Genomic DNA, 237074 nt, shown 5'->3' with positions numbered 1-237074 from the left:
AACCGTGGGGTCGGGCCCCCACCAAGCACCCTGGTGGGAGGCCGGCTGGCGAGGTTCGTCAGCGTGTGGCAGTCCATCTCCACCGACCGTTGGGTACTGGATGCCCAGGCCCAAGGGCACGCCCTCGAGTTTCAGAAGAAGTGCCCTCGCGTTCCACCCGTGGCCAGGAAGGAAAATCACGTCCCTCAACTACTGTTGGAAGTAAGGGCGATGCTCAAGAAGGGTGCCATCAAGCTCGTCGCAAAGAGGCTTCGGGGCTCCGGAGTTTACTCAAGGTACTTCCTCATAAAAAAGAAAACAGGAGGATGGCACCCCATCCTGGACCTGCGACAACTGAACAAGTACATCAAGGCACAGATGTTCCGGATGGTCGCCCTCCAGCATGTGCTGGGACAGCTGGAGGAGGGCGATTTTCTGTCGTCGTCGGACTTGAAGGATGCGTACTTCCACATCCCCAGTCTAAAAAGACACCGAAAGTTGGTCCAAGGGCGGCACTACCGGCTGGTTCAACGCCCTCCCGTTCGGATTGAAGTCGGCACCCAGGGTGTTCACCAAGTACCACGCACCGGTGGCTGCACCTACAGGGGATCCACGTCAACCCCTACCTGGACCACTGGCTCATCCGGGCAAGGACAAGGGAGCTCGCTGTGAAGCACACTGCGAAGACTGTCCAGCTGCTCATGGACATGGGATTCTCCATCAACTTTCCAAAATCCCACCTGGTTCCGTCGCAAGTCGCCCTGTTTCTGGGAGCCAAGCTCGACACAGTGGTGCGGCTGGCCTCGCCATCGGAGGAAAGGACCAGGGCCATTCTGTGCAAGGTGCAGCGTCTGCTGGCCACGGACATGGCCAGGGTAAGATCTATCAAGTCCCTCCTCGGGATGATGTCCCCCTGCATTTATCTGGTGCGCCTTTGCAGGCTTCGGATGCGCCGCTTACAAGAGTTCCTCGACGCCCGCTGGGTCCAGTCGACGGGCAGCTTCGAGGACAGGATCCCTCTCAACGAGATGTTCCGTTAAGCGATCCGGATGGAGGGATACCCGCTCCCATCTGTCGGCGGGCACGGACTTTCAGATCCCTGCTCACCAGGTGACTGTGACGACGGACGCCTCCCTGGAAGGTTGGGGAGCGCACTCCGGAGATCTTCACATGAGAGGCCTTTGGCTCCCGGAGGAGAAGTCACCCCACATCAACATTTTGGAGCTCTGCGCAGTGTTCTGGGCCCTCAGGTCTTTTCTTCTGTCCCTCAAGGGCAAGGTGGTGAGGATATTCACCGACAACACCACCACGATGTTCTACATCCGGAAGCAGGGCAGAAACAGGTCCCCGGCCCTATCCAACGAAGCCCAGGATCTGTGGCATTGCGCCGTCGCCCAACAGATGTTTCTGGTGCCTCTTCATCTGGCAGGAATAAAAAACATGATCGCCGACTCACTCAGCAGGGAGCTGCGCTCGTGCCACGAGTGGGAACTTCGCCAGGATCAAGTGGATCGACTATTCCGACGATGGGGCGACAAATCGATCTCTTCGCGACGGCGACGAATTCCAAGTGCCGGAGGTTCGCAAGCAGGTTCCCCAGCCGAGGAGCATGGGCGATGCTTTCTCTTTCCCCTGGGACGGCCTATTTCTTTATGCATTCCCTCCGCTGCCGTTGCTGCTCCGGCTCATCAACCAGCTCAAGAGGTCCCGGTGCAGGATAATCCTCGTTGCACCGGCGTGGCCGAGACAGATCTGGTTCCCGGACCTTCTGGACTTGTCAACGTCCACACCAGTCAAGCTGCCAACGGACGCAGACCTTCTCTCCAGAGAAGGAGGCGCCATTCTTCACCACAACCCGGAGTCGCTGAACTTGCAGGCCTGGCTCCTGCAGCACTAGAGTTTGGGGGGTACGACATCCCGGCCGACTGCAGAGAGGTTCTTGCAAAGGCCAGGGCGTCCTCAACTCTCAAGTGCTACGGACATAAATGGAAGAGGTTCTCTGTCTGGTGCCGTGCACAGAAGATTAACCCTCTGCGGATTACGGCCCCTCAAGTACTGCCATACCTACTGTCGCTGGCCAAAGCTGGACTGGCTCACGCCTCCATCAAAATACATCTGGCTGCAATCTCCCGATATACCAGGACTACGGGAGGGGCGTCCTTGTGGTCTCATCGCCTGGTGAAGGAATTTATGAAGGGACTATTCCGATCGTTCGAAGGCTCCAGCCCCAGCGTGGGAGCTCAACGTGGTGCTGACCAGGCTCATGGGGACCCCATTCGAGCCTATGTATTCGGCGCCGTTGAAGTTCCTGTCATGGAAGACAGCATTTCTCGTGGCCATCACCTCCGCACGACGAGTGGGAGAGATCCAGGCCCCATCTTGCAAGCCTCCATACTTGACTTTTCACGACACGAGGGTGGTGCTGAGGATGCACCCCTCCTTCATGCCCAAGGTGCCGTCGGACTTCCACCTCAACGAGTCTTTGGTGTTGGCAGTTTTCTTCCCGTCGCCTTCGTCTCCGGCCGAGAGGACTTTGCACTCGCTGGATGTGGCTAGAGCGCTGAAGTTCTACGTGGACCGCACGAAGAGTTTTCGGAAGACATCACAGCTGTTTGTGAACTTTGGACCTGTGAATCAAGGGAAGGCTCTCTCGAAGACTTCCATTTCCAGATGGCTCTCTGGCTGCATCATGCACTGTCACCGGTTGGCAAACCGACCGCTGCCCGGCCGTCCGAGAGCCCATTCGACCAGAGCAATTGCTGCTACCACGGCGATCCTGTCGGGTGTGCCCCTGCTGGACATCTGCAGGGCTGCTACGTGGAGGTCGACGCACACCTTCACAAGATTCTACTGCGTCTATCGGGACTCCAGGGTCGGCCAAGCAGTGCTGCGCAACCTGTTTGCTTAAGGTGAGCCTGGTGAGGAGATAAGAATTGCTTAATGTTGAGCCTTTGCCACCTCCCGTGGTTGTGCATGTGTGTACTGCTATGTATTCTTATATTCATGAGCATGTGAATCCATGCCAGACCCTATGCTGGAGAAGGAACAAGTTACTTACCTGTAACTGTTGTTCTCCAGCATGGGTCTGGCATGGATTCACATGCGAACCCTCCCTCCTACCCCTCTGCGGCTCTTCACTTGGTCATACTGCCACTTTACGTGCTACCAAATCTGAAGATGGCTGCCAGGGGAGGGGCTTAGGGAGAGGGCAGTCATTGGCTGGGGGCAGTATGACCCAGAGATCAGTGATTGGCTACTACTAAGAAAGACAGATCAGAAACGAAACTAACACTGATTTTTTTCTTTCTCCAGCATGGGGTCTGGCATGGATTCACATGCTCATGAATATCCCCCGTCTTCAGGCTGGGAATCCTCGGTAAAGAAAAAAAATCAGTATCAGTTTCGTTTCTGATCTGTCTTTCTTAGTAGTAACTAATCACTGATCTCTGGGTCATACTGCCCCCAGCCAAAGACTGCCCTCTCCCTTAGCCCCGCCTCTGGCAGCCATCCTCAGATTTTTACCGTACGCTCCAGTGTTGGGAGTCCTCGTGCTTTAGCTCTCGAGTTTTTGCTGCGTTTTCACGCTTTTTCAGAGATTTTCTCATTTTTTTCAGTTTAATCGAGCCTCAAGCTCCACCGTTTCTACTTCCGATAACGGGACCCGTTCGGAATTCTTCTACGCCCCTCAAGGGTGAAGCTTTCGTCGAGTTTACGCTTCTTGGAGGATTCTGGAAGATCTGCGGCCTACCTCAACAGACATGGCCCAGGACAAGGGAAGCTCGACGCCTGGATCCATGCTGTTCAGGTGCTGCCCTGGATGCGGATTACAAAACGTTTTCAAGGAGGACAAGCATTTGCGATGTCTCTACTGCCATCATGAGGACAAGACGCACGTGGAGAAGGACTGTGCGTTCTGCAAGAACCTTTTGGAACGGACCAAACAAGATCATCGTTCCCGTCTGGCCGCCTGGCTGGAGAAGGGTACAGCAGGTGAGAAGGCGAAGAAAAAGTCTGAGCGGGCTTCTAAGTCCTTTGAGGGCGCCCCGGCGACGGGGGCCCAACAGAAGGCCAAGCACCGTGAGTCTGCGGGCACCGGGAGCGCCGAAAGGTCGGGCTCTTCGGCTGCCAGGCAGGGCGCGACTTCCTCGACACGTTCAACCACGAGCCAGCACTCTGGTTCGGGGAAGAGGAAGTCCGAGAACCCGGGTAAGCTGCTGGAGCGGCCCCGGACGATCTCGAAGGTAGAGCGAGGCGCTGACCCTCCCCCTAAGGCGAAGGCCCAGGACGCACCTAAGGTGGTGAGGGCTTTGAGCCAGCCGGCAAAGGCCTCTATCAAAGTGGTTGCTGCGACCCTGGCGAAGCCGGCTGAGACTACGCCAGTGGAAACGGCCTCTGGGCCCAAAGTATCCCTGCCACCGCAGAGAGAATCCTCTTTCCAGCCCATCGTTAAGACCCCCGTGAAGTCCCTGGCGGAAAAAGAGGGGGGCGGGGCGGTGGCCATTACAGACTCGGTATCAGCCTCTGAGGAGGAGCTGATGGAAACCGAGAAGGGCCTCAACGAGAGGTTCATAGCCCTCAATGAGAGGTTCGAGAAGGTCCAATCCCAGGGGACGGTTCCCGCTGACGTGATCGAAGATGGCGACGAAGAGGGCCCAGTGTAGCGGCCATCCCATCCTTCGCAGCCATTACCCGAGCCCCAGGATAGCTCGGCGGCCATTTTGTTGGTGATCCAATCCTTATGTACCGAGATAAGGACGAGATTACCACAGACCCCGACGGAGGATCCAGAACCAGGCCTGTCGGGAAACCCTCCAAACAAGCGGAGGAAAGTCCACCCTTCGTGTCCACGAGGCCTGTGGACCCCTCATACCCCTCGCCGGACCCTAGAGAGGATACGGCGATGGATACAGCGACGGGGATGGACGACCACGTCTGCGATGACACAGCGGACATCCCGTCATCACCCCCCCCCTCGGGCTTCTCCAGCCGACCAAATTGGCTCCTTCCATGCCATGATAACCAGGGCATCCGAGCTCTTCCAGCTCTGCCTTGAAGAACAAAAAAAGGAAGGTTTTTTTTTTACCAACGACGAGAGGCCAAGAGGAAGACGGTCCTCGCGGTGCCTTTGCCCGACGACATCTGGGACGAGGGGCTTGCTGTCCTCCAGAACCCTTCCACGACACCCGCCAAGAGGGACAGGTACGAGAAGAAGTACAGAGTCCCCGATGCCGCCCCCTTGTGCCTCAGGGCCCAGCCCACGCCCCACGCCGTACTCTGTCGTCTCGGCAGCGGCTAAGAAGAAAGCAGTGGGTGCGGCGGCTTCAATTTCCACTTCCCCGCCGGACAGCGAGGGCAAGAAGTTGGATTCCATGGGACGACGAGTCATCTCGTCGGCGGCGACGATGATTAAGGCGGCCAATGCCTTAGCGATCGTGGCCCGCTATGACAGGGAGCTCTGGTTCAAGATAGCTCACCTGCTAGACTTCCTACCCGACGATAAGAGGGCGGAGACCCTACAAATTCTGCAGGAAGGCGAGGTGGCGTCGGATCACGCCATAACGGTGGCAACAGACATTGCCGATACTGGATTTCGCCAACTGGGCAACAGAGTTTGCCTCTGACGACGAGGATGGATCAAGGCGACAGACTTTCGCCAGGATGTCTAGACCAGAGTGTTGGATATGCCGTTCGACGGCAACAACCTTTTTGGTAAGGTGGTGGACGAGTCTCTACAGGCCATCCAGACCGACACGGAGACTGCCCAGGCCCTAGGGGTACTTCCAATAACAACGGCCCTTTCGGAGCTCCAGAGGCAGACAGGGTTCCTCCGAAGGATCCAGCGGTGGCTCCTCCACATACTGCCAGGCGGCCCGCTCCTCTTCCCAGGAGGCCTACAGAGGTCGCGGCAAGCAAGGGGGGTCCCGCCGTTTTCGCCAAGGAGGTCAAGGCAGCAAGGCCGCCTCCATTCAAGACTGACCCGGCCGTGTCATCGGGCCCCCACCGAAGCACCCCGGTGGGAGGCCGGCTGAGTAAGTTTGTCAGCGTGTGGGAGTCCATCTCTAGTAACCGTTGGGTGCTGGACATCCTGGCCAATGGGCACTCGCTGGAATTCCAAAAGAAGTGCCCTCGCATTCCGTCTGTGGCCAGGAAGGAGAATCATGACCCTCAACTGCTGTTGGAGGTAAGGGCGATGCTCAAGAAAGGTGCCATCGAGCTCGTCCCCAGGAGACTCCGGGGCTCCGGAGTGTACTCAAGGTACTTCCTCGTCAGGAAGAAGACAGGCGGTTGGCGCCCCATCCTGGACCTGCGTCGGTTAAACAACTACATCAAGGCGCAGAAATTCAGGATGGTCACCCTGCAGCACGTGCTGGGACAGCTGGAGGAGGGCGACTTCCTATCGTAGTTGGACCTGGAGGATGCTTGCTTCCACATCCCCATTCTAAAAGAGCACAGGAAGTTTCTCAGGTTCGTGGTTCAGGGACGCCACTACCAATTCAGAGCCCTACCGTTCGGATTAAAGTCGGCACCCAGGGTATTCACCAAGTGCCTGGCACCAGTGGTGGCGCGGCTGCGCCTGCATGGGATCCACGTCTACCCCTACTTGGACGACTGGCTAATCCGGGCAAGGACAAGGGAACTCGCTGTCGAACACACAGCAAGGACTGTCCGGCTGCTCACAGAACTGCGGTTCGCCATCAACTACCCCAAAATCCCACCTGGTTCCGTTGCAAGTAGCACTGTTTATGGGAGCGAAGCTCGATACAGTGAGGCAATTGGCCTCCCCGTCAGAGGAGAGGACCAAGACCATCCTGGGCAAGGTGCAGCGCCTGCTAGCCACGGACGTGGCCAGGGTGAGGTCCATCAAGTCCCTCCTCGGGATGATGTCCTCATGCATCTATCTTCTACCCTTTTGCAGACTTCGGATGCGTCCGCTATAGGAGTTCCTCGACGCCCGCTGGTTTCAGGCGACGGGCTGCTTCGAGGACAGGATCCCTCTCGACGAGGAGTTCCGTCGGGCGATCCTATGGTGGGGCACCCGTGCTCACCTCACGACCGGCACGGATTTTCAAACCCCGGCGTTTCAGGAGATAGTGATGACGGATGCCTCTCTGGAGGGTTGGGGGGCCCACACCGGAGATCTCCACGCAAGAGGCCTTTGGCTCCCAGAGGAGAGGTCTCTCCACATCAACATTCTGGAGCTCCGAGCAGTGTTCTGGGCGCTCAAGTCGTTCCTTCCATCCCTCAAGGACAAGGTGGTGAGGATCTTCACCGACAACACCACCACGATGTTCTACATACGGAAGCAAGGGGGCACCAGATCCCCAGCCCTATCCAAGGAGGCCCAGGATCTGTGGCACTGGGCCGTCGCCCAGGGGATGTTTCTGGTTCCCTTCCGCTTGGCAGGAATAAACAACACCATCGCCGACTCACTCAGCAGGGAGCTGCGCTCATGCCACGAGTGGGAACTAGGTTGGGACCAGGTGGATCGGCTCTTTCGACGATGGGGCAAACCCCGGATCGACCTTTTCGCGACGGCGACAAACTCCAAGTGCCAGAGGTTCGCCAGTAGGTTCCCGCAGCCGAGGAGCATGGGCGATGCTTTCTCGTTCCCCTGGGACGGCCTGTTTATATACGCGTTCCCTCCATTGCCGTTGCTGCTCCGCCTCATCAACCAGCTCAAGAAGTCCAGGTGCAGAATGATCCTCGTCGCACCTGCGTGGCCTAGGCAGATCTGGTTCCCAGACCTTCTGGACTTGTAAACGTCCACACCAGTGAAGCTGCCGGCGGACGCGGATCTTCTCTCCAGAGAAGGGGGCGCCATCCTCCATCACGTCCCACAGTCGCTGAACTTGCAGGCCTGGCTCTGAGTTTGGAGGGTACGATATCCCGGCTGACTGCAGAGAGGTTCTTGCAAAAGCCAGGGCGTCCTCAACTCTTAAGTGTTACGGTCATAAGTGGAAGAGGTTCTCTGTCTGGTGCCGTGCACAGAAGATTAACCCTCTGCGGATTACGGCCCCTCAAGTTCTGCCGTACCTACTGTTGCTGGCCAAAGCTGGACTGGCTCACGCCTCCATCAAAATACATCTGGCTGCCATCTCCCGATATACCAGGACTACGGGACGGGCGTCCTTGTGGTCTCACCGCCTGGTGAAGGAATTTATGAAGGGACTATTCCGATCGTTTCCGCCGGTGAAGGCTCCTGCCCTGCCCCGGCGTGGGAGCTTAATGTGGTGCTGACCAGGCTCATGGGGGCCCCATTTCAGCCTATGCATTCGGCGCCTTTGAAGTTCCTTTCATGGAAGACAGCGTTCCTCATGGCCATCACCTCCGCACGACGAGTGGGAGAGATCCAGGCCCTATCTTGCAAGCCTCCATACTTGACTTTTCATGACACAAGGGTGGTGCTGAGGGCGCACCCCTCCTTCATGCCCAAGGTGCCACCGCACTTCCACCTCAACGAGCCCTTGGTGTTACCAGTTTTCTTCCCGTCGCCTTTGACGCCGGCCGAGAGGACTCTGCACTCGCTGGATGTAGCTAGAGCGCTGAAGTTCTACGTGGACCGCACAAAGAGTTTTCGGAAGACGTCACAACTGTTTGTGACCTTTGGGTCTGTGAATCAAGGGAAGGCTCTCTCGAAGACTTCCATTTCCAGATGGCTCTCCGGCTGTATCATGCACTGTCACCGGTTGGCAAACCGACCGCTGCCCGGCCATCCGAGAGCCCATTCGACCAGAGTCATCGCTGCTACTGCGGCGTTCCTGTCTGGTATGCCCCTGCTGGACATCTGCAGGGCTGCTACGTGGAGGTCTACTCATACCTTCACAAGATTCTACTGCGTCGATCGGGACTCCAGGTAGGAGTCCAGGGCCGGCCAAGCCGTGCTGCGCAACCTGTTCGCCTAAGGTGAGCCTTGTGAGGGGTAAGAATTGCTTAATGTTGAGCCTTTGCCACCTCCCGTGGTTGTGCATGTGTATACTGCTATATATTCTTTTATTCATGAGCATGTGAATCCATGCCAGACCCCATGCTGGAGAAGGAACAAGTTACTTACCTGTAACTGTTGTTCTCCAGCATGGGTCTGGCATGGATTCACATGCGAACCCTCCCACCTACCCCTCTGCGGCTCTTCACTTGGTCATGCTGCCACTTTGCGTGCTACCAAATCTGAGGATGGCTGCCAGAGGTGGGGATTAGGGAGAGGGCAGTCATTGGCTGGGGACAGTATGACCCAGAGATCAGTAATTGGTTACTACTAAGAAAGACAGATCAGAAACGAAACTGATACTGATTTTTTTCTTTACAGAGGATTCCCAGCCTGACGACGGGGAATATTCATGAGCATGTGAATGTCATGATCTCTGCTTCCAAAAGGTCAGGGTTTTCCCAACTCCCTTGGAAGCAGATCCATAACCCAGGTTCCGAGTGCCAACCAGTCCCAATTGGGACCTTTTGGACCCAGTCCTGGCGCCAGTGGCACCAGGCTCATAAATATGCCCAGTCCCAGCGCTGGAAGCGCCGGTCTCATAATGCTTGGGTGGACTTACCTGCAGCAGACCATTCTGCTTACTTGCCTGCCAGTTGAGCCTCTGATCCTCTTCTGTTTGGAACTGCTTTTCCTGTTGGGTGGGGCAGGAGCCACTCCCTAGATTCAGAACACTGGAACTCTTCTGGAAAGCAGGAACTCTTTTCTTACCTAGGCGTGGCTGTGGAAGGAGACACCTAAGCACTACAGGAGGCTATTTAAACCACACCCGATGGATGAATCTTGCTTTGCGTTATTCTGCATCCTCTGCAGCAGAACGCTCATCGTGTCTTCTGCATCTGATCCTGGGCCTAAGGGAAAAGGCTTACCATTCTGAATCCAGTCTTCAGCAACACCTATAAAGACAAGAAAGAACAGGTTAGCATTACGGTCTTCAGTGACAGCTCTTCACTTACCTGGTCCATCGGCTGTCACCAACGCCTCGCGCTGCATTCCGGCATCTGAAAGACAAAGGCTTACCTACTCTTCGCACGCTCCGGAGGCCTTCGGCGCTGCATCCCGCATCTGAAAGACAAAACAAGGTGCGTTTAAAGACATTGGGGAACTTTAATACTCACGTGCCAATACTCCTTTCCACATCTAACCCAGTGGGTATTCCGGCACCCTGCAGCCGCTCCGAACTTGTACCTGCAAAATAAAGAAACAGTTAGAGCGCATCGTGAAGCAGGCAACAAGCGCTTACTTACGTGCTTCCAGGCGCTTCTATTCATCACACGGGCTCCATTTTCAACTCACTTCAGCCCGTCATCCGCCATCGCCGGAACCCTGCAAAACAAGAGACATCATTACTAAAGACTTTAAAGACATTGGAATTACTCGAAACTTACCGTTCGTGCAGTAAACGACAGACAGCAGTCCTCTGAAGTCAAGAGGCCTGCTCCCCTTATCCAGTGAAGAAACTGGTTACAGCACCCTGCCCCGAGGCAGATGGAGAGCACGGCGTTCACTTACCTAAGGTGAGAGCGTTAACCTTTGGGGTTCTACAGGAGAAGAGAAAGGGAAGAAGAGAGAGACATTCAATAACCCAGTTCCTTAATCCCATATTTTCTATCTGCAGACATCTTACCCTTCGAGTCAGACATACAGTGCACAGAGGTCCAGCCCAAAGAGCCAGCCGTGTGTTACACATCACCTTTGAAGATACGGTATACGCCCAGTCAAGACCGGCGCCTCTACGGGAATCAGGTGAGCGTTACAGTGAATCCATGCCAGACCCATGCTGGAGAACAACAGTTACAGGTAAGTAACTTGTTCCTTGCTTAATCTCTGTTAAGGCTATTCAAATGTAGGGAGTGCTAAAGGTCTGTGAATTCTTTGGTGCTGATGGCGGGTGGATCTTCAGTCTATTGTAAGGATGGCACTGGATGGCAGAATTGATGGGAATTGGAGGGGTGTTTAGGTTCACCTAGTAGTTGGTAAACACGGACAACGTTGAGCTTCTGATTGGGCATAGAGTTGGATATGAAGATACTCAAAACTATCTTCATGAGATGAGGGAAATTGCATGAAAATGCGGAAGGAAAACCAGAAACTGCATGCTTGTAATAATGTCTACATGAATGACTCCATGAAGAGAATTGATCGATAACCATATGATATGGCATTTATAACGTGCCTATACACAAGTGTTTCAAGGCGCGACGAGGCAAGGGAGGGGGAACACGGAGGACAGGACAACGATCCTACTAGGCCAGGTGTCTTTCAGATCGTGCAAGTGCATGGGAAGGGGGCAGGGACAGTGCAGTACATGGTAAAAGAACAAGTAAAGTAACGGCCAGCATGTGGCAAGTGCATGGGTAAGTGTGGACAACAGGTGTCGAGGGCTGGTAGGGGGACTGTAGGGATACAGAAACAGTCCCCAAATGCAGGGGTTGCCAGGAGGGCAGTGCAGGTGTGTGACGCTGGCCGGGGAGGACCTGGGCCCGAGATCGGATGGTGTCCAGGTAGCCAGTGCCGTTACGGTTGCAGCCAGGATGTCAGCAGAGGAGAGGAGGAGAAAAAGCAGAAGCAAAGAGAAAGGTTTTGAGGTGCTTCCAGAACTGGAGATGGTTCTCCTCAAGTTTAAGGGAGGCTGTTCCAGAGGGAGGCCCCAGCTGAGGAAAGAGATCTACAATCAACTCGTTGCTTGGAGAAGCGACTGACCCTGAGGGAGTTAGAGGTGTATGAGCGAAGAACTCGAGAAGGAAGATATTTAGGAAGAGAGAGTTGAAGGTATTGAGGTCCTAGAAGGCCTTGTGGACAATGCAGAGGGTTTTGAATGTAATCCACGCTGCCACTGGGAGCCAGTGCAGAGATTTAAGTCCTGGAGAGATACGATCCCTGGGCTTGAGGTCAAGGACAAGTCTTGCAGTCCTGTTCTGAATTAGTTGCAGAGGGCGGAGAGTAGAAGCAGGCAGATTTAGAAAGAGGCTGTTGCAATAGTCTAGCCTAGAGATTTTCTTCCAAATGGTGGCAGCAGCTGATGGGGCAATACCTGGATAGCTTACACACCGCATCCAACCGCAGAAGGTAAAGGCGAGCCAGCTACAGCATCGGCTGGCTTTGCAAGTCAGGTATTCCACCTGTTGATGCTCTCGTCTTTCTTGTGTTCCTGCATCACTACCTGCTCCATTACAGCGGCTTGTGTTCTTGGTTGTAGTACTCGTTCTCATTGCCTTTGTTCCTCTGCTGCCTTCCTTCTTTGCATTCCCTGTTCTTTCGCCTCCTTGGAACCCTGCTGTCGATACTCTGGGAAACATCCACCAACTGAACTTAAAAGGGATTTCTGCTCTGCGCCTTTTCCTTCTGCAACATTACTGTCAGGTACAGGAAGATGGGCCACTCCAGTGCAGTGTAGTAATGCAAAGGAGGTGGGCCACTCCAGTGCAGTGTAGTAATTCAATGAAGATACAGGGAGGTAGGCCACTCCAGTGCAGTGTAGTAATGCACTGAAGGTACAGGCCACTCCAGTGCAGTGTAGTAATGCACTGAAGGTACAGGGAGGTGGGTAACTCCAGAGCAGTGCAGTAATGCACTGAAGGTACAGGAAGGTGGGCCACTCCAGTGCAGCGTAGTAATGCAATGAAGGTACAGGGAGGTAGTCCAGTGCAGAGTAGTAATGCAATGAAGGTACAGGGAGGTAGGCCACTCCAGTGCAGTGTAGTTATGCAATGAAGGTACAGGGAGGTAGTCCAGTGCAGAGTAGTAATGCAATGAAGGTACAGGGAGGTAGGCCACTCCAGTGTAGTTATGCAATGAAGGTACAGGCAGGTAGGCCACTCCAGTGCAGTGTAGTAATGCAATGAATGTACAGGAAGGTAGGCCACTCCAGTGCAGAGTAGTAATGCAAAGAAGGTACAGGGAGGTAGGCCACTCCAGTGCAGTGTAGTAATGCACTGAAGGTACAGGAAGGTAGGCCACTCCAGTGCAGTGTAGTAACGGAACGAAGGTTTAGGGAGGTAGGCCACTCCAGGGCAGTGTAGTAATGCAATGAAGGTACAGGGAGGTAGGCCACGCCAGTGCAGTGTAGTAATGCAATGAAGGTACAGAGGGGTAGGCCACTCCAGTGCAGTGTAGTAATGCAATGAAGGTACAGGGAGGTAGGCTACTCCAGTGCAGTGTAGTAATACACGGAAGGTACAGGAAGGTAGGCCACTCCAGTGCAGTGTAGTAGTGCATGGAAGGTACAGGAAGGTAGGCCACTCCAGTGCAGTGTATTAATGCAATGAAGGTACAGGGAGGTAGGCCACTCCAGTGTAGTAATGCAATGAAGGTACAGGGAGGTAGGCCAGTGCAGTGTAGTAATGCACTGATGGTACAGGAAGGTGGGCCACTCCAGTGCAGTGTAGTAATGCAAAGGAGGTACAGGAGGTGGCCCACTCCAGTGCAGTATTTCAATGAAGATACAGGGAGGTAGGCCACTCCAGTGCAGTGTAGTAATGCACTGAAGGTACAGGAAGGTAGGCCACCCCAGTGCAGTGTAGTAATGCCCTGAAGGTACAGGAAGGTAGGCCACCGCAGTGCAGTGTAGCAATGCAATGAAGGTACAGGGAGGTAGGGCACTCCAGTGCAGTGTAGCAATGCACTGAAGGTACAGGAAGGTAGGCCACCCCAGTGCAGTGTAGTAATGCCCTGAAGGTACAGGGAGGTAGGCCACTCCAGTGCAGTATAGTAATGCAATGAAGGTACAGGGAGGTAGGCCACTCCAGTGCAGTGTAGTAATGCACTGAAGATATGGGAAGGTAGGCCACTCCAGTGCAGTGCAGTGTAGTAATGCAATGAAGGTACAGGAAGGTAGGCAACTCCAGTGCAGTGCAGTAATGCATGGAAGGTACAGCAAGGTAGGATACTCCAGTGCAGTGTAGCAATGCAATGAAGGTACAGGAAGGAAGGCCACTCCAGTATAGTGTAGTAATGCAATGAAGGTACAGGAAGGTAGGCTACTCCAGTGTAGTGTAGTAATGCACTGAAGGTACAGGAAAGTAGGCAACTCCAGTGCAGTGCAGTGTAGCAATGCACTGAAGGTACAGGAAGGTAGGCCACTCCAGTGCAGTGAAGCAATGCAATGAAGGTACAGGGAGGTAGGCCACTCCAGTGCAGTGTAGTAATGCACTGGAGGTGCGGGAAGGTGGGCCATCTGGGCGTCACCTACACCATCTACGCAGATGACACCCAGATACTCCTCACCATCACTGGCAAGTACAACACTGACGCCACCAGGATTAACAAAATCTCTGCCATCATTCAGGCATGGATGGCCACACACGGCCTCTGCCTGAATAATGAGAAGACCGAGCTCCTCCTGGTGGGGTCCCCCAATAACCTACAGAAACTCAGCCCCGATTACTCCAACTTCATCATAGATGGCAACATCATTCCAGTCATGAATAATGTGAAAACGCCAGGCTTCTACCTTGACGCCAATACCAACTTTTCCAAACAAGTTAATATGACCGCCTCAGCTACCGCCTACACGGGAAAAAGAATCAGGGCTTGTAGACCCTTTCTATCCACAAACAGCGGCCTCATTCTGGCGAGGGCCCCATACAATCGAAGCTTGACTATTGCAACAGCCTCTACCTTGGTGCCAACCAAGCTATAATCAAGAAACTTCAGATCCTCCAGAATAATGCGCTGAGAGCAGCATTAAATATTCCCAGGATAGAGCACATCTCCCATATAAGAATATCTTGCAAATGGTTATCTATTCAACAAAAAATCGACCTGAAAACCCTCTGCCTCACCTATAAAGCCTTAAACCACCTAGCCCCCCAGTACCTCACCAACAAACTCTCGCTTAAGCCAAACACAAGAATCACCAGATCATCCAACACTCTCTGCCTCACCGTGCCTAGATTCTCCACCAAAAGAGCGGGGTGCTCGAGCTTTACTGTCCTCGCCCCTTAACTCTGGAACACCCTGCCATTGAGTATTAAACTGACCAAATCCTTCCAATCGTTCAGAAGACTAGTCATTAGTTGGCTTCTGGAGAAGGCAATCCTGAGATAGGCAATCAGTACCAACTGTATATATTGTACATACTCTGAAATGTTTCCTACTTCCTGTCTGTACATACTATATATGGCATATTAACGCCACAATTGTATAACTGCTTAGATACTGTAACTATGTAACCTGTCCTTAAGCGCCCATTTACCCCTGGGTCTGGAGCGCTATACTAAATAAAACAAGCAAACAAACTCCAGTGTAGTAATGCAATGAAGGTGCAGGACGGTGGGCCACCCCAGTGCAGTGCAGTAATGCACTGAAGGTACAGGGAGGTAGGCCAGTGCAGTAATAGACTGGAGGTGCGGGAAGGTGGGCCGCTCCAGTGCAGTGTAGTAATGCAATGAAGGTGCAGGAAGGTAGGCCACTGCAGTGCAGTAATGCACTGAAGGTACATGGAGGTAGGCCACTCAAGTGCAGTGCAGTAATGCACTGAAGTACAGGAAGGTGGGCCACTCCAGTGCAGTGCAGTAATGCACTGAAGGTACAGAGAGGTAGGCTACTCCAGTGCAGTGCAGTAATGCACTGAAGTACAGGAAGGTGGGCCACTCCAGTGCAGTGTAGTAATGCACTGAAGTACAGTGAAGTACAGGAAGATGGGTCACTCCAGTGCGGTGTAGTAATGCACTGAAGGTACAGGGAGGTAGGCCACTCCACTCCAGTGCAGTGCAGTAATGCACTGAAGTACAGGAAGGTGGGCCACACCAGTGCAGTATAGTAATGCACTGAAGGTAGAGTAAGGTAGGCCAGTGCAGTGTAGTATTGCAATGAAGTTACAGGAAGGTAGGCCACACCAGTGCAGTAATACCCTGAAGGTACAGGAAGGTAGGCCAATCCAGTGCAGTGTAGTAATGCAATGAAGGTACAGGAAGGTAGGCCACACCAGTGTAGTAATGCAATGAAGGTACAGGAAGGTAGGCCACTGCAGTGCAGTGTAGTAATGCCCTGAAGGAACAGGTAGGTAGGCCTTTCCAGTGCAGTGTAGTAATGCATTGAAGGTACAGGAAGGTAGGCCACTCCAGTGCAGTGTATTGATGCAATGAAGGTGCAGGAGGGTAGGCCACTCCAGTGCAGTGTAGTAATGCCCTAATGGTACAGGTAGGTAGGCCTTTCCAGTGCAGTATAGTAATGCCCTGAAGGTACAGGAAGGTAGGCCACTCTAGTGTAGTGTAGTAATGCCCTGAGGGTACAGAAAGGTAGGCCACTCCAGTGCAGTGTAGTAATGCAATGAAGGTACAGGAAGGTAGGCCACTCCAGTGCAGTGTAGTAATGCAAAGAAGGTAGGCCACTCCAGTGCAGTGTAGTAATGCACTGAAGGTACAGGAAGGTAGGCCACTCCAGTGCAGTGCAGTAATACACTGAAGGTACAGGAAGATAGGCCACTCCAGTGCAGTGTATTGATGCAATGAAGGTGCAGGAAGGTAGGCCACCCCAGTACAGTGTAGTAATGCATTGAAGGTGCAGGAAGGTAGGCCACACCAGTGCAGTGTAGTAATGCAATGAAGGTACAGGAAGGTAGGCCACTCCAGTGCATTGCAGTGATGCACAGAAGGTACAGGAAGGTGGGCCACTCCAGTGCAGTTTAGTAATGCAAGGAAGGTAGGCCACTCCAGTACAGTGTAGTAATGCACTGAAGGTACAGGGAGGTAGGCCACTCCAGTGAGTGTAGTAATGCAATGAAGGTACAGGGAGGTAGGCCACTCCAGTGCAGTGCAGTAATGCACTGAAGGTACAGGGAGGTAGGCCACTGCAGTGCAGTGCAGTAATGCAATGAAGGTGCAGGAAGGTAGGCCAGTGCAGTAATGCACTGAAGGTACATGGAGGTAGGCCCCTCAAGTGCAGTAATGCACTGTGCACTGAAGTACAGGAAGGTGGGCCACTCCAGTGCAGTGCAGTAATGCACTGAAGGTACAGGGAGGTAGGCTACTCCAGTGCAGTGCAGTAATGCACTGAAGTACAGGAAGGTGGGCCACTCCAGTGCAGTGTAGTAATGCACTGAAGTACAGTGAAGTACAGGAAGATGGGTCACTCCAGTGCGGTGTAGTAATGCACTGAAGGTACAGGGAGGTAGGCCACTCCACTCCACTCCAGTGCAGTGCAGTAATGCACTGAAGTACAGGAAGGTGGGCCACTCCAGTGCAGTATAGTAATGCACTGAAGGTAGAGTAAGGTAGGCCACTGCAGTGCAGTGTAGTATTACAATGAAGTTACAGGAAGGTAGGCCACACCAGTGCAGTGCAGTAATACCCTGAAGGTACAGGAAGGTAGGCCAATGCAGTGCAGTGTAGTAATGCAATGAAGGTACAGGAAGGTAGGCCACACCAGTGTAGTAATGCAATGAAGGTACAGGAAGGTAGGCCACTGCAGTGCAGTGTAGTAATGCCCTGAAGGAACAGGTAGGTAGGCCTTTCCAGTGCAGTGTAGTAATGCATTGAAGGTACAGGAAGGTAGGCCACTCCAGTGCAGTGTATTGATGCAATGAAGGTGCAGGAAGGTAGGCCACTCCAGTGCAGTGTAGTAATGCCCTAATGGTACAGGTAGGTAGGCCTTTCCAGTGCAGTATAGCAATGCCCTGAAGGTACAGGAAGGTAGGCCACTTCAGTGCAGTGTAGTAATGCATTGAAGGTACAGGAAGGTAGGCCACTCCAGTGCAGTGTATTGATGCAATGAAGGTGCAGGAAGGCAGGCCACTCCAGTGCAGTGTAGTAATGCCCTAATGGTACAGGAAGGTAGGCCACCCCTGTGCAGTGTAGTAATGCACTGAAGGTATGGGAAGGTAGGCCACTCCAGTGCAGTGTAGTAATGCAATGAAGGTAGGCCATTCCAGTGTAGTGTAGTAATGCCCTAAAGGTACAGGATGGTAGGCTACTCCAGTGCAGTGTAGTAATGCCCTGAAGGTAAAGGAAGGTAGGCCGCTGCATTGCAGTGTAGTAATGCAGTGAAAGTTCAGGAAGGTAGGCCACTCCAGTGCAGTGTAGTAATACCCTGAAGGTACAGGAAGGTAGGCCGCTCCATTGCAGTGTAGTAATGTAATGAAGGTAGGCCACTCCAGTGCAGTGTAGTAATGCACTGAAGGTACAGGGAGGTAGGCCACTCCACTCCAGTGCAGTGCAGTAATGCACTGAAGTACAGGAAGGTGGGCCACTCCAGTGCAGTATAGTAATGCACTGAAGGTAGAGTAAGGTAGGCCACTGCAGTGCAGTGTAGTATTGCAATGAAGTTACAGGAAGGTAGGCCACACCAGTGCAGTAATACCCTGAAGGTACAGGAAGGTAGGCCAATCCAGTGCAGTGTAGTAATGCAATGAAGGTACAGGGAGGTAGGCTACTCCAGTGCAGTGCAGTAATGCACTGAAGTAATGCACTGAAGTACAGGAAGGTGGGCAACTCCAGTGCAGTGCAGTGTAGTAATGCAATGAAGGTAGGCCATTCCAGTGTAGTGAGTAATGCCCTAAAGGTACAGGATGGTAGGCTACTCCAGTGCAGTGTAGTAATGCCCTGAAGGTAAAGGAAGGTAGGCCGCTGCATTGCAGTGTAGTAATGCAGTGAAAGTTCAGGAAGGTAGGCCACTCCAGTGCAGTGTAGTAATACCCTGAAGGTACAGGAAGGTAGGCCGCTCCATTGCAGTGTAGTAATGCAATGAAGGTAGGCCGCTCCATTGCAGTTTAGTAATGCAATGAAGGTAGGCCACTCCAGTGCAGTGTAGTAATGCACTGAAGGTACAGGGAGGTAGGCCACTCCAGTGCAGTAATACACTGAAGGTACAGGAAGGTGGGCCACTCCAGTGCAGTGCAGTATTGCAATGAAGGTACAGGAAGGTAGGCCACTACAGTGCAGTGTAGTAATGCCCTGAAGGAACAGGTATGTAGGCCTTTCCAGTGCAGTATAGTAATGCCCTGAAGGTAGAGGAAGGTAGGCCAATCCAGTGCAGTGTAGTAATGCATTGAAGGTACAGAAAGGTAGGCCACTCCAGTCCGGTGACACCCTGCTGGGTTCTTGTCCTCGGGGACTCTGAGGAGGGACCAAAAGCGGGTGGGCCTAAGATCCAGGGATGGAGCTGGGCACTTTTTGGGGTAGGGGCAGGGAGGGGTTATGTGCAGTGGGGTGTAGTTGGGGTAAGGGGGGGGGGGGAGGTTGTTGTGGTTGGGAGGGCAAGGAGCCAGACGCAGTGTTACCAGGAGCAGAACGGGAAGCTACGGGGAGAGGCTGGATACCGTGTTCATGGCGTCGGGTAGTCTTAGTGTGGTGACCTGGAATGTGCGGGCCCTCAATAATTATATCAAACGGAATAAGGTGATGATGTACCTCAAAAGGATGAGAGTCGACATCACTTTATTACAGGAAACCCACCTCACTAAAGAAAAACTGGAGGTGGTTAAGAGAAAATGGAAGGGAAGCGTCGTGGGAGCCACATACTTTGCATACGCGAGGGGAGTGGTCATATGGGTGGCACCGCATATGCCTTTTCAGCTGCTTAGGTCCACTGTAGACCCGGAGGGGAGAATGATGGTGGCGGAGGGGCTTCTGGAAAATCAAGAAGTGAATGTTGTAAACCTATATGCCTCCAACCAGGACACAGCAGCTTACTTCAGGTCTCTATATGGAAAAATCTGCCCCCTGTTGGGTGGGCCGATACTATGGGGGGGGCCATTTCAACTGCACCATGAACCCCAGGATGGACAGGTCCGACGGTAAGATGGACAAACCGACCCCAGCAGCCAAAGCACTCGGGCATTGTTGTCAGACCTCAAACTGGTGGATGTATGGAGGCGGTTGCACCCGCCAGATAGGCAGTATTCGCATTATGCAGCCCCACACGATCTGCACACCAGGCTGGAATATGTGTTCACCCCAGAGGAGATAGTGGGAGCTGAATATAAGGCCAGGGTGCTCTCAGACCATTCCCCCTGGTCCCGGAGTGGCGATACCACCCCCCTAGGGGGCATGTCCCGACGTGGAGGCTTAGAGCCGAGTCCCTACAGGACTCAGGATTCCGGGAGGACCTAAGGGAGGCCATCACAGAATACTTTGAGATTAACATGGGGAGTGTGCAGTCGGTGGGAACGGTATGGGAGGCATTAAAAGTGGTGGTGTGGAGGGATCGCCATATCTAAATCCAAAGGGCTCCAGGGTGGTATTGAACGGGAGTTGCAGGATACAGAGAGGGAGCTAGAGGATCTGATGCGCAAAGGGGGGGACCACCCGGGAAGATGGGAAGAGAATAAGGGAGTTGCAGGGAGCTAGTGAGGAGCTCTGGGATAGGCTATGTAAACTGAACTACAAGAAATACGTGGAGAGGCAGCATGCGGGCGGGGATAAGCCGGGAAGATTGCTGGCCTGGTTATATAAAAACGAGACACCCCGGCCAGTGATTAGAGTTATTAAGGGAGAAGATGACCAGATTTATGACACACAAGATGGGGTGAACGATGAGTTCCTTAGGTATTATAAACGCTTGTACGAGGATACGAGCGAACAAAAGGGTGGGGAAATTTCAGAAATGCTAGAGGATATGGGTCTACCCACTCTGGGCGACCTGGAACGAGTGAGCCTAGAGGCCCCAATCACCGCAGACGAATTGGACGCAGTGATCCAGCATCTGCCCACATGTAAGGCGGCTGGGTCGGATGGACTGCCTAGCGAATTCTACCAGACGTACAAGCAGGAGCTGCTCCAGCCGCTGGTGGCCATGTTCAACGAGGCCTACGAGCGGGAGGAGTTGCTGGTGACCCTGCGAGAGGTGGTGATCATCCCACTCTTGAAACCGGGCAAGCCGGAATCAAATTGCGGGTCTTACAGGCCTTTGTCAATGCTCAACCAGGACAGCAAAATACTCACAGCGGTACTCGACAAAAGACTCAAGTTAGTGATTGGCAAACGTATACACCCAGACCAAAAAGGTTATGTCCCCGGCAGAAATATCACTGACAATCACAGGACTACACCACATCATCGATCAAACAGTGGGTGACCCGGGCGAAATAGCCATTGTATCATTAGATGCGGTCAAGGCCTTTGATTCAGTCAAATGGCCATGGCTGATGGCGACCTTGAGAGGATTCGGGATGGGGCCGGGGTACATGAGATGTGTCAAGATGCTATACAGTACCCCGATTGCAAGGGTAAAAACTGGCACAACGATCTCTGATAAATGGTCACCTATGCTATACATCCTGGCGCTAGAGCCGTTGGCAGTTTGCCTTAGGCAACAATACGGGGATGTGGGGTTCCAAACGGTAGGAGGGTCACATTTGATCTCGTTATATGCTGACGACATGCTCCTCTACCTGCGCTATCCGGAAGAGAATTTGCAATATGTACTAGAGGTGATGGAACGATATGCCACCCTCTCGGGCATATCGGTAAACCCGGGGAAGTCCAGTGTGTTCCCCTTGGGGAGATACAGGGGCATCCCGCTTGACAAGCTGCCCATCTTGCAGATACCCTGGCAGATAGAGACGTTCCGATACCTAGGCATAAATATATACCACAGCGTAGAAGCAGAGCACAAACACAACACGGAGAAGGCGATAGAAGGCATCAGAAACAGCATGGTGTTCTGGTCCAGATTGCCCCTAGCCATGATGGGTAGAGCAGCTTTGCTCAAGATGGTTGTGCTGCCCAGACTGTTACACTTTTTCGTGAATGTCCCATACCTGATCCCCAAACGCTTTTTTGTTAAACTTCACAGCATGTGTAGGGGCTTCATATGGCATAACTCCAGGAACAGGATGGCTCTCTGGAAATTGCAGAACTCGTGTGAGAAGGGGAGCATCAACCTACTGAACTTTGAATTGTATTACCTGGCGGGACAACTGTTATTCGTGGCTAGGTGGTTGTCGGAAAATGAGTTGGCAGAAGCTAGGCTTCTGCGAGGAGACCTGGCAGAGACGGTATGGTTGCCTAGGGCGAAGGTGGCGGGGAAGGGTAGGTTGTTGGTGCTCGGCTGGGAGGTTTGCCACAGAACGTGGCGAACAGTGGGTGACCCAGACCCGCTTTTACAACAGGTCCCGCTGGTAGTGTTATGTGGAGGGGGACTCCCAGTTGATAAAGGGATTCGCAAATACTGGGAGCCAGTGGGCCTGGCCACCCTGGGGGACATATGGCAGGAGGGGGAGGCATTAGGATTTCAGAGTTTGATAGAGGAGACCGGGGTGCATAAAGGCCAACATATAACGCATACTAGAATCATGAAACGAGTGAGGGAGAGGTGGCCTGACACGGTACTTGCGGAGCAACCTGATGCCACCATAGAAATGATGTATGATATTTCGGAGGGTGGGCACGAAATATCCCGGATATATGAGTTACTGGGCAAGAAGGCAGGAGGGGAGCTGCTTCAGATGAGGCACGATTGGGAGGACGAGGTGGGGGAACCCATGACAGATGGCCAATGGGAAAGAGCCCAGAGGTACCCCAAGAAGGTGTCCCAGAATGCGAGACTTCAGCAGATACAATTATACGTCACCCATAGGGCTGACCTGCTGCATATGTTCTGGCCAGATTTTGGATAGAATTGAAAATGAGACTGGCTAACAGCGGGGTGGTGCTCGACATTGGTTCGGCTTGGGCATATATGCTCAGGAGTTTCCCCAGGCCCCGGAACCTTAAACATATTAGCAAGATGAGGGACCTGGCATATATCTTGGCCAAGCGCAGAATCGCTATGGGCTGGAAGGCGGTCCACCAGCCCAGACTGGAGATGTGGTGGGCAGACCTCTTGAAGTGGGCAGAGGCAGAATCAGTGGCATGGTATGAAGCAGCTACCAGGGGAGGGGAGGAGGAAGTAGGTCCCCTGATGGCTTGGAGACAACTGGTGGCCTCAATGGCAAACCCCCACCTGCCCGAGGGCGAAGCAGAGGATATGGAGGGGGGGACGTCAGAGATACATGAGGAAGCTCAGGAGGAGAGCACGGTTGAAACGGCTCCAGTTAATGGGGGGTTGGGGGTGGGGGAAGGGCAGCAAAGTGTAATCGATTTTTGATCTTGATTGTGAAATGTCCTACATGGTTGTAATGTTTGGAGTGTTAGTTGATTTAAAATAAAATTAGAATAAATGAAGAAAAAAAAAAAAAGGTGACGGAAGTGGAGCAGAGGGTCAGCACTGTGGAGGACGATATTCAACTTCTCAATAACCAGGTGGCGGGCCTGGTGGGGGTAACCAGGGCCCTAGAAACAAGAGCAGAGGACGCAGAGGGCCACTCCAGGTGTCGCAACATCCGTCTGGTTGTAGGGCCGGAGAGAGAAGAGGGTCCCAGTGCCGAGCTGTTTGTGGAGAACCTGATCCTGAAGGTATGGAGGATCAAAGGTCTGTCTAAGTTCTTTACTGTAGAGAGGGCACACAGGGTGCCAGAAAGAGCTCCACCACCGGGCACCCCACCAAGAGTGTTAGTGGCCAAAATCATGACATTCCGGGACCGGGACGCTTTCCTGCAAGAGGCCCGCAGGGTAGGCTTCTACGAAATAGGGAACACAAAGCTGCAAATTTTACCGGACTTCATACTGGAAGTGCAGCGTCAGAGGAGGAACTACAACACAGTGAGACATCAGCCTCTGGAGCTCAACCTAAAATCCATGATCTTCTTTCCGGCCAAGCTGAATGTTCTGTCTGGGGGAAAGTCGTGGTTCTTCATGTCGCCGAAAGAAGTGTGGGACTGGCTAGACACATCATCACATAGTGGCAACGCCCACATCGGAGGGGATGCGACGGCCTCACAACCTGCCACACAAGAATGATGGGACTATGAACAGAGACTGGAAGGCGAGAATGATCACAGAACATTGGATACTGGTCAATGGGGGTCTGAGGGGCACATAAGAGGAGCTACATCGAAGAGATGGTGACAAGAGGGACGGTGGCAACTTCCCACATTGACACAACGTCATGGGTGGTCACCCAGGAGCAGAGGGGAAGAGGTGGGTCGACCACGTCATGGCGTCCACAGTTAGAATGAGTGAGGTTGGATCCCGAGGGGGGACGGGCCATGTGTTAAGGTTGGGGAGTTTGGGGATTACAGCAGGAAAGCGAGGGGGGTGGTTGGGGGAGGGGGACACGCAGTTTATGATACCAAGTTGGGGTTGGGTATCCCGGGTCCTCTGGAGATGGCACGGGAAGGGATCATGGAACATGTGGCGACAATCACCGTAGAGGGGCATAGTACGGATGCTGAGGTGCAAGGAGGGAGGACAGGGCAACGGCCTGCGACTTGCGTCCTCGTAATAGAGGGCTGGGACATATCTCCAGGGTAATAACATGGGAGAAGGTAGAATTTAGAAAGTGGGCACCTGGAATGTTAGGGGGCTGGGCTCTTGGCAGAAAAAGCAGAGGGTGGGAGAATTTCTGAAATGCCAGGGAATACATTTGGCTTTGATCCAGGAAACACATATGGGAAAGGGGGATCTGGGGAGGCTGTGGGGTGGGCTTCTATTTGGGACCTCTGTCATGCATCATGTCCGCACGCCCGGTATATTCCCCGCAGCACGTCCTGCAACCCATCCAATCCCAACATCACATCTAGGTCGGGGGCCGCGTCAGCAGCTTGGGGTCCATACCTTACATCACAGCAGAAGTCACATTTGGTCCTGGTTGTATCCATTTCTGCATTGGCAACTGCCGTGGCGCATTGGGTCAGGCAGAGTCAGGCGTTCACGTTTGCTTCCGGATCACGTGACAAGGAGTTCCCGATCACGTGCTTTGGCTTTGGGTCACGTGACTGCGAAACAAAAAGTATAAAAGCGGAGTTCCCGCAAACACACATCGCTTCACAGCTGTTCTTTGGGACTCTGTTTGGCGTTTTGCTCTACAATCTGGATTCCTGGACTACTCTAACTCGGACCTCGAATTACGGACTTCTTTTGGCTTACCCTTCGGATTTGGAGTTTTCTTTTTTGGATTACTGGCTGTTTTCGACCTCAGGACTTTCATACCTGACTTCTTTAGGTTCTTCCCTGGATTGCTTCACCTCAATCACACACTTACGAATGTCCACGTATTCCACGTCAACAACTGCAGGTGGGCTCAGCAACTGGTGGCTACTCCGATCACCAACTCAAGTCACCATTACCCTCATCTGAAGGTGCTGCTCACACGCCCCCACATAGCTAGAACTCAGGCACCTGTGTGGTTAGCAGTGACCTCACTACTACACTTCGGTAAGCTTCTTCGTGGACGTTACTAGGCCATTCTGCATACTGTTACTGTGATTGTTTGTGCTAATAATTGTTTGCCTTACAGCGGCCTTGGAATTTCCAGTACTACGTGGTTCCGGTGTTCCTGCATCTCCCATATGTGTCCTCAAGGATCGCATAGAGAGTCATTTTATCTCTCCCTGTGCGGTACTTGGGGACAGAGGCCCCTCTAAACTTAACGACAATCAAGTCTCGACAGACTGTGAAGCCCTTTGTCGTTTAGGTTATGGAGGCCTCAGCTGAAGATCCCGTGGCTGCTTTGGTTCAAGCAATCACAGTTTTACAGGCTGATATGGCAGCTGCCACCCCCGCCATTCACCAACGTCTTGATTCCATACATAGTATCCAGCATCCCCTTCCTGCAGATCCAGAATTCGGGGATGCTGCGTTACAGCCCCCAGCACCACAACCCCCAGCACCCAGTGTGCCACCACCCGTTCCTGTGGTGGTTCCCACTCCCTTTCCATTAGCAACTCCTGAGAGATTCCATGGTGACCCTAGGAAGTTATGCACTTTCCTCAATCAATGTAAATTACATTTCTCGTGCAGACCATTGGCCTTCCCAGATTCCACCACTAAAGCAGCATTTACTTTGTCTCATTTGGCAGGTACTGCAGCTGCCTGGGCTAATCATTTGTTAGAAAAAGACAGCCCTACCTTGTACGACTTTGATTTACTAGTAGCGGAAATGACCCGGGTTTTTGATACTAGACATAAGGCTCAATCACGTGATCTGGAATTGTTGGATTTAAGTCAAGGAAAAGGTACACTCATTGAGTATATCACTTGTTTTAACCAGTTATCAGTTGAAACTTCATGGCTGGAAAGCAAGAAAGCAGTGGTGTTTTATAGAGGACTGAGCAACTCTATGAAAGACGCCCTTTCAGTCGTTCCTTCTTTACCAACACAATACCCCGACCTGGTGGACTTGGCCCTGCAGGTGGACGCCCGACATACTGAACGAAGGGCAGAAGCTGGGTTTTCTAGTACACATCCCACCACTTCATCTTCTGAGTCTTCCGCGGAACCCATGCAGATTGGGGGAATCCGTAGTCCGATCTCTCTCACAGAAAGGGAACGTAGAAGGACAGACAACGCCCGTTTCTATTTTGGCCTGAATGGACATTTCGTCAAAGAATGTCCTCGTCGTCCAAAGTTGAAGAACCAGGTTTTTCGGACAGCTCGATCTTAGATCCAGGGCTGGATCGAGCACGCCTTGTTTTTCCTCAGAATCAGTGCCCGCTTTTGGTTGCATAAGACACGTTATCGTACAAGCCATTCTGAAACCAACTCTGGAGATCACGCACCCAGTCGCCATTGTCATCGATTCTGGGGCCACTGGGAACTACATCGACATCACTTTGGCCTTGTCCTTGAATCTCCCATTGGTGAATAAACCACGTCCGGAACCAGTCCAAGCCGTTGACGGTACAGCCTTAGTGTCTGGCCCCATCAAACAGCAAACCGCTCCCCTCACCTTGATTATCCAAACCATCCATAAAGAGACAATATGTTTTGACCTGATCTCCATGCCTCAGTTCGGTCTCATCTTGGGTATTCCATGGTTAAAAGAACACAATCCGCTTATCAATTGGAAATCAGGGCAAGTACACTTTGAATCAGAAATATGCCAAAACTACTGTCTCACCTTGCCTGAAGGAGACAGGACACCCTCACAGGTTTTGGGTGCTGTTGCACAACTTACTTTGGAGGACAATGGGGATACAGCATCCAGTCCTCATGTGGTAGGGGCTGTAGCTGTGGGCATTCCTTGATGACCATGATTTTCAGGAGCTTTTTGACCAGGGGACAGCTGAGATCCTCCCTCCACATCATGAGAGGTAGATTCATCCTTGATACCATTTCATGGTCCACATAATTACCGATTGCTCCGCTGTCGATGTAAGCTTCAATTGCATGCAAACGATCCAGACGTTCAGGGCTAATGAGGACCATAGGCACCACGAAATGCGAGGTCACGGAACAGATTTTAACGCTCGGCAAGAGGACCTCTACACTTGTCGGGCTAAGTCGTTTCCCTGCTCAGAATTTGTGGTACAGGTATCTGCAGCTCCTACAGCCTTCTTAGCTGGTTTCACTGGACAGTCTCGAAGAAAGTGCCCCGAGTTTCCGCAATAGAGGCATAATTGCAGCCGTCTTCTCCTTTCTCGCTCTTTTTGGGTTAATGGTCCTTTCATGCCCCCTATTTGCATGGGTTCCAAGGTGTCAACTCCCCTAGTAGAGGTCTGCGGTTTAGAAAACACTCGGGTATCAAATTTACAACGATCAGCCTTCCTGTTCTGTAATCTGTGGTCCAATTGAACAACTAGGTCAATATAGTCTGAGCATTCTTGTGGAGGATTCACAACTTGAGCTAACACATCCTTGAGCTCTCCACGCAGGCCTCTGTAGAAAAGCGTAATTCTCTTATCCTCAGGCCATTGAGTTTCCACTATAAGTCTGTTGAATGATGCAATGTAAGTCAAGAGGTCTTGATTACCCTGTCGTAACGAAAGGAGTTCATTGTCCAAGGCCTGCCCTTGTGCATGTCTTGCAAACAGTTTCTCCATGCTGGACTGGAAAGCCTGGAAATTATGAAGAACCGGATCATCCTGAGTGACTAAAGGGATCGACCAATCTGCGGCACTGCCACTGAGATAAGAAAGCACGAAAGCCACCTTGGCCTGATCTGTTGGGAAGGCAGCTGGTCTACATAAGAAGTGTAAGCGGCACTGGTTAATGAACACTGCAAATCTCTTTGGGTCACCAGAAAAGCGTTCGGGCGGAGCCAAGGGCACATTACCGGGTAGATTGATTTGCACTGGGTTTGTGGAGGATGCTGAAGGATAGTTTCCTCCTGAAGCGGGCAAAGGTGTTTGTCCTGCCTGCATTTGTAGCAATTGCCTAGCGAGATCCTCTGTTCGCTCCTTGGATATAATCAGCTCTCTTCTTAGAGCGTTCGTTTCCTGACGAGCTGCATGTACTTCTGCTCTTAGTTCCCCAAGCAACTGGGCCAATTGATCGGTATCCGAGGTTTCCATTGCGCCTGGGTAGGAGTTTTGCGGTGGGCTTCGAGTTCTGTAACGCTCACCTGATTCCCACGGAGGCGCCGGTCTTGGCAGGATGGTAACTGTATCTCGAAAAGTGAAGTGCAGGACTCGATTGGCTTCCGGGGCTGGGCCTCTTCGCACTGTGTGTCTAACTCGAAGAGTAAGATATCTGCAGGTGAAAGAATATGGGGTTAATGACCTGGGGTTGTCGGGTATCTCTCTCTCTTCTCCCTTCTCACTTTTCCGTGGAGCCCCAAGGTCAACGTGCTCACCTTAGATAGGTGAATGCTGGACTCTCCATCTGCGTCTGGTGCAGGGTGCCGTTACCAGTTCCTTCACTGGGTTGAAACGTAGGCCTCTTGACTTCAGAGGGTTGCTAACCATCGTTTACTGCACGAACGGTGAGTTTCCGGGCACCTTTTATGTCCTTACAGTCTTTAGGTGCGTGGGCACGTTAGTATGGAATAGGGCTCTTTATAATGTTCTTTCTAATGGTACCTTTTGTCTTGCAGGGCTCTTGAGGTAGAAGATGGTGGTTTGAAGAGAGCCGGAGTTCGAGCCAGCGCATAGGAATGAAGCGCTTGGAAGTGCGTAAGTAAGTGCCTGTTGCCTGCTTTCGAAATGCACTCTAACTGTCTCTTTTCCTTTGCAGCTATGAGTTCGGATGCTGAAGAGACGCTGGAAAACGCCGGAGTATTTGCAGGCGCCTAATTGTGGAGGGCGCGATGGCGCGTGAGTAAATAACCTGCCTAATGTCTCTTCTTTTCTCTTTCAGGTGCAGGAATGCAGCGTTGAAGAAAACCGGAATTCAAGGGGTGCCACAGGAATAATTATGCTTTTGTCTTCACAGGCTTTTATAACGGCGGAAGAGCAGCGCGAAGAGTTGGTAACTGCCGATGGATCAGGTAAGGAAAGCGCTGCGAGTGAGGGTTACCGTGCTAACCTGTTGTTTCTTTGTCTTTGCAGGTGCTTCTGAAGGCTGGATACAAGAAAGGTAAGCTTTTGTTCTCGCAGGTTCAGGATCAGAAGAAAGAAGACTGGAACAGACACGGTGAGCGTTCTGCTGCAGATGCAGAATAACGCGAAGCACGTTTCATCAATCGGGTGTGGTTTAAATAGCCTTGGAGTGATGAGGCGTCTTCCTCCACTGCCTCGCCTAGGTAAGAAAAGAGTTCCTGTTCTAGAAGAGTTCCAGTGTTGTATCCAGGGAGTGGAGCCTGCCCCACCCAGGTAAGAAACTAGTCCCGGCTCACAGAGGATTCCCATATGGCTGGTAAGTAAGCAGCATGGTCTGCTGCAGGTAAGTCCACCCAAGCATCTTTATACATGTTATGAGCCCGGCGCTTCCCGTGCCGGGACCAGTGATTTTGATGAGCCTGGTGCCACCGGCGCCAGGACAAGGTCCAAAAGGTCCCAGTGGGGACCGGCTGGTGCCTAGAATGAAGGTTAGGGGCCTGCTTCCAAGGACGTTGGGCTGGTCCTAGCTCCTTGGAAGCAGTGATCATGACACCAGCCATGTCCATCGAGGATAACTGCATCACATCACTTCCCAAGACCTGCATATTAATCAATCTAATGAAGAGTCTAATGAATCTATTGCCCAGGTCGCTTGCCCCTGCCCCAGTGTTCTGTCTGTCCAGCCATGTCCATCGAGGATAACAGCATCACATCACTTCCCAAGACCTGCATATTAATCAGTCTAATGAAGAGTCTAATGAATCTATTGCCCAGGTCGCTTGCTCCTGCCCCAGTGTTCTGTCCGTCCAGTCATGTCCATCGAGGATAACTGCATCACATCACTTCCCAAGACCTGCATATTAATCAGTCTAATGAAGAGTCTAATGAACCTATCACCCAGGTCGCTTACCACTGCCCCAGTGTTCTGTCTGTCCAGCCATGTCCATCGAGGATAACTGCATCACATCACTTCCCAAGACCTGCATACTAATCAGTCTAATGAAGAGTGTAATGGATCTATTGCCCAGGTCGCTTGCTCCTGCCCCAGTGTTCTGTCTGTCCAGCCATGTCCATCGAGGATACTCACATCACATCACTTCCCAAGACCTGCATATTAATCAGTCTAATGAAGAGTCTAATGAATCTATTGTCCAGGTCGCTTGCCCCTGCCCCAGCGCTCTGTCTGTCCAGCCATGTCCATCGAGGATAACAGCATCACATCACTTCCCAAGACCTGCATATTAATCAGTCTAATGAAGAGTCTAATTAATCTATTGCCCAGGTCGCTTACCACTGCCCCAGTGTTCTGTCTGTCCAGCCATGTCCATCGAGGACACTCGCATCACATCACTTCCCAAGGCCTGCATATTAATCAGTCTAATGAATCTAGTGTCCAGGTCGCTTGCTCCTGCCCTAGTGTTCTGTCTGTCCAGCCATGTCCATCGAGGATAACAGCATCACATCACTTCCCAAGACCTGCATATTAATCAGTCTAATGAACGGGATCTATTTGCCCAGGCCGCACACTTCCTGCACCGGTGTTCAGTGTTTCCATGCTGCTCAATGACCCGAATAGCAGCTAGTAACAAGTTAGTGTGTTGCCTACATACATGCAAATACAATAAAACACATGTGTTCCCTATAGTCTTCTTTATTTATTAGACATCTGTATTGCGCCTCTACACAGGTGTTTCCAGGCACTACAAGTTGGTGTCGGGAACAAGGGAACAGCAAAAGTAACAACAAAAAACTGTTATATTGACCTTGTGATAATCCTACTGTGCAAGTGCATGACAAAGGTGGTTAAGTGCAAGGCAGGGGCAGAGGGAGAAGTGCAGGAGTGGGGTGCCCCGAGGGAGAGGGGCGGGAATGTGCTAGGTGGGCCAAGGTGGCAAGTGCAAGGGGAAGAGTGGGGGAAGGGAGGATAAGTGCGGTGGACAGGGAGGACCAGGTTGTGCTAGTCAGGGTAAGGGAGCCTGAAGGCAAGTTCTGGGGTAACTCCTAGGGGGTGGTCTGGCCTCAGTATGACTCTGAAGGGACCAGGCCCCAGTTGCAGCGGTAGAGGGAGCGTTAGCAGGGAAGGGGAGAGGGAAGGAAGAGAAGAAAAGGAGAGTCTTTAGAAGTTTCGAGAATTTAAGAAGATCCGGCTCAAGTCTGAGGGGGAAAGGAGACCGTTCTAGAGGGAGGAACCAGCCAAGGAAAGGGATCTACCTCCCACTCTGTGCTTGGAGAAATGTTTGACCTGCAGAGAGTTGGAGCCAGAGGACCAAAGGACGCTGGCCGGGAGCTATTTAGGGAGGGAAAGCTGGATGTAGAGACGTTGCAGGGCCTAGAAAGCCTGGTGGATGATGCAAAGGGTCTTGAATTTGATCCTTCCGGTCACCACGAGCCGGTGGAGAGATTGTAGGGCTGGAGAGATGTGGTCCCTGGGCTTGAGGCCAAGAATAAGTCTCACAGTCCTCTTCCGGATTAGTTGAAGGAGGCAAAGGGAAGAAAGGAAGATTGAGGAACATGCTGTTGCAGTAGTCCAGCCTAGAGAGAACCAGAGCTCTGGAGACATTGAGCTTCTGGGAGAAGGTGAGGAAAGGTAGAATGACCCTGAGGAGGTGGAGCTGAAAGTTGCACTTCTTGGCAAGGTCTGTGATGTGTGGAGAGAAAGAGAGAGAGGAGTCAAATATGTTTTTTTGCCTCACAGGTGGGTGAGGGGAGGGGACCCAGGCTGAGAGTGGGGAGGAAACGAGGAGCAGGCGACCCCATGAAAAGGATCTCTGTCTTACTGGCATAAAGCCAGAGATCATTGACAGAGCACCATACATCAATAGCAGTCAGATATGAGGGAGGAGGCAGAGGGGGTAGAGGATGGCAGCTTGAGAGGGAGCGGTGTGTCGTCTGCATTACATTGGAAATTAGGGGAGAAGTTAGAGATCAGGTGGCCCAGAGGGACCACGTAGACGTTGAAGAGCCATGGAGATAGGATGGAGCCCTCAGGAATGCCACAGGTAGAGAGTGAGGTGGATGAGAGAATAAAAACATTTGCACTTGGGACGGTCTATTTGAAAGGAAAGAGGTAAGCCACGCGCCAGTGTCATGTCCATGATGCCTAGGGTATCATGGAGACAGTGTATGAGGTTGGAGTGGTTGACTGTGTCAAAGGCAGAGGAATGATCAGGGAGGATCAGAACAGAGGGAGTGTTAGACTCCAGATTAGAGAGCAGGTCCTCACAGGTGTTCAGGAGAGCAGTTTATCGTGCCTCTGGATGCCCTGAAACCGGACGGTGGTCAAGGAGGCAGCCAGTCACTTTGGTGTGGGGGTCAGTTGGGGATAACCAGCTTCTCCATGTGTTTGCCGAAAAAGGGGTGATCGAGATAGGGTGATAGTTAGCTGGGCAAGAAGGGTCAGCAGATGACTTTTTTAGGAGAGTGTGCACAAGAGAGCACTTAAGGGGTTGTGGGAAGAAGCCAGTGGCAAATGAGTGATGCAGAGGTCTTTCTTTACAGGTCTGATTTCTTAATGTTTTTGTTGTTCTGAGGCGTAACATTTTACAAGTTGTATTGTTCTGTACGCAACTGAGGACATGAAAAGCATTTGCTAATTAGCCTTGTCCCTCGAGGAGAGCACTCTGCACTGTGCACTACAGCACCACTTCCCCCAACCGTTATATGCCCAGCACGGTCTTCAAACCTTCATACTTTGGTTATGCAAACCAAGTTCTATATTAACAATTTTATTTACATTAGAAGCAACAAAGGTCCATTAGCAATATGAACTGTCTCATCTGTAATGTAAAACAAATATAAGGCTAGGATCACGGAAGGGTCCCCACACCCGGAAATATCCAATCCTTGAGGTCAACAGCAGAGGCTCAGAATACACCCAATCAATTCAATTACTGAAATCCGTTCCCTCAATCTCCAGTCAGAGAATACCCAAGAAGTGGTCAAGATTCCATATTTGGTCAATGGATTGCACACATTTGTTTGCTTATTTTATTCGTATTTATATAGCGCACAACAGCCCCGAGGACATTGTGGCACTTGTTACAGTACAAAGCTTAGTTACTTAGTTACATGGTCATTAGCAATATATATACAGGTTGCAATATAGTTACATAGTCATTAGCAGTATATATACAGGTTACAATATAGTTATATTACAATATACATGGCAGAAGTGGTGGAGGTAGTCCTCCACTTGCTAGTTGAAGAGAGTGGCCATGAGGTTGTTGTGGAAGACAGAGATGGAAGTTTCAGCTCTAAGGGTGGCAGGGAGTGAGTTCCAGAGTTTCGGTGCAATATAGGCAAAGCCTAGACCTCCCGCTGTGGCTCTCTTTATGCGTGGTATGTGTACCTGGTTGGTGTACTGAGCTCTGGTGGGGCGAGTGGATGTGGTCCTTGATATTGCTTCAGATAGGTATGCTGGAGCGGTTTTGTTGATGCATCTGTGAGTGATGGTGAGGATTTTCAGAGTAAAGCGGTCTTTGACCTGGAGCCACCGTGCTTCACGTCTGGTGTGGGATATATGGTCTCTTCTAGGGAAGCTCATGGCGGCTCTGAGGGCATTGTTTTGTGTGGTTTGCAGTCTGTGAATGTTTTTGGCGGAGGTGCCAGCTAGGAGGGCATTGTAAAAATAGAGTTTGGCTCCTGTAGTTGCTCTAGCTATGGCCAAGCGGTTGGGGGTGGATAAGTAGGGTTTAATGGCATTGATGAGTTTGGCGCTGAACGCTGATGCAGAGGCTATGGCGCTGATTTGTTTGTTCATCGATAGATTTGCATCAATGTGAAAACCTAGAGTCTTGACAGAGGATGATACGGAGATGGTTGAGTTGTCTATGTTGAAGTTGTTGTATTGGGGGCTTATTTTCGATAATGTGCTTGTCTGGCCCAGGATGGGAATTTCAGTCTTCTCCCCGTTAAGACAGAGGCCGCTGATTGCCATCCAAGCTTGGATAGTGGCATAGATGTTGTGAAGGGCCGTGGCATTTTGGTGATAGTCCAGATAGGGGTAAAAGTACTTGAGTGTCGTCTGCATGGTTTGTATATGCAACACCCATGGAGTCAAGTAGGTCGTAGAGGGGTTTTGTGAAGAGGTTATAGAGGGTGGGGGCTGTACAAGATCCTTGGGGGACACCGCAGTTTATAGTGGTAGGATCTGCGTTAGCTGCGTCAGAGTAGACCTTCATGGCTCTTCCTTCAAGGAAGGAAGTTATCCAGGATGCTGCTTGATTAGAGAAATGGGCTGCATGGGTGAGGTGGGTGGTGAGTGTTTGGTGATCTACCAAGTCAATAGAAGCTGATAGATTGAGAAGAAGGAGCAAGGCAGTTTTGTCTTTGTCCATGATCTGTGAGATTTGATTTTTTAGGTCTAATAAGGTGGATTCTGTGCCATGCCCGGCACGGAAGCCAGATTGTCTTTTGCCTAGTATGGAGTTAACTTTTATGTATGATTGGATCTGGATGTGAGCTGCTTTGTCCAGGATTTTTAGGAGGAACGGGACAGCTGTTATCGGTCTGTAGTTGTTGGGTTGTGCTGGGTCAAGTGTGGCCTTTTTTTAGAAGTGGCCGCATCCAGGCTTCCTTGAGATTGTTTGGGACAGTTCCTGTTTGGAAAGATGCGTTAATTAAGGCAGTAATCAGGGGTGCTAGGTCATTTGCCCATTCCTTGATGATTTTGGGAGGGCAAATGTCTGCTTTGTAGAGGGATGGTTTGAAGTTTGTGATGAGATCAAGGACCTCAGGTTCAGTGACGTCTCTGAAGGAGAATGGAGCATGATTGAGATTACTACGCTTGTCTTGTGTAGGGCGGTTGGTTTTTTGATTTGGGAGGGCTTTGCAGTGGTTTTGGATTTTGTTCTGGAGGAGTTTTATTTTGTTGAGAATGACGGACTGAATGCTGGCACACCAGGCTTTGTCTTAAGTTATCTCGTCAGCGGTAGCCGGAGGGGTGACTAATTCATTAAAGATTGCGAATAGGTCTTTAGCTTGGGAGTTGGCCTTTGAGATCCTATCATTGAAGGAGTTGGATTTTGCTGCTAAAATGGCTTTTTTATATTCGAGGGCTATTTGTTTGAAGAGGCTCTTATTTAGATCACTCGGATCCGTTTGCCAGTTTTTAAGCGACTGACGCTTTTGAGCTCGGAGGGTTTGGAGTTCTTCCGAGAACCAAGAGTTGCAGTGAAATTATTTGTTTTCCTTCTTGCTTTCAAGTGGGGCTATTGAGTTTATAGCATTGGTGAGAGTATCATTGAAGATAGCTGATAGTATATTTGGGTCCTGAGAGAAAGGTGGTGCTAGGCAGGGGCTTTTAAGGTGGGGACGCAAGTTGTCTGTGTTGAGTTTTTTAGAACTTCTTATTGTGGCAGGTGGTTCGTGGGTGAGAGTCTTAGGTTTAGGGTTGGTGGGGATGAGCAATTCGATGCATGTGTGGTGCGTCCATGGAAGGGCGGTGTTTGAGGAAATGTTGGATGCACAGTTGTGATCCATGACCCAGTCAAGGGTGCGGCCTTTGGAGTGAGGGGGCGGGGGGTGAGGACTCTTTGGGAGAAACCTAAGTCTGCGAGTTGTTTAGCTAGGGTTGCGGCAGATTTATCCTCATTACCAGAAAGAGACAAGTAAGAGAATAATACCATCTGTATTCTCCCAATAGGTGGGTCAATTTCAGGGGGAAAAGCCATTTTGGATAATAAGGTTAGCTACTCCCCAGGATAAGGTCAATCTGCTGTAAATACAGAAATAATTTCTCCTAAGAATTGCCATATTGGTTTGCTTCAGCAAGACTAAATCATTGTCCATGTTAAACCAACTACCTTTTTGTGTCCATGTACAGGCTCTAGGGTTTAGCCTTTGAGCACACATTACTCATAGATTTAGGAATGTTCCCCCTGCTTGCCTTTCCTGTAAATCCGTACATAACAGCATCTGATAGCACTCTTTCCCTTCCCACAGTGTGCGGCCTGCAAGTCAACGTGTTCGCCGGCCTTTGGGTCTCTTTCATGAATAATGATTGTTCAACATCCGCGCTCTTTCCCGAAAACATAAGCATAAACCCATCTATATTTGGCGTTGTTATTCCCTGGAATGTGTGTGAAGGGGGATTTTGTCCAGCGTTTGTGCGTCACACTGTAAAATGTGTGTCCTGCTTTTGTTTAAATGGCCCATAAAAGGAAATGATTAGTGCTGCTTTAGCAAGATATGCGTTAGTTTGCAAAATGTCCTACTGTATCAAATTTGATGAGATGCTTCTTTTGAACGACCATGCATGCCAAGGTCACATGCATCCTGCACATGTTATGACTTACTCAGATAAGTCATATGAATTAATAGTCGTTGGCAATGTCCGGCCTTTGTACTTCTCACCACAATGTCTGGGATTACAGCCAAAAGTATTTTGTCAGGAAATTGTATGTCTGAAAGTGTCTCATTTTGTTGCCAGACATAGAGCTGAATGTTACCCTTTCCCTATAAAATGTATCGACTCTGTAATGTTATCAGCTCACACTGGCAATATCCCTATGATGGTGTCATGTGTCAGCCCTTCCGCGGAAGCCTTTGTCTTGATGAAAATAAATAATTGTTGAACTCAATTGCGAGTGCGTTTATTTAATGGAGACCTCCGCCTGGTGAATTTTAGCATTTACAAAATTGGCATCCCTGCTGGTGGGCCTTGCAGCTGCAGCTCTTCACTTTGATGCGTGCCTTCCATTGAGCTCCTGTCTTCAGACAATGACTTCTGGGCCCAGCTCTTTCGCACCTTTAATGCAAACAGCGCAGTCCTCGTCTTGAGACAGGGATCAGGAAGAAGGACAGAAGGCTGCTCTGCCGAGGACTAGAGAGCCAGACAGAGGAAGGAGGTCTCCTTGGTGCAGTGAATGAATTGTATCTGCAGAAATTGTATTGGTGGATGGTAAGCCACAATTGGTATCAGTTTTATGGTATGTATTTGATTTTGTTGGTAAGGATATTATTAATAATTGGAAACCTGTGTGACCGAAATAAGAATGAGGAACCTATGTATGCGTCTGCTGAAGGCACTCCGTGTTATACCATGTTAACCAATTATGGGCTGGGGGCGGTACAATTTTGTAAAAATTGGGAAGACTATACCAAGAGGTCCGTTCAGTTCAAATGGCCTAAAGCAGGCACTTTTGATGTGAAAACGATTGAACACTTAGAATTGGTATTACTAAGGAAAAAGGTCCGCCCCGCCCAACACGATGCTGTTCGCCAACAGCGAACAGACGCGATAAAGCAGAAAATGTCCCAAGATAAAAAGGATAGGAAGAACCAAAACGAACCATACAGGAGAAGGCCTGTGAATTAGATAAAGAGTTTGAGCACCAGTGAGATGTAGAGGATCGGGCTGCATTAATAAAATACAGTAAAGGTATGTACCCACTCCTCCCGAAAACACAAAAGGAAATCATTGGCCTTAACAACAAGGTTGATCAGGATGCAATCAGATTAACAGAGAATCTTTTGCGACTAGCAGTACCCATCATATCACCGTCCAACGTTGCGCCTCAGGTTCCTTCTGTACCCCCCCCCTGCATATCCATATGGTATCCAGACCGGCACCATGGATCAAAATAGTGCTGAGGAAAGGGAAATCAGGAACTTGGCCAGACATCCCGATTTCACATGGGATGAATGTGACCGCTTAGAAAACATTGCACGCAATCTGTTTACCGACCCAAGGGCAGAAGTCGTGCAGAAGCTGAATGCCTGCCAAAAGAAGGAATTTCGAAAGGTAATGAAATTGCATTGTTTTTTTTTATACAGTTTATTACAAACTTTTAAAAAGAAGAAGAAAAAAAATAAAAAAGTCAATGAGGAGAATTCACAAATTTGTCAAAAGTGTCCGTCTACTCAGCATGGAGAATGCAGGTCCAGAACTTCTATTTAAATCAGATTGTCTCTTCATAAATACACTCTTCATTACTTTAGTTAACTGTCATAATCATTTAGCCAACCAATTGAGTATATAGTACTAGATTAACATTAAACGGAAGAGGTCATAGATAGTGTTGCCTCATCCTCCATTCCTAAGGCTTTAGGTCTTCAAACATAGCACATTTCTAATATATCCTCAAAAATAGACCAAATCAAATGTCAATCTGTTATTTGATCCTTCAAATAAGGCTGCCCACCAGTCTTCACAATCCCAAGTAGTTCTTTTTCCAATTTCCTCTCCAAAAAACAGTAATCTTTTTCCACAAAGCACAGGGCAGAAAGCAACCAAATGTTTTAAGGTTTCGGCATCATTTTTACATAACCTACACATTGCATCATCAGATGGTATTTTCTTTCTGTACCTTAAGATTTCTTTGGTTTCAAATTGATTTAACCTGAATCTTATAAACACATCACGAAGATTTTTACTTGGAAACTTAACCATATAACTCGATAATTTGTTATAAGGTTTTGCTTCAATCGGGACAAGTTCCATACATTTATGTTGCAATCTCTGGTGGCAGGTTAGCATCCAGTCCCATTGCCACAACTTGATTTTGATCTTTTTCGGGTTCAGCCACAGCATTTCTTCCACAACATTCAGTATCTCCAGCATCATTTTACAGTTTGCCATCCACAGCTTTTGTATCGATTGACCACAGCTTCTTGGATGTGGTTTCAGAATGCGGAATTGAGAAGCACAATTTGGGTCTATCATTTTCCCAAACAAGGATAACGAATTCCATATTATTTTTGCTGTAATAGATGTTAAACCTAGCTCATATCTAATACAGGCTTTTGGGACTCCTATTCCTAAGCACAATATTTTTGTCCAGAAAATATGTTCACAGGTTTCCCACACCTTATAAGAACAGCCAAATGAAGTCTCTGCGCCATAGATTAAAGAGGGCACAACTTTCATCTTGTAGAAATTCATTACTGGTTCTAGACTGAGTTTGCATTATTTCTTATTGATAAGTAAGCCTTGAGCCGTCAGTAGTTTACCTTTTGCCTTTACAACTCTCATCATAGGCTCATCATTCATTTTTGCGCTTATCGTCGCTCCAAGACATCTTATTTGTGTGGATTTTTTTAAACTGTTCCTAAGTATCTTCCATTGAAAATTCACTTTTTTTGTTGTTCTTTGGCCCTTTAAATTCTTCAATTCAATTATCTCAGTCTTAGCGCTGTTAATCACCAATCCATTCTCCATGATGTATGATTGTAGGGCCGTTAATTTACGTTGTAGGACTATCTCCGTTAGGTCCAACACCACCATATCGTCCGCATACATCATCCACTCTATTTTAGTGTTGTTAATTTTAGGTGGGTACGATCTAATCTCTTCGAGCGTGGTTCCTATGTCCGCGATGAAAAAGTTAAACAGGATTGCACCTAATGGGCAACCCTGTTTCACACCCCTTTCTGTTGTTTTCGATCTTGATAAGGAGCCATTTTTATCCAGCCGAATTTTAATGTTTGTGTCAGTATATAGCTGTTTTATTGCATGGATCAAGCCCTCTGGACAGTTCTTTTTTAACTTTTCCCAGAGCAGTTCGCGGTCCACTGCATCAAAAGCATGCGCAAGATCAACAAATGCTGCAAATGCGGTTTCCTTTTTTCTTATCGCCTCCATTTTTAATACGTTGATTATGAATAGATTCAGGTTACATCCGACACCTTTCACGAACCCCGATTGTCTTATGTCGTATGCTCCTGACTCTCTGATCCATGATGACAGTTGCTGTTGAAGTTGTGTAGCGAATATCTTACCAACTACATCGAGAAGTGCGATAGGCCTGTCATTTTTTGGATCAGAGCGAATAGCTTTTTTAAAAATTGGAACGATTATGGCACTCTTCCAAGTCAATGGGATTTGTTTTTTTTCAGTGACGATGTTGAAGACAGTGCTGCAAAAACTAGCCCACTCATCTGGATTTTGTTTGAGCATGTGGTTTGTTAAACCATCTGGTCCACATGCTCTCGAGGAGCTTAATCTTTTTATGTTGGCTAAGATATCCAATTCGTCAATCCTCAAATCCCATGGTTTTGTTTCATCAAGTGTCACAGATTTTCTTTCATCCTTGCTCTTATACAATTCTGTGTAATGGTTAATCTAGGTGACTTCACTTGCCATGTTACTAACAAGGGCCTTTTGGGGGGCTTCCAAGTTATTTATTAAAGCCCAAAACTCACTCGTTTTTTTCTCTCTTAAACAGAGCTCCATTGCTTCTGCAGAATTATGTATTTGTGACTTTTTATCCAATTAGTATATGATCTTTTCAATTTTAATATTTTATCACGCCAATTCGTGACATCTTTATTTTTTATAAATTCATGAATTTTTTGACGCAGCTCTTTTTTTCTTCATAATTTCCTGATCAAAAGTGTGACAAGGTTTGTGTTTAGTTTTCTCATGACTTGATGTCAGTTCTTTGTATTGCTCCAGGAGTGGAGGATAATTCATTGTGCTGTTTTCCTCGACTTATTTTGTCAATTCCAATATTTTTGCGGAATTTAACTTGAGCCTATTCCGGCCAGGGGTCTCCAATCCCGAACTTTATAAGTTCATGATCACTCTTTTCAGTTTTATGGACTTTTAGATATGATTTCTTTTCCAATAAACCACTTGATACAAAGATATAATCCAATATAGCTCTTTGGATGTTCCTAGACCAAGCTGGGTTCGGTGGTATATCACTGGGAATAAGTCCATTTAGACGATGAAGACCTCGACTAGTTAAATCTTTTTGTATGTATTTTGCTAATTTTACTTTTGCGGTTAACTTAGCACCATTCTCCATACCTGCCGTTCCGTCGATTGTAGCTATTAAATCAAGGTTCCAATCTCCACATATAATTATGTTTGGATTTTCAGATTCAGACATAATGTTATCGATTTCATCACATAAACTGTCCATGTCCCAGTAGCCTTTGGTTGCCAATATATATTGATTAGATGTAGCCTTTAATCCATGTCCATATCATCTTTCCTTCTATCAAGAGTTGAAATCATGATGTAAGGTGATTTAATTACTGTCTGTTATTCGGTATCCGCTTCTTCTATGGACTAAAGTGAGTAGTCCAGACATTGGACGCCCCTTTAAAGGTTTTATGGCCGGATTCATTGATATTTCATACTCATTAACTACAGGTTGGGCAGATAGCCCTGTTTCTTGTAAACATAACATATCTGCTTCAGTAACTTCGGGTGGTTACTCTTGAAATAAGTGAAGAAAGCCCCTTGTATTCCACGATACAATTTCCAGTATGTCCTTTTGATCCTCCTTTAAACATAAGTTTCTATAATTTAAGGCACTAGCAATCCAGCTCCAGTCTTCAGACTGTATAGCAGTTCTGTTTGGCAAAGTTGGATTTGTTTTTTGAATCTTATTCTCGTCAGATGGGATTATCTTAATTAACCTTGCATCTTTCCTCATGTCATTTCCATTTAACTCACTACCTGTCGGTACCAGTTTTCTTTCAGCCTCTATTTGTAGAGACTCATTTCTCTCTTCGGGAATGATTCTTCCTGGGAATTGGATTCTTTGTGTATTGTTTGCTTCCACTTTTGCTTCCGCAGGGACTGCCTCTTGATAACTTAGATTTGCAAAAGTTTCTACAACTTTGAAACCATGACGTGTTAATGACGTTTCACCTTCCAAGATTTGCAGGGTAATTCATAGAATTTCGGACAAAAGCGGCGCACGCGGCTGGCGCACAGTGTGCGCGTGCGAATGTCTGCGCCAGCGTATTCATGGATTTTAGCCTCCAAAACCAGCCGTGGCGCAGCGACCCTGCAGCAGCGCCAGTTACGCCCCCAAGAAGGCCCTCGCGCAAGGAAAAGTCATAAAAATCCCCAATCCAGCGCAAAGGGCTGCGCTAACCCTGCACCAGTTTACAGGGCTGCCCAACAGCAAACGTCAAGCGGGGAACGTGTATTACTGGTGTTCGCGGGAAGTTTCACACGCGATTTCAGCAGGGTACGTGTATTATGGGGTTCGCTGGAAGTTTCACACCCGAAAGGGCCTGTGTGACTGGGGTACGTGCATTCCTGGGTTGCGCAGGAAGTTTCACACACAAGTTTGCTGTCAGAGCGGGGTACGTGAATTTCGGGGGTGCGCGGGGAGTCCTACACGTGAATTGGCAGTGTGGGTCCTCCCAGGTGTTCCCTCTACACCCTCCATGGCCCCTGCAGGCAGGCCACACCACAGGGGACTACCCTGCACCCCTGGTCATGTCCCGCAGGCAGCCCATCCACCATGAGCATGCCCCCCAGCCAAGCCACATGTCACCTTGCACTACTGATCACCAACTCATGTCCCCTTGCACCCCGCCCCCCAGCACTGAGGGGCACCTGCCAGCAGGCCCCCACTCATGTCCCTTTGCACCCCCACCCCCAGCACTGTGGGGCACCTGCCAGCAGGCCCCCACTCATGTCCCACTCATGTCCCCTTGCACCCCCAGCACTGAGGTGCACCTGCCAGCAGGCCCCCACTCATGTCCCCCTGCACCCCCACACCCCAGCAGTGTGGGGCACCTGCCAGCAGGCCCCCAATCATGTCCCCTTGCACCACCATCCCCCAGCACTGAGGGGCACCTGCCAGCAGGCCCCCACTCATGTCCCCTTGCACCCCCACCCCCCAGCAGTGAAATGCCCATCTCATGACACAAACCAAAAGTCAACTATGTACATCAACACATGTCCGTCACACACATACACTGGTTGGCATTGCTTGTGTAAACCCACATTTTCACATGCATCAACCCAATGAGCAAATCCCACACATGGAACTAAAAAATGAAAATGTATTATGTACATAAAATCAAAAATGAAATGAAAGCATACCAAAATATGAAACATGAAATGAAAAGCATGTGAAAAAGGTGATTGAATGAAAATGATAAACAATCCAAAAAAATTAGAAAGAAAAACAGTCCAAAGTCACCCTCCAACAACGCAAATCCAAAGGAAATGTAAAATAAAAATCTCCATTGCTTCATGTTCATAATAATAAAAAAAAGAGAAATCAATCCATAGTCCAACTATTTACAATCCATTGTCCGGAAAAAATAAATCCATTGCTCCATGTCCATAATGCAAAAAAATAAATAAAAAAATGAATACATGATGAAACTATATACAATCCATTGTCCAAGGATGTAAAGGGTCCATGATCCCAACCAAACAAATGAAACCTACCTAACAAACTACCTAAAAATATAACTATATACAAATTTGTGTAGCATTGTCCAAAGCAAAGGAAAACTAAAAGGAAACCTAACTCTAAAAACTATTTACAAGGGCAGCGGGCCAGTCCGATGGCTCACTTTTGGATGTCCCGGGCCAGGGCATCATCGAACTCCTGCTCAATGTCCTGGAGGCGGTCCTCTTCCATGGCCCCGAGGGTTCGCAGGGACGACATGCCCGCCTCAGGGCCCTCCGTATGGAGTTCTCCGCCCTGACCATCGTGAGCCATGCCTCTTCTGCCCGCTGCCGCTCCGCATCTATAGCATGGCCTAACCGCTAACACACGGAAGACACTTCCAGTCCTGGGTCCTCCTGCCCTCTGGCCGATGCCTGCCCCTCCAATGTCGAAGGCCCTGAGCCATGATGGCTCCAACCTTGTTGCTGCTGCTGCTGTGCCTCTGCCTGTGCCCTGGCTCTTGCTGCCTGCACATCCTCCTCCGGCTGGGGTGCAGTTGTTGAGGTGGCCACCCCTGCTGGACGTTCGACTCCCGACTGTGGCAGGGATGTGTCCTCCACCAGCCTGGCCGCAGGGTCAGAGGCAGCTCCACAGGGTACCCAGGTGATACACGGGTGGGAAGATGGCATGGAGGACGACTGGCACGTATGGGGTTCAGGTGAGGAGGGGGTTGCAAGGAGGTCCAGCACACGGAGGAATCCAGCACTGGTGACCCGTCCCAGCAGGTCAACGCGGTCAAAGAGGCACCCGAGATGACGTGCAGTCTCTTCACGAAAAAACTGCACGTCACCTCGCATGCCCCGTTGACGCAACGCTATCCCGGCCAGGACAGGCTCAACATGGTCCCGGATAGCCACTTCCGCAGGGAGAGGACGGCCAGTTGTTGTGCGCTCATCCCCTCCCTGAAAACAGGTCTGTACGTAGGCATCCCTGCTGGTGCCAGATGATGCAGTGACAGGATCAGGGACAGGATTGCACACAGGCACCTCCGCGGCGGCCTGTGCTGCCTCCTGTCCCTGGTCCTGCACTGCACCACTAGCACCAGTGGAATCCCCACCTCCAGACCCCATGTGTGTCCCTTCCACGGCCTCCTCCTCCACCAAACCCCCCACCAACCTGGATGTCTCCATGCCATCTTCCTCCGTCAGAGTCCACCTCCAACCTCCGCCTCTTGGACCTACCCTCGGCAGCTGCAGCCTGGGACACGGCACCAGACTCCTCACTCCCCGACGAGATGACAATCTGGGAGGGGAGCCGGGCCTTGCGTCTCTGGCTGGCGGGACGATCCCTGCCGCTGTGCTCCACAGCACCCTCTCCGCCCTCTTCTTCAGTTGACGCTGCAGACAGGGAGAGATAAAACACAGGCATCAGGGCACTGTACAATGGACTGATACACACATGACAGTTGCACATGAGTGGCAATGTGTAACTTCAGACACAGCATCACACTCCATGAGACACATGTACATTTCAACAGCAATATTGCACCAGGCAGCACCATCCATACACATACAACAGCATGAACAGCCAAAGGTCAGCCTGACATCACATGAAACACAAGGAGTGCACTAGATATGCACACACGCCACCACACTTACATGCATGTCTACATCTCCTCCAACTGTTGCAGTGTTGAGATCGCCATGCATGTCACATCTGCCATTCATCCTTCTACATATCAGTGTCACGTGCATCCATGTTGCATCACAGTTGCACACTTGTCAGATACACATACATGCACATGTACACAGTGCAGATACATGCATTATGAACCACCATCCATGCCACAACCATGCCAATGTACATACACAGACATTCAAACATGTGTGCTCCCACACCTGCATTTGCCCAGCATGCTTACCAACACATACACCATCAATCCATCAATGTGTCTCACAACTGAGAGGACTCACATGTGGCAGCCTCATGCCCATGTTCATACACATCCCTACATGGCCCTACATAAACACATGTGCAACCTGCACACTACTGGCACACCACGACACTCACAGCGTACTATCAACATGCATGTACACTTACCGCTCGACTCCAGACGGGTCTGTCTCTCAAGGATCTGGATGTAGAGCGCTGGGCATATGCGTTCCAGGACCCTCATTTGATGGTTAGACAGCTGGCCCAGGCACCCCTTGGCATCCGCTGCCTTAGCGAGGCGCCGGGCCTTGTTGAGGGTCCTGCACCTGAAGTCCTCCCAGCGCTTCTTGACATGATGTAAGTCGCGGACTGGCACCCCCTCCGCGTTGATGGCAGTCACGATGTCCATCCAGATCCTGGTCCGTCCTTCATTGTCGGCGCGCGAATTTCCAAAGAGGGCATCATACTGCCCCAGGAATTGCTCCACCAGGACACCAACTTCGGTGGCAGTGAAGCTGGTGGCCCTCTGCCTCTCTGGCTGGGGGTTGCCAGTGCTGCCAGATGGTGTTGTGCTGGACATGGCAACCCCAGAGGCAGGAGTGGGTGGGCAACTGGGTCCTGGGGCTGGGCTGTGGAGCGATGGTATCCCAGTCGTGAGTCTTTGGTTCCCGCAGGGCTGGTCACAGCAACTGCACCCCTGGCTGACGTGCAGGCAGCAAATAGCAGGGCAGCAGGCAGCAGCAGATGGCAGGTGGAAGCGTGCGCGGGGCTCTGGGGGGGCAGTAATTTGGCCTTCTGGGCAGGAGCGTGGTCTTCAGTGTGTTTTCTTCTTCTTCTTAATTATTGGATGCGTGGGCGGACCCACGCAGGCGCTTCCCCATCCTAAAGGATGATGTGCACCAAACCCACCAATCAATACTTGGCTCACATAAACTCACAACTCCTCCCACCGCCCCGTCTGCCTCACAAAATCCAACAGCACACTGCTCCTCCTCCTGCCTCTCACCCTGTCACCTCCCAGCAAAGTCTTCCCACTCAGCTCAGCCACACCCAGCGCAGACAGCCGAACCTCATCAATTCTCTCTCCTCAACATGTCTCTCACACCTAAGCAGAAAATGTCCCACAGTCTCAGGCACCCCACACACCACACAGTCCCTCGACTCTCGCTTCCCCACTCGAAACAGTCATTCAGCCCCACATGCCCTATCCTCAACCGATTCAGCATCACCTCCTCCCCCCTTCTCCAGTCCAGACTCCCTGCATCCACCTTCACCGACACTTTCCCATGAACACCAAACATCCACCTGCCCTTCACCCCACTCAACCACCTCTCCTGCCACTCATCCATGAATGTCTCACCACCACAGCCTTCACCTCATCCACACTCAAAGGCAACCTCACATCAACCGCTCCCCTTCTCATACCCTCACCCGCCGCCAGATCCATCAACTCATTACCCAAAATGCCACTGTGACTGGGGACCCACGCCAACTCCAAATCCATTTCCCCCACGCACACACCGATCAATCTTCCTCCTGATGTCCAAAATCACATCCTTCCTATAACCATCCCCTGCCACAATCGCCTGCAACCCACTCAATGAATCCGAGAACACAACCACCTTCTCATACCCTAAATCGCACACCCTATCAATCGCCAATGCAATCGACACCAACTCAGCCATACAAATAGTCATATCATTTGTCAGTCGCCCCATTTTATACTCCCCAGTGCTTTCCAGATAATACGCCATACCCACTCTCCCAGACATAGGATCTTTCGAACTATCCGTGAACACCTTACATCCTTCCTTCCTTCCCTGCAACATACGCCTGACCCAAATTCTTGATCTCACCCCGCATACCCCGCTTCTTCGACACCACACTCGCCATGTCTAAATACACCTTTGGAGACCCCATCATCCACATCGGCCATCTCATCAAATCCGTGCCTGTCACGGCTGTTAGGGAGAATTCTCTGTTTAGGCTGAATTTCCTAACCTAGTGAGTCCCCCAGCAGCTTTGCTGGATTTCTGGAGTTTGTTTTTTCCATCCTGCCAAGAGTGAGACACTTTTTCTCCCACTCTTGGACATGAATGTGTGTAATTCCTGTGAATGTCAATGTATTCTATGGGCTATGGGGTCTTTTACTCCATAGGGTCTCATATGTTTTGCTATGTGTGTTACACCACACCCTACGTGCCTTAACACTGGGGCGTCCTAGCGGACCTCCATCATAGACTCCATACCCGGGGACTGACTACTGTCTCCCCGGGCATGTAAAGTCACCATTGGCTTTACTAGACCTAAATTTACTAACAGAACTAGTACCAACCATCCTATTGTGGACGTACTAGTAGGGGTAATTCGATTACTCCTAGGTCTGTTATTCGAGGGGGCACTGTCCCGTCCCGCCTCGTCGAGTTTTGGCTGGTGGCAGTGGAAACTACTTGTTATGTTCGGCCCCGAACATAACCCTATGGGATTCGTCCCATTGTTAGAGATTGATACTTTTTCTCGTTAATCTCTAACGTACCACCGGTCTACTTATCTTAAATAAGTTTATCGGATGGTATTTTCTGCCAGAACTCGGTTTGTAAAATGGCGTCTGTGTTCGTCTCTGTGACTCCTAAACCAAAGGTCGAGCCCTTTGTTCCACTTTTGGCGGGCTCTGTACAGAGACCCTCCAAAGTGGTGCCATTCTGTCTGGGTTACCACAGGGGTGTGGGAGGGGGTTTAGGCACCCTGGACCGAGTTGCCTTGCCAACTCCGGTCGCACTCTGGTGTGATTGGCCCAAGTGGTGAGCCTCCCCGCTCACCACTTAGCATGGGTTGATTGACAACTAAGCTGAATGAATGGGGGTTTTCTGCATAAAAGCAGGGCTTTTGGGACTGGATCTTCAGAAGTCGCCACAGGACCTAAGAATCCGACAAGGGTAACGCTGAGCCGACCTGCACGACGACACCTCCGGTGGAGCCCTGCGGAACCGACTCACCACTTCCCGACGACAGAGGAGATCTCCCTGCCGGAGAGTCTCTTCCCCTGACTGGTGGGAACAACCAGTCCCCTTTGCTTTTTATTTGCCTCAGGACGCAGTGGTCGAATTGCCCATGCAGAGCACCTCGGCAACCGGATAGCCACTACCCCTGTACCGCGACCAAAAGGTGGTGCCTTGTGACGGAGCACTCCGCGGCTGGTCTCTTCCCTCGTGGTGCACCGGACTTCACTTTTCTTCGACGACGAGATCATCTCTACTCTTGGCAAAGACCCGACGTGCACCCACCACCAGAAACAACTGCCCCCGCCGGAGCTGTCTTTCCACAAACAAGGTACCGTGGCCGCCTGGCTTCCCTTTCTATCGGTTCGAGTGAGGTGCCTTAATCCTCTCCTTTCTGTTGGGTCGCCTCCAAGCTTTCTCACGTATTGTTCTGAACTAGTTCAATCTGCTGATAACAATTTGCTACAAAGACTCAAACGCATCTCCACTAGAGACTTTTTGGGACAAATCGCCTTGCCTCTCTCCGAGTTGGCCTGGCCTCTGAACTTCATGATCTATTGTTTGCCGTGATAGTGCCATAGTGTTTTTGATAGATGTTTCGTTATAAATAAATACCTTAATATCTTTACACTGAGCCTCGTTGCGTGTTTGCTTGTCTTACTGTGAAGAATTGCCCTATCTTGTATACTCCACATACGGCTTAACTCTTCTTGAGGGAAGTCTGACTGCTCAGCCACAGCTACCAATTGAATCTGTGTGGTACAGACTGCTACCAAGTGGGTTTACTGCCAAACACCTGTAGTCCTAAATCTTTTGCAGTGGTCCCAGAGGGAACTGCACAGGTTTCCGCCTAACAACAGCCAACAACTCGCCCACACCCCACTGCACCCCCTTCTCCCACATGTGAAACCTCAAAGTGCCCCCCTTCCTCCTCCACCGGTTCCCATAGTAGTCAAACCTCAAATTTTACTTCAAACATTCACGCACCGGATGAGCCACACTCTTCGCACTGCACTTCACCCAACACCTCATATTCAACGCATCCCTCCTGAACCCCAAGGGCATCTCCCCCACAAGCACCTGCACCGCATTCACTGGAGAGGACCTCATCACACCCGAACACACCCTCAATGCCCTCGCCTGCACCCTATCCAACCGCAGCTTCCGACTCGCTGTGAAACCCACTGCCACCTGACATCCAAAATCCATCACACTCAAAATCAACCTCTTATACAACATTCGTAAACACTTCTGCTGCGCACCCAACTCTTTCCCAGACACCGCACGCAACAAATTGAACCTACGTTTACACTTATCCACCACACCATCCACCTGCAAATTCCAGTTCAACTTCCTATCCAAAATCACCCCCAAGTACCGAAACTCCTCTACGCTCTTCACCCTCACACCTTTCAAAACCAAGTTCAACTCCTGTTGCACCCTTTTCCTTCAGAAAACCATACTCACTTTTATCCACAGACACCGAAAAGCCCCATTTCCCACACCACTCCTCCATACGCACTATTGCAGCCGACTCTGCACCAACAACAAACTCCGCCCTCTTACCCATACCACACCATCACCTGCGAAGAAATCCACCTGACACCCGATTCCCGCCAAAGCCCGAATCAACCCATCCACCATCACATTAAACAGCATTGCACTAATCACACTCCCCAGCGGCGTCCCATTCTCCATCTTCCAAACTTCCGACGGCACCCCCCTCACTCTCACCTGAAAGGTCCTATCGGCCAAAAACGCCCTAATCCACCGAAAAATCCTCCCCTTCACACCCATCTCCAACAGTCTCACCAACAACCCACTCTTCCACACCATATCATATGCCTTCTCCAAATCCAAAAAGAACGCTCCCACCAACTCCCCATCACACACTGCCTCCTCCACCCCAGTCACTAACCTCACTAACGGATCAGCCACCGACCAATTCCTCCTGAACCCACTCTGAAAATCACTCAAACACCCATTCGACTCCAAATAAAACCCCAATCGCTCAACCACCATCCGTTCCATAACCTTACACAGCACAACAGTCAGCGCAATCGGCCTATACTACTTACACTCCGCAGGAACCTTGCCACCCTTCAAAATCGCCACCACAATCGCTCTTTTCCAAAACTTCGGCAAAACTCCACTCTCCAGATCTCATTGAACAGAGCCAATACCTCTAACTTACATTCCACTAGCAATTTCTCCAAAAATACATACATGACCCCATCCACCCCTGGGCTAGACCACTTCCCCTTCCAAATCGCCCCATCCAGCTCCACCATAGAAAACGGAACCTCATACTGCTCCTCCCAAGGCCAGGCATCTGCCAACAACTCCCGTATCTCCTCCTCAACCACACCCATACTTAGCCTCACCGCTTCTGGGAAGTTCCCTGAACTGTGCACACCCGCAAAATACTCCCCCCAACAAATTTGCCTTATCCCCATCCTCACTGACCACCTCTTCCCCTTTCAACAACACTGACCCACCACCCTGCGGCCTCATCAATCCAGACATCCGCTTGAACTGTTTCCAAACCTCACCCACACCAGAATCACTCCCCAGGGACCCACAATAGCCCCTCCAATATCCACGCTTCCTTTCCCCAATTACCCTCTGCACCACCGCCTTAGCCTTTTTATATGCCACCAAATCCACCAACATTCCTGATCTCACCGCCCTGGCCCTAGCCTTCTTACGCACCGTCAAAGCCCTCGAACATTCCACCGACCACCAAGGAACCTCGACCTTCCCACCCTTCCCCTTCTCAATCTCCGGAACTGCCGCCACAGACACTGCTCTCATTCCCTGCACCAGATGCTCATTGCATTCATCCACGCCCCCATCCCTACCTCGAGGAACAATCAATTCCTGACACACTCCCTTATACATCTCCCAATCAGCCTTCCTAAAATTCAACCGGCTCCCAGACATCCGTGGCCTGATCCCTACCTCACCCCTCACAGTCACCAAAATACCAGAATGGCCGCTCCCCATATCCCCATCTTCACGCACCTCCCAATCACATTCTCCCGCAATCGCAGCAGACACCCAGGTCAAATCCAAACACGACAACTTCCCAGTCCTCACATCCACCCGCGTACCCGAACCATCATTCAGCAAAAACAGACACAATTCATCCACCATGTCCTCCAACAGATCCCCATTCGCATCTGTCGGATCACTACCCCACAACGTGTTGGCACAGTTAAAATCACCACACAAAAACACAAGGTCCCACATGTTCCCCTTATCACTCCAGACAGAACACCCACCTCCACCACCTCACACGGATAAAGATAATTTTCCGATACTTCCAATCCCCCTACCTGAATCCCCGCCCCGATAGCCTCCACTGCTCCATCCACCACAATCTCTCTTGCAACCAACCCCTTCCGAAATGCCAGAGCCACACCCTCCTCTCCCCTCCAACCTATCCTTACGAAACAACTCAAAACCCAGAATCACAAACCTCAGATCACCCCTTAACCACGTCTCCTGAATACAAACCACATCAACATTCAATTCCCCACACAGCAACTCCTGCCCATTCCTCAACAAACTCCTCGTGTTCCACTGCAAAATCCTCAGGCCGACACCCCACTCTGCTTCCGCACTTTAGTAACCATCCTGAACACATCCTTTTCCAACACATCCACAACACTCAAAAACCTCCTCCCCGCTTCCACCACTCCTTTCGTAAGATCCGACATACTGACAGACAAATTCCCCTGAACCAGCTGCAGCACACTCACCATAAAGCACATAAACTCAGTTTTCGGGACAACCACCATTTCCACGCCTTTCACCTCACCCACCATACTCTTCCTTCCCACAGTCTCATCCACCACCGACTCCCTCCCACACACCTCACTCACCACCCGTACCGGTTTCACCTTTGCCACAGCCTCTGCATAAGACAAACCTTCCACCACCCTCACCTGCACCACCTCTCTCGCCACCCTGTGGCTCTCACAGCCCCTAAACGCAGTCGAGTGCCCTCCCCCACAATTCACACACTTCGCCGGGGTCTCCACCTTGCATTCCTTAATATCATGATCTCCTCCACACCTCCCACAATGCCTCTCATTCCTGCACACTCTCGCCACATGTCCAAACTGCTGACACTTATAACACCTCAACGGCATCACCACATAAACCTTCACACGGAACCTCTGATAACCCATCTCCACCACCTCTGGGCACTCCGTTCTCGCAAACCTCACTGCCACAGTCGTACACACCACATCCCCATGTGCATCTCTCCTCCCCAACCTCCACCACCCCCACACCCGCCAGCTGCTCTCCACCTCAGACATATTCACAGACACCGGCACTCCATACAGCACCCCCTTACACGACACACCACTTTGGTCAAACACTCGCACCACATGCCTACCCAGACAGCGTACCTCCAGAATCTTAGCCTTACTACCAGCATCCGTCCCCTCCACCAACAACCGAAATCATTCCTCTGTGGAGACCTGCTACGAACTCGCCCCTCACTTCCCTCCTTCCCCCCTCCACAGATGTAGATTTCAGTCAGCGTCTTCCCTCTCTTCTCCCCCTCCTTCACCCCCCCTTCTTCTCAGCCTTCTCACTCCCCTTTGATTTCCTTCCCATTTCCTCCATGCACTCTCCCCACCCCCCCTGCACCCGCCTGGAGAGTCCGCTCCGCCTCCTCGAGCCCAGCACCCTTCACCCAGACACCGATCTGCCCTGCCTGAGTCCACCTCACGAACGTCCTTCAACGCGCCGACAAGCAGCCTGCAGACTCTTCCTGAGGGTGCTTTCCGTGTGTTTTCGCGTGGCCAGCTTGATACAGAGTGATTTGGCACGTGAAAAAATTGCACGCCAGCGTGTAATTCGAGGAAAGGGCCTTAGCGCGTAAGCGCGTCAGCACACGCACGCGATTTAATTGGACCAAAGGCCCTTAGCGCGTAAGTTACATTACGCGCGTGGGTGTTTCCCTCATAGCGTGTGATGACAGAGCACACGTGGAAAAACTGCATGTCCGAGTGTCATCGCGTATAATTGGAGGAAAGCGCCCGCGTACACGCGCCTCTGACGTGTACGTGTGGGTCGGTTTAAAAGCTACGTGTAGGACGCCATTTCCTTGTACGTGCTTTTCGTGGAGAGCGAGTGGGTGAAATCTGTACTTCTTGTCTGTTCACACGCGATTACTTCACAGCGTTTCTAGTTCGTACTCCCCGTTACCTCTGACAGTTCTTTTCTGAATTTTTGTTGGGCCCGTTTCCTCAAACAGAGTTCACTTCTCCTTTTGTTCTGTCTCCTCAGACAGCGTACAATTCTTCTTTTGGCGGGGATGTTGCCAACGCGCACACGCGCGTATTTTTCACGTTTTTTTTCCAGGCAGACGGTGAGTTCCGCACATACTTAGCAACAGTGCTTGCCCCGTGTGTCGCGTTCCTTCAGAGGTCATTGTAGGCTGCGTGTATTACGCGTACGCTTAGTTTTGTGTTTCTGGGTGCCACAGCGTAGTGCGGGTTCATTTTTTCACACATATGGTCTACGAGGGGTTGCGTGCACGTTAATTTTTGATTTTGGGCTGCCTGTGCGTTGCGTGACCCGTCATCTTCCCCCAGGGGTCACAGACAGCCTTGTTAGAGCACTAGGGTACGAATTCCATCTGGTATCCTACCCCTTTGACCCCCAATTGCCCAGGACAATAGTTTACTGCAACTCCCATACGCACAACAACATCAGTGCCATGGTTGGGAGGCGACCAAGCGGTAAGGGAGGCAAAGGTGGCCGACTTTCAAAAGGTGGGCGTGGTGGGCGCGGTAGGGGACGTGGCTGGGATTTGCAGGGTGCACCTATACCCCCATGTGTGGAGGAACAATCAGGGACACCCATGACCCCCCCCCCATGGTTGAGGGAAACGTGACTGACACCATCCCAGCTCAGCCCCTATTGGACCAGCCCATTGTGGCACCTGACCTGTCACAGGATGACTCCCTGGCTGACTTCCAGGTCAGCAAGTCTAGGCCACGTGTGGCAGTGCAAGTTGTTGTCACCAAGCCACGTGGATCTGGGGCAGCTATGTCATCTGCTGCCCCAAGTATGCAGGGTGGGGAGGCTGCAGGGGCAGCTGCAGCTCCATCCGCCCCAGCTCTGACTCTCCCAACCAGAACAGTGTCAGTCCAGGTCCATCAAACTGACGTTCCCCCTGCCAACATTACCCTGCAACCAATGCCTGCATCAAGACCTATGGTCATTGTGCATTCCCACACTCCTAGTACCCAGTCCACCGGTGATTCTGCCCCTACTGACCAGAGCAGCGTAAGCCACTCTGGCTCTGCTCCACCTTTAAAGAAGAGGAAGAAAGGTGCTCTGGCACGACAGGCTGAGACCCCAGACACGGCTACACACTCCGGTACCTCAAGGAAGCCTTGCTTTAATGATCCAGAACTTGATGCACTTGCGGCCTATGTGTCAGCACATAGCCGCAAAATGGTGGTGACTGCAGGGTACCACACCTGGTCAACGTAGGGCACACTGGCAGACCATTGCGGACCGCATAAGTGCCCTTGGATTTGTGAGGCGCACAGCTGAGGATTGCTACAAGCGATGGAATTACCTGAAACGCAGAGCAAAGAACAAGGTGGCCTCCAATCAAGCCGCTACTCTGGTGACTGTCGGTGGGTCTCCACAAGAGGACAACAAACTCACTGAACATGAGTCTGTTGCTGGGGCCTTCGTCACAGAGGAACAGATCTAAGGTGTGGGAGAACTACCTGATTATGATGCATTGTCCGGTGAGTGCCCATGCATGTGTGTGTAATGCATGTGTATGTTGTTTGGGTGACGGGTTCTGATTGAGTGCCAGGTGAGGGTGTGTGTGCCTGAGTGGTATGGGTCACCCATGTGCTTCATCCAAAACATTCAGCGGCCTTTGATTTGGGTGTGACAGTATCCCTTCTGCCCACAGTAGTAATTTAGCGCAACATTACGGCAGTTGCCCTTGAAGTGGCATCTTGCAACAACATTGTATTTTTCAGTGTTCGTTCAGGCTGATTGTTTCAATTCTCCCACTTTTGCTGCGCATTCCTCAGCCCTATTGTCACATTTGTGACATGCTTCTGTCATTGATGAACCCCACATTGGCCCACATGTGTTACCTTGTTAGGTGAATGATTTGACCATTCAGGCTGATTGAGTATTGGCCTGATCACATACATTTTTGGGGACTGTTTGAATGTGGAACATGATCGTTGTTTCATGTCATGTTGAAGTGCACAACCATTCATGTGTACATCGGCCTGCAATCACTGTATTTTTGTACACTGGATGTGTTGCAGTGTGTGGCACATGACTATTTTGGCACACTATGTAGCATTTTTCATCTCATCATGTCCATCTCACATGGATGGCTGACAGTATTCATTCACTGACATATGGATGTACTTGTAGAATGTACCATGGCTATGGTACATGCCATCTGTGTGATGGCATGTGTCATGTATGTGTATTGGACATGCCACTCACAGGCCAATATGTGATGGCAGTGCTACCCAGCATGCAGCAAATGTGTTGCTCTTCCATCTTGGTGTCATCAGTGTCTGCCTTTTGGCCCCCCTTCCAACTCAGTGACAGTGCATGCATGGGAGAGTTATAGTCATGTGGGACATGTGTAAATCATGTACTGGTTCTGTAGCTTGTCAGGCCTATTTGTGTGCTATGGTGGTAATGCCTGTTTCCATTTTTTGTCTTTCATGTTTTTGCAGGGGATGACGCACTTCATGCTGTTGAGGTTGAGGAGATGGTGCAGACCCAGGAGGGATCTCAGGCACGACCGGGCACCAGTGGGGGATGTGGTGTGGTGGTGGGTGAGAACCCAATCTTGCTGCAGACCATTCTGTCCAGGGGTGTCTCTGGGTGCATCTCCCCAGACCTCTATTCAGGTGCTGATTCGGATGATGAGACCTATGTGGCGTCGCAGGTAAGTGTTTCTGGCAGGGATTCTGTTCTGTCCAACCCGCCTGCACCAGGGGTAGATCCCTCTATGGGGATGTCAGTGTTGGTAAGTCTGCCTTTGGTGGTTACGGATGCAGGGTCACACTCCACAACATCTGATCCTGTTCCTGGGCCAGCAGATCAGAGAGGGAATGCAGTCCTGCAGCCTCAGGCAGTGCCGGCACAGCAAGGCGCAGATCGCCTTGCCCCAAACGGGTGTGGTGCCCGCCGACGCGGTGGCCGTACGCCACCAGGCAATACCGCATGGGAACAATCCATGTACGGTATGGCAACCAAACAGGCAGCATCAGTTGAGATGATGGCTCAAGCAATGGAGAGGGTGGCCACTTCCATTGTCCCCCCTGAAAGGCAGATGGAGCAACTACAGCAGGCAACAGACTCCATTTGCCAATCACACAGGGAGGACATGTTGGCGTCCAACAGGGACAGACGGGCGGCACTGGAGACTCTACGCCAATCAATATCAATAGAGTCCCTGGGCCACAGGGAAGCCCTGAGGGTAGAACTCCATCACCTCAGGGAGACTCTTGTTGACCTTGAGGCTTCCACTAACTTGAGGACAGAACAGCAGCTGGAGCGGCTCACACGTTCGCTCTCAGATGAGATGCAGGCAGCTCGGGAGGAGATCCGGGCATCTCGTCGGGTGGTGCATGGGGATCTCCGCACTATAATCCTCCAGAACGAGACCTTCCACACCCGCACGCTTGCTGCCATGGAGGACCATACCAGGGCTTTGCGTGGGCTGCCTCCCATAGCACCACCACCTCCTGTGGCAGCAGCAGAGGGTGATGAGAGCGACAGCAACCGTTCTCCCACACTGGCATAGCCGTGCAGGCCATGAGCCCATGGAGGTGTTTTTTCCCCAACATCCACACAGGTGGCTGTTGGTGCGCACCCTTTCCTCGGACCTCCTTGGTGGCCCCCCACCGCCCGGCCCCCACTTGGCCATTTTTTATTTGTCTTTTTTTTTTTTACAGTGTGTTGCCTTGTGCGGCTCCCGTGGGCATCCACTGTATTCCGGCTGGGCACATGCAGGCTTGTTCTGAGTTTGGGTTAGATGCTTGGGTTCGTGAGACACACACCCCTCCTGCTTCCCTTTTCCATGGGCTTGCAAAGGGTGTGCCCAAGTGACAGTGACTTACACAGTGACGTTGGACTCCCATGAGCTGTGTGGGCAGTCTGTAGGCAATATTGTGTATACATTCCTAGTGGATATTGTTATTGTATTGTAGACTGCATGGTGTATGGATATGTGCTTGTGCATCCATGTCTTCCTCCTAATTTGCAGGTTAATTCCTCATGTCTTCACAAGGCCGTCTACTTTGGAGATGGAGTTCATGTTGTAAGCAGTGCACTTACACATTTGCGTGGCGGCAGCACTGTATAGTTGGAAGTGGTTGATGTGCTGGCATAATCAGGTTGTAAGACTACCACTACTTTAAATTAGTACTGTCATGTTTATGCTATGTTTGAGGTTGTGCAGCTGCATTGTATTGTTGGTAAGTATTTGGTCATGTGTGTTAGTTCTACATTACTGGGAGCATATTGTGTGTGGCCAGTTTCCATTAAGAACACTGTGACACTTGTGTCAGTTTTTGGGGATTGCTTTGTTTGCTCTCACATAGCATGACATGCCATGGTGTGTTGGGTGGCGGTGCTGGGGAGGGGTTGGGTAACATGGCACTGTTGTCATGTTGTATTTTGCAAGGGGGTAATGAATTTGGCAGCATAGAAGTATGTCTTTTGATGACACAGCATTGGTGGTGTTTGTGTAGGTAGGGATGCACAACATGTAACACTTCCAGGTGACCAATCTCAAGCTGGTATGGTTGTGACAGTTAACTGGCCCTTATGTCATCATCATTGTTTGTCAGCTGGTATGTGCCAGGGCTGTGTGCACTCCACAGGGGTGTGATTTTAGGTGAAGTAATTAGCCACCAGCTGCGTACGGGCTGCCTCACCCCGTGCCCTTTCCCCTCCCATGCGCAGCGGGCGTACATGTGGTTGGGGATGTGGGGGCACCACCATGTCCACGGGCAGGCCCCGGCGTGTTGCAACGTTGTGGAGGACACATGCTGCCACTATGATCCTGCACACTACTGGGGGAGCGTATAACAGCTCCCCGCCAGAACAGTCAAGGGAGCGAAAGCGTGACTTGAGCACTCCTCTAAATCTTGCCCAACTTTATTCAGTCTTTTTTGTGAGCTTAAAATATCTACTTGTGGGCTTAGTTCAACTCTTCTCCTCTTGGCTGAATAAGATGCAACATCCTTCATACTTCCTTCCACTTGGATATTCGGCTGTCTCTTGGAATTTATGGCCCCATTCTCTATTACGTGGTGCTCACTTTTGTTGCTACTTCCAGTTACTAGATTTCTTGATAATTTTTCCAGCTGTAGTCTCTTGTTTAAAGTTGATAGGTCTATTATCAATTGGTCAGCCACAGCCAATGAGGATCTGGGATTTACTTCAGACTGGGTTTCATGTAGATTTCCATTGTCAATGGCATCCCTTAAAGGGCAGAAATGTTCATTTAACTCCAGGGAGCCATTACTAAAACTGGGTGGGTCATGCATGATAACAGGTTGACCACCACTCCCTTTATTCGGTGATTGGGTCACCATCACATCATTTTCATTATTTTGCGTGATTTCATTAACGTTTATGAGCATTTTTCCAATTTTTTTTCATTTCTTCAATCGGTATTATTAATTAAATTGTTCCCGGTGTCATTGATGTCTTTCTGTAGGCCTGAGTCACATCCAAAATCAGATTATGACTCCTTTGTCCATGATGATCGATCTCTGAGGCTCCATTCGGTGAGTCTCTCATTACTGTTAGCGACCCCATAGGGTCCATTCCTCTAGCAGGCATAGCATCCGCTCCCAACGAACCCACGACGCAACCCACCGCAGCCGCAGGGCCGCTCGGGTCCGCCGATATCGACAGCCCAACAGCATCGAGTCCAACAGCGGAACGCCCCACGGCCAGCCGCGCGCCGCAGGAATCAAGAGCGCCCCGTGCCCCGCGCCCCCTCAACGACCGCACCCAGAGAAGAATCCAGGCCAGGGAAAGCAGGTCTCGGCAACAAGGCAGGCAGAGCCCTGGCTGCCTACGCGTCCGAACACGCCGCCGCCTCACCGAACCCGCCTCCCCCAGGAATCTCCATTATCAGCGAGTCAAGGATCGGCTGGTCGTGCAGAGCCGACGGAACTGGGAAAGTTCCCATTAGGGTTTGCAAATTAGTGAATTGTGGCACTTTGTAGCATATTTGGGTGATAGATTTGGCCGAACTTTGTTCAAAGCAGGATCCCATCTCGACAGGGGAACGTGCCTCTTTAGTTGCAGCAAACTTGCTTAGAGTGCACTCCTCAGCAAGGGACTGCCTCCGTTGTAAATTGGCCGATGGTTCATCCTGCAAATTGTGCCTCTCTTGTGTATCAAGTACAGATTTACACCGTCTATAGTGCAGGCGTGTTTTAGGATGAGCAGAGATGGGAGGCAGCGCCCGCTCAGCTACGCGGGGGTCAGATTTCATGGCACTTGCGGGGTACGAAGCACGGGGCCCGCACTTGTAAATTAATTCATTGTTTTGAGGTAAAATGTAATGTAGCTTGTGGTTTCAAGTAAGACTCCGTTTATATGAAACTTCCTCACTCTTACTTCACACTGCTAACACTGCCAACACACTTGTCGCACTACACAATGCTCTGCATAGGAAATGGCGTTTTTTGTAGTAATAGCTCCTCCTCCACACAAATGGATAGAAAGAACAGACAAGTGGCTGCAGCTCCTCTAGGGTTTCCAACACTGCCAACACACTTGCATTGTAACCTTGTTACTCAGTGGTTCAGGGATGAAGCTAAGTGTCAGTGGCCCAAAAGGTTGTATGACATTTATCAGAGCATTAGCACCGAGAGAGATCGGACAGCCCTATGGGATAAATACAATCAGATAATTGACCAGGTAACAAAGGCCATGAAAGATTACGATGACCAGCTGATGGGGGAGGAGCGAGAAAATAAAAGAAGAAGGCAAGCCCTTCAGAATGCCGAAGTAACTGCTAATGTTTTAATTAAAAGGATATTTAATGAAAAGGAGGAAGGGACGTTAGACTACTGGATGGACATATTTACTACCCATAACACAGCAACCCAACTAGTGGGTCTGGAGGGACTTCTGGATAACATAGGATCGGAATGTGAAAAGGATGAGCGGGCAGAGGTTTGTAAAAGGGTGAGAGAGTGTAAGGTCGAGTTAAAGTCTTATGACCCCAACTGGGAAACTGAAAGTCCCCTTAGGACACTCAGATGCTCAAAGAATTATTAAAAGTATTTCTCCCACAGATCCAAATGATGGCACCCCTGAGGGAATGGGCGCCCGTTGTTACAGCAAACACAGACCCAAGCAAAGACCGACTATAACCAAGACATATGTCTACGTACCCCTCACTAGAGCAGAATTGTTCAGTATTATAAAAAGCACCCCGGACCCTAGGACTAATGCTGCAGGATTCTACAGAGAGCTGACAGCGTTATTTAAAATGTGTACCTTGACTTTGCAGGACATCGATCATGTGATGTCCGCCGTAACCCCGGCTGATGTATGGGAACCTTGAAGATCACGGGACACCCCTGGGCATGCTATTGCCTGGACCGCATTAGAAGATCAAGACAAGGATCGGAAACCAACTGACCCCATTCCGGACGACCTAAAAACACCAGGGACAAGAATATTAAAAGCACTAAGTGACGTGTTGCCAGAGGTGGACGTGAATGTGGATACTGTTATACAAAGCCCTGCGGAAACGGTTGGGGACTACTTCCTGAAATTTGAAAGTGCATTTAAGGCACACAGTGGTCAGTATGTTAGCGACCCCACGGGTCAGATATATTTCGCCATGGGCTTTGTGAAGGGTTTACGAAAGGGAATTAAGAAACCACTTAAATTGGGCGAAACTACCTGGCAGGCAAGCACCCTGTCCCAGATCCTAGAGATGGCTAAATATTACGAACGGCAGGAGGAGGAAGAAAATGGAAGGTAAGAAACAGGCAGACAGAAACTTGAAAAACAAAGTGTTGATGCAACAATTGGTACAGACACCTTATAATAAACCAAAGGACCAGAGACCCCAGGTAACGCCCCGCAATGGACACCCCCAAGAATAGATCAGTGCTCATTTTGTAGGCAGACGCGACATTGGAAAAACAATTGTCCCACATTATTGGCACGGGGGAGTCAACCGGACCGGCCGGTGGGAGAGGGAGAGGTCAAGGTGGCCCTCCTACGGGGCCACCCAAAGGACGAGGAAAGTTTATAAACCCTGAAAATAATGTATTCTCAACTGGCACGGCGCACCGACAAATGGTTGAAGTTAATGGCAATGGGTTTGTGGAAGATTAATTGAGTGGAATGATGTTTTTCGATAATACAGCAGCAATTAGTTGAAACACCCCTAGTGAACCTGAGGAGGCGGTTCCTATAGACCAGAAGGGACCTTATGCTAAATTACAAATAGGACATCACCCCACCATTAAATGCTTAGTTGATACCGGAGCAGGTAACAGCTCGGTTGATGTCAAGACCGTCCCCTCAGTTCCAATATCGGGTGAAAATAAGGTCTCTGTAGGGTTTGGTGGGGAGCCCATATGTACTCCAGTGTCCCAGAAAGTTGAGACATCTATATGTGGAGTGAAATTGACAAACAAATGGTTACTTACTAATAGGTGTCCTGAGAATCTCCTTGGGTTGGATATTTTGAAAGCTTTGAATGCAACTATTTATTGTTCTCCAACAGGTGTTCGCATGACTATATGTAAATCCAAGATTGGTGGTTGTTATCTGGCTGAACCATTGCCACCAGAGTTACAGGTACTGCCTGCAGAGCTTTGGGCTGCTGGCAGTAATGATGTAGGTGTTCTGAACATTCCCCCTGTTGTGATCAAGGTGAAACATGGGATCCCTCTGCTCCGGACCCCCCAATACAGAATATCTCCAGAAGGGGAAGCAGCGTTGGTTAGGATTGTACAGGGCTTGATACGGCTTGGGGTAACTCTCCGGTGCTTCCGGTTCATAAGAAAGGAGATGAAGTGACCCCGTACAGATTTATTATTGATCTCAGAAGGATTAACAAGGTTGTGGACCCCAGGTATCCTGTTGTCCCCAGTGTGACCAGTATTCTCACCATGTCCCCCCACAGCCACTTATTTTAGTGTCGTGCATTTGAAAAACGTTTTCTTTTCCATACCCATAGCTGAAGAACCTAGATACCTTTTCCCCTTTGTATTAGCACGACGACAATACAGATTTTGTCGAGTACCCCAAGGTTACACAGAAAGCCCGGCTATTTTTAATCAAGCACTAAAACAACAATTGGACGAGATTCTGTTACCCCCTGGAGTAATGCACATCCAGTACGTGCATGACATCCTCATTTGTGGAGATACTCAATTGAGTTGTAGAGAAGGTACCTTAATTGTATTACAGCATTTGGCATACCATGGTCACAAAGTGTCACTTACGAAAATGCAATATGTACAGCAAAAGGTGGATTATTTGGGATACGTTCTTACTGCAGAGGGTCGATCACTGTACACTGAAAGGGTACGGGTGATCCAAGAAATAGCCTATCGCAGTACCTTTAAAGAATTGAGACGTCTGTTAGGTATCACCTCGTTTTGCCGTCATTGGGTCCCTGAGTTCTCCCTGCTAGCAAAGCCCCTGTTACAATGTTTGAAAACAGAAAAGGATCAAATACCCTTCATTTGCACACAAGAAATGAGAGAGGCATGCAACGCTCTAAAAAGCGCCTTGTACAGTGCCCCAGGGCTCGGGACACCCAATTACGGCAGGCCATTTACACTTTTTGTACATGAACAGAAAGGTTGTGCCCTATCTGTATTAACGGAGGAACAAAATGGAAGGCAAAGGCCTTGTGCTTATTTCTCTGGCACTTTAGACAGTGTGGCTGTGGCGCTTCCCCCATGTATGCGATCACTTGCTGCAGCAGCGGTTGCTCTTATAGCGCTGGTTTGGTGTTGGGAACTGCCATAATTGTAAGGGTCCCCCATGCTGTGGATGTATTGCTCAATAGAACTCAGACTCAGCATTTAACAACAGCCCGCTTAACATAATATGAATTGACAATGTTCGCACCAAATGTAACTATCATGAGATGTAACACTTTGAACCCAGCTTCCCTTTTGCCATTGCCAAGTGAGGAGGGAGATCAAGACATGCATGATTGTTTGATACATACTGATGAACAGACCCGAGGTAGGGTCGACCTGAGTGACATTCCCCTGGAAGGAGGTGATGAGGTTCTATTTGTGATGGACCATGTTACAAATTGGAAAGTGGGGAGACAGTAGCTGGGTATGCGATAACAACTGAAAATGAAATTGTCCATATGGAACGCATACCCGAGTTATCAGAGCAATCTTAGAATTAAGGGCATTAACAAAGGCTCTAGAACTAAGCAAAGACTTAGCTGTGACCATCTATACGGATTCAGCCTATGCACATGGTGTGGCCTTTCATTTTGGCCTGCTATGGAAAGAAAGAGGGTTTCTCCCCTCATACAGAACCAAAATAAAACATGGTAATTTAATAAGCAAATTATTAGCAGCATTGGCTGAACCCACTCAGGTGGCTATAGTGAAGTGCTCCACCCAAAAAAAGATAGTAGATTATGTGGGGCAGGGAAATGATTTAGCAAACCAGGTGGCTAAATATGCCGCGGAACATTGTGAATTAACCCTTCCAGAATGTAACATGATGCAAAGGGATGTGGAAGGGAAGGGGACTGGTGAACTGGGAAGAGACATTGAAGAAGTAGTAAAAGACATTCATAGAGAAGCAGCAGATTGTGAAATTAAGGCATGGACTAAGGATAGTAACAATGAACAAACTTCCAAGGGGGTGTGGTTGGACAGACTTAAAATGAGGTGGCTGCTCCCTGACAGTTATTTACCCATGATAATAGACATGGCACATGGGAATGCCCATGATAATGCAAGTGCAATGGAGGACATTCTGAGCAAGGTAAGGAAGAACCGGAAAATTGGATCCTATTGCAGGAGGTGGGCAGCACAGTGTGCCATCTGCCTCCAGCATAACGTGGGTAAATCTGTGAAGATGCCGGCAGGTCATAGCAGGCTCCCTACGCAGCCATTTGAGGTAGTGTATATGGACTTTATACAGATGGAACCAGTTGCCAAATTGAAATATTGTCTTGTGATGAGGTGTGGGTTTTCCGGCTTGACAGATGCCTACCCCCTGAGAGATAACACTGCCATTTCTACAGCAAAATGTATTTTGAAATACTGGGTGCCACAGTACATGGTGCCCAGCCTTTTGTATTTTGACAATGGAGAGTATTTTACTGGCCAAGATGTGAAGTATGTCTGTACTGCTTTTGGAATTGATCAGAGATTCCATTCAATATATCACCCAAAGTCAGCCGGAATTAATGAACGTGCCAATTCCGTGGTGAAGAATAAGCTGGCAAAGATCTGTGCCTCCACAAATTTAAAGTGGCCAAATGCACTCCCTTTCGCATTGCTCAGCATGAGGACTACTCCAAAGGGAACACACAAATTGTCCCCATTTGAAATTGTGATGGGCCGCCCTCCAAGTGTTTGGTCCATCCCTAAACCCAAAGCTATTGGTGATATTGAGCAGCCATTGCTGAGACAATACTGTGCTGAACTCACACATAAACTGTCTATTATCCATCAACAGGTGAAAGAAGCAGCTCCGTTGGCCCTAGAAGGGGAGGGCCACACTATCAGGCCCGGCGACTACGTTGTCGTTAAAAGCTTTGACCGGACCAACTGCTTGCAGGCCCGGTGGAAGGGGCCTTACTTGGTCCTATTGGCTACACAAACTGCAGTGAAAGTAGCTGGCCATAAGACTTATATCCACGCAAACCATCTCAAGAAAGCACCACCTCAGATATTCCACCCCCGAACTAAGGACACGGACCATTTTGCAGACTCCAAGGTACAACCTGCGCCCTAGGAAATAGCATTTGATTGCCTATGGTTGAACTCCGACACCTGACTGAGAAAGGACTTGGTAAAGGGTCAGAACAAGCAAGGACAATTGAACATACAGACGAAGTGGCCTCAGCAGCCCATCCTGGGTAGGAAGTAGCCTCACCGAGACGTGTCAAGATAGGTGCCAGAAGCGGTGACAGCAGAACAGGTTATACTGTGCAAACCCTTGCGATCTAGCGCATAAATGGACGGCCCCGTTAGGGCAATTGTTTGGGACTGTAAACTTTTGTGTAAATATATATTCTGTATGTAACGTGTGACATTTAACGGCCAAGTTCCGGAAATCAGCCATCTGGGATCAGCCCTGTGCGAGGGAACAAAGCAGGTTGTTATAATGGATAACGTTAACCAGAGGGGAAGAAACGAGGATGCAGGACAAAGACGTCCACGAGTAAATAGGTATGCATGCACCCAAAAAGAGAAACTCATTACATCCATAATTTGTAATTTTGTGGCAGTAGGGTTCGCTATATTCTTTTGGTACCTTGAAAACCATGTTATATATGTTGCTCATAACCTATTACCCACCACACCGCAGCCTCCAACACCAGAACTGGTAACTATTACCCGTATAGATCAGGAGTATTGGAAAAAACAATCCAGGAATAGCATCCTGACATGATGAATGTTACGGACCAGATCCTAAATAAGACCAACTGTTACATCTGCACGTATGTTCCCCATAGCCACCAAAGTGGAACCGACTGGTACGCGACTCCCAACACAAATGATACAAGTGTGCCCAGACGAGCTTACTTCTTGCGTGCCTCCAAAACCTTTACTGTAACACCTGATGGAACCCGATACCTAAATAAATTAACTAATTGCCCAGACGAAGAAATAGAAATCAATCCTCTAGCTCTTTTCGAATCAAAGAAGAAAGAAAAATTATCCCCTCCAATCTCTGTACATGATATAGTTCGCAAAGCACCCTTTTGTTTTCAACGAAACCAAGCGCATGACAAAGCCATTTTTAGAAACCAAACGCATCACAAAGCCAATTTTATGGGTTACCACAACTGTCAGATAGTGGTAGATATGAATGAATTAGATTCTCCTTTCCGACCCCCAAAAGGGGCAATGTTTATTTGTGGAGAGAACGCTTTTCTTTGGTTGCCCCGCTATTGGACAGGTTGATGTACCGTTGGTTATATAATGTTAGGTTTGCATTATAAACCTTTGGAGGCGGTAAACTTAAAACAAGAAACAAGGAGAACAAAGATGAATATAGGTAACTACGCGAGGAGAAGAGGTGTCTTTGATAAGGAAGACACCACCTGGGATGAATTCTTTGATTTCTTAAAGGGTATAGTGATGCCCATGAGAATAGTTATGAATTCCCGGAGCATTAGGCACCTGGCTAGATTAGTGGAAAAGGAACTTAATGTGACTAGCGAAATACTCACTAATATTACTAAAGAAGGACAGGCAGTTCGGATGGTCGCACTACACCTGGTATTGGATACAATGCTGGCGGAGGTAGGAGGAGCTTGTACAATTATTGGAACTTCCTGTTGTACCTTCACACCCGATTATAGCACCGACATCTTTAAAAGGGATCGATGAAATGCATAAAATGGCAGCTCAAATACATTCTGAATTTGGACCCGGGGATGGGACATCCTGGTTCTGGGATCTACTACGGAGATGGGGCTGGAAGCTTCTTACCCCTCTCCTTGTAATAGGAGGATTAATAGATGGTTGCTGCTGTTGCATTCAGTGCTTTCCCTTATGTGCATCAGTCATAGGAGATTGCTGCAGGAAAATGATGGGGGCACTGGCACCCAAACCCACTAATGCTATGGCAACCAATGAGATGATAAAATTGGAGGAGGCAATAGAAGAGTTACAAAAGATTGATGTTTCTGACAATGAAAGTAAAAAGAGGGAAACATTCAAGCCGAAATATGTAATGTATACTGAACAACTGAACCAACAGAGAGCAGTAGTTGGGCTCTGTCCAGTGCCTGACAGAGAGCCACAACCAGCACCTGTTAAAAGGATGAATAAATACTAGGCACATCAGGTGTATTGTTGATGTAGTCTTGCTGACGCAATAGGGTCGTTTGTAAATACAGAAATCATTTCTCCTAAGAGTTGCCATATTGGTTTGCTTCAGCAAGACTAAATCATTGTTTGCATTATAGCTTTCTGTCCATATTGAACTAACTACATTTTTGTGTCCATGCACAGGCTCTAGGGTTTAGCACACATTACTCATAGATTTAGGAATGTTCCCCCTGCTTGCCTTTCCTGTAAATGCGTACATTACAGCATCTGATAGCACTCTTTCCCTTCCCCTCCCACAGTGTGCGGCCTGCAAGTCAGCATGTGTTTGCCGACCTTTGGGTCTCTTTCATGAATAATGATTGTTCAACATCCGCGCTCTTTCCCGAAAACATAAGCATAAACCCATCTATATTTGGCGTCGTTATTCCCTGGAATGTGTGTGAAGGGGGATTTTGTCCAGCGTTCGTGCGTCACCCTGTAAAATGTGTGTCCTGCTTTTGTTTAAATAGCCCATAAAAGGAAATGATTAGTGCTGCCTTAGCAAGATATGCGTTAGTTTGCAAAATTCCCTACAGTATCAAATTTGATGAGATGCTTGTTTTGAACGACCATGCATGCCAAGGTCACACCTGCATCCTGCACATGTTATCACTTACTCAGATAAGTCATATGAATTAATAGCCGTTGGCAATGTCCGGCCTTTGTACTTCTCACCGCAATGTCTGGGATTACAGCCAAAAGTATTTTGGCAGGAAATTGCATGTCTGGATGTGTCTCGTTTTGTTGCCAGACATAGAGCTGAATGTTACCGTTTCCCTATAAAATGTATCAACTCTGTAATGTTATCAGCTCACACTGGCAGTATCCCTATGATGGTGTCATGTGTCGGCCCTTCGGCGGAAGCCTTTGTCTTGATGGAAATAAATAATTGTTGAACTCACTTGCGAGTGCGTTTATTTGATGGAGATCTCCGCCTGGTGAATTTTAGCATTTACACTGCTCAGGGTTCTTCTTCAAATGGGGTCCAATGAATACAGTGGACAATGGACTAACATCAGCGAAGGTGTTCTATATCTATAAACATTAAACCCTATTATAACCAACTCTGGCCAAACCCCTCCTAATTCCCAGCAACCCCAACGTGGGTTTTCTGCCATTTTATAAAACACGACAAACGAGTAAAAATATGAACATATACTTTGAATGAACGTGTAAGCTGTCTCCTCATCAGAACAAATTCTTTCATCATTGCATAGATTATATATAAAGCTTTGTTTTCTAACCCAAATGGTAAATTGACTTTTAAATGTTTTTATGTACGCATGTAAAATTGTATATATGAAAAAAGTTTTAGTTTTTGTAAAGGTTTATTTTAACCATAAACAAATAAAAAAAAAAAAGAAAACACTTAACACTCTCTATATGGTATTACGGGCTTTCCTAAGTATGAATCCTCTTGTGTTTGTATAGATTGGATTTATGAGTGAAGCTTTTCTCACATGCAGTGCATTGGAATGGCCTCTCACCAGTATGGATCCTCTGATGTGTGTCTAGAGTGGATTTATGATTGAAGCTTTTCTCACATGCAGTGCACTGGAAAGGCCTCTCCCCAGTATGGATTCTCTGATGTTGTTCTAGAGTGGATTTCTGAGCGAAGCTTTTCTCACATGCAGTGCACTGAAACGGCCTCTCCCCAGTATGGATTCTCTGATGTTGGTCTAGAGTGGATTTCAGAGTAAAGCTTTTCTCACATGCATTGCACTGGAATGTCCTCACCCCAGTATGGATTCTCTGATGTTGGTCTAGAGTGAATTTTAGAGCAAAGCTTTTCTTGCATGCTGTGCACTGGTATGGCCTCTCCCCAGTATGGATTCTCTGATGTGTATTTAAAGTGGATTTCATAGTGAAGCTTTTCTCACATGCAGTGCACTGGAATGGCCTCTCCCCAGTATGGATCCTCTGATGTGTGTCTAGATTGGCTTTCTGATTGAAGTTTTTATCACATGCAGTGCACTGGAATGGCCTCTCACCAGTATGGATTCTCTGATGTGTGTCTAGACTGGCTTTCTGAGTGAAGCTTTTCTCACATACAGTGCACTGGTATGGCCTGTCTCCTGTATGTATTCTCTGATGTATGTACAGATTGCAGCGCTGACTGAAGCATTTTTCACACTCTGTACACTTATACCGTCTTTCCCCCCTGTGGGATTGCTTCTGCAGGATAAGATTGGACCGGTTAGGGAAGTACTTTCCAATGACCCTGTCTGGAAAAGCTTGCTCCCTGAAGCAGTTCCTCAAATGTACCATAAGTAGCGACTGCTGGGTAAACAGCTTTCCACAGTACGTGCATTTTTGGGGTTTCCCTTTAATAGGGCATCCATAATGTCCTGTGATGTTGGGTGGATCTGTAAAGCTTCCCCCATGTTCAGTACATGTGTCAGGAGTTTGACTATCCTGCGAGCTTGTTGATTTCTTGTCCTGTGCAGTGGACGGGTATAGTCCATCTTCTGCAACCTTTCTCTTCTTCGTCTGGTCAGCACTCCATCTTGGGTCAGCTCGCAACCTCTTAGTTTTGGTAATGGCATAACGTTCTGTTGAACAAAAGATTACAGTATTTATTGTATTCCACTTCACAGCACAAAGGTTTGTTTGTGTTCAGTCACTACAACAGATAGAAAAGTACAACCTCTATTGACGCAACTATCACAACTAATAGAGGTGACAGACAATTTTGAGTGTCCTTTATGATGCAATAAGTAACACTTAAAAGGACACTTATTTGGGTGAGCTGAGGGTGAAGTCAACATGCATTAAGTCTGTTTTTGGTTATATTAAACCGCATCGACACACACATTTAATTTGTGGGTGCAAATGGTTTTTTCCTTGTTGTGTGGGACCTGGATCAGCTCTCAGAATGTCGTATTTAACCCGTCAATAATGCCAGATTGTTTGCTAAATGGTGGATCATTTCTACATATCTGGAAAATATGAGGTAGAAACCAACAAAGATGTTAGTTGCACTATACTGAGGTTTGGGAGTGAAGCAGTAAAAGAAATAACACGCATGTCTAAAACAATATATGTTTAGAGCTTGTAGAGCTAAGTCAGACGGGTAATATGGCAAATGTGTGCAGGTGAAGTAGATTAGTTAAAGTGACTGCTACAGAAGAGTATTCATGACCCCTTCTCCTTGTGTTAAAACACATATCAGCCCAAACCAAACATGATAAAAACAGGAATATGATATACTCGCTACCAAATATCCACCAATCCTATCTTAATTTGTTTGAATCTCCCATCACCCTCTCCACAAATGCCAAAAGCTGTGGTGCCATAAGGGAAGCTGCCCTGAGAACAAACTCCCAAACTGGAGTGGTCGTAAAAGTGTGCTTTATGCCACTCACGTCTCTTATTGCTTTCTGAAAAGAACTCCACAGCAACTGAGGACTTACGATAAACTCTGTTCTTGGCCAATGTTCCAGCTAATTATTTCTTCACAAGTGTGCTCCAAGATTGAAGAAAGTGTGCAGTTAAAAAGTGGATCAAGAGTAATCTCCCTCACTGTATTTTCAAGGAAGAGTGCATCAGGAGTAAACTCCCTCACAACGTATTTGCAAGGAAGAGTGCATCAGGAGTAATCTCCCTCATTTTATTTGCAAAGAAGAGTGCATCGGGAGTAATCTCCCTCACTGTATTTGCAAGAAGAGTGCATCGGGAGTAATCTCCCTCACTGTATTTGCAAGAAGAGTGCATGACCACCAGTCTGGAATCAGAGCAGACAGAGGCACAGAAACTGCTCTCCTGAACACCCGTGAAGATCTGCTCTCCAATCTCGACACCAGCACCCCTTCTGCCCTCATCCTCCTTGACTTTTCCTCACACCATCCTGATCAACCGACTCAGTGAGAACCTGGGCATCACAGATCAGGCCCTGGACCGGCTGACCTCTTTCCTCCTAGACCGACCCTCCCAGGTGCAACTTGGGTCCATTCTCTCAACCACCTCTCTGTGTGAACATGTGGTGTTCCCCGGGGCCCTAAACTCTTTCCCTGGCTCTTCAATCTCTATGAGGCTTCTATGGCCCACCTTATCTCCACCTTCTGCTCTATCTTTAAGTGTTATGTGGATGACATGCAGCTCTCTTTCTGGCTCCGTACAGTCTCATCTCCTCTCTCGCACATTCCAGACTGTCTATCCGTGATTCAGGGTTGGTGCGCCTCCAACAATCTCTGCCTTAATGCCAGTAAGACAGAGATCCTTCTCATCGGGACCCCTGCTCCTGCTTTCTCCTTCTCACTCTGGCCGCCCTCCATGGGCACTCTTCCTTCGCCTTCCTGTGAGGCAAAAAACCTTGGTGTCATCTTCGACTCCAATCTCTCCTTCTCTCCTCGCATCACAGACCTTTCAAAGAAGGCCCACTACCAGCTGCACTTCCCTCAGAGGTACTCTTCCTTTTCTAACTTTCCCACAGAAGCTCATTGTACCAGAGCCCTGGTTGGAATACTGTAGCAGCCTCTTTCTCAATCTGCCTTCCTCTACTCTCCGCCCTCTGCAACTAATTCAGAACAGGACTGCATGACTTATCCTTGGCCTCAAGCCCAGGGACTGTATCTCTTCATCGCTGAAATCTCTCCACTGGCTCCCGGTGGCTGCAAGGATCAAGTTCAAGACCCTCTGCATCGTCCACAAGGCTATCTGGGGCCGGGGTCTGCACTACATTTAGGGAGTCCGGTTTTTGGGGATTACCGATTTTTACCGATATCTGACCCCTGTCACTGTATTTATATTCCCCGATAAACCCCGCATTTTATATAATTTTAACATAATTGTGGCAGGAGCGGGATTCAAACTACTGTTGTTTTGTATTCAAGACAGACGCACTGCCGATGAGCTATTCTTTCAGCCCTGCTATAGCAAGCTGTTTGAACTGATATTATTAATCACTATTGCCACCTTGAGGCAGAAGGTTGAATTAACCAGATCTATCCCAAACATCTATCTTTCCTTTCCAACTGGCTGCAGGGGAAAGTGCCGAGGGTGCTGCCTTGTGTTTAGTCTTGTGTTTTCTTTGGCAGTAGCAGTGGCGCGGGGTGGGGATAAACTCCTGAGCGGGCCGTCTGGGTTTGGTGTTGGGCACCCGATTACTTTATTTATTTCTGCAATGTTGATTGCAGAAATAAATATGACCTGCTTTATTTATTTATTTGGGCAATATTTGTCAGATCCGTGGACCTGATTAATTTATTTATTTCTGTATTGCAGAAATAAATAAATGAATCAGGTCCACTGACTTGTCTAACATTGCCCAATTACATAAATAAACCGGGCCGTGGCTTTGTAGCGGGATGTGGTGAGGACTGTTACTGCCTCTGGTGCCGCAGCAGAGGCAGTTACAGGCCTCCACCATGGCCCTGTTTATTTATTTGTCCGATGTTTGTCGGTCCAGTGGACCCGATTACTTTACTTTATTTATTTCTGCCGTGCAGAAATAAAGTAATCGGGTCCGTGGAACCGACAAACATTGGACAAATAAATAAATAGGGCTGTGGCAAAGGAGCGGGAGCCGCTGGTGCCCCCTGCAAGGGGGCACCAGAGGCAGTTACAGGCCTCTACCACGGCCCTGTTTATTTATTTGTTGTTATCATCTTTGTGTTAATATTTGTTGAAATTGATAATATTTAATTATATCAAAATTTAAAAGAGTTAACGATTTGTGGCAGGTGGGAATTGAACCCCTAATCCCCAGCTTCGGAGGCTGATGCCTTATCAATTAGGCCACTAGTCTGGGCCACTTGATGGGTGAGCTCTGATCTGACCGTGATAGACTGAGTGAACACTCTGTCACACACAAAATGAACACCCCATGGCAAAAACAACAAAATCATGAAGACACCAGGTCAAAATGTAAAGCAGGTCTCCGAGTTTGGAGAACACACCCTACATATGATGTTGCAGTGAGCGAAGGTAAAGAAAGGAAAAACACCTGCAACACAAACCCTTCTGCAATTCATATTTATCCCTTTTAACTGAAGAGGGTATGCAGTGTGGTGGTTGCTACGCCTCACTATAGTGTATTGTAACAGTTTTCGTTTGGCTTCTGATGTTCTGTCTTCTAAATAATTTGTTTATACTGGTGCTTTGTACAGAAGGAAATTAAGATGATCACAAAATAGGGCCAAATAGTCCTGACATGCACCAATCCTTAGCAATTGCTTTGAATTGGCCAATTGCGCAAATTCTATGCACTGTGTTTTATATAATATAAATTATAATATAAATGAGTGGCCTAATGGATAAGGCTGGGGATTGTGGGTTCAAGTCCCACCTCGATCGTCAACTCTTTTAAATGTTGAAACAATAAAAGAACACTTCTGTGTTTACACTGGAAAAAACAGGTATCCCCGCGATTTTTTGAAAGGGGCAAACGGGAAAACACTGATAAACACTGATGCTGACTTTTTTGTTGTTGAAAACACTGGAAAAACACTCCGGAAGTAAAAAAAAAAAAAAAAAAACCCTAAAACAGGAAACCCGAACTACATTCAACACGCTCTTCCTAAATACCTTCCTCTGCTCTGCTGCCTCCAACTCTGAGAGTCAGATGCTTTTCCAGGCAGAGAGTAGGGGGCAGATCACTTTTCTCTGCAGGTGCCTCCCTCTGGAACAACCTCCCTGGCCCTCCCAAACTTGAGCTGGACCACCTGAAGTTCCGGAAGCAGCTCAAAACCTTTATTTTCCACTCCACTTTCTCTCTCCCCTTCTGACATTCCTGTCTGCAGCGCCGACTGGCTGCTTGGTTACCCTCAGAGCCTCACAGGGTAACTGGCTCTTCTTGACAGGTCTGCCCCGCACTGCCTCCGGGCCTGTCACGCAGGAGTGCTTTAACTGTAACCTCTACAGTCCCCCGCCTCTTTGCACTAACCCATAGCCATGCTGTCCTGGATGCAGAGCAATGCTGCCCTTAATGCACTTTCTCCCCCCTGTGCACTTCCCCCGTTCCCCGTCACTTTGCATTCCGCATTGCACGATCTGAATGACACAAGGCCTAGTAAGATTGCTTGTCTTGTCCTTCCTCCATACCCTCCCTTGTCTTATCTTGCCTAGAAACACACATGTACAGGCACGTTATAAATGACTTATCAAGGCCACCAGGGCACGCTTATATTGACAGCCTCAGCATGATCCTCCTGTGTTAGGGACCTGTAAAGTGGCTCGAGCCCCCACTTTTTGCCCCCGTCCGACAGGCTGAACCGATTGAAGAGGGAAGCCCAGCTGCAACCGTGGTCGAAAAAACAGGCAAAACTCTGCCGATTATTGCTTGAGAAACAGCCACTGAGTTTCCAGGCGAAAACGTTCCTTCCAGCCCGGGTTACACACTGAAGAGGGACGTAGCACACAGGCAAGAAGTCGACATCCTGGAGAACTAAGGAAGCAGGCAGAGGGTGGAGGGGAGGTAAGTCTGTGCCCCCCCCTCGGCGTAGCCAACGGCTGTGCCGCTGCAGGAGTGAGGATCCCCCCACCTAACCGTCAGCTGGGCAGCCGGTATGTGTGGGGGAGGCGGTCTGCCTGGGGGAGGGGAGGACTCCATCAGCAACAGCGGTGGGGGCGGGCAACCGCCCCACACCCACGGGGCGACCAGTGGACAACCTCAGGGCCCCCACGGAGGTGAGAGAGAGCGGCTGCAAGGAAAGTAGGAGATGGGCTGGTGCCCAGGCAAGGCTTGTGGGGACTCCCCCATGAGATATGAGGCGAGAGCGCAGGGCCCATATACACACTCAAATCAAGGTGATAGACCACACTCTGCTAGTGCTAAGGGGAACGGAGCCCACACTTGGGCCCATGGGAAGGGGGCACCTTATATTGAGGAATTGCCTAGAGGCAGGCTGGAGCCTGCATTGATTGGTGCTGGGGGCATCGTTGAGGAGGAGAGGGACAGTCTGGAGCAACGGGGGGCCCGGAGTCGGAGCATATGAGGAGCCAAAGGGCTCATGGAGAAGGGGTGTCCCCAGCCCATACAGGGGGCCCCCACACCTAAACCTGCACCTCACCGGAGGGGGAGAACCCTGTCAGTCGACCCCAGGAGGTGCCCCAACCTCCCTATAAAGAGAAGTGGCCCACAAGAGACACCCACAGTAATCACCCTGCCGGGGCCTGGTGTGTGAGCAGATCGGGGGTCCCCAATCCTCTGCATTAGGAGAAGCAGAAGACGGCCGGGGGGGGAAGGAGAGAGGACTGGAGGGGGGAGTACACAGAGAAGAAACAGGCCCAAGACAAGAAGTGAAGAAGGCCTGAGAGAGAATCTTATTTTAGGGAGATCCAACAACGGTGTAGGCCCCCAGGTCCATACGTGGGGCGTGTGCCTGCCTCGTGGAGGATGCCCTCTATAGCCCCCACCAACCGAGGACACAAGCCGGACATTGAGAAAAATAAGACACGCCACGATGGGGAGAGCCGGTTTGGAATCTGCCCCCTACCACCCTGTGGGGTCCCAGTAGAGCCAAGTGAATCAAGTCGAGGTGAGGGCCCCCAGGACTCACACCTGGGGCGTGTGCCCACCTTAGGAAGATTCATGTCACCTGGCAGCATACAACCAGACAGGGAGCGCTGGGGCAGGCAATAGACCTCCCACCTAAAAGAAGGGAAGGAAGGGGGTGGTCCCATCCTGCGACCCCCCACCCCACAAGCACCTAAGGTACCCGGACTGTGGGGTGAAGAATAGCGGCGAGGGATGGCAGCAGAGTGTGGGCCCCCGGAGGTGAGCGCAGCGGGCCCCACTAAAGAGCGGGCCAAACAACAAGGGAACTGGGGACGAGGCACGACCCAAACATATAAAACAGTGCCCATGGACTGGAGGGCAAAATTGGGACACTTTGAATACCAGAAATAAGAGTTGGGCAGCGAAACTTCCCACCCCAACATGTCGGAGGCAGGGAGCGATGCCATGTCCACCAAGAGAGATATTGCCTCCCTTCTGGAATAGAGAACAGAGGAATGAGGGAAGACATTGGCAGAAAAGTAGACAGAATAAATGTCAGAATCGACAGTATGGACGAGAGGTTACAGGCAGTGGAAAACAACCAGACCTCCCTCGAAACATTGGAAACTCAGATGGATATGAGGTTGGCGGAGTTGGAGAGAAGGGAGGGCAAGGTAGCCCTAAAGATGGATGACTTCGAAAATCGGGGGAGAAGAAATAATCAGATTTTTTTGGAATCCCAGAGAAGGAAGGCGAAATGGAAAGAGACCCAAGGGGAACCATCCATGTGATGGTGAAGACATTGTTCAGCGATGAGAAGAAGGATGAACCCAAACTTGAGAGGATCCATAGAGCGGGAGCAACCAGGAGGGGCCCAAGCTTTGTGCTTGCACGCTTCCATAACTACCCAGATAGACAAAAAAATCCTGGAGAACCCGAGGGGGCTGGGCTCCATATCCCTAGGAAACGTAAAGTTGCCCATCTACCAGCACCTATGTGCACTTACACTGGCAAAGAGATGCCTATGCTCCCCCCTTGCAAAGTGGCTCAGCGAGAAGGGGGTGAGATACCGATGAGAGTTCCCCTTCTCTATATCCTTTGAAATCGATAGCTACAGCTACAAACTGGTGACTGAGGAAGATATAAGAAGGGTCACGGAGGAGTTAATGGGAGGAGATGGGTAAAAAATGGCTGACGAGAAAAAGAGCCATGAGGGCAGATGATGGCGCATAAAAGGTCCAAATAGACGTAGTCCCAGGTTCAAGAAAATTCAGGAAGCTCGGCTGTGCTCCGGTGGATCCCTCCGGAGTTGGCCGGACATGCCAGAAAGTATGGTTCAGGGTCTCAATGCATAACATGAGGGGCGGGGGGGGGGGGTTAGTAGGTAAATTGGACGTTGTTGGAAAAGAGGGCAGGGAGGCTCGAATTAGTGTGCTTAGTTAAGGTGGTCCTTGCGTGGGGAGGAAAACTGGTGATTCAATCCCATCAGAGGAGAGGGTTCCGGTTGGGGTTAAATGCCGTGGGGGGGTGCTATGGGGGGAGATAGCTGTTAATGTTGAGGGGATGAATGTCCTCAAAAGATGGTGCGGTGTAGGGGCCCAGTTAAAAGGGTTCCAATCATGGATATGTCTCGGAGGAGGGGGGGGGGGGTGGGGGGGAGAGGGGGGTGGGGGGGGTAGAGTGGTACCTTGGAAAAAAGGCGATTTCTGGCCAGGATGAGATGTATATTGGCTCCCTAAATTTCCGGGGCCACAACTCACCTTTCAAAAAATATATAGTACTTTGAGTTCAAGAGGGCCAACCTCAACTGGATGTGTCTCCAGGAAACACACTGGAAGAGCTCAAAATACGTTCCCGGGAGGTAGGGGAGGTGATTATGGCCTCGGATGTCAAAAAAAGGCATGGGGGTTGCAGTCTTGGTCTCATCCTGGCTGGGCTTCACAATAGATTTGGTTTTGGCAGACCCCAATGGGAGATGTGTGTTTGCAAAGGGTCAATTGCATGGTGTTAAACTTACGATTGGTTCAGTATACGCACTGAATGCCCATCAATGTGAATTATGGGAGAAGGTCAAGGATACATTAATTGAATTTGGTGAAGGTCAATTGGTGGTAGGAGGGGACTTTAATATGGTGTTGGACCCGCTAGGGGACCTTAAGAAGATGAGGAAGGGACAAATGACCAGGGCAAACCCTGGCGACTCGGAACGCTTTTAAGAGGTCAATGACGTACTGGGGTTATGGGACTCCCTCCACCAGATACCAGAAGGGGACATGCCATTCACCTTCTACTCTGGGGTCCACAACTCCTTCTCACGTATTGACGTGGTCCTGGAAGACAAGACCTTAAAGGATTAGGTCTTGCAATCCCGGGTAGCCCCTATCCTGTGGTCAGATCACGATATGGTAAGCGTTTTAGCGGATATGGGGGGGCGGGGGGAAAATCAAGGGGCCCCCGGGGGGAACTGGAGATGTAACGACTTTCTGCTAAAGGGTAAAGCGGTGCAACAGGAACTGCTTAGGGGAATCAATGAGTACTTCCTTTTCAATGACGCAGGGGAGGTGGGAATCCAATCAGCCTGGGAGGGCGTCAAGGCAACTATTTGGGGGACCCTGATGAGAAAAGTTTCCAAGAAAAAGAGAGTAAGGGGGGGAGAGGGAGGTCACGCTCCGTAGGAAAATGGAGCAGATACACTGGGTGGTATCCAAGGACAGTATATTTCGGCTGCCAAGGGGAAAGAGCTTAGATGGTATAAGGCACAATTGAAAGTCGTCCTGACTCCTGTTCTAGAAACAGAAATACCATGAGAAGGGGGACAGGGCAGATGGGATCCTGGCCTTGAGACTGAGGGAGGAGAAAAAGAGGAGAACCATAGGGGCTATTAAGACAGAAGTAATAGGTGCCTATGCGATGTCAAGAGCATTGGGAGTGAATTTGTAAAATACTACAGTACCCTCTACTCATCGGAATGAGCAGGGGAGGAGACCCAAATAGACGAATTCCTGAGAAGGCTACCAATCCCAGGGCTCCCCCAAAGAGATGGTGGAAAACCTTGAGAACCCCATAACCGTACAGGAAGTCCTCCGGGCCATCATCGGGATTAAATCAGGGACTGCATCGGGGGAAGACGGTTTCATGATAAATTGTACAAACTATTTAAATCTCTATTAGCCCCGTTTCTAGTACAGGTATTTAAAGCATGTCTGGGAGGTGAACCCCCCCACGATGATGGCGGCATATCATTGTTGCGATCCCAAAGGAGGGGAAGGACCCAACTAGGTGCTCCTCTTATAGGCCTATTTCCCTCCTCAATGGAGATCTAAAGATACTGGCAAAGGTCCTGGGAACGAGATTGGAGGTGGGTATGCCACTTCTAGTGCATGGGGATCAAATGGGATTCATTAGAGGAAGACAAGGATCAGATAACATCAGAAAGACTATCAACCTGATTCACGGGGCACAAGTGGGAGGTCTGGACGCATGCCTAGTGGCGTTGGACTCGGAGAAGGCCTTTGACACGGTCGAATGGCCCTTCATGATAAAGGTCCTGGGAAAGAGGGGACTGGGCACAAACTTCCTGAAATGGGTGGCAGAAGTATATAACAAGCCCAGGGCAAAGGTTCGGATATACGGGGGACTCGCCTTCAAACTCACGAGAGGTACTAGGCAGAGATGCCCCTCCCCCCACTGTTGTACACCCTCGCTATGAAGCCACTGGCAATTGCAATTCGAATGCTATTCTGCCGTTACTGGGGCAGAGTCCCCTTCTAGACACGAAAGAGAGCCATCAAGGCATGACAGTTAACCAGAGGAGCATTCAATACCTGGGCATTTGGGTAACAAGGAATCTAGAGGAAATGGTGGGGACTAACATCCCTTCCGCGCTCAGCTGATGCCTGACCTAAAGAGGTGGCACCCATTGATACTGACATGGTATGGCAGGATGACCTCCATACAAATGAATGTGCTCCCCAGACTGCTATACTTATATGCAGCCATTCCGAGACAGCTCCCGGAAAAGTTTTTCTTGGAATTCACAGGAGAGCTCCGTAGATTTATATGGGGAAACAAGACCCCAAATGTAAAAATGGCAACCTTACCCTTCCAAGGGACAAAGGAGGGTTTGGATTCCCGGACATCCGATTATATTATAAGGCAGTACATGAGGGAAGAACTGAGGACCTATTGGACCTACCTGGAAGATCTTGTTGCACACCCTCTGAAGGTCAGAGATTACTTTTGGTCCCTGCTAAGATCGATACCGGAACGTCTCTCCCCACCCTACAGAGAGTTTTATGGTCAGTCTGGTGGGAATCCAGAGACACAGAGGGTTATACATTGTGGCCTTCCCCCATGTCCTCAATATGGGGGCCGCCGTTTGAGTTGGGACACCAGGGATTTGCCCGCTCATAGAGGTGGTTGGATGCAGGGCTTCAGAGGGTGGGATAACTGTTTGAGGGTGGAAGCTTCCAGGAATGGGTACGGGATGTACTGGGAGAGGACTCAATTTTAATATTCGAATATCTCTGCATTAAGGGTAGGACAGATCCAAAGTGGGGGCAAGGGAAGCTAGAGAATTAACAGCTGTGGAAAAGTCCTAGACCAATCCGCAACAAGGAAGGGCATACTGTCCAACCTATACAAAGTTATGAACGAGACCTTCCAGAGGTATTGGGTAGGGTTGGTGGGTAAAGTGATCCCTGAGGAGGAGTGGGCACGAATATACAGAGTGCTCTTCCAGGGAGGATTGTTTACTTCCACGATAGAGCACAACTTTAAAAAGCTAATGGGATGGCACAGGGACCCAGTGAAATTGTCCAAAATGTTTGCGGGAGCATCTCCTATGTGCCCCAAGGTACCAGTGTTTTGGAAAGAGGTGTTGAGCTGGATGGAAGAGATGAAGGGATAGGGTTGGGCCTAGACCAATTGGCCTAGGACCATCCCATTAGCAAGCTTTACTAGGGTTCCCACAAAAAGATAGGGAAGTACATAGACTTCAGAAGATGTGGAAAGCTATGTTAAGAGCGGCGAGATTGGCCATAACCCAATGTTGGAAAAATGAAACGCTCCCCACAAATATATCCGGTCAGATATCACAGCGAGTAGAGCGCTCGCTTTGACATCCGTGCAGAGCCTGCTGATGCAGGTTCGAATCCCGGCAGGGCCAAACTCAGCCTTTCATCCTTCCGAGGTCGATAAATGAGCACCACACACCATGGGCAATAAGCAGGGGGGGCGTGGCCTGATGTCCAGGGAGTGAGGACGCGAGTTCCTTGAGCTCCGTCTGAGCCGCAGCAGTCCGATCCTTTTCTGGGTGCTCCTGCCCACAGACACCGCATACAAGGCGATCCACCGGAGACCGAGGCGAAGACCCGCGTTTTTCACCCTACCCCGACAAAAATCGGGGCCTGAGAAGCTTCTACCGCGAGCCGGCCTGGCTCCCCCTCCTTCCCGGGCGAGGCACACAAGATGGCGGCCGCCTCGCGCTGACAAACCAGCGGCACGCACTGGATCCGGGAGCCAGCGACCGCTGACTCGAGCAGTCCCAGCCAGCTGTCGAGTGTCCCCTGGCCCGACCACTTGAACCCACGAGGGCACCATCGAGAACCGAGGCGACGGCCAGGGACGGGCTCGACGGAAGATTGTTACGCGGCCGACAGACACGGAGACGAAGGCACCGAGGGACCGATTCACGGTGAGCACACTGACGGCGCACCGAGGAGCCCCCTCACTAAACCATCCGGTGGGTGCCCCCCTGATCCTCGACCCGGGAGCCCGGTGTGCCGCCGGGGGATAGACACTGCTCGACATTGGGGAGTCAGGATAAGGCCTCCTCCGTCAGCCGGAGCTCCCATCCAATCACCCAGCCTCGGGGCCCCAGACCATTGGAGCCCATCCGCGGCAATCACGGACGATTCCCCTAGGGGCCTGACCAGGTTCCATCCTCAACCCCTGTCGCCTGCCGAGACAGCTCATTGCCGTCGGAGGGAAGATGGCCGCCACGAGGAACAAAGCCAAGCACGCCACCCTAGACCCCTTCGTAACAACCAAGCCTCACCCTGCAGCCCAATCCACACCGAAGAGCTCAACAGTCCAGGATGCCCCAGGAGAAGAGGCCAGGCATAACCAACTGCTTGAGGCGATCGCAGCCCTGAGGACATTCATTGATACAAAAATAGGGGAGGTTAAGACGGATATCCAACTCATAAGGCAAGACGCCCGCAACCTAACGGAGCGCGTCACCATCATTGAATCCTCACAGAAGGACATTTCGGACGAGACGACGTCCCTACAGAAAGAGGTCGCGGACCTCAAACGGAAAGTGTACTCCCTGGAGGCGAGGTCCAAAGAAGCAGAGGGTCGGGCCAGACAAAATAATATTAGGATCTTGGGCGTACCGGAGGGGTCAGAGACCACGGACCCGACGGCCTATGTGGAATCCCTGATACAGCAGGAAATAGGGGTATCGAACCTCTCACAGGGATTTGCCATTGAGAGAGCTCCCAGATCCCTCCAGAAGAGGCCCCCGCCTAGATCCTATTCCCGCCCCATCATCGCCAAGGTCCTAAACTTCCGCGACCGCGAGGTGATCCTAAAATTCTCATGGGAAGGAGGTATAATAGAGCGGGGTAACTCAAAGATCACCATTTACCCTGACTATACCCAATCGGTGCAGAGAGCAAGAAATTCCTTCGTTCCTATCAAGGCCAGGCTGAGAACACTGAACATGAAATACATGCTGCTCTACCCCTCACGACTAAAAATAATCCACAAAGGGCGGGCGATATTCTTGGAATCGCCAGAAGCAGCTACCATGTGGATGGAACACAATAACCTGGCTGAGGTTCCCAAAGAACCCACATCAGAGGAACACAACTGATACACCCAAGGCTGATCGCACACTGACGCGGCTGGAGCACCCATCCCCTTGGTACCACACTCCAAACCGAACTGAAGCTACACCACTATTGAAGCAAAACTACCATGTGAGTATGCTGAATGACTGCGGGCTTACCCGACCTCCCGCCCATGGACATAGACCACGGACTCACCGATGACCAGTGCAGACCGTTTTTCTGCACGCAACCACTCGCGCCAGAGACCCGGATTAGGTCAGACGGCGCGAGAGCCCCCGAGCACTGCACCTCGCTGACAGAAGCTGGGTGCGTTAGTTATAGTTATTTGTTCCAAGTTGTTGTTGTTACGACTGTCCCAACCCGGATGTACACAAGCCAGCCTGGTCTGGATGGGCCTACCCATCCCACACAAGCGGATCAACAAGCACCATATAATGCGGCACATGCAACACAGGAAGAAGGGGTGGCGCACCCCCCAGCAAGGAACCCACTCATGCAATGGCAGCAAGACTCAAGTTAATTACATGGAATGTTAGAGGGATGGGAACATATATACGGAGAAACCGGATTTTTTCCTACCTAAAGAGGAAAAAAATATCACTGGCCCTCCTTCAAGAAACGCATCTCACAACGGAAGCCACAGATAAAATTTCGAACTACTGGGGGGGCCAGGGCAACGGCGCATCCTTCTCAAAGTACGCAAGAGGAGTCTACACGTGGGTGAGCCTGGAGACACCATTTCAACAAATGGGAACAGAGCTGGACAAAGAGGGCAGGTATGTGATAGTGTGGGGCATGCTTGAGAACACCCCCCTGTGCATAGTAAACTCGTACTTCCCCCAGCACAACATACCCTCACACATCAAGGACCTACGCGCCAAATTGCTGCACTATAGAGAGTACAAGTTTATATGGGGGGGAGACTTCAACTCTATCATGAACCCTGAACTAGACAGATCGGCAGCCCCACGCATGCCCAACAGCGCCTCTCCGGGGCCCCTCTCCAGGATGGTGGTAGACCTACACCTAACAGACATTTGGAGAGATCTCCACCCCTCAGACAGATCATACTCATTCTACTCGGCTCCCCATAACCTCCACACCAGACTGGACTATTTCTTCATCGCCAACGAACTAACCCCGCAAGTAGAATCGGCAGAATACATGGGCAGAACAATATCGGACCACTCCCCCTTGTTGCTGCAGCTCTCCCTCAAGGGCCCTCGCCCCCCCATCCCGACGCGGCGCATGCCAGCGGACGCCTTGACCGACCCCGCATTCAAGGAAACCCTAGGAGAAAAGCTGGAAGAATACTTAACGATAAACAAGGGCTCGGTCGAGAAGTGGAGCACACTCTGGGAGGCGCTGAAAGTAGTGACAAGCGGAGAGATAATCGCCGAGGCGGGCGGGATCAGGCGGCAACTGAGGAGGGAACTGGAGGTAGTGGAGGAGAGAATAAAACAACTCGAAAGCGGCGCCCCACCAACCACCGAAAAGGAAGCAGAACTGAAACTGATCAGAGAAGATTGCAGGGAGGCATGGGAAAGACTCTCAAAGTTTGACTTCTCAGTGCGCACCTCGAAGGCCCACAGGGAAGCTGATAAACCGGGCAGAATACTTGCATGGTTGTGCAGGAAGGAACACCCGAGACAAGCCCTCAAGGAGATCAAAGACACGAACGGCATGACCCGCAGAACACGACAAGAGATCAACGACACCTTCACGGACTTCTACAACGACCTATATACTCATGAGACGAAGGTCCCCACAGCAGACATAAAAGACACGCTAGCCGAAGTAGGATTGCCCAGGCTGAACCAGGAACAACGGGACAAACTAGGGGAACCTATCACGGTTGAGGACATCACGGACGCAATCAGATCCCTCTCCACAGGCAAGTCTCCTGGCACAGATGGCCTCATCCCAGAATTCTACAAGGCCTACGAGGAGATCTTGTCCCCTATACTACACGCAGTATACATGGAGGCATACGAGTCGGGCACTCTCCCTAACACCATGAGAGAAACCCTCATCGTCCCGATGCTCAAGCCAGGCAAACCAGCCGACAAATGTGACTCATACCGCCCACTGGCGCTCCTGAACTACGACGGCAAAATATTGACAACCATATTGGCCAAGAGGCTCTCGAGGGTGATCGGTTCCCTGGTACATGAAGACCAGAATGGCTTTGTTCCGGGACGCAACACCTCCGCCAACCTCAGGAGGCTCCAACACATAATTTCACAGACGACCGAAAGCGAGGAAGACCTAGCAGTACTCTCACTTGATGCCATAAAAGCCTTCGACTCCATCTATTGGGAGTGGCTGATTGAAACCCTGAGGGAGTTCGGACTTGGTGAACACTTCATCCACTGGATCGAGGTCCTGTACAGCGACCCATTAGCAAGAGTAAAAACGGGTGTTACGATATCGAGGGCCTGGCCCATCCAGAGGGGCACCAGACAGGGATGCCCACTATCACCAATGCTATACATTCTAGGTCTGGAACCAGTGGCAATATACTTTAGGAAGCAGTTTTTCGACGCTGGCATTAGCATTGGGGGGTCAGACAACATCATCTCGCTATACGCAGACGACGTCCTCCTATACCTGCGTGACCCCCTGGAGAATGCCCCGATTGTACTGGATGTTCTGGATAACTTTGCAAGATACTCAGGGATAAGATTCAGCAGGCAGAAGTCTTGCGCGTTCCCACTAGCAAGACTGAAAGATAAACCTGAGGAGGAGCTTCCTGGGATCGGGATCCGTTGGCAGGTGGACACCTTTCGATACCTAGGCCTTGACATTACACATTCACCAATATCCACCCAAAAAGCCAACACAGAGGCCGCAGTGGGCGGAGTGCGGAGATCTATACAGTTCTGGTCAAAACTCCCGCTTTCCATGATGGGAAGAGCGGCGATATCCAAAATGATAATCCTCCCCAGGTTCCTCTACTATTTCACCAACGTGATATATTACATTCCTCCACTCTTCTTCAAGACACTCGACTCTCTGATTAGAGATTTCCTCTGGGGACGAGCTCGGCACCGACTCACACTGAATGCCCTCACTTACGCCGAGGGCAGCATTCAACTACCAGATTTCCAGAGATATTTTTTGGCGGCTCAATCGACACACCTAGCAAAATGGCTTTCAGACGAACCCACAGCTGAGCTGGACCTTCTATCCCAATTCTCCTCACCGCTACACCCCAAGGAGCTAATCTGGAACACCCGAATAGGACCCCCCAACCCACCCATGATACTGGAGGTTGGAAGACGGGTATGGAGCAAGATGAGATCTGTAGTAGGCCTGCAGCGCTCTTATACACCCGACACCCCCATGCTGGCGGACGTTTGCAAAACCCCCACCGACCTAGCAACAATGAGGAGATGGGAGAGCCATGGCCTCTACACATTGGGGGACATGTTCCATGATGGTCTCTTCAGGGACTTTGAATCGCTTCAAGAAAGGGACGGACTCCCACTGGGCCAATTCCTCTGGTACCAAAAAGTGAGACACTTGGCCAAAAAGAACTGGGTCAAATGGCCCGAGGAGCCAGAGACACATCCCCTCCTGAGAGAAATATACGACATTAGCGACGGATGGAGACCGACATCAAGGTTGTACACTCAACTAAACAACCGACCCAACCCAAAGAGTGCCCGGCTGAAAGGAAAATGGGAGACAGACCTCCGGACTGAAATCACAGAGGGCGAGTGGGCGAGAGCCCTGATGTACCCAAAGGAGATATCCAGAAATGCCAGGTTTAGACTGATCCAACTGAACGTACTCTATAGAACATACATGACCCCACACCGGATATCCACGTTCAGCAACACAGCCGACTCAAAGTGTCCCTGGTGCTCCTCAGACTTGGCAGACATGATTGATATGTTCTGGACCTGTCCCAAATCTCAGAAACTCTGGCAGGCCGCTGAACGGACCTGCAGGAATGCTGGCCTAGAGACATACGAGTGGACACCCAAGGAGTGCCTACTGGGCACCTACCCGAGACTGAGTAAAATCAAACATTTGACGAAGCTCATGGATATGGCCTGCCTACTAGCCAAGAGAACAATTGCCATGGCCTGGAAGTCCCCAGCGGGCCCCAGGTATGAACCCTGGATCAGAGAAATGGAGAGATGGACAACGGCGGAGACCAGAGCCTGGGAGGAGGGAAACAGACGCGGAGGCGATGATGTGAGCAACACGCTGGAGGCCTGGAAAGCCCTCCTTAGAGACATGGTCTTTTCGACGAGATATAAACCCCCCTGAACCTATCCCCTTTGAACCCCAGAAGACAACAGGCAGCACAGACCAGTCCATCACACCCGTGGACTCCACCCAGTTACTGTACTGAGAGAGCAAAGCAGAGACCCACCTCCGGACCCGCGCCCCGAACCTGGCAACATAGAACACGAAGCCGCAATAAAAGTTGGGACAGTCAATGTTATTGTTATTATTTTTGTTTTCGTTACTAGTTTTTCACTGTTTGTAAGTTAATCGGCACACAGCATGTGCATCAGATGACGCAATTCGAATGTAGTTGCTTAAGAACTTTATTTCTGTACATGCATATTTACAAATGCCAATAAAAACATTTAAAAATAAAAAAATGGGCAATAAGCAGCACGCAGATGCCGAGGGTTTGTAGCGCTATATAAATAAATAAATAATATATTAATTTTTTTTATGAAAGTGGTATGGGAAGGAAAAGTGCACAACATGATGATAATGGGGAAGCTTACTGTGGTAGTGAATGATAGGATTGAAGAATTTCAAGCTGAATGGTGTGCCTTGCTGCTCAAATGGGGACTGGAGAAAGGTAATCACGCAGACTATCCCAGTGGGTGTACGGAGTGGGATGCGGAAACGAGGGGGAAAGTCCTGGAAGGGAGCCGACAATGGTTATACACAGACACTATGAGAACCATTGTCTCTGAGGCATTGATAGAAGAAACCCACACCATTCAACAAGTGTTGATTTAGACGCGGGGTTGTGGTAGGGGGATGGGGTGGGAGATTTAGACTGTTCAATCTGCTCAGACCTCTGCTTCAATTAGGGGACAACAATGAATATGCCGGGACTGTGAACATGTCACAAGCTTGGAAGGAACATAGGTCTTTTCAAAAAAAGTAAAAAAAAGTTTCTTTAGGTTTACTTGGTGACAATACAAAGTCCACAGTACATATAAATCACACATTTCCAACACTATAACAATTCCAATATAATCCCACGCCGATCATACTGCTCTCATCAGACTCTGTATCCCTCCCAAAACGATCACCCAGTTATTGGCGGAAGTCTGGCCAAATGTCTTTAGGCCTACTGCTAGCATGGACAAGGGTCCCATAGACCTCTTCCATGTCATTAGCCCAAGGTACATCGTGAAATCATTCATCAACCATTGGTGGCCATTGCAAAGTCCATGCCATCAATAAACATCTTCTGGCAATCAGCAGTCCTAGGTTCAGGAATCTACGTTTCTCCTCAGCCATTTTCATACTGAAGCTTAGAAAACACACCTGCGGGGGTAAGGGTTCCCGTTGCCCAATCACTTCACACAGTATAGCAGTCACTCCCTCCCAACACGTGGACAACTGTGGGCAGATATGCAGCATGTGTAATAAGTCTACCTCGCCTTCAGCACAGGTGGTGCATTTGCCCGTACAATCTTTATCAAACAACCGGGCCTTGGCAGGAGAATAGTGTAGCCTATTTACAATCATACATTGGATGAGGCGAAATTTGGAGTTGTATGAAATCTTTTTACTTCGAATGCAAATATCAAGCCGCCGCTTCTCAGGAAATGGAGAAAATCCCGTTGCCACTTTGCTTCATTATTTGGGCCGTTGGAGCCAAGTTCACTTTGTAGGCGCTTGTACAATATGCTTTCAGCCCTTACCCCCGCAATAGCCTCATGTATATATGACTCCCCTGGGATGATCAGTGGCTCGCTTGGAAGTAGCACATAATCTGTAGCGGTCATTCCCCAACATACTCCTTGCAGTCTTCCCAAGTAATGAACTTCCCCCTGAACGTACATACACCCCACAGTGGCAACTCCCGCCGCCCTCCAGCTCTTTTCTTTTCAATCAATGGGTCTAGTGTCAGCGCTAGGCCTTGCACTCCCCATATGGGAGCTTGCCTGTCATAGGACTCTTTTCCCCGTAACTTCGAAGCCTTGTCCGAGCTTTCCTTGAAGCCTCCACATGATCTAATGGACCCCCAGGTTTGTCCTTGGCACCATAGAGAATAGTACGTAAAGGGACTCCACCTGCTGCATTCTTTTCTAGACAGATGCGGTGTGTGATCATCTGATTTTTGCCAACACACTGCATATAGTCACTGGGCAGCTAGGTAGTATAATTCAAAGTGTGGCACGCTTACCCCACCTTCCTCCCAGGGGCTGGTCAGCGATAGCCACCACATGCGAACCCCAGACAAATGATGTGCATAACGACCATAGCTCGTTCAACACCGCTGTGCCCAGCCATGCTGGTTTATTATTCAACAGATACAGCAGGAGTAACATCATTTTAGTCAGTGAAAGCCGTCCCATCATTGACATTGCAATTTTCACTCAGATGACCTGCTTAGTTTTTAGTTACAATATATATGAAGAATAATTCAATGCTACTGCCTCGACCAGCGATTAGTGTACCACTATACACAGATATTTCAATGAGGTCACCACAATCCTTAGCTCATGTACTTCTGCTGGTTCTAGGGAGATGTCAATTAAGGGGAACATTTACCATTTATCTCTTTAGTCCTGAGAACCTCCTATGTTCTTCTACCGTTTTTAACACTGCAGCACCGTTCTCCAAGAGATCACAGATATACAGCAATAGATCATCTGCATAAAGTGATATTAACGTTGGTGTCCTCCCAGTCAGAGACCACATTTGCTGCGCGACTGTCTCAAAGTCTGCAAATGTTTTGATTATCAAGGGACACAATAGCAGGGATAACAAGCACCCCTGCCTCGTACTGCCTTCCAACCTAATGACCCCAGAGGTAGTCCTGTTTGTGCTTGCCCTGGCTATTGGTGTAGTATATAACAATTATACCCACAATATAAATCGAGGCCCAAACCCATTATTCTCCAGTACTTGGAACAGAAACGGCCAGTGTACTGTATGAAATGCTTTCTGTATGTCCAAGGATATTGCGGCAGCTCAGGAGTCGGGGGTGACTACAGACATCACATTACATAATCTTCTCAAATTTAGAGCTGTGGCCCTCCCGGGTATAAACCCAGACTGATCCTTCTGGATTAAATGAGGCATTAGTGGTAGTAGCCTGTTAGCAATTGTCTTTGCAAATATGTTTGCGTCCACATTTATTAAAGAGAGCAGGTGGTACACGGCACATTTATTAGGGACCTTACTAGGCTTTAAAAATAATGTTATCATGGCCTCCCGCACTGCCTCCGAGAGTTGCCCATTACCCAGCACCTCCTCCCACATCTCAATCAAAGGGTCAGCATGTCACCGTATCCCTTGTAAAACTCTGCCACCAACCCATCCGTCTCTGGCGCCTTACCATTTGGCAATCTCATGATCGCCTCCTTGACCTCTTCCGCTGTCAGTGGTGACTCGAGAGCATCTGCCGCGTCTCTAGACAACAGTTACATTGGTATTGCGTCTAGGTACTCCTTTATTTCAGCCCCAGAGGCATCCCCTTTGGGCTGGTACAATACTATGTAAAAGGGACAGGACACTACATTTATGTCTGTGTCCATGTACACCCTTTCACCTGATCCATCATCAATGTACGTAATAGGGGTCATGCCTTCTTCTAGTGCAAGCAGTCGCCCTGGCCGGTCAGCTTCCCCATACCTGCGCACCATAACTGGCCTATCCAAAAACCTGATCTCCCTCTGTGCCAAGTCTCGTAAGCTATCAAGTTGGAATTTTGTCTCAGCTAGCGTTTCAGGTGTAGGGTCTCTTGTATATATCGATCCTGCAATACTCTCAATCATTTCCACCGCTTGGAGTTCACGCCTGATGGACTACAAGACCTCAAATTCAGACGCCATGGTGATGCCCCTGACGTACACTTTAAAGGCCTGGCACAGCATAGCAATGGCCCAGACAGAGCCCACATTCTAAAAAAAATAAATAAATACAAATACAAATTATATACTCTCCTGCAAACTGAGTGCAAAATCTGGATCACGGTGCCTCTGACTTGAATCTCCAAGAGGGTGTATGTTGCCCCTCAGAGGACCAATTTAATACTAGCCGCACGGTGAGTGGTCAGACAAAGAGAGTCCTCAAGTATATTACACAATACGGTACGTCTGAGAGCAAGGTCTCCGAGATGAACCATAGATTAATATGGGAGTGTATTTCATGCACTGCTGAGAAAAAGTGCATTCCTTTCTCTCCCTAAGACGTATTCTCCATATGTCCACCATGCCCAGTTCTCGCACTCCATTTGCTATCGTGCAAGCCGCCTTAGTAATATTACGTGGGCTTGTATTAGACCGGTTCGAAGTCACATCCATTATAGTGATAAAGTCCCCACGCCACAAAATAGCGGGCATGGGGATCTCAGCTAACTGTTGCAGGACGTCATGTTCTGGGCGTGCCCGGAGATTGGGAAATTCTGGGGTGAAGTCTCCCATCGCTTAACTGAGAAAGGAATTAAGCTAGATGTGGAATCTGTGTGGGCATGCATGGTGGGGGGATTCACTAGACCACGTAACCTGAAACATGGGAGCAAACCTAAGGACTTGGCCTAGATTCTAGCCAAACGCAGAATAGCTATGGGATGGAAAGTATGCCACAGACCCAGGTTAGAGGTGTGGTGGCATGATCTTCAGAAATGGGCTGAAGCGGAAACGGCAGTATGGCATGAAGCGGCCAACAGGGGGGAGGACGATCAAGTGGGATCGCTGATGGCCTGGAGAGAACTAGTGGCCACATTATCTTGGTCCGCCCAGGCCAGTCCAAGGGAACACGACACCTCTGGGAGCACGGAATGTGGGGTGCCCCGGAGGAATGATAACTGATGGTGTAATGGAGTAGGCTTGGGTTGGGGGGTGGGGGTAAGGAGATGGCAGTGGTAAATTCACGTTAATGTACATGATGTTTGGAAGCTAATTACTTGCACTGTTGGGTGTGTTTTGGTGTTTGTTGATTGTAAAAACCAATAAAAATAGTTTTTTTAAAAAAAAAAAACTGTTGCAGGACGTCCAAATAGAAATTAGCATCATCAAAGATGGGGTCATAACTATCCTTCATTCATACATACATACATACATACATACATAATAACCATGTAACAAAACATACCATACCATCTGTTCATATCTATGATGGACCGTTGACAAGTGAACTGTAAGGCTTTATGTATCAGTATCATGACGCCACAGGCTTTAGTGGAATACGATGTGAAATGCCGCTGCTTGCCCCAGTTCAGAGCCACTTTCAGGGCCAACTGTTCCATGAGATGTAACTCCTGAAGGAAGAGTATACTAACACCAAGGCGATTTGCTTGTGCACAATCTTCCTGACCTTTATACAATTAGCAAGTCCCCTAAGATTCCAGCTCAGCAATTTAATCTGACTCATTCCGCCACATGTCCCATGCATGGTAATTCAAGTACAGTACATGTGTGACTAACCTCGCATGTCATTCCACACAACCGAAAATGGCATGCCACCAAGTATTTTTACACTATACTACCTAACCGTTCCCTTTATAGCCCACCCAAACCCACACTGCTCACCCACAACTCGCAGTGTCATTGTCCATCCCAGTTCCCGCTCCCACCAACAACAAGTTTGCAATTGCAGCGGATTAACCATCGCCGCTCATGGCGCTTTTCTACGGCATTTTAGCTTATTCCACAATTAGTAAATTCAGCCACATTGCAGCTTTATGCATTAGCATCTACCAATAATACAACACAACCATCCACTTCAGGTCCTGGGAGATCCTGAGGGCAGCCCAGGCTGGATAAACTTACCGTAAAAAGATCATCCGGCAGTTGGGGTGAACAGCATCCTGCATTTAGTGTTTCTCTGATGTTTGGGGATGATGTAATTGGACCACAAATGGCGAATGCTGAAGGTAGTGGCAAGATAATGCCAGAAAGGGACTTGGTAGTCAACCTTATCTCTGATGTTTCAATTTTGGCCCCTACTATATCCCACAAATTAGGGAAACGTGTAAAGCTCTGCCTAGATTTTAAACCAACAATTGGATCGTCCCCAAAGAAACTTTGTCGATGGATGATTTAATCGAGATCATGTTACATCGCCCAGACACACATCTTGATCCACCAGTCCAGATAAACACAAATGACAACAGTGTGGTGGGGACTATTGAACAACATTTGGATGCTTGCTGGTCTAAAGAGGTGACCACAACACCTTCTGTGTTCAATGGACACACTGAGGTTGTCTATCAATTAATGCTAAGGACCACCATACTTACCAGGGCATAAACGGCTAAGACGATCATATTGTTGATGCTATGTCCTTCCCGGTCTTATCTATTGAACACGATAAGCAGAGGTTACGATGTTCTTAACTTTGAGGTCTACTTAACTTTAATAGACCTTTGTACAAAAAGACATTTTTTGGAAGGCTATATTACTGCTGCTAACCAGGAGTTACTATGATGTCCTTTATCCAGTAAAGGGACTATGGGGAGCACAATTGATGGGGCCTCACGTAATTTACCATCTGTGCTTCCTGGTACTCTAGTGTCACCGGGACAATTTGATTGGACTTCGTCACCCCTGCTAGATAATACTGCTCACTTTTCTGGGTTTAATCTCAGTGCTTCCAGTAGTTTGGTGCGCAGAGTCAGAGAGTGAAGTTCCTTTTATGACAGTTTCGATGTTAGGCAATGATAAACTTGAGGTGGAGGGATCAAATCAAAAAACTGTAAGGCCCCCCGTAAACAGCGCAATAACGGTTCCTGTAAATTCCTAAGAAAACTAAGATTTTATCTGGAAAATGAATCTGGAAACCAAGGGGTGAATACTAGTGCTGACACTAAGGTCCCAGTATGGATACAGAGCCAAGTAACCGGGCCATTTAAAGTAAAGGGTACATCTAAGCATAGCATACCTGCTCAGGGCCAGAGCCAGATTACACACTTTTTAAAGCAGTGCTACCTTAAACTGAGCAATATTTATGTATGCAGTGTCGGGTGATTCTTTGGTATGGGAAGAGAAGGAACCAGTATTGGGCAAAAGGGACAAAGGTTGGGTGGCCGTGGGTGCGTTTAAGCAATGTTGGTTAAATACATCTCCGCCGGTGTCAAGTACTGAAAGCAATCTACAACCCACAGCTCGGCTTTTAGCCCAAGAGTAGGGCTTCAGAAAACATGCCCTCAGGTATACCCAATGTTCTGCACCTTGGAGGAGAAAGGTAAGGGTCTAGAACTATTCCTGTGCAATATGAACCCTATTTATATTTCCAAGGCCAGTAAGTGCCGACCAACTAGGTCCCTGTTGCCTACAAAAATGGGTGAAAGACCACTGGCCTGGTAATGCACCAGGTCTGGACCATTTGTTTATGTGAATTGTGTGGATGCTGAAAGTCAGGCCTTCCTCGTTCTAGTGTGACCTGCACTCCAGGGTCAGGTTCCAGATGGACACCACCGTCTAGACACGCATATGACTGTGTGGCTGCAGAGGGATGTTCCGTGTTGTGATCAGTTACCTAGTGCAAATCCAAGGGCTAGGAAACGACTGGTCCACTGTGATTGGCCCGCTATTGTTGAAAGCCTACATAATGGAGCAAGGGTTAGCGAGCATTGTGTTTGAGGGCCTAAGGTGGCACTACTGTGCTGGAACACAAGGGGATTCTCACGTCTACTGAAGAACAGCAGTATGTTTGAGAATGACTGGCCCCCCCTGCTGTTGGAGGGTCATGAAGTTTGCGATCAAGGCGTGCCAGGGGATGAAGGGCTGCCCGTTTGGTGGGAAGCTGACTGCAGTAAAGACTGCCCAGGGCTTCTCAGCAATACATACAATATTTGAATCGTTTTAATTCAATGGTGGGGGCCAAATTCACTTTTGGTGCAAACATTTCTTATTTAATGTGTATTTTAATCCTGCTAATGCGGTGATGGATGAATATTTGTCAGAGCGGTCGTTTTTGCTGTTACGAATCCCCTGAAGAAGGTGGAAGTATGCGTTAGGGAGATTTATAATTTTTATGCTTCATCCCCTCTCCTAGTGAGACCCCCAGCACGTTTTGCTGGACTTCTGGAACTTGTTTTTAAAATCCTGAATGAGTGGAGCCTTTTTCCACTCATTCATTCTTGTGGGCTCGGTCTTTTTGAACTCTATTCTTTGTATTCTACCTGTACTATGGAGTCTGTCTGCTCGATAGCCCTGAGATGCATCTGTGTGTTTACTACTGCAGCACACAGCTCCTTAAGGGCAGTGTTGCTGGGGAACCTTAGGGTCCTCCTTTAAGACTATTTTTCCATAGCCTCAAGTAACTACAGTTCTTAGCATCTCTCCCAAAACTCTGTAGTCTTGAGAGATTGGCACACACCACCTTCAGTGGAGTGTCAAAGGGATACCTCGTATCCCCCTGCTCTCTGCTCCTGTGACTTTTTAGTCACAGCCAATCTCTTAGTTATGGCTGGTGGCAGTGGACGTGTTTTACGAACTATTGAGTAATTTCTAAGCTGCAGGCCTCGGTAGTGCACTATTGGGCCACCCAAGTACCAACTTGGGGCCTCCCTTCTTTTTTCACCATTACTAACGTGGTTGTTCTTTGTTACTCTTTCTACCATTCTGGGAGGGGGTTGTCAGTGTGTGAGCTTTGCCTTTGGCGGGACCCCTTGGGCATCCCTGCTTAGGCTGAAAAGTGTCTGGGCAGGTAGGAAGTGGGGAGGATTTTTCCACCCCCCTGTCCTTTATCTGCCAGAGTGCCTGAATAGGACCACCTCCCAAAGGGGGGTCTGGCTGCCCTGATTGAATAGCCAAAAGCCCCTTTCTGTAAAGTCCTGAGAGGGATTGCAGAGGAGTGTGCGCTGGAACTGTATAAAAGGCAATACTTATGGATTGAAAAGCAAGTCGACCACTGGAAGCTGAAGTAACTGAAGAAGAAGACTACCAGAGACGCTTGCAGACCCTTTGCAACACCACAAAGCAACCACTGCTGTCCTGACCCCGTTTTCTGTGCAACTGAGGAGTTCCGAAGAGGACGACTCCTTCCTTTTGGCTGGTGGGAAAACCAGCCCCAAGACGAACTCTGAATTGAGCAATCTCACGAAGTCCGAGGAGCTGCCAGATCTGCAGAACCCCAATACCAGGAGACCTGCTGCCCACTTTCAGTGCATCGTCATGGAAAGGTCAAATCCGTCCAAATCTTTGCTGAAACCATAAGGACACTCCAGAGATACGACCCAACTTGCCCAGACCCCCTAATCTGAGTGTAGGACTGCACAAAGCAACAAAGACTGACTGAGCGATCCATGTCCTTTGTTGGTGCTGCTGAAAAGGCGCCAAAATCACTGAGTGAACTGAACCAAGACATTGCTGAAAGTCGTGCCACAGGTCCTCCGTCGAGACTGATGCTGAGAGTACCTGTTCATTGCCCTGCCTTCCGTCATTGTTAGGAAAGATTCCATTTATGGGTAATTTTCCTTCCAGTTGTGAACCCTCCAACTTTTTGCTTTTGTCTGACCATCCTAGCCTGACTTTTACCAGTGGAGCCCGACCTTCTGCTGTACTCCGCTGGGCTTTTGCTCATCTTGTTAAGTGGAAACTGACATGCCCGTCAGACTGTCAATACTGGAAGACTTTGTTTCCCTTAGTCTTTCACTATGTTGCCATTTCTTGGCAACATTTTATCAGTCCACAATCTTCCAGTACAGTGTGCTGGGGTCACCTTAATTTTTAAGGCCCTAGACACCCTCGAAGGATTTTTAGTGAATGTACAAGTGTGCCCAGGACAGAGCTGGTGGCAGTTACTTTTCAATAATTTAAATTAGTTATTAATGTGTTATAGCTTAACATAAGCTTTTCACATTTCATAACTCAATACATATTACACAAATATATGTACTATTACAGCTTAATTAAACATATGAAAACATTATAATGAGAATAAGAATTGAGAAAACAAAAGAAAATTAAAAATGAACATTTTTAGGATGTGCTAAAGATAAAAAGATACAAACCTACCTAATATATAAACGATGCACCGGCATTAATCTTTATTCGCCTATGTTCAATTTCTTTCCATAGCAATTTCACATTCTAAAGGATCTAAAAGAAGGATTGCTGGTGTAGGAACTTGTCAATTCATAGATAAATATTACTTTATCGCTCCGACACTCATTCTCACATGAGATTTTCTTTTCACTGGAGCACTGCTTAACCTATATCGGTATACCCGGCAGGCTCTCTACAATCTGCCATACATACTTATATGATCAACATTATGGACAAAGTCACCATACAATGTTAAGTAGGTTTTTAGCATGGGAGGACGACATATTAGGACGTGTTTACCAGATTCAGACTCAGATTTTTTCATACAGAGCAGGCAGGAGCGATCTGATATAGGAAGATTGTTCATAATTTCAGCGATAGCCAATACCGGTAGCTGGTCAATCCTCATTAGAAGGATGAAACGTCTCAGGTGAGGTGAAGGGCAGAGAGAAAAGTATGGCAGTGGTTGCTTAAAAATGTTTTGCATGTATGGGACAAATTTATAACGATTCAGATCTTCCAGATGAGCAAAATTATCAATCCAGTCACATAGTTCAGACTTCTTGGCTAGTGCCCGCAGTGAACTGGCTGTATCCCCATACAACCTATTGGTCCAACCAATCTTGTCCAGATAGCTATACATATGTTTTTTCATAAATTAAAATGTGGAAGGCTTGTTAATTTTGCTGTACATAACAGAAAGCAAGGGGTTACCTGCATTCAACATCATTTTTCAGTACAATACCGCCCTTTTTCTGAGTACTTGAGATTTCCACGAGATGAGGCCCAATTCCAATCTAAGCATGGACATGGGTACACATGTTGGGAGACCTAGTATCTTCTTCCAATATTTCCCCTCAAGTATCTGCAGCCACCCAAGGTCCATTAGCTGTAAGGCATCTAGGGCATAGGTGATCATGGGTGCTAGGACCTGCAGGTATAATTGGCATGCGGCCCAGATGGTGTACCCACCATGTGAGGCAGAAAAGCGATGTATCAGTGCAGTGATTTGAGCCGCTCGAGTGATCTGAGCTTGTTTACACATAATATATTGCCCCTTGGGCTCTATCTCTATGCCCAGGTATCTATAATAGGGTGTGTATTGAATTGCTGACTCGTAGATTTGAATACTCACTCGTGCTACCTTCTTACTGGTAAAAACCACCATCTGGGTCTTACCCAGGTTGATTGAGAGACCGTTTCTTTGAGCATAACTCCATAAGGCCTCTGCTGAGCTACGTAGTCCACTGATTGTGTGGTCCATGATGACTAAGTCATCAGCATACGCTAGGACCGGACAGTGGGCAGCGCCTATTTTAGGAGGACAATTATGTTCTGCTGTTAATGCTTTCGGTATGTCGTGGACGAACAGGTTATATAATAATGGTGCTGTGATACAGCCTTGTTTTACGCCACGAGTTTGCCGAATCTTACTAGTCATGTTCCCCTTGGAATCTAGCTTCAGAGAGACTGAGGTTTTATGGTGTAATAATCTGAGATAGTAAAGTATCCCTTTAGGGCAGCCCAATGTCTTAAGTTTAGTCCACAGAAGTTCTCTCGGCACTAGATCAAAGGCCGCCTTGAAGTCAATAAATAATGCATATAGCATATAGTGGTGGGTTGCCAGTTAATCTGGCTCTATTTAGAAGTATGTCCATAACCGCCAAGTTATGCACTGTGGAATAACCACCATTAAAGCCACATTGAAATTGATCTAAGATCTTCTCTCTGTCCACCCATGCTTGTAGTTCATGCAATAAGTACGTGGCAAATGATTTGCCCATGCAGTCCAACATGGACAGTAGACGATAATGAGAAGGATCTGCCCGATCTCCCTTTTTATGAATCGGGACCAGAAATGCTGTCTGCCATGATTCCGGAATACACCCATCATTTAGAATCTTATCAAACAATATTTTCAGGACTTCTGCCCAGTACTCTGGGTTGCTTTTTAATATAACATTTGCCAGGCCGTTAGGCCCAGGAGCTCTCGATGATTTGAGCTTTATTATCCTGGCAGTTAGCGACTCAACTGTCACCTTGAAAGGAGGAGAGGACCGACTCAGGTTTCCAATCTCCTGAATCTTTCCAGGGGCAAGATTATTACAACTTCTAAGAAATTCCGCCCACTGGCCAGCACCGATAGGGTTAGTGAGGGAACTACTAGTATCACCCCTTGCCTTACCCAGCAGTCCCCATATAGTCCGGGAGTTCCCTGTGCATAAGACTTGGACCGTGTTTTGCCATTTGAGTAGTTTGGATGCATAGCGCTTCTGCCTAATCCATGATCTGAAGGCGTTCTTATACTTCCTAGCTGAAATCTGATAGCTATTCCATGTGGTGCAGCCTTTATGAAGCTTCTTGAGCTCTGTTCTTAATATTCTTTTGGCATTTCTAATTTCTATGTCAAAGACATTAGATGGCTTAACTTCTGGGGCTAGCATATTTATTTTGATAGTAGCATACCTATATGAGAAGGATGCTATCCATGCTTCGATCTCGCTGCTGGACATTGCAAGATGCTCATCACGACCCATGCTTGTGTCTACCGTAGCTTCCATTGCTTTCTTGATATTATTGTCGGACCAGCGTATATTTGAAGAGGTGTGATTCGTCCTCAATTCACCAATAGGTCTGGCCCGAGCATACTGTATCAAGAAATTGAATATTAATGTAAGCGTAGCGTGGTCACTCCAATCGTTCTTATTGACCCTCATATCAGTGACCCAAGTGGCCATTGAAGGGCTTACAAAGATGTAATCCAGTGTCGGCTGCCCCGGATAATCGCTACTGGTTCTGCCATTTATCATTTCAAAATCCCATGATTTGAGGAAGTTAAACCATAATAATCCCTCTGGATTCACAGCTGAATGCCACAATTTGCCTCTGCTCTTCAGCAAAGGATTATTACTTCTACCCATGTCACCCACCAAATGACAAAGTCACCAACAATTGTTACAAGGTCATTTTCTGGGGCTATCATCCAATTAATCAACAGATCATGACACGCTTCCTGAATAAGGTCTCTGTGGGAGGATCCTGGGGGATTATAAAGGCTAATCAATAGAATTTTGTCTACTGAGGCTCTACCGGGGATTTCTACCTCGACTGCTAGCACAAACTCATCCATATTGGAGTGGATGCGAGTAGACTTTAATGGATGTAAAATCCCAATAAGTAAGCCCCCATATGGCCTTCCCTCGGGCCCTTTTTGGCTAGCTTTTGATGGATAGAAGGGCCCGAGAGGTAAGCCACGTCTCTTGGAGGCAAATACAAGTATGACCTGCTAACAGGGGGATGGAGCCATCCGCGGCTAATAAGTGGGTAAATCCCCGACAGTTCCATGAGACCAAGCGTTGATCTCATTGTCTTAATGTCACAGTGGGGAGAGAGTCAGCAAGCCACTTGAGAACATTCTGTAAATCATCCATTCGCACAGAGTTGCTTTTAAGTAGATGCAGTATCAAAATGTCTTCAATGTTGGTGCTTGGCAGTGGCAATGACCATTCGGCGTCTGCCGAATTCGGATCAGCATCCACTTCAATGTCAACTTCCCGCAAACTGGTTTTAAAGTTGCGTATCATATTTGCTGTTGCTATGAATTTACAGTGTATTGCCAATGTATTAGAGTTTGTCACTTTCAATGGTTTGACAAATTCTAAGCCTTCGCATCTCAACACTCTCAGCTGTGGGATTCGAGTGCAGTCTGGTCATCAGTGCTGATCTAGTGATCCACTCGTGATTACTATTTTGGTACAAGTTCTTAATAATGCAAGTCCTTCCACAGTGAGGCGGAATGGTATTAACTTTATCCTCAGGTGACGGTGCAGGTGAAACGTCTAATAGAGGTAGTGAGCTTGGTTCAGTGATTGTAATATTCTGAGCTAAGTTCACATCCTGCTCGCTTAAACCAAGCGATGGCTCCGGGTCCACCTCTTCAACTGGATATTAGGTATTACTCTTATCGCCAATGAGCCAGCTAGTCAGCTTACCCTCTTTGCCTAAGGTGCGTTTGCGAGCATGCGTGGCTTTCCGTTACTTTTAAAGCATTGTCCCTTTTCAATGGCCCATACCGCGTTTATCGCTTTTGGCCCAGGACAGTGGCCAGTGCCTAAAATGGCCATGCCACAAGGTCCTTTGTTCGGTCCTTTGGCCATCTTGTCCCTGTGCCTTCCCCAGGTCAAGCAGACCTGGGACACTCCTCATTTGGTCATGCAGACCCCCGCGCAAATCGAAGCTTTTGCTTGCTTCTGCATGCCTTGTGTGTGTGCGCCCAGTGTAAAGACTGGTAGGGGGTGTCTGTACTTCTGCTCTCTATATGGTAGAGGAGAGGCACATAAGACCCCAGCCAAGATTCTCTATTACGTTAGCAATGGACGAGCAATCAAGGCCTAGCTTCTCAGGAGGTGATGCAGGCTGGTTCTTAAGTACAGTGTAGTCCCCGAACCCCTACAAAGGAATGTCCACACACTGTATTACTGAAAACACAGTCTTTATATAATATTCCAAGGTATGTACACGATCACAATAACGCATTTTGTACTCGGAAGTCAACAATGATAAATATATACAATTCTAAAGTGGTACCACCAATGTTATCAAATCTCATTCAAGTGCATCAACTGTACGGTTAAAATGTCACACAGATCAATAACGAGGAAACCAGCAATAGAGATAGGCAGGAACGTAAGATGGTTCAAACAATAGGCAGAATGCTGACCCATACTAGGCACAGTTCTGTGTGGAGATCCCCCCCCACCTGAGCAACCTATAAATAAAGATATATAGCACAAGCCCAGTCCATATATTGTTCAATAGTCTTATTTCCTCCTATTAAGGTTTTACCCCCCCAATGTACTTGGTGGAGTAGAGTTCTCCGAAGATGCGTCGACCGATCCTTCTCGAGTGACGCCCTTTAAAAACAGGAGCCACGGATCTTCGAGAGGCGTAGAGGAACTCGGCGTTCGGTGTCGGGGAATCGACTTCCCTTCTTGAGTGCCCTCCTTTTAAGGCAGGAGTCACGGGTCGTCGAACATCCGACGGCGAACAGGTTGAACTACGGCAGTGAAGTGGCAGCTTTGTTCCTAGCAGTGCTCGTCAACAACAGAGCGTTTGCGTCCTGCAAGGAAGAGGCGTACGGGGCACCTCGGTGACGATAGTTCTGGACCGCAAAGAGATGAAGAACTGTTGCCCAGCAAGGCCGTCGAGTTGTCGGCGTCTCTGTGGTCTTTAGGTGGCGGGAAACCCACCGGCGGATGCTCCTCGGCGCGTCAACGATCGGGCCTTCTCCAGCGGGATAAAGCAGGCTACGATGCAGACGAGAGCGTCTGATGAGCAAATGAAGTTCTTAGGCAAACAGGAGCACGGCGGCTCTGGTCGGCGACGGCGGTCGTCGACAGTGGCGGACAACAGTCCGGGTGCTTCTCTTTGAGATTCCGCCGCAGTCCCCATCTCGGGTGGGCAGCCTGTCAAAGGTCTGTCTATCAGGGAGCTTTGGCAAAGATCAGCTGTGCACGATGGTCCCTCATAGCTCGGGAAGAGGGCGCCTTACCAGGTCCTCTCTGGGTCAGTCCTTGGAGAAACAGCAGCTTTCAGATTGTGAAGGAGAGCAACAGCACTTCTTCTCGTCCAGCGGGGCTTCAAGGTCAAGCTTCAGTTACTCCAGTTACTCGTCTTAGTGGACTTCAGCTTCTGAACACGATTCCTAGCAGTCAGAGGTCCCCAGATATACTGTTGACCTCCCATTCATTCCGCTGGGTCACACTCAAACATCGAATCACGACTAAGGGCATTCATGCAGGCAGGCAGCCAATCAGGCCCTCGAGGTATTCAGGCCATTCACTTCTCTCCAGACACTCACAACAAGTTATGTGTATTGGGACAAGTACCGAGCCATTGAACACTCCAAACTGCATTCATACCTGTCTCAGTCATTGTGTCAACCACCAGATGCTAGACATCCACAACACAGAATGCATATTCGTCACACACTCTATTCACCCGGGTCCCACCCACAGGAGGTACCCACAACATACATCACTGGGAAGGCTCCAGCTAGTCTGTCCGGGCCTTCACAACAACACCATATATGGCACTTCCACCCAACAGCCAGTCAGGGGGAAGTGACAGAGTCAGGGCTTCCCAGGACTTTGGGAAAACAAGGTAATAGGTAATAGAAAGCAAGAGGCCACAGGGGCTATCTTGTTTTCCATCAGGAATCAACTGTCAGCTGTGCCCTCCTGTGCGTTAAGACAAGCTGCAGTGGAACTGGCCCGATCCCTTCACCAGAAGCAGAGAAATCGCCACTGTCCCACCACAGACTGAGTTCCCGGAATGCCACACCCCTGAAAGCCAGAGGGACGCGCAACTGCTGGACCGAAACCGGCAAGTGAACTGGACTTTACAGGCGAAGTTTGCTCCGGAGTGCGTCGAGGGTCAGGGAGTACTTGCAACACTTACCGGTGGCCCCTGGCGCATCCATAGACTTATACGCACGAGTGTCCTCCAAGGGCCACTCTCCTTTGTTAGAGTAGCCTGTGCTACCTTACTATTCCCGATTCCTGGAAATCACTCTGCCCTCTTGTGGAGACCCTCCTTGAATAAAGGAACTTTATTCTTCATCACCTCACCCACCTTCCCGAGCCACTACAGCCACTTGAAGAGACCCATTTTGTAGGTAACCGCACGATCGAGTGCTTCCGCGCTGAATGTACTTTTAAGCACAAGGCTACACAGTTTGTATGGATTGGACTGCCTATTAGTTAGGGTTTGAGTTATTGAAGGACTGCCTAAAGTATATTTGCACTGTCTGACCCCATTCTGTTCCAGATTGTGGATCGCTACTTGTCGAATATTACTTTAGGCTAATAGTGTATACATGTTTCCTAGTATAGTGTTGTGTTAGTATTGTTAATATTGCTGTGGTTCCACATTTAGTTCAAGTTAAAAGGCCATCAATAAATGTATATGTATTTTTGATATATACACCTGAACAAGAGTAATTTGTGGTGTTGTTTACTGTGTGTGCTCATTGTGGACTTTTGATCACCCTCACCCCTCCCGAGACCTAGTCTTGACCGCCGCCAATGCTACCTTGATTGGTCTGGCTTGTCCAGAAGGTTACCCTGTTCCAAGAAACTAGGCTGGCCTTCTGAACCTCTGCCACCACTTCAGAGTACAGAAATCCATCTTAACAAATTGGTGTACAGTGGTGGGATAGGATCAAAGGTACCCAGTGTTGCACACTGGTAAAGGTACCCATATTACACTTACCCAGGACACATAGTGACCTTAGTAGTAACTTAACTGTAAAGCTAACAACCTATTTTAAAACATGGAAGCAATAACTAACATAAGTTTGAATGCTTCCAAATCAGAAACACTGAGAATGCTGTGTACCAAGAGAGGCTTATCGGCTCAAGGTACCAAGGTTGAAATGATCCAAAGGATCATGGATTGGCAAGAGTCTCAACTCGATGCCATTACCATAGATGAAAGTGCAGAACGTGGTGGGGCTGCTCTCATTGACGGCTCTAGCAGAGCTGTCGCTGCCCTCATCCATCGAGTCCATGAAGATGGGGATGATGATGAGTCCCACGTTTTGTCTGTTGGCTCTGATGCTGAAGCACTGATTGAATTCAAGAAACAAGAACTGCTATTTAAGCAGAAGGAGCTTGAGTTCAACATGGCAAAGCTGAGAGTTGAGCAAGCAGGAAAACAAAAGGACAGGGATAACCGGTTTGAATTGGCCAAGATTCAGGCTACAACTATGTCTCTTCCAGGGGTTCTTCCAGGGGATCTGGAAATGGGTCTGGGTCCTCCTCTCATCCACGGTTTCCTAAATATCTGCTCAGTATGTATGATGAAAAGAATGAAATCATGGACGGGTTAACTGCATTTGAGTATGCATGTGAAGTACAAGAGGTTGTGGATGCTGACAAGATTGCATGGTTGCTCAGTTGACTACCCCATTCTGGCTGCAGTGCCATTATGGAAATGTCAAAGGCTGACAGAAAAGACTGTCAAAATGAAGCAAAAACCCATCTTAAAGTTTGGGAAGACTCCTGCTCAATAATTGAAGAGATTTAGAGAGTACAAAAAGAAAGAAGGTAACACTTGGGTTTCGTATGTTACTGATTCCTTGAAAAACTTGACTGGCTGGGTTGAAGGCTATAAGGTCACCACCTTTGAGGGTATGATAGATTTGGTCATGCTTGAACATATTTTTGCATCTTGTTCCCCTGAGCTTAACCACCACTTGGCTGATTATAAGGTGATATATTCTAAGAAGGTAGCAGGTGCAGCAGATTTGTGGGTGTCACCCATAGTGTCCCATAAGGACAAGACTATTCCTGGTAAGCACAAGGAGGGGGAAAAAGGACGAAGATAAGGAGGTTGGGGATCTGATAAAACGTCCTCCCAAAAGAGCCAGAAAAAGAAAAACAAGGATAAGTCCCAAGAGAATCTTCAGGGTAGTGGGAGTTATCCTCCCAGACAGAACTCTGGTTACAGTAAGCCTCCCTATGTCCCAAGACCCAGTGGATCTTGTGTGGCCTTTGGAGCACGTGCCAATGTGAAGGGGGATCCCAGATGTAAGGTCAAAACCTTGGGGGTCCGCTCTGTGAATCTGGCCTTCCCCTCCTAGAGATCACAGGGGCATCCTTCTCCTCAGACTCCTTCCCCAGTGGGATAGAATCTGAGGTAGTCCTAGTTTCCCTGGGTTCCTGGGAACCTAAAGTCTCAGAGGCATATGCTAGCATTCCAGATAACACCAAGCACCACTAGGACAGTGTGCTAATTAATGGAGTAGATCCTCCTGCCCTTAGGGGTAGTGGGGCCAGCAGAACCGTGGCGGATTCCACTTTGGTAAACCCAGAGGAGCTTGCCAGAGCTCCCCTGATACCAACCAGGTTAGTGGATTGTCGTCCTCTAAAGTTTCAAGTAATGTCTGTAAATCTTACTATCAATGGTATAATGGTCAGGATTCCAGTGAGCACACAGAGGCAAGTCCTAGGTAAGGTCCAGCTGGTGAATGATCTTAGAGACTTGGGTCTTGTGGTTGACACAGCAGAGAGACCATACACAAGGTCACAAACAAGGGCTGCCTTAGCCAAGACCAAGGCAAAGCCCAAGCCAAAGGGGAAACCTAAGGCTAAAGGAGTCAAGAAAGACAAGAGAGGGAAAGAAAACATTCCTCATCTACCACTGAGGTGGAGGTAGTTGGTCAAACACCTGAACCTGGCGAGGAAGAGGTGTTGCCTGAAATTCTCAATCCACATGACCATGCTGAACTCCAAAGTTTGTTGGTTGAAGGTTGTCCTGATAGGGCTGAGTTTAGTATGGGCCAACATGAGTGCCCATCTTTGGAAGGCCTAAGGGGACAGTCCTGCTCCCAGCTTGAGGGTGAACCTCCTGGGAAGCATAAGAGCTATTGGGAAGGGGGGCTCCTGGACAGTAAGCCCACAGAGTCTACAGAAGGAGACCATCAGAGGTTGGTTCCCCTTCATGTAAGACCGTTCCTCTTGCAGCTGGCACATGAAGTCCCTCTTGCTGGTCCCCTTGGTATCAAGAGAACCAAGCAAAGGTTGATCATGCACTTCTACTGGCCCAAGATAGGGGTCCAGGTAGAAAGTAACTGCAGGCGTTGTACTACCTGCCAGTTATCTGGAAAAGGTGGCACAACAATCTGTCTCCATTGGTACCACTCCCAGTTGTGGGAGTACCATTTGAGAGGGTAGGGATTGACATTGTTGATCCCCTTGACCCTAAGACATCCTCGGGCAATAGGTTTATCCTGGTGCTGGTTGACCATGCCACCAGGTATCCTGAGGCCATCCCATTAAAGACAGTAACTGTCAAGTCAGTTGCTAAAGCTTTGCTTGGCATATTCACTAGGTATGGTTTCCCTAAAGAAGTTGTGTCCGATAGGGGCAGCAACTTTATGTCCAGGTATATGCAAGCCATGTGGAAGGAGTGTGGTGTCACTTATAGGTTTTCCTCAGCATACCAGCATACCACCCACAAACCAATGGCTTAGTTGACAGGTTCAATAGAACCCTCCAAAGCATGATTGGGGCGCTCTTCCAGAGCCCAAGAGGAGAACATGGGATCTCCTTAATCCATAGTTACCTTTTGCTTACAGAGCGGTACCTCAAGAGGGGGTTGGCTTCAGCCCCTTTGATCTTCTTTTTAGTCACCCTGTTATGGGACCCTTGGCTATAGTCAAGGAGGGGTGGGAGATACATACTAACCCTATCAGGGAGAGAATGGTCATCCTGATGGCTCTGGCCATGATAAGTTGAAGGCTGGGCAAGCTCTATAATGCCTAGAGCTTTACAGGATAAATGGTCAGGCCCTTACTCAATAATGGATCCACCGGGTGAGGTAAACTATTTAGTGTACCTTAGAAGGCTGGACAGGCTCCAAAAGTGTTCCATGTGAATAGGCTGAAGGCTTTCATCCAAAGGGATGAAATTGCTGCACTGCTCTTGGTTCAGATATAGAAGGAGGAGGAATCGGAGCCTCGTCCTGACCTGTTCCAAGGCAGTTCTTCAGATAGCTCCATTGAGGGTGTCAAAGTGGCCCCTCACCTGACTTCTGTTCAACAAGATAAGGTGAGAGGTGTTCTGAGGCAATTCTCACCCTTATTTTCCCTAGCTCTCAGTTTGACAACTTGGTGTAAACATGACATTGACACAGGAGATAGTGTCCCTACTAATAGTAGGGGATACAGGATGTCAGATAAGATGCGATCCATCAATACAGAGGGTCAACAAGATGTTGGATCTTGGGGTGATTGAGTCCTCCAGTAGTCCTTGGTGCAGTCCTGTGGTTCTGGTACCAAAGGCAGGTATCTTTGAGCAGAGGGTCTGTGTGGACTACAGGGATCTGAATGCTGTCACCAAGACAGATGCACACCCCTTGCCTAGAACTGATGAGCGGGTGGATACCTTGGGTGCCTCCAAGTACCTCAGAACATTTGACCTCACTGCGGGGTATTGACAAATAGCCTTAGCAGAAGATGCCAAGGAGAAGACAGCATTATCAACTCCAGAAGGCCTCTACCAGTTATGGGTAATGCCATTTGGATTGAAGAACGCACCTGCCAATTTTTCAGAGGCTTGTGAATCATGTCCTTAATGGGTTGGATGAATTTGGTCTTCCATATCTAGATGATATAGCAGTTTTCAGTGCCACCTGGCAGGATCAAGTGAAGCACCTCAGAATTGTGTTGCAGGCCCTTCAGAAGGCCCCCTTGACCATAAAGGCCAGCAAGTGCCAGATTGGTCGAGGATCAGTGGCCTACATTGGGCATGAATGAGGGCGGATTCAGCCTCTACCCAGTAAAGTACAAGCAGTACAAGACTGGCTTACTCCCACCACTCAAACTCAAGTGAAAGCCTTTTTAGGTCTCAATGGGTATTAAAAGGAACTTTATGGCGACTATGGCACCATAGCTGCCCCTCTGAGTGCTCTCACAACTCCAAAGAAACCCAAGAAGATCTCTTGGTCCAAGGATTGTGGGAGGGCCTTCAATGGCTTAAAAGACTCCTTGTGCCAGGCCCCTGTCCTCAGGGCCCCTGAGTACAAAATACCTTTTATTGTGCAGACAGATGCCTCTGAGGCTGGGATAGGTGCTGTAGGTGATGAGAAAGGCAAGGAACTCACTATTGGCTTCATCAGTCGCCAGCTTAAGGACAGAGAGCTCAGATGGTCCACAGTAGCGAAATAACGTTTCTCTGTTGTGTTGGCCCTAAGGAAGCTGAGGCCCTACCTCTATGGGACCCACTTCACTGTGCAAACTGACCATAAGCCCTTACAGTTGCTCATGAACATGAAGGGAGGGAATCCGAAGTTGCTCAGGTGGTCCATAAACCAGCAAGGGTTTGACTTCACCATTGAGCATAGGCCAGGTGGCCAACATACCAATGCTGATGGGTTGTTCAGAATGTTTAACCGGCCTGAACAACAGGCTCATCCAGGGGTGGAGTAGTTCCCCCTGTCCTTTGTCTGGGAGTGGCGAGTGTTAGGAAAGATTTCCATTTATGGGTAATTTTCCCTCCAGTTGGGAACACCCACACCCCAACTTTTTGCTTTTGTCTGACCATCCTAGCCTGACTTTTGCCAGTGGAGCCCAGCCTTCTGCTGTACTCTGCTGGGCTTTTGCTCATTTTGTTATGGGGAAACTGACATGCCCTTCAGACTGTCAGTACTGGGAGACTTTGTTTCCCTTAGTCTTTCACTTTGTTGCCATTTCTTGCCAACATTTTATCAGTGCACAATGTACCTTGCAGTACAGTGTGCTGGGGTCTCTTTCATTTTTAAGGCCCTATACACCCTCAAAAGATGTTTTGACTTTTTTCAATGGTCCATATCGCGTTTGGCCCAGGACAGTGGCTAGTGCCTAAAATGGCCATACCACAAGGTCCTTTGTTCTGTCCTTTGGCCATTTTGTCCCTTTGCCTTCGAGCAGACCTGGGAAACTCCTTATTTGGTCATGCAGACCCCCACGCAAACCAAAGCTTTCATCGGCTTCTGCATGCCTTGTGTGTGCACACAGGATGTGGGCTGAGCTGTCTAGTTCCAATACACATCCTGGGTGCCCGGATGTTTGGTGTGCTGGGATGACTGGGACCACCGTGGTCCGTGATTGGTCCATGCCTGGGATGGCTGAATGTGAGCAGATCTCCCATTGGTTTCTCTTTGTTTTGGCACAAATGAGACTTTGGTTAAGAGAAGGCACTCCACACCCATGCCATGTCAATCTTCTGAGTTCCATTCTGAATTTAGCAAAGTAGCCAAGTATCCTGAACCGAAGAAGCAGATCTGTGGAACTGCTGGTGACCCACTCGAAGATTTGGCACCATGACCCCGCTGTTGCCCCTTTCGGAGCCCCTGTTTGTCTTCTATCACAGAAGGCCTGAAAGGGCGCTTCGACACTTGGGAGTAGTGGGACTAACTACCCTTGGCACCTCCTGCTTAACCTGTAAACAAACCCCTTCGGAAGTGTTCCTGGACCGCCCAGTGAACTGACCAGCTCCTACGGGACCTTTGCCCTGGAAGCGCTGCTGTCTCGAGAAGGCACTCTCCCGCCGAGTTTCGTACACCTAGGATTCCTAGGTCTGGAATTCGGAGGGTCTGCCTGAACCCAAGCCTACAAGGTACCAGTGTCGCTCGCTGTGGTGAAGAACTTTGTGGATGCCTCGCTGCTGTGCCCCCCGTGCCTTAAGATGAGCTGTAGTGGAACTGGCCCGATCCCTTCACCAGAAGCAGAGAAAACTCCACTGTCCCGCCAAAGGCTAAGGTCCCGGAACGCCGCCCCTGAAAGCCAGAGAAACGCGCAACTGCTGGACTAAAACCTGCAAGCAAACTTGACTTGACTGGTGAAGTTTGGTCCAGAGTGCATCGAGGGTCGGCGAGTACTTGCAACACTCACCTGTGACCCCTGGCGCATCTATAGACCTTTACGCACGAGTTTCTCCCAAGGGCCACTATCCTTTCTTAGAGTAGCCTGCGCTACGTCCTATCCCCGATTCCTGGAAATCACTCTGCCCTCTTGTGGAGACCCTCCTTGAATAGTGGAACTTTATTCTTCATCGCCGCACCCACCTTCCTGAGCAACTACAGCCCCTTGAAGAGACCAGTTTTGTACTTAACCGCACGATCCAGGGCTCCCATGCTGAATGTACTTTTGACCACAAGGCTCTACACTTCGAAGGGATTGGACTGCTTAATAGTTAGGGTTTAAGTTATTGAAGGACTGCCTAAAGTGTATTTGCACTGTCTGACCCACTTATGTTCCAGGTTGTGGATTGGTAGTAGTCAAATATTACTTTAGACTAATAGATACTGTATATATGTTTCCTAGTATAGTGTGTTAGTATTGTTAATATTGCTGTGGTTTCACCTTGTGTTTGAGTTAAAAGGCCTTCAATGAATGTATATGTATTTTTGATATATACACCTGACCGAGAGTAATTTGTGGTGTTTTTTACTGTGTGTGCTCATTGTGGACTTTTGATAACCCTCACCCCTCCGGAGACCTAGTCTTGACCGCTGCCAATGCTACCTTGATTGGTCTGGCTTGTCCAGAAGGTTACCCTGTTCCAAGAAACTAGGCTGGCCTTCTGAACCTCTGCCCACCAGGTCAGAGTTCAGAAATCCATCTGAATAGTCATCAGACCAAGGAATCTGGTGGTCGGATCCAGAGCTGCAGCATCACAGAGCTTAGACAATGTAAACGTATTGTTACTGTAAAACAATACAAGAAATCAAATAATGTGCCACTGTCTACTAACCCACTAAATATGCAGTCCACAAAGTACTTGACCATGCATATTCCACGTGCTACGGCACCCTTTGAATATATGCTTTTCTGTTAGTTTAAATACACTTTTTTCATTTAACATTCCTGTAGTCTACAGTGATATTCCTTTCCTGGGAGCCAGCAGTCACCTGGCCCCGCTGCAAATGTGTGGTGACCCCGAGTCACGCCTATGTCTAGGGTAGCCTATGACTCTCTCTCTCCTTGTTTCAGTATATCTCCGAACTGTCTAGAGTCAGGCCCTGTTACTAAAAAAGAGGGTTCCGCCCAATTTTTTCTTACACAAGCATCACAGAGCATCCAGCGCAAACACTTTCTTCTAACCTAAGGAACTGTGGGGAAAAGGGTATTGCTTTCCGGATTCCAGAAAAATGCTCCAGAGCGTTGGGAGTGCACCTAGAGGTGTCCAGGGTCACCCCCCTCTTACTGCTTCTTGTGTCCCTTCATCAAATCCTTAACAGGTCTCCATTGGAAAAAATCCTCAGGAACTGTGAATTCTGCTGCTTGTCAAGACTTTGAGCCCCCCCCCCAAACTGCCTTTACCTAGGGTTGCGTTTTGGGACTTAAGACTTACTGGGCGAAGAAACCCTCTAGAACCTGGAACCAGGCTGTTACACTAACTAATCATTTTCCTGCCTTTAAGTGACATTAGTATACGTGTTTGCAGAGTAAATGTATTACCTTATAAAAACGGCAGGTGCGGGTAATAACCGATAATACAATAAATTTGATAACATGGTCTTTTCCCTTTCTAACGTTGCTACAAATGTAACCGCGAACAAACACAAAAGTGAAAGTGCCCTTTGAAGTGTATTCTGAAGTATTCCGAAGTGTTCTAGTGTAAACGTCTAAAGTATTTAAAGTGATTCTGGTGTATATATAATAAATATATAATTTTATATACATTATAAGTGTAAGAGTTTCTTTGATAAGCTTAGGTTCAGTGTACTTACCTACAGCTCACATCTTCCTCTTAAGATAAGCCTGACTGCTCTACCACACTACCGAGGTCCTGAGTTAGTACAGACTGATATTAAGAGTTTGGGGATCTACAAACCACTGGGATAGCTTACTAAAGTATTACTACCAGGGGGCGCTGTTGCGCAGCTTACCAATATGGCCACTGCCTGAAAAGCTCCGGCAACAACCAACATACATCCATATTTAATATCCTATCCCTCTTGTCCCCGTCCCTCAGGCACAACGGGGAAGTGTTTGCTAACCCGGGCAGGCTGCTGTTGGTGCGCCGGTGAGATTTCCCTCCTCGGAGGCCGTGGCTGAGGTGAGTGGAGCTGCAGCCTCAGGCGGAGGTGTGTGGGGGAAGGGCCATCTTCCCAGCTGCTGCAGGCTGCGGTGAGCACGGTAATGGGTGCTGATCCGTGTGTCGGGAGGCGGCTGGAGCGAGCTTCGGAAAGGCAAAGGGGAGTTTTTGTGGCACAAAGGACAGCTGTAGCAGCGGTGCTGGTGAGGAGCGTGCGGCGGTGACTGCGGGTGAAGACCTGGGAGGGCCCCATTTGCTCCGGCCCGCCTGCTGGTTGCCGCTTGCGTGGAGGGCGGCGGCGCGGCCAGTGTGCTTCCCTAGACGGCGGTGGACAGTGGAACACCTACACGGGTGGCGAGCTGTGGAGGTGGGCTCTCCATATGCAGTGGAACTCTGCAACTTGGTGCTGGCGTGCCGTGGGATCACGTAGCGTGGAACGGCTCCTCAGAATATTCAGTGTCCCCTAGAGGGCCGGTGGGGGGCACCCATAATTGACTTGGAGCGGAGAAGGAAGGCTGAGGTAGGACGCCGGCGCTCAGGGCCGCCGCATAGCAGGACAGGCAACTGGCGGTGCACCACTGAGTTGGTTGCTAGTGACGGGTTGGCACCCATATAGCAGCCTCTATTGGAATGGGATCAACTGCCTTAAGAATTGGGGCGGGCCCTAGTGGGTGCTCTGTTTCCAGTTTGGTGTAGCCCTTGGTCAGCAGGAAGAGCAGAGCAGAATAATTTGGAATGCCAGTGGGAGGACGAGACAGTGGTGGACATTCTTGTTTGGGGCAGGAGGGGCGCAGTGTTTGCGCCTTATGGCATACATTAGCCACGCAGCGCGAGTACGCTTAGGCACAGCCCCAACAAGGTGATTGTCTGGATACAGGAACAACGGTGAGAGTTGGGGTTGTGGGGGCTGCCTGCTAGACCCTACACAGGAGCAATCAGAAGAAAACAGGCGAGGATGGATCAGTTCGCCTGCGCGGCCCAGGCCCAGGTCCCAACTGCCACTCCGCAGACGCCGACTCCTGAACAAGTGGATATGGCCGCCCTGAATCAGACCCTGCTGGCACTTGAGGGGAGCACGGACACGCTCTGCGGTACAGATTGAAAAACTATGCGGACGTATGGAGGAGGCGGAGCAGAGAATTAGGACCACAGAAGATAATGTTGCGGTCCTCCAGCGCGAGGTCTCCAGTCTACAACAAGCAGTGAAATAGATTGCGGCCAAGACGGAGGTTTTGGAGGGGCGCACGAGGAGGAATAATATTAGGGTTATTGGGGTTCCGGAATCTAGAAATATTGATAATATGGAGAAATTCGTGGAACAACTGCTGCTGGATATACTTGATAACCCCTCGCTGTCCAGTATGTATATGGTGGAGCGGGCTCACCGTTCATTAGCAACTAGACCGCCCCCGGGCGCCCCGGAACGCCACATCATTGCAAGGATCTTTTGTTACTGCGACAGAGACGCTATATTACGAGCAGCTTGAGAGAAGGGGGAACTGCGTTGGGAGGGTTCCACCATACGGCTGTTCCCAGACTTTAGTCCAGCAGTCCAGGATCAAAGAAAGTCCTTCCAATTGGCCAAGAGTATCCTGAGGCGTAAGGGAATAAAGTACTCAATGATGTACCCGGCCAAGTTGCAAGTGCAGCATAATGGGTCGGTGGTATTTTTTACTGCCCCAGATGCTGCGGAACAATTTGCGAGAAACCTGCCGGAGCCTAAGGTGTCGCCGTGGCACCCAGCCTGACATGGAATGGATATCCTGTAGTATGGGAATTGCATATGTGTGGAGAGGTTATTAAGTGACATAACTTGGAGCGGCGGGGGACACGAGGGTGGTGTGTTACACACGAGTCGTTGCCACAAGGAGTGCTTGCTTTGCCCTCAGAGCCCCAGTTACCGGAGAAATTGCAGTGTAAGCTAGGTTTGGTTGGGGAGGGTAGGGGGGGAGGGGTTGAGGTGCCGGTAGGTTCTTGTGTCTGGCGTGGGTGGGACAGGGTGGGAGTGTGGGGGAGTCTTGTTGCGGGTTAATTGTTATGTTGGCTTGGGGGGGGTGACTCCAACTTTGTACCAGATGGGTGCTGTGATTTGTAGGTATGTATCGTCCGGTGGGAACGCTGTGCTTGCAGGGGCTAACCCTCTAGAGGGGGTTAATCATGAGGTTAACCAGGTACTGGTTAGACGTCTGAGGAAAGTAAATGGTGAAGGGTATGCTGTTTCCAGGTTGATTGTCATCAGCATGGGAAAGAGTGGTTTGCTTCCTATACATTGGGTGTATGGCTCTGACCTCAACAGGTAGTAGTCCCGGAAAGAGTGTGGCTATGATGTCCTGGAACATCCGGGGCCTAACCAACCAGAAGACGACAAGGTTAATAGCCAATTACTGTAGGAATCATGGGATGAATATATTGTGTCTTCAGGAGACTCATCTTGCTAGAGGCATCGCTCCTCCCAGTTTGGCGGGATGGGGCTCTCATAGGTACTCTCGTCCTATTCTTCTCACACCAGGGGAGTTGCCACGTATATACACAGGTCACTACAGTACAGACTTCATGACCAGATACTGGATGAGGAGGGCAGATTTTTAATACTGGCAGGGAAAGTATTGGGATTGAGTCTCCTGGTTGTGAATGTGTACGCCCCAAACGTGGATTCTCCAGAGTTTTTTCATACATGTGCAAGCCATCTCTATACATTTCCTGGGTATGAAACGATATGGACCGTTGACTTTAATGTGAATGTGGCGCTCACATTTGATATGGATATAGCCATGTCGATGCAGCAGAGCCTGCCGCATGCGGCTAGGGCATGGAATAGTATTGCATTGACCCATGACTTACACAAGGTATGGCGCAAGTTGTATCCCACTGATAAGTTGTTCCACATTTTATTCGGGAGTACATGGGAGCTTGTCTAGAATAGATTATGTGATGACTTCTGGCCCCATGCTGGGCGCGGCCACTGAAGCGTGTATCCTACCCCGAACCTTGTCCAACCACTCTCCAGTGGTATTCAGGTTCAACTTCATGTCACGCTCACCCAATTTATTGCGTTGGCGATTTCGGGCGGCTGTGCTTGAGGATGGGACATTTCGGTCCGAGATAGAAAATGAAGTAGACATATTTTTTCAGTCCAATGTAGGGTCGGTCCCGGACCCAAGCATAGTATGGGAAACATTTAAAGTCTATATACGGTGGTGCTCCATCTCCAAGGAAGGCGGAGTGTTGAAAGCCATTAGAAGGTCCATGAGAAAGCTAGAGGGCGACATCAGAGAGGGAGAAATGAAGCAGGGTACCCAGGATACTCCTGAACTTCGCAAGGAACTGAAGCTGATTAGGGGGAAGCTGCAGGAGTTGGTGAGGATAGATATCTGAGAGATCCAATACAAGCAGTAAAATATGGGGAAGGTGATAGACCTAGTAAGACGCTGGCGTGTGCTATTCGTAAAGAGCGACCCTCTACCAGCATAAATGAAATAGAGGGGGATGATGGGGTTTGTATGTGTGATCTAGAAGGGATAAATGAAAGGTTCCGGCAGTATTATGAATAGCTATATATGTCGCAGCCCTTGCCTGGGCATGATGCATTGATGCAGTATTTAGACGAGGTGGCCCTAGGCTGGCTCGATCCAGAACAGGGCAGAACCCTTAATGAGCCTATTACGGAAGAGGAGATTTGTGAGGCTATAAAATGGCTCCCCAATGGCAATGCCCCGGGTGTAGATGGCATTACGGATGAATTCTATAAGGCCTACATAGACTTGGTCACTCCCCACCGCCTGGCTATGTAGGATAGTGCTATGGCCAATGGTACTCTCCCCGAGTCCACCAGGTCTGTCCTGATCACTGTACTGTTGAAGCCAGGGAAATACCCCCAGCGTTTATCATTTTACAGGCCACTTTTGCTTATAAACATAGATAATAAAATCCTGGCCAAGGTTCTTGTCAAGCGGTTACTTTCCCATATGCCTGCCTTGGTATTGCCGGATCAGGCAGGATTCATTCCTGGGCGCTCTACTCAAAACAATCTAAGGCGCCTAGTTACCCTTTTGCATAACGTTAACCCAGACATACCAATGGTGGCGGCGGCCTTGGACACCGAAAAGGCGTTTGATTCAGTGGAATGGCCCTTTCTGTTTGAAGTCCTCCAGCGGTCTGGCCTGGGTCTCACGTATATCAAATGGATTAAACTCCTAGAATCGGCACCCAGGACAGCGATATACACTAATGGCCTCGTCTCAGTGGAGATATATCCCTCGTGAGGCAGGGGTGCCCTTTCTCCCCGGTTTTGTTTGCTCTGGCAATGGAACCTCTGGCATGCCATGTTAGAGAATCACATGCACAGCGGGGTATATATGCATACACACACCTGCCCATTATATCCTTGAATGATGACGTCCTCCTTTATGTTAAGTACCCGCGCCAGAACTTGCCCCCATTAATGCAGGAGGTGGTTAGGTTTAGTGATCTGTCTGGGCTCAGGATTAACCGGGAGAAGTCGGAGGTGCTCCCCTTGACCCCAGTCGTTCAGAGGGCGGATGTGGGTGAGGAATTTCGGTGGTGTCCGGATGGTATCTGTTACCTTGGTATTATGGTATCCACTGTCAAGGATAAGCTATATAAAGATAACTATCTCCATCCGTTAGAGGGCTTGGAGCAGAAAGTGGAGGCATGGATACGATTTCCTTTGTCTCAGGCCGCCCAAATTGCTTTGGCGAAAATGGTGATACTGCCTAAACTTCTATATGTGTATAATAATGTACCGATATGGCCCCCTGCCAGCTATTGGGCTCGTATTAGGAAATTAATGATGAAATTGGTATGGGCTGATGTATATCTTTATTATCTAGCTGCTCAGGTGCAATACATATCAGGTTGGGACCCTCCGGACACTGCGTCCCCACATGCCAAGCTAGCCTAGGCTCTCGCTCATCCCTCCGCTCTTCTGGGTATGCTATGGGGTAACGGGGACACAGTGCCGAGGGATGAGATTCAGCCGGTGGAGATAACATGTAATGCCTGGGAAAGGGTTACCAGTTATTACAATCCGTACCACATTGCGTGCCAGAACTGCCAGTGTATATTGTAATAGGGATTCCACTTACATTTGAGAGATCCTTTAAGGACTGGTTCCAGGCGCTCGGAATACAAACCCTGGGAGATTTAGTGCAGGATGGCCGGTTTATACAATGGGACGAGCTAGAGGTCAGAGGTGGCACGGACGCAGTGACCTTGCTTCAGTACTATAGGCTGCGGAGTATCCTCAGGGTCAAATGGCCGGGTTTCCTACAAGCCCCACCCCTTCAATCAGCCTTGTGCTCTATAGTCCACCCCACATCCTCCGTAAAGGTAGCATCCACTATTCATAAGCTGGTAAGAGATGGGAAAGTGATGGGAAAGCGCTCATTCAAGGCCAATTGGGGGGGCCTCTCTTGGGAAAGCATTGGGTGAGGAGCAATGGAAACAAGTTTGCACACAAACGCGACATATCTCGCTGAACTCCCGTTATAGGCTGATCCACTACAAGTATATTCATCAAGCCTACCACACCCCGCTCACTCTCAGTAGATGCTTCCTGAATCGATCATCGACATGTAAACGATGTGGGGTAGAACGAGCAGACTTTTATCATGTGTGTTGAAGCTGCCCTAAAATTAGGACTTTCTGGGGGAAAATTGAAGAGGCCATGTCGCTTATGTTGCCATCGGTACAGGTATATTTACCTGAAATGTGGCTTCTGGCATTGATTGAGGGTGGTAACCGTACTGAAAAAAAACTACTGGCTATGGCATCTGTGATTGCTAGATATCTTGTGGCTAGAGCATGGGGGGAAGCGACCCCCCCTACTTTCGCCAAGTGGCTGGACTGTGTGGACATGTGACCGACAGGAAACCATGTTCGCTTCAACGCTCCCGAGTGCCAGTCGGCCATTTGATTACTGGCCCCTGTATAGACAATACCAGATAGACAAGGCACAGCAAGTTCAATCCCCTGAACCCACACAGGACAATTAAGATGGAGGAGGAATATGTGAGCCTCTGGGCTGGAGTGACCTGTGCATATGATTGACAACCTGGGACATTACAAAGGTTGCTTAAAGTTGTATAAGAATGGACACTGAATGGGATACGTACTGGGATGGCAAAGTTGTGAGTCTTCAGTTGGGTGATTTGCTTACTCATCTGAGTGTTTGTTATCTTGAAATAATAAAGAAAGTTTTTAAAAAAAAGTCTTACTACCAGCAGGACTTTAGGAAAACTCCCCTAACAGTATTATTGTTGTTGGGGATTTTAATGCTGAATGCCTTGAAGCCCCGTGTATAGATGTACTGACTGGTCCTCGACCTCAAAGAACGCCCGTGAAAGAGTCCTAAGAATTAAGCAGGACTTTCACGCTTGGGATCGGTCACCTCTAAATGGTAACTCTCAAGGTACTTGGCAGAATACCTGAGGTAGATCAATTTTAGTTTCTATTTTATAACGCCCGATTTCTGGCCTAAGGGGGGTGGTCTAAGTCACCACTGTATGCTTCAGTATACTATCCCACTAACCAGGATTGCGATCTGACCCATGGAACAATCAAAACATAATTATTATGCCCAGAAACCACATGGTATTATGGCGTCCCAAGGTGGCACTGGTATATATTGGCTTGGTAGGTGCTCAGCTAGAGTTTTACAGTGAGTAACTGTTTAATCCTTCTGGTTTTGATGCAACTAGTCAGAAACTATTAGGAGGATCAAAGTCAGCCAAGGCAGGAGGTCTAGATCATAAGTATGCTTTTGATATGGCCGTAAAAGAACGCAAGCAATCCCTGGGGGCTCATTTAAAAATCCTACAAAAAATGAGCCCCTTCAAGTGCGAGGGTAAGTAAGCTAAAAACTGGTTAAGAGGCCATACATTCTTGATGTGCATCAAACATGCAGAAAGGATGCTCTGCTGCTTAACTAGTAGAGCCATAGATTCTTTTTGGCACCCAATTAAATCCGTGGGAAATGAGCATTTGCTTCAGCCTCAGCCTTTATCTGAAGATATATGATATGATCTGATATGACATATGGTTATAATATGGTTGGCTCATTTGGGTAATCACCATGTAAAAGAATCGATGCAGATTGTGGAAATACATGAAGCCATTAGGTAGATGGGACGAGGCAGTCCATCTGGACCCAGATCAAATTGAGATTTTTATAAGGCACAGTAAGAAATCTAATGCCCCGTTGTCCAGACGGACTGTCAGATGTCACCCTAAAATCTGATGTGAACTTATGATCCAGGGTTTTGAAGTGCTTATTCCACAAGATCTTATATACCCAAGTTATTCCTGCTTCCTGCAAAGCGGCAGTGTTGATACTGATATTTAAGGGTGGGAGGGGGGTGGGTGGGGTGAGGATAGACTGCTTCTAACAAATCATAGACCAATCTCACTATTGGACTCTACAAATAATATTTGTGCAAATATACTTTCCGAGGATTACAATGCTGGGCTGCCAAATCAGGCTGCTTTGACATGTATCAGTCCAGGTTCAAGAAAGGTGTGGGACATCTTTAAATAGCTTCATGATTAGGTTATTGGATAGGCACTCAAAAGTCCATGGTAGATCCATCTATCTAGCCTTCCTTCATATATCTAAAGCTTTTAATTGTGCAAAATTATGGGAATAATGATACACCATGGTTGTACCCACGGCCCAGGTTAGTATTTTAATAGCCTTACATCATGAAACTAGAATAAAGATAAAGTTAAATAGCCAGGGGGCTGTACGAGATGGGTTAACACTAATTGTGGCCTTCATCAAGACTGCATACTCGCCCCTTTCTTATGTATTCTCTGTATCTGTGATATGGACCTCTGCTGGGACAAGGGGAGGACTAATCCTCTATCTATCGGTCAAACCAAGGTGCACTATTTAAATTATGCCGACGATATGACCATATGTGATTTAATTCCAACTGGCCTGCAGAGGTCCCATGATAGTCAAAATTCTTATTTGTTGAACCTGAACACATCTGAATATTGTAAAATCAAAAATCATAATACTTAAATGGTTCGGTCAGAAAATATTATTGTCCCTATGGTTCGGCCATGTGCTTTTAACCATAATTCGATCGATCGTACAAACATTTCCTTTGCACCTTACCCGAGTTTTCATCTCTTGAACACAAGCAAAATCAGGCAGCAGGGCGCGGCCATCTTGTGATAATCTTATCACTTTCCGCATCGCCCTGGGTGACCTGCGTTTGTGGCACTCAATCATATCCCCTGCCCCCGACATCACTAGACGCGTACCGCCCATTTCACAACGCCAAAGCACGTCTCGTGTCAACATTATCTGCGCCTCAGCTAATGACGTGTCGCCATGGAAATGGCAGGAAGCCTCTTTCCTCGATAAGTATGAACAGAGCATTTCACAACACACAACAGCAGATTTTCTTTTCCATTCCTCTCGCTGTATTGAGTATTCTGTGACTCGTTTCTGTGCTCTGGTCAGCTACCTTCGTTGCTTGTAGCCCATGTGAACAGATACCAGTATGACCGCTATAAATTATTTGCGTTTGTTTACCACACAATGGCAACGATAATGCCCTACCTGTACGAGCCTGAGTATTCCGAGGAGGAATTACTGGAAAGAGAAAGCTGCGTAAACGATGGGGATTTGGACAAAAGTTGGGCGGACGTTTCAACAGATGAAGAGCCTGGGCCTAGTCGCATGGACGATGTTTCCACCTGGTGTACCTGCAATCGATGCGTGCTAATGCCAGCCGAGGAGGAGAACTGCTGCTGCCGAAAAAACTCTGGATGCTTGTCCTACATATCGCAAGGCGATCCACAGTCGCAATGCGTTACTGAGCTGCCAGACTTCAAGGCAGCCTGACTCACAGGGTCCGTGTTGAGGATTTTGATGGCGCTTATGCATGAACTTCGCGCAACAGTGCGCCCTCGTAATCCAAGTAACGAGTAAGTATAGTCTGGTTGCGATGTCAGTTAGGCCACTACTATTTCACAGATGTCCCCTATAGTCTCGTAACTTTAAGATATCATTGTCATATCCGTTTAGTCTTGCAATTCTCTAGTAATAGTCGCATAAAAGTCGTTCAATATTGTGCAGTGTCTAGTTAGCATTTGCCCTGGCAAAAATGCCATTGCATAGAAGAATTGTCATTGACAACTAAGGTTTAATACACTTATCTTGGTCATTTAAAAACAGATTGTATCTTTCTCTTTCATAGGTGGTACCGGCTGGTAGCCTTTCGTTCGTACACATGGTGGCTTCATGGGAGGCTTGGACACCACGTTCGACGAGTAATATCTGCCTGTGTCGTTGGCGCCATTAGACAAACTTTCCCCAGTGACAGCGGTCAGTACAGGGGATTTTCCCTCGCTGAGCTGCAACCAGACCTTTACAATGTCTAGTATTTTTGTGCCATCAAAATAAGAAACCAAATAAAACACAACATATTTTTTATCAATGGTTGTTTCAGTTTTTAAGTGAATCAAGTGCGTCTCCATTCAGCAGTGTTCCGGTACCTTGTCTGCATGCCTCCCGGCCCACCCATCCCACCCCCCACTATCAAAGGCAGTTCGCGCATGTGGATGTGCGCTGCCATGGGGTGCTGTCAGGGGCGCGTATGGCCAAGGTGCCAAACAACATGTACACTTCAAAAGGTATCCTAAGCCCAGGGGCCATTGTTCACATGGCTTCCTCAGACCCTGTGTCTCCAGGCTGGCCTCCCCCGAAGCAGACCTTGCCCCTGCAATCCACATAAGTGTGTCTCCATTCCGCAGTGTTCCGGTGCCTTGTCTGCACGCCTCCCGGCCCATCCATCCCAAACCCCACTATCAAAGGCAGTTCGCACTAGTGGATGTGCGCTGCCATGGGGGGCTGTCAGGGGCACCAACGGCCAAGGTGCCAAACAACATGTACACTTCAAAAGGTATCCTACGATCAGGGGCCATTGTTCACGTGGCCTCCTCAGACCCTGTGTCTCCAGGCAGGCCTGCCCTGAAGCAGACCGCGCCCCTGCAATGTACATAATGCCACGACATATACACATCATTCATTCACAAACACACTTCTTTTTGTTATTCTTTATAAACCACTGGATATTTACCATGATAACATCTTTGAGCACTGCAAGTCAACTCGTGAACGTGCTACTCTGTGACCGCTTCGAGTGAACTCGTCAGCTACCTGTGAACATCTCCCTGTTCTCCTGCCACTAATTACTCTGCTTGCTGAATCCAACTGTTTGTTGGTCAAGGTAAGGGCATGTATCCTAATCATATCTCCTTCATTTGTAAATTTATATCTATTCCAAAGTATCAAACTCCGTAGTGCAATGTTAATTTGTATCATTGCTATTGACTTGAGTTTCCTTTGTTATGTTATCGATATCAATTTTTATCAGTGTCAGTGTCAATTGGCATCGTATTGCATCCTTCGCGGACCGTGTCTATAATATAAGCATGTTTCCTTTTCATGCACGATAGTACATTCAAGGGACAAGTAACATGTTCTGATTTTCAACACATCAATGAATCTTTTCTGAAATGTATCCTATAATACAGCTGCACAAGCTGCACTGGTTTTGCTGTGGTGCCCAAAAGAAAGCGTGCAATGAACAATGTATGGTCCAATTCATTCTTTCTCACATGTTTATGCAAAATCATTTTCTAATAATGTTGACCTTTATTTTCAGAATTTTCAGCAATGCCTGCATGTCCTATTTTCAGTTGCCCTTCGAAGATCTTTGACAAATTCGAAAGCATTACAATGCATGTATTCCCTAAGACTGTTGATCGAATAAGAGAATGGGTCAGACGTTGCGGATATCCATCGGAAGAGCTTGAAAGTAGAGTCAAACAAGTCTTGGAGGACAAGAGGGGTCATCGATACCGCATCTGCAGCCTGCACTTCGACCCGGATATATACGACACATCCTTGTACACAAAGAGGAATCAACTGAGAACTACTCGGAAATTGCTCCCAAACGCTATTCTGACTTTATTCGTGAAAATGCCGCCACAGATGAGTCACGCTTCCGGATTTAGCTTTACGCCTGAATTTTCGGTGTAAATGCCACTTATAGCACTTTCCATATTTATGTGATTGAATAGCTGTTGAAATAATGACTATTTTGCTTAAAAACAGTCCTTGTTTTGTAGAACCCACATAGAGAAATGATTTATGGGGATGGATAACTATGCTATATTATGCATTTCAATAAGTGTAATTTTCTCGTATTCAGTCTCCTTACATGCCATTTTGTAATGTTGGAATTTCTAAATCGAATAATACTTTCCCTTTACCACTCCATGACCATCCACCGAATATGAAGCAACAAGATTCAACATCCATGTCTTACCTGGAGTCATCAACCACTTCGAGCGCGCATCAGGTAATCTTACCTAGCTATTTAGAACAATGTCCTCAGAGCAGCCACTGGAATCTCTAAAAAGAGACCACATCTCGGCCACCAGAGAATCCGTCCACTGGCTACCTGTCTTCAAATCACTGGCACTCACCCACAAATGTCGTCACGACACAGCACCGCGCTACCTTGCTCAGAGATTTTCTGGTCCTCCTTCAATCAGACCAACAAGATCCAGCCACACTAACTGACTATCAATTCCAAAAAGCATCAGAACCAGAGCAGGTGGCGCTAGCTTCCCAGTCCTCGCAGCCACCAACTGGAACCTGTTACCCGCCGAGATCAGAGGCATCGAATCCCTAGACACACTCACATGTCAGTGCTCACCGTGCCAACTGTATAACCTATGTAAGGCAACCCCCTTTTTTCCAGGCTATTGGTAGACACAATCTCTCTGTAACACTCTCTGTCTACTCCTTCTTGTACTGTAACTAAGTCATTGGGCCTCATTACAAGGGCTCCGGTCCGGAATTAACGCTGCCGGTATAACCATACCGGCACCGTTTCCGCGTCTGCCCAATCATGACCCTGCGGCCCCGGAAATAGCACCTCCCCCAACCGCAGAGTTAAGGGTCCCGTAAAGTCCACCTCCACGGAAACCCCTCCGTTACCGGCAATACACTGCGAGCATCACAACTAGCGCGGACACGGAAACACCGCCAGAAAAATGGCGTTAAAACCGTGATCACGGTGGCGGTACCGCTGCCAACATTACATTAAACAGTGCCTACTGAACTGAATCAGGGCACAGGTGCACCAAATCAGCCCAGCTGGACCCAGCAGCACACTGGGAGCCTACAAAAGGGCCACACCCAGGCCAACACAACACAAAACCATGCAGGCAGCAGCTCTTTTAGCACTTGGACTGGGCCTACTCAACCAACAGGCAGCACTGCACATGATGGCAGTAATGGTGCAGAGGAGGAGGAGGAGGCGAAGGAGGCGCATGCGCCAACCAGCCAACCCTGCACCTATGGCAAACCCCATTGTCCAGCCGGCACAACCCCGCAGGCAGCCTGCAATACCACGCATCAGGGCCTCACCCTGGAACCTTACCCCAGGACAGATCCACACACTATACCGGCTGGACCGTCCAACAATCCTGTACATCACTGCCATGATTGAGGACAACATCAGCTGCCACATAGACACCCCCACTGCCCCCCCCCCTCCTGAAGGTTGTGTCTGTGCTGCATTTCCTTGGCACTGGCACCTATTAACACACGGTCGGTGAGCTGCACGGCATATCACAACCCTGTTTTTCAAAAATCCTGGTACAGGTACTGGATGCCCTGTTGCGCCATGTTTCGGAACACATAGCCCTACCCCGTACCCTCCCCGAGGTCATTGCCACCAAGTTGGCCTTCCATGCCATAGCAGGCATGCCAAATTGCATAGGTGCAGTTGACCACATTGAGCTGACAGTACCACGTGCAATTGAGATGGTGTTCCACAATAGGAAACAGTATCACCCGTTGAATGTACAGATGGTATGTGATGCCACGCTACTGATTACACACTGCTGCGCACGTTTCCCAGGCTCATCACATGACTCAACGGTACTGTGGAATTCCACGTTGCCACGGTACATGGAACGCTATGCTGGACAAAACACATGGCTATTAGGTGAGTACAGCTGACAATGCTACGACCCTGTTGAAGTGGTGTGTGTGTCTCCAGGCCAATGAGCAATGTGAGTGTGCCGCTGTGAACGCACATGCATCACCCCCCCTCCCATCAACCAAATAGACAGCGGAGCCCAAACATCACAAAGGAAGACATGACAGGTCAACACAGTGTGCCCGTACACACCCTGCCACATGACACACAGCCGATACTGTCACTGTCCCATACACCTTGTGCCACTGCAAACACCCACCCACAAATGGAACACTCCCTCCCAATGCACATGATGCCTGTAAATGAGACGTCCTGCATTAACTACTTCTTTACAGTGGAGTGACTCACTATGCCATACTCACAATCAAATGTCACCCGCAGGGCAAAGTACACATGCACGTAAATGTGTAGGTCAATATCCATTTGGCTACATCCACTATGATGGCTGATAAACACTTCCAACCACTGCATGGCACACATGCATGAATGAACAATGATACAAAATAGCACAGCATCAGATGAAGACATGATACAACAAACACTGACATGTCCCCCCCCATCTACATCCAATGTAGGTGAGGCTGGATATGAACTCACGCCATGGATGATGACACCTGTACGGAGACCAAGGAACAGGCATGAAGAGGTGTACACTAGGGCACATGTCCGCACACGTGGACTGATTGAGAGGACATTTGGACTGCTGAAGGCCCGGTTCCGCTGTTTGAGCAGATCTGGCGGATCACTGCTGTACAGCCCAGTGAAGACGGGTAAAATCACGCTTGTATGTGCCATGATGCACAATCTCTGCCTGCGCAGGAACATCCCAATGCCCCCAGACGCAGATGAAGAGGATGGGGATCGAGATGGGGATGGGGATGGAGATGGAGATGGGGATGTGGATGGGATGGCACCACCTCCCCCTGGGGGTCCACTTGATGGCCAAAGAGCACGGGATGAGCTGATTCGCATTTACTTTTGAGACACAGCACATTCACAGCAATTCATGGGCATGGTGATGACAATAAATGATTTGTTGTACTGCAAATGAAATGATAGATGTCCACACATGTATGTTTTGATTTCAAATGATATATTGATGAACTAACAACAGGGAAGGAGGTGCAATGGTTAGGGAAGCTGTACACCAGTGCCCACCCACCACCCAAACGTACCCACCCACACCCAAGCCCCAATGTTCAAACGCCCAAAACAACCTCCCCCACCACCCAAACGTACCCACCCCTCACACCCTTCAAGTCCACGTGTGTCCTGCAGTGCCCCACACACATGCCATCACTTCCGTGTGCGCTTCTGTGCCTGTGCATCCTTGCCCGAGACCCCCGTTAGCCGACTTGAGCTCCTCCTTGGACTGGCAGTAGTGGAGCTGGATGGGCTGGTGGTATTGGATGACACAGAATCAGGAATAGATGGCATACGTGCAATATCTGCCTGTTTCCCAATCAACATGGACTCTATGAGCCTGGAGGTGTTGTCATTACCCTCCCGCACATGGCGTGCCAGGGTGATAATAGTGCTGGCAAAGCGTCCAATGGACCTGGATAGGCGACGCACTGACGTGCTCTAGCACTCCATCTGCAGCCTAGATTCCTCGAGCTGCCTCTCCACCAGCTGGGTGAGGGTAGCCTGCTGCTCCTCCATCTGCTACATGCGGGAATTAAGCTCTGCCATAGATGGGGTGGGTGACCTCATGGGACATCGGAGTGATGTGGGACTAAACTCCAGATGATGGAAGGATCCCAGGTCATCAAATGTGGGCAGTATCAGACTGCTCTGCCGGGGCACTGTTGTCACTACAGGCCACCTCCTCTGCAGTGCAGCTGCCTTCTGTGTTGGTTTGGGTGGGCACGATGGGTTCCTGTGGCATCTGTGTTAACTCAGGCAGCGTGGAGACGCTGGGGATGTTGGTGGTGGTGGCCGGCACATTTGTTGCAGTTGGTACTGGGGGCAGAGATGCTGAACTGCTGGCAGCATCCTCTTGTGCAGGGGCGGTGGCTTGGACATGTGCCGGTGCAGATTGCCTGGCCTGTTGTGCAGTATCACTGTCACTTGACACGGCTGTGGGGACACAGAGGACATGCAATTAGTGTTGTCGTGGTGGCTGATGGGTGCATCACATGCATCATACAGGTTGATCATTCAATAGTGTTAGTTACATGCATCTGATTGTTGGGGGTATGCATTGTTGTGATATTGGTTGCCATACGGATGATGGGTCCTTTGGCCCAGTCATGCACTGCTTGGGGGGGTGGGGGTTGTTAATGGGTCCTTTGGCCCAGTCATGCACCGCTTGGGGGGGGGGGGTTGTTAATGGGTCCTTTGGCCCAGTCATGCACTGCTTTGGGGGGGGGGGGGGTTGTTAATGGGTCCTTTGGCCCAGTCATGCACTGCTTGGGGGGGGGGTTGTTAATGGGTCATTTGGCCCAGTCATGCGCTGCTTGGGGGGGGGGGGTTGTTAATAGGTCCTTTGGCCCAGTCATGCACTGCTTTTTGTTAATGGGTACTTTGGCCCAGTCATGCCATCAACATATTCTCATGTGGCATTCATGTTTCACCACTTACCAGCATCTGCAGGTGGGCTCACTCCTGCCTCAGCCTCCCCGATCCCATGGATGCCCTCAAGGTGGAGGACACTGCTGCAACGCTCCTCCCATGCTTGCAGCCTCAGTGGGGAAGGGGGTCCTCCACCTGTCCCACTGCTGCGTTGGCGGTGTGTGGAGATCAGGTTCCGAACCCTCAGCCTGAGGTCGTCCCACCGCTTGTGGCAGTCCTTTACGCTCCTCACAGTCACGCCCACAGCAGTGCACTTGCGTGCTGCTTCCGCCCACACTTCCTTCCTCCGCTGCTGTGTGGCACGCCGTTGATCGGCACTGAACAGCATCTCTGCATGCTCCACTATATGCTCCACCAGAACAGATAGCTCCGCCTCACTAAAGCGCTGTTTGCACTGCCTCTGAGCGGGAATCCTGGCAGACATGCTGGTGGTCCCTTTTGCCTTCTCACAGTGTGGATTCTGCTTGTGCTGACTCTGAATGGCAATGGATTGTGCTTTATATGATGGCCGCTTCTCGGTTTCCTGTTTTGGCGATCATGGTATTTCCGTGTCCGTGGCAACGGAGACCGACACGGATTTTGCGCTACTTGTGGCAGCGCTATGTCCATTTCCGTGGCTTTTTCGTGATGGCGGTAACAACGTTTCCGCATCCGTGTGGTGCGTGCGACCGACAGCACATAATCGGACGATATTTCCGCAACCTTGCGGACACGGAAACTTTGTTACTGCCATCGCAGAATCACCGCGGTCCAAACCTGACAGGTTGTAATGAGGCCTATTTTCTTGAAACAGCGCCCCGATGCCTCTGGGCTGCGTGGCGCTTTACAAATTCAAAAATAAATTCTGTTCCAGACTGCTCTTATGCACGGAATTCTAGATAATGTGATCATATTTTCGCAACATATCATTGCTTTACACAATGTTTCATTCCTACTTTACTGTTGATATGTACCTTTGTCGTCTTTCCAAATTGTGTGTCCAGTTTCCAATCTTTTCGTCCTTACTAATTTAAGTACTGTGTTTCAGGGAGATGCTGAAGCGTCCACTACAATTACATTATCCCTTGTAGTTGTTCCGGAACCAGACCTTACAGTTGATCCGGAGCCAGAGGTATGCGTACTGACAATTCCATCTAATGAAAGAAAGTCGGTCTAATTATATGTGTAATGCAAATTACTTATTTTAAATGGATACTATTTTTTGTAGGGATGTATACAAGATCTGTATATTGAACCAGAGGAACGTGGATCTGAGTCCGTGCGCCAGTTTGCTGATGTTAGAGTAAAGAAGGTTTCAAAGAAAAGAAATAAAAATAAGGTTAGTTATAAACACTTTATATTGTTGGCAATAGTTTTGTGCTGAGGCCTTCATTATATGTTTTTTTTTAAATGTAAATTGTACAACACTGTATGTTGGATTTACACTGAACATCCCTTTTCCTATCTTTCCTGTAGTTGCCCGATGGAGTACGGACTATGCAGGCACAGACAGTGATACAAATGACAGATACTGCTTGCCAAACTGTTTTCACCATGGAGGAACTACTCATTGAGGCGCGGCGTGTTCACTATGTCCAATGGCCAGAAAATGAATTTAATATGACCGGCGATTCCAGCAAAGTGTTCTTGGACCATTGCTACAATGTGCCTGCTCCGCTAGAGGAAGGTGAAATTGAATTTATAGATGCTAGTTTAACATCACTAGATGAGCACTTGACACAATAGACACCCGCCAAAAAAACGCCCCCCAAAAAAAAGTCCACATTGATGTTTTCTCCTATCCATGGTCAAGTAACAAATGTTGAAATAACAGAAACTGAAGCATCAACACTATTAACCGACGAAACAGACAAAGATATCGACAATAGTATGTCCGATTTGGCTGATATGTCCACAACGGTTCAGTCCGAAACAACAGTGTTGCCAGATGACAGTATAATAAAAGAGGCCAAATACATAGTATTCGACGGCAGCTTGATGGAGATTATAAAGACGCTGAAATGTGTGCATTCGGTGGGAGGGGAAGTATGTGGAAAGCCATTGGTGAGCGTGACTCGTCGAACACAAGGCAGTAACCTCAAAATACATGCCACCTGTGAAAAGTCACAAAGCCTTTTCATGGTCCGCTCAACCGATGCTGGGGAAACTGCCAGCTGGCAATCTACTGTGGTGCAGCAGCTTTACTTTTCAGTGGCTCTAGTTTCACGAAGTTTGTGGGACTCCATTTAATTTCTAGAACGCAATACTACAAATACCAAGGTGATTATCTATTCCCTGCCATTTGTGATGCTTGGAAAATTGAACAATTGGCTATTCAAAGTACATTCCCCGACAAACGGTTCAGGCTAGCCGGCGATGGACAGTGTGACAGCCCTGGATTTTCTGATAAGTACTGCACCTACCATCTTCAGGACATGGAAAGTAAGAAAATTGTGAGTTCGGTGGTCGTGCAGGTGTCCCAATGTAAATCCTCGGTGGCCATGGAGAAACTTGGTTTTATAAAATCACTGGAAGATCTACAATCGAGGGGAATGCACATCGACCTCATAGCCACGGACAGACACGTTTCAATAGTCAAGACAATGAGAGAGCAGTATCCAAATATTAAACATCAATTTGATGTATGGCATGTTGCCAAAATCAATCAATCAAAAAAATCTTGGCTGCAGGGAAAAAAAAAAAGGTTTGGAAAGTATTTCGCAATGGTCCCAGTCTTTCAGCAACCATCTTTGGTGGAGCTCCAAAACATTTGATGGGTCTGTGGAAATTCTACTGGAAAAATGGCAGTCACTAATGCACCACTGTTCCAACCTTCACCACTGGACAGAAAACCAACATTTCCAACAATGTGAACATGGCCCTTTGTACCCAGAGCAGGCACGGAAGAAGTGGTTGATCCCATCTTCACCTCCACACAAAGCCCTTGAGAAGATTGTGTTTGATTTGAAGGGACTCACAGAATTCTGTCACACAGGAGATTTGGAGGTGTTCCACAATATGTGCCTAAAGTACAGGCCAAAGAGATTGCATTTTGGCATCCAAGGGATGAAATGTAGGACTTTACTTGCGGTATTAGCGCATACTGAGAATGTAGGCTGGGAACAATCTAGGACTGCAGGAAACTTAGGGATGCTTCGCTACACTATGGCCTTTACGAAAAGAAGCAACAAATGGGTTGTCAAACCAGTATATGAGAAAATGGAATTCGATTTTGTGAAAGATCTTATTGTTAATGTTGTTGAGATGCATACTCATGGAATCGCGCACAAATCTTTTCAGAGCACACATACATTGCCACAAAGCATTGCCAGCGTGCCATGTCCACCCAAAGCAGAGCTTGTTAAATCGTTCAAATCCCGGTTGTAATGATTACCGTCTGTTTTTATTTTTGCAAAAAATGTTTCTATAAACTGTATAAATAAAGTATGCAATTTTTTTGAAATCTATCATCTCAGTCCTTTTCTTAAAAATATATTACAATTATTATGATTGCTTTCACAGTTTAGTCGAGATACTGTGGGACCTTCATTTTTCGTGTTAATGACCAATGGGTAACAGTGTGTAAGAATATTTGGGTTTTGGCAGTTGCCTTGCAATAAAGTTCCGCAAAAAGCTGAATATCTGCTTGTCCTACAAAAGGGATTAGGCCTAGGCCACAAAACATTCTAGGCACGCAAGAAGTACTGACTGTGAAAACATGCCATGGGGTAGGAGGCCATGAGATAAGCAGAGGTGGGCCCATCACTAGACACATTTTGACTAATTTTATGTGTTACATCGACTATAATTTCGGAATAGGGGGCATTCTGTCATTGGCACTTTTTCCCCTACAGCTCAGCAGCGCCACGAAAAACGAGCAGCGACAGCCCCCAATTCCCTGTGCCTGCGCTTCAAAATTCATGTTCTCATGGATGAGTTGACGCGGGATGTTGCAAAGTAAGAATGTATGTTCATTTTGAGTGAAGGTCACCAGCTTTTAATTTTTGCTTGCGAGCGGAGGAAGCCCACGCGTTGCACACACAGTATAAGGTTCTATTGTTTTTTGACCTTGAGAGGCAGGGACCATTCCGAAAGCGATTGAATTGAAGGGGGGCTGTAATAATGTATGATATGATAAGGTTGCCCATTCTGAAACTGCACCTAGTTACATATAAGTTCAGTTTATGAGAAATCGTTGACACGAATGGAGGAGTCTGCATTACGGTCTGCATTACGCCTAGAGAATGGAAATGCCGAATATAATGTTTCTCTTTAGACGATTTCATACCAAAACTAGTCGAAATACTAATAGCTGACCGTTATTGCTGGGTGACCTTGTACTTTTTCGTTCTGTTTGGCATATTGCAATGAAGTGCTAGTACAACCTTTGTGTGCTGGGCTATCTACCGGGCACATGGGTAGGCCAGCATCGAGATGCATGTAGAACACCACTCATTTCTCCCTGGTTCTACGCTAATAAATCATTACATTGTTTTTGCACCTCAAATTCTTGCCCCAGTTTACGCATTACGTTTAGAGCTCAACATTCTCGATCGCACTATCCTCGGAAGCAAATAGCAGAGTACTTTGATATTCCACGTTGTATTCTCTCGGTTCACATTGTGTCACCTCTGCGCTAATAAAGAAAATTATTAATTGTAATAAAGATCGGCTACTGAGACACATTTCGATTTTTATCTTTTGCAAACAGGTACATCGTGCCATGCTGCGATTGTCATCTATTCCAGACCCCGACCAATGGCTTCTTCAACCGCCAGCTGCAGCTACATGTCAATCACTGGATCTACTTAACTGTCTTTTGGGACGACAGACAAGGTCCAATATGTCCGTACGCCGTACTGGCAATTAGGAGCAACATAACAACCTTTACGGTGGTCTAGTGCCAAGTTGATGCACCAGCCTCGCTATTCACCGAGCGACCGAAGTGCTTCATTTAGACAAAACGAACACCCTGTGTACCCAAAAGGAACAACACGTGACTCATGATAAACATTTGCGGATTTATGGAACGAGAGCAAAGAAAAAAAGTTCAATTTTCAAAATATAAAAAATAAATGTACTTTACCAATTGCACAGTCTTGCCGTTTCCTTTTCAAGTACAGTTTCATATTCCTAATTGTGACGCGTTGCACTGTGAGATGATGTGTGTTTTCTGTGTTCCACGTCTAGTCGCGTAGGTGATGACTGCGCGCGTTTGGCTACGCTGCCCAGCAACGTCACGGAGAGAGGTGGAGAATATAAATGATTTGGTGATGTCAGGCTCAGGGGCGGGGGATATGATTTAGTGCCGCAAACACAGGTCACCCAGGGCGATGCGGCAAGTGATAAGATTATCACAAGATGGCCGCGCCCTGCTGCCTGATTTTGCTTGTGTTCATGAGACGAAAACTCGGGTAAGGTGCATAGGAAATGTTTGTACGATCGATCGAATGATGGTTAAAAGCACATGGCCGAACCATAGGGACAATAATATTTCTGACCGAACCATTCCTTTAATGTAGAAAAGTGCAAAACGAAACATTTTAATTTGAAAATTGAGGGACACAACTTGGAAGTGGTTGAGAGTGTCAAATATTTAGGAAGCTTCATCTCTGCAGGAAAGGGCAACACAATTTTGTAGAACTCTTGAATCAGGGTTTTTAGTGGCGGCCGTTCAGCTACGGCAATTTGATTTTGAATGTGGTTGATTTTCAGTTTTACAACTCTACAAGTGACCTTTGGAGCCGAAACCTGTGACAAAGGTAAGGACTCGAGTAAATTGGAAGCCACGGATTGGAAGAAAATTCTTCATTTGCCCAATTCGGCCGCTATGGCAGGTATTTTATTTTATTGTTCATTTAGAGTGCACTTAATACCAACAAGTGGTTTCTAAGCGCAGGATCGTGATTCGAACCCATGTTGCGCCATGTTACTTTGCTTCTAAGACAAACGTGCTGCCCCTGAGCTATCCTTCTTCCCCCAAGAGAGTATGAGACACAAACTGGGCTTGGTCTTCCTTTAAGCTCAGTTTGACTGGGAAGTGATGCTGATATATGAGCGTATGCTGTCTCTGAGACATCTTACAGCGTTCCTCACATCTTTCCACAATATATCCTCCTCCCAGGTGGCCAGAGAAGGCCTTTGCTGTCAGATCCTGACCCTGGGGGTGGATACGCGAGGGAATATAACCTGGGTCCCGTACTGTTAGCCGATTGGCGGGTCCTGCTGCTCCTCCTGCCTTCGGCCTGCTCACTGGATTCACTTTACTGGACTTACCTTTGGCCATGCCCACTTTTTGACGTACCTTCAAATTCAAGCCGCTGAGCGCACCAGCACGCGCGCACCACCGCAAGTACTCATAAGTACTGTCGGCTGATCGGCGTGTCCTGCTGCTCCTCCTGCCTTCGCCTTGAACACTGGATTCACTTTACTGGACTTACTTTGGGTACAAATATATACCCCAACCTATACCAACTGGACCTATGTGGACTTATATGGACTTATAATACGCTTATATTGTGTCTAACAACTCTAATTTCCCTTTATTTTTTTATGTTGATCTGTAGCCACGCCCCCTTTTTGACGTGCCTTCAAATTCAAGCCTCCGCGCGCACCAAATACTCGTAAGTACTGCCGGCTGTCCGCTGTGCCGCGGTGTTGCTGTGGCACTCTGCTCTTTTCTTTTTTTTTTCCACCTTTGACGCCCCTGTGTGTCATATTTACTTGGTCAATGGTGACTCCCTGGCAACGTGTTGACCCTATTGTTGCCGTGACATTCGCCTTACAACTTTCTGGCTCCTTGCTCTATCCCCCAACCCTCGCTGTGCTCTGGAGCCTCGAGTCTCATTATCCCACGGCTTTCTCGCCGCTCTGAAGCCGCTTGGTTGCTCGTATCACATCGAGCCCCCTGACTTCCTGCTCTACTGGCTCACTGCTGATACCTCTCTTTCTTGGGGCTGGAGTCGCGAGCCCTGAAACGCCGCGGCTCTCTTCTGATCTAAAGTGCCCCGTTGTACCAACAAAAACTTTCTTACATTTAAAAAAAAAAAAGGCTCAACATACTGTGTTGCATTGCATCAAAAGCCTAGTTGTTAACTCTGTATCCCGCCAACAGTTAACAATTTAACGTGCTCTTATTCATCTATCTGCACTATTACAAAATATGTTCAGGCTAACTTCGGGAATGCCTCATCCCCCTCCTTGCTATGCCCCCCGCTTTCCTGTACATATACGCCCTGGCTTTCAAATTTCTGCAATTGCTGGATGACCTCTGGTCCAGGGTCTAGCAAACATGAGTCTCTGTCCCACATTCTTGACCCCTCAAAAGCAGTCAAGAATCCTTCTGCAAACTGCCTGTCTGACAGAACTATGCAAGACTGTTATGAGATCCAACCCTCCCCTTTTGATGAACGAGATTTTCATACTCCATGCTTTGTTCCCGAGTCATCCCTTAACCCATTACATGACCCAAAATCACTACTTTACCTACTCCTTTACTCAGAGGTTCTAAATCGGTTAAACAGCCTATCTCTAACCTCTGCCTTTTATAACACTGAGTCAGCTGAAGAAAATAAAAGGACAAAACCCCCCAAAAAATTGATAAAATAACTCCTAGTCCCCTTTCTAATTTCCCAATTGCTCAATCAACGCAAAATTTGTCCTCTGTAAATTGTGTTGCTTCTTTTCCGGTAGCAAAAAAAGTCTGTTAATGAACTCGCTGAATCGAGGCTGTCTAATTCACCTGAAATCTTTCCGACTGATTGACCCAACAACATCATTTCCTCCCCAGATTCTGCATTATCAGCCAACTCTGAAGTTCCATCATTTGTCAAACCTACCCCTCGTCCTTCTTTTGGTTTTCCCACATTTCCTAACCTTGCTGTGGAATCTGCCCTCAAGGGTATAAACACTTCGATATTTACAGTTACCAATCTTTTTGAACTACCAGATTCCTGTGCTTGTTCCCAGGAACTATTACTAAACAACTTAATTAGCAGAACTGATTGGCTGGCAATTAGAGTTCAGCTTTCAAAAATGCCTGAAAGTTATCACTAAAAGTGTTTTTCTTTCCCCTGCGAGTGACATCACGCCTGAAGTTCCGGCACCTGAAAATGAGACTCAAATCCCAATCCCTTCGATCTCTAGTCCACCTGAGATACCACCTGCCCCGGAGGTGGAAATATGTCCTGAACCTGAACCAACTCTCATACCACCCCCAGAAAATAGCCCAGTGTACGAGATCTTTAATCGCCCTTCACAGAACAAGAGACGAAAATGCACATAAGTCGAAACTATCCCAAACTTCGAATTCTATCGCGGAACCGTCATCAGAGAATTTGCAACCAAAAAAAACAAAATCAAGTTCTGACAAAAAAGAAAAACTAGCTGCTTCTAAATCTAAAAAGTTTGTAGACAATATCTCCTTACCTCCTCAGCAAAATTTGCCTTCTATTCAGCACAAGTAATCTCTGCTCATTCTCCAAAAGATCTCATTCGGGGCCCTGAGCTGCCATCGGCAGGTGTGATGTCTCTCAAAAGTAACAATCTTGTTACAATCTCACCTTGCATTGAGCCTGTATTACCTTCAAGTGCTGTTGAAATTACAAACAATGATATACCAAGTGATGATCTTATGAATTTATAGGTTTATTTGAATAACAACATATCTGTCTTGGAAACGGTTCATCAAAGTCTTCACCAAGATCGTGCAAGGACGACATCCCGAAATCCAATGTTCTGCATTGTACTAGATCATGACTCAAATACGTTCACGACCCTTGAACAAAAAAGAAAAAAACTGGTGAAGAGAGCTACTTTTCCTAAAGACTCTCCCATGAGAGCCAAAGACTCTACAGTGCCTAATAAATCCTTCCCCTTAGCCTCTTCAGAAATTGTAAATGCTGAAGATCCCCCCAACCTACCACTTCCTGGTGACATGTCTGATTCCACCTCCCCAAATGAAGAAGTCTTACAAGGGGAAGAATGGCTTCTTAAAGTTCTATCCAATGAAATATTGAGGCTCACTATGATCGACAGAATCTTTTCTGATCCCTTCCCAAATAGGACTACTATATTAACAATATTTCACTCCATCCGCAGTTAAAACACATTAACTCAGCGGATGTTGATGGTGTTTCCTATCCTATCCCAGCCCATCAAGATATTGTTCACGTTAAAATACCATCTCTTATCGTAAATAATTATGTCTGGGATCAACAACAGTTATTTGAAAAAGGTCTTTTACTTGAACCTATACCCCCTCCGATCCCCAATCCTGACCATCACCAAATCACAGGATCAAAAAAACAATTTACTTCACAGTCTTTTCCGAATGCTTCATGTACCAACTGTAATATAGGCACCAAAATCCAACTGCCTCCGCAACAATCTAAATGGGTGTGGGTATCCAGTGCTAGATCCCTTCTAAAGGAGAATTGCTAGCAAAATAAGGCACCTCAACACCAATGCACCCTCATTTCTTGGAATACTTGTGGGTTCTCCCATTTACTTAACTCTAAATCACTCTTACTTAATAATTAGGATGTCATTTTGTTACAAGAAAATATATATTGGAACCCAGCATCTCTGACTTCTCCCGAATTCGCTGACAATATTGAGTCAATTCTTGATCAAATTCTTCTTGAACCAGATATAACCAATGCAATAATTGCCGGCGATTTTAACATGAACCTGATACAGTCTTCTGACAAATCAAGTAAGTCAAGACCAGTTAATTGGTTATCCCTAATGAAAACTAGAAACTTTACAATATTAATTGGTACTTTCCCTAACGATGTACCCCCAAGACCAACTTGGTCGAGAGGTAATCTTCAGTCTATTCTAGACTATGTTTTTAACTCCAATAACTCAATTAAAACAATAGCGAACTTCCAAATTATCCAAACTACATCGAGTGATCACAATTTGGTGGTAACATCTTGGAGATCGCATTCTAAACTAAATTCTGAATATGACAAGGTCCCAATTGAAATAAACAACGCGAGGACAAGAATTCGGTGGACCCCCTTTCGTATAAACTATTTACGACAACTCTTGCATCAAAAACAAGAGGAGGTGGATAATATACATTATAATGATCTAATTCAGATCATTGTTCAATCAGGTAAACAATACGGCAAACCGAGTTTTGCTCATAAACATAAATGGAACCCTGATATAGCCAATCTCAGAGCAAAATTAAGGCACGATTTAAGACTATTACCTTTATACGATAATAAAATTCTAAAACAAAAAATAAAAAACAAATACAGAAATCAAATTAGACAAATAATAGCGACAAAACAATGCTGAATCAATGCTAAAAGCACTTCTCTCCAAAAAAGAGGGAGAAATATGGGAAATAATAAACAGATCAGAAACAACAGCCGAAAAATCTATTTTTTTAAATTGCATTGACCAGCTGACATGGGCAACACACTATGAGAATCTTCTATTTAAACCCGAATAAGTTCTCGTCGCTAAGAAGCAAAGTGGTCTTGACACCAAAGCCTTAGAATTTGACGCCCTGGATATAACTATCATAATCAAGAAATTGAACAATAAGCGTGCGCCTGGTCCTGAATGATAACAAATGCCATTCTAAAAGGAAACCCAGAAGCCTGGGCTGATGTTTTATTCTTGATTCTTAAAAATGTGATAAAGCAAAATACATTTCCTCCATCATGGCAGGAGGCAATTATAATCCCGATTTTTAAATATGGGGATAGATCTTCCCCAACTATCGCCCAATAGCGCTTTTGGATGTGCCAGGAAAAAATCTTAGCAATACGAAATGGTCCATGGAGCAGGATATAATGGATCCCTATCAATCTGGTTTTCTTCCAGGTATAGGTACATCATTAAATGTAATTATTATTGCCATACTCAAAGCCCAAGCCATTCCAAAGAAACAACCAATATACCTTGCCCTAGTCGATTTCAAACAAGCGTTTGACTCTATCTCTCGCTCCTTGCTATGGGAAAAACTTTTAAATGCCAATTGCCCTGCTTATATTTTTAACCTGATTTTATTGTTTAACAGGAGCACGAGTATAAGAGTTAAACTTACAAGCAACGGTCTCTTGTCAAACACAATAAGAACAAACACTGGGTTAAAACAGGGCTGTCCGTTCACCTCAATTCTTTTGAACTTTTATATTAGTGACTTTTTTAAAGAATTGATGGTAGTGCAGTCTTTCTCGCCACATCTAGGATCCCTAACTATACCTCATCTATTAGACGCAGATGATGTGCTTCTTTTTGATAAAACTCCTATAGGTCTCCAAAGGAAATTGGGTGCGTTATCACAATATGCAGAACTAAACCAACTCGAAATCAACATCAAAAAAATGAACATTTTAATCGTTCAGCCCTCTCCAAAAAAAAACACAAAAATCAGATTCAACTGGTTTATTACCAATCATCCCCTTGACATAATACAACAGTATAAATACTTTGGAGTCAACATCAATTCGAACATAGCGGACATCCCTTACAAAGATGAAATCACCAATAGAATGAAACTTCTATCAATTCAAGCAAAAGCCCTACAAAGGAAGAATGGTCGGTTTTCTTTAATACCTGCGTGCATGTTCTATTTACAGAAAGGAGTTCCCATAATTACATATGGAAGTCATACCAAAATTATGAACAAACAAGTAAAATGGGTTTACATAGAAGGATTATATTGGAAAGCAATACTGCTGGTCCCTCTAAGTTACCCAATAGCCATAATCTGTTATGAACTTGGTTTGTCTTCTTTATTCGTGGTGGTCACTTGGGCAATGTTAGCTGTTAGCATTATATCGGAAAACTCTTCTTACTACAGATAATGCTAAAAATGTATTTCCGGCGCTAAGAGACATGATGCAATCCACAAGTAATAATCCAATTGCATCTTGGGTCAAAGAGTGTAAAAAGGCTCTTTTGGAGGCAGATATCTCTTTTAATGATCTCGCTCAACTTCCAGACAAAGCCAAACTCAAGTTGCTTAGATATGACTGGATTGTTACAAGGGAAAAATGTCTCCAATATTCAGCAATTAAAGCGGGTCCTTTTATTGTGAAAGCACTGAATGACATTCTGAAATATATCTCAGTATTCCCATACAGATCCTATGCGGATATCTTTTTACGTTTTAGGCTAAATCTATTGCCAACTAACATCAAACTTGCACAATATGCTAAAGACCCAATGTTAAGTCTTTCCTGTAAATTCTGTAAAATATCTGTGAATGAGGAATCCATCTTTCATTTAATCTCGGAATGTCCTTCTCTGCTCGAATTAAGGATAAAACATTTTTCTAAGTTTTTTAAATATAGAGTATTACTTACCAAACAATAATTATGGTATGAGATATTCAACACATCAAAAGTTTCACTAATTATAGCTAATGTTCACTATCTTAATGAACTGAATGTAGCGAAAAATTAATACTGTCATAATTCACATTGAAATGAAGATCTCATAATCTAGGCACTTTTAATTTTCTTTTATCAAAATTTGGGTTTTATGATCTATGAGGTTTTAAATCTAAATGTGTGGAATCTATGAAAATGTGTTATAATGAAAATGTATGTTTTAATGTATTTGTTTATGTAAAAAATTTAACTTTGATGTGACAGATTGAAAAAGTTGAATTCCAACTAAACCAATTTAAATTAAAAATTAAATTATTTCTTGTCTCAGTACCTTACTGGTGTGTTTTGGGAGAGTGTTTTCTGAAATAATAGGCAAGGGATTGAGAATAGACTACAAAACCCTGGGGGACATTTCACTCCTTATAAAAGAGAAATGGAGGATACCGTATCGCACCCAAGTGTGCCTCATCCTCGACCCAGGTGATATATATATATATATATATATATATATATATATATATAAGAAAGAAACATCCCAGAGTCATACATCCTTTCTTTCATTTGTGTATCACTTAATATTTGACTTTTCACAACAAACAAGATGACAAATTCATACAATCTTAATATAAAATAATAAGAACACACTTATTAAACAATTTAAAAAGTTAGACATAAAATATTGAAGCAATATCTAATAAGACTTGATCGTTGTTGATACATAACACGTGCTCTGGTCCATACTAATTCGAACAGCGTTGATTTGCCTGAGCTGGTGCCTGTGGATATTATCTTTGAGCCAGCCTGGGCCTTTCATATCGTTTAAGGTGCTATATCCACAAGTTGGTGACTGCGGACTACGTTATTTCTGACCCATCTTGTATTCTATTTGAGCAGTGTTTGATTTATTATTATTATTATTATTTATTGATAATTTGAGGATTTGCCTTAGCTGGTGTCTGAAGATACTATCGTTGAACCAGCCTGGGCTTCTCATACTATTTAAGGTGCTTGTTGGTGACTTTGGTTTACACTATCTTTGAACCAACTTGTATTCTATATCTGAATGTTATATATAAGCTCAGCTGGTGAATGTGGATTTAATTATTTTTGAAACTGCTGACTTGGTTGTAACTGACTATATTTGGACGCCATTTTCACAAACAAGCCCCACCGGAGTATGAAACTAAGAAGTAAACTCAAGGGGGGTAAAAGAGCCAAAAGTGGTCTGAGCGAGGCTGATACGGTGGAAATTATCACCTAAACTACTACATCTAAAGAAAAAAAGGATTACTGACTTTTTTGAGGAGCAAATAGTGTCAGCTATGGTACATGTGGGACCGGAAATAATTGATGCTCCACTGAATGAGGTGGCATGCGCATCAGCAGAATTTGATCATAACAACTCCCTAGTAAACCTGTGCTATAGTCTAGAAGGTCATAATAATGCTGCTATTGACTCATGCATCACTAACTAGTGCGATAAATACACCATGTAGAAATACAGAAGGTACTTGGTAATGATGTGATCTCTCATAATCATGCTGCTATTGACTTATGCATCACTAACTAGTGCGATAAATACACCATGTAGAAATACAGAAGGCACTTGGTAATGATGTGATCTCTCATAATCATGCTGCTATTGACTCATGCATCACTAACTAGTGCGATAAATACACCATGTAGAAATACAGAAGGCACTTGGTAATGATGTGATCTCTCATAATCATGCTGCTATTGACTCATGCATCACTAACTAGTGCGATAAATACACCATGTAGAAATACAGAAGGCACTGGTTAATGACGTGATATCTCATAATCATGCTGCTATTGACTCATGCATCACTAACTGGTGCGATAAATACACCATGTAGAAATACAGAAGGCACTTGGTAATGATGTGATATCTCATAATCATGCTGCTATTGACTCATGCATCACTAACTGGTGCGATAAATACACCATGTAGAAATACAGAAGGCACTTGGTAACGATGTGATATCTCATAATCATGCTGCTATTGACTCATGCATCACTAACTGGTGCGATAAATACACCATGTAGAAATACAGAAGGCTCTTGGTAATTAATGCTGCTATTGACTTATGCATCACTAACTAGTGCGATATTGACTCATGCATCACTAACTAGTGCGATAAATACACCATGTGTGCAGTCCACGGATAGACTCTCATGCTCACCGTGACTAACTAGTGCGATAAATACACCATGTGTGCAGTCCACGGATAGACTCTCATGCTCACCGTGACTAACTAGTGCGATAAATGCACCATGTGTGCAGTCCACGGATAGACTCTCATGCTCACCGTGACTAACTAGTGCGATAAATGCACCATGTGTGCAGTCCACGGATAGACTCTCATGCTCACCGTGACTAACTAGTGCGATAAATACACCATGTGTGCAGTCCACGGATAGACTCTCATGCTCACCGTGACTAACTAGTGCGATAAATGCACCATGTGTGCAGTCCACGGATAGACTCTCATGCTCACGTGACCAACTTGTCTAATAGATGAAACATTGGAGGCAAATGGAGAAACTCAAGACAATATTATCCACAATACATGTCATGAATGTGGTAATTGTAATATCGGTAATAAACTAAAGGACTGTGCATAATACAGCAACCAGCTTTACCCTAAAAATTATGTTAAGATTATGTTACACCATTGTAGCACAAGGCAGAAATAATGCTGATTTGCTTAAAGACATGACTAAGCTGAATACTATCATAGATCCTGTGATGCCCACTAACCAAAAAGAGAACACAATTAGGAAAGCGACTGTAGAACCATGTAATGAAAATCTGGAATCTACTTGTCACTACCAGCCACAGTTTCTACTAGAGTGATGTGCATGGGCGGCTCTCTAAAAGAGAGAGAAGAAGGAAAAATAAAAGGATAATTGAACCTAAGCAGGATATTACTGAAGAGGTGGGAGTGAATGACGCTAAATGTAAACCGATCTCAATGAGGGGAAGAAAGAAAGCAGCCAGGAAAGCTAAACTAAACCATTAGCAGCTTATATGAGGCTCATTTTCCAGATTTATCACAGAAGTTGAAAGGGGGCTGTGAGGAACTAGGAATGAGACTCAAGACACAGAGAACTCATGATGATTGCCTTCAACTTTTATTGAAATAATAAATGAGGGGGAAAATGCCTCACTATTCCTTTATTCTGGGGGTACTTTCCAACCTCAACTAAAAACAAAGGGTCGGCCCTGTATCAGGATGTCCAAACTAAACATTTACTGTGTCGGCAATCCTATCCTATCCCTCTCATTCTAAAAATAACTAATGTGTTAAGGATATTGCCTTTGGCTGAAAAAAGTGCAATAATGTTCAACAAAAAGGTAGAACTCCAACATAGGTTACAAAGAGAAATTGTTCACAGTTCCAGGGTGTGATGCTGGAAATGCATCGGAGGGACAGGGCCTCCGTATCCTTGTCCTTTACTGCTTTTTATCATGTGTTCTGTCGTGTTTTCCACGCAGGAGTTCATGTGGGACTCCTGGCGGTGCAGCTCTCTTTTGGTTTGGTGAACAGATCCATGGGATACCCTTATGGCACCCATAGGTAGGGGTGCAACCCTGTGCCCCTAGTGTATGTTTTTGGGCACCTGTGTGTGACCCACAAAGCAGGGTATGGGTTGGTGGCAGCTCTGTGCTGAATTGACTGGTGCCCTGAGCGTCCTCCATTTTGGGATGCCCAGGCCCTGTCATTGGAATCGATAGATTCCTGATGGAGACAAAATGGTCCCCATGGCCTGTGGGATGTTTTTACCCATGCATCCGAGCCCTACCTCAAAAACTGTGCAGTACTGGCATTGAAAACATCATGATGGCCAGAGCTTCCCAGAAAATGCCCAGGGAAATGCATGAAGAATAGGCTGCCACCCATTTTTGCTGATGTTATGGGCACAGAAGGGCACTGCCTAAAAACCCCATTGGACTACCCACACAGTAGCCTGAAACCATTGGGAATGGCAATGCTGATTGCCAAAAGCAACCTAGAATTGTGGGGAATTCATTTTCTTAAATCCCAAAAATGGGTGCATTACCAGTACTCACCACTATCAGAAAGCCGGCGTTTTAAAACACCACCAGACATTTGTGTAAAACTGAATAAATGAACCCAAAGCAGGCCAAAGAAAGACTTACTGAGAGGTGGATACAATGTAAAGTTATATTCTGAAGTGACTTGAATGTTCATAACAAGACTGGCTGAGCTCTGCAGGTCTGCAGCAGCCTAACTGAAACTGGATTTAAAACTACCAAAAATCGAAAATGTTTAAATTAACTGAGTGACCTACTTTTGAGTGTCACATAGTTTGTCACTGTTGAAATGTCATAGTTTTGAACTTAGAATCAGCATTCTAGCTGCATATGTAAAAATTGTCTTGACTTAAACTGGGGAACAAAAAGTGACATTTTATCTGAAACCTGGCTTAATGAAACTGAATTCTGCCTGACATCTACCCCCACAGGAGTTAAAACCTGCTCAACCACTCTTCCCCTGGCCAAAAGGAGTTGTCACCTCTCTGATTAGATTAGGGGTGGAGCAGCTACAGGGAGTTGAACAAAGGCCTGTCCTGGGTCCAGGCAGAGGGTTTATTGGGGGGAGGCCATAAATGGCTGCCTCTTGAACAATGGGCCTTCCAGGGCCCAGGCAGATGGTTTATTGGGGGACCGTAAAACAGCTTCCTCTTGGCAGGAGCTGGGAGGGGCAGGGTCTCTGAGCTTGGCAGAAACTGGATAAACTGGTTTCTATACCATGTGACCTGAAAAGACACACCCCTGGGGGCCAGAACATAAATCTAAAAAAATGGATCATTCATAGAGCGGACTTGTGAAAATGTTATAAGTGATATCATTATTCTTGTGATTTTTCTGTGCACATTTGAAGACGTGTTAGGACCCGGTGGTATGTTCAGGGGGGTTTTTAGCGGAAAAGAGGATATTACTCTAAATGTATGTATGTTAAAAATCTGACACTCCACCACCTAATGCCCACATGCTTTGCGAACATTTGTGTAAATTCGGGGACAAATCCAATATTGGTAACCCGACCAAAAAGTGAAATATGTTGCCATTTTTGAACCCAAGCCCCCAGGAAGAGCAGAGTTTGAACAGGGGCTACCATCAGTAAATGTGATGGGTGCATGTAATTTTAAACAAATGTGTACCTGTGCAAATATGCATTTGGGTCAAATATAGATTGTGTGTAATTTGACAGGGGAGTGTCCTCTCTGCAAGCCATTAAATGACATCGCTCTGACACTCCACTTCTTTTCCCCAATCAAGAGAGAAAGGAAAGCTTGGCCAATGACAAGTGGAGAGGGGTAGGGCCTAGAAAGCTAGCCTCTCCACCCACTTTCAAAACACATAAAAGCAGACAGTCAGGACAGATAGGGACCTTCAATTCCATTTGCTGCGGAGCATGCTGCCGGACCATACCACATCCAGAGATCCAGACTTCAAATCCATCAATCTCCAGAACCTGTAGCAGTACCTAGAAAGCAGAGCAGCATCCAGAACCCAGAGAGGCTAGACCAGCAGAGAGAGCTGACCCAGACCGCTCTTAGCAGAACCAGAGAGCTGACCCAGATCACTGTGAAGTGCCGAGACCAAAACCGGAGTCCAGTCCAAAACCTGACCAGATCCGTGGCGAGGCTTATTTCAAAAATATATTGTGAGTACCTAGCAGAACTGTGCAGAACCAATCTCTTAGTCAAAATAATATAATTCAATCTATTTTAATCTAAGTAGAACTGCCTCCTAACTGTCACCTGTCATTTGCAAAGCTGTCAACTGTCATTTTCTAGCTGCAAGCTATAACCTGTCGCTTTGAACTTTTAAAATTTCAAATCCGAAAAACTACCTTTATTTAATCGTCCGTATCTCTGGAACCGTTTGGGCTAGGAACTTGGTTTAACTTTCCTCTGAAAGCTTAGAATCTCAGCCTTTCAACGAGCCTAGAACCGACTTCCTACTTTCTCTGTAATCACGATTCTCGCACTCACGAATTTTACCACAATTTGGTTAAAAATCCAGCCACGTGTGAAAACAGCAGTTTCCTTGCTTTCCTTTGCCAAAAATTCGTTTAACCTGCTAGTTACTCCTAGATCCTTGCTAAAGTGGGCCTGAACTCATCCCAAGTATATTTCACTCACCCTGAACCTCCTAAAGGGAATTAAAACCATTTTCAGCATATTCCTCATTTCATTGCCAGCACATATAAAAGCATTTTGGGCCTATGTTTCAAACTTCTGTAGTCTAAGCTTGCTGGGGTGAACTGAATTACATTTGATTACATTTCTGAGAACTGTGTGCTTTCCTTCCATTTCCTTGCATTGCATAAAGGGGGGCGAGTGGATTGCCAGAGAAAAGTGATTACATTGTTTTGTTGAAATCATATTGAGTATTTCTGTACTGCATTTTCATTCCACCTTGCATCCGTTTGAAACCATAAAAGCATTGTTGCTATCTTATCCATCCTATAACCACTCATCATTGATTATAAAGAAGTGTGCTAGTGCCGGACTATCCATTAATGATTACTGCTCAGATTAAGTGAGATATTCAATTATTAATTTATTATAAAGTGTGATATATATATCTATTGTTTACATTATCAAATAAACCTTTTAAACTTGCAAAACAGAACTACTTCTTGGCTCAGTGGGGTCAGGGGGATTCCAAGAGAGGGGTGTTATATAGGGGTAGTCATCCAGAACGCATGAACTGAACATAAAGATATATCAATAAGGGTTTTCATTCAGTATTCTAGACTAGGCGTTGACTTAGCTGTAGTGTTGAATTGAATCCTCTTACAGGCCTCTTGCCTTCCACTGCCTGTTACCTTGATCTTCCCGAAGTCCCGGGAAGCCCTGCCTCTGTCCATTCCCCCTGACTGGCTGTTGGCTGGAAGTTCCATATATGGTAGTCTGGGAAGTGCTGACCAGACTGGTTGGAGCCTTCTCAACGACCGTATGTTGTGGGTACGTCTGTGGGTGGGACCTGAGCGAATGGAGTGTGTGACGAATACCCATTCTATGTTGTGGGTGTCTAGTATCTGGTGTTTGACACAATGACTGAGACAGCCCTGCCCGGAACCGGTATGAATGCAGTGTGGAGTGTTGAATGGCTCGGTACTTGTCCCAATACACAACTTGTTGTGAGTGTCTGGAGAGAAGTGAATGGCCTGAATGCACTGTGTGCCTGATTGCCTGCCTGCCTGCCTGAATGCCCTTAGTCGTGATTGGATGTTTGAGTGTGACCCCACAGAATGAATGGGAGATCAACAGTATATCTGGGGACCTCTCCCTGCTAGGAATCGTGTTCAGAAGCTCAAGTCCACTACGACGAGTAACTGAAGCTTGACCTTGAAGCCCTGCTGGATGAGAAGAATTGCTGTTGCTCTCCTTCACAATATGAAAGCTGCTGTGCCTCCAAGGACTGACCCAGAGAGGACCTGGTAAGGCGCCTTCTTCCCGAGCTACGAGGGACCATCATGCACCAGCCGATCTTTGCCATAGCTCCCTGGTAGACAGACCTTCGACAGGCTGCCTTCCCGAGACGGGGAAAGCTGTGGAACTCCAAGATGAAGCGCCCGGACTGTTGTCTGCCACTGTCGACGACCGCTGTCTCCGACCGGAGCCGCCATGCTCCCGTTTTGCCCAAGAACTTTCGAATCCAAGGACGCTCTCGTCCGCATCGTCGCCGCTGTATCCTGCTGGAGAAGGCCTGACCGTCGACGCGCCGAGGAGCATCCACCGGTGGGTTTCCCCCCCACCCAAAGACCACAGAGACGCTGACGACTCAACGCCCTTGCTGGGCCACAGTTCTTCAAACTCTTTGCGGTTCAGAACTATCGACACTGAGGTGCCCCGCAGGCCTCTTCCTTGCAGGACGTTTACGCTTACCCGTCAACGAGCACCGCTAGGAACGAAGCTGCCACTTCACAGTCGTAGCGCGACCTGTTCTCCATCGGACGTTCGCCGACCCGTGACTCCTGCCTTAAAGGGAGGGCACTCAAGAAGGGCTGTCGATTCCCCAACGAGGAACGCTACAACGCCAGGTACTTTGGGGTTTCAGAACTATTGGAAAGTTTGTTGAGAACAATATATGGACTGGGCTTGTATCTTTCTTCTACAGGTTGCCCAGGTGGAGGGATCTCCACATAGAGCTGTGTTTAACAGTAGTGACCAGTATTTCTGCCAACTGTTCTGATCAACTGCTTTCCTCTTTTCTCTACTGTTGGTTTCCTTTACGACTTGATTTGGGTGCCATTTTAACCGTACAGTTGATGCACTTTAAAGAGATCGAATAGTAAGTGTGGTACCACGTAGAACTGTATATTTGCCATTATAGATAACCGAGTACAAAGTGCGTTATTGTGATATTGTATATAACCTTGATTATTAATTATATAAAGACTGTGTTTTAACAGATAGTGTGCAGACATTCCTTTGTGGGTGCTTGGGGACTACACTGTACTTAAGAACCAGCCTGCATCACCTCCCGAGAAGCTAGGCCTTGATTGCTCGACCATAGCTACCAAATAGAGAATATTGGCAGGGGACCTCTGTGCCTCTCCTCTACCATACAGAGAGCGGAATTACAGACCACCCCCCTCCAGCGGTTGCTTTACACAGGGAATGGCTCCCTTCCCCAGGTTTCTCTCCAACAAAACAAAAGAATAACCAAGTTCTATGTAGCCTAAGAGGATAACCCGCTCCTCTTGGCGGTGCAATTCACTCCAGAGTCTTTTCCACATTCATTGTAATTCGAAATCCTAATGGTATGAATTTGCTTTCAAAGTACCTCAACTTGTGTGCGGGTCCCAGGCTCACAAAACACTTGGTATACTCCCCAGTCAGGTTCTTTTGCACAGTTCTTTAACAAAACCTGAGTGCCGGTCCCAGACTAGCCAGTGCCTGGTATACTCTCCTGCCAGGACGTTTCTACAACACAACTATCAAGATCTAGGGGCATATGTTTCCCCAAGTTCCTATTATCACTGGTAAATTTAAAATATCCCCAAATACTGGGACTGTATAAATCAGTTTGTGGTATAAGCCATAGGGAATTTGTCTCTCGTTTCAATTAGGGGCCAGGAATGCCTTCTCCAGCTCCCTCCCATGGCCACGACATTCCTCTGTGGGTTCACCATCTTTAGGACAGCTTCTGTGGCTTCTTTGATCCTGCTCAGGTCTCTTGCAGCTTTTGCTCTATCTCTCTCTCCACTCAGTGCAGCAAGTTGCTGCGGCTTGTTTTGGATGCGCGCTGCTCTGGCTTCTCTTGCTGGAATGAAGCTCCTTTGCTTCACGTCCTGCTTCAGCGTTCCCTCTGCCTGCCGAAATGAGTCTACGTTCTAGACACTGCCTCACCTTCTCTCTAGGCCACTTCTCTGCCTCGCCTCTTCTTCATGCTTGCATGTCATCCAGACAGCATGGCATCCCCGGCAGAGCATAGCCTGTTGGAACTCCCCGCAGTACTCCTCGGTTCCAGCATTGAACTCCTGCGTTTACTGCAGGGAGCTGTTTGGAGCCAATCGGATCCCTCCAACAACTAGACCACCCACTTCAGTCTAGCTCAGCAATCTTCATTCCGGTTGCTCTCTTCCTTGTGTCCATCTTTCTTACAGATGTATCCTTGTGATGTTTGCAAGTTCTATGACTAAGTGTTGGGAAATATTGAGGGTTACTGCCACAATATGACAGGCGGGCCTGAGGCACTGAAGGAGTGTCCCAATAAGGGAATGGGGAATACCATGTCTCACCCAATGAGGTCTCTTCATCACCACTTCCCCCTGTGTGGTCCTCCCTCAAACAGCCACCCCCAGGATCAGGATCAGGTAGCGGCTGCCGTCCCCTGGCTACATGAGAAGAGGCTACTGTGAGAAACCTGAGGGTATTCTCCAAGTAAGACCACATAATTACCTTATTCAGGTGGCCAGGACACGGCCATCGCTGTTGGGTCCAGTTCCTGGTGGAGGACCAGTGGGGGAGGCTCACCTGGGTAGGGGAACCCAGAGTTATGCTAGGTGGAATGCCCCAGGTGAGACACAGTATGTTAAAGGGAAACAGACCAGGAGGGTGAAATCCCTAAAATCTTTATGGGCTGTGTCACAGTTGGCCCCCTGTCCCCTATAAAATCTTCAGTGCCTAAATCCACCAACCTCCATACATCTTGTAAATCATCTAGAAGTAGAAGCCCTTTTAAAACGGAAAACCACATCTCCCAGAAGCCCGGCCCAATCTGCGAGAACAGAATACTACCATTCCCACAATCTCCTATGTTCCGTTTTGCATCCTGGTCATTGTCGTCCATTTTGCAGACCTTCCCCATCATATACCATCGGACAATCTGACATTACCCTTTTTCCATACTACCCCGTAGGGGTATGTCGCAGCAAAAATGTTGCCTTTACAAAAAATAAAATTGCGCACAAATGCTGTGGTTTGACCCAGTAAAAGTGTACCCCATTATAACATTTCAGGGGAGCTGGGGTTGCAGGGGTGTCCCCCGCTCCCATTAAAAATGGTATCCTTTACATGGATTGCGGTTGCAAAACCACTGCCTTTTTGCCACGATTTTAACACATGGAACCCCCCCATAGGATACTCAGGAACTCTACCACCCTCCCTTTCCACCCTTAACATGTCCTCACATTGTGACAGACAGCAGACTTGTAAAGTTAAATGTATGTACCAGACATGTCCCAACCCGAGGGTCAGCAAAGTCAGCCAATTGACTCAAATCACACACACCTGATGGCCCTTTCTTTCCCCCGCAGGGATAAAAGTTGGAGCAGTAGAGTGCAGTAGGAGCAAGGTGAGAAAAGCAAACACGAAAGACTGCACAACGAGACGGCTAAACCAAGGCGGCAATTCAGACGAAGGTAAAAGATGGCGGAAGGCAAGAGGGAGGCGAGGAGAGAAAGAACCTTGCCCTTTTCATCCCAGAACTGCGGAACCCTTGTCGAAGGGAATCTAAGACCGCTGACAATAGACTGAGTGTCATGCTGCAGGTGTCAACAGTATGCAGGGCCAGCCTATTTTGATACTGTGGAGCAGAGGAGGCTTCTACGCCCGTGGTATGGGCCTTGACTCACGGAAACAAACTCGGCAATTAACCATACAGCTGGTGAGTTGAGGGGAGAACCGATGAGCACCGGCTGTGTTGAGAGAGAATCGTAAAGTGGCAAGTTTGAACTAAAACAAATGATCTGTAAAAAGTATGAAGGGGAGACCAGCGGTAGAGGGAAACCGACACCACGTGGGTGTCAACTCAGAGACTCTGGTCAAGCCCCATATTGAGAAACGACAGAAACCAAGGCCATAGGAAGGCCGCCAAAGTAATGCAAAGTGGTCACACGTGAAGGTCGAGCAAAAGCCCTGGTCATTCGAAAGACTTTGATTCGTGAATTGACATGAAAGCAAGGGAAGTCAATCCCAAAACCTTTGAACTGCATAAAAGTGAACATTAAAAGTACAGGAGGGTCAGCCCAGAAGAGGGGGACCCAGGGGTGAGCCACTATCACCCTGCTCGAGAGCCATACTAAACCCGGTGAAGGAGGCCTTTCTCCCTCTCTGCAACTCTGCTGCGATGGAATCTGCCCATGCATCTAGTCAGCGCTACCCCCGAGATGAGATCCAGAGTGCTGCAACAATTTTGAGCAACACAGCTGCTCACGAAGAGCAACGCGCTTCCAGGCCGTGAGGAGGCTGTGGCGGTTGCCCAGGCAGCCATCCTTGTTGTTTCAGGAAGCGGGAACATGCCCGCGAAAATCACTGCCACCGGCCAGGAGTCCGATAGGCTCACACATCCTGCCAGCTCCTCCCCTCCTGCCTTAAATGGAGGAGGAGACCGGCAGGCAAAGCCGCAGGGAGAAGGCCTGGGGAAAAGGCCTTTCTCCCTCTCTGCAGCTCTCCGCTGCTTCACGGTGCCCCCGCCTAGCCTCTCAAGTTAAGGGTCCCACCTCCAGCCAGTTCGGTAAGCTACGTGGAAATCATGTCGTAGACACAAGGGCTGTCTCCAACACTCCATTGCCTCCACTGCGCTGTGCCAGAAACTCGCAACTCTGCTCGTGTACCTGGCCAGTCCCGGCCCTCTCCTACTCTCTAATCTCCTCCGAACTAAACAAGCGGCTGGGAGTCAGATGTGTGCTTAGTGTTCACAACACCCACAGTAAGGCCACTAGTTATCACGGTGCGTGTGCACCCGCCACCTATGCTATCCTCACCATCTCCCCATCATCTGCCCCCTACCCCGTACCTCTGCTGTACCCACTTCGCTCACCCAAGCGGGATGACGTCATCTGTTTGTGTCTCTCCCACTCGTCGCACTAAATGCCGCTCTGCAACAACCCACACGGGGGGCTCTCTCCAACCTACTAAAGTCGGACGCCCTGTGTGACATATCAGCTATTTCATCCGAGATACGCTCAACTATGTCCAAGCCCATTAAATATAACAATGACCAGCATACTGTCTGCTACAAGGGTGCTGGTTCCTACCACTGACAGTCTACTACTACATGTCTACCACTGCCTGCCTCTCATGATGCCTGCACGCTCGCCCATGACGATCAAGCCAATATTGTGCCTGCGCCCATGCCCTTACCCACATATGATGCTGTTACTATACCTACTGTACCAGCGCTTGTGTCTATTGCTGCGCCTATGCCATTACTTGCTTGTGATGCTGATATCATGCCTATTATACATGTGCCTGTGCCTATTGCTGCGCCTATGCCATTACTTGCTTGTGATGCCGATATCATGCCTATTATACCTGTGCCTATTGCTGCGCCTATGCCATTACTTGCTTGTGATACTGAGATTATGCCTACTGTACCTGCGCCTGTGACTTCTAGTGCACCCATGCTACCACCTGCCTGTGATGAGATTATGCCGGCTGTGCCTACACCTGTTGCTGTGCATATGCCATTAATTACCTGTGATGCTGATATTTCACCCCCTGTGCCTGCACATTTGCCCATTGGTGCGCCTATGCCACTACCTGCCTGCGATCTTAACATTTTGAATCCCTCTACGCCTTTCGACTTTAAAGATATGAGGGAGGCAGAAGTCACTGCCCTGCTCAAATCAATTAAACCCTCCAACTACAAAGGCGATGCCTGTCCAGCCCAACTTATCAAACACTCTGCCCCCATCCTTGCCCCCATCCTAACAGCATTCATTAATGCATCCTTCCAATCTGGCCATTTTCCAATTGGACTTAAGGAAGCTTGGGTGCACCCGCTCCTTAAAAAAACATCCCTTGACCCAACGGCCCATCACCACTGTCCCATTTTTACTAAAAATGTTGGACAAAGCAGTCTACCTGCAAGTCCAAAATTCCTATAAGACAACCGTCTCCTCGGCCTTCGGCAGTCTGGTTTCCGCCCACGACATGGCACAGAAACGGCTCTCCTAGACCTTAAAAACCAAATGGACGACCTTAGAGACGCAGGCAAACCAGCGCTCAGTTTCCTCCTGGATTTATCCGCAGCATTCGACCTGGTGGATCACAACACACTCTGCTACCATCTTTCTACTGCGGCTAACTTCTCCCCTAAGGCATGTGCCTGCATCACATCCGAAAGTCTTCTCCAACTCAGCATGTGCCACGCCAAGCCACATCAAATGAGGAGTCCCTCAGGGCTCTTGCATTGCGCCCACTCTCTATAACCTGTTCACGAGGCCCCTGTTCAGCATTCTTGATGCCCTGTGTATCTCATATACCAACTACGCGGACGACACACAGGTGCTTATCCCACTCACAGGTGACTATGATGCAGATATGAACACCCTCACCACTATTTATTCCACAATACAGTCTTGGATGGCAGAAAACTGGTTGTGCCTGAACAGCGACAAAACTGAACTTTTGTTGATTGGATCACCCACCACCCTGGGCAATCTGGACAAGCAATAAGTGTCCTTCACCGTTGACAATATACCCATCACAGTATTCCATAATGTCAAGACCTTGGTCTACCTTGACTCCAATCTGATTATGGATAGACAGGTCAATGCTACTGCCTCCTTATCGGCCTATTACTCCAAAGTTCTCAATGCAGCCAGACCCTTCTTATCTCAGAACTGCCTCACTATTGCTAGGGCAATAATTGGATCAAGACTGGACTACTGCAATGCCCTCCTTGTAGGGACCTCCAGTAAAAACTTGGCTAAACTCCAACTTGTTCAGAATAACGCCTTCAGGGCGGCCACAGGAACCTCAAGAAAAGACCACATATTTGAAGTGAGAAGGCAGGCTCGCTGGCTCCCTGTCAAAGAGAGAATGGTCTTTAAAACCCTACCCCTTACGCACATATGCCTCCATGATCAGGCACCCTCGTACCTAGTCCAAAGAATTGCCAAGCATACATCTTCTAGGCCCTTGAGAAAAGACTACACCAACCTGATCACCACGCGTAAGACACAAATAATCCATGCTGGGGGCACTAGCTTCCCCACTATGGCCGCTTCACACTGGAATGCTCTTCCCACTCACCTATGTATGACTCTGTACTCTCTGCATCTATCCGTACTGTGGCTGGGTTCTAGCCGCTTCTCAGAATGCCCTCATACAAGAGGACAATGTTGCCTAAATGTATGCTATTTATGAGATTCCTCTTCACCTTTGTTTTTTTCACCAATGTTTTTGCAATCAAGAGACCACCTGTGTCATATGTAACCATTGAATCAAGCTTACGTACAATTTCAAGTAACATCGCCTCAATGCCTCTGGGCTGCAAGTGCGCTACACAAATACAAATAAATAAGGTTAAGAATCGAGAGTGGACATAGCCCAGCGAAGGGGGATCCCTAGGGTGAAAAGAAGCAGAAGTGAAAAGATATGGCAAGAGTGAACCCGAAGGAAGGATGCCGGAGATGAAGCTATCACCCAAGTATTAGCAGTCAAGAGAGGTCTGTGCCTGGCAGAGGGAGATCCAGGGGTGAAATTGTCATCCGAGTACTGACAGTCAAGAGAGGACCGAGCATGGTGGAGGGAGATCCAGGGGTAATGCTATCATCCAAACTGGATGAAAAGAACTGATATAAAATTTAAGAAATACAAATTGAGAAAGGTATAGCCCATAAGAGGGGGGCCCAGGGGTGAAGCCATCACCCTTTCTGAACTTTGGTTTGCGATTAACAAAGGTCAGCCCAGAAGAGGGGGGGGCCCAAGGGTGAACCCAGCACCCAGCGAATGTTGGGAATGAACTTTCATTTGTTAAAGGAACTTTTGTTTTTGTTGGTTATCTGAACACATCAGGCCCGAAGGCCAGAGACTTTCTAAGGAAATGAGACTGGGCCATCGACGGAGCTGAGATCTGCCATTTGGAAGTGTTGCCTCGTGCTAGAGAAGTCTGAGACTGTCTGCCATTGGGACTGTCGCCTTGTGCTAGAGAAGCCAGAGACTGTACTGTGCTCCACCAGCTCCCATTCTCCCCCGTGCTAAAACGTGGGAAAGTGAGACCTAAACCACTGCCTCCTGACTTATTAGAGAACAATTCTCTCTTTTCTTAAAACCAATCCCACACTCTTTTCTGTAATAGTCGTAAGCTTTGGCAATAGGTTTCTTAGTATAGTCTGTTTTATTTTGACACAACGCCACTAGGACTGCCTTATTTTTCATTTAATGGTTGACACCTGCCCCCGTCTTAGACATAGGTTTAGATTAGGTGTTTTTCCAACCTGCATACCATTTTCATTGTTCAATAAACAACCTTGAACTGTGATCATTTTTGTCTGTCTTACTTGTGTCACCATGAGTTTCTCGCACTACCTACCGGAAAGGAGTGATGACATCATTGGATCTTTCTAAATGGTCCACCCTTGCTGTCACATGGCTGGGTAGGACTGCAGCTGTTAAGATGGTCATTCTGACTAGGTTGTTGTTTTTATTTCAAGCCCGTCCAGTCCAGTTCTTTCAAAATTTTCAGAAATCATCATTTCAATATGTGTGGAAGGGCGATAGACCAAAGGTTGCTCGTAAAGTGCTCATGGCCCCCAGAACTAGAGGGGGATTGGCTTTCCCAGACTTTAAAGCGTATTATGAGGCTGTGCAGATCAGGCTCATCAACAAATGGTTTGGAAGGGGAGAGGGGAACATCTGGGCTGTAATGGATGGGGCTGTGATACCCCAATCTTTAAGCAATGTTCTCTGGCTATCAAATGTTGAACACCCTAGAAATATGTACGATAGTCCGGTCACAAAACTGGTTGGGGGGGTATGGGATTCCCTGGCTAAAAAGTATAACACAACAACGTTCCCTTCGCCTTTTACACTGATACTTGGGAATCCGCAATTCACCACAAGTATGGAAACAGGAGCACTCACGGCTTGGAGTGCAGCAGGGTGTAATAGTCTACGTGACTTGTATGAGGGAGGGGAGATTAGATCATTTAATGATAGTCAGTGGGTCTTTAACCTACCTGAGAAAGAACGACTTGGACGTGATCCACTCCGTCATTGGACTTTTAGTCCTGCTATTAAATAAGCTGCGCTCAGACCATTTACGTCATTTGAGAAATGTCTGCTCTCTAAATACAGGATCAAGGGGTTTGATTTCAGCTCTCGAAAACGTTTTTGGGGATTCCCGACCAATGGTGGATTGGTCATATATGATTAATTGGCATAGGAACTTGACCCAAATTATACAGAGAGTGTGGTGGGAAGACCTTAGGAGGAATATTCCCAAGCTAGCACGTGCAATCCAAGTAAGGGAAATGTAGTACAAGGTTATGATGCAATGGCATTATTCTCCAGCAACATTACACAGTATTTACGCACATGTATCAGACGGATGTTGGAGAAGGTGTGGAGGGAGGGGTGTGGGGAGGCTGGCTACATATCTGGTAGAGTTGCCCTAAGCCAGGGGATTTTTGGGGGGGAATATAGGAGGCTATGCAACTCATTCATGCGGGAACCAATACCGAGTGGTCTATTACTTGCTTACTGGGTATTAAGGAGATGGGGGTCACAACCTCTGGACAAACCACAGAAGAAGGCCTAAGCCAATAAGATTATTGCAGCACTTTTAGCTGCTGCCTAGAGGAGGATGGTTGTGTGTTGGTACCCGCGACACACAAATGAATACAGAAATTGTGGGGTTTGGTTGCGTTGGAATGTGTGACTCATAATATATAGAATGATTCTGCCGGCTTTTCGCAAGACACGTGGTTCGTATGGTCTTATTTGAAGGGTGATTATAGAGCACTGCTATGCCTGCAAAGATTGAAACTGTTGGACATTGACGACTCCTTGATTGGTTTTTCAGCTTATGTTCATATGAACATCAGAGGGGGTGGGGGGGGATGACAGGAAATGTTGGTAGCAGCGGGGATAGTTTATATGTTTTAACAATGGTTCTTCTGTTTTGCTTGTTTATTCTTTTTCCATGGTTTATTTGGATGTATATTCATGGTCAAAAATCAATAAAAAGAAAAAGCAGAGAAGAAAATGTCTGGGGAAAGGAGAGAGCAGCAAAATGAGACGGGACCAATAGATTAGCAGTGACTGGCAGGGACGCGGGGCTGAAGTCAAATGACCTAGATCCACCTGCGCCAGATGGCCCTCTCCCCTTTGGAGAAAGCAGATTGTGTAAACAAGACAAAGGTATGTTAATGACTGGTTTGATATTGTGTCAATTGTAATTTGTCCTTTAAAACATTACAAAAGAAAATAATCCAATGGGACGAGCTGCGGAGGGTTGAATATGAAGAGGACACTTGAGGCCTGAGTGGGTCCCAGTTGATGTGCATTGCCTCTGCCTACTGAACATCATTCTGGTGGCAGTCTGCACGGTGCCAATACTCTTGCAGTGCAGGAAGGGACGCCACGCAATACATAGGTGCCACATAGGCTCCTGGTGCTCCACCTTCACATTCCACATATTGTTAACCCCACTTGCCTCATGCGTTAACCCTCTACAACGTGTGCAGGGCTCTGCCGCTTCCCAGGTAGATTTGCACTACATAAAATCCCAAACCACAAATGCATAACAATTGATGAAACATACACACCTGGGGCGGCTTTCAGAACGCTGGGTTCTATATAAACTACATAAAATCCCAAACTTCAAATGCATAACAGTTGATGAAACATACACACCTTGGGAGGCTTCCAGAACGCTGGGTTCTGCATTTCTTTTCACCAGTGAGTCTGTGAAGACGGCTCCATCTACAGGAAGAGTATCTGATCCCAAGAAGGGCAACGCATCAGGTGAACAATGCCCAGTAGGACACAGTGGTGTGGAATTGTGCTCCTGACCTGCAACTGGACCATCAGGAGACACTGGTTCTAGCTGGTCGTCTTTGTCTACATCATGCCCAACTGGTACCACTGGTTCTAGCTTGTAGTACTGACCAGGGCTATGCTCATCAGCATGCAATGGTTCTAGTTTGCAGTTCAGTTCTTCACTCGGTTCATCAGAAAACATGCTCTGACGTACTTGCGTCTCTTCTTGCTCCTGGTCATCAGGACAAGATGGTTCCAGCTTGAGGCTCAAATTGAGTTTCTGTTCATCAGGGAACATTTCATTAATGCACTGGTTTTGTTGCTGGTCATCTCCATTGGGGAAGACTGGTTGCATGCACTGGTACTGTTGGCTGAGCTCATCAGTGAACACGGTTTGTACACACAGAATTTGTTGGTCCTGGCCAGTGGTCATCCCTGCTTGAGGACACCAGCTCGAGTCCCCTGGAAAAGTGCTTACATTACTGTCTCTGCTCGTCACTGGACTCTGAACCTCCACTGATGCTACATTATCCTTCAAGTAGTCCTCGGCCCTTGTTAGCCAGATTTGCTTCATGAGCTCTGTAACCGTAACGGGCATGCCCTCCATAGTACTCTGCAAGTGATCTATTTTTCCTTCCAGGCGCTGTAGTGTGGCCAAGAGGGCCATGTTGGGGACTTCAGTTACAGCAGGCACAGATTTATGGATCCTCCAAGCACCAGTGTTCCTGCTAGATGCCGCCGGAATATTGCCTTTACTTGCTAACAAGCCAATTGCTTCATGCGTTTGATAATTTTTGGGGTCAGGGTACTGACCGCGAGAGCTGGTCTGGCTTGCAGAGGCTCCAGGCTGCGAGAAGTGGTCCGGCTTGCAGAGGCTCCAGGCCGCGAGCGCTGGTCCGGCTTGCAGAGGCTCCAGACCGCGAGAGCTGGTCTGGCTTGCAGAGGCTCCAGGCCGCGAGAGCTGGTCTGGCTTGCAGAGGCTCCAGGCCGCAAGAGCTGGTCTGGCTTGCAGAGGCTCCAGGCTGCAAGAGCTGGTCTGGTTTGCAGAGGCTCCAGGCTGCAAGAGCTGGTCTGGTTTGCAGAGGCTCCAGGCTGCAAGAGCTGGCCCGGCACGCAGAGGCACCAGGCTGCGTGTGCTGGTCAGGGCTCCAGGGGATCCAGGTTCGTAGAGCTGCTTTAGGAAAGGAGATTTGGCTTGGATCTTGTAGCAGTGAAGGTAAAACTGTTCTGCCTGGTGGTGTTGCTCTTGGAGGCACAGGTAAGTACTAGAATTATAGGTTTTCTTTTCCCTTCGATTGTCCAAGTTGCAGGCGTCTAAAAAGAGGAAGAATTGAAAAGAAGTTTGTAACTAAACTGCCAGAGTAAATAGGTCCAAACGCTATGGTATGTCCCCTTCCATGTACTGTGACAGGTCCAGGGAATTCCTCCCTCCTCCCCAAGTGGAGCCCCCCCCCCTCCCCTTTGGGACTAGGGAGGTGAGCCTATTATGCAATACCCTCCTAGGGTACCGTGCCAGTGGGGTCACCACTGGGGGGGTGGGGGGGGTGACCCCACCCTATGGGAACACGGAATGTCAAGTAGGGATTCCCTTTCACCTCCCCTTTGCAAGGTCCAAACATGGGCTATATGGTCGATAAAACAACATAGGACACACCAACATCCTATTCCACTGATGCCAAGTGGGGCTGAGAAAAGCAACAGATCGCACTGGTCTGAGAAGACCCAAAAACCATATGATATATGATAGAAGTCATTTATAACGCGCCTGTACACAAGTGTTTCTAGGCGCGACAAGACAAGGAAGGAAAGACAGAAGGATGACACACGATGATGGAAAAGGACAAAAGCAGAGTGGTTGAATGAGGACTGGTTTGATAAAATATTTGAGGGTGCCAGCCTGGTTTACAAATATAAAAGTGCTCATAGTGGCTCTCATAGTTCTCTGTGCATGCCAAATGCAGATGAGGTGTTGTAAGGTGGGGGTGGGAATAAGGGTAAATACATGTTGTCGCTCACAGTGAAAAAGGTCCGAGGTAGCCAAGCCCCTGTCCAGAACAATACATACGCAAACATACCAATTGAGTAGGGATTGCAAGAGAACTGCATGGTTCTAACAGGTCATCCAATTGGTCGCCACAGGGTCACTGTCTAGACCTCCTCCGGACCTTGAAATTATAAAGAATATTTGGTGGATTATTATGGCGATGGTGGGTGCCGTTTCGTGTGCAGTGTATGTGGGGTTTGTAAGATATGGATTCCGAAACGGGAGGGAGAGAAGCTCATGGAACGAAAGTCAGTCAGGATGGAAAGGGATGCCAAACAGTCCAATTAATAGGGTGATTGTGAACGACGGGACTCAGATTGTGGCAAAACCAAAATTAAGAAGTAGGAGGGGAACAACAGTGTGTGGTAGATAAATAGAAGCAATTCATTTCTAGCAGCAGGGCCACGCACACTTTTTTTATGCAGCTGTTCATCATGAGAAGATAACTACATGGTTGGGTCGAGAGCTGGCAACGTGTATAGACACGGTAGTTGGGAAGCGAACAGGTGCAGGGTGCAGGGGGCTAAGGGATCAAATCAGGGCTAGGGGATTGCGGTGTTCAGGGGGACAGTAACAAAGTTTTGCCCTCACCGATTTCCACTCTTAAGGCCATAGGTTACTACCATGGGGCAATCTTAGGCAAAACACTTGGCTGCGTAAAGAATGACACGCACTGCATATTATTCCAGAAAGGAGCAAATGCGATAAAGAATAAGGCATTCCCAGTTTGAGAGGAAATTATAAACTTGTTCCGAGTATGGGGTGAAGGATGGAACCACTGAAGCAATGAAAGCCACATGTTGGTCGAGTCCAGAATGTCTACTTATTAGACATAGGTGCTAATTAGTCGTTTGCCTGTATCCTGCTTTTAAAGCCGGCAGGATACAAGCAAATAGAACTACCATTGCCAGGGCCTGATATCCCGGTATTACCAGGATATTCTAGGTGCCGGCACCAGCGATCCTTCCCCATTCCATGGAATTGCTGGTAATACAAGCAATTGTTTGATGTAGAGGGCCTGATTAATCAATCAGTGACCCCCCACCGGCAAACCTGTAGTTATGCGGTGCGAGAAAAGTTGTGGTAACGGAAAAACCACCACTTTTCCTGGCACTTTTCCTGCACCGCAAAACCTATATTGACCCCGATGGCAAGCTGTAAATGGACATTGATTTCAGGAGTCTCAAACATATTGTGATGGGTAATTAGCCCCTTCGTAACATATAAGAGCTCATTTTTATTTTATTTATTGAACATTTGCATGGCAGCTATACAGCAAAAAAGCGCCACAAGACTAAAGGGGGTTGGGGAGAACAGAGGAGAAATAAAAACAATAACGGTCCTACTAGGCCTTGTGACATTCGGATCATACAAGTGCAGTGTCAAGAGGGGAAGGGGGAGATCAAAAGGAGGCGAAGGGATGGGGAGAGGGAGATGGGCTGGAGGGTGGGGACCCAGGTGTGGGCAAGTGCTAAAGGGTGCCTAGGAGGGCAAATGCAAGGGGGGAAAGAAAAGGGGGATTAAGTGTGAGGAGGGGTGGACCAGCCTCAGAAGGCTATTCAGGGAAGGGTGCCACAGGGCAGGTGCTGGTAGGAAGGAGTGCAGGGGGAACTGATCGGGAGAAGGCCTGACCCTAGTACGACTCATAAGGGAGCACAGGCAACCAGTCGCAGTAGCAGGAGACTAGCAGGGGAGAGAGAGACAGAAGGATGAGGATAAAAGGAAGGTCTTGAGAAGCTTCTGGAACTTACGGAGATCCGGCTCAAGTCGGAGAAGGGCAGAGATGCCGTTCCAGAGGGAGGCTCCTGCTAAATAAAGAGAGAGAAATCTACTCCCCACTCTCTGCTTGAAGAAACGTCTGCTCTGCAGAGAGTTGGAGCTAAAGTACGGAAGGGCTCTAGCAGGGAGGTATTTAGGGAGAGAGAGTTGGATGTAGTGAGGTCCCAGGCCCCAGAAAGCCTTGTGGACGATGAAGAGGGTCTTGGATTTGATCCTTCGGACCACTGGGAGCCAGAGGAGGGGTTTTAGGGCTGGAGAGATGTGGTCCCTGGGCTTGAGGCCACGGATAAATCCTTTTCTGGATTAGTTGGAGAAGCAGATTAAGGAAGAGGCTGTTACAGTCATCAAGCCTTGAAAGAACCAGAGCTCTGGAGACAGTGAGCTTCTGGAGGAAGGTGTCCGGTTCTTATCCTGTTGGTGTGGAATGTCCCAGCTTCCCTCCTCCACCTCCTCACCTGTGCAATCCGCATCTTCTTCCGCTGGGCTCAGAGATCTGTGGGATCTGTAGTCCTTTTCTTTTTTTATTGGTAGCTTGTGTGTCGCACGGGAGGAAGTCACAGTGAAGGCTATTTGTGAGCACTTCCCTGTCACCCCTTTCACGGGAGGGACAAATGAGGGGAAAAAGCCAGATGTGGCAAAGAAATAACTCTGACCGGTACACAGCAGGACTCTGTACAGAAGATGGGCTCTGACTGCAGAGTATGGCGAGTAGTCAGCAAAGGAATCTGAATTGTCACAAACGTACCACCAACGGTAGTGGTACTGGGAGCGGAAGGTACTCCAGCTGGTATGCCAAAGTGCAGGCGGGAATAAGGAGTAGGAGTAGAACTGAGCCAGGGGAAAAAGGAAAGTGGAAGCACCACTCGTAAAGAAAGGCCCGCATGCGCAGTGCCGCGTACAGGATGGCTGACAAAGAGAGAGGGGAAAAAAGGAGGAGAGAAGGGAAGGGTAAAAGCGGACAAGAAAGGAGTAAAGAAAAATAGACTGAGAGCAAACAGAGCAATCAAGCGTAGCGCAACAGCGGTAGCAAAGGAAAACAGCTGACCAAAAGGTTGCAACTCAAGGACGGTACGCGTGGGTGTGTCTAAAATAGGGCTATGTGCATCCGGTTGGAAAAAGAACTAGACTGCTGGGTGCACGTAGACCAAGGCGTGGCGGGAATCAGGAAATGGGGAGACACATACGGGGCCACAGGCGCCAGTGTCCAATGCGTCGCACGACAGAAGGTGAGGAACGGGAGAATGCTTCCGAGGAGGTGAAGCTGATAGTGGGTCTTCTTGGCAAGGTCCGCAATGTGAGGCGAGAAGGAGAGACAGGAGTCGAAAATGACACCCAGGTTTTTAGTTCCTGCACCTACTGGGGAAGGTCGCAATATTTTCCAAGTTAGTCATGCAGAACGTACATTACCAAATACCACTTCACAATGATTCCAGGAATCTCACTGCATTTATAATGTCACTAGAAGTATGTCAAGTAAATAGAATTCCATTTGATCTCCCATCAGCAGCCTCAGATTTTCAGCAGACGATGGACCATTTGATGAAACGATTAAGCAATGTCATTAACTTTCAAGATAATGTACTGGTATAATGGAAAGACTGAATAGAGCATAAAATAATAACACTCAACACAATGATGGACACACTGATTGATGACATGAAAGACTGGGCTAAGACTGCGCCAAACAAAATGTTTCAGAGCCTCAGCGTTGCAATACCCGGGATACATGGTAACCAAAAGAGGCATCAAACCAAAAAATAATCTAGTTCAGGAAATAGAGTAAGCATCTGTCCCAGAAGATAAAGAACTGATGAAGTGTTCTATGGAGATACCTGAACACTACTCAACATTTCACCGACTACTACTTAACGTTTATAGAAAACCCCTCAACAAAGACTGAAACAATGCGACAGTTGCTGAAGAAACGTGTTGTCTTCCATTGGTCCAAGACCTGTCAGGAGTCCAAACAAATTAGCATGACATAGCTAATGCACTGTGCATCAGATGTTCCATAATTTGATGGATACCTACATCCCTGTTGATGCCAGCACGCACAGGAATGGAGCCACACTGACAAATAAGAAAGGTCAGCAGGAGCAGGTCCTTGTCTACACTTCAAAATTGCTGAAAGCAGCTTCTGTGTGATTGAGAAAGAAATACTTGGCTGTCTTCGAACAGCACAGCACTGTGAACACTACATTTGGGGAAGAAGGTTTCACTTCTTAGCAGATCACAAAACAACTTGTAAATATATTTCAACCAAAGGAGATAAACCTTTTTTCAAGAAAGTCAGGCTCACACTTCAATTCAGGTTGATGGCAACGAGACGCGATGTATTCATTGGCTTGCAAGACCTGGAACACAGCACCCTGCCCACAATGGAGCCTATCAAACTGACCTGGCCCACCTTACATACCCCTTACCATTATAGAGCTCCAGTCACCTAACCTCGGAATACCTAGGCTGTCAGACACATGTATCCCGCCTCCTGCCAAACAATAAGCCTATTCATCTGTAGCACAAGTCCTTCTTCATCTCCATGCATGGAAGTGATGTTTACGGACATGCATTCGGTGGAGTGTTGGAGTGTAAACTGATGAGGGCCGGGGACTCCTCCTGGGGAAGTGCTTTCGGTTTATGCCTCATCAGATATGGGGCTTTGGTCCTCCACCTCTGCGAGGACTTCACTCTTCTTAAAACATTGCAGCTTAGACCAGTTTGTTTCACTGGGTTCAGGTCTGCAGTCTTGCTCCAGTAATCCGAGAGGGGAGGAAGCCTGCAGTCCTTAGTTTCGGCGCATGCGTCCTTTAATCAGTGTTGGATTTAGCCAACGGGGAAGCAAGAAAACCTAATAAAAGTCTGTTAAAAGGAAACAAATTCCAAGGGTGTGAAAGGGCACAATATCATAGGGGCAGGACCAACTGTTGCTGCAGTTCACATGGGATAAACGCTGATCACTCCTGCAATTGACCCCCCCCCCTTCATTCATTGTTTCCCCCATATGTTTGTTGAAGCATTTATAAAATAACACATTTTGAAACCATCATCAATGCAGCGTGTCAGGTTAGGAGGCAAACTACAGGAACAGACTGCTGAAGTTGCCCATATCCCTAGATGGAAGAATAAACAGGCAGATTGCATGTCATATCTTCCTGTTAGAACATCACAGGGTACAGATTTTTTCAATGACAAACATTGTTGCATTTGTCAGGAACCTGTGAGAAGAAGGTGACGACAGCATTGGTGAAGAGCTCTGGATGCAGCAGGATAAGGATGATGCAGATATAGAGAGGATAAGAGCGTTTGCAACCACTGTATGCAGACACAACAAAACACGCAGAAACCAGACGAAGGAAGAATGCATGGCAGAGTTCTTGTCCCTGCTCTGTGGCCCTCCTCCATCTTGTCAATTCTCGAAAAGAGGGCGGAGAGTGACGAAACCGCAGGAATTTGTCTCGACTAAGGAGATGAGCCGGCTATGCAATACCCTTGCTTGGAGTAGAGGCAAATGGGATCTCACCGGGAGATATTCCCCCTTTGGGGACAAGGACTCCCGTTCCCAGGAGCAACTGCCTAGAGGACCTTGCAAAATAACACCTTTAAACTGTTCAGTGAAAAAAAGTCAATATGTGTTATTGCCATCACAAATTCTAAAAGCTCCTTTTTAACTCCCACTCCACTGGGACGAAGAATGGGACGTATGGAAGAGAGTAGAATCCACAAAAGAAAAAGAAAATGGAACCATGTTTTTCGCAGGGGAAGCCCCACAGCTCTGTAAATCCAAAAATGAGGTGTGGGGGGATAGAGAAATGCAAGAGGAGCCTGCAAGTTTCAAAAGGTTAAGAACGCAGACTTCAACGCGAGGCAGAGGCAAGACACACAGCGTCCTACAGATGCGAGAGATCGAGAGATTAACAGGCGTGTTACTGTCAGTAACCAGGAAGCCAGAGGAACTAAAGTTGGAGGCAGCGTGTCCCAAAGCGCAGAGAGAGAGAGAGAAGCAGGGTCCGGTGGCATGACCACGGGTCCAAGTAACTATGCCGGAACCATTCTGATACGATCAGGTCGGGAGAAGCTGACAACAGAAATACTGAATCACCATCCAAGACGAACAGAGGGAAGAGAGGCGGGTGAAAGGACACAAGAAGCCAGCTTATGAGGAGAGGAAGCTGACCTAAAAGAACACAAACCATGGTGATGTTAGCCCTATGAAATGAAGGCAATAGGGAGAATGGGAGACCAGAGGGAGTGGATGACAAACATTATTGGAATGCTCAAAGACATCCCAGTCAAAGAGAGAGACATGATAATGAGAGTGAACGAGAATCATTGCTGGACTGCTCATCCTCGTCTTAGTCCAGAAGAAAGTGTTGTACAGTCAGTACAGGGAGAACTGAAAGAGAAATATTATGGGAATGACCCAGCTCACAATAATTCATACCAAAAAGGCCTAAGTGGATTACAAGAACCAGGTATAAGCAGGAACCCTGAGAACCAGCTGGACTGGTAAAACCGTATCAAGAAAAACAGCAAAGGACTATGAACTGTTCAGTAAAACAGGAAAAAGTCCAGAAGGAAAAGATAATTCCATGACAAGTTTACCAGAGGGGGAGAAAAGGATCAACCCTTATAGAAGAAAACCGGAAGACTGAACAGTCCAAAACAACAATACTTGACCTGCATGAACTGATAAAAGTAATCACTAGAAACTGTCTGAAGATCATCTATTGAAAAGTGGCTGAAGGATAAGTCAACACACCTCAAGAGAAAGTCTCCTGATTTTGAGTTGTTAGAAGTAGTGCCGGGGTCAGAAAGGTTAGAGTCGGATGGTTTCAGTTATAGACATTCACTGACGACAGACAAGCACCTTAATCAGTTTTGTTAGGTAGGGGCGCCTTGTAGAAGACAGGCTTTATTCCTTTTCTTTAAATCAATCAACCAGTGAATTGTCTAATCGGAGTCTGTGGCATTCTGACCTACCAAAAGAGATAAATAAATAGGGGCATAAAAGCATTACGCCTTGATTTACAACTACGCCCCATTGAATATGCAGGTGTGTGTTCTGTTGGGCTATCTTCATCCAGTGATCTCTCAGGCTGGTCCACACAGCATCATTTTAAAAAAAAAAACTCTCTTTATTGATCGATTCACGTCTCAAGACATTCAGTAATGCATTGTCGGATTGAGGTACAACAGAAGCTCAGTACAAGCAAATTATTAATAAACAGGCAGTAGGGTTCTTCTGACAACATGTAATATACAGGCCAGGACTTATTTATCAGCCATTCTCTGACATTTTGGTTCTTATTTCAGTTAGGCTAGGGTGCCGGCCCATAGCTTACGGTGCAGGTACTGGCTCCCCCGATTCCTTTTTTATCAGGCGTTGAGACAGTAGGTAGGACACAAAGAGACCCCAGATGTTCTTGGGTCTAGCCTGCTGGATGCACAGGGTACCGTATTCTTTATTGGTGTCACTAAGCCAGATCAGAAGAAAAAGTCAGATGTTGCAGCGCTGCATATCGGGCAGCTGCCCACCCTGGTGCGGTTAAACAGATGGAGGTGGGCCAGGGCTAGGTAGGCTCTGTGTAGGATTTTGAGCTGGATCAGTTGAAGACGTGTATTGAAGGCCCTGTTGTGCGTGCGCTCGCAAAGCATTGCCCACTGTTTATCTGTAAAGGGGGCCCCTGCATCCTCCTCCCATCGATGTCTACACTTCAGGACCTCCCGAGGAGAGTTGTGCTGAATTAGCCCATATAGTGCAGAGACCACCCGCATTGTGGCCAAAGAGCCCAGTAAGTATTGCAGCAGCGGGAGTGTAGATGGAATGTCAGGGAACGACGGGGACCGTTCCTTTAAGGCCGCCCGGATTCTAAAATACTGCAGTGTGCTTTGGAACCCCGCTTCCATCCTTGCAGTGAATTCCCCTAGGGTATATATCGTTCATGTGTTCTATCCCAACCCCTCGCCACTACTGAACCACAGCTTTATCACAGGTCAGTGGGAGACACTCAATATTCCATATCTGGAGGACCGGGTCAAATGGGATATCGACCCGCAGTCTCTTCAAGACCCTGTTCCATGCATGAACGTGCATACCACTGGGTCGAATCTCCATTTATCCATCACTCTCCTTGATACCAAGACACCCTGCAGTGTGTAAGGACGCACCAAGAACCTTTCTATGCATACATGGGGGTAATATGGGGCTCCCAGCCTCTAAAAGGACACAAAGTATAGATGTGCCGCAACAAAATATAACTCAACATCCGGTGCTACCACCCCACCACTCTCCCAGGGGAGAACCAACATTTCCCAGCTGATTCGAGGGGCCTTTGGATGCCATGCCAAGCTAGCCAACTGGACCTTCAGTAAAATGAAGTAGTTAAATCCCGGCCACACAGGGATGTTATGAAAAACGTAGAGTAGTTTGCGGACCACCACCTTTTTGGCAATTGCTATCCGACCCAGTAGCGAGAAGGGGAGTTTACATCACCTCTCCACCCTGGCCCTCAGAGTGCAAAATACTTTATATGATTATCCTCCACTAATGTCTGGGCGTCTCTGCTTACCTGCACCCCTAGGTACGTAACTGACTTTTGCTCCCATCTATAACCCTCAGCATCAGGGGGTTTAATAGTGTCCTCAATTCAGTGAAATAATATCGACTTTGTCCAATTTATTCTAAGGCCAGAAGTCCGACCTAACTCTGCTATCTCCTGTGAGAGCGGTTTCAAGTTGATCGCTGGGTCTTTAAAGTAGAACATAGCGTTACCCGCATACAAAGACACCAGTACCCAAGCGCCGCCTAGTGCCAGTCCCCTCGCCAAGTGGAATTTGCGTAGCTGGGCCGCCAGTGGATCTATCGCATCTGTGAAGAGCAATGGCAAGAGTAGGCACCCCTGCTTGGTTCTACGACCCAGTTCAAAGGCCCTGGTACGCTTGCGTACAGTCCGATTTGAGGTGAGAGCATGTATAGAAAATAAAATATACTGTTAAGTGTAATGGGCTTAGTTAGTGCTTCATTCGCCTCCCGCTGAAATACAGGTAGGGAGGCCTCGCACACATATCGTGCTAGTTCTTGCGCTGGTACCAACGCCCTAGCTTAGTATTGGGATTTGTAGTATTGGCGAAAGACGTCCTGTATGGCATCCGGCTTAACGACCACCACGCCATCGGCATTCTTCACAGCGACAATATCCGTGGCTCCCGTTTCTCGTCTGATCATTGCTGCTAAAAACCTACCCGGTCTACCCATCTCCTCATATCGACGAGACACTTCCAGGCACGCCAGGTATTTCACCTCACGCTCCACTAGATTGTTGAAGCAATCCAGCTCGTCCCTCAGGGCGCCCCCGGAGTAAGCGTCCTCCCCATCCTCAGCGCCGCTTTCGTGGCGCTTGATTTCGAGCTCAGTTTCAGAGAGCTGACTACGTATGGTCTTCAGCATTCCCAGTTCCAGAAATGCACATCCCCCCACAGCACCACCTTGAATGCCTCCCAGATGGAGCTCGCTGTAGGGACTGAACACAAGTTCTCCGGAAGTATAACTTAACTAAACACTTCACTTTTAAATACTATGGGCTTCATTACAACCTTGCCGGTCCGGAATCCACGGTGCCGGTAGCACTGTAACGGCACAGTTTTGTGGACCAGCACATCCCGACTCGCGATGGCAGAAACACTGTCACCGCAAAGTGACCCCCAGGGTGCTACCGCACCCGGTAGCACCGTGACCGCAAACAGCGTGACGAGTCGCCAGACGTCCCTGAATTACTGGCACAGCGATATACCAGGTACATTAGGAGTTCCACCTGCACGGAAACACTGCCATAAAAAATGGCGGTAACACTGTTACCACTGCACCTGTAATACTGCCACTGCAGACCAGGCATTAAACAGTGCATGGTGAGCAGCAACAGGCCACAGATGTACAAAATTAGCCCAGCTGCACACCATTGGTCACTGGGAATGTACAAAAGGACCCTACCCACCTCACAACAAACCATGCTGCCAGTCGGTCTAGCAGCAATTGGGCTGGGGAACCTGCAAGCAGCTATTGAGGCAGAAGCAGCTCTGAGGCAGAGGAGGAGGCGTAGGTGCAGGAGACAAATGAGGAACCAGGTTGCCATCCCAAACATCATTGTGCAGCAGGTACCACCCCGCAGGCAGCCACCAATACCTTGTATCAGGGCCTCGCCCTGGAACCTGACCCCAAGCCAAATCCACATCTTATAGCGGCTTGACAGGAACACCATTATATCAATAGTCACCCTCATCAATGACGACATCTGCAGCATGATAAACATCTGGACTGCAATTCCACCCTTGCTGAAGGTAGTGTCGGTACTGCACTTACTTGCAACCGGCACATACCAGCACAGTGTCGGTGAGCTGCACGGGTTGTCATAACCCTGTTGTTCAAGGATAATGTTCCAGGTACTGGATGCACTACTGCGCCATGTGTCAGACCACATTGCCCTACCCCGAACCCCTGCACAGGTCCATGCCACCAAAGTGGCCTTCCATGCCCTTGCCGGCATGCCCAATTGCATTGGTGCATTTGATTGAACCCATGTGGAGTTGGTTGCCAGACAAGACAATTGAGGCGGTGTATAGAAATCGGAAACAATTCCAACGTGCAGATGGTCTGTGATGCAGAACAACTCGTCACCCATTGCTGTGCACGTTTTTACCGGGATCCACACATGACTCAATGGTTTTGCGGAACTGCACGTTGCCAGGGTACATGGCATGTAACATCGGAGAGAGCACCTGGCTGTTGGGTGAGTAGAATGACCAATGCATGACCTCTGCGTAGTGGGGGGGGGGAAATAGACACTCACCAGAATGCTCTTGGCTGTTGGGTGAGTAGAATGACCAATGCATGACCTCTGTGAAGTGGGGGTTGGGTAAATAGGCACTCACAAGAGTGCTCCTGGCTGTTGGGTGAGTAGAATGACCAATGCATGACCCCTGTGTAGTGGGGTGGGTAAATAGGCACTCTCCAGAGTGCTCCGGGCTGTTGGGTGAGTAGAATGACCAATGCATGGCCTCTGTGTAGTGGGGGCAAATAGACACTCAGCAGAGTGCAATAGGTCCATGACTGTTTACCATGTCACGGGAATCCATATAATGCCTAATGGAAATACCCCCTAATCATGGTGTGGCACACCATGCAATGGTGATATTTGAATAGGATTATTGGCACGGGTGAGAAAGTAGCAGGTGCGCACAATGCCCATTTCTCCCACTCCGCACAGCAGTGTCTTAACGCTGGTGTGCTTCAGGTGCATGACGCATATTTTGTCAGCACCATACAAGACATGAGGAACCTAGTACACAGAAACACACCATGGTGTACATTGAAAGGAATAAGACATGTAGTTGCCAAGAAGGCCATTTCTTGAAGGAGGCGGGAGTGGGGCATTCTGACTACCCAGTCAGTTTCGACCCATCTCCGCTTGTCCAGCTGTGCTTGAATAACTATCTGCAGTCAGGCGTTGCGCACAACACAAATCCCAGGGTTTGGAGTTGCCACACAGGTTTGGAAAGACAGATAAAAATAGCTGTACAGTTAGGAGAGTTCTTTCCCCTCTTCTAAATTAGTGATACATCCAACTCCACTCTCTATACCTGCTTTTGCTCACATAGAGAATGTTTGAACCTGACAGGCTTAGCACCGAAATGTGTTTTTGTTTAACAAGCATTGCTGGTTACCTAGGTAACCAGATGTATATGCAATCCATGCAGCCCATACCAAGATGGTGGTGGTGAGACCGATGACAGGCATGCGCAGGGTCACCATGCCAACCTACATATACAATGCCCACAAGCTGCTCCGCTATCGATGGACTCACTCGTCGAACACGCTGTTATTATTGCAGGACATGGAGTCATTCTGACAGGTACAAAGCGGCCGGGGGGGGGGTCTATGTAGTAGATACTCGTACGGGGACACACGTCTAGTACTAAGATCGGATCACTTAAAATCCATGTGACCTCTCTTGGGAGACCCAGAGACCGGAGAGAGCACTAGGCAGCCGGTGTAGATTCTCTGACGGGGACCCACGTTTAACATAATGAAAAATGTGTAAATGGAAAAGAACCTTTACCAAGCGCTGTAGGTTGCCAAGGTGACCGGATGTGTAGGAGATCTGCACAGCCCACACCAAGATGGTGGTGGGTACACTGCCGATAGGCCTATGCAGGGTTGCCATGCCAACCTCAATACACAGTGTCTATGAGCCGCGCCGCATTCAGCAGGCAGACTTGTAGGACACGCTGTCTTGCAGGAAACACTGATATTGTTTAAGGTGAAATGCGCCCCGTGGGGTCTATACATTAGATACTCCTATGGAGATACTCATACAATGTAGAGTACACACAGATATAACTTTTCAGAATACATGTGGTTTCACCCGAGTGGTCTTTGGGGACCATCACTGATAAAAGCAAACTACCTACATGGTGGGAACACTTTTGATTTCCAAAAGTGCAGCTTACACATGTCTAGAAAAAAAACAAAAGACATGTCCAAGCTTAAACATGTTTTTTTTTATAACAATTTTTATTTTATAACAACACACCAAACATTACAATAATTAGGACTTTCGTAATTCAGGTTTAACAGCATAACATTACAAACTGCGTTCTTCAGTCCCACTAACTCCCACCCTCCTAACTTGAGCCAGTATGTCCATGTCATCAGCCTGTGCTTCTTCAGGCGGGTTTATCGTCATCTCATTATCCGTATCAGCATCACTCTGATCGGACTGGGGGGGGGGGGTGGGGTGGGCCCAAAGTAGCCACCAGCTGGCTCCATTCAATTAGGGGTCCTACCTCCTCCTCCCCTCCCCTACAAACCGCGTCACACCAAGCAGCCGTTTCTGCCTCTGCCCATTTCAGGAGGTCAGCCCACCACAACTCTATCCTTGGCCTCTGGGCTGCCTTCCAGCACATTGCTATCCTTCGTTTGGCCAGGATATATGCTAGGTCCTTCATTTTGCTAATGTGCCTTAAATTGCGTGGCCTAGGGAAACCCCCCCCAACATGCATGACCAGGCCGACTCCACCTCCAGCATAATACTGTTTCCTGCTAAGCGTGTCTTCAGTTCTGACCAAAATCTTCCCACCTCCGGGCAGGCCCAGAACATGTGTAGCAACCCAGCCTCCTCCTTCCCACACCTAGGGCATCTCTGAGTCGTCTGGCCACCAAACCTGGCGATCTTACTAGGGGTGAGATATGCTCTATGTGTGACATGCAATTGGATCTGCTCGAGCCTTGCGTTCCGGGACACTTTTTTATGATATCTTTGGGCTCTATCCCAGAGCCCATCCGACATGGGCTCTCCCACCTCTTCTTCCCCACCTTAGATCCCAACAGCTCATATATACGGGATATCTCATGCCCACCCTCTGAAATGTCATATATCGTCTCCATGGTGGCATCCGGTTGCTCAGTGAGCACCACCGCTGGCCACTTCACTCGCGCTCTTTTAACAATTCTGGTGTAGGTTATATACTGCCCCTTATGCACCCCGGTGTCTTCTATCAGTCTCTGGAACTCCAATGCCTCCCCTTCTTGCCATATGTCTCCCAGGGTGGCCAGGCCCATTGGTACCCAGAACCTACGGACCCCTTGTATCAGTTGGGGATCTTCTCCACATAGTGCTGCTAGTGGCACCTGCATAGAGAACGGAGCCGGGTATCCCGCCATCTGCCATGCCCTATGCCACATCTCCCAGCCAAGTACCAACAGCCTCGCCATCTTTAGAACCTTTGGTTTGGACAGCCACACCACTTCTCTGAGGAAGAAGGGAGCTGGTTCCCTGCACAGCAGCCTGGTTTCTGCCATCTCCTCCTCGGACAGCCATCTCGCCACATACTGCAGCTGTCCTGCCAAATAGTATAGCTCAAAATTCGGCAGGTTTATTCCTCCCCTGTCACACGAGTTCTGTAATTTCCAAAGGGCCGCCCTGTTCCTGGAGTTGTTCCAAATAAAGCCCCTGCACAAACTGTGGAGACTAGGGAAAAAGCACCTCGGGATCACGTGCGGGGTATTTACAAAGAAATTCAACAGTCTGGGCAAGACTACCATCTTAAGCAGAGCAGCTCTCCCCATCATAGCCTGGGGTAGCCTGGACCAAAATCGCATGCTATTTTTAATTCCTTCTACTGCCTTTACCATATTGTGTGTATGTTCTTCTCCTGCCGTATGGTATATGTCAATTGCGAGGTATCGGAACGACTTGGTGCGCCAGGGTATTGGTAATATCGGCAAACCCCTGGGTAGGACAAATCTGTATCTCCCCAGGGGGAACATGCTAGACTTCTTGGGGTTAACCGCAATGCCGGAAAGGGCGGCAAATTGCTCCATCACATCCAGAATGTACTGTAGATACAACAGTATGTCAGCATATAAAGAAACAAGATGCAGACCACCCGCAGTACGGATACCCATCTCCTCGTATTGCTGTCTTAGACAGACGGCTAATGGTTCCAACGCTAGTATATATAACATGGGCGACCACGGGCAGCCTGTCTAGTGCCCCTGCTTAGCTATCTATCTGATATGATAGCGCCCGTTTCAACCCTAGGAATTGGAGAGCTGTATGACATTTTCACCCACCTGAGGTGCCCCGGCCCTATTCCATAGCCTTCCAAAGACGCAATCAGCCAGGACCATTTAACTGAATCGAAGGCCTTGACCGCGTCTAGTGAAACTATTGCCAATTCACCTGGGTCCTCCTTTGTTTGATCAATAATATGATGCAATCTCCTGTGATTATCAGTTATATTCCTACCCGGGACGTAGCCTGTTTGATCGGTATGTATCAGTTTACCAATGACTGTCTTAAGCCTATTTGCCAGCACAGCAGTAAGGATTTTGCCGTCCTGGTTAAGCATCGATAGGGGTCTATATGACCCACAGTCCGTGCTAGGCTTACCCGGATTTAAAAGCGGAATAATCACTGCCTCTCGTAGGGACTCTGGTAGCCTGCCTTGCTCGTGCGCCTCGTTAAGCATAGCCAGCAGCGGGGGAAGCAGCTCTTATAAGTTTTGTAGAATTCACTTGGAAGCCCATCTGACCCAGGGGCCTTACAGGTGGGCAGGTGCTGAACCACTAGCTCAAGTTCTTCCATTGTAATAGGGGCGTCCAGGTCTGCCCGTTCCACATCATCTAGGGTGGGCAGGCCTGTATCCTCCAGCGTTTCCTGGATTTCGTGGTCCCTTGATCCGCCTGGGTCCTCATAGAGATGTTTATAGTATCTCAGGAACTCTTCATTCACCCCCTCCTGGGTATTCAGGGTCCGACCTCCCTCTCCTTTAATTTCCCTGATCACCAGTCGCAGTGCCTCGCTCTTGTATAGCCAGGCCAGCAACCTGCCCAGCGTATTCCCCTTGCATGCTGTCTCTCCACATACTTCTTGTAGCTTATTTTACATAACCTGTCCCAGAGTTCACCACTAGCTTGTTGTAGCTGCCTCATCCTGACTCTCTCATCATTAGAGGTGCCTCCCCTACGCATCATTTCCTCCAACTCCTCCTCAATTCCCCTCAGCTCCTGCTCTATGCCCCCCTGGAACCCTCTAGATTTCGATATGGCAACCCCCCGCAAAACCACTTCAAATGCCCCCCACACAGTTCCCATAGAGCTTACAATGCCAGTATTGATCTCAAAGTACTCCGTGATCGCCTCTCTTAAGTCCTCCCGGAATCCCAGGTCCTGCAGAGCCTCGGCCCTGAGCTTTCAAGTAGGAATCCGCGCCCTAGGAGGTTGGTGTTGCCACTCCAGGACCAGGGAGGAGTGGCCCGAGAGCACCCTGGCCTTATATTCCGCGCCTTCGATCTCTTCCGCCAACTCTGCAGCAGCAAACACGTAGTCCAACCTTGTGTGCATGTCGTGTGGTGCCGCATAGTGCGAGTATTGCCTATCTACTGGATGCAGCTGCCTCCAGACGTCAACTAGGTTGAAGTCTCCCAGGAGGGCCTGTAGCACCTTTGCAGCTGGGGTGGGTTTGTCTAGCTTACCATCTGATCTGTCAACCTTAGGATTAAGTACACAATTAAAGTCTCCGCCCCACAGGATCCAGCCACCTAATAGGGGGCTAATTTTGCCATACAGAGTCCTAAAGTAAGACGCTGTATCTTGGTTGGGGGCGTATAAATTTACAATACACACTTCCCGGTTTTCCAGCATCCCGCTCATAACGATCAATCTGCCGTCCGGGTCTCCCGTAACCGGAGGCAGCTGAAATGGTACATGCGGTGCCACCCAGATGATAACTCCTCTAGCGTAGGCCGAATATGTGGCTCCCGCCAAGCTCCCCCTCCACTTCCTCTTAACCACCTCCAATTTCTCCCCGGTAAGGTGGGTCTCTTGCAATAATGCTATATCAATCCTCATCCTTTTCAGGTACATCATCACCTTGTTACGTTTCAGATAGCTATTGAGGCCCCCGACGTTCCAGGTAACCACTCTAAGGCACCCTGAGGCCATGGCTACAATATTCCGCCCTCCATCTTCGCCCCTTATCCCGCCTGTTAAGATTTGCGTTTTGGCTCATTACCCTTTCCCACCCAACAAACACCCCCTCTACCCGCTTCCCAACTTAAAACCCCCACACTCCGCCCTTAGCCTCCCCCCACCCTTCCCAACCCCAACAAATGCCCAGCTCCATCCCTGGATCTCAGGCGACCCCGCGTTTGGTTCTGCCTCGGTATGCCGAGGACAGAAGCCCGGCAGGGTGTCACTGGACTACCGGTGACCTAACTAAACTACTGTAAATGGGGGTATGAGGACTATCTCTGCGAGGCTCCCTTATTGTGCTAACAAACTCAGTCCTCATGGGTCGTATTCAAATATAACATGATCAAGCCCGCCCTTAAAGGGATAGTCCAGTAAAAAAATGTATTTAAAAAATAGATAGGCAACATTAAAAAAAATAAAAAATACTAGCACTTTTTTTTTAAACTTCCTATGTAACATTTTGAGCTATTCAAGATCAAAATTCACAAAAGCAAGCACATGGGCGCATCCATTTTGTGAAATGGATGCCCGCCTGTGCTGGCTTTTGCGGCACTAATGAAGGAAAAGCCAGCCAGCTGTAGTAAACAAAAGCTACCGCTGGGTGGCTTTTCCTTCATTGGTGCTGTACGCGGAGGACGGGGACCGGAGACCAGAGCAGGAAAGCTGCAGCTGAATCTCGGCCGGAGCCAGGAGCAAGGAGAAGGCTCAGGCCAAGGAGATGGCCGCCGGGGGTGCGAACCAGGAGGTCCTCGCTGCGATCGCGGACCTGAAAGCGACGTGGGAGACCAAGCTCCAGCTCGCTGTGGCCGAACTGAAGACCGCGATGGAACTACAGGTTGGGGCGATGCAGGAGGACGTGAACCTCCTAAGGCAGGACGTGCGAGCCCTGGCAGAGCGCACGGAGACCTTGGAAAAGGAAATGGGCCCTACCGTGGCGGACTGCGCCGCGCACAAGCGTGATCTCCATGCCCTGGTGCAACGTGTGGGCAACGTAGGGCTGAGGAGGCGGAAGGACGCGCCCGGAGAAACAACGTCCGCATTGTGGGCCTGCCGGAGGGGGCTGAGGGCCAAAGTCCCACGGAGTTTATTGAAAACTTGTTGCTGCAGGAGATCACGGGGGGCACCCTGTCGCAGGGGTTTGCGGTGGAGAGAGCGCACAGGGCCTTGACTAGGAAGCCACCGCCAGGAAATCCGCCCAGGCCTGTGATCGCCAAGATCCTCAATTACCGGGACCGGGAAAGGATCCTTGAACACTTCCGCAAGGGGGGCACTATACGACGAGGAGAGGCGACCATAACTGCTTACCCCGATTATACCCTGCAGGTACAGCGCAGTCGCATGAACTTTGGATCGGTTAAGAGGCGATTGCGGGAAGCTGGGTATAAATACATGTTACTCTACCCGGCCAAACTGAAGGTTTTCTTTAAGAGCAAGATGCTGTTTTTTGACACTCCGGAGGATGCCATGGAGTGGCTAGACGCGCAAAACTGCCCTCAGGAGCCAGATGTTCGGACGGCTGATGGAACGGGACGAGATAAGTGACGCTGCAGGCCCGGTTGGGCTATGAACATTGGGACTGGAATATAGTCTTTGAATTTGTTTTAGAACGTGTACGCGTTAGTAGTTGGGAACATGGTCCGTGTGCACGGATACGGATGTGAGGGAGAGGAGCCTCCAGGGGCCGTTCTTTGTACCCCAGTTTGAGTTTAGGTTAGTCACTGTTAGTGGGGTGACACCCCGTCGGGTTCTCTACTCGGGTTTCCAGAGAGAACCGAACACGGGGATGCCTGAGATCCAGGGATGGAGCTGGGCAGTTGGTTGGGTTAGGGGTGTGGGGTGTGTCAGTTTTTATATGAGCCTGGGGGTGAAACTGGAATTGGGCGTCTGCGAGGTGGGGGGGAGGCGGGAAGCTACTGATAGACCATGGGGGACCTTAGGATATTAACGTGGAACGTTAGAGGGCTTAACAGCTACCTAAAGCGAAACAAGGTCATGTTGTACCTGAAAAGGCAAAAGATAGACGTGGCCTTGTTACAGGAGACGCATCTGACACGGGAGAAAATGGAACTGGTGGGGAGGAAGTGGAAGGGGACAGTAGTGGGATCTACATACTCCGCCTATGCTAGAGGTGTGCTGGTTTGGGTGGCACCACATGTCCCATTTAAGCTACTTGGGGAGGTTGTGGAGTCCAATGGGAGGCTGGTCATGGTAAGGGGGCTTGTGGTGAACAAAGTAGTGTGTATTATAAACACTTATGCTCCCAACCAGGACACGGCGACATACTTTAGGGCGCTGTGCACGAGACTTAGCGACGGGATGGGGGGGTACAGTGATTTGGGGCGGGGACTTCAATTGTGTACTGAACCCCAGGGAGGATAGGTCGGATGACAAGATAGACAAGCCCAGCCCGGCGGCTAGAGTATTGCAGACGTTGCTGGCGGACTTTGGCCTGGTAGATGTGTGGAGAGCGAGTCACCCTGGCGTGAGGCAATACTCGCATTATTCGGCCCGCATCAACTGCACACGAGGCTGGATTACTTTTTCATCACTCCGGACGTTATCGCGGAGTGCGACCATATAGACTACAGGGCGAGAGTCCTCTCGGACCACTCGCCCCTGGTCTTGCGATGGCAGCTTTACCCCCCACGAGCACGCATTCCAACATGGCGCCTTAGGGCGGAAGCGCTCAGGGACCCAGTCTTCAGAGAGGATATGAGGGAGGAGATAACTGCTTACTTTGAGGTGAATACAGGGAGTGTTAAGTCGGCTGGTACTTTATTGGAGGCCTTTAAGGTTGTAATGTGGGGGGTCGCCATTGCGAAGTCCAAGGGGTTGATGGGGGGAGTCCTAGCCGATCTGCATAAGGCTGAGACTGAGTTGGAAAGAGAGCTGGAAGAAGGTGGGATCGATATGGAGGCGGTCTCTAACCTGCAACAGAGGTGTGCGGAACACTGGGACAGGCTCTGTAATCTGAACTACAGAAAGTATATTGAGAGACTACATGCGGGGGGGGGACAAAACGGGCAGGCTTCTAGCTTGGCTGTATAAGAGCGAGACCCCGAGATCCCCGATCCGATCGGTGATCACTGAAAAGGGCGAGGAGGTGGACACCCAAGAAGGTGTAAATGGGGCATTCGCAGAATATTATCAGGCATTATACGAGGATCATGAGGGGGGGAGCCGGGAGGAGATAGATGAAGTACTCGAAGACATAGGCCTGCCCAGGAAAAGTGATGAAGAGCGAGAGGAGTTGGATGCTCCGATCACTCTGGAAGAGTTGAAAGAGATTGTGAGGCAGTTACCCACTTGCAAGGCCCCAGGGGCGGATGGGTTCCCCAGTGAATTTTATAAAGCGTATGGAGAGGAGGTGCTCCCGCCCATGCTGGAGATGCTTAATGAAGCGTTCGAGGTGGGGCGGTTGCCGGAATCACTCAGGGAGGCGATTATAATACCGCTCCCCAAACCCAATAAACCGGGACACGGTTGTGGCTCCTACAGGCCCCTGTCGATGCTGAACCAAGACAGCAAGATACTAACAGCTGTCCTGGCGGCCAGAATGCAGAGAGTGATCGGCAAGTTGATCCATCCTGACCAGACGGGCTATGTCCCGAACAGGAATATCACTCACAATCATAGACGCCTTCACAGGGTGGTTGAATGGGGATGTAGTGACGACAGCGAAATGGCGATAGTGGCGTTGGACGCGGTTAAAGCGTTCGACTCTGTTCGGTGGCCGTGGTTGCTGGCGGCTCTGGGACGGTTTGGAATGGGACCAGGCTACATTAGGTGGGCCGAGATGTTATATAGTGCACCTCTGGCCAGGGTCCATACGGGCGCAGTGGTGTCAGACAGATGGCAGTTGGGCAGAGGCACTAGGCAGGGGTGTCCTTGGTCCCCAATGTTGTATATATTGGCCCTCGAACCCTTAGCAATTTACCTTCAGCAGCAGTATGACCCGGTGGGTATTGAGGTGGGAGGGGAGTGTCACCTTATATCCCTGTATGCAGATGATATGCTGCTATACCTGAAATACCCGGAAGAGAATTTACAGTAGGTCTTGGAGGTAATGGAGAGGTACGCCTGGCTGTCCGGCATAGCAGTAAACACCCAGAAATCCATACTATTTCCGCTGGGCGGTTATGTGGGGACTCCCGTGGAGAGGTTGCCAGTGCTGCAGATCCCGTGGGCGACGAGCTCTTTCCGGTACCTGGGAATTGACGTGTATCACACAACTGAGGAGGAACATAAGCATAATACCGAATTAGCTGTGGGGAAGATTGAGAAGTGCATGAGGTTCTGGGAAAGATTGCCTTTAGCGATGATGGGCCGGGGAGCTATGCTCAAGATGGTGGTGCTGCCCAGGCTTTTGCATTACTTTAATAACATCCCTTATATGATACCTAAGAAGTTTTTTATGAGGTTACATAGTGTATGTAGGGATTTCCTATGGCACGGCACACGCAATAGAGTCGCATTGTGGAAACTGCAGAACTTTTACGAGAAATGTGGCGTGAAACTGCCGAACTTTGAGGCCTATTATGTGGCTGCGCAATTGCAATATGTGGCCAGGTGGCTCTCGGATGACGAGACCCCTGAACACAGGCTGCTGGGGAGGGACTGTTCCCCTTTTTATTTGCGAGAGGTGATCTGGGTGACCAATGCATGTATGAGGGAACGTCCTAGGATGCTGGCCTTGGGTAGGAACATGTGGCGGCGAGCCTGCCAGATGATGGGTGACCCCTTGCCGTGTGTGCCGCAGTTACCACTGGTCGCACTGGCGAAGGAAGACGGGCAGCTAAGAGCAATCCTTCGGACATACTGGGAATCAGTGGGGTTGGTCACCATGGGAGACATCTGGCAGGACGGGACCCTAATGGAGTTCGAAGAACTAGAGGCGGTGTCGGGCTGCACAGGGGTCAATACGTAACATATCATAGGGTGGTGCAGGAGATCCGGAGTACGTGGCCTGAAACTACCTTGGCCGATGAACCGGATGCTACGTTGGAGATAATATACGACACATCGGAGGGTGGGCATGAGGTCTCCAGGTTGTATGAGATGTTAATGACAAAGGTTGGGAAGGATTTGGGGCACTTGAGACTGGAATGGGAAGCAGAGATGGGGGCCCCGATGGCGGATGGGTTGTGGGAACGCGTCTTGGGGTACCACAAAAAAGTATCGAGGAACGCCAGGTTTAAGCAGATACAGCTCTATATTACGCACAGGGCATATATGACCCCCCTGAGAATATCCAGATTTCGGGACACTGGGCGCCAGGCGTGCCCCAAGTGTAACGAAGAGAATGCGGACATGATACACATGTTCTGGGCGTGCCCAGTGATCGCAAGCTACTGGGGTGAAGTGGCGCAGAGGCTGGCAGCAAAGGGTATTACGCTCAAAGTGGATTCAGCCTGGGCCTGTCTGCTGGGGGGGTATCCCAGAGCGCGTAAGCTCCGACATGTCGAGAAACTTAAAGATCTGGCTTATGTGCTTGCTAAACGTAGGATTGCCATGGGGTGGAAGAAATGTCATAAGCCACGAGTGGAGGTCTGGTGGAGAGATCTCCAAAAATGGGCTGATGCCGAGACAGCGGCGTGGCGGGATGCCAGTATGGCAGGGGAGGAGGAAGAAACGGGCTCCCTCACGGCATGGAAGTTATTGATAGCCGAGCTGTTTGGAACAGGGTCGGCCTCGGCTGGATCTGAGGGCGATGATGCCCCACCGCACGGAGCGGATACTGATGGCGGACACCACACAGGCTCATAGGGGGAAGGGATGGGGATTGCAGTGTTTTTTTTGTTGTTTGGTGTGTTTTATTTATGTTCTGTTGTATTGTTGTTTGGTTTACATAAAATAAAAATATATTTAAAAAAAAAAAAAAAAAAAAACAATGCCCTCCGCGCTGCCCAAGGTATCACGAAAAGAGAACATCTCTGAGACCAGAAAACTCGCCCATTGACTACCAATAAAGGAAAGAATCATCTTCAAAGCTTTGACACTGACCCACAAGTGCATCCACCTCACCGCCCCGGTCTACCTCTCACAAAGAATCCACCCCGTCTCCTCCTCAAGGCCAACCAGGTCACCATATACCAACATGCTCTGTGTGCCACCAGTAAAAAGAGCCAGAGCTGGAGGATCCAGCTTCCCTTATCTCGCACCATCACACTGGAATGCCCTACCTCCCACAATCCGAGGTGAGCCCTCCCTCATTGCCTTCCGGAAAGCTATGAAAACCATCCTCTTCACATAAGGTCTCTCGCAGCACCATGTTTGCCAATAAACTGCCAGTAATGTTATAACCAAAGATGCATGCGCTGTAATGACTAATCTGTTTGTAGCAATCATAATGTGCCAACGACTGCTACCAATCCTGTACCCCCTGTAATTAAGTTCCTGCAAGTAACAGCGCCACAATGCCCCTGGGCTGTCTGCGCGCTATATAAATAAATAAATAAATCAAGCGACCCCCTCGGTGCCGCATACGCAGCTTACTTATCTCTTCCATCACCTTCTCCTGTCTGGATGCCCGATTCCTGGAGGCAGCTTTGCATGTCGAGCCACCCCATAGCTTCCTATGGGGACTCGAAAAACAAGGTTCTATTTTTGTGTAACACCTTCAGCGTCACAAGGTAGAGCAACATGTACTTGTGGCCTGCTTCACGCAATCTTCTCTTGACAGTCCCAAAGCTCATGCGGCTGCGTTGTACCAACAGGGTATAATCTGGGTATGCAGTTATATTTGCCATTCCTCTTTGTATTATACCGCCCTTCCGAAAGCATTCAAGGATCCTTTCCGGGTCGCGATAGTTTAGGATCTTGGCAATCACCTGCCTGGGGGGGGAGGTACCCGGGGGCAGCCTCCTCATCAGGGCCCTGTGCGCTCTTTCCATTGCGAACCCCTGGGATAACACTCCTTCAGTTATCTCCTGCAGTAGCATGGATTCAATGAACTCCGTAGGGTTGGATCCTTCAGCTCCCTCCGGCAAACCAACAATGCGGATGTTGTTCCTTCTGGCGCGTCCTTCCGCCTCTTCCGCCCTACTTTCCAAGTTGCCCACACATTGCACCAGGGCGTGAAGGTCTGCAGCTTGCCGGAGAAGGTTCTCTTCCTCTTGCACTGCACCGACTTTAAGCTCCAATGCTGCTTTCAGTTCAGTCATAGCCAGGCCCAACTTGGTCTCCCAAGCCACTTTCAAGTCCGCAATTGCAGCCAGGATCTCCCGATTAGTACCCATGGTGACAGCGCTTCCGGCCGGGGTTTTGTCTTTACTCTTGGTGCCTTCTGGACCCGGTGGTGTTCTGGAGTATTCGTCCAGTGTAGGTTGCTTGCTTTTCGTTCTCAGAGGTTTGCTGGACATGGCGTCGTGCCACAGACTTGTGGGCGAGCCTCGCTACCAGCCAGCTTCAGCGGGATTAGATAGCTAGTATTGTCTGTGCCCGGACTGGCCCCACAAAAGGGGTCTTAGAGCAACTTGTGAGCTGCAAGAATGGGTTGTGACCTCCCACGTGGGAATGTAAGGCTGCGCTCCAATACATTACACGCCCACACTGTGAGCTATCCAGACCAGGCACCGTTTATCCCAGCAGGCTGCGGGTCCGGACAGTTCCTCCAGCTATCAGCATATAGCCTGCCTGTGTCTCTCTCTTTATGCTCACACTCTCCGCGTCATGCGCACTTGGTCATTATGGCCTTATGAGGTATTTGTCCTAAATGTCAAACTGTGTCTATAATGCCCCCGGCACCTCATCATTTAGGATCCACTCACAATTTATACCCATCCGCAAACTGCACCACTCTCAGTTCCACTGTGGAGTAGGGCAGTCCAGTGTCGATCAGCAACTGTTATTCACTGCGTGTTGCTGGAGGCAACACACTGCCCCACCTGCATGACTCATTTGAATAGTGGCAGCTGCCTCCAATTGTCGTAACTACTTCCCATAGATTGGGCTGCAGTGTGCCCCCTCTTATCACGATGTCTGACCAGTCCGTTCTTTGGCACTATAATGGGTGCTGTCACAGGCTGTTTATCCAGATTGGGTGGTGTCTCTCCTGCATTAAGTACATTTAGCGCTTCCGTGATACAGCTCCTTTGTTGTCTGGGCAAGGGCCCTTCATATTTCAATGCGGGCGTCCTTCACTATAGGTTGCCAGCCATTTTGTGCCGCATTGTGCGTCAGCGCCTCATTTCGTAGTGGCTCGCAGGCCAACACTTTCAAATGCCCGGGCCTCATGCTGCGATGCTGCTCCGTCTGAGTCAGCTGGTCTGTGATATATTGTATCCCTTTAATTCCCTTTTTCGTTTGTTCCTCAGGGCCAGGGCGCAACGCAATAGGCTCGTTTTCCTCGTCTTTTTTGCTACAATTGTAGCGGCTACTCACCGCCGGGCTCGGCTTCTCCAGTAGATCAGCTGTGTTGTTGATACAGTTTCAACTGCAGGGCCCAGCTAGCGTACTCCCTTAGGTGATCTCTTCCATCAGCTGGAAGCTTCCAGTTCCTCACTTCGGGTGTGCGACACCAGGCTTCGCCAGTCACAAACATGGGAAAGAGCGCACCTCCTCTACAGCACGGTTTCTGATGAGGGCGCTCTCACCATGAAGCTTAATGCAGTGCCGGTGTAGTCCGGTGAGCGGTCCGCTGAAGTCAGATTCAAACGTCCCGAATCTAGTCTCTTTGTCTGCAGGCGGCCGCCATTTTCTCCATGTCACTTTCGTTTCTCCACTATCTTCCGCAGCATTTCTTGCAGTGGCCAAGCCAACCGTGCAGTGTCTCAATGTATCTCCTTGTGCCCCGTGACTTCATGCATATATCTCTCCGTCATTGGTGGCTGTAGAGTCTATAATTCATGCAGGTTTTTTCCAAATAACAGTCGGATCAGCAGGAGCTCTAGCTAGATCATGTCCTTCTACATGGCCTGCAGGCCACGCCCCCCAAACTTAAACATGCTTCTTGAACTTACATTCATTTGTTTTCTTTGAGATGGGTTTATTTTTTTGTCTGATGCCACACAAATACCCTGGGATTTGTGTGTCCCTTCCTTTGTGTTTTTTCACAGGATATATTTCTAAAGCCGTTATATGCTTGTCAACCTGATTAATCGGAAATAAATGCTTCTATTGCCATTAGAAAATTAAACTGTGGGTTCATGGGTGCCTACTTTTGATTTGCACTACGTGGGCAGAAATTCCCCCACCCTCACCATGAATGTAAGCAAGCTACCAGCCCAACACATCCCCTGGCCGAAAACATATATAACATCTTAGCAACAGTCACTCAACCTGCTCAACCAGCTGAGCTTTCTTCTGTAGCAAGAATCAAAGAAAAATAAGTGGGCACCACTAGGTAGATACACTCTGAATACAGTAGTTTGTAAAGTAGAAATCTTGAATTCGGATGAGGTTAGTAACAAGATCAAAAAACATTTATAGGAGCTGGCTGCGATGAATCTGGAGACACCCTGACTCTAAAAACATGTGAAACAAGAGACTATATATCAAATCTAGTCACACAGCCGCTCTCCATTGAACCCAACATGGGTAATGCAATTGTGGAAAAAAGTTCTTCAAAAATATGCTTTATTCTCGAGCAGTATGCATCAAATTTCGCAAAAGTTTCAAAAGGAAATCCAAAAAGAGAAATAAATATAACAATTTAAGGTCCACCCATTTTCACCTTAAATTGTTACATTTATTTCTCTTTTTCCTTTCTTCCCCTTTTTCTGCACCTCAAAATGACCCGAATTTACCTACACTTTGTTATGTGACTATTTCAATTTTTTTGTCTACGGTATTCTATAATGTATTTTTGTTGTTATCACATTATACTTACGTTTTGGTATGTGACTAATCCACATTTCATGATCATGTCTTTTGCAATTTATTTTTGTCACTATTGCATTATAATATTACAGACTTGCCCTGATGAAGGAGATACATTCTCCAAAATGCATTGGCACGTTAAGTCTATTTTCCTTTAGAGATGTGTTAGCCGCGCCCTCACTAAGAACGGATTAGTGATTGTTTTTTGGAACTGTTTTGACTAAGACTTGGATTTCCTTTTGAAACTTTTGTGAAATTTGATGCATACTGCTCGAGAATAAAGCATGTTTTTGAAGAACTTTTTTCCCACACTTGCATTACCCATGTTGGGTTCAATGGAGAGCGGCTGTGTGACTAGATTTGCAGTGTTGCCATACCTGCCTAACCTCCGGAATTTTTCTGGAGACTCCGGAATTTTGAGCATTTCTCCGGGTCTCCGGAAAAGTCCCTCGAATCTCAGGAATGTTCACATTCCTTCCGGATCCCGTCATATTCTCCACCTGATTGGCTGCCGCTGGTAGCCAATCGGGTGGAGAAGTGGGTGGGACCCGGAAACTGCCTGCCTTCCGTGTGCCGTGCCGTGATCGGTAACCCCCGTGACAACTCACTGCCTGTGTAGCGAGGATCAATTCCGCTACTTTTTTACTTTTTCCTTCCTTTCCCTCAAGCGACCGCCGTAATAATAGTGCTTTCCATGGAATGACGTGGATTGAAAGTTTCAATCCATGTCATTGGATTGAAAGCAGCATTATTTCGGCGGCGGCGCCTCCTTCATTTTACTTACTGTTTAAAACAGTGAAAATACAGTATTTCTTGTGTGTGTGTTTTTAACGTGCATGTTTTTTTAAAAGGAGATTTTATTGTATTGCCGGAGGTAGCGGTGTGCGAGGTTGCAGACTTGCAGCCCTTTAAACACCTCATGTTAATTGAAAATGTAAACAAACTTCACTAAACTACAAGGTTGTAACGAGAAACGCTTATGTGTAGAATACAATGCAGGCAGACCCCCTTGGGCGCTGTAATGAGAAACGCTCATGCGTAGAATACAATGCAGGCAGACCCCCTTGGGCGCTGTAACGAGAAACGCTCATGTGCAGAATACAATGCAGGCAGACCCCCTTGGGCGCTGTAACGAGAAACGCTCATGCGTATAATACAATGCAGGCAGACCCCCTGGGCGCTGTAACGAGAAACGCTCATGCGTAGAATACAATGCAGGCAGACCCCCTTGGGCGCTGTAACGAGAAACGCTCATGCGCAGAATACAATGCAGGCAGACCCCCTTGGGCGCTGTAGAATACAATGCAGGCAGACCCCCTGGGCACTGTAGAATACAATGCAGGCAGACCCCCTTGGGCGCTGTAGAATACAATGCAGGCAGACCCCATGGGCACTGTAGAATACAATGCAGGCAGACCCCCTTGGGCGCTGTAACGAGAAACGCTCATGCGTAGAATACAATGCAGGCAGACCCCCTTGGGCGCTGTAACGAGAAACGCTCATGCGTATAATACAATGCAGGCAGACCCCCTGGGCGCTGTAACGAGAAACGCTCATGCGTAGAATACAATGCAGGCAGACCCCCTTGGGCGCAGTAGAATACAATGCAGGCAGACCCCCTTGGGCGCTGTAGAATACAATGCAGGCAGACCCCCTGGGCACTGTAGAATACAATGCAGGCAGTCCCCCTTGGGCGCTGTAACGAGAAACGCTCATGCGTAGAATACAATGCAGGCAGACCCCCTGGGCGCTGTAACGAGAAACGCTCATGCGTAGAATACAATGCAGGCAGACCCCCTTGGGCGCTGTAGAATACAATGCAGGCAGACCCCCTTGGGCGCTGTAGAATACAATGCAGGCAGACCCCCTGGGCACTGTAGAATACAATGCAGGCAGACCCCCTTGGGCGCTGTAACGAGAAACGCTCATGCGTAGAATACAATGCAGGCAGACCCCCTTGGGCGCTGTAACGAGAAACGCTCATGCGTAGAATACAATGCAGGCAGACCCCCTTGGACGCTGTAACGAGAAACGCTCATGCGTAGAATACAATGCAGGCAGACCCCCTTGGGCGCTGTAACGAGAAACGCTCATGCGTAGAATACAATGCAGGCAGACCCCCTGGGCGCTGTAACGAGAAACGCTCATGCGTAGAATACAATGCAGGCAGACCCCCTTGGGCGCTGTAACGAGAAACGCTCATGCGTAGAATACAATGCAGGCAGACCCCCTTGGGCGCTGTAACGAGAAACGCTCATGTGCAGAATACAATGCAGGCAGACCCCCTTGGGCGCTGTAACGAGAAACGCTCATGCGTATAATACAATGCAGGCAGACCCCCTGGGCGCTGTAACGAGAAACGCTCATGCGTAGAATACAATGCAGGCAGACCCCCTTGGGCGCTGTAACGAGAAACGCTCATGCGCAGAATACAATGCAGGCAGACCCCCTGGGCGCTGTAACGAGAAACGCTCATGCGTAGAATACAATGCAGGCAGACCCCCTTGGGCGCTGTAACGAGAAACGCTCATGCTGCGCAGAATACAATGCAGGCAGACCCCCTTGGGCGCTGTAGAATACAATGCAGGCAGACCCCCTGGGCACTGTAGAATACAATGCAGGCAGACCCCCTTGGGCGCTGTGGAATACAATGCAGGCAGACCCCCTGGGCACTGTAGAATACAATGCAGGCAGACCCCCTTGGGCGCTGTAACGAGAAACGCTCATGCGTAGAATACAATGCAGGCAGACCCCCTTGGGCGCTGTAACGAGAAACGCTCATGCGTATAATACAATGCAGGCAGACCCCCTGGGCGCTGTAACGAGAAACGCTCATGCGTAGAATACAATGCAGGCAGACCCCCTTGGGCGCTGTAGAATACAATGCAGGCAGACCCCCTTGGGCGCTGTAGAATACAATGCAGGCAGACCCCCTTGGGCGCTGTAGAATACAATGCAGGCAGACCCCCTGGGCACTGTAGAATACAATGCAGGCAGACCCCCTTGGGCGCTGTAACGAGAAACGCTCATGCGTAGAATACAATGCAGGCAGACCCCCTGGGCGCTGTAACGAGAAACGCTCATGCGTAGAATACAATGCAGGCAGACCCCCTTGGGCGCTGTAGAATACAATGCAGGCAGACCCCCTTGGGCGCTGTAGAATACAATGCAGGCAGACCCCCTTGGGCGCTGTAGAATACAATGCAGGCAGACCCCCTTGGGCGCTGTAACGAGAAACGCTCATGCGTAGAATACAATGCAGGCAGACCCCCTGGGCACTGTAGAATACAATGCAGGCAGACCCCCTTGGGCGCTGTAGAATACAATGCAGGCAGACCCCCTGGGCACTGTAGAATACAATTCAGGCAGACCCCCTTGGGCGCTGTAACGAGAAACGCTCATGCGTAGAATACAATGCAGGCAGACCCCCTGGGCACTGTAGAATACAATGCAGGCAGACCCCCTTGGGCGCTGTAGAATACAATGCAGGCAGACCCCCTGGGCACTGTAGAATACAATTCAGGCAGACCCCCTTGGGCGCTGTAACGAGAAACGCTCATGCGTAGAATACAATGCAGGCAGACCCCCTGGGCGCTGTAACGAGAAACGCTCATGCGTAGAATACAATGCAGGCAGACCCCCTTGGGCGCTGTAACGAGAAACGCTCATGCGTAGAATACAATGCAGGCAGACCCCCTTGGGCGCTGTAACGAGAAACGCTCATGCGTAGAATACAATGCAGGCAGACCCCCTGGGCACTGTAGAATACAATGCAGGCAGACCCCCTGGGCGCTGTAACGAGAAACGCTCATGTGTAGAATACAATGCAGGCAGACCCCCTTGGGCGCTGTAGAATACAATGCAGGCAGACCCCCTTGGGCGCTGTAACGAGAAACGCTCATGCGTAGAATACAATGCAGGCAGACCCCCTTGGGCGCTGTAACGAGAAACGCTCATGCGTAGAATACAATGCAGGCAGACCCCCTTGGGCGCTGTAGAATACAATGCAGGCAGACCCCCTTGGGCGCTGTAGAATACAATGCAGGCAGACCCCCTTGGGCGCTGTAACGAGAAACGCTCATGCGTAGAATACAATGCAGGCAGACCCCCTTGGGCGCTGTAGAATACAATGCAGGCAGACCCCCTGGGCACTGTAGAATACAATGCAGGCAGACCCCCTTGGGCACTGTAGAATACAATGCAGGCAGACCCCCTGGGCACTGTAGAATACAATGCAAGCAGACCCCCTTGGGCGCTGTAACGAGAAACGCTCATGCGTAGAATACAATGCAGGCAGACCCCCTTGGGCGCTGTAGAATACAATGCAGGCAGACCCCCTGGGCACTGTAGAATACAATGCAGGCAGACCCCCTTGGGCACTGTAGAATACAATGCAGGCAGACCCCCTGGGCACTGTAGAATACAATGCAGGCAGACCCCCTTGGGCACTGTAGAATACAATGCAGGCAGACCCCCTGGGCACTGTAGAATACAATGCAGGCAGACCCCCTGGGCACTGTAGAATACAATGCAAGCAGACCCCCTTGGGCGCTGTAACGAGAAACGCTCATGCGTAGAATACAATGCAGGCAGACCCCCTTGGGCTTTACCTTTTTGACGGGTGGGCGGGGCGTGTGGGCGGAGCTGTGTGCAAATGGGCGGAGTCTTGTGTGGATGTGGGCGGGGCCTAAATCTCAGGAATTTTGATTTTCAAATGTAGGCAGGTATGAGCGTTGCGCTTATATTTACCTTCCGACCCGGCAACACTGCGCATGTCCTGGTTTTTTATTCTGGAAATCTGGCTCAGCCCCGTGCAATCCAGGGCGGCACCCCACTTTCAAAAATTAAACCCTTCTCACCTATTTCCGTGTCTTCCCGGGATGGAGCTACGGCCGGACACAGGACTAATCCCGCCTCCTATTGGGCAGCTCCTGTTCCGGATGCAGCACGTGACGCGACGCGCGAGCCTCTTGCCGGACTTCCGGCGAAAGCCTCATTCACAACGGAAGTGAATGTGAACATTTCACCCGGAAGCGAAGAGCCGCTTCTAAAACAGAACCTAAAGCCATTTAACAGCAGTAAATAAAGTGAAGTGAAAAACAAGCAGTAATAAACCCCTGTACACCCCGGGCTCTGGGGCTTGAAACCCCCGCCCCCTGCTAGAGACCAGTGTCTCAGGCAGAAGCAGCAGAGCACCGATCAGGAGCTCCTACCTCCAGTCACGTGCTCCCCCATTGCTGTGTCAGTGGAGGGAGGAGTGTATTTTACTCAGAGGGAGGAGTGTATAGTACTCAAGAGAGGGAGGAGTGTATAGTACTCACAGAGGGGGGAGTATATTGTAGTCAGAGAGAGAGGAGTGTATAGTATTCAGAGAGGGAGGAGTGGATAGTATTCAGAGAGGGAGGAATGTATAGTACTCCAGATAGGGGGTGTATACATAGCTCTCAACTCACCCGCTTTTGGCGGGTGTCACCCGCCTTGCAAAGGGCTGCCTCACCCGCCAAGCCTCCTGCACGCCCATTCATTTCAATGGGCGTCTCACCCTCCAAAAACAAAATCGGGTGATTTCACCCGCCTTTGCGAGACAAATGGTTGAGAGCAATGTGTATAGTACTCACAGAGGGGGGAGTATATTGTACTCAGAGAGAGAGGAGTGTATAGTACTCAGAGAGGGAGCAGTGTATAGTATTCAGAGAGGGAGGAGTGTATAGGACTCAGAGAGAGAGTGTATAGTACTCAGAGAGGGAGGAGTGTATAGTACTCAGAGACTGAGGAGTGTATAGCACATAGAAACAGAGGAATGTATAGTACTCAGAAACGGAGGAGTGTTTAGTACTCGGAGAGGGAGTGTATAGTACTCAGATAGGGGGAGTGTATAGTACTCAGAGACGGAGGAGTGTATAGTACTCAGAGAGGAAGTGTATAGTACTCAGAGGGAGGAGTGTATAGTACTCAGAGAGGGAGTGTATAGTACTCAGATGGGGGGAGTGTATAGTACTCAGAGAGGGAGTGTATAGTACTCAGAGAGGGAGGAGTGTATAGTACTCAGAGAGGGAGTGTACAGTACTCAGAGAGGGAGGAGGGTATAGTACTCAGAGAGGGAGGAGTGTATAGTACTCCAGAGAGGGGGTGTATAGTACTCAGAGGGAGGAGTGTATAGTACTAAGAGAGGGAGTGTATAGTACTCAGAGAGGGAGGAGTGTATAGTACTCATTATAGAAGTGACAGACACCCACCTCTCTGCCGGAGATCAGTGTCTGAGGCCTCCTAATGCTCAGGCAGAAGCTGCAGAGCACCGAGCAGAGCTCAGGAGGAGCTCCTACCTCCAGACACCTGCTCCTTCATTGCTATGTCAGTGGAGGGAGGGGGGAGTGTATAGTACTCATTATAGAACTGACAGACCTCCCCCTCTCTGCCGGAGATCAGTGTCTAAGGCCTCCTCATGCTCAGGCAAAAGCAGCAGAGCACTGAGCAGAGGTCAGCAGGAGCTCCTACCTCCAGACACCTGCTCCCCCATTGCTGTGTCAGTCGAGGGAGGAGTGTATAGTACTCAAGAGAGGGAGGAGTGTATAGTACTCACAGAGGGGGGAGTATATTGTACTCAGAGAGGAGTGTATAGTACTCAGAGTGGGAGGAGTGTATAGTAGTCAGAGAGGGAGGAATGTATAGTACTCCAGATTGGGGGTGTATAGTATTCAGAGAGTGAGGAGTGTATAGTACTCACAGAGGGAGGAGTATAATGTACTCAGAGAGGGAGGAGTGTATAGTACTCAGAGAGGGAGGAATGTATAGTACTCCAGAGAGGGGGTGTATAGTACTCAAGAGAGGGAGGAGTGTATAGTATTCAGAGAGGGAGGAGTGTATAGGACTCAGAGAGAGAGTGTATAGTACTCAGAGAGGGAGGAGTGTACAGTACTCAGAGACTGAGGAGTGTATAGCACATAGAAACGGAGGAATGTATAGTACTCGGAGACGGAGGAGTGTATAGTACTCAGAGAAGGAGGAGTGTATAGTACTCAGAGAAGAAGTGTATAGTACTCAGGGAGGGAGTGTATAGTACTCAGGGAGGGAGTGTATAGTACTCAGAGAGGGAGTGTATAGTACTCAGATAGGGAGTGTATAGTACTCAGAGAGGGAGGAGTGTATAGTACTCAGAGAGAGAGGAGTGTATAGTACTCAGAGAGGGAGTGTACAGTACTCAGAGAGGGAGGAGAGTATAGTACTCAGAGAGGGAGGAGTGTATAGTACTCCAGAGAGGTGGTGTATAGTACTCAGAGAGGGAGGAGTGTATAGTACTCAGAGAGGGAGGAGTGTATAGTACTAAGAGAGGGAGTGTATAGTACTCAGAGACACCCCCCTCTCTGTCGGAGATCAGTGTCTCAGGCCTCCTAATGCTCAGGCAGAAGCTGCAGAGCACCCAGCAGAGCTCAGGAGGAGCTCCTACCTCCAGACACCTGCTCTTTCATTGCTATGTCAGTGGAGGGAGGGGGAGTGTATAGTACTCATTATAGATGTGACAGACCTCCCCCCTCTCTGCTGGAGATAATTGTCTGAGGCCTCCTCATACTCAGGCAGAAGCAGCAGAGCACCGAGCAGAGCTCAGGTGAAGCACCTACCCCCAGACACCTGCTCTTTCATCACTGTCAGTGGAGGGAGGGGGGAGTGTATAGTACTCATTATAGAAGTGACAGACCTCCCCCCTCTCTGCCGGAGATCCCTGTCTGAGGCCTCCTCATGCTCAGGCAGAAGCAGCAGAACACTGAGCAGAGCTCAGGAGGAGCCCCTACCTCCAGACACCTGCTCCTTCATTGCTATGTCAGTGGAGGGAGGGGGGAGTGTATAGTACTCATTATAGATGTGACCGACCTCCCCCCTCTCTGCTGGAGATAACTGTCTGAGGCCGCCTCATGCTCAGGCAGAAGCAGCAGAGCACTGAGCAGAGCTCTGGAGGAGCTCTTACTTCCATCATTGCTGCCAGTGGAGGGAGGGAGGAGTTCATACATTTTCAGACAGGAACACTTTATTTTCTCCTTATAGTTTCTTCATAAATTGCAGTCCTATACCGTTAAAGAAATCGTGAGCATAGATTGTTCCCAATCGATAGAATTGGGGGTTACAAATATTTTAAGAGCATATCTCTCAACCAATAAAGTGAAAAAAAATAACACAGTTTTTGATTAAAAAAATGATGAGTCTCCTGCTCAAATCGAGAGGGTTGGCATAAATGAAAATACTTGAATGAATATACAAACGAGCATATAGTAAATTATGAGGGAGGGGGTTCTGTTTCAGGAGAGATTGGGACTGTGCCATATTAACTTCAGAAAGGAATATGCCCCGGCGGCCCCGGGATGTCATGTCCCTCATGCCCCAAGTTCATTTTCCTGAGCAGACGCATTAGATTTCCATTTCCCTCGTTGGGTGATGCCAATACTTGTATATTTATCTTAGTCTTATCTGTGATGCACATGCAGCCAAAATACATTCAAGCACTAATCCATGAAGGTGAAAAGAGGATGATGAGAAATTGTATTGAAACAGGTATGTGGTGGCCTTAATGAAGACAGGACGCTGTATGAGGTAACCGTAGTATATATTGGAAACTGGAGGTAACGTGATTAACTTGGGAGTATAGTGTCCAGGGGCAGGGGCATAACTGTACTCACAGTCTGATGTTCCTTATGTAATAGACCTGGTTTTCAAGTAGATACAGATTTAAATAACTGACCTAATCTTCTGTAATAAGAAGCTTTCGACAAAAGAAATCTCCAAAAGGCTTATTTTGTGGCATATAGAGCGAGTCAGTAACCAGGTCTTGTTGAACAGAGCAAATGTTATCAAGTTGTTCCATGAGATTCCCCAACTAAGCCTTCTGTAGTAAACGCTTGCACAGATGACAGGAGGCGTGATAACTGGGTGGATGTCTTTTATTGCATAGGGGACATCTGCCAGGAGCATGTAAGTAATAAAGAGCCTGAAGGCTAGGCAAACGTGCCTAATAACTGCTGCAGGGCTGTGGGACTGGATTGTCTCGTGATGCGAGCCCCCAGGCCCTAATCTCGGAGGAGCCGGCAGGACGCGTCTTGCTGCGTCCTCTGGTGCTCCCGTAATGCGCGCGAAGCGCGCGGGGGCGGTCCTCGCCACCGAAGCGAGATCTCGCGAGAGTTGGTGACTCTCGCGATATCTCTACACCTTCTTGTATCTAGAGACATTGGGGATCATTACGACCCTGGAGGTAGTCATGCTGCTATTTGCGGCATGGCTACCCCCATTCCGGGAACCGGGTCTGGGTTCCTGGAATGGGGAAAAACGGGTCCATTCCAACCTTGGAGGGGCCAGTATTTCCCCATTCCAGGAACCCAGACCCTGTACATCCCCATTCGAGCCCCCATAGGCCTCATTTGCATCCTGGTCTGCTCGCGGGACCCGCTAAGGATGCTTGGTAATACCAGGCGTCCTTAGCGGGTCCTGCGAGGAGACCTCGTAATGAGGTGTTAGGGAGTTAACGGGGCCGGCAGCTCTACCGGCCCCTTTAACCATCTACCGCCTACTGTGTAATGAGACCCATTGAGAGGGTCTTTTTTCCATATTGTATTGTACTTGTCATTTGTATAGCGCCAATTTTACCATTATTATAGTTGCAATGAGCTGTTAGTGGGAATGCCCTTGGAGCATGATTATGATGCGGGTGTGCATTTGGCCAAAAACGGCTTAGCAGGCCTGGCCAGGCTCCGGTAGAGAAGCAGTCCATGCGATCAGGCAAGTGGATGGGTGCTGAGAGGAGTAGGGGTGGCGTCAGTGCTAGAGACTTGTTATGTTTTCAATGTGCCCACATTTATCGTAGGTCTGTGCTGCATTATGCTGTCAGAGGTGTTGAGGCGTAGTGTACGTTTCTGGGGAGTTTATGTGCACAGCATGACCAAATTGTGTCGTAGTCCTTGCTGTATACTGATGTGTGTGGATAGCCATGCTTGCTGACAGTGGAGTGGTGTATTATACGTACCTTGCTTTGTTACTTTGTTGTTAGGGCGCCCGCTCAGAGATTCAACAGTACATGCAGAAACACCTACATTTGGGATACTTGAGCAGTGGGAGAAAACACCTACATTTGAGGTTCAACAGTACATGGTAAAATGCCTACATTTTGGATACCTGAGCAGTGGGAGAAAATGCCTAAATTTGAGGTTTAACAGTTGTGAGGAACCTGAGGGTATCCTCATCCCTTTCTCTGGCAATGCCTCCACCCAGGTGCCAGGGAAAGGCTGAAGCTACCAGTTCCTGACCCTGGGGGTGCATATGTGAGGGAGGACTACCTGGGGGAGGTAACTTGGGGAGAGGAGGTGAGGTATCCCCTTTTCCCTTTCCTAATGAATCTTCCTCTTCCCAAGCCTTTGTAGGCTATTGTCATTCCCTCCCCCATTTTCTCAGTGAGTGACTGTTAATCCATCAGTTAAGTACTCGGACAAGGAAGAGGCAAACAAGTTCAATGCACCCTTTTCACTTTGACTCGCACAATCACCTACACCAGTTAGGTACCGGGTCAGGGTGGAGGCAAGCAATGCAGAACTCCCAAAGAGGTAGTGAGCAGTCTAGTCTGTTTTGGACTAATCAACCTGGTGGGAGGTTTAAAACTGGCATGAACAGAGAAGATGGCGTCAGATGGGAAAGCAGGTTCGCAGACTGCTGGAGGAGCTTAGACCCTTACTAGAAGGCAGCGTGGCAGAAGAAGCACTCAAAACCACCAGACAGATGCAGAGCGTATACAGCAGGGAGCAGAGCTGAGGGAAGCTGTAAGCCTGTGGCAGACTTCAGAGAGGAAGCGGTCGTGACCCATGTGAGAAACCTGAAGGTGTCTCACCCGCTAGTCCACAGGGATCTGTCATCCAGGTGGCCAGGACACAGCCATTTCTATTGGATTCAGTTCCTGCGGGTGGACCAGTGCGGGTAGAAGTGGGACACCGAAGGGTGAGACATGGTAGCCCCTTCCTTATGACACCTTTTTCCTCTCCTACCCAGTAGCATATTTAGAAACTCTACCCACCACTTTTCCGACACAAACACTTTCTCACACCGTGAGCGACAATGGACTAACACCATAGCCGTCTACCTGACATGTCCCAACACAAGCGTCAGGCAGACTTAGGCAATTGCTGATAACTACACACACCCGACTGCTCTTTCTCTTCCTCATAGAGATAAAAGGCAGAGGATGAAACACTCAAAACACACTCTGAGCAAGGCCGAACGCACGAGGAAGCAGCTATTCCGGGATGGCAGTTCAAATGGAGGAGAAAGAAAGTGAGACCTGAAAGGACGACCAGGAAGGAAATGCCCTTGCCTTTTTCAACCCAGACCCACAAAGCCTCAGAGAAAAGTAACAGAAGACGGGGAATCGCAGCTGGAGAATGGTGTAACGGATGTCAGCGGTACACGGGACCCTACCACACTAATAGCCAGGGCGGGGAGAGGCAGTTGCCATCATGGTACCGTCCTTGACTCCAGCAGCAGAAGAAACGCCAACGAGTTCAGCACAGCCAGAGAGTTGGAAGAAACTGATAGTGGACCGGACTGTGTTAGGCTCAAGGTTGCAGTGGCAACATTATATATGAAGAAAGAAGATAATAGACAGAGGTCTTTTGTGAGTGAAATTGGTACCAGAAATAGAGTGGTCCGGCACAAAATGGGTGCTCATTCGAAGGACTCTGGCTGGTACCCCTCTCCTGAAGAAAGAGAATGTATTGAACTAAGATGGTGGAAACTACAAGTACCAAGAGGTGTCATGGTGCATGCTCCCAAAACCCCGAAACTGGTGAGCCCATCCTGGACTTTGGCTTCCTTGGGGACTTCCCAGGCCCCAGCTAGGCTCACCTGGACTCATGGTAGGTGCTAAATACATGGGCCATATACTTGGCTCTGAGAAGCTGAGCCATTCAGTACAGGGTGTGGCTTGGGACTACTTTACCTGGAGACAGGATATGGTTAAGGGGGACTATTTTCCTGGGACTACTTGCCAGGCTATTTAAACCGCACCCAGCAAACTGAACGCGCTTCGCGTTATTGTGCACTCCTGCAGCATAACGCTCACTGTGTCAGCTCAGCTCTTGCTTCCCTTCTGCCACGCCCGTCCCGAGTCTTCTTTCCATCGGCACCTGAGAAAAGAGAAGAACAGGAGTTAGAAAAGCATTGAAGGCCTTACCTGCAGAACATCCTGATCTCACCTTCTGCTTACCCACGGATCGCCGCATCTATAGAAGAGCAGAACTGAACGTAACCTCCCGGGTAGCTACTCACCTGAAAGCGGCCACTTCTAAAAACTCCATCGAGCAGTTCTTCATCATTCCGGCATCGTGCCGCAACTTAACCCGTCGAGTGGCTCTTCCATCATCTTCCTGGAACTGCGCCACACCTGCCGAACAGAACAGACAAAGCAAGTTAGTCGCACACAGCAAGGAAAGCTAAATACAGTGAACAATTAGCGCACCCGGCACATCGCTATACTTACTGTTAGGGAGAATTCTCTGTTTAGGCTGAATTTCCTAACCTAGTGAGTCCCCCAGCAGCTTTGCTGGATTTCTGGAGTTAGTTTTTTTTCCATCCTGCCAAGAGTGAGACTTTTTTTCTCCCACTCTTGGACATGAATGTGTGTAATTCCTTGAATGTCAATGTGTTCTATGGGCAATGGGGTCTTTTACTCCATAGGGTCTCATATGTTTTTCTATGTGTGTTACACCGCACCCTCCGTGCCGTAACACTGGGGCGTCCTAGCGGACCTCCATCATAGACTCCATACCCGGGGACTGACTACTGTCTCCCCGGGCATGTAAAGTCACCATTGGCTTTACTAGACCTAAATTTACTAACAGAACTAGTACAAACCATCCTATTGTGGACGTACTAGTTTGGGTAATTCGATTACTCCTAGGTCTGTTATTCGAGGGGGGCACTGTCCCGTCCCCCCTCGTCGAGTTTTGGCTGGTGGCAGTGGAAACTCCTTGTTATATTCGACCCCGTATATAACCCTATGGGATTCTTCCCATTGTTGGAGATTAATACTTTTTCTCTCGTTAATCTCTAACATATCACCGATTTACTTATCTTAAATAAGTCTATCGGATGGTATTTTCTGCAAGAACTCGGTTTTTAAAATGGCATCTGTGTTCGTCTCTGTGACTCCTAAACCAAAGGTTGAGCCCTTTGTTCCACTTTTGGGGGGCTTCTGTACAGAAACCCTCCAAAGTGGTGCCATTCTGTCTGGGTTACCACAGGGGTGTGGGTTTAGGCACCCTGGACTGAGTTGCCTTGCCAACTCCAGTCGCACTTTTGTGTGATTGGCCCAAGTGGTGAGCCTCCCCGCTCACCACTTAGCGTGTTTTGAGTGACAGCTAGGCTGAATGAATGGGGGTTTTCTGCATAAAAGCAGGGCTTTTGGGACTGGATCTTCAGAAGTCGCCACAGGACCTAAGAATCCGACGAGGGTAAAGCTGAGCCGACCTGCAACGACGAGACCTCCGGTGGAGCCCTGCTGAACTGACTCACCACTTCCCGACGACAGAGGAGATCTCCCTGCCGGAGAGTCTCTTCCCCTGACTGGTGGGAACAACCAGTCGCCTTTGCTTTTACTTTGCTCCAGGACGCAGTGGTCTAATTGCCCGTGCAGAGCACCTCGGCAACCGGATAGCCACTACCCCTGTACCGCGACCAAAAGGTGGTGCCTTGTGACGGAGCACTCCGCGGCTGGTCTCTTCCCTGGTGGTGCAACGATCTTCAACTTTCCTTCGACGACGATATCATCTCTTCTCTTGGCAAAGACCCGACGTGCATCCACCACCAGGAACAACTGCCCCCGCCGGAGCTGTCTCTCCACAAACAAGGTACCGTATTTGTATTTGTATTTATTTATTTGTATTGCGCAGCCTGCCCAAGGGCATCAGGGCGCATGTTTAGAAAGGTGGTTACAAGAAAGTGTTACAGCAGGTAGTTAGAGGTTACACATATATATACAAAAACATATATAAATTATGTACGACATTTACAAAGGGTAATATACAGATGCATTATATACAAGGTAGCCGGACGGTGCAGCATGCAGCCAGTGTTACATAGGACTGGCCGCCATAGCGTCTTGCTCATGGAGCCAGAGTTTTGTTTTACTTTTGAAGGATTGAAGGGAAGGGACATTCCTAAGTTCATTGGGTAAGGAATTCCAGAGCTTCGCCGCAAGGACTGGGAAGCTCGAGCCTCTGGCAGTTTGAAGCTTGAAACTGGGGATGATAAGTGTGTGCGCTTGCGCAGATCTTAAAGGTCTGGAGGCTGTGTGTTGGCTAAAGCACGCTGATAGGTATGCCGGTGCAGCGTTATTCTGTGCTTTGTGACTAAGAACGAGTGTTTTGAGGGCGATGCGCCGTGCAATGGGGAGCCAATGTATGTTGCGTCTGGTGGAAGAGATGTTGGTGCGCCTGGGTATGTTTAGAGCAGCCCTGATGGCGTTATTCTGAGTTACCTGTAGTTTATCAATGTTTCTTTGGCTCGTACCGAGGTAAAGGGCGTTGCATAGTCAATTTTTGCGTGTCCGCCTGGCTTCCCTTTCTGCCAGATAGAGTGAGGTGTCTTAATCCTCGCCTTTCCATTGGGTCGCCCCCAAGCTTTCTGTAACTTTCTGTTCTGAACTGGTCCAACCTTTCCATAACAATTTGCGATAAAGACTCGAAGCGCATTTCCACTGAGACACTTTTGGGACATATCGCCTTGCCTCTCTCCGAGTGGGCCTCGCCTCTGAACTTTGTGATCTGTAGTAGACCCTGCCTTACTTGCCTTGCATTTGTCTGAAAAGTATTGGTACCGAGTTGATTTCATAACCTGCCTTATTTTTATCTCCCGTCCTAACGAATATTAGAGTGCCATCTAGGTTAAAGCATACACCTCTGTCTGCAAATAAGTGATGCCGGTAACCCTAGACTTGTCGAACTATCGTTAGGGGGATTGATCTTTTTCTTAGTATAGTATTGTGATTGAAGTTGTTTGCCGTATTAGTGCCAGAGTGTTTTCCATAGATGTGTTGTTATAAATAAATACCTTTATATCTTTACACCGAAGCCTTGTTCCGTGTTTGCTTGTTCTACTGTGTAGATTGCCCTATATTGGATACTCCACATACTGCCTAACTCTTCTTGAGGGAAGTCTGACTGCTCAGCCACAGCTACCAAGTGAATCTGTGTGGTACAGACTGCTACCAAGTGGGTTTACTGCCAAACACCTGTAGTCCTAAATCTTTTGCAGTGGTCCCAGAGGGAACTGCACAGGTTTCCGCCTAACACTTACCAGCTGGAATCCTGCTCATCATCGTCAGGAGAGTCATCCATTATCCGAAAGCCTCTTAAAGCCGCACCTGAAAGACAAGAACAAACATTAGATATTTCGGGCAAAGACTTAAGACAGCTATTTCAAGGAGTTATTGGAATAGAGACTTACCTGCTTACGCCGGCCTTTCCACTTCAGCAATCTCCATCGGATCAGTGAAGTAACTAGATCCTGGAAAGACTGTGAAACTGCGACCCTGCCAGAGTGTGCAGGACGGGGAGCTCGCCCATTAAAAAAACCAAGGTGAGCCAGAGGAAGAGAAGGAAAAATTGGAAGGAGGGGAAAACCAAAACCAGCTCCATTCAATTGGATAAAATCTTGCTTCGACTTGCAGACGAACATCTCCTGAGGCAAGAACGAAGGGAAGACGCGAGCTAGCACCCTCCGTTAAGCAGAGCAACACCAGTGCAGACATCATCCTTCGAACACGAGCACGCCCCCGTGGAGACCAGGTGAGCGTGACAGAGGCTTAGGGAAGGCCGGCGTGGGGTGCCAAAGTGGTTCTAACCAGCCAAGCCCCTTCTACAGTCACAATTCTTTGACACGGAATGGAAGTAAAATGGACTGTGTTACTGGTGCAAATGTGAACCCGACTGAGGGATGCCTACGAAGTAGGTTGAACAGTAATACACCTGTGAACCTTGTGACAACAAATGTGAACCCGACTGAAGGATGTCCACAGTGAGTGGTTGGTGTGAACCCGACTGAGAGAGGCTAACGTTGAGAGCAGGATCAGAGCCCGGCTGAGGGGGATCCAAGGGTGAAGAGTAATCGCCCAACGTTTAGATTAGCAGAACAAACGTTTTGTTTTGTGTTTATGTCACATCAGGCCCTCTGAAGCAAGAGACTTTGCATGAAAGAGACTTGGGCACAGAAGGCCCTGATATTGAGAAAAGGAACTGTAAGCTCAAGCCAGAGAAGCCCAGGAGTGTGCTGTGCTCAAGAGTCCCGCCTTGTCCTGTGCTAAAAACACATAGGGAAGGGAGACCCCGGCCATAACATCCTGATTCATATTTTGTGAACACTTCTTTATTTTCTTGTGAACATTATCCCACACTATTTTGTAGCATAGTGGTAAGGATTGTCAGTCTACAAAAAATGGATACCTCTCATATGTGACCGCAAACGTATTCTGATGGCCGTGGGCCAACCGTCTCATGCACGATATGACAGAATATAGGTTTCCGAGTTTGCCCATGAACGGCCATTTTGATGTAACAAGAATCGCCATTTTGTTTTCTACCCATTGCTCATTGCTTTCTGTTCTTATTGCTTCGCAGTACATTTTCTATCATACTCTGCTCGACTGTAAAACATTGTTGTCTGCACGTGAAAGGACAAGGCCGCAGGGCCGCGAGGATAACAAAAGTTCGTTGAAACACAACGTAGGCAGTGCCAGGAAGAATGCCCGGCTCCCTCCCGAATGTAGCCTTGAAGCAGAGCTGCAGGGCATTTAATCATTTCGCAGCTGCCAGCCAGTCTCGTTATATGGTAGAATATGTTAGAATAAAGCAGCTAAAGGCTTGAATTATGCTCTTCTTATGGACCCCCTTTGCTGGGCCCTGTTAGAGCGTGTCGGCTCCCAGGACACGAATAGCACCTCATAGATAGCAAGGTCTGGAATGCAACTCTTCCCCCGTATGTAGCTCGCTTCCAAGAACAGAAGCACTGTGTTCTGTTCAACAACTGAAAGATGCCTCCGCACTCACAAATTGCAAATTGTTACTAGAATAGATATTTGAAGGTGTCATAGTTGTCGAAAGTGTCCAACATCACACCAAGTTCAAAGAAACCCAATAAAGGGGGGGTGTTAAACATGTCATAGCTGATTGTTTGATATGCATTTTGTATATATGTAACTGATGTACGTAATTCGCTCTCTTGCGTCCCTCGAGGTCTAGAGATACATGTCGTGGCCAATTGAGACTTTTGCTTTGCAATAAACCCTAGCTTTGGGAATACAACCTCGTGTCTGACGTATCTATCGTGTTGTCATGATGCCTACCCCCAGGCATCCGGACCAAGCCCATCAGCCCCGGGAGCAAGCATCTAGACATTTAGTAAAACCTCAGAAGCCCCGGCTAGGGGCTATCTGGGTTCAGTCCTGGAACCTTAGGCGCCAGGCTCATAGTAGAAATCAGTCCTGGCGCCTCAGGCGCCAGGCTCATAGTCATTACTTACCTCAGGCAGACCATGCTGCAAATGACTCCAATCCAACATGAAGCCTGAAAGGGACTATTTTTCTACAGCGACAATTTTTTACTCGGGTGTGGTTCTAGGGACTTCTTACCTGGGACTACTTTTGAGGCTATTTAAACCACGCCCGACCAGCAACACACGCTTCGCGTTATTCTGCATCCAGCAGCGTAACGCTCACCGTGCCTGCAGCCTGCATCCAGTTTTCTGCCACGCCCGCCTCGAATCCGGAGCTCCTAAAACAAAGAGGAAAGAAAGGGACAAGGTTAGAAAACAAACTTATTTCTATTCCACACCTGATTCTGGATCCATCTCGTCTCCGGACCTGTAAAGAACATCATTTCTGCACGCGCCGCACCTCCAGCTGCAGCGCCGCGCCATACTCACCAGTCTTCACAGCATCCTTCGGGTCGGGGCTGCCTCCATCATTTCTTCGCCAAACTTCGGCACCTAGGAGACAAAAGAAAACCACAAGGTGAGCCGAGGGAACCAACAAGTATAATTCTTACCACCATAGACTAACCTGATTTACCACCGGAGGCATCCTTTTGTGACTCTCCATATTTTCACGTGCCGCATCTATAAAGAGAGACAAAACAACACGTTCTCCACGTGCAACATTTACCGGACAGCGCCGGGTAATACAGACTCTTACCTGAGCGCCACCAGCTGCCACAAGAGCATCTTTTCACGAGCCAGCTGCAAGACAAGAAATGAAGGGGGGAACAAGAGTGAACATCGGACATATTGAACTCTATGAACTTAATACTTACTGGTCCTCACCAGGAGCCTCAGAGTCAATACTCTCCGGCACTCTCCCGAGCCTTCAAACCAGTGAAGTAACTGGAATCGACGCGTCCCTGCAAATCCACGCAGGATGGAGAGCTCATCTTTCAAGAATATAAGGTGAGATTGCTGTGAGGGCATTTCGGAGGTGATTAGTTGGGGAGGACTGTGGGGGTGCCATCACTTGAATCCACAAGTGGCTAAATCCATCTCTCCACTTGCAGGAGAATATTTCTACCGGTTAAGCAGACAAGATTAGGAGGGCAGATCCAGTAAGTCACCGCTGCACTACGCATCACGTGGGTGGAGACCGCAGCTGTCCGGGTCCGACCGACACCCCTGTGGGAGCCAGGTGAGCGTAACAGAACACGAAGACTATCTACAAATACCCACCCGGGCGTTATGGAAACCTCAGAATCTGACCAACTAGCCCTATTGTTAGGGGAACTTAGGGCAGAAGTGCACTCCACGCGCCAAGAGACTAATGCCCTCAGGAGAGAACTGATTGTGTCAAAGGAGCGCACTGATGATCTTGCTAGACAATTACTGCAAAACCAAGCTGGGCAAACACCATTACCTGGATTCGGGGGGAATCCAACTCCTGTTTCATCGAGCAATCCTGTGCAAGTGCTTCTACCAGGGAGCATTCCTTTAGCTCCACCCGAACGTTTTGCTGGGGACCCAAAAAAGTTCTCTGTGTTTATGAACCAATGCCGCTTGCACTTTTTATGCAGACCTGGAGCTTTTCCAAACGACCAAACCAAAGTAGCCTTTGTACTATCATATCTTAGTGGCAGCACAGGGGATTGGTCAATTCCATTAGTTAACCAGAATGACCCTCTTCTTCGGGATTTTCAAGGTTTTCAATTGAGCATGGAAAGACTATTTGCCAGACATTCACAGGGACAGGCCCTGAATAACGAACTTTTATCATTACGACAAGGTAACCAGGATCTACTAACCTATATCGCCACTTTGGATGGCCAGAGGTAAAACAAATTACATTATTTCATCGTGGACTTCGGGGTGAACTCAAAGACGTTTTGGCCCAAGTTGTGAACCCACCTCAGGATTGTGCAGAATATATAGACTTAGTGGTCCAGTTAGACCACCGACTTCAGAATAGAAAGGCTGATCAAGCTAAGTTTGAGAATCGGGTATTGGTTAAACCCAATGTTACCCTCAAAGGAACAGATGTATCAGAACCGATGCAGATCGTGGGGGTCAAGGGACCCTTAACTCAAAAGTAAAGAGAAAGAAGACGGCAGATGCAATTGTGTCTGTACTGTGGGGCCTCAGGACATTTTCTATGGGATTACCTTATAAAAACATCTAAAAGAGTGGTCGGAGTTGCTGATAAAAATCAAACAGAGCCTGATTCGGGAAGCGACCACACCCGACAAGCGTAGATGTCCGCTGGCCGAGCTTGAAGAAGGATACTCAGACCTCGCGATTCATCATACCAATGGTCCTTGTAGATCCAAGGCAGCCATCACGTATGCACGCAGTGAGGGCATACATTGATAGCGGGGCCATAGGAAACTATGTGGACCACGAGTTGGCTTCTAGGATAAATCTATCTCTCTGCAAAAAGACCACTTTGGATATCATCACCACAGTCGATGGAACTGAAATTGCCTATGGGCCTGTAACTCATTCCACTGCAGAGATGACACTATTGGGTCAGGATGGGCATCGAGAGACTATTGTGTTTGATTTAATCAAAGCCCTGCAGTTCCAAATAATACTGGGGATACCTTGGTTGGAAACACATAATCCTTGTATTGATTGGCGAGAGAAGAGAATAACCTTCCCGGATTGTGCACGTACTTGTTACCCGAAAAAACCCTTGAACCAAGGCCTGGCCACATCGCTACTCCAGTTGTGCAGTTACCTCTGGAATATCAAGAATTCCAGGATGTTTTCCAAAAGGAACAGGCAAACACCCTACCACCTCACAGATCCTACGATTGTCAAATCGATCTCATACCCAGTGCACAACCTCCATGTAGTAGGATCTATGCCCTTACGGAACCCGAAAACCTTCACCTACGACAATACTTGGACCAATACCTTGCTAATGGCTTCATTCGTCCATCCAAGTCCTCTGCATCTTCAGCTTTGTTCTTCGTGCCTAAAAAGGAAGGTGACCTCAGAACATGCATAGACTACCGCGCATTAAATCAGATCACGGTTAAGAACCGATACCCATTGCCTCTGATCCCCGAATTACTAGACCAAGTAAATGACGCTTGCATCTACACTAAATTAGATCTCCGAGGGGCATATCATCTGGTACGTGTAAAGAAAGGCGACGAATGGAAGACTGCTTTTCGCACTAAGTACGGGTTATTCGAATACCAGGTGATGCCCTTCGGGTTGTGCAATGCACCAGCAGCCTTCCAGTATTTTAGTATTTTATGAATGATGTCCTTCATGAACTCATTGACATCTGTGTTGTTGTATACATAGACGATATTCTAGTGTACTCGTCTTCAGAATCAGACTATGTGAAGCATGTTCGTGCAGTCCTTGAGAAACTTCGCCAGCACAAGTTGTATGCAAAATTGGAAAAATGCGTTTTTCATGCTACGGAAGTTGAATTCCTTGGATTTATCCTGACTCCAAAAGGAGTCTGAATGGACTCTCGAAAGGTGGATGCAATCCTCAAGTGGCCATCACCCAGTTCGGTTAAATGGGTACAAAGCATGCTCGGATTTGCTAATTTCTACCGCAGATTCATTCCGGATTTCTCACATGTTGTACACCCTATCACAGCACTTTTGCGAAAAAACAAACGCTTCTTGTGGACCGAAGAAGCTGAAAAGGCCTTCCAAGAGCCGAAAGCGAAATCCACGTCTGCACCTATCTCAAAGCATCCACCCCCCGAACTTCCATACATAGTTGAAACTGATGCATCCAGTTTAGCCATGGGAGCTGTCCTGTCCCAGAAGGATCCTGAAACCGGTCAACTTCACCCAGTAGGATTTTGGTCCAGAAAGTTCTCGGCACCCGAGTTAAACTATGCGGTCACCGATAAAGAATTATTAGCCATCAAATCCGCCTTCAAGGCTTGGCGGCATTATCTTCTCGGTGCCAGGCATACCATTACGGTAATCACTGATCACCGGAACTTGCAGTATTTAAAAACAGCCAAGGCCCAATCGTCGCGTCAACTTCGATGGGCATTGTTCTTTGCCGAGTTCGATTTCGTGATCACTTATCGACAAGGTTGTACAAATGGCAAGGCAGATGCCTTATCCCGAATAGGGATGGGAGAAGCATATGCGAACCCGGAACCGGTGCCTATAATTTCTGAACAAAGAATTCTTGGCATAACCACTCTACAGACACTAGAGGATATTCAAGTAAAGATCCAACAACTCTTCGATCCAACAGCCCTGCAGGACTGGGTGAAGAAAGGCTCGGACTACTCAGTCATCAATGACCTACCTTATTATCAAGGGCGACTATTTCTACCACGCAAGGAACTACAAGAGCTAGTCATCTCCAATTATCATGACACCCTGATGGAAGGACACCCAGGTATCGCAAAAACTGAAGCTAAAATTAATAGACAATTCTGGTGGCCCACCTGGCGAAAAGACGTAAAGTCATTTGTAAAGTCTTGTGGCATTTGCGCCCAAAACAAAAGTCAGAAGAAAAAACCAGCTGGCTTCTTACAACCTTTGGATATTCCACCTACACCATGGCACACCTTATCGTTAGACTTTATTACAGATCTACCTCCATGTAATGGATTTAACACCATTCTATTTATTGTGGATCTTTTTTCCAAGATAGCCCACTTTATTCCTCTAAAGGGATTACCTTCTACTTCAATTCTGACCAAGGAGTTCCTCGAAAACATTGTTCGAATACACGGATTTCCTTCCGTATTGGTCTCTGACCGAGGTAGTCAATTCATTTCACATTTTTGGAAGAAATGTTGTCAACTGGCGCAAATCGATGTGAGGTTATCAACCAGTCACCATACCCAGACCGATGGTCAGACAGAGAGGACCAACCTGACCCTTGAACAGTACCTACGTTGCATGCTACACCAGACCAAAAGTAATTGGAAAGATATTTTATTGATTTCCGAGTATGCATACAATATCTCTGTACATTCAGGAACCGGACAAAGCCCCTTTTATACCATATATGGACATCACCCTCGAACCTCAGAACTAGATTTGCCTCAGCATTTAGAAATGCCTGCAGTTAGTCATTTGCATTTTTACTATTACACAAGCCTTTAAAGAGGCAACAGAACATTTGAAACAAGCAAAAGAGAAATATAAGAAAAATGCTGATCAACATAGAAGTGAAACTCCACAATACCAGATTGGGGATCAAGTTTGTCTGGCTACAAACACATACCTCTGAAGGGAACTCAGACTTTTAACCCTAGATATTTGGGACCTTACACTATTAAGGCCATTATCATCCCGGTAGCCGTCAAATTGGAATTACCCTCTAATATGCGCATTCATCCTGTCTTTCATGTTTCACTTTTAAAACCAGTTCAACCAGGAACAAGATTAACCAAACCACCCGACCCCATCCTGATAGATGGAGAACCTGAATTCGAGGTAAAAAATATCCTGGACTCCAAGATGGTTAATTCAAAACTTTTTTATTTAATCGATTGGAAGGGCTACGGTCCACAAGAAAGGTCATGGGAACCTAGTGACCACGTCCATAAAGCTCGGTTGGTGAAAAGATTCCATCGGAACTTCCCAGACAAACCAGGGCCCAGGGGAAGAACAACTTTAGGAGGGGCCTTGGGGGGGAGTGCTGTCATGATGCCTATCCCCAGGCATCCGGACCAAGCCCACCAGCCCCGGGAGAAGGCATCTAGATATTTAGTAAAACCTCAGCAGCCCCGGCTAGGGGCTATCTGGGTTCAGTCCTGGCACCTAAGGCGCCAGGCTCATAGTAGAAATCAGTCCTGGCGCCTAAGGCCATTTACCGGACAGCGCCGGGTAATACAAACTCTTACCTGAGCGCCACCAGCTGCACAAGAGCATCTTTTCACGAGCCAGCTGCAAGACAAGAAATGAAGGGGGGAACAAGAGTGAACATCGGACATATTGAACTCTATGAACTTAATACTTACTGGTCCTCACCAGGAACCTCAGAGTCAATACTCTCCGGAACTCTCCCGAGCCTTCAAACCAGAGCTCATCTTTCAAGAATATAAGGTGAGATGGCTGTGAGGGCATTTCGGAGGTGATTAGGTGGGGAGGACTCTGGAGGTGCCATCACTTGAATCCACAAGTGGCTAAATCCATCTCTCCACTTGCGGGAGAATATTTCTACGGGTTAAGCAGACAAGATTAGGAGGGCAGATCCAGTCAGTCACCGCTGCACCACGCATCACGTGGGTGGAGACCGCAGCTGTCCGGGTCCGACCGATGCCCCTGTGGGAGCCAGGTGAGCGTAACACGTGTATGGTGACTCGCCTTGTTTCCATAGACGTAAGGGACCCCTAGAGGCCCCTTTCAAGATGGTGCCCGAATAGGGACCCTCCCCCACTTGTTCCATCGCATACGTTGTAATTGAGTAAAGGCGGAGAACGGCGAGGACGGGACGATCGAGCCGGGATCAAGAGGTGTTCGGGGCGCCCTGTAGAAGTGATGAGAGACTCGTTTGCAGATCTGCACACATCTGATCCCTGATCAACGCGCCTGGCCAGAGAACAAGGAGGCGAGGGTCCCGAAACGAGGCGGAAGCCAAGAAACGCAGACACAACGTCATTGGGTGCATCAGTATACAGACGACTTGTGTCTGAAAAGACAAATTGATTTATCAGGTGACTCATTCCCCGATTCAAAGTAATCCTGGTTGAGAGTTGACTTTGCAAAATCAAATGCCCTAGGTAAGGTTGATTAACCAGGGGGAAGGTTGAAACATGCCTGGGGTATTGTCCACCCTAGCGGGGGTTTTCCGCTGTGGTAGACAATCTTTGGAAGATGGTCAAATTGTACCTCCTGGGGGAACGCCGGCGTATGAGATGTATGTGAAGTATGGAGTGGGCGCGATAATATTCTGCGAGACTTGGCATAGGCAAACCAGAAAGCAACAAGACCATCAGTGGCCGATTAATGGTAGTTTTGAGATAGCGAGAATAGATAACTTGGAAAGGGTGTTGATAAGAAAGATAGCGCGTCCTGCAGCATTTGATATCGTTAAGGACTGTAGAAGGGAAGCAATGCTCCGAATTAGAAGTAGAGCGAAGCATGCGCGCAGGCATAAATCGAAAGGTGAAGTAGCGGAAGAGAAAGAAGAGGACGGGTGGACTGAGAGTCTAAGAAGGGCAGGTAGGCGTGACCATTTGAATATAGAAAAAATATACCCACAACGAGAATTACACATAGCAGATGAATTGATAGAAAACATATTGGCCCATACAAAACAAGGCCCAAGATCAGAAGTGAGGCCAGACACGTCAGTAACTAGTGCCCAAACCCTGCCCGTAGCCCAAACTCTCCCTCCGGTAGCTCAAGCCCTGCCACAGCCACAGACCGCGCACGTAACACTTCCTATTAGCCAACCAGGCCCACAACAGATACTCCCTGTTCCCATTGTCCCATCCGCACCTCCCGCCTCAGACACAGATTCAGTACCGTCCGTTCCTCCCGGGGTTGAAATTGAAACCACGGGGGCGAGAGGTGGGACTGAACAACGGGGATGCACGAGGGTAACTCGCAGTGCGATCAGCAAAGAAAGGAAGGTGGAATTGCAGCAACAGGCAGAGATGTATATAGACAGGCATGATGGGACGGCAGCATTGGCTTCGATGTATGACTTCCGAAGAAGCAATGAAAGACAGTTAGTGCTGTCGTGAATATTTGGTGGACAAATGGAAACAGTTAATTGAGAAATTACCACCGCAGCGATTGTTAGATTTGAATGCATTAGTACGCTGTAGGGAGAGGGATGAAGAAGTGAGAGAACATGTATATGGACTTTTTGAACTTAAAGATGAATTAGATAATGATTATGCCGAAATGTTTACTACACCTGCGTACAGGAGTAGGGCTATCGGGAGAGATCGGAAGGGAATGCAGGGGTCACATAATGAACGGCAGCAGTTACCATCACCGGGGCAGAAGGAAATGGTGGATGAATTATCGTTGTTAAAACAGATGGGGGCAGACTTGAAAGCATGCCTATTGAAAACGCAGGTACTATTGCAGCAAGCAGTAGGACATAATAGAGGGAGAAGGAACGCACAAGGAAGGAGTAATTCGAATATGCATGGGGCAACAGTGGGACCAAATCAGTGTGCGTATTGTAAGGAGGAAGGACACTGGCGAGCGCAATGTCCGCATCTGCAGAACAGAAATGGGCAGGTCAGAGGAGACAGCATAGAGGACACCAAGGAGCGAATGGACCAAATAGGAATAGTATGCAGCAGCACCACAATAATGGAGGTAATCAAAACCAAGCCCAAAACCAAAGTGCCCCTAACCAGAGTCAGGGACAGCAAAACCAACAGTATGGAAACCAGAGTGGGGGAAATAGAGGGAAGAGTGGGAACATTTTCGATACACAGCCAAACACGTATTACAGTAACAGCAATGATTACACATCGGACGATGTGTTATTTCCCCAATAGGACAGCCCAGGACAGGGGTCGGAACCAGTGTCTATTCCCATGAATCAGAGAGGACCCTACGTAGAAATGAGAGTCGGGAATGAGGAGCACCGCTTTCTTGTAGATACAGGAGCGCAAAAGTGTTCAATAGACCACCCCTTGGTTCCGGATATACCACTGTCAGGGCAAAAGAATGTTTCCGTAGGGTTCGCAGGTACACCAGCCATAAACCCAGTGTCCCAACCAGTCCCAGTTACTATAGGACCATTCACTGAACATTATCCTTTCCTTTTAACAGAAAATTGTGGGGAAACTTGTTGGGATTAAATTCGTTGAAAAAATTAGGTTCTGTTATACATTGCACAACAGACGGGGTGTTCCTAACGATTTGGCCACAAGATGCCCCTGTGTCAGAATTCATGTCTGAAACTTTACCAGGAGAACTAAGTAAAGTGCCAACCTGTATATGGGCAATGCATGACAACGATGTAGGATGTTTGAAAATAGAGCCAGTAAAGATAATTTTGAAAAAAGGTGTTACCCTACCGCGAATTCCCCAATACAAAATTTCAGCTGAAGGTGAGTATTGTTACAGATTTGGTGAAATTAGGGGTGATTGAAGAAATTACAGGCAGTACATGCAACAGCCCGATTCTTCCAGTTTATAAAAAAGGAGGCAATGAAGTACCATACCGTTTCATAATTGATTTGCGCGCATTAAACAAAGTAGTAGATCCACAATTTCCTTTAGTGCCAGATGTCACTACAATATTGACAATGATACCTGTTTCAGCAGAATACTTTAGTGTAGTTGATCTAAAAAATGCGTTCTTTAGCATTCCGGTGGACAAGGACAGCACATATTTGTTCGCGTTCACATTAGGAGGACAATCATTTACATTCACGCGGATTCCGCAAGGTTACACAGAAAGTCCAAGTATTTACAGTAGAGCATTAAAAGAGCAGCTAGACATGCTAGACTTACCAGTGGGTTGCGTACTCTTGCAATACATAGACAATCTATTATTAGCTGCTGACACAGAGGAGATTTGTAAAGAAAGCACTGTATTACTACTGTCACACCTAGCGGCACATGGCCATAAAGCTAGTTTGAAGAAATTTCAATTTAATCGAAAGGAGGTGGCCTATTTGGGCTACCTACTTTCAAAAGAAGAGAGAAGGCTAACGCCAGAACGCATAGAAAGTATTTCTTGTATGCCTATTCCAAAGACACAAAAAGGAGTCAGAACCATAATAGGCATGGCTTCAAATTGCCGACAATGGATTGATAATTTTGCGTTAATTGTGAAGCCGCTGGTGAATTTAACTAGAAAGGATGCGGTTATGCCTTTGCAGTGGGATGAGGAATGTCAGAAAGCATTTGATGGATTGAAAACTGCATTATGCTCGGCTCCAGTTTTGGGCACGCCGAACTATAAGAACATTTTTAGACTATTTGTGTGTGAAAGTGAAGGATGTGCATTGGCGGTTTTGACACAGGAACAAAGTGGAAGAAATAGGCCGTGCGGCTATTTTTCTTCTACGCTGGACCCTGTAGCGCGCGCACTACCACGAAGTTTGCGATGCGTCGCGGCGGCTGCTGCGTCAGTGAAACAAACGGAAGGGATGGTATTGGGGCACACTTTAATTCTGATGGTGCCACATGCCAAAGACGTTCTATTAAATAGGACACAGACGCAACACCTCACCTCTGCTAGATTGACAAGATATGAGATTATCTTGTTCGCGCCCCATATCCAAATTCTGAGGTGTAGCGCTTTGAATCCTGCAGAATTAATGCCATTACCCATAAAAGAAATTGGGGAGAATGAATCACCCCCCCACGATTGCTTAATGGTCACTGAGGAAGAAACCAAGGGGAGAGTTGATTTAAGTGACACCCCACAGAAAGAGCCAGATAGAGAGTTATTTTGTGACGGTTCATGTTTTAAATTACCTGACGGCACGACAACTGTCGCGTACGCTATCACTACCCTAGAGAGTGTTGTAGAAAGCAAAAGAATCCCCTACAACTCGGCAGAAGCCGCAGAGATAATAGCATTGACCAGAGCCTGCGAGATTTCTGAAAATTTGAATGTGAATATATATACTGATAGGCAGTATGCTTTTGGGGTAGTTCATAACTTTGGTCGACTCTGGGCTGAGAGAGGGTTTTTGACATCACATGGTGCCAGAATTCAACATGGCCCTTTGATTGTACGATTGCTGTCTGCACTCACGCTTCCAAAACGCCTAGCAATAGTGAAATGCGAGGCACACAAAAAGGTAACATGCAAAGTAGGAGAGGGAAACACGTTTGCAGACAGAATTGCAAAACAAACTGCCACTGATTTAAATACCAAAATGATGACGGTTCAGACTGAGGAAGTACCCTGTATGATAGAAAATGGAGTTGCCACTGTCAAAGAAATACAGGCCGAAGCTACGACCGATAAAATACAAGGGTGGGCAGAGGGCTCTGCTGAGTTAGATCTGGAAGGTTGTTGGGTGGACAAGGGAACTAGAAACTGGATGTTGGCAAATTCATATGTGACTGCAATGGTCACAATGGCCCACAGCCCTACCCACATCTGTGCGAAAAAGATAATACAGCACCTATCCACAGTATGGCAGAATGTAAACATAAAGAAGAATGCAGAGAGGTTGGTGCAGAACTGTATCACGTGTTTACAACACAATGTAGGAAAGGGAACAGTGACTCCAATAGGCAGTTTTGGCCCGCCCTCTATGCCTTTTGAGGTGATCCATTTTGATTTCATAGAGATGGAGGGATGCCAAAATTTGGAATATGTCCTGGTGGTGATTTGTGCATTCAGTAAGTGGGTGTAGGCATATCCCTTAAAGGACTGCACAGCAATGAGCACAGCAAAAGTAATGCTTAAAGAATATTTTTCCCGTTTTGGCTTCCCCCCTGTTTTACGGTCAGATAATGGCCCGCATTTTGTGGATGCAGTGGTGTTACAGATATGTGCGGGTCTTCAGATCGATAAGAGATCCCATAGTTCAAGGCATCCAAGTTCGGCCGGTCTGTGGAGAGGCACAACGGGATTCTCAAGTCAAAGATCAGTAAAATATGTGCGAGAAGCAAGTTGAGTTTGGTGGATGCATTACCAATAGCGCTATTATGCATGCGTACGTTTGTACAGGCTAAAACTGGGTTCTCCCCGTACGAAATCGTAATGGGGAGGCCGGCAAATGTTTGGTGCGCACCTCAGTCAAAACGACATCCTGTGCTTAGTACTTATTGTGGCCTTTTAATGCAGAAATTGCGTTTGATTCATCAGCAGGTGCAAGAGGTATTACCAGTGAGATACACCGGTCCGGGGCACACGCTGGAGCCAGGAGACTGGGTGCTGCTTAAAAATTTTGAAACAAAGTCATCGTTAGCACCCAGGTGGCGTGGCCCCTATCAAGTACTCTTGGCAACGCAGACGGCGATACGGGTGGATGGACGGAAGTCGTGGATCCATGCCACCCATGCCAAAAAGGTTCCAACGTCACTGAAAGACTTGCCTGACCCAGACGACCGGAAAGAGGCAGTGGTCCTAGAAACAGAAGAAACTGTTGCCAGTAAGCAGCCACCAAATCTGCCCAAACGAGAAGTGAAACTCGAAACAAAGCCTGAGACGACTGCCAAAAAAGGGGAAGGGCAAAGAGTGCCCCAACGTTGCCCAGCAGAATCGACTGTTGGCCGACACGAAATCTGCCTTGCAAATACCAGCAGAAATGAAACGTGTACCCCTTTGGCGCCCACCAGCACTTGCCAGCACGCCAAAGACCGAATCTGCATCACTGGCGCGGCGCACACCAGCACCTGCAGTAGCGCCACAGGCTGACTTTGAGAGCGATACAATTTGCGGCCTCGAAAGACAAAGTGATCCACAGTTATTTGGCGTTTATATCAACCTCTGGTTCTGCTCATGGACGGAGAAGGAACTAGAGGTGTAGAGGAGAGAAGCGTGAGAATTGTGCAAGTCGGACAATTCAAGACTCGCGGCTCCTAGGTGCGATCATAAAAAGTACATGTGTCTGGAACCAGAGCGGACAAGCTGGGCGCACATGGTACTAAGGCAAAAAGAAAACTGATCAAAAGTCCTCTGAGCAGTATGAGAAAGGACAAGTGATCTTGCCTAAAAATAAATAAGCAAATTTAGGCTATAAAGGACTGGCAGAACTGAACTGTGACAATTCCGTTGAACTTATTGACGTCAGAGCAAGCGCAACGAAGAGAGATATCCACGATGAACTGTAATAAGGAAGAAGAAGGACGATGAGAAACATGTCAGGACCGGTTCCAGCCTCCTCCTGCACCACTGCTGAGAATGAGTCAATTATAAAGACTGTAAGCTTAAGAAAAACGCATGGTAAAAAGAATTGTATGCTGGCACTGACAATAATTATGTGCTTTATGTGCGTGGTAGCACCAATAAAGACAGCCCTAATATTATGGTATGTGGATTTTTTACCAATAGTTAATATATCCACCACTGAAAGCCCGGTTCAGGTGATTACCTATACCCTGCCCCCAATGGAAGAAAGACACAGGGAAGGTTTTGGGAATAACACCTTGTTATTAATTATGAATATGACACATGCAATTCTGAAGAAAAAAATTGCTGGGTATGTGCCCATTTACCACAGCATGCTGGGAAAGGAATAGGTTGGTATGTACAGCCATTACCATTAAGTTCTGCATGTAGTGCATCTTTAAGTGCAATGTTCTATGGGAAATGGAATGAGAGTAGTACGGGTCAATTAGACAGAACCAACATGAACGAGTTTGAGGAGATAATAATGAAGCCTGTGGGTTGTTCCACTTTCCATAAAGCACAAGTAATGGCCCCAGAGCCCTCGAGGAAAAGTATGCGAAAGATAACACGACAAAATAGACGAGATAGATTGTCCCCACCAGAAAAGACATCTGTAATGACGTTTCGTGTAAGAACAGAAGGGGACAAAGATGCAATCTCTCCATCTTACACGGTGAATTATAGCCCAAGAACTGTCCCTTTTTGTCTAAAAAAGAAAGGCTCCTTTTCAGTCGGAACATATACTGGATGCATGAATACAGTGGTATTGAAATGGGAAATAGAACCAGTATATGTGGGAGATCCAGTTTATTTTATATGTAGAGAGAAAGCATATCCTTGGTTGCCCAGAAACTGGGGAGGTACACGTTACCTAGGTCTACTGTTCCCACGAGTATTCCTCTTAGAAACAGCAGACATGGACAGACTATCCAGAGCTAGAGTCAAAAGGACTAGCGAGGGTGTTTTGATAGCGACTGACCTAGCAAAATCATTCATTCCATTCTTAGGGCAGATAGTGAACTCCTATAATATAAGGCAGCTGTCCAGAATACAAAAAAATACCATAAACACAACGACAGATATACTATTTAACATGACGTTGGAAGAAAGAGGAATCAGGTTAATGACGCTGCAAAATAGAATAGCTCTTGATGTGATCCTGGTTGATCATGGGGGAATTTGCAAAATAGTGGGATCAGCGTGTTGTATATATGTAGATGACTATTCCCCTACGATCTTTGAAGCAATAAAGAAAATGCATGTCTTAAGTTCCGAACTCCCTACTGGAGAAGGAAGCTGGGGAATAGGGTCTTGGTTTTGGGGAATACTGCGTTCTTGGGGATGGAAATTGATTTCAATATTGGTAGTGGTGTTTGGAATATTCATAACATGCTGTTGTTGCATACACTGCCTACCAATAGTTTGCGCTGAGATAACTGAGGGATGTACTAAGGGATGTATGCATATGATGACAAGAAAAAAACAAACTCGTGGTCGAGCTGAGCAAGACACAAATGAGATGAAAACAGTAAAAGAATTGATGGCTATAGATATTGATGAAGATGATGATGTTTACGATAGCATGCAAAATTCAGACATAAGTACTTCAGACTTATCATCATTAGAGGAGCTTACAATAAATAGATGAGACGTTTGGCATACGGCCAAAGGAGGGTTTGTCAGTCTAGAAAAAATGGATACCTCTCATATGTGACCGCAAATGTATTCTGATGGCCGTGGGCCAACCGTCTCATGCACGATATGACAGAATATAGGTTTCTGAGTTTGCCCATGAACGGCCATTTTGATGTAACAAGAATCGCCATTTTGTTTTCTTACCATTGCTCATTGCTTTCTGTTCTTATTGCTTCGCAGTACATTTTCTATCATACTCTGCTCGACTGTAAAACATTGTTGTCTGCATGTGAAAAGACAAGGCCGCAGGGCCGCGAGGATAACAAAAGTTCATTGAAACACAACGTAGGCAGCGCCAGGAAGAATGCCCAGCTCCCTCCCAAATGTAGCCTTGAAGCAGAGCTGCAGGGCATTTCATCATTTCGTAGCTGCCAGCCAGTCTCGTTATATGGTAGAATATGTCAGAATAAAGCAGCTAAAGGCTTGAATTATGCTCTTCTTACAGCCCCCCTTTGCTGAGCCCCGTTAGAGCGTGTCGGCTCCCAGGACACGAATAGCACCTCATAGATAGCAAGGTCTGGAATGCAACTCCTCCCCCGTATGTAGCTCGCTTCCAAGAACAGAAGCGCTGTGTTCTGTTCAACATCTGAAAGATGCCTCCGCACTCACAAATTGCAAATTGTTACTAGAATAGATATTTAAAGGTGTCATAGTTGTCGAAAGTGTCCATCATCACACCAAGTTCAAAGAAACCCAATAAAGGGGGGGTGTTAAATATGTCATAGCTGATTGTTTGATATGCATTTTGTATATATGTAACTGATGTACGTAATTCGCTCTCTTGTGTCCCTCGAGGTCTAGAGATACACGTTGCGGGGCGTGAGACCGAGTTGGCCAACTGAGACTTTTGCTTTGCAATAAACCCTAGCTTTGGGAATACAATCTTGTGTCTGGCGTATCTATCGTGTGTGGTGACTCGCCTTGTTTCCATAGACATAAGGGACCCCTAGGGGCCCCTTTCAGGATTGGCAATACGTTTTTGAGTATAGCCCCTTTTTATTTGACTAGACTCTATTATTTGATGGTCATAGCTTGCTTCCATCTTAAATCTAGGTTTGATTAGGCGTTTATCTCACCCATTTTACAGTTTAATAAATACCCTTGAACTGTGACCACTTGTGTCTGTCTTACTTTGATACCATGCCTTCCTTACATATGGTCTCAATAATGGATGTGACTCAATTGAAACTAATTGGGGAACCCTACAATTTCAAAAACGTAGTCATAGAGCTTCTAGACCCTCTGTTGCCATGAAATAATCAACATGTTTCGATATCTGGAGCAGTAGGGAAGCTGTTATCCCCCCTGAGAAAAGAAGAATGATTCCTACAGATTTGATTTTGATACCCCCTCCGGGGTGTTACATAAGGTTGGCCCCAAACTCTGGCCTAGTGTGGAAGTGCGGTATAGACGTTTTAGCAGGAGTCATCAATCCTGACATCTGAGGAGATGTAACGGTTCACTTACAGACTCATGGTGAAATCCCATTTGTAGTATGTCGTGGGATCCATTGCTCAAGGAAATTTGGAAAGTGCTCTATTTCTTCAGTTTAAAGAAAGTGAACCAGATGAAACAGAAAGAGATCATTAGGCTTTGGGAAAGCTGATTAACCTTTTAACATCGAAGAAAGGAAGGGAGAAGAGCCTACCATCTATGCCAACATAGCCTATGCCCAGCGAAATGATCCAGCTCTCACTGAAACTTTTCTACAAGCTATTCCGGAATGAGAAGGCATAGACAAGTGGAGACCCTTTTTCTTCTTAAATCAGGGGTTGCTATATAGAAGAGAAACATCTACAGACAGCTTAGTAAAGATGCAGTTAGTAATCCCCAAGACCCAGACAAAGGGTATACTGGAAACTGATCATTCCCATCTTATCGAGGGGCACATAGGCCAATCCAAAACCCAGGCACATATCAGTGGGAAGATGAACTGGCTAGGTATCCACGCCAATATAAAGACCTTTATTCAGGCGTGTGAAATATGTCAGAAAACCATCACCCACATCCCATTACCTACCCCTCTGAATCCTTTAACAATCATAAAAGTCTGTCTTTCAAGAATTACGATGGACATCATTGTACCTCTAGAAACATCCAGACTAGGTAACAAATATGTCCTCGTAATTGTTGACTATGTAACCAGATACCTCAAAGCTTTCCCAATGCGAAATAATACCACCCAGCAAATCCTTAAACACCTCCTACTGTATTTTTCCAGGGTCAGCTTTCCCAAGGAAATACTAACCGATTAAGGTTCAAACCTTATGAGCAAGCTTATGGCAGAAGTCGAAGAGCTATTCCATATTACCACCTTATGAACTTCTGTGTACCATCCCCAAAATGATGGCTTGGTAGAAAGATTAAATAAAACTCTGAAATTAATCCTACGAAAAATGGCAGATAAGGACTGGAAAGACTGTGACCAAATGATCCCTTGGGCGTTATTTGCAGTAAGGTAAACCCCTCAGGCCTCTACAGTATTCTCTCCTTATGAACTGCTTTATGGTAGAGAGCCTAGAGATGAAAGACATGGGAAGAACAAGAAGAAGCACCCATTCCCATCTCTCAAACAGCTACTAGAATGCAATAGCATATGAGAATTGTTCGAGTTCTAGTCTGCACTCATAGAGAAAAAGCGCAGAGCCTACACAAATCCACTTAGGAAGGTGAGCTTAAGATCATTCTCCATAGGACAGAAAATACTAGTCCTCTTACCGACCTCAGAAAATGTAACGCTTACCTCTGGTGGCCTGCAGGAGTGCTAGCGTATTCACAAACTGAGGTGATCAGTCGCTGGAACAAGATGCTGGTCCAAACCACTCCTTCCCCACTGTTTTCACTGAAAAGCTATTGCCCACTGTGCAGTGCAGTTGGGAGTGATTTGGCTGGACATTTCAATAGTATAAGGAAGGATGGTGGGGCTTCTAGGTGACCCTAGGAGCAAACAATTGCAATGCGTTAGTTCCTGCTACCTCACCTTTCCCCCTGCCTCCCTTCACTAGCTCCTTGGGTTGATTGACTGGGGAAACCAGGGCTCACCTTTGCTGTTGCTGATGAGCTTCACAAATGGTCAGGACAACATCTGGTCCAGTTGCTTCACTGGATGGCAGTCTCTCAACAAGTAAGGTCCTTTGCAGCGTTGCTCTGCGGCAATGCAGAGTTTCCTTAATGTCTTTTAAATGTTTGTGATGTCTTTAATGTCCCTTTAATGTCCTTTGATGTTTGTAGAGAATGTAACTGAAGTTGTGCGGTGCGCGCGTTATGCCATGCTGTAAACTGATACCCCTTTGTGGGTTTATCTTTCAGCTATGGCGAATGCTAGATAGAACCGTCAGCTGTGCAGGAGAGGAATGCTGGTTTCAGCTGCTCTGAAGTTGAAGCGGGCCGTCTAAGGGTCCGGGAGGGGCGTGGATGTTGAATCTCCAGACTTACTGTGTTGTCTTTTCTCGTAGGATGCAGTGGACTTGAATGGGCGTTCAGCTCCGACACGTGTTGTGGGATGTTTTTACCCATGCATCCAAGCCCTACCATAAAACTGTGCATTACTGGCATTGAAAACATCATGATGGCCAGAACTCCCCAGAGAGTGCACAGGGAAAACATGAAGAATAAGCTGCCACCCATTTTTGCCTATGTTGTGAGCACAGGAGGGCACTTCCTAAAACCACCATTGGGCTACACACACAGTAGCCTGAAACCATTGGGAATGGCAATGCTGATTGCCAAAAGCAACCCAGAACTGTGGGGAATTAATTTTCTTAATGTCAAAATGGATGCAATACTGGTGCTCACCACTATCAGAAAGCCGGCGTTTTAAAACCACCAGACTTTTGTGTAAAACTGAACAAATGAACCCAAACCAGGCCAAGGAAAGACTTGCTAAGAGGTGGATACAATGTAAAACTATATTCTGAAATGACTTGAAGGAAGTAATTATTTAATGTATATATAAAAAATAGCTGGGGATGTCAGCAGCTTAAGTGAATTTGGGTTTAAAGCCACTAAAATCGAAATATTTAGAGTAAATGAGTGACCTACTTGTGAGTGTCACATAGGTTGCAATTGTTTAAATGTCATAGTTTCGAACTTAGAATCAGCATTCTAGCTGCATGTGCAAAAATTGTAAGTTGGATTTGAATGTAGAAAACTGGGAACTAAAGTGACATTTAGCTGAATTCTGCCTGACAACTACCCCCGACAGGAGTTGAACTGGCTCAACAACTCTTCCCAGGCCTGGCTGCATCCTGCTGCCCCTGCCAAAAGGAGATGACACCTCTCTGATTGAATTAGGGGCGTGGTACCTGCAGACTGCAGGAAGTTGAACAAAGCCCTGTCCTGGACTCAGGCAAATGTTATATTGGGGGGGTCGTAAAATGGCTTCCTCTTGGGAGAAACTGTGAGGGGCAGTGCCTGTGAGGGCAAGCTGAGCTTGGGGGAAGTGGATAAACCAGAAATTCCACCATGTGCTTTGGAAAACCACACCCTTTTGGGGCCAGAGCATGATTTTAAAAAGATGGATAATTCACAGTGCGGACTTGTCAAAATTATATAAATAACATCATCATTTTTGTGATTTTTCTGTGCACATTGTAAGAGGTGTTAGGACCCTGTGGTATGTTGTTGGGGATAGTAGCGGAAAAAAAGGTTGTTACTCCAAATGTATGCATGTTAAAAATCTGACACTTTATCATCTGAAACCCATATCCCTGGTGCACATTTGTGTAAAATCTGGAAAGGTTTAGAGGTCGATATCTGGATGAAAAGGGGAGAATTCTGTCATAAGTGGACACGACATCGTACAAAGACAGGGATCGGATGGTTTGGTGCTACAGAAAATATGTTAACTGGACCTATAATATTAGAAAAATGGTACATAGATAAATATGTATTTGGGTCAGAAATAGATTTGTGTACAATTTGACAAGGGGAGGATCCTCTGACCGTAAAACCTACAGCATCACTCTGACACTCCATTTCTTTCCCCCAATCAAGGGAGAGAGGAAAGCTTGGCCAATGATAAGTGAGAGGGGCAGGCTTAGCTAGGCCCAGGCACACACCCATTTTCAAAACACATAAAAAGGAACATTGAAACCCAGGTAGGGACATTCACTTACCACTTTCTTGCGGGACGCTTTGCCGGGAGACTCCAGACTTCAAATCCATCAATCTCCAGAGACCAGAAATTAACTCCAGAATTTGTAGCAGAGAGGCCTGAATCCACAAGCTGAATCCTCTTCAGCAGGCCTCAAAACCAACCAAACTATTCAACAGCCGGGCGAGCTGTTTGAATTCTTTGCCAAGAACTTTTGCAAGAACCTGTAGCAGTATCCAGTAAGCAGTGCTGTATCCGGAACCAGAGAGAACTAGAGACCAGATCGCTGTGAAGAACTGCTAGCAGAAGTCCAGCCAATCCTGACCCGATCGGTGACGAAGTCGCATTCCTGTCCAAAATCTAGTGTGAGTACCCAGCTAGCACTGTGCCAAAACCAATCTCTTAGTTTAAAATAATCTAATCCAAACTATTTTAGCCTATTAGAACTGCCTCCTAGAATTGTGTCATTCTGTCATCTTTAAAACTGAAAACTGTCATCTGTCATTCTGAGCTTTAACATTTTAAATCCGAAAAACTACCTTTACTAAATCGGCCGTATCTCCGGAACCGTTTGTGCTAGGAGCGAGTTTTAACTGTCATCTTAAAGCTAAGATTCTAAGCTTTCCAACGAGTGAGCCTAGAACCGACTACCTTTTCGTTATAGTGCCTCCATAATTGCGCTCGACGCAAGCGGCTAAATTTGCCGCGATTTGACATTTTGCTTAATTTCAGCCACGTGTAAAAATATTTGTCCTTGCTTTCCTTGCTGAAATTCGTGTGCAACCTGACAATCATTCATAGAGCATTGCTAAAGTGATCCTGAATTCATTTAAAGTATCTCTCACTTACCCTGAACCTCCTATAGGGAATTAAAGCAATTTTAGCATATTTTTCACTTCTTTGCATACCACATCAAAGTATATTGCCTGTGTTTAAAACTCCTACCTGTTTTCCTCTAAGCTTGCTAGGGGGGAACTGAATTATATTTGATTGCATTCCTGAGAACTGTGTGCTTTCCTCCCATCCATTTACCTTGCATAAAGGGGGGGGGGGGTGAATTGTCAAATAAAAGTGATTACATTGTCTTTTGTTGAAGTCATATCAAGTGTATTTTCTGTACTGCATTTTCATTCATCATTGCATTGTCCTTCAAGCCATAAAAGCATTCTCAGCTACTTCATCCTCTCTATATCACTTCTAAGCCATCAAAAAGAGTGTACCACTGTAACATTATCCATTGTTGATCACTATCATCCTCACAAGTGTGCTATCAAATATTAATTTATTATAAAAGTGTGATAGATATATATTGTTTATTTTCAAATAAACTTTTTAAATTTGAAAAACAAACCTACTTCTTGGCTCAGCGGGGTCGGGGGGATTCTGAGAGAGGGGTGTTATATAAGGGTAGTCATCCAGAGTAAACGAACTGGACATAAAAATATATCAATAAGGGTTTCCCTCAGCATCCCAGACTAGGCATTGACTTAGCTGTAGTGTTGAATTGAAGTTGCTTACAGTGTACAAAGAGCTGGAGTTACTGCAGGAGATTCCAGGAAGCGTTCACTCCATGTGAGTATTGAAGCTAGCAGAGGTTGAGTAGAGCAAGCAACGTACCAAGGGTCTGGAACCAGGTAAGATGAACGGAGCTTTAGAAGGCAGAAATCCTCTGGCACGTGGAGCCGGAGTCATGGCAAGCGTTACACCACTTGCAACTGCTGGGGAAAAATGCTGAGCACTGGGTGTGGCCCACGGTGGGTTTTTATAGCCCTGAGCTGCACCTTCCCACTAGACCACCAAGAATACTTGCAGTATGGGCTGCTTGGGGGCCATCTTGGGTCCCAGGCTGAGTCCTAACTCAGCAGCCATCTTAGCAGGGGCAATTACAGTTTGCATACAGGCACTTACGCTGGCTAGCAACCCTCAATATCCACTGCCTACCAGTGCTGCCTGAATGTTCCAGATGACAGCCCTCCCCTTCAAAGCCCCCCCCAAGAATGGCTATCCCCAGTCCTGGTCTGTTGGGGTAGTTACGGTGGCAATGAGCCAACAGGCGTGATGCATGTATGTTACCTTCTGGTTCCCAGGTCCTATCCAACACATCTTACCCCTTCCAGTTGACAAGGTAATAAAGTTTTCTTCATAGGATTTTGGAATCTAGACTGTCTCTCACTTCGTATTCATTCTCCTCTCCCTGTGCCTCTACCGGAGGTGGCCTAGTTGTGGAGTCATTGGTACGATGGTGCACCGGATTCAGCAGTGATACATGGAAGACCGGGTGTATACATAAGGGGGATGGTAATTCCAATCTTACCGCAACTGGATTGATAATGGAAACGATGGGATATGGGCCAGCATATTTTGGATGGAATCTTTTTGGACCTTTCAACTAAATATGTCTTGTAGCAAGCTAAACCTTATCCCCTACCTGGTAAGCAGGTGCGTCTACTCTCTGTTTATCTGCAAAGTGCTTATGAGCTGTTTTTGAGTCATGGAGCATCTTGGTGTCCTAAGCCAGGGTTTCTGTAATACTTGTGTGCAGGGAAGTTATGGCCAGCATTTCTAAGGGTGCTGGTGGGTCAAAAGCAGTAGTACGTGGATCTCTCCCATGTAAGAAAAAGAAAGGCAAAAAACCGGTGGAACTATGGACAGAATTGTTATAAGCGTATTCCGTCGCCTACAAGAAGTCAACCCAACTTTTGTCTGCCTGAAATGAACATGCAACGCAGGTATTGTTCGAGGGTTTGGTTTGTCCTCTCGGTCTGGCCATCGGTCTGTGGATGGTGACTGGCTGATAATCAGATTTCATTTTGGGCAATGGCACAAGAGCTTTTCCAGAATTTGGAGACAAACTGGCTCCCTTGGTTGGAGATCATCACTGATGGAAATCCATGTAACTTGACTATATTGGCCAGAAATACTTGCGCCAATGTTCTTGCATTTGATAGTCTTTTCAGTGCAATGAAGTGAGCCATCTGTGTCAGAAGATCAACAACCACAAGTATAGTGTTGTACCATTTTCAAGGAGGAAAGTCTGTAATAAAGTCTATCCATATGGTGTGCCACGGAACAGGTGGGGTTGATAATGGGTGAAGGAAACCCTGTGGCTTGTTTCTTAATGTTTTATTTCTTGCACAGGTGTCACAAGTTTTAACATACTTCATGGTGTCCTTTCGCCATGTAGGCCACCAGAAGTTCTGTCAAAACTTAGCCATGGACTTTGTGATTCCAGGATGTCCTGCTGTAAGTGTATCAAGGTGACCGTGGAGAACCTTGTTCTGCATAACCGAAGTTGGCAGGTATAAACACTTCTGGTGATATGGGAGCCCTGAGTCTTCAGTTCGCACCGAGTCTTGAGAAACCCACAAACGTAATTGGTGAGGAGTCATGACACTTCTGATTTCTTCCCGCAGGGAATCTTCAGAGGGACAAGTACCTAGAACTCCCAGCAAATTGTCTTCTGGGATTATGGAAACAGGTGTGGGAATTGCATATACATCTTCTCCTTCCGTATCCCAACCCATGCGGAAGAGGGCATCAGCCTTCCCGTTCAGTACTCCAGGACGGTATGTTACTGTGAAGTTGAATTCAGTGGAAAACTGCACCCATCTTAACTGGCAAGGGGACTCTGCTTTGGCTGTTCTTAAGTATTGTACGTTACGATGATCAGTAAGTACTGTAATGTTATAGCGTGCTCCAAGCAGGTGGTGTCTCCATTCTTTAAAGGGGGCTTTGATGGCGAGCATCTCTTTGTCAGTTATTGCATAGATCAATGCAGCCGGAGTGAACCTCTTGGACCAGAACGCCACAGGGTGCAACTGGTTGGTCTTAGGGTGCCGTTGGGACAAGACAGCACCCATGGTAACGCTAGCTGCATCGGTCTCCACCAGGTATGGAAGATCCGGATCCGGGTGTCTGAGTATCAGTGCAGTGGTAAACTGGTGCTTGAGTTGGGTAAAAGCCTGCTCTGCCTCAATCATCCAGGTGAAGGTTTTGTTCTTCCGGAGCAATGAAGTAATGGGATGGGCTATGTTTGAGAAGTTTGAGATGAATTGCCGATAAAAATAGGCAAACCCCAGGAGCTCTGGACTGCCTTTACTGAGGTAGGTGATGGCCACTGAAGTATTGCTTCTACTTTACGTGTATCCATTTGCATTCCTTGCGAGGTTAGGATAAATCCCAGAAACTCCACCTTGGTTACGTGGAAAGCACATTTCTCCAATTTGGCGTATGGCCGATTTTGTCGTAGTTTTTCTAATACCGCCGTGACATGCTGTAAATGTTCCTTCTGTGTCGATGAATAGATCAAGATGTCAACAATATAAATCACGGCACAAACATCTAGCAGTTCTCGGAGGTCATCAGTTATAAAGTATTGAAAGGCTGCTTGGTGCGTTGCATAAACCGAAGGGCATGACAGTGTATTTGAACAGCCCAAACTTGGAGGGCCGTCTTCCAGTCATCGCCTGCTTTTACGTGAACCAATTGGTATGCCCCGCTGAGGTCAAGTTTGGTGTAGATCTTGGCTCCTTTTACTTGGTCCAGCAACACCAGGATCAACGGTAGAGGGTACCGGTTCTTAATCATGATTTTGTTAAGCCCTCTATGGTCTATGCAGGTTCTAAGGTCTTCCTCCTTTTTAGGGATGAAAAAGAGAGCCGAGGAGGCAGGAGACTTGGAAGGCCGAATGAATCCGTTAGCCAAGTACTGATCGAGATAGCTGCATAAGTGCTGATTTTCTTTTTCTGTAAGTGCATAGATGCGGATGCATGGTGCCTTGGACCCCGGGATCAGATCTATTTGACAATCATAAGGCCAATGTAGCAGCAGGGTATTATCCTGTTCTTTCTGAAAAACATCTTAGTATTCCTCGTATTCAGAGGGCAGCTGTCCGACGATACTGAGTGTTAACTTGTGGCTGACGTGCAACGTGTTTGTAGTAGAAGGAATAATACTGAGTGAGGTTGGGTAGCAGGTCTGTAAGCACTCAGCAGAGAAGGTCAATGTGTGCGCCCGCCAGTTGATGACCGAATTATGACTCTCCAACCAGGGCATGCCTAATATCAGCTGGAATTGAGGTGCGTTGATCATGTCAAAAACGATGCGCTCTTGATGGCCATCATGACACAATAGTTCAATTTCACCCGTACACTTGGTCACTGGTCCAGATGATAGTTGCGTACCGTCGACTGAGACTAGGTTATCCACCTTCGCCCTGTGCTGCATGGGGACGCCTATCCGCTGGGCCACTGTGATGTCCATGTAGTTACCTACTGCTCTGCAGTCTACGTACGCCTCAAAGGGAAGGGTGGGTGGGTACTCAGACACTGATCTCCAGGAGGACACAGCCAAAGGTTATAAATAAGGGATGGGGTGGGCACTCAGACACTGATCTCCAGGAGGACACAGCCAAAGGTTATCAATAAGGGGAGAGGGGTACTGTAAGGAACTAATTGTGGCAACAGTAAAGACAGACACAAGTGATCACAGTTCAAGGATGTTTATTAAACTGCAACAATGGGTGAGATAAACGTCTAATCTAAACCTAAATCTAAGATGGGAGCAAGCTACGACCATAAAATAATAATAAAACAGTCCTAGTGGAGCCTAGTGTCATGCCTGTGCCACTGGCGCACACATTGGCAACCATCATGGACTATTTGGAACTCATTTATCTTCTTAATACTCTTTGAACAACCCCTATTCACACCTTGGGCCTTAATTTCCATCTGCATGACTTTGGTACTTTCTTATTTAATTCAGCTAACTACATGTACCATAATGCACCTTGCTACCGTTATCAATTCCTGGCTATTCCCATTCATCAGTAATGGAACCACAATCCCCAGAAGCCCTAGCTATCAGTGCTGCTTCCACCTTCTCAGGGCCAGAGAGGGAGGAGGCAGATTACCTTCAGGTGGGCTGCTCCAGGTGCTGCCAATTAGCCTGCCTCAGTACAGGGCAGGGCTGTATTTAAGAAGCTGCCTGCAGGAGCTCACTCTCTTGCATTAAGAGTTCTCCCAGCAACTTTTTTGCCTTTAGCCATGAATTGTATGCTGTTCCTGTTGCCGTATTATCCTGCTTCTGATCCAGTTCCTTGCTGCCCTGGTCCTCTGGGCTTCCTGCCTTGCAGCCTGCTACACTCCTCTACCTGCAGCCCTGGTCCTCTGGGCTCCCTGCCTTGCTACCCTGGTCCTCTGGGCTCCCTGCCTTGCAGCCTGCTACACTCCTCTGCCTGCAGCCCTGCTCCTCTGGGCTCCCTGCCTCGCTGCCCTGCTCCTCTGGGCTCCCTGCCCTGCAGCCTGCTACACTCCTCTGCCTGCAGCCCTGGTCCTCTGGGCTCCCTGCCTCGCTGCCCTGCTACACTCCTCTGCCTGCAGCCCTGCTCCTCTGGGCTCCCTGCCTCGCTGCCCTGCTCCTCTGGGATCCCTGCCCTGCAGCCTGCTACACTCCTCTGCCTGCAGCCCTGGTCCTCTGGGCTCCCTGCCTCGCTGCCCTGCTCCTCTGGGCTCGCTGCCCTGCTCCTCTGGGCTCCCTGCCTCGCTGCCCTGCTCCTCTTGGCTCGCTCCTTGCTGCCCTGCTCCTCTGGGCTCTCTGTCTGCAGCCTACTACAGCTCTCTGTCCTGCTCCTCTGGACTCCCTGCCTTGCATCCTACTACAGTCCTCTACAGTCCGCAACAGTTTGCCTGCACTTTGTGCCATCCGTTACTACAGCCCTGCCTCCTTGTTTGTAGCCCCCCTGTTTCCTGGCTACTGCTCTTTTACTCTCTTCCTTGTTTGTAACCCCCTGTTCTTGATCCCTGTCCTTCTCTTCCTTGAGTCTTTTGTCCTCCCTTAGGTTATCCATGTCAGTTATACTGTTTCTGTACAGACACCCACAGCTGTTGTTCCCAGCCATGAGCATACAGAGTGGGCTCCTGTAATAGCAATCTGTGCAGAAGGCTGGAGTTTCCAAAGGTCTGTGGAACACTCTTTCCCATTTCTGCATACACCCCAAGAGGGAATCCAGTTTGTTTGTACCTTTGTATTCACTGGCCCTTTTTTGTTCACAGCTACTGTTACCTATTCTTCTTTCTTGTTGAGCTTCCTGCTGTGTGTGCTTATCTGACACCTCACATCAGCACAGCCACCCAAAACCTACCTGGGTGCCCGGTGCCACTCTTGACAGAGTGCCATCCTTGACACCTAGTCAAATAAAAAAGGCCTATACTAAATAACCTATTGCCAATTCTTACCGCTATGCCACAAAATAGTGTGGGATAATATTCCCAAGAAAAGAAAGAAGTGTTCACCAAATGATAAGTCAGGATGTTATGGCTGGGTTATCCCATCCCCATGTTTTTAGCACGGGCCAAGGCGGGACTCTTGAGTACAGCACACTCACAGGCTTCTCTAGCACGAGGTTACAGTTCCTTCTTTCAATATCAGGGCCTTCTGTGCCCAAGTCTCTTTCATACAAAGGCCCTCATTACGAGTTTGGCGGTAACCGTGCCGCTATTGGTGGCATGGCTGCTGCCGAAATCGCGTCGGGGTCCGGGTCCTTGGAATGAGGACTTACCGGGCCATTCCGAGTTTCGGAAGTCCCGGTAATTCCTCCCTCCAAGGACCCGGACACGGTCCTTCCCCATTCCCATTTCAGCCCACATAGGGCTGAATGGGAATGGGAGAGGGAGCAAACAACAGGCCATTACGAGATGGCCCGTTGTTTGCTCCCTCTTCCCCTCGCGGGACCCGGTAAGCACGTCTGGTTTTCCCAGGCGTGCTTACCGTGTTCCGCGAGGGGAACTCGTAATGCGGCGGTACGGAGTGAACGGCGCCGGCACCTTTTACGGCGCCGTTCACTCCGTACCGCCAGGGTCGTAATGAGGTCCAAAGTCTCTTGCTTCAGAGGGCCTGATATATCATAAAATAACAAACAAAAAGTTCGTTCTGCCTATTTTCACTTCAGGCGATTGTTCTTCACCCTTGGATCCCCCTCAGCTGTGCTTCGATCCTTATTTCAACGCTAGCCTCCCTCGGGTTCACTATGGCTTTTCAATCAAAATATCATCTTGTAATATTCAGGAGTCTCAATGTCTTCATTCACTGTGGCCATCCCTCGGTCAGGTTGACTCTTGTCTTCACAATGTTCACGGGTGTATTACCGTTCACCCCAATTTGCAGGCATCCCTCAGCCGGGTTCATACTTGCCAATTTACACAGTCACTTTGCTTCCACAACATTTCAAAGACTTTCGACTGTACAAGGGGTTTGGCTTGACTGTTGTATGACCACTTTGAGACCTCACACCGGCCTACTCTAAGGCCTTTTGGTACTTGTAGTTTCTATCACCTTAACTCAATACATTCCATTTGTTCAAGAGAGGGGTAACAGTCAAGAGTCTTTCGAATGAGCACCAATGTGGCGCCGGACTGGTCTGACTCTGGTACCAATTTCAGTCACAAAATACCTTTGTCTATTATCTTCTTTTCTTTACATATGATGTTGCCACTGCAACCTTGATTCTAATACAGTCCGGTCTGCTATCAGCATCCTCCGACTCACCGGCTGTGCTGAACTCGCTGGCTTCTCTTTTGCCGCTGGAGTCAAGGACGGTACCACGGCAGCAAACGCTTCTCCCCATCCTGACTTTCAGTGTGAGAGGGCCCCGGGTACCGCTGACGTCTGTCACACCATTCACCAGCTGTAGTTTCCGGTCTTATGATTCCTTTCTTGAAGGCCTCGCGGGTCTTGGTTGAAAAGGGCAAGAGCAATTCCCTCCTTGTTGTCCTTTCAGGTACTTTCCCCTCCGTTTAAACTGCCGTTCTGGAATAGCTTCTTCCTCGTACTTTTGGCCTCGCTCAGAGTGTGCTCTTTTGCTATGCCTTTTATCCCTATAGGGAAGGGAAAGGGCAGTAAGGTGTGTGTAGTTATCAGCAATTGCCTGACTCTGCCTGACCATTGTGTTGTGTTTTGACATGTCAGGTAAACAACTCTGGTGTTAGTCCGTTGTCTTTCAATATTGTGAGAAAGTATTTGTGTCCGAAAAGGGGGGGTAGAGTTTCTAAATATCCTACGGGTGTAGGATGGAGAAAAGGTGTCATAACGAAGGGGGTACTATGTCTCACCCTTCGGTGCCCCACTTCCACTCCCCGAACACTCCCCATCCAGGTGATCCTCTTGCACTAGACCACCCCCAGGAACTGGATCCAATAGCGATGGCCATGTCCTGGCCACCTGGATGGCAGATCTCCAGGGACTAGCAGGTGAGACACCTTCAGGTTTCTCACAACACACCATACTTATTTTTGCATTCAAATGGCACACATATGACCGCTGTACTTACCCAGAAAAATACAATGGGCCACAAGCTATTGGCCTGCTACAGTGGAACGCTTTCCTCAATTATGCAAGGGCAGTTCGCATGTGAAATAAGCACTTGCTGCAGCTGCCTTTACAATTGAAAAGAGCTCCACAATTGTAATGGGATGCTCAGTGACATTGTACGTGGAACATTCAGCATTCACCACCTTAGAAAGATTGAAGTCTACTCTGACCACACAGAGAGCATCTGCATACGAGATTATCATCTCAACCTCAAACATTCATGTTGTACGATGCAAAACAGTAAATCCTCCACGTTCCTAGCCGAAGTATGTACAGACGATGACTTGCAACAACACGACTGTGCCACATATGAAGGGGAGGAAGGTGACATCCCCAAAGCAAAAGACAGCCCATTAGAAGAAGGGGAAATACTCTTTGTTGACGGTTCAGTGATAATTGACCAGGGCACAGTACAGAGACATATAGGCGCTTTGAAAGAGGAGAATATGAGACACTAGTGATGAAGAGATTACCCATGCACTATTCATCACAGGTGGCAGAGCTTGTGGCACTCATTGAGGTGCTACATGCATCACAAGGATGCCACGTTACCATTTATTCTTACTCGGCATTCGTCACTAGCACAGTGCATGCCGGGTTGTCACGTTGGAAAAGGAGAGGTTGCCGCATAGCAGACTGCTCCCCTGACAACACACTGCACTACTAGATACATTAATTTCCGCACTGTCAGAACCCACTGTGGTAGCGGTCATTAAATGCGCAGCCCACACCAGCATCACTGATGAAATTTCATTAAGGAACGCCATAGTGGAAACTGCGGCCAAAATGGCAGATTATCCCCCGGTCCGGTTTTAAAATACATCATAACCACACCATCACATGATCAACAAATCACACTGTACACAGCACTGCCCATTACACAGCTCATTGAGCTACAGAGCAAGGCAGCAAACTTGGAATTATGGTCAAGGAGAGGGTGTAAATAGTCCCCTACGGGCTTACTTTGGAGACAAGAATGTACTGGCAAGGCAGTCATGACTGTAGAGCTCTGGGCAACAGCATTCGATCAGCTGCACCACCCGTCCCATAGCTCCAAACAGCACATTGCAGCAGACATACAGGAAGATTTGTTTATACCAAACATTCAAGAGCATCTCACAAACATGATCATATACTGCATGTGCTGAGCTCCAACGACGGCACCTACTTCTTTAATGAACTCTTCTAATAAATCACAGCACTACTTGGCATTAAACACTGAATGTCTCAAGTTACCACCCCCAAGCAAACAGCGTTGTTCAGAGGATCAACGGCCTCCTCAAATACAAACTCTCCAAGCTCTGCACCACATTAAAGAAGAACTGGCTGCATTGCTTGCACATGGCTTTGTTTAACTTACACACTCAGCCAAGTAAAGACCACCACCTTTCACTCCACAAAATATTAACTGGAAGGCGCATGCATATTCCCATCTCCCCAGTAAGGAGGGCATCAGATGCCCATAGGACTGCAGTGGTTTTGGGTGAAGAATTCAAAGATTTATTGACAAACTCAACACATGCAATAAGATATGTCTCCCGACAGATTGCACCACCCCGCCTAGAAGATACACAGAGCACTGCAGAGCAACTTACCACAGACTCCACACCCACCCAACCGCTGCTGCCAGGAGAACTAATATAAAGCTTTGTGTGTCAGTGAAATAACCCCAGATTCCATGGCCCCTACGAAGTGGTGTTTTCCATCACTCTCGCAGTAAAAGTAAAAGGGCTTTGGTATTAGATCCACCTCTCTGATGTTCGTAGAGCACCCCAAATACCCCACAAGTACCCTAAACATACTACCAATCTACCTCAAAAATGATTATCTCATAAACAGTAACTTCACTACCTGTCCCAGATGATAAACATGTATAGCTGCTAAAAGCATCAGCACTTTATAAAACGAAAACTCTCTCTCTCTCTCTCTGTCTCTCTGTCTCTCTCTCTCTCTCTCTCTCTCTCTCTCTCTCTCTCTCCCCTGCTCCCAACCTTCACTTCTCTCTTCCCCACCCCCGTTTTTGTTTCCCCTACAGGAGTGAAGGACATTGAACTCTCATTGTCAAATGATTGCTTGTACATTAAAAAATTACCTTATATTATGTTAGTTCTACATGGTTTTATTGCTACACCTGCGTATTACACGTTAGCGCCACTTTTTTACTATAATGATGTTTATGTTAGGAATTTATTGGGGTAGATCTTTCATCCAGGAAAGCCATCTACAAGAGGGGGGAGGGGGAACATAAAGGAAAGTGTACTGCTAAACAGAACTAATAATGCCACTGTACATATGTATAATCTTTCCCATACGAGCAATAACAGTGTTGACACACAAGCAAATATACCTGGCTGAATGAGTGTGAACATGAGTAAAATGTTAGAGAACTTATTTCCTATCATTTCTCCAAATAAAATGGGCAATACAAATACAGTAGCAATGTTAGAATTAGTGCACTAACAAAGAGCTATATATCACGCCATGATAGAATGAGAAGAAAAGCACGTAGGCCCAAGTATGATGCATACCATGGCCTAGGCCTGGATGCTACTGAAGATATTAGACCTCCCGAGCACCCCAACAGTTGGTATATTGACATGAGTACGGTAGAAAGACAAACAACAAATGGCTTCTGCCATGTATGCTCATTAAAATTGGACACATTGAAACAGCCAAGGTTTTAGTACCACAGGAGGTTCCAATTTTAGGAGGCACAATGCCTGGTTCATCTTGCGCTATGTAGAATAAAAGTCACTTTCCAGGCGCACAGCGTGCACCTAGAGCTTGTGGATGCAGACCCCCTGCAATGCACTGACAACCAAAGAAACCTCAACTGCCTACAACAGCCATATTTAGTAATTGACGGCCTCAACTACATAAGCAACAAATGGCAAGAAATATTGCTCAGCTGTTTGGAGGAAGGCCTTCTCGAGTACGAGGAAGAAGTAGTGACTTTAGTGGAAAAAAACGTGTGCACAAATATGGACAGAACACATTACAAAATTGGCATGGATTGCAGCGATGGAAAAGGTGCACTGATAGGAGAGCTATGAACTATGTTTCCACGGTGAAGGAACTTTCTATAATCGGCTCCAACAAACAATGTAACAGAACATTATTGACACCAGACTGGTTACTACTGGGTCGGTGGCCAACAAGCGTACTTGCACCTACCACCATCATGGAGGGGCAATTGTTCAATGGCCATGCTGCACTCCGCGCTATTAGTAGTCCCAGAAGAACACCTGAAAGCTGGGGCCATCCCATATACTGTCCCAACAATTCCTACAACATTCAAAGAACAAAACCCACTACCATCACCTGAGTTCCGTATCCTGCCCAGTAGAGGGCAATACGAAAACCTGAAAAGAAGAAAAAGGTCGAACTACTTGTCCAAAGACTCATCTGCCTTGCTTGCCTAGATCCCAGATGACTACCGACCTTTCAGTTCAGCGGAAACAATGTTTGGCTCACTCCTGCCACCCGGCATACAGGCAGCAACAAATGCCAAATGGCCCCTGCTGGGAACTGGTCCAACTGGCAAACGATACTGAACACGGCTTCAATGTCATAAAGGTCGAGCTGAGAGCACTAAGACTGATGATGATGCAGAAAAGCTATGTGCTCGACATGCTGACGGCAATGGAAGGAGGTGTTCCCCCAGAAGACGCAGAGAATGGGTCACTTGCTCACATCATCGCAGCAATACATGCACTAGGTGTTTGCATGAAGAAAGAAGCGCTTTGAAGCACTTTACCTGTGTATAAGCGCTATACAAATAAACAATTACAAGGAGA

General features: G+C 48.1%; 1 protein-coding gene across 1 annotated transcript; it reads right to left on the bottom strand.

Annotated features, from left to right (window-relative positions):
- Window positions 1-67697: 67697 nt before the first annotated feature.
- LOC138565628 (uncharacterized) lies at window positions 67698-191715 on the bottom strand. Its single transcript, XM_069642993.1, has 3 exons — window positions 191595-191715; window positions 158548-159987; window positions 67698-69892 (listed from the first exon to the last, which is right to left on the bottom strand). The coding sequence occupies exons 1-3, from the start codon at window positions 191617-191619 to the stop codon at window positions 68742-68744; spliced, it is 2616 nt and encodes an 871-aa protein (XP_069499094.1). The 5' UTR covers window positions 191620-191715; the 3' UTR covers window positions 67698-68741.
- Between the last annotated feature and the right edge of the window lie 45359 nt (window positions 191716-237074).

The sequence above is a fragment of the Ambystoma mexicanum genome, chromosome 1p (assembly GCF_040938575.1).
Source record: "Ambystoma mexicanum isolate Mex_15411 chromosome 1p, UKY_AmexF1_1, whole genome shotgun sequence".
NCBI lineage: Eukaryota > Metazoa > Chordata > Amphibia > Caudata > Ambystomatidae > Ambystoma > Ambystoma mexicanum.
The sequence above is the reverse complement of the archived record's forward strand: the minus strand, read 5'-3'. Positions and strand labels throughout refer to the sequence as shown.

Bases quoted from the DNA above. Each gene is read 5' to 3' on its own strand.
- LOC138565628 (XM_069642993.1), bottom strand. From the start codon at position 191,619: ATGCGCAGTGTTGCCGGGTCGGAAG. The intron at 159,988-191,594 runs GTAAATATAAGC...TCCTCTTTTTAG, and splicing joins CAGTGTTGCCGGGTCGGAAG to ACGCCTGCAACTTGGACAAT. The intron at 69,893-158,547 runs GTGTGTATGTTT...TTTGTTCAACAG, and splicing joins CGTTCTGGAAGCCTCCCAAG to AACGTTATGCCATTACCAAA.